Genomic DNA, 261,632 nt, shown 5'->3' with positions numbered 1-261,632 from the left:
CTGATTGAGCTTACGGGTTGATAGTTCTCAGGTTAGTGTTTTGTAACTGTTTCGAAGACAAGATTTACTATGGGGTTCGCCCTGTTGCCTGTTACCCGCGTGGATGATCTGTGTCGAATTACTGGGGGTCTGATCGAGTTAGACAGGAATGGTGTAACCAACCAGCTAACGTTGAATTCACACCTTAAGGTCAGCACCTAACGTGGATAACCCTTTCGTCGTACCAAGTTACTGTGGATGCTTTGAAGATCGTAAAACAATCGACGTTATTACAGAAATATATTAGTAAGAGTTAATACAAGTAAGAGATTGCGAACACCACCGTGTGTGCCAGTTCATGGAGTGCGATCAATTGATGCACGTTGGTTGTCCTTGTACTTGACGAGAGTCCGTGAACTGATCAACATTTGGTGACCCGATCGCTGAAAGATTTGTATAAAGTGCAGTGACATTTCACTGGTCCCACAGTTCTTAGGTAACCTGTGTTGGGCTACGGAGAGTTTAAGACATATGTTTAATGGATTTGCGATAAAATTTGCTAGTTCCTTCGGTGATTTAGAATGCGATTCATCGGATCCCACGGATTTACATATACCAAGCAGATTTCCCAGACCAAAACACCGAGTTCTTTAGTGCTCAGTTTCCAGAGTGTGTGTCGACCCAAAGGTTGTGCATACATCGCTGAGGTAGTTTTATAATAAATGAGCTTCATCACAATTGTCGTCCACGAATGATGAAGTGTCAATGTCTCCCCATTAATCTGGAATAGTATATCTACCCTTATCTTGTAGAATTATGGTCCAACTCGTTATTAGTTCCATTATAATAAACCTCATCCTGAAATTGTAGATATGTCATGATGTAACTGCCTAATCTATAAGATCTTACGCGGAAGTCACATCATTCTCTACACTAACTCATCGTATCGTAACAATTATTAATATGTCTTGAGTTTCTAAAGAACATATTTAAGATAAAGATAGGATAATATATTTAATGTGAGGCAAGTTATACATAATGATCATGCTTGCAAAGCTGAACCATGCTATCTCATGGAATTCAACAAATTCTTCCCGCCTTCTGAATTTCTGACCTTCTCTTTGTGTTAATTGTTGAATATACATCTTCCCAGTTATCTCATGTTCAGCTTTGAGGACTGTATGGTCAAGACCAATACTAATATCATCTCTTTTGTTCATGTTCAGGGAAGGCTTGAATTGTGTAAGTTTGATTGGAACAGATGTTAGTTGGCAACCTAATCCAGACACTTGAGTAGAGTGTATCAAAGAAACATGACTTCAGTTTGCTTAAAAATTTTCAAGATTAATTGTTCTAATATTTCTATTTCATCCTTCATCAATCGGTACAAAAGTCAGAAGTATTCTGTGACGGTTTGTTGAGAGCGAAAATTAATGAAACAAAAGAACGCACAAAATATGTAATATCAAGCCTTTGGTGGGTCTTCATCTAGCCTAAATGTGAGTTCTGTTTTGAGAAAACGTAAAGAGCAGCCCACGTCGGAATATCTGTAGTGACTCACATTTATCACGAGAACACGACTGGTTTAATAAAAACAAACCCTATTATAACCAACTGTACCAGTGTTTGTTTTAACGTGCTTTTGTTTGACTGTGCTAATGACAGCTATTTTGTGCTTCCATTCTTATACTCACACTTTGATTGTAGCTTCGCGCGAATTCGGTTACGTTCTGTAACCAAGCTTGTATCCTAGCACGATCTCGGTATCCTTTCGATACCACGAAATCGCCAGCAAATATATATCCCGATTTGGTCCATTAATTGCCTTCTGGTATTTGGCTTCTTGGAGATTTTATGGGTTTCTTTGGTTACGTTCGACCTTCGCCTTCTGATCTACTTGGCACGTGTTTCTTGGTAGCGGTGTTCATAGTTAACCTCAACTCGACACCACGCTACATATCTATCAGTGGTTAGAACAAGGAAACACCGAGCTGATGACACTAAAAGCACAGTAAATAAACTTAGTAACGAAAGTATTCGACAGAAGTAGCACTGACACAAGCGTAAGGTAAATCTGGTGATCAAAACTAGATGTAATTGGCGCAATTTTTTGAATTTATTACACGAGTGAAGCGGTTCGCGTCCAGCTAGAAAGTATTCCGTGTAATGAGGTGAAACAGAGTTCAGAGTGAGTAAGGTGGGGCTGAAAAATGAACGAAAGGAAAAGTGGGTCGACGTACAACAAGCACACACAATCTGTTTACATTTATTGATGAAATCAATGGACAACAATCAACAATGATATAAGCCTCAAATTAAGACAGCCTTGAAAACAAAGCTAGAAGCAGATAGTTTAACCTACTATAAAGAGTACTGTTAAAAACAGGTAGGAAGTGTATTTTTTTCGTTCCTCAAGATATTCAAGCTTTCAGGTGTATGTATGGTGGCTATGATACAAATAAATCAAAATCATGTACACAGATTAGCAGAATGGAAGCATTAGGAATCCATTGATACTAAAAGCAGTAGCTCGTAGTGCAAAAGCTTTCATTCCGGCAGCATCTATTTACACCATTTTAAAAACACTGAAATATTCTATTGCTCACTAACGACTTTTGAGCTGTTCTGAAATATGGTCACGATGCTTCACCGAAAATTCTTCAGCAACCAGTATTCGTTGAAACTAACGAGATTAACACCAACGTTTAACGTCTATAAAGCTGTCTGTTTTCGAAAGTTAATCAAATACAAGACTGCAGAAATCAATGACGTTTTTCGAGCCATCCATCAGTAAAACACTTTTTCCTACTCGGAAGTTCTGATTAAACCTCTTAACATTAGGATTTGGATGAAGGTAAATTAATAGGCATATTCGAGCTCCTCGAAAAGATATTGGATATGATAAATGGAGCTCTCCCTTCTTGGGAACCTATAAGACATGAAGTCCCCAAGGCACAATCCTCGGCTCTCTTCTCTGTTTACTTTATGTAAATGAAATACCAACTGTACCAGAATCATCCCTTCTACTCTACACCGATGACACAAAGATTTGGAAATCCAAACACAGTATGTCAGATAGAATAGTATTACAGGATGATCTTAGCTCATTGGTGGCATGGATAGACAGATGGTCACTAGAAGTGAATCCTAACAAGAGTATGGTGATGCATTTAAGTAACTGTGATGAATCGTATGTGGGTTCGTGCTACCCAAAGTAAGAAACTATAAAGATTTCCGAGTCATACTAAGCAGCGATCTCAAAACCACCAGCCATTGTAAGGCTGCTGCTGCAAAAGGCTACAGGGTATTATGGTCTATTCGTAAGTCTTTCCAGTATTTAGATGATGAAATGTTTAGATTAATATACCCGATTTATGTGCGACCACATTTAGAATATGGGATTCAAGCAGCGAGTCCTTGTTTCAAGTATGAAGCAGATATGCTTGAAAGAGTCCAACAACGAGGTACTAGGATGGTCAAAGGTCTATCTGGCCTATCTTATGAAGACAGACTGGTACAAGTTAACTTATTTCCGTTATCATGCCGTAGGATACGGGATGATCTAATATTGGCTTATCGTATACTGGACGATTACCTTGATATTACCATGTCTTATCTTTTACTTCCGTCTGGGACTGATCATTTGAGAGGATATTCGAATAAAGTTCAAAAGCCGAGATCAAATCATTTACGTCTGGAGTTTCGTTTCTCGCACCGAGTAGTGAATTACTAGATTCCCTATCACAACACGTAATATCAACACCTTCCGTTGATATATTCAAAACGAGATTGAACCTCCACAATATTACAAACTGCAAGGAATAATATAAGTCGATAGATCTCTTATCCTTATTACTGAAGGCTAAAGATGTTACTGTGACCTTGCAGACGTAGTAACTGATTAAACGCATGTTTAAATATGGATTTTGTTCCAGATGACATATTGAAAGAGTTTCCTCAAGAAAACGAAAGTCAGCTTTGGGAATAATTAAGTATAGTTCGATTGAGTTTTTAGGGCACCTCATAGATCCCAAAACAAGGGTGAAGTTTGGGAACAGCATTTCAGCTGAAAAAATTCCACGGTCTAAAAAAGTGACATGGACTAAAACTGAGGGAACTTATGAAATCACATTGAAATCCGAGACTTCATTCAGGCAAGCTCTACACTCATATGATATTTTCTCAGGAGCATTATTGCTTCTAAGCAAAAGTCTCACACAAAGTATGTTTGCCACAGCTTTGTAACTCAATGCTGTCAGCGATAGGAGTTATGTTGTATATTTGTCTAAAAAACTCGCCGATATCGTTCAGAATTCGCATATAGGAGAACTTTCACCTGTTGAAAGTGCAGAACAACTTCAGAAGTTTAAAGAAGCTAGTCACACGGCATTAAAGAGTATTCAAAACATTTTCCGAGAGGCAATACCTCAGGTCTGTTTATCAAGATAAATCTCCATTTAAGTAGATACGCCCTGAAGAAAGTCATCGCAGGGCATTGCTTCTTAGCCTGTCAGATAAGTACGAAAATATTTTCAATAACTTAATTGATGCTTGTGAGAAGTAAGCGGTATATAATTTCTTAGTAGCTTTAGTCTATATTCAGCTGTGATATCTGGGAGAAAAGATCTTTGCATGATAAACGTAGAGGGTCTGCGTAACAAAAAGAAATTGGAGGACTGTTTGAAGTACTGTTTGTGATTAAAACAATATTTCTTCCAAAGGTGTCTCACTGACGCGAGTTTAAGCAATGACAAACTTCAATCATCTATCAAAAATCTGAATTCAGAGGTAAAGTTATGTTTATCTGTTGTATTTGTGTAACCTTCATAGATAATGCAAGCTATTTCATCTACAAAGGCAAATGAAGAAGAAGTGTTCAATGTTCATAACTTATATAAACTTCAGCTTCAAAGAACTGAGAGTGATCAAAGAGTACTTGCAGAAGAAAGTTGTCATTGCTTTAATATGGCTCTTAACTTAATAAAGTTGGTAAGTAAGTTGCTTTTTCAACCTTCGTATGACTATAACACTGGAAAACTAATCCAGGAACATAGTTCAATATTACTGAATGATGTAATAAAATTGTAAGAAGTTCAAGATTCAGAGGAACCCAAAATATCAGTCGGTAGTATTCCACACCAACGTATGTAGTGGATCACCAACCAAACTTAGCAAGTGTCTTAACCTCTAGAGACAATTGGAACCCACAGTTTCATGGACTAGTTTCCCATATTTATGCGGCAACTTATGTCTTATAGCTCTACTCAGTGACCCCTTCATCCAAAATACGATATACTGTACTGGATATTTTGGTCACAGAAGTGATTTCAACCAAAAGTTTGCTAGTTGCTAGGTAGTTTTAACGTATAAATAACTAAAATTTAGTTTAAAGTCGACAATAAGTATGTTAAAGCTCAAAACTAAGTTTACAAATGTATGAAGTAGTCCGATTTCAGAATAAGATTTATGTAGTAAGGACAGAAGGCCTACGACCTATGTTATTCCTTTTCTAGTATGCTTCTGCGAGTGTCCAGTCTCATCTTGAATGAGTCGATTGAAGGTGCGGACACCACCGCTTCGGGTAACAGGTTTCCAGTATTGATGATACGGTGTGAAAATCTGTATGCCACTGGTATTTTGTTCGTTCTTGGCTTTTCTACTCTCCTGCTATGTCTTCTGAGATGTCCCGATCTAGTGGGAAGAAAAAGAGGATATGCTAGGTCCAAAATCATTTCTCAGTATTCTGTACATCAAAATTTGATCTCCCCTTAGTATGCGACAGGACAGTAAAGAGGTTCAGCTTTTCAAGCCACTCTTTGTATGGCAAACCCCGGAGTTCTGGAATTGCACGGGTAGCTGCCCTCTGTACTTTTTTAAGGATATCCGAGTCACCTTTTAAACAGGAGTTTGCAGCCTGAACGCAGTTCTTACGCTTAGTTCTCACCAAAGTTATGTATGCGGTAGTGAACATGGTAGTATCTAACTTAGTGAATGTCCGTTTCAAAGCCCAGAGGGTTTGCAACCCTCCGGCAATGGGTCGTGGTCTTAATATCATGACTGACAGTCACCCCAAGATCCTTATGAGACTAGATCACTGGTAGTGGCACTTCCCCTATGCTGTACCTATTAACCTTTGTATCCTCAAAGTGCATGTGGACACTTTATGCTGCGTTGATGGGCATCAGCCACTCAACCTAAACAAAATTACACTCGAAAAAACAATAAGTCATTTCAATGGCAAAGTGTTTGGATTATTTGAATACTGCCGTAGTGTACTAAATAATATAAGCAATTGTAAGGTTAAGAACTAGAATTGTTAAGTTCAAAATAATTACCAGATTCGTCCAACATAGTTCTCTTCAAAGAATAAGTGTACTGTAACCATCGGTATCTGAACATCCTCGAAGTACGGAGTATTATGAAAAGTATTTTTTCACAATACCTTTACCTGATGTTTGTCTTCAAAGTTACTTGATTTAAAAACAAGTGGATATATCTCTTGATTTATAATGAGGGGATTATAAATGAGTTGAAAGTTTTTATGCTTATATTTCTGGTTTCCAGTGACAATAGTATTCTATCAAGGTAGGAACAACTTGCATCCCATGAAGTGAGCAGCATGTTCAGATAATTTACTGACTGCAGTTATTTCCTTAAATTCACTTGGATTGTAACAAATTTTAGTAAACGCACTTTAAATACAAAATAAACAAAACCATGGATGTTCAGTGAATAATACTTTTTGTGAATACAACATATTAGCAAAAAAAGGGATATTAAATGCTCACCAAGACAACTATTTAGTTAATCAGAATTGTAAGTACCGGAAACTGAAATTTATGAATGAAAGTTTGCATAATTTAAAATCCAGTTTGTTAATGTTCAAGAACTTATATGTAATATATGCGGTTTAGTCCACAGTATAGCTAATTTACATAAATTAATGAAGTCCACTGTGTTTCTTGAATGTCAATAATGATAAAAGTACTCAACTACCAAAGTATATAGATTTTAAGCAAAAGAATCAAATTATGTGTAAGTTATTGAGAGTTTTGAACCAAAAAGCGTATTATTTAATTAGGTTCTGTATATATCTACCACCTAAATCAATAAAAAACTAGTCACCCCCCCGGATTCGTAATTGCTTCTTAAATTGAAGCAAACACGTATGTGATAAATGATATAAAAATATAAATTTCAGATCATTGCACACTCATACCAACAACTTAAGACCTAAACCTGTTGGTTCAATTCATTTGGTTGACTTTTGTCGAGCTGTGTTTATTTTTGTACTTTTCTAATATACCTTTGTCTGGCTTTAGGTCTCTCTGTTAATTTCATCCCATTCTTTCACTAAATTATAAATTTTTGAGACATTCTGAGAAATTGATACTCTGGACAGTTTTGAAATATTTTATTACAGTGTATATTAGGCCCGTATAATTCAATTCTGAATTTATTCGAGTAAAATACTGTTATATTTTAATGAAGATTAAATTATATCTAACTTCAAGGAACTATTATTGAACATTTATCATATATATATATATATATATATATATATATATATATATATATATATATATATATATATATGTATATATATATTCTTATTGTATAACTACTCAGTAACTAGATTGCATATATCTATATTCCTTTCATTATAAGCTTTCTTTGGCCTATTGGTTACTATTGTACGATTTATTATTCCTAAGTTATACCCAATCTATTAGTTGAAGTATCTTCTATCCTATGGTGTTGAAGGATGACACAGGTGTTCAGTGTTTGACAACGCTTCCACCAGTAACACCTAATATGATTTGTACCCACCGAGAGAAATCAAAAGACAGAGTCGAGGAGATCAGAAGAGTGTATTTGGCGATAACCAAAATATCGGAATTCTCTGATTTAATCTGGCTAGCGATTGCGGTTGATGTTGAGCACGGCGTTACCACACGTGATCTGGTGCGGATGCCTGACCGAGCGCCTTCAGCTAGATGAGTCCACTAAAACATATGGTCAGCATCCAATGTCGAAAACTTACAGGGCTATTTATTTTGGGGATTTATTTACCGCTACAGATCACTCCCCCCCTAGTGGATTAGTGATGACCCTAAGACGTGGCCAGCCAGAAGTTTAAACCCAGCGAGTTTGTCGTTGGTAAACACCCTTCTGATAGCTTGCTAGGATTAGCAGCGTCTGGTCGTCTTTCTTTACTATATGGGACCGAGGTACAACATAGTAAAAAAAGAAAATGTACAATGAAAATTTCAGCCCCTCATAAACGTCATCGTCCTTTTCCAGCCGTCCTGGAAAAGAAAAAAGAAAATGTAAGTGCATGTCGAAATACACTCGTATGTGCGTAAAAACACAATGTCGGCGAAAAAAATTGGAATATAAACTAATTTACACGTAATATCGTTAAACAAAATTTATAATGTTCTTTTTGGAATAAAAATAAAAATACATAAGCATATTAAAATTGTTTTTTAAAAAAAATATATTATATATCGTAAAAAGAAAGATCGAGATAATATTAAATGTCTAGTAGTGCCTTACGTGCAATAGTCGTTTAAATGTTCTGGAAATCTAACTCTTCTTCCAGAACGCGTCGTTTTAAGTTTATTTTTAGATACATTCGGAGTAACATCGCGTGTGTTGGTTGTCGATTGAGGAATTATGAGTGGAGCCGTGTCGTGCGATTGTACCGAAGGAAAATCGACGTAGATAGGATTTCCTTCTAAATACGCTGCTTTGAGGCGATCGATGCTGATGCTATCGTTGATTCCGTTCTTATCGATTATATAGTACTTCGGTTCGCGTTGAAGAACTTTGAAAGGTCCTTCGTATTCTGATTCGAAAGGTCGTCGATGCCAACCGTGCTGCAGGTCTATGTTATTAAGGAGTTGGTCTAACCTTTGTCGATCGGTTAGGTCTCCTCGTTTAAGAATCGAACGTTTTAAGGTTTCGTAAGGTTCAGAAACATCACTAGTAAACATACTAGGTGTTATGTACCTGTTGAATTCGCGCGGTAGTGCCTTGACTACTGCGAGGAATTGTGCACGTGTGTCGATCACGCCGTGCTCGGAGAAGTCGGCTTCCGCGTAGCAGAACCAGGCTTCGATGTTGTTGGGCCAGAAAGGCATGAGTTGAAACGAAGGCGGGGAAAAAGTCTTAAGCTTGAGTACTTTGGTTGTCTGTTCAGTCATGATGAAATATGAAGTACGATAATGAACGAGGGGAAAATATATATTTATCCAAGAAAAAACACGAAAAAAAATCACAATGTTTAAAAAATAAAAAAATAAGTCAATTGTATATAAAAATCCCAAAAAGGAACAGACTCACAGTTGTAATTAGGTGTATCAGATCACGTCGGGCTCACCAATGAGTGATGACACAGGTATTCAGTGTTTGACAACGCTTCCACCAGTAACACCTAATATGATTTGTACCCACCGAGAGAAATCAAAAGACAGAGTCGAGGAGATCAGAAGAGTGTATTTGGCGATAACCAAAATATCGGAATTCTCTGATTTAATCTGGCTAGCGATTGCGGTTGATGTTGAGCACGGCGTTACCACACGTGATCTGGTGCGGATGCCTGACCGAGCGCCTTCAGCTAGATGAGTCCACTAAAACATATGGTCAGCATCCAATGTCGAAAACTTACAGGGCTATTTATTTTGGGGATTTGTTTACCGCTACAGTGTGATGTGGTCTGTTTGGCTGGTATATAAACCAAGTATGTTTGAAATAAATAATCCATTTTGTGGAAGCTGATATTTGTGTTCTGGATTGAACGGGCTGAATTAGGTTAGAAGCTACCATTTTAGGGGACTATTAAGGACTCAGAGTTGACCCAAGGCTGCTCGTACTGGTTAGTTCATCACTGGCTTAGCACAACGACAAGATCATATAATCCGGTGGTCTAGTCGGCGATTCGGTCACGTGATATTTGACGGGGCATAGGACATAACAATAATATTGATAAACTTGAATAATATCGGAACTGAAACTCGTCGTTCTTTACTTGACAATCTATCGGATGAAAGTTAAAAAACTAAGTACTGTACATTATGCAGAATAACTGATGATACCCGATCTACTGATCGCAAAATCAATACAATATAAGTTGAAAACCAACCTACAGTGTCCTAAATTTCTACTGATATGGTGAACAGGTACTAAGTTCATTTGAATATGAATAATTTTTGAGATTGATTTTGTCGGTGACTTGTAAATCCATCTTAAGAAGGAGTGATTAAGGAACAATCTATTAGTTATATTAGTTTATTATAAACGCTTAGTTTTACGATACTGTAAAGGTGTTTTCACACAGTAAGTTATTGATAAAGTAGTGTTCAATACAACTCATTCCAGTTTATAAAAATCTGGCTGCAAATAAATCACACAGAATGTAGTGTATTCATGTATTGTTTTGCTTTAATTGTGAGGTCAGATAAACCCCTATCTATTGTCTTTATGTTTTTACTTTCATTATCGGATTCTCGGATTACTAGTACGGAATCTGAAGCCTGTTGATTAGTTTGTGGATGAAACATTAATCATAACAGTATTCTTATTCAGAATAAATCCAGCTTTTCTCGTCATATTACAGTAAAACCAAAGCAGATATTGAGGTAATACATCCAATCATGATGTATTCCATACCATTAAAAAAAAAATTTATTTATATTTCAGACCATTGAGATATCAGGCATTTATTTTGATGACACGTTTACTAAACAGCTCAAAAATATTTCCAATATCTTCTATAGAAATTAATATTCAGAAGTAACTAACATCAGGACTTAACATCATCTAGTGAAGCATATGAAAGCAGAAATGACTGGAAAGTTGTTTTTAACTTCAAGACATGCAAGTCTCACGGCAAGCATATTACCATTCATACATTGGGTTCAAATTTAATCATAGATATTTTGAAATCCAGATAAACAGCTCTTTGACGCTTTTTAAATTTTAGTACCTCTTCAACCGATGTTAGTTTTTAATAAAAAGTATCTTAAAATGGCATAGAACGGGCACTCACAAAAGTGTCTGATAAAGAACGACTTCTAGTAAAAGTGAAGCCACGAGTGTAAATTTCATGTACAGAATCTATATTTACAAACAAATGTTAAACTAAGAAAATTTATTTTCCTGCATGTCTTGCCACGTGATAGTAACTGAAGCTGTAAATATGAATTTATTTAATTCTAACTCAGTAGTCTAAAGGTATTTACAATTGATTGATCACTGGGTGGTGATCAATGTCATGTATGTCCGGTCCTTCTTAGTTTAGATCGAATCCTACCGATTAAGCTGCAATGTGGCCACTAGTCTAGGTGACTCAACATTACGTTCACTATGTTGAAATAAGATGGTGGCTTTTGATGGAGTTTTGTTCTCTGGGCTGGACGGTTGGGCCGTGGAGCTTTCATCGTTCTTTTGAACGACATCATCAGCACAAACCTTAGGTTTTAATTTACTTGGCGACTCGGAAGTCCTAGGCTTGGTTTCTAACAGGGTTTTCGATGCCTACTGTTACAGAGCCCCGTGCTAATACGAACTACACATGTATCATCCCATGGTTTTTAATAATTTTACTGCTGATACTCAAACTTCACAACTGAGGAACAGTAATACCTTCATTTAATTAATTCTTAACTATCATCCAAATTACTGGGACAACATTTTTGTAAACCTTACATTTACGTTATTGTTTTTACAAATGTCGTCTGACAGAGAAACTTCTCAGGTTATATTTGTTCGATGTATCTTTTAGTGTGTTTTTTTCTAAACAAACATCGATCTTAAATACTTTCAGTTTTGTGATAGAAACATGGTGACTATTATAGATCATCTCCAAATGTCCAAAGATAAGTGGTTAACTATGTATGATCGATCATTTCTGTTGATGAGAAAATTAATAACACAATTATTTGAAACATTGGCAGCGTGTTCAGAAGGGATTATGCGCTTTTCTGAATGTCTGGAATACTTATTTATGTCATCTAAGTATCATTTGGATGACTTGTTGAAAAAAACTGAAAAATTAGAAATTTATCTACATCCAACGTTTGAGGATAACGTAAAGTAAGTGTACTGACTGTATAACAACGTTTAATGAGTCTATTATGTAGTATACTACTAATAACAATAATGTTATTTGTGAGTTCATTTTAAAAAGCTGTTTTTCAAAACAACTGTAGCTCCATCCTCTTATCTGATAAATATGTAATTAAACTAATGAATTGATTATCGGTTTATTTCCAATGTTATTACTGGTCTGAAAGTGACTTTTTGGAGATTATTTTCATTTAAATTCGTGGGCATTCTGCGTCGCCACTGAAAATCAGGGGTTACAGAACAGTTGTCTCGACCTTGTATGTGACTTTGCAGCAGTACACACCCACAACCCCTACATGATATTAATCTGTGGTGAATTCTACCTACAAATTAGGATAATCTGCACAAAATCACCTCACTTAAACTGTAATCCTGAGCTTGCTAGGGACTTACTACAGTATAGGTCTATGAAGTTCTAGAACTGAGGACTACCGGAGTTTAAGCACAAATGAGAGTTAAGACTTAGCAACAGCACTCAGTTGTCGGTATATCATGGATTAACTGAAGTTAGAAATATATACCACTGAATTGGCATTCAGTGGTCTAGTGGCTAAGATTTATCCACAATATATGGAGATACTGCGTTGGATTTCTGAGAGTTTCTTGGGTATGCACTGAGTTTAATAATACGGTGGAAAAGCTATTCGGTTCTCACAGATTTTTGTGGATGTTTAAATACAATTAAACCCTTTATTTTATTTGCGATGAAAGTTAGTCTGGTTACTTTTAAAAACTATTCATTTACATATTTGTGTTCTGTCCCACACATTGGGACTGTAGAATATATATGTGGATAGTTAAGAGAAGACGAAGCAGTTACTACAATTCCAATTAATTTGATAAAGGAGTTATTACTAAAATGCACTATGAATATGGATTTCAGGTTTTAAAGACAAATCGATGAAATTGCAATGGGTTCAGCATTAGGTCCCATACTAGTTGATATTTTTATAGCTAAATTTAAGTGGTCCAATTAAACAGTTTATTCTAAAGTTCGCACCCTACTGTTGATATATGGATGGCACGTTCATCCTCCGCAAATACAGTACATTACAACTAAAAGTTATTAGGCGATTTACTCTCAACCACTAAATGTAGAGTTAAAGAAGTGTGAGTAGAATAGCTCTTTTGGACGTTCTATTGACGAAAACAGCTGATGGGTCAATAAAAAATAACTTAAACAGTGAAAGCACCTGGACAGTACAGTACATACCTTTCTTTAACTTTGCTTCTCCACAGTACAAAAGAAACCCGACAAAACCTATTAGTTATCTAATACGCACCATGTTTCACTGATACAAGTGAACAAGAACTAGACGTCTTACGTAATACTCTTAGGGAAAATGGTCACCCTGGGAAGTCTATAAACAAATGTCTGACCACAAAATCAAGACTACATGAAGTACAAACAGTGAATAAGAAATACCTGTTCATGCGCCTGCAATTCAGAAGTAATGCAGCCGGTGAGATATTACTTCAGAGATTAGGTAGAACAATCCAACGAACACTGAATGCCGGAAAACTAAGAATACCGTTTTTCTCTCTCCCAATGATGACGCCGAGGCTAAAAGGTGAATTATCTAGAATGTCCACTTCGTTTTCTATTTCTCAGTTTGACTGCTCTTGTGGAGCATGTTTTATTAATCGAAGATACAGATATTTACAATTTCGTCGTTGAGATCACCTTCCAGCTCGGCTAAGCAAAAGTATATCCAAGATAGTAAATACGTTGTAGCGAATCTCTGTCATCACAAGCCTACGTGACCTGTTCTAACATTTAGAGATAAATTATTCTGATTTTTTATTTGTCCGATCACCCATATATTTGCCCTTGCATGAACCTGAGTATGCTTTATACATATATACATTCTAGTACGTGCGTGTCTGTCTCCTTTATGTTTATAAAGATTGAGTCACACATGACTCACTGAGTTGGCACTTTCGCCTTCTCTGTTTCGTATCTCTCATCATCTATCTGGAATAAAGAATGTCTGAAATAAATCCTTCCAACTTAATTTATATTTGGCTTTTGACTCCCATTCCCCAAATGGGATTACGAAATCAAACGGAGAATTTGTGTTCGAGGCTGATTTATTGTTCGTTCATAATAGAATCACATCGTGAGCCCATAACCTCAGTGCCCTAGCCCATTCAGTGCAAACTGATCGTAGCACCAGAATAAATCAGTCATTCTCAATAATTTTCCGTCAAAGTCGGCCCGACTCAAAGTCCTCCAAACGGCAGAAACAACAGCTATTCACATAAAAAACCGGATCTATATGTGCAAAAGATATATGTTTAACCCCTTCTATTACCTTGGTTAACCAAAAAATCAATAGTCATCTTAGTTGTAGAATGACCTAATTTGATTAATCATACGTACAATCTTTGTTAGTCAAATAATACTACCTTTGTTATTTTTATTCATATATCTTAGTATTATTATTACTATTGGTTTAACTTCACTACTACTCTTTCGAACACACGATTAATTTAGTTAGCACTCACCCCACTTGATTATTTTATATTAAATTATCTACTATTGAATTCATATAACTTCATAAACAAAACATTTGATTGGATTTGTATTTCTACATCCTGTCTTGACCATTTCAACAATTTTATTCTATTTTACAAACTATTTTACATTCACATACTATAAATTTAAACTATATATTTGCCTTAAACTTAGTTACTTTTTGGATTGATAATCTGGATAAATATTATTGTAAAACCGGTAAAGAATTTATTGACAAGAGTATTTTTCATTTGTTTATCAGTATTTTAATGTGTTCGGGATTTTTAGTGTTAAAATCTAGACCCATTGGGTCAAGAGTTTCAGATTCACTGCAAAATGTAAATGTTCCGCATCAGATAGAGTTTTGAGTAATGGACAGATGATGCTGAAAAGTAGTAGACTGTATAAGAAACAACTGTCCTTTGCTTTAAAGATTTTAAAATCCTACCCTAGGTCCTAAATATTTGATTGGGTAGGCAAAACCAAGTAGATAATTTATTGCTACAAGACCAGATAGATCATATGCTGTTGGAAAAACATATAGCAGGTACGACTCAGCATCTTGGGTGGGCTTACAGTGAGTGAGTGGATTTTTTCTCTAGCTATGTTCACTGCCTTCATATATTGTTTGGATCGGCTCAGTAATATGTAAATATACGCATGACGTACGTACATGTTCGTTTAATATTGGCAATATAGATTTATTCGCGCGTTTAGTTTTTTTACATTGCATATCTGGCTGGCTAAGCGTTAGGAAGTATGTAGTGCAAGGGAATCGGATAGAATACCATAACAGGATTATGTATGTCTTATACTGTGTACAAATTCATCAAATTGTAAATCCTGAGAAAAATAGCTGAATAGTATTGAAACTACAGAAATGACTGGAATTTAGATAAAACGTTTTGTTTCAAATATGAGATGATTAAAAATAATAGGCAAAGAAGTAAGCCTGTGTTTTAGGATTGTACTTGACCTTTTCAGGTGTGATCACAAGTATAAATTCTGTTAATTCATGGAAAACCATTTATTTTACTTACATGGATTTTAAAACAAACTTATAATTGACCTCAGAAATTCTTGTGTTAATCCGGTTAGTCTATCTAAATAAAATAAAATAAAATGAGTAATTTTGTTTATTTAAAATAACATTCAAGTCCTTAGAGGTGATAATCCACATTCAATGTTTTCCGTCAAAAGTAAGTTTATGCTTCAGCGTTTATTGATTTAAACAAGACCAGACAATATAGTATTCATAATGTTAAAAGATGATTCATTATTTGTTTAATAACTACGTACTGAATAACTACATTTAACAAGCATTTGCTTAATCGAAACTGCAAGTTCGTTTTTACCATGTATTACGGAAACCTATTGAATGTGGTTTCATGGTTTCTTCTTTGCTATTTCAAGATAGCTCAAACTTTCAAAATCTTTCAGAAAAATGAATTTATTTATTCTACTAAAAACTTAAATTTGTATTTAACTAAATAGTTCAATATCATCTTTTTCTTTGGTAAGAAATAGAAGTCCAGAATATACAACGCGTGCTACCATTCTACTGACTGATATTCTAGAAACAGCACAAAAAGTTAGTTACTTTCTTATGACCTATTTGCTAATCATTTTCAAAGTTTAAACAATTTTGAGTGAGTTCTTCAGATAAACGAATTTTAGATACAAGTATATAAATATTGTTGCCACGTCGGTTGATTCTCCTTGATGACGACCATGAAACATAGCTCCTTAATCTATTCCCTACATATACGTTGATTGGATCTCTTTATTGAAAACTGGAAAAAATAATTCGGACACGAATGTACGTGAGAGGTACAAATTTCATGCATACATATTAATAGACAGACCATAATTGATGGATGAAGAGCGAAAAGGCACTGCCAACCACCTTATTAAAATAGGTTTGTGTCTCAGCTTATGTAGTTCACATTGACATAAAAGTGTACATAAATGAAAGGTAAAGACTAAGTGTATGTGAATAATATAACAATGTTACGGTTATATATGCAAAAGTCAGATAAGTTAACGCATTTGTCAACGCTTTGTGTCAATCTGTTAGACCAGCTCACGATGCGATCGTAAATGTGATCAAGTGTTCGTTATTTTTTAAGTCTAGATGATGGGGTCGTTATGTTTAGCATATATACAATACATAAAGAGTACCAAAAAAATCGCAAAAAGAGAATTTGTCAGACGTCGAGAAGTATACAGTGTTAAGATGTTGGTGTAATAACAAAATTGAAAGCTTAAAATCAATGTGACCCTAATTAATATCATTTGTATATAAGACATGGTATGCGAGAATGATCTGAGTAAAATAAAAATTTCATAGTGTACAAGCATCATCCTTGTATGAAAAACCAATACACATATGGTGTATACATGTGAGTATAGAAAAAGAAATGTTAGTTTCAATAATTTGAAATGATGTGAAATAGTAAAGGCGATTAGGCGCCTATAATATAACAGCTAAATGAATCTTAAAGGTCAACATCGAAAAACTTGAATATACCGAAAAAAGCATGGTCGAGGGTAAGAGTATAGAGAGTACAAGTTAAGCAACAGAAGTATCTCTTCATTTGATTCCTTAGCAAAGCTCCACACTATAGTATACGTTTGATAGTTATACAAAAGAATCAATATCAAATAAACGACGATGGATCAACTTTAAATAATATAATAACCAGTTAGTAAGGACACTTGATGAAGAACTAGTCGAAATGATGTATTTTTCGCTCAACTTGAATTTTTAATATCTTAATGAGAATATTACATAAATGCAGAATAATTGAGACTGTATTTGACAAATGATTAAAGAGTCTTCCATACAAAAGGTACAAAACCTTTGGATGCAAGATAGGAATATTCAATTCGTTAAACGATAACTGTATTAGTGAATTATGCTCATAATTGTGCTATAATTGGTATAGTTAGGAAATGGAGAGTCGGTATATACTTTAATCGGCAAAATAAATCGTAGTAACAGTAAATAACGGTTTGTATGAGTGCGTTCGGTCTATAACATGCACTTGATTTGTTGGCTGCACTGAACTCATTTATTGACTAAATAATTTATAATAGATTTGAGACAGATATAGATTGCATCTAGTTTTTCGAATTATATTCTTTTGTCAGTGCTCTCTAATTTATAAAAAAAGAGCTCATCACTTTATAACCTGTATTCTGGCTCCAGTTAATGAAAATAAAGTACACCTTAAATTTGGGTTCGTATACAATACTTCGAATAACCCTAATTTTACCACAATGATATTTAAAAGCCCAATAGAAAATGTAGCTGGAAGATTATTTTTCATGCATTCATTTAATGACAGTGAACCATCCAAGCGTATGAAAATAGTTTGTGCTAAATTACTTATTCTATCTTAGAGTTGCTTCGATGTATGTATGTTATTTATTCGTTACAGAGCTCTGTCTAAAATGAACTCATCTAGTTAACATAGATTCTAATTTTATCAAGCAAAACTATACTCATACTAACATAAAATTTTCATAACAAGATGACACCATATATTCTGTAGAAAAAAATATTCAGTTTACGAAGTATCTCCTCATATCAGTTTTGACACCACTTCAAAATGTATAGAGCGGAATAGCTGGGTACATTGACAGATTAAGTAGCAATTTACAAAGATTTAATGTGGTACATACAAAAAACTCAATAAGCTTACCATGAATATATATATGTATCGAAACCATTGCTAAGTAAAAGTCGAACCTCCGAGTGAAATAATATTAAGTATTCAGGTGTGGGATGCATAAATAACCTTCTCAATGTGTTTTTTTTAAACGAACACGTACTAATTATTTCAGTCAACTACTATCACTACTAAACTTAATGCCGATAGCCAAAAAGTGGATTATTGACAGAAGTATAATTAGGTTGAAAAAAAACTTGAACATTTGTCACACATCGATATGGAATATGTAGAGTAGCTAAATGAGATGAAATTCCTAGGTGAGAGTATCAGATGATATCGTTGGGAATCGATAACAGTACAACATACTTACTTACTTACTTACGCCTGTTACTCCTCGTGAAGGAGCATAGGCCGCTCACCAGCATTCTCCATCCAACCCTGTCCTGGGCAATCCTTTCTAAGTACAACATAATGATATCAATAAATATTAATATTCCTATGATACATTTCAAATTGAAAATGTGATAATTATTCTCATATAATTTATTTCAATGAATTTTAGTTGTTAAACAACATAGATAAATTGTGGACAATGAAAAAATGTGAATTAATTAATCAAATTGGTTTGAATACATGCCAATATGATAGAACTGATATAAATGAAATAAAAGATAATGATGAAACTATTAAACATAATGATGAAAATTTTAAACAAAATCAAACAATAAATAATAAAATATTTAAACATGGAACTTTTATTTCAACTTTAAGATTAAATTGTAGTTCACAAAATATTGCACAACCAAAATTTTATAAACAACTTTTTAAAATATTAAAATCTGAATTAAATTTATCTGATTTAAAATTACTACTTAAATCAGCAACAGATGAATTTCATGAATTATTTGTATTTATAAAAGAAAATTTAAATGATCAACAATCATCAGGATTATTTAATTGGTTGAATTTAACAAATAATATCAATGATTTAGAAGATGTACTTTGTGTAAGTCTTATAAATTTGTCAAATATTCTTCTTTAAAGGAAAACAATTCATTATGATATTTTACGTTAATTAATTAATTATTATTATTATTGTGAATGGCTTTATTCAATATTATATTTTGGTACAATATAGAATTCTCAGCACAGGTTATTTCAACAAGTTATTTACGCAACAAAAAAAACACAGTAACGAATACAACAAAAGCGAAATGCTTTTTTTAAAAAAGAAAAAAAAACCGAAAAACTGTACATACTTTTTAAAATTAAAGACATGTTAAGAATGCAGGTTATTGACTAGGTTAACTCGAACAAGCTGTTCGTCACAGATTATATTTGCTAGGTAAGGTATTATGTAACTTTTATACTTTCCCTTGCGTGCATGGATTTTAATGTAATTACGTCTCGTTCTACCAGAAGATATACAAGGAGAAAGATAAGAGTGAAGGGGATGGTTAGTATCTGATAAAATAACACCTGCCAGGAGTTTGCATGACTTTAAATGTCTATCCACAACCATATTAATTATGATCTCGAAAGATTCACCACACATCTTGCTAACTCCCTTCAGCACTCTCCTCAATACAGCAAAGTCTTTTCTCAAAAGCCCGGGAAAGAATAATGGAGAACAGTATAGAATAATAGGTAATATGCAAGAATTGACAAACTGTAAGAGTAAATGACGAGTAATCCCAAAAGCATGCAATTTCTTTATGTAGTAAGTTAGACGGAAAACCTTCTTCGATAACAATAAAACGTGGGAAGACCAAGAGAGATCAGAGGAAAAGGTAACACCAAGATAATTGACCTTCGTCACTGTGTTTATCAAAGAGTCTTCAATGATACAAGCATTATGGGATCTCAAAATTTTGTTTAGATTCCGTTCATGTCTCATGCTAAAGTTAACAGCTTGACATTTAGACGGATCAAGTATGAGGCCACTACCAACAGACCAACAATCAATACGAAATTACTACTTTTAAGTACTTGATAGTCATTGAACATTCAATTATTATTTGGTTCTGTTGCAGAAGTCATGTAAAGTATGCGCTTAATACAGCTTGTAACCTTCCTTGATGAGTGTGGATTCATTCATGTAAATGGTATGTAAATAATTATTAGTAAAATATGCTGGCATGAAATAGATCTTGAATTTTTCTGGATAACATAATAGGTATTTTGGGTACATTCAACTTGTAATCAAAACCAAATGAAATTAACTAGTTTCTTGCAGAATTATACATGCAAAAACCTTTCGATTTAGATTTTAATAATTTGTTTGAATGCTCCATAAAGAATAGTTCAATGTGGGAATACTTTTCGTCACAAATTAATATTCGATTAGGAGCTATAGAAAAATATACGAAGCACTAAAGTTGTTTTATGATATTTTTAAAATTTTCTCTCAGTGCTTCTCCATGATCTCATACCAGGATGAAATAACTATCCTTTGCTATCTGGCTTTTGTTCATGATCTATGTGAATTTGATTCATTTATGTCAGCATATGGTATTCTTCAACGGATTTTTCAATTTTGACTACTTTTACAAGTTTCTATGACAGGAATTGACAACGAACTTTTCATCTTATTTAGAACCCGTCATGACTACGATAAAAGTCTATCCATTTGACAAGTTACAAGTAAAATAAAACACATATTTCAGATCCTACTGTTAGTCACTGTTTAAAATGCTATTTGATCGTAAGTTCATAAACAAATTCAAAGTAAGAAATTCTCCAGTATACATAAAATTGACCTACATTATAACTATACACATGTTAAACTCCAGGGTATTGAGCCTAGATGGTCGCATTTAGGTTAATTTAAATTAGTCATTAGCAGCTAGATTGAATGCACTTTAAGTATATGTGTAGGTATTTCCTGGAGTTCTGGTGAGAAACAGTGACCGGTGGAGTTCAGCCGGGTTTGTTGTGAGATAGTAACTCACTGGTGACAATGGTGGGTGTGTCGCCCAATTTCGTGAGTTAGTTGAAGTCAAACATTAACACCATTGGATGCCGGCTCAGTGGTTCAATGGTTATGTCCTGGATTCGAATCTCGAGATGCGCGATCGTGGATGCGCACTTCTGAGGAGTCCAACAATACGATGAAACGGCCGTCCAGTGATTCCAGGTTTTCTATGGTGGTCTAGCTTCAATTGACTCATGATCTCAACTACTAAAATTAATAAAATATTCACAAAATTCCTTCTGATATGTATATTTAACTGATTCAGAAGAAATTCATTTCAAGTAGTGTTTTGAATCCATTAAAATGTAATATATGGTAAATCAGAACATGAAGTTGATATCGTTCTTCGCTTAACAAATACTCTTATTTAATTTAGTCTACATCGTGTGTTATGAATATATTTCTGCTACGTTTCACAAGTTCCTAATTAAAATTTTGTCTGTTTTCCTGATCTGAAGAGATTATCAAGTATACTGACAATTCAAGAACGTAATTTAATCAAACTAATCGATTTAAATGACTTAGGCATATCAACTTTTGTTCATATGATTGAAAAACTTAAAGATAATTTAAACAATGGACAAGAGGAAGAAGGACCACTTTTCGACTTAAACGAATTACGAGAGAGATTCAAAAAATGGAAAGATTTGATGAAACTAGATGACTGCGATCCTTTTCAATTGAATTCTGTTGTGTATAAATTATCTCTAGATGGAGAAGAAGACAGCGATAAAAATGATAAGTAAGTATAATCATTGTTATCTTTGACTTCACTTTAACAATATAGTTAATGAGTCAAACGTTCACACTATCCCATTTAATAACTACATGTAAGAAAGTTGGAATCTACAAGATAGTTACCAGTTAGTAATATTTTCAAAATTCGTAGAATGAAGAGACATCTTAAACTTAGGAGTTCATGTGCTTGATCCATCCACAGAACTTGACTCAATAAGAACGTTCAATCAAAACTTTAAGTCCAGGGAGTTTGGTTAACTACAATTAGTCCCCTTTCGTATTTTATGTGGTAAGGGGATTATTATATAGTTTCGTGCTATGTCTTTCAAATAATGGTGTCTAGTAATAACCAGTGGTCAGAGACTTTGAGCGACATGACTCAAAACCGTTCGCAATATGCCACGTGTATTCACACTTTGTCTTCCCTCAAATTCTAATTTTCTAAATTACCTTATAAATTATTTTCTTATCCCACTCGTTCATATTTTCTTCATGAATCACATCTCCCATCCGAAATCTTTTCAGCCACCATTAATACTGTTACTACCGCTACTACTTTGGGATCTAACTTGATAATTTCATATAACTTTCCTACTGCGGCTGTGGTGTGTGCTACTTATGCCGAAATAAGTAGTATATAAAGTTAGTCAGGGATAGAATGTCTGGCAGCAGAAGTTTGAGAAGATCGGGGAGGGAAGAATGGGAACAGAAAGAAATTGGTATGGAAATGCAGGAACAATGAAGTCTGAGACAATTAATGAACCTTTTGCAAATGAAGTATTGGAGTATGGCTTTTCTATTTTACCAAGTAACTCAGTAATTTGATACTGCATATAGTCGATTGTCCACACCTGTGTTCTCCCTCACTACAGGGAGAGAAAACTTGAATTAACGTAAACGTGTGATAGATTCTATGTTACGTATAATTGAAGGATTATATCCTTCATCTCTCATCTATGAATTTTGTCAATATGGTTTGCATCAGTAATGTCTCTCTCTTAACCACTATTTTACGTGACATTTTAATAGTAAAAAATGTTTTTAGATGGACTGGTCAGTTATGAACCGGTAGACAGTAACAACGTTTGTCAGTTGACTCCCATACGGCAAAAATAAAAGATGTATTTGTTCAGCCGTTATATGTAATCCATTAGAACTTCTGATGAAGTTCAAACTACCAACATTCTCTCTTTGGTGTACATGCACACACACATAGTGATAAGGTTTAAACTACTAAAGTGTTTAAAAGAAGAAAATATCTTTAAAATAATTGATTTCGAGTCATCTTAATGAAAATCTCTGTTTGAAATGCTGTCATGTATTAAGCTAGTCAACTAGAAGCTGTTTTATCCTCTGTTATGATCATTTGTCTTGTTTTGTTCTTTATGGCAATCACTGACGATCTGTTGATTCATCCGAAAAGTGAGATACTGATTTTGTTCATTATCATTACTCTTAAATAGCTAAGTACATTTAATCAAAAGTTTTATTATTTTATTTTTGTGTTATTATTTGCTCTATGTACTTTGAAACGTTTCGTTAAAATACATTGAATAATGTAAGTAAAGTATGTCAGATAAATCGAAGTAGTGAACAGGAAGTATCTAGTCTAGATTTATACCGAATAGCTCACGTCGTAAAGGTGTGTTTGTGATCTTGATGATAATATCTACTCATACTATATTACGAAATTTCAGACACTCCTTGATGACTAATACCAGTCAAAGCCTAATGGTAGGTTCAACCCTTCTTTACATTTGACTGAAACTGTTTAACATGAAAAAGTAGACCGCAGTGTCTAATTACGCCCCTTGGTAGGTACATTACAACTTGATCAATATCATTCAGTTAACGCCAAGAAGTTGACATATAGAAAATTAATAATAGAAATAATATATATTTATAAAGTCCCAATGAGTATAGAATTAGATTTCTGACGTTTCGTGACTTAGCGTAAGCCATTTATTTGAAAGGGTGAAAAAATAAATTAAACTAACACAAGTCCTTCAAAATCTAACCAAATCAATAAATGTGAAAAGATTAGAGAAAGAATAAATGGAAAGAAAACAGTGATTACGAAAATTGATTCTGATGACTTAAAAGAAGCTTATGATATCTCAGGCAGAACTCTGAATAAGCACGAAATCACTCTCCTAGAAAAAAGGATTAAATTTGAATTAACACAGAAAACCCCTTAACATACTAGAAATCTCCCTATTTCTGTCGATATATGTCTCGATTATATTGATGTTTTACTAGAGAATGGTATCTAACGGATCCCCATTGAGGATCAGCTTAATAATGAAACCACCCCAAATCTGCCTGAATTCAGCCTTATTTGTGTTCAAAGGGACTTTACATAAACAAACTAATGGAGTAGACAAGGGATCACATGTGTCATTAATTGTTGCTTATTTGTTAATGTCTCATACAGAATTCCATTATAGATCACTGTCCGCGGTCTGTGTCGATGATTTGGGGTTTACTCTAGTTGAACGTGAATGGTGTGACTCTCCAGCTTATGTCAAAATCACACATCGCAGTTAATACCTAACGTGGATTACCCCTCCGTCGTATCCGGAAACTATGGTTATTTTTACGACTGTATAACCAAAGTATAACGTTATGACAGAAATGTATGAATAAGAGTAGGTACCAGAACAGTGCGACCTCTGCTGCATGGGGAAGTCCATAGCGTGCAATTGGTTGATGCACGTTGGTTATCCTTGTCACTGAAGAAGATCGGTAAACTGTTCGATATTCAGTGACCCGACTGCCGGACGATTTGTCTAGGGCACAGTGACATTTCACTGACCCTACAGCATATTTCTATCAGTAATGTCAGACTATGCATTTAGCTCAGATATGTATATGGCGCTTTCATCATCGTGAAAAAGACTTTCCTCAGGAACTTTTCTAAACTATTGGATACTCTTTCAGTCCACATACAATTCACCTTCGAAAATGGACTCGATGAACTGCTATTTTTAGACTGTTTAGTCGAAAGAAATTCAGATGGAAGTCCAGATCTAACCATCCACCTCAAGCTAACATACTGAAATCGGTGCATTGATTTCAACTTGGGACATCTACGGACTGCAAAAATCACTTTGGCTTATAGCACCTCTCCTACAATTAAGTTCGTTAACGATTAATTTTGTCGAGACCTTTTACAAACTTATTTGATGGACAGTGTTATTCGAACAGTAACAATTTGTCTATTTCTTTGTGCTATTATTATTACTATCATGTTTGTATAAACGTGTATGCTTAATTATATGTGACAGCCTACGCACATATCTCTCCCTAGCTTAAATGTTAGTTACGCGAATATCGCTTGATGAATCGTTCACTTTCCTATATATTGATGTGCCTGAATCTTATTAATTGCTTCGTTTCGATTCGATTTGACTCTGAATCCGCATCTGTACTCGCTTGCTCGCGCTCATTAGCCTTTTTGCTCAAATTCGCTTGGTATGCTTGTAACTTTGTTACCTGCGCTATCCAATAATAAACTGTAGTCGGCGCTTAGTGTTGTCTTCTGAATTCATAGACCATTGGAATTTATTTAATCATGGTTATTAAGGGAATTGGTAAACGAAGTCTGAGGAATTATCTCGAAGCTAAGCAGCTTCAGGCTTCAAACTTATTTAGACAAACGTCAAATAACCATATAAATATTCCTAACCTGATATTCACACTACGAATACCACTTTTTTCATACTTACCTACACACAATTACACATAGAGGAGAGATTATAATTTATGGGCAAATCAATGAGATTAAAGATAGTTAGTCTTGGGTTTTTGCCTGAAACCCATTTATCCAAATGTCTAGATAACATTTTGGAATTATGGCTAGTGTCTGTTCGTGCTGAAAACCCTAACCTTAATTCTCAACCCTATCTCTTAACTCTAAATCCTAATCCTAATTCCTCACACTAATTTACAACCCTCGTTAAACCCTCGTCAAACCCCGAAAGGTCACTTTAGCGTCGTTCAGTCGGCCTATATAAAAGTCTCACCCACACAGCTAGATCTCTTAATATAGAAAAAACCTTTATCGAAATGACAATATTAACACAATCAGATCTACTTTAATTTTGACTGCACTAAAAATATTCTGCTTGTGCACTTTATAATACTTAAGCTTGTGTTGATTTAGTTTGTTATTTATTTCTGTTTTCTGAAAAAAACACCTTACTCTAAGTTACAAAAATCTTATTTTTCTACTCACTGGGACTACAAATTTTCTCTTTCTTTTGATTAATAACAATGTTCAGTATATTGAAAAACACCGAGTTAAACCTTGGTAACAAACAGACAAAAAACTGATTAATAGTCAGTAACTGATTAGTATTAATTAATAATTATTTTTAATGATCTTTTAAATGTTAACTCTTAGACTATTGACAAAGAAGAAATATGATTGAGTTTAATAAATGAATGACCAGTGGAGCTAATCCGTATCGGGTAGAAACAGGTGTCTACCTCAGTACAATAGATGGTCGCGCAATTTCGTGGATTGGTTGAGGTTAGACATTAGCACCAGTGGATGCTGACGCAGTGGTTCAGTAGGTTAGGCGTTCGCGGGCGAGACTGAAGGCCCTGGGTTCGAATCCCGCGGGCGGAGTCGTGGATTCGCACTTCTAAGGAGTCCCACAATACGACGAAACGGCCGTCCAGTGCTTCCAGGTTTTGAATGGTGGTCTAACATCAATCGGTTCATGATCTCAATCAAAAATAAATGAATTTAGTTGATTTATTATCATTAATTTGTTTTTAATTCAAATTATATGTAATCTCTTTATTTACAATGAACTGTTATATTTTAATTTTAGATTTAATCAAACAAAAATAACTATTCAATTAAATGATCAATCTACATTAAAGTTAATTATAAATATGCAACAAATTTTAAATCAAAGATTATATGAATTAAATTCAAATTTAGTCAATAATGTTAATAAAATTGATATGAAACGATCAATAGTATGTCAATTAACTACCGAATGGGTATCTAGTTTAGTTATATGGGTTTGTTTAAGAAATTGTGATTCTGCACAACAGGCATTATTTGAAAAAATTTATAATTATAAATTGAATAATTCAAATAATCTAGAAACTAATTCATCAAAACAAATATGTTTACATCAAATGGATAGAATTGAAGCAATTGAACATAATACAATGGGAATGAATAATGAAGATACTGTTATAAATACTGGTTTTAATGAGAATGATGATATTATATCCAATGAGAATAAATATTATAATGAAACTGGTATTGATAATGATGATGATGCTGAATGGATTACTTCATGTTTCAAAGAATCTTATCAAGATTTGCAAAATCATTTAAATGATTTCAAAACAAAATCTAAATTAGAAGATGTTATTCGTCAATTAATCATTGAACTTGATGATATTTCTACGAATTTGAATATGTACGTTTTCATGTTTTATTAGAAATGAATTGGTTAAGTACATTTCTGACAAGCATGCACAGATTAATAAAAAACAGTAGCTAGTATATATTCATAGACAAGAAAAAAAAGAGGACTGTTTCTTCGAATCTTTTTCAACTGATTTCAGCATAAAAGTTAAAATATAGTGTCAGTGAGTAATGGGAGCATCTTATTTGATGCCATGTAACAACAATAGCTAAATAAGTACCAATTACATTTAGAAATAGCACTTACTTCAAACAATTAAAAGACTGAACTGTTTACTATGTAGTTATTTAAGTTCTTTGTTGAAATCTGAAGGATATTTGGAAATAGCAAACAGTACTGACCATTCACATTGAAGAGATCTGTTCCTTGAACAGTAGTTTAATTTATACCAGGTTGATTTACTTCAGCCCTTGCGAATTCAATCTTATTATACCTTATAATCGTACCATAAATCAGTAATGGTATCAGAGATTATATACTGTAATCTAAGGGATTTCGATTTTCACGAAAAGATTATGGTGAAATTCATTAAAAGATTATGATTAATTAATGTTAAGTATTTTTATCTTGGATTTTCCAAATATGGTAATTTATCTATTATCACAGAACTAGTTCGATGCAATTATTTTTTCTATGTTATTGTTCAGCTGATACTAAACTTTCACAAACGTTCTATAGAACATATACAAAGCTATTGGGTCAACAGTCGTAACAACAGAAATTTACTTAAACTAAGGTTAAGCAGGACTCCTACAAAACAAAGAAAGAGGGTATTTCAATGAACGTCATCCAATGCTATGCACCTACCAACGACTACAATGAAGAAGCCAAAGATCAATTCTACGATAGGCTGCAGTCAATCGTCGAGAATCGCCCAACAAAGGACCTGACAATTCTGATGGGAGATTTAAATACCAAGGTTGAAATGCACAACGCCGGATATGAAGACATCATGGGACGACATGGACTGACTGGGAGAAAAGAACGAAAATGGTGAGAGATTTGCAAACCTATGTGCCTTCAATAATCTGGTCATAGGTGGCACTATATTCCCACACAAACGCATTCACAAAATCACATGGACTTCACCGGATCACACTACGCAAAACCAAACCGACTATATCTGCATCAACAAAAAGTTCAGGAGGATGATGGAGAACGTGAGAACCAAGAGAAGAGCTGATATAACATCAGATCATCACTTGCTGGTCGTCAAGACGAGGTTGAAACTCAAGAAGCACCAGACAACAAGACGGAAAACAGCACAAAAGTTTAATATGGCTTTTCTTCTGGATACTGACAAACTCAAAAAATTCAAAATAGACCTCAGCAATAGGTTCCGGGCCTTTCGTGATCTACCAATGGAGAGTAACTGGAAAGGGGTAACAAAGACAATCACTTCAACATGTCATGAGGTCCTGGGCCACAAAAATCGCCATCACAAGGAATGGATCACTGTTGATACACTGGATAGAAAGGAGGAACAAGTAGGCAACGATCAATACCAGCCGAACAAGAGTAGAAAAAGCCAAGGCACAAGCTGAATACACAGAGGTGAACAAGCAAGTGAGGAGGAGCATCAGAACTGACAAACGTAAATACGTGGAAGATTTAGCAATGACGGCGGAAAAGGTTGCAAGAGAAGGAAACATAAAACAACTGTATGACACAACAAAGAAACTCGTTGGAAATCACCGTAAACCAGAACGACCAGTGAAAAGCAAGAAGGGCAAGGTAATCACCAACATTGAAGAACAACGAAACAGGTGGGTAGAAAACTCCAGACAACTCTTGAATCGACCAGCTCCACTGAACCCACCCAATATCGAAGTAGCACCCACGGACCTCCCAATCAATGTTGGCCCACCAACATTTGAAGAAATCAGCATGGTCATCAGACAAATCAAGAGTGGCAAAGCAGCAGGACCAGACACTATTGCAGCAGATGCACTGAAAGCAGATGTAGCGGCAACTGCAAGGATACTCCACATTCTCTTCAATAAGATTTGGGATGAGGAACAAGTACCAACAGACTGGAAAGAAGGACTACTGGTCAAAACACCAAAGAAAGGCGATCTCAGCAACTGTGATAACTACAGGGGCATCACTCTTCTCTCAATACCAGGAAAAGTTTTCAACAGGGTATTGTTAAACAGAACGAAGGACTCCGTAGACGCCCAACTTCGAGACCAACAGGCAGGATTCCGTAAGGATAGATCGTGTACAGACCAAATCGCAACCCTACGGATCATTGTGGAACAATCAATTGAATGGAATTCATCACTCTACATCAATTTCATTGACTACAAGAAAGAGTTTGATAGCGTGGACAGGACAATACTATGGAAGCTTCTTCGACACTATGGCGTACCTGAGAAGATAGTCAATATCATACGGAATTCCTATGATGGACTAAACTGCAAAGTCGTGCATGGAGGACAATTGACAAACTCGTTCGAGGTAAAGACCAGTGTCAGGCAAGGTTGCTTACTCTCACCCTTTCTCTTTCTCCTGGTGATCGACTGGATCATGAAAACATCAACATCTGAGGGTAAGCATGGGATACAGCGGACAGCTAGAATGCAGTTGAACGATCTGGACTTCTCAGATGATCTGGCTCTTCGATTGCACACGCAACAACAAATGCAGGAGAAGACGACCAGTGTAGCACCAGCCTCAACAGCAGTAGGTCTCAACATACACAACGGGAAAAGCAAGATGCTCCGATACAACACAGCATGCAACAATCGAATCGCACTTGACAGAGAAGCTTTGGAAGATGTAAAAACCTTTACATACCTGAGAAGCATCATTGATGAACAGGGTGGATCTGATGCAGATGTGAAGGCGTGGGTCGGCAAAGCAAGAGCTGTATATTTACAACTGAAGAGCATCTGGAACTCAAAGCAACTGTCAATCAACACCAATGTCGAGATTTTCAATAGAAATGTCAAAACAGTTCTACTGTATGGGGCGGAAACCTGGAGAACTACGAAAGCCATCATCCAGAAGATACAGGTGTTTATTAACAGTTGTCTACACAAAATACTTCGAATCCGTTGGCCAGACACTATTAGCAACAACCTACTATGGGAGAGAACAAACCAGATCCCAGTGGAGGGAGAAATCAGGAAGAAGCGGATAGGAAGTGGATAGGACACAAATTGAGGAAAGCACCAAACTGCATCATAAGGCAAGCCCTCACATGAAATCCTGAAGGCCAAAGGAGAAGAGGAAGACCAAAGAATACATTACGTCGAGAAACTGAGATAGACATGAGGAAAATGAACAAAAATTGGATAGAACTGGAAAGGAAGGCCCAGGACAGAGTGGGTTGGAGAATGCTGGTTGGCGGCCTATGCTCCATTAAGAGTAACAGGCGTAAGTAAGTAATTAAGATAGAATGGATATATTTTAAGTTATAAATTAAAGGGACTTTACTTAACCTGAGATATGGATTGAAATAGCTTTCTGTTGTTTGACTTATATGCGGAAAGGAAAAGATGATAGCCCATTCACTCCTTCATTCGAATGACAAATATGTGTGCATTTTCCTATCAAGTCTTTCGCGGGATACAACTTCACTCGCACACCACACTAACGCTACTTGAAATACAATTCATTGACCGACGCAAAATCTATTTGGCGAAAATCCCTTTCAAAACTACAATCAACGCCAACTCTCAACATATACAAGACTGACTTCAAAGATTTTAAATGTTACACACAAGGCACCCATGATTTACTACATATGTCAATAAGATTCATTCGAACGAGCATGGCAAATCTTGTTATTGAACACTTTGTCGGATAGAAACACAACAATCTTTTTAACATTTTGTAATTTTTTCGAATGTTCGATGACTATTTTAATTGTATTCCAATCATTTATCCCAATATTCAATTTGTAATAATCAAAATTTACTATTTCAATTTCAGAAATACTTGTCTAACTAAATATTTCAAGAATCAAATAGATTTCGAAATATGGGAACAACAAAGAAACGAACTAAATGTAATTCATATTTATTAGAATAATTTTCTTTTAAAACTTGGAATAAATTTTTATTTTTCACAGTTGGCCAAACAGGAATTCATTCAAGCTTGGAATAATTTACTCAATGAAATATATCAAAACCATTCTGATGAACACTTAGAAAATGCAAAGACAGACTTTTCGAAAGTAACACATTTTCACAGGATTTGTTTTTACGCTACTATATTTCTTTCTAAATTAGGGCCACAATAAGGAGGATCATGAAGTTTCAAAATCCAATGTCAATAACAATCTGAACTATTTACACGAATCCAGTAAGGATGGATTCTTCTGTACTGATTCAATTGATTATATCAACAGACAAATGGAGTAAGTATTCACTTATGTATATTTTGATCTCAGTAATTTTTATCAAAATTGATCAATGTTAATCACTAGTAATAGTTACTGCAGAGGATTTTTATTTTAATCGCCATTGATGATACTTTGTTACTGTGTCTTCTCTCACTTAACTGATATCCCAAGCAACTAGTCATAAAGAAGAAAGACAGGTCAAGTGGGTCATAAGTGTTTTATTTTCTTTCTCTAACACTTATATGGTCATATACGTGAAAAATATGACTACAATGTACATACTACAAGCCCGTTAAACTTCTTGGAGCATAAACCACCGATCAGGGATCTCCAAGCTACTCAGTCCTGAGCTTTCGTTTACAGTTGATGCCAAGTGCCATACATGATCTTGATGTTCGCGTCCAGTTCCCGGCACCTTGTTTCCTTTAGTCTCCATTGCTTCCTTCTGACTTGAGTATTCTAAGTTGAACCTTGCTTATGGTTTAGCTTAATGGTTTCTGCTGAGTGTACCCTATCCACCTCCACTGTCTCTTCCTAATTTCCTTTTCAGGCGTCAGCTGGCTTACCCGCTACCACAGTGATATGCAGATATGATCGATCTGATCTTCTGTAAGGTGGTCGAGTGAAACTGATGTAGCTTTGTGTATGCATTTGTGGGTGAGAATGGTACTACTTATAATGGTTTTGTTGAAGGCATGTAAATTAGCAAATCTCTCTTCATTTTTGTTCCTTTCTCCAAGTCCATGTCGTCCCAAGATATCCTCATACCTGGTTCTAGCCATTCCGACCCAGGTGTTTAGTTCTCCCACCCAGATGACCAGGCCCTTTCCTGGGCACTGAGCTATGGTTGATTCCAGTCTCTCATAAAACTGATCTTTGTCATCTTCATTACCATCAATGGAGTTTGCGCAGCAGTGGACGAAATTCATCACAATCCCTTATTCATTTATTATTCTCTATACAACATCAGTGCAATTCCTTGTGTGTGCGAGGCATTTTCATCTTTATGACCAGAGTACAACGGCATCTCTCCTGAAGCTAGTCTATTCTGTTCGAATAATGTCAGAGGATTTATCTCCTCGATTCCGCCCCTGTTTAAATGTCCCTCCTAGTCTTCCGTATTGTCCAGACACTCAGCAAACCTATATTAACTGTTTCTCCAGTTGTCAGAAGAGACATCAAGCTATTGGCTACCGAAGGTTTTGGGGTTCCACCAAGAGGCGTCATAACTCTTCTCTGCGAAGACCCTTCAACCCCTGTTACAGATTTGTATGGATTATTTGGTTTACTCTAGTAAGTAGTTATTTAGCGAAGTTCTTTATTTTCGAGGCACGGATGCTAACCCTACCTTAAAACATCCCACTTTACCGGGGCTTATGACAGGCAGTAGCCCTACAGAACTCCAGGCTGGGTTACATTGATAATTACTTGGCTATTATTTTGAACAAGATAATTTATTATGGATAATGAGTGAAATTAAAGCTTAAAATTAGGAGTGTATAAAACACTACAAAAATAACACTGATATATATTACTTAATAATACACAAAAAACAGATATACATACTGTATAACTTTTTCTTTTCTGACTTTCTTCCAACAAGAGGTCAATAAGAAAATTATTTTAGTATCAGAATATTAGATGGCATTCACCGTCTTCCTTTAAATTATGAGCATATTATCATTTTGTGCATTTCATGTTCAGGTTTACACTGTATTTTATATTATTTCCTATCTCACTATACCGATATAAAATGTGACAACTTGGACTAATACACAATCATCTCAGTATCTACGTCGACTACAACTGAATGACACTGCATTCATGTTTCCGTATCATATTCGCTCAACAAAATGAAATTAACAAGATGAATAACATAAGAGCCAAAATAATAATAGGGTCAATAGACTGAACAAAACCGACCATTAAGAATAATTTTTTTGAAGAAATAATGAAAATGTATAGATGATAGAACTCGGAAACACAAGATCTAGGTGGAAATAATGAGTAGACGTTCCTGCAACATTGTGATCGATTCTAAATCACATCATCACATGTTTCTACTAATCGCGGTTATTATGGAAGCTTCAACTAATTAGTTTTAGCTACCCATAAGACTTAGCCCAGCAGATAATGACTTCTCATACTGATGCCAAATTTTGTTTTGGCCATCCGTGGTTTCCTCCTAATCTGGTTCTACCTCAGAAAACATTGAACGTCGAGGCAAGTGGTGACTATGCATAAGTAAAAAATGTCTCGACCACCTTTGTCGATAAGTTTGTAAATCGTTATGAAGATTCATAATCCCATCAACCGGTTTACTATCTTTACTTCATACCCTACCTCTAATCTCTCGATTGTTCACTAATCTATTCAATAATATCCCAGTGATGCTTCAAGGAGATCTAGGATCAGGTACTAGTGGACTATGAAGATTCTACGTCTTCAAAGGCCACATTTGGTAGATATAGAGTAAAATAAAGGGGACTACTTAACAATATACTTAGCCCTTCGTTCCTTGACATGTTGCTAAGGCCACAAGTTACAAAAGTTGGCAAGATCAAAACGAGCCTTCTGAATCAGTCAGGAGTTTTCATCAACGACTAACTAACTAAGGCCAAGAAAACTTCCATGTAAAGTGGAATAGTTGATGGATCCAGTTAATTCGTCGTTACAATTAATCTAGATGTTGGGACAGACTACTCCTGAAGCAACCTTTAGAGATATAAACGCTTACCTAACATCATAAATTTATATTCAAAGTGTCAAAAAGACTGTGCATTAGATTAGGATCTTCACCAAGCTCAGCTAGGCCGTTTGATTTACCAGCGTGTAGTAGATTCTACTCTGATAAATGTTTCTTCCTTGTTGGTAATATTTAAGTATAAATTGAAAGAACTTCATGTCTGGATTGATATCTTTTAATAAACATAAATGCACTCCTTTTAAGTGTTTATTTAAAGTAGGAACATAATTCAAACAAAAGTTGTACCATATTTCGAATTGTTTGGATCTGTCAGTTATTTCGTACTACAATATTTTCATATTGTTATCAATAGCTGTCGTAATTGTGGCAAAAAGTTTACTTTGTTGATCCTCAAAGTTCGTTTTCAGAATTTCTCATTACGAATTTTTTTATTTTAGAGCAGCATCAGAACGTCAGAAGGTTTCTTTCATAAAACGTAAAAATCTTGAAGATGCGATACAACAAAAACAAGAACTAAAGAATAAACTCGAGAAAGAAATAGAAGATATCGATCAAAAGTTGGTTGAACTTCGTAAAACATTAGGTGATGCATTTGAAAGTATGCAATTAGAAGTTCAACACGGAAAATCTTAAAAAACTACAATACAAAATATTTCTTATATATATATTTAATTAGTAGATTAATTTGTTGTTTTCATGTTTTGTAATTGTTACGTTCGATAAATACACTCATTAAAAAAAACAAAGTGGCAAACCTATTCTAGTGTAAAGTTGAACATTTTATGTTTGACTAATTAGTAATTGACACATTTTTGGTTGGAACGTAAATCGACTCAATTTCATTCATCCGTGAGAAAGTAACTTTGCTTTTTTTTAAACTCATGTAATCCGTGTAGCTTGCAGCCTTATAGTATTTATAAAAAACGTCGAAGCCTGTTTAGTACGGCTTGTATGATGAGAACGGCAACCGTTAAGTGACTGTGAAAAGAAAAATGAAAGGATGAATAAATTGAGTAGAAATATTTTGAGCTATTGTAGTGAACGATGCTCACAGGGATGTTGGTAAGTGGTGTGCGGCGGGACGTGGTGTTGAAGTTGCGACAAATGTCGAACAAAGTGATGTTTCAGTGCATCAAAAGCACGGCGTTGACAGAACACTTGGAGTCCAGACGAGAAGATAGTTCGGATTTCAGAACACATCTGAAGATACAAATGAATGACTAAAGGCTGTGTATATGTATTATGTCAACACAGTAATTTCTCTCAACAATATATGCATTCCTCCTGACTATTCTCGTGTTTTACTCTATTAGTCGACGAAATGAGAGTTTTCGCACAGTTTAGATTTAGATAGATGCTGCATGTGGATTGTCTACGTAAGTGTTGAACTAAAAGACGTAAATCAATCAACTATTTTTCCGTTGTAATATCAGATTAATAACAAACGTGCATTGAAGATTGTCTTCTCTCCTCACTTGTTGGATAGATGTTATCTTGTGTTGTTACTGCGATCATGTGTAACAGTAAAGTACCCAAAACAAAGTAAACCATAAATATTTGTTGTTCGGTGTAATTTATTCACTATTACCGTACTTATTCTTTTGGTCATACATAACACAGGTAAAACTGGATTCGACAGTACATATGTTGATTAAGTATTTCAAAATGTAAGTGGATAGTTTCCCAACCCACGTTTTAACTGACAAGTAAATAAGTACTGTAAGTATTCGCATAAAACATTTGCAAATAGGAATAGTCAACACAGAGATCACAAAGTATACGAATAACATAATAAAATAGGTCAAATCAGTTTTGAAATAATCATTAAAAAGTGAAAAATTTGATTTTATAGGTTACAATACAGTTAGTTGACAGTATTTTACAGTTTTACATCAATTAAGAGAATTCTGAAGGTCAAACGACGATTATGACCAACAATTAAACGAATGGTATTGCTTTGCTTGATGAAAATGAATATACCAAACTAATTACTGGGGAGAACATATGAAATTAAATTACAAACATCCATCAAATTAATTACTTATCTATACATCATCAAGCAAAAAGTTACCAAGTTGTGAAGTAGATATTCTAATGACAAGTAAGGAATTCAGATGTGTCCTGGTTCATAGCTTTATTAACTCGAACTAACTTTTTGTGTAATATTCCAGATCTACAAAAGCCTATAATTTTCCACTTGATATACAGATGTATATTTGGTCGGACCAATGTTTGGGATTTTGCTTGATATGTATTCTATTGAATTATTAGCCTACTCCGTTTATGGTATATTCCATTAACTCGTGTGCAATATATTTGATTCCTTCTCCCTAACCCTGATGATTTTTGGGACTTCCAAGTTATTTTTAAACATAAAAAATCATGGTCCGATCAAATCTCATCAATAGTTAAGGTCATAGAGTAAATGTCTGAGACATCATGAAGAGAGCGGATTCTAGGATAGATTGGCCAAATTTGCATAAGAATTCCTTATGATATGCAAAGAAAACTATGTAATGTCTTTTCAACAAGTTTGTTATAACTAGGTTTTAGAGTCAACACCAAGAAACTTATCTATATTAGAAGACAACTTAGTAAGCTTGTGGAAACACTTTGTTTGTACAAAAGTTTGATCTGAAAGAAAAGGATCAATCAAACTCGTGTTGATGCAGTTCGTTTATTTATTTGTTGTATGAAGAAGCGACCAACACCAAGTCGTGAAACGTCAAGAATCTAATTTTCTATCCATTGAAGTATTACAAATAATAATTATTTTTGTCAATACGAAAGAATCATTTGAAAAATAATGCTTTCAAATCAGAAAAATAACCTCAGTAGACAAAAACTCACTTGGACTTAGAATAATTCCGCAATCATACAAAATGGATTTCCAACTCAATATCGACCGACTTCAACAAAGTTGTCTTTAAGAATCTACCTTTAACTATACAGCCTGCCGTCAAGACTTAAGCCCGTACTAACTACTTGTCAAGCACATGATATTGGGATTGAAACAGTGTTTTTGGTTTGCTTTAAAGAGATTATAATTTACTGAATTTTAGTTACTTTGATCGAACACTGGAAAGGTATGATAGAACTCGAACAATCACATTCTAACTATTAAGATAGTACTTTATGCATTAGCAAAGTACATCTATCAAGATTCCACTTGTTTGTTTGTTAACAAACTTGACTAACAATCTTTGGAATCCAGTGCTAATTATCGTCCTCTATATGTCGCACTATTTTGGTTTGATAATAGGACCCATTGGTCCTGCAGTTCACTGATAATCACATGCTCGTCAAGTCGAATTCGCCACATTACTAAAATACCGGTAAACACCTTTACATATATATAGTCCGGCTCCAGACCAGTCTCAGAGCACCACAACTCATATAACAACTTTATAAACGGGATTAAAAGTGCAGGACCTCATGGAGACTATCACACATTGTACTGTAGGAAGAGTAAGTCAGCTTTGTTGGAAACACTACAAAAGGAAAGTTAAAATAACGAGTGGTAAAATGCACAATATGTAAACTAATCAACCCCTTCGAATCAGTGATTTCTTTGATAGTTTATATGCAATCGCAGAAACTGCTTCTCATGCCCACCTATTAGTGAAATCGATATGGTTCAGACCGCGATTGTTGGCTTCGCAGTTTAAACCAGATTTTTTACTTGATTCCAATCTAGACAAGGTGTTATATGTTGTCAGTCAGGCTACATAGTACATGAACAAGACACCTTACTCAACGTAAGTTCACAAATTCATGTACATTGTGTCCTATTTAAAACTAACATAAGCACAAAATACTTCAATCTATATTTGCAATATGTGAGTAGACTAGCATCCGACTTCCGTTCGAAAGCTTACACAAACGACCAGTCCAGTGCTTCGACAATGTTTCCACAGGATTGCTTGGATCTGCTAAAGCGAACAAGTGAGAAACGTCGAAGTTTGGAAAATGTGTCGAGTGGGTTGATAGGCTCCATCGATTGATATGTCTTAGACCTAATAAATTAACACCTACCTCGACTTCCAGTAAAAATCAATGTCCGGTAAACCGTGACACGGTACCAGTCAACTAAATTTAACTTAAGCCTCGCAAGTATGTGGAGATATTCTGGTTGAAGTATGCGAGATTATCATCGAGTTAGGAGACTCAAACAATGGTGTTCGCGATCGGTTAACACTCTAGCTACCTATTTGTATTACGTCACTCTACGTGTCTCTTAACGTACATGATGTGATCAGCCTTACTTTACGACTATGAACACAAACATCTGACGGTCTAATCTGCTTGCATCAACGATCGCAAGACAACTTGTACCAATAATTTAGTCGGTTTAATGAGTGGCTGCACTGTAGATCAGTGGAAAATTGTTTCTCGTATGTGATGCAAACCAAACAGTATAAACCTTAGTGCGAAGAGCTAAGAAGTCGTTACTGGGACCGTACATGCTAGATAGTCAGTTGGCTACCCCAGTTAGGCGACGCAGGACATCAAATGAAATCCAGTCAAAATCTTCCCATAATTTAGAAGTCCAACTTACTCCCGAACGGCAGATGGGTGGCATTATCTCAGTCCCTATACGACTGACTGCTTATCCCCAGTTAGCGTGTTAATAGGTCTATAAAATACTGTTGGGAAGTTAGGAGATACGAGGAAATGAAGCGAAACTGCCAAGCGATAAGACAACTACACGCTGTATTCAAGGCATCTGACAAACACCCACAACAAGAGCTTAAGTTTCAGTGCATGAGACCCGAATAAACAATTTTATTGTAAAGAAAACTGAACTCAAAAAAAACAAGCATGTATTATATCTTTTGTCAAACAAACAAAAATGGAGGTAAAAACACATCGGAGTAATATACAGGGGACACAACAAAGTCAAACCTTTACAGTTCATCTCTTTCCATATCAGGCTGGGCTGGAGGAGGAGCTCCTGACTGCTGGTATAATGAGGAGATTATAGGCTGGACAATGTCATCGAATGCTTTCTTTCTCTGCTTCAATTCTTCAGCCTCAGCTTGGGGATTGCCGTCTAAATATGAAATAGCTTCTTCAATAGCCTTCTCGATCTTCTTCTTGTCATCAACACTAAGTTTTTCCCCAAGTTGACCTTTGTCTGCAATCTGAGATTTGAGAGTATAAGCAGAACTTTCGAACTCATTTCTGGCATCAACACGCTCTTTTAACTTCTTATCTGAAGCTGCAAACTGTTCTGCATCATTAATCATTTTTTCGATTTCTTCTGCATCTAAGCGATGTTGGTCTTTATTGATTTCTATTTTGTTTTTACTACCGGTCCCTTTATCTTCAGCGGAAACTCTCAGTATGCCGTTAACGTCAATCTCGAACGTCACCTCAATTTGTGGAACACCACGCAGTGCCGGAGGAATACCTGTCAGGTCAAACTTGCCAAGAAAATGATTGAACTTTGTCATAGCCCGTTCACCCTCAAAAACTTGTATCGTGACAGTCGGCTGGTTGTCAGCAGCTGTAGAAAATATCTGCGACTTCTTGGTTGGGATAACTGTATTTCTTGGAATAAGTTTCGTCATGACACCACCGACCGTTTCAATACCCAAAGTCAATGGGCATACATCTAAAAGCACAACACCACCAGTGTTTTCCACACCACCAATAACGCCACCCTGAACAGCTGCACCGTACGCGACTGCTTCATCCGGATTAACTCCTGTGTTAAGTTCTTTTTCAAAGAAGTTTCGTAGAAGTTCACGAACCTTAGGAATATGAGTAGACCCGCCAACTAGAATAACTTCATCAATATCTTCCTTTTTCATGCCCGCATCTTCAAGGACTTTTTTGACTGGTTCCAAAGTTTTTAAGAACAAGTCCATGTTAATTTTCTCAAATGCTGCTCGTGTAAGCGTTTCGGAAAAATCCTCACCATCAATAAGGGACTCAATTGCTAATGTAAAAGATGGGAATGTACTTAGAGTTCTTTTGGCTTTTTCAACTTCCCGTCTCAGTTTCTGTACTGCACGTTTATTGGTCTTAATATCTTTACCCTTCTTTTTCAGAAATAGCTTTGCGAAATGATCAACAACACGTTGGTCGAAGTCCTCTCCACCAAGATGTGTGTCACCATTTGTAGCAACTACTTCGAACACACCGTTCTCAATTGTAAGTAGTGAAACGTCGAAAGTACCACCTCCAAGATCAAATATCAGAATATTCTTCTCACCATCTTTCTTATCTAGACCGTAAGCAATCGCAGCAGCAGTTGGTTCATTAATGATCCGGAGTATATTCAAACCAGCAATTGTGCCAGCATCTTTGGTTGCCTGGCGCTGTGCATCGTTAAAATAGGCTGGGACAGTGACTACTGCATGGGTAACCTTTTTGCCAAGATAGGATTCAGCAAACTCTTTCATCTTCCCTAACACCATAGCAGAGATCTCCTCTGGGGCAAACGTCTTGACTTCTGATCCAACGTGAACTTCGATATATGGTTTGTTCTTTTTATTAACAACGGAAAAAGGGTAATGAGTTATGTCATTTTGTACAGTTGATTCATCGAACTTCCTTCCAATAAGTCTCTTGACGTCGAAAATTGTGTTTTCTGGATTTGATGTCAGCTGGTTTTTAGCAGCATCCCCAATTAATCGCTCGCCTTCCGGAGTGAATGCTACGTATGAGGGAGTAATCCTGTTACCCTGATCATTCGCAATAATCTCAACTCGGCCTCCTTGAAATACACCAACACTAAAAAATAATAAAAGTAAGGAACCATGGACTTACCAAGAATATGTAGTGCCTAAATCGATTCCAATAACAGTTCCGTAATCTTCTTTCTTCTCTTCGCACGACACCAAACACAAAATGTACGACAATAGTAGCACACACGAGAACATGTTCCCACGTAAACTTTCAACGGTCTTCATAAACTCACAACACGTTCGCTTAAATTACTATGGTAGTTTATGTGGATAAATGTGATTGGCTGGCTTAGTATACGTCACTCCAACAGCGCAATCAAACAAATTGAAACCATGTACAGTCCATGATAGTTGTAAAATGAGTTGATATGAGAACCTTTCCTATAAAATTATTATTTATGTGGGCTAAGTGCAATTTTCATATTTTTAACTGCTTATTTAATACGCAACATAGTAAATTAGCTCACATGTCCTAGTTTCGTTAAGTCTACCACACTGTAGATCGTGTAATACTTGAGAAATACCTGAGCACTCATTTTTTTTATTTGTTTTCAGCATGAAAAATGATGCAGGCCAATTTATTAGCGTTATCGCTTAACCTCAAAAGTGATTGCATACCCAATGTTATTTGGAGTTATTGTGTTCAACCATTAGTATTTGGTATCTAAATGGTTCAAATGGTTCAAATCTACCTAGTAGATCCGAATTGTATGAACAAGTGTTCAACCACATGTACTTTGAAAGTTTCCCCCTTTATATTCAGTTACTCCTAGAGGTATTTGAAGATGCCACAGGTATTCGGAGTTTGACAACGCTTGATATTATCTACCTAGATTTCTCAAAAGCTTTTGATATGGTTAACCATACATGTCTTATCAGTAAGCTCAAACCATTGGGTACCAAACCACCTCTAATCGATTGGCTCACTTCATACCCGACATTTAAAGGTCGGGGTTAATCTCACTTCATCTCGGGCTTTGGAATGTCCTAGTGGCGTCCCCCAGGGCTCAATACTAGGACCTCTTCTCTTCTTGATCCACATAAATGATCTTCCTCAACAGGAATCGTCAGACTTATTACTTTCTGCCGATGATGTGAAATTTTGGAGAGATATCCAACCAAGACGATATACAGACACCTCAGGAGGATCTGATTCGAATTCAAAGTTGGGCAGAAGATAACGGACATACCTTTAACATTTCAAAGTGTAAAGTAGTCCATCTACGACATGTCTCTGACTACAGTTGCAGCTTAGGAAACTCCTCTCTAGTAGTATCCCAAGTCGGAAAAGATTTAGGAGTCCTGGTGCCCCATGATTTGAAGTCTTACGCTAGTTGTGACGAAAATGCCTTTCGAGCAAACCTTGCACTGGTAACATTGAAGCGCATTTTCGGAAGAACTTTCCATATAATCTTCAATAGATTTATCCGTCCCCATATAGAGTACGGAAACATAGTATTTTCTCCCCCACTCCGAAAGGATAAAGACACTCTGGAGCATATACAACAGTGAGCCACGAAGTCAGTCCGGGGATTTAAGTTTAAACCTCATGAAGAGCGTCTCCAATCACTTAACCTTCATCCATTAGAGTATAGGCATCTCAAAGGTGACTTAATGGCTTAAAGTATCCTTAACACCTCTGGAAATCCTCTTAAACACCTACTTAAGCTTAGTTCCAACACCAACCTAAAGGGTAACACCCAGAAATTGGAGATACAACATAGCAGAACGGACTGTGGACACAACTTCTACTCCTTAAGAGTTGTCAAATGCTGGAATTCGCTGCCAGCCGAGCTAGTTCAAGTGACTTCCCAGGAGTCCCTTAGAAGGCAACTTGATCTATTCTTAAGGATTAAGGATAGTATCATACTATGATTTGCCGATATCTTTTTCCTCTTTTATTGTTAACATACCTAGGTTCCTGCCTGGAGGTATTAGTGATCCCCTGCTACTAGACACGGAAGCCTGTTAAGCGAAAGCTTCTTCTATTCCGTCCACAACCATTCGACCCATTTGAACCAGTAACACCAACTATGAATCGTACTCAAAAGGCAGAAGCGAAGAGGTTCGAAGATATATTTGATAAGCTATCGATATATGGTGGATCGTCTGATCTAATCTGGCTAGTGATTGCAGTAGATGTTGAGCATGGCGTTCCCAATTGTGATCTGGTGAGGATGCATGCCCGAGCGCCTTCAGCTAGGTGAGTCCATTAAAACTAATATGGTCAGCATCCAATGTCGAAGACTCACAGAGCTATTGATTTTGGGGATTTATTTACCGCTACAGCTTCACTCTTCTGACCCCTAGTGATACGTGATACTAAGAAACGCAAGCTAATACGATGCACACAAACATACACATCAAATAAAACTGTGCACTGTACAGAAGCATGTTGGTCAGCATGCAATTATTATGTACGGAGCGCTAATTTATCCTAAATAAATCGTTTTTATTCGTCACAGTCCAAAGAATAAATAATGAGGAAAAACCACATATTTTTCTCGAATAATTCATCCTTTTTTAACCGTTGTAATAAAAGCTTCTTCAGCTAACTTGGAAACCGGTTTCACTCATGTGAGCAAGTAGATTTATGGTCTAGTTCGGTATTAGTACATTTGCCTTTGTTTCCATAGTAGTAGATCTAACCCAAATAGTGCAGTTTTCTCATTATGTGACCACTCAGTCTATGGAATTTTACGCGGGAGTCACATCATCGTCCGTATTGACTGATCCCACCATGACAATCGGTATTATGATGTTTAGCACATCAAAAGAATACTCTTCGGCTGGGCATGAAATAATATATTTGATGTAGGAAAACATAAGTTACACAGAATTATCACCCCTACAAGGCTAAGCCATACCATACCGGTCAATAGCCCTCGCGTTCACCATCCCTGATCTTGTATTTGTGTTAAATGTTGAATCTAGATTTTCTCTATGATCTTATGCTCAGCTTCAAAGGTCGTGTGGTTAGGAACTGATACCATTACACTACAATACCAAAGATTTTACAGTATACGCTGTTGGTCATTGTAGTCTGCAAATGTTTACGTGTGACTTCGGATGCGTTTGCACACCGTAAAGCGTAAGAGCGATCCTTTCTATTTCAGTCATCAGCTCATTTATGTTCCTGCGCCCAGAAAATTCCTCCAATTTCTCATGAACTGTCTATAAGTAAAGGCAAGGAGCCCGAACACATCCAGAGTGACGCTATAATGTCGTTACCTCCAGTGTCGCAATCATTAACATTACCAGTAGCATGACGGAACACTTTAGAATACCGTCTTTAATCTACAGTAACCCACATAAATCATGACAGATATACAGATGAAATTGAATATGACGAGGTGTAAAATCCATCCCATTAACTGTATGTAGAGTAGCAACTGGAAATACTTGGTGCATTCAATTGATTACGACCACTTGCGAGGTTGCTATCTCTTTAAAGTCTGAAGAATATCCACACACCGTATCCGTTTAAATTAAGACACATTTATCTCCACTACTACTTCCAATAAAACCTTTCCTAAAAACCAATAAAACTAACCGGTTCGATTGTTTGAAGTATTTAATTAAATTTTATTTTTTGTTAACAGCAGAAACAACTGTTTTGTTCCCTGGTATATCTATTAATGGGTTAAATTATAAAGCATTTTGTGCCACCCATATATATATATGGACGGTTGTTAATATGGAAGTTGGAGATTATGTGGAAAGGCGGCATTCGACTCTGTTGATCGTAAGGTTCTATGGCAGTGTTTGTCACTGAAAGGAGTACCAAAGAAGTACATTAACCTTGTAAAGGCTCTCTACTCGAACACAACTGGTCGAGTGAGGGCTTATGGCGAACTGTCATCAGAATCGATTACCTCAAGTGGTGTTCATCAGGGCTGTCTACTCTCTCAATTTTTGTTTAACTTTATCGTAGACGTGCTTTTAGAGATGACACTTTCCTCATTTAAATTTCAAAGGGTTGAACTTCCACCGGGAGATTCACTTGTTGACCTAGAATATGCCGATGACATAGTTCTATTTGGTGAAGATGCTGACAAAATGCAGTCTTCTGACCACTCTAAGCAACAATGCAAGCATGTTCGGGATGCGATCCCCCCCTCGAAATGCAAAATGTTACTTCAGGACTAAGTGGCATCGACACCCGAACTAATGATAGGGAGTGAAGTAGTTGAGCGTGTCGACCGCTTCACTTATCTGGGAAGTCTCATCAGCCCTTGTGGTCTGGTGTGTGGCGAAATCTCAGCACGGATACAGAAGGCTCGACTAGCTTTTGCCAACTTGCGTCATTTATGGCGTAGGCGAGATATCCGTCTACCAACCAAAGGACGAGTTTACTGTGCAGCAGTTTGCTCCGTCCTACTTTATGGCAGTGAAACATGGTCGGTACGAGTAGAGGATATTCGTAGGTTACTAGTATTCGATCACATGTGTTTTCAAAGCATTGCTCGTATATCCTGGGACCACTGAGTAAGTAATGCAGTTGTTAGGAAACGGGTACTAGGTAAGGGTAGCAAGTCAATTGATGAAGTAGTGAAACTTCATCAGTTGAGATGGCTGAGACATTTGTTACGTATGCCCAACGACCGACTACTCCGACGTGCTATGTTTTATGGTGTAGGAGTAGGTTAGAAGAAATCTAGGGGCGGCCAAACCAAAACATGGCACAAATCCATGAAGTCACTGACAAGTGGACTGAGCCATGTTGGTAGGTGTAGACTACCTGGCTGGGATCCGCGAGATGATAGCAACCGATGGTTAGAGACCCTGAATGACATGGCTCAAAATCGTTTGCAATGGCGCAGGTGCATCCACTCTTTGTGTTCTTCCAAATTCTAGTCTTCTAATTCCTCGTTGTCTCTTTTTTCTCTTCCCACATCTATTTCACTGTATTATACTCCTTGAATAACATCTTCAAACCCTAATCTTTCCGATTACTGCTTATACTCTTACCACCTCTACCACTACGGGATTTGAATGGACAACTACATCTCTGTTGTAATGTGGTGTGGCAACTCGAACTGATGTACGTACGAAGTTCTACATTGTTACTGACTGACTGACTGATTATGCGGAAATCTCGAGGTTCTTCAGCTGTTTAAATAGTGGGTATGATTGCCTTCATTCTCAACTTTTCCTCTAGTATCAATATTGAAACCCATAAGATATGCAGGCATATGTCTTTATGACGAGTGGATTCCTGTACTGGTGATTTTGTATGGCGTATCTCTTTGTCAGATTGCACCGATGACGAACGGAGTCAGTATCTGTTTTCAGACCTGCGATTTGGGCAGAGATAATGATCCACGTCGAAATGATTTTAAGGCGAACTGTAGGATCTCCGTAATTGACAAGAAGCATAATATTAGGGTTCCATTGGTACACATACTTCACTCTGCTGCAAAACACATGCCACAGAAACCCATGTGACAGGTGAGACGGTGGTCTTTGGTTTCATTGATGAGGCATTATTACACATTAAACCAGAATCATGACAAAGCTCTCGTTATGCAGAATTATCTACGTTTACGCAGAAACTAAAGAAATCCAACTTGCAATTAGTCATACGGCAGTAAGACTCCGGAGCGAATTGTTCAAGGATGTTTCAGACTGATACTAAATGAAAAGGTACTAAAACACCTCAAAAATTCAAATCAACAAGAAACGACACTGGTCTATTTCAAAGGTCCACCTTGTTAATATATACCTTTGTTCAATTGGTGAAACTTAGTATAGCCTGCGTAAATCAGTGCGTATAGATGTGGGCTTGAGTTACGTGAATTGTCTGGATAGCATGACTGATCTTTGATAAATAACTCATCAAATCGTTTGCAGGACATTCAACTTAAAGGTGTCTAGAGTATCCGGTGTTTGACAGTTATACTACTCATTACTGCTATAACTTGTGCCTGGTGATATAACGCTGATATAGCTCGAAAGATATAATGTATAGCGTGACAAATAGACAGGCATTAGATTAAATAATAAGTGACGGACACATACAGATGTATAAGAGGCACATATGAGTAAAGACACGATGTCATGAACATAAGAGGCATATAAGCTGAACATCACAATTCAGTATGAAAAGATTAGAGCTATTTTGAAGGTAAGGATGGCTCAGTAGTCACATACTGTCTGAGTTATCAAATTATTCAATAATGAAGAATATTTGAGCGAACATTTGTTTTCAATAACTTCACCATAAGGCTCTACAGTCATAAGTCCATAATTATGGCATTTTACAAAGGCCGAAATAAGGCATGTACTGACGAATTTGGCAGTGTTATATGTTAAAAATGGTGAACGTTTGCATATTTATGTGTCAAAATTGTGTTATTTGCAAATTAGAAAAGTCATTTAATAAAGGTCAGAATAATTTGGAGTAAACTGTTTGGTCACAACCAGTAGAATAGTAATATTGCAAAATTAAAAGTGCAAAAAGTCGTTTGAATAAACTGCACAGTGAGAGAATTTCATCTTGTCAGTTGAGGCGCTATATTTCCTACTTTATTATATTGAATGCTGAAAGACTTTGTTTGTCTAAACAGGTAATCTCACGCTCCATTGTGACTGCGCAACGATCTAAATAAAGACCTACTCACTATTAGTCTGGTTTCTGCAATCAATAGCACGAGGGTTACGTACCGGCACGAAACATGTTCGCAAACACGCAAGGATAATGCCTCCTGAGTATGGCCTATGTAACTAGCTCCACAGGAGCAGTTGGATTGGTAAACACACATGAGGGAGCCCATCTTCGGTAACTCATCCTTGATTTGTTGTGTGAGTACTGGTTTATTTGAGAAAGTGATATGCAGCTTGGTGACGTGAAACATCCTTTCGACAGATCTTCTGAGTCGACATGTGAAAATATCGCCCACCATGTCCCCTTTTAAAGTCCAGTCTTAGATATAGTGTCCCTTTATTGAGTTACAATTTCTTCTTTTAATACTATCTACTAGGGATTTTTTAACGAAATTATCTGGACATTCATTATTTCATAATGTATTTTTTAGTGTATCTATTTCGCTATCGACATCGTCCTCAGAACATAATAGTTTGATTCTGCGGCTGAGACATTTAACAAAACTTATTTTATATTGAGGTGTGAAGCTTTGGAAACGGGTACACTGACCTGTCCATGTATTCCTTCCAAAAATATTTCGTTTTGTGGAACCGTCTATCCTCCTAGAAAGTAGGACATCAACGAAAGCTATACTGTTGTCTTTCTTCTCCTCGCTGGTAAATTTAATAGCTGGGTGGACGTTATTGAAAATGTCCAGCATCTCTTGTTTGTCGGTATTTTCGTCACATGCGATTACTGTCATCTGTGTATCGACAGTAATAACCCAGCCTACTTAGGATGTCTTTTAACGGTCCATTTTCTAGTTTGGTCAGAAAAGTATTAGCAAGGATTGGGCCTAGAGGTGATCCCATTGCTACTCCATCTACTTGTCTGTAAAATTCATTTTCAAACGTAAAGTAGATATTCATAGTACGTTTTAACAGAAGTTCCTTCATTTTACTTCCTGGGATCGGTATCTCTATTTTCTTTTCTAGCAATCGTTCACACATGTAATCGATAGTTTCAGTCAGGGGGATGTTAGAGAACAAAGATGCTATGTCTAGAGATAACATGATTTCGCCATTTATATTCACATTTTTTACTGTATCCGCAAATTCTAATACGTCTTTAACACTGTGCATAACCAGTTCTTGGTGCAATGGTTCTAATAACTTTACTAATCATTTTGATGTTGAATGGTATGGCGTTTGACATATCCGGAATAAGCGTAAAGAACCTCAGGTTTATAAATCTTAGGTAGGCCATATGTGTTCCGGAAGGCCTGAACCTATTGTAGGTTTGCTCAGAGATGTATTGATGTTGTTTTAAAAAATTCAATGATGCAGTTAGCTGACGTTCGGTCTTTTCATTGATGTCTTTACATGACCCAAGCTTTTGAAATTTAGTTTGATCACTCAGTATCGTATTCATCTTATATATGTAATCTGTCTTGTTTAGAATTACGGTGCCCGATCCTTTATCAGGTTTAGTAATAAGAATATGTTCATCCGATTTTAGTTTCCGGATAGCCTCGCGATGTTTATCAGTCAGTATACTGTTTGTATTTGCCTGCTTCGTTTAAATTGGTTACGGTGATCAATCAGTGTGGTCTTGGATCGTTCATGTTCGGCCTTTGTCGTAGGCAATAAGTTTAGTTTCTGGGTAAGTAAATTCGCAAACTAAAAATCAGTCTTCAGATGATCCACATGTCTACGACTATCATAAAACTCAGGACCTAGTGATAAAACTTTTAGTTGTGTCCTATCGAGATCAACAGAGGGAAAGTTAGAAACATACCGGTTACAATAGTCTGAAAAATCTGGTTTAAATAACTGGTTGTCTAGTCCTTTGATTAGATAGATTCTCTTTTTATTTTTCCTCGTTCTTTGCACTTCTGGGACATAAGTCATACATTAATCCTTTAAATTTTGAGGAAGATCTTCAACGGCATATAATCCTGTGTAACATTCCTTTCTAACTCAACAATATACATTTAAAGAGATTCGATTTGACTAAGTATATATCTTGTCAGAGACTTAATATTGAGTTTAACTTTACATTGACGTAAGGATTTGCAAGTTTTACGGATATCGGTGTGTAACAGTGCAATTACGGATAAGATCCAGATTGGTTTTCGCTTCTGTGAGTTTCGCACTATGTAGTGGCATTGGACCATAACCACACAATCCTCAAAGCTGAACATGAGACAACTCGGAAAATAGATATTCAATAGTTAACGCGGAGAAATACCTAACGATGGAGCAGGCGGGAAGAATGAATTGAATGAATTGGAGTTGACCAAACGTCATGGCTCGGCCATGCAGGCGTGGTCCCTGCTGAATGTTACCTTATATCTTCTATTCACATTAAATATATTGTTCTACCTCTAGCCTAACCTTGTTCTACATCATGCATTGGTAATTGATACGATACAGTGAGTTGGCGTAGTCGATGGTGTGATTTCCACGTAAGAACTTATAGATTAGGCAGTTATATCATGACAAATCCACAAATTTAGGATTAGGTCTATTATTAGAGCAGCACTAATATTATAGTAGACCATAATTCTACAACTGTACTTCAGGTAATCATTGAGTCCCTTTAGTGAAAATTATATTATACCAAATTATATTCAAAAGCCAGGAGAAATAATCCAGGGGTTTTATAGTACATACTACTAGACATCAAACGCAACGAATGTTAATATTAAATGTAACATAGAAATTCCTAGACTGGTTCGAAACATACTTTAGTAGCTACAAATGGATTATCACATCAAGACTGGAATAGACTGTGAACATATGAATTCATTGTATCAGAATTACGAATACAGAGCATAATTATATCAACAGCTTTAATAACCTTACACAAACACATTGGAAATAAAGTGATTTTTTTAAAGATAACGGGCTAAACAGATAAGTAGTCTGTTTACTGTTTGGCTAAATATTATTTGAATTTTTGCTGTTCATAAGGCTTTCGCTTTTCGGTACACGTTGATAAACTTTATTTATTGTTACAGTAAGTGATAATGTTCTGACAGTTTTTTAAATCAACTTGTAGATCATCAACATAGATTATGTGTGCCAAATGATTGAGGGCCTACTCAAGTTGGACGGAAATGGTGTGATCAACCAGTTAACGTTGAAGTCACACCTCACGGTTGGTACCTAACGTAGATAATCCCTTCATTATATCCAGGTATTATGGCTCCCTTGATGACCGTACAAGACAAACGACTTTGTTACAGTAATATATTAGTAGGAATAGGTACAAGGAATAGAGTGCAACCATCACCACAGAGATCAGTCCATGGTGTGCAATTAACTTATGAGTGTTGGTTGTCCTTGACCTTGATGAGATCAGTAAACTGCTCGATATTCAGGGACCCGACTGCCGAAAGATTCCTCTAAGGCCCAGTGACATTTCATTGACTCTACTTACTCATACGTACTATTTTGATAAAATGACATATTCTTTACTGAAAATCTAATTCACGTTTAGTACTACCTTCCGATACTAGGTTTCATAAATTTTCTTTTAGAAATATCAACCCTAGATTGACTCCTTTAAACTATGCACCAGCAGACTATTTCAAAAACGTGACATCCAAATATATTTGTGCTAGCGACAGAAGTTTATTTTGAGGAAGAACATATTTGGTGGTACGTATACAGTACCAGGTAACATTTTTTTAGATTAATGAGTTTCTGATGTCGCGAAAAAGCTTTTTGATTTCTTTCGTACCTCCGTGAATTCCTTGAAGTACCTCAGAATTCTTCGAACTGTATCCAAACTTATTATCTTTCCTATTCATATATCTAACCCTTTTAAGTGTTTAAAATCCTAACGGTCTGTGGTTGATAAACAATGGTTGCCTCAACTGAATTTATCTTTTCTTACACTTAATAGGCTCACCGATCAGAGGATGATATCTTAGATTTCCCAAAACATTTACGGTGGAGTAGAAAGTGAGGTAAAACCGCCAGATTGAGGAGGAAGGTTAAGCATGGGGTTAGCGACCCCGTCCCATAGAAAACTAACTCGCTAAAAAAACGCTAACCAGAAAATATTATTCAAACCACTTAAACTCTGCTCTGGGAGTTAGAAGGTCTTCATTTGGAAGAGTTATGACGCCTCATGATGAAAGCCGAGTTCCTTCGGAAGTCATGAGGCCGATGCCCCTTCTGACAACCAGAGCAACCATTTATCTAGGTACATGGAATACTCGTACAATGTGGGGGACCGGAAGAGTCTTCTAAATTACTGCAGAAATGAGGAGATACAACCTAGAGGTGCTCGGAATCAGTGAAACACATCAGACGCAAGTTGGACAACAACGACTAGCTTCAGGAGAGCTTCTGTTATACTCTGGCCATGAAGAAGAAAATGCCCCATATACACAAGGAGTTGCATTGATGCTGTCCAAAGAAGCACAAAATGAACTTATAGGATGGGAATCTCATGGACCAAGGATACTCAAAGCATCCTTCAAAACAAAGAAAGGGGGTATGTCAATGAACGTCATCCAATGCTATGCACCTACCAACGACTACAATGAAGAAGCCAAAGATCAATTCTACGATAGGCTGCAGTCAATCGTCGAGAATCGCCCAACAAAGGACCTGACCATTCTGATGGGAGATTTAAATGCCAAGGTTGAAATGCACTACCGAATAGTTATCTAGTTTAGTTATATGGGTTTGTTTAAGAAATTGTGATTCTGCACAACAGGCATTATTTGAAAAAATTTATAATTATAAATTGAATAATTCAAATAATCTAGAAACTAATTCATCAAAACAAATATGTTTACATCAAATGGATAGAATTGAAGCAATTGAACATAATACAATGGGAATGAATAATGAAGATACTGTTATAAATACTGGTTTTAATGAGAATGATGATATTATATCCAATGAGAATAAATATTATAATGAAACTGGTATTGATAATGATGATGATGCTGAATGGATTACTTCATGTTTCAAAGAATCTTATCAAGATTTGCAAAATCATTTAAATGATTTCAAAACAAAATCTAAATTAGAAGATGTTATTCGTCAATTAATCATTGAACTTGATGATATTTCTACGAATTTGAATATGTACGTTTTCATGTTTTATTAGAAATGAATTGGTTAAGTACATTTCTGACAAGCATGCACAGATTAATAAAAATCAGTAGCTAGTATATATTCATAGACAAGAAAAAAAAGAGGACTGTTTCTTCGAATCTTTTTCAACTGATTTCAGCATAAAAGTTAAAATATAGTGTCAGTGAGTAATGGGAGCATCTTATTTGATGCCATGTAACAACAATAGCTAAATAAGTACCAATTACATTTAGAAATAGCACTTACTTCAAACAATTAAAAGACTGAACTGTTTACTATGTAGTTATTTAAGTTCTTTGTTGAAATCTGAAGGATATTTGGAAATAGCAAACAGTACTGACCATTCACATTGAAGAGATCTGTTCCTTGAACAGTAGTTTAATTTATACCAGGTTGATTTACTTCAGCCCTTGCGAATTCAATCTTATTATACCTTATAATCGTACCATAAATCAGTAATGGTATCAGAGATTATATACTGTAATCTAAGGGATTTCGATTTTCACGAAAAGATTATGGTGAAATTCATTAAAAGATTATGATTAATTAATGTTAAGTATTTTTATCTTGGATTTTCCAAATATGGTAATTTATCTATTATCACAGAACTAGTTCGATGCAATTATTTTTTCTATGTTATTGTTCAGCTGATACTAAACTTTCACAAACGTTCTATAGAACATATACAAAGCTATTGGGTCAACAGTCGTAACAACAGAAATTTACTTAAACTAAGAATAAGCAGGACTCCTTCAAAACAAAGAAAGAGGGCATTTCAATGAACGTCATCCAATGCTATGCACTGTTATGACGGGTGTGACTGCAGGTTTTGATACGCAGCGTTTATATCGATCGATTCGGTGACAGTGACACGTAAACACGTACGGACGGCCTAGAGTCTCGATTGGTTTGCGCTTCCCTGTCTAGCCCAGTCAGTTGAGTCCAGAACACAAGCCACAGCCTCTGAGATATGAATCATTTTATTTCAAACATACTTTATTTATATACCAATCAAGCATACCACATCGTACCACAAAACTAGAAAACAAAATTTCGTACAATATTCAACAAGTGAACAGATATCGACCAATAGGAAATGTCCATCTAAAGTCCAAGGACACCATTGGACTTAACATCATAATTATTGGTCTATTCCTCCGCATCCACAACATGCACCTACCAACGACTACAATGAAGAAGCCAAAGATCAATTCTACGATAGGCTGCAGTCAATCGTCGAGAATCGCCCAACAAAGGACCTGACCATTCTGATGGGAGATTTAAATACCAAGGTTGAAATGCACAACGCCGGATATGAAGACATCATGGGACGACATGGACTGACTGGGAGAAAAGAACGAAAATGGTGAGAGATTTGCAAACCTATGTGCCTTCAATAATCTGGTCATAGGTGGCACTATATTCCCACACAAACGCATTCACAAAATCACATGGACTTCACCGGATCACACTACGCAAAACCAAACCGACTATATCTGCATCAACAAAAAGTTCAGGAGGATGATGGAGGACGTGAGAATCAAGAGAGAAGCTGATATAGCCTCAGATCATCACTTACTAGTCGCCAAGACGAGGTTGAAACTCAAGAAGCACCAGACAACAAGACGGAAAACAGCACAAAAGTTTAATATGGCTTTTCTTCTGGATACTGACAAACTCAAAAAATTCAAAATAGTCCTCAGCAATAGGTTCCGGGCCTTTCGTGATCTACCAATGGAGAGTAACTGGAAAGGGGTAACAGAGACAATCACTTCAACATGTCATGAGGTCCTGGGCCACAAAAATCACCATCACAAGGAATGGATCACTGTTGATACACTGGATAGAAAGGAGGAACAAGTAGGCAACGATCAATACCAGCCGAACAAGAGTAGAAAAAGCCAAGGCACAAGCTGAATACACAGAGGTGAACAAGCAAGTGAGGAGGAGCATCGGAACTGACAAACGTAAATACGTGGAAGATTTAGCAATGACGGCGGAAAAGGTTGCAAGAGAAGGAAACATAAAACAACTGTATGACACAACAAAGAAACTCGTTGGAAATCACCGTAAACCAGAACGACCAGTGAAAAGCAAGAAGGGCAAGGTAATCACCAACATTGAAGAACAACGAAACAGGTGGGTAGAAAACTCCAGACAACTCTTGAATCGACCAGCTCCACTGAACCCACCCAATATCGAAGTAGCACCCACGGACCTCCCAATCAATGTTGGCCCACCAACATTTGAAGAAATCAGCATGGTCATCAGACAAATCAAGAGTGGCAAAGCAGCAGGACCAGACACTATTGCAGCAGATGCACTGAAAGCAGATGTAGCGGCAACTGCAAGGATACTCCACATTCTCTTCAATAAGATTTGGGATGAGGAACAAGTACCAACAGACTGGAAAGAAGGACTACTGGTCAAAACACCAAAGAAAGGCGATCTCAGCAACTGTGATAACTACAGGGGCATCACTCTTCTCTCAATACCAGGAAAAGTTTTCAACAGGGTATTGTTAAACAGAACGAAGGACTCCGTAGACGCCCAACTTCGAGACCAACAGGCAGGATTCCGTAAGGATAGATCGTGTACAGACCAAATCGCAACCCTACGGATCATTGTGGAACAATCAATTGAATGGAATTCATCACTCTACATCAATTTCATTGACTACAAGAAAGAGTTTGATAGCGTGGACAGGACAATACTATGGAAGCTTCTTCGACACTATGGCGTACCTGAGAAGATAGTCAATATCATACGGAATTCCTATGATGGACTAAACTGCAAAGTCGTGCATGGAGGACAATTGACAAACTCGTTCGAGGTAAAGACCAGTGTCAGGCAAGGTTGCTTACTCTCACCCTTTCTCTTTCTCCTGGTGATCGACTGGATCATGAAAACATCAACATCTGAGGGTAAGCATGGGATACAGCGGACAGCTAGAATGCAGTTGAACGATCTGGACTTCTCAGATGATCTGGCTCTTCGATTGCACACGCAACAACAAATGCAGGAGAAGACGACCAGTGTAGCACCAGCCTCAACAGCAGTAGGTCTCAACATACACAACGGGAAAAGCAAGATGCTCCGATACAACACAGCATGCAACAATCGAATCGCACTTGACAGAGAAGCTTTGGAAGATGTAAAAACCTTTACATACCTGAGAAGCATCATTGATGAACAGGGTGGATCTGATGCAGATGTGAAGGCGTGGGTCGGCAAAGCAAGAGCTGTATATTTACAACTGAAGAGCATCTGGAACTCAAAGCAACTGTCAATCAACACCAATGTCGAGATTTTCAATAGAAATGTCAAAACAGTTCTACTGTATGGGGCGGAAACCTGGAGAACTACGAAAGCCATCATCCAGAAGATACAGGTGTTTATTAACAGTTGTCTACACAAAATACTTCGAATCCGTTGGCCAGACACTATTAGCAACAACCTACTATGGGAGAGAACAAACCAGATCCCAGTGGAGGGAGAAATCAGGAAGAAGCGGATAGGAAGTGGATAGGACACAAATTGAGGAAAGCACCAAACTGCATCATAAGGCAAGCCCTCACATGAAATCCTGAAGGCCAAAGGAGAAGAGGAAGACCAAAGAATACATTACGTCGAGAAACTGAGATAGACATGAGGAAAATGAACAAAAATTGGATAGAACTGGAAAGGAAGGCCCAGGACAGAGTGGGTTGGGGAATGCTGGTTGGCGGCCTATGCTCCATTGGGGGTATCAGACGTAAGTAAGTAAGTAAGAGAGGTATGTTTATAAATGAACATTTGGGAGGTAATAATGATAATATCAGATGGTTTCTAAAAATCCTCCTTGATAAACTGAGGCACTTTTGAGTTTTGAGCTCCTGACTAATGCATACTTTAAACGGTTAAAGATATAAGAAATAAAAACATATTGCATTTACCAGAGGGGTTAATTGATCAATGAATTCTGAAATCAAATTCATGATTACAATATACATTAAGAAACGTATGAACTATTCTAATATACTTCGTTTATAGAAACTATTCAAAGAAATGTTTTATAAAAATTTATTGAGTGATGAAGTTCATTTTTATGTGCTCAAAACTGATCACTGAAGTTGCACTTGAGACAACCATTTCCAGGTTTATTCTAGTCCAGGTTAAGGCCTTTTGTTCAGGTTTACTAAAAGCAATTTTCTAAAATATCTAGAATTATTGAATCCGTTACAATGTTTCTGACTCAATTGTATCTGTCACATTCTATTAAAAGTGCATGCTGTTATCCATCAGCTAATATTTTAAATGATTCCCTTTGAAAAGACATTACATCAGAGATGTAGAATAGAGTTCAACCCATTCGTTTACAGAAGTCTCTATCTGCACGGATAAGTTACAAAAGTAGACTTTTTCCTAAAATTCGACAGGGAAAATGCCACACTTGTAACTCAACTATTATTGTGTAAGTATAGTGATCGAAGAACTCAAGTGGGAATAACCAATTTATTGTTTTATACCTTTTACAGAATGCATTCATAAAGTATGAAAACCATACATTAAACACTTTACTTGCACATCTTCCGTCTGTTGTCTCTTACAAACTTCTTCGCCCCTTCATTCCTGTTGTTATTACAATTGCTTTCTGTTGGCATTCCTGTTCTCTTTAATCCTATCTCCATTTTATATGAATTTGCGAGGTTTCAATGAAACTAATCACCATTTAGTAAAAATCATACCGAATTTTGTTTTATACTAGTGTGAGTCAATTCTTCTCTAATGCTTTATTGTTTATCTAAATTAGCATACAAAGAGATGACACTATTTTCACATAGCCTAAACTCAGTTTTGCGAATTGTCTATTGATGTACAGTAATTATTATTCTGAATTGTTTCTATAATCTTTTCCTTGACCTATGAGGAGAAACTGTATTATCTTAAGTCAAACCTAGAAAGCTGTCAAGGAAGTTAACATCTCACCGTTTGACTTCATTGTGAGAATCATCTTAATTCTTACACCATGTGTTGATTTATTAGCCGTACACCATAAGGCTTCACTCATAACTTTCTTTTTTTCAGTTTTTCTACAGAATTACGTTCAAGTATATAAGAACCTATATATGTAAAGCTAAATTTAAACGTCCTGAAATATATATATATATATATATATATATATATATATATATACTTTGATTAAAAAAAGGTTGTAAAATCTGAAGCATATCTCATGGGATGTCATCACTTAGGCTAGTGGCTGTATTTCAACCTGATCGACAGAATCCAATCAGGGATGCAGGACTAGACAAATATGACATAGGTTACTACCAAATGATGAATTACTGTAAGGGCTAAACTACTTTATAACCCTAAAAGACAATGAAAAGTAACTATTATCCACTGCTGTAAAACTGTCTTACTTGAATTGTAATAAAAAATCTTTAATAAAAGTATTAAACCTAAATGAAATAACGACTATAACGGAAATCATTAATTTGAAGTCAATAAACTTTTAAATAGAAACAAAGATAATGGAACGTTTACATTGTACACCAGATCAATAATTCAATACGTAACTTATAGTAACAAAGAACTCAGTAACAGAAGGAAGGAAATTATATCTTATAAACAAATTTATTTTTGAACAATCCCAAGTACATGAAATAGAACAACTGTAATATTGTCGAGGTCATTTTTGTTGAAATGGCTTTCTTCAATGATTCATTTTATGTTATACATTTCTCTAATACATGTGAATAAACTTGTGTGTAGATAAATTTCAGAGATTATTCGTCGTAACTGGTCACAGCTACGTATCGATCACTTAAATGAACAGTAGACTAATAATTATTTATTGATGGATTATTATGGAAAAAATTCGCAATAAACTGCTTTCGAAAGAAAAAGTCTGAGAAATTAAGTAATATAAATAATTTCAAGGTTTATTCAAAATTTTATGGTCAACATGATACCACAACAACATTACGACCATTATCATTACTTACACAAAAACAGATTACATATTGCCTGTTTCTATCATCAGGAGTAACTAAAATGATCACATCGTTAAATCTGAAACTACAAAATCAACGATGTGCTAACTTGCAAAAGACAATTTTCCTTTTGAATCTTTCCAAAAATCATAAATCTAATGAAACATCTATTAAACAACAACTAATGAATAAACATCAACAAACGGGATGTTCAGTGAGGGAAAACAAATATCGCTTTCTTTAAAATCAAAGCCGTAAGATATTAATAAGCCATTTTCTTCCTGCTTATATGAATCATCATACCAACTGATTGGATAAATGTTGGTTATTTAGAATCAATTACATTGGTTAACTGAGCTGAATATACATACATTTGATGTTTATTTATTATTTGTTTGGCCTTAAGCTAGTACTTTTTTACTCCATAAAAAATAGCTATTTACTTTATTGTGAAAATAAATTACACAAAAATTAATCCTAATGAATATAATTGTTCTACAAAATATTTAAATTTTGCGTTAGTGTAGTCAGAAACATAAATGAGCAGTTTGATTTGGATTGTTCAGAAACAAACTTTAAAATATAGCCGTGTATCAGTTATAAAACGTGGCACTTTTGATCTGGATATGAGTAGATTACTAATAGTTGGTCATAGAAATCTTCAAAGTATTGCTTCTATAAGATAGGACAACCAAGTGAGCAATAATTAGGTTAGACGTAGATTCCTGGGTAAATATGAAAAATCGGCTGATAAGACTGGAAATAATTATCTGCTGAGTTGGGTAAGTAACGTGTTACACTGGTCTGATGCCTTGATATGAATAGGAGTATGTTAAAACAGTACTAGAGCCAGCCAAACTAAGATGTGACATCAATCTTCGAAGTCACTGGCTATTGTTCTGCGTCGTCTCGATAGGTTCATACTTCATGTTTTGAGGTAGGAGAGATAATTATGACGACCTATCCGAGATCGTTAAACATATTTCAGTACATATATTTTCCTAGATTTGGAGTATCAGCGATATTTTATACTTTAAGTTTTCCCAACTCTATCTTCTAAGCTCATTTTCTTTCACTATCATGGTTTCTATGAATACTTTGACTTTTTTGCTATTTATCTTGTTAATTTTATCTAACTGCAGTGATTACATGATGCAAATTGGGCCGGTCCACACCCTAACTGTGTCCTACCCTGAGATCAAAACTGGGTAGATGGTACTTAAAATTTACTAAATTATGATTTATTGTTTAGCCAAATAGTGATAAATAATAAGTCCGTCTAATAATTCAACATCTCTGTCCAAACAATATACTTAAACGGCTATACAATTAAAAGACAAACAGCATCCACCGCAATCATTTTGATATAAATTGCTAGACTGAAATGATTACTAAATGAACCTAAGCACCACAAGGTGATGGTAAGCTAATAGTTTACATAAATAAAAGTTCTACTGGTTGCTTGTCAAGATGAAACAATAATAAAAGTTAATTAACAGGAACAATTCAACTTGTTTTGTCACAAATCTAACCATTAAATGGAAAGTACACCAGTCTACGAAATTTTAAATTAAAGTGTACTTATGGAAAACGAAAATGGTAGCTTTCGCTGCTTACTCATCCAGTTGAATTTTATACAAAGAAAAAAGTCTAGTAAAATTCTCACTGTTTAAACCACATACTGAATTTTGTTTGAAAAGAATGAGCTTTTTTCACTAGTTTCTAAACATACCATTTATGATAGAGATAATCATACAGGATTACACATATTTCTCGTACAGTTTAGAAAGCTGGATAAAAACAAGTAATGTTTATCTGAATTGATATGTTCAACATTGAAGTGAATTTGGCATTCTGGGATATTGAATAAAGTACCATTTCAAAATAATATATTCGGGAAAATCAATTTCCGTTGTTAGCTAACAACAATAAGTACTGACTGGTAGAAAAATTACTTCTACTGATCAAAAATCAAACACTTAGAGTCATTAGAAGACAGCCCTGAAAAGACCTATGTTACAAGAACTGATATATCACAAGAATTTCAACACCAAAGTAAGAAATATTCAATTATGATAAATTGATTTTACGTTTATTTACGCCCATCAGTGTTTTATATCGAAATCAAATGACATTTATTATTGTATACATTTCCAAGGTGTTATAACTATGATAGTTTGTTATTTAGTAACGTGACAATAGCTTCATAAACAAATTAAAACCATGATAGTAGGTAGGATAGTAGACAGGTGGTCGTTTAGTTAAACACTAGTCTTGGATAAACGTAAAGGGCCTGACATACATAAAGAAAACAATGTTTGTGAAGATGAGAGAAACTTGGTCAATAAAGCATCAAGACAGGATGTAAACCTATGTTAACTTTAGTTTTATAATCGTAACAAGCATTAATTAAATTTATTTCATTATATTGGCGTATTATATGAGTAACGGATTAGTATGAAAAAAAACTGATGAGCAGATAAGTTTTTATTTTAATGTGCAATAAAATCAATATTTATAAAAGGGAAGTAGTTTAAAGTATATATTTTAGACCATAAATGTTAAGTATTGTCTATGTTTGATCAGTTACCGTTGATATTTATCTAAAGTATTCTTATGTAATCACTTTTAATAAACTTAAATACTATTATATAACTAAATAAATATCTTTTGTTTGTTACTGTAAATTATCTAGGTTCACAAAATTGATTAGTTTCCTAATTTAACTCTTTCGGTAAAATAAATACTGAATAACTAGTAAGTTTATTTTTGACGCTTTCAAATATTTACTTCAAATCTTTCTATCAGTATATACTTTACTGATAACAAAACTTTCCTCAGGTTATTTGAGTATTGTATTTCCTACTGACTTGATAGTAGTCAAGCAGTTAGTGAGGAAAGAGTACCTATAACTAATACAGTCCTTTATCTGTTCTCATTAATGAGCAATTTCTTAAAATGACATAATCTATCATTTATACTTTCAATGAAACTCAACTTTCAAGTCTCTTATTGATGTTCCATAAATACTTCAGATTTAATCCACTTGAGAAATTGAATCCCTACATTTTTTAAGAACATCAAGATAACTTAATGTATCAACAATTAATATCGGGTAAACTTTTGATGAAATAAAGATGCACAATCCACATGTTATATGAAAGTCCGAAAGTGATTTCTTTCGCAAATAAAACTTCCACAGGTTATTAGTAAACACACTTTCAGTTTATTAATTGAGAATGAATGAATTTTTAAGATATTACTGAATCTACTCAAATGTTTAACCAACTCTTGTAATTTGCTTTAAACAATATTTATGAGAAAAACTCTTTGATTTAGGGTGAAATATAAATATCGAAACGAAAACAAGCTTAATATTAACACATAGGATCTAATATTTTCGCCAACAACATCGAACCACGAATTTGGCTTAGATTTGTAGATGATACCTTTGTTTTCATAAAAAACTCATCTAAGATCTTTTTCGAAATGGATCAATACACTTTCATCTCATATCAAATTTATGAACAAGAATGAAAATGAACATGATGAGCTACCATTTTTGGATTGCTTAGTGAAAAGAAATCTAGATGGAATTCTAAATCTATCTATCTACCGAAAACCGACACACTCAAATCGTTGTACTCACTTTGTAGTGACCTACTTTTATCATGAGAACGCGATTGGTTTAATGGAAACAATTATTATCATAACCAGTTGTACCAGTGATTGTTTTACTGTACTTGTTTGCTTAGCTGTACTAAGAACATACATTTTTCCGTTGATTGTGACCTTGCACGAATTCGGTTACGCTCAGTAACCACACTTGTACTCCTTTGGCACAATCTCGGTATTCTTTCGATACCACGAGATCGCCAACAAATACATCTCGACTACAGCCATCAACTGCCTTCTGATATTTGGCTTACGGGGGATCTTATCGGTTAACCGGCACATAGTCTTCCTGTAGTGGTGATCATAGTCAACCGCAACACGACGCCACTCTACAACTTCAATTCATCACATCTATTCAGTGCAAAGATCTCGCTAGCCCTAATTTTTTTAGAAGAGCTAACAAAATTATCACGTCGGAAGAGGACAAAAAAGAACAAAAGCATGTAATTAACATCTAACAATTTAATAATCTTGCTATGAAGACTATTAGAAGTGTATTAAAACGAGACGTTTCACTGATAAATAATAATTCGAATGAGATACCATGGTTCGGTAGTGCAGTCTTACCATACTACCATGATATAACAGAAGAACTCCAAAGAATTTTAAAACAGCACAGAAATAAAGTATAGTACAAAACAACGAACACACTTCGAAATACTTTAGTTTACTTAAAAGAACTCTCCTTTATTTCAACACAGAACTGTGTTTACAAATTAGGACACATCGATTGTGATGCCTTCTATATTGGAGAGTCATCTCGCGAAATCTTTTCTCGAGACAAAGAACATATTAGGTACTCAAAGAAGACACTTGATAATCCCGTAGAACTGGATAGACTTGAAATTAAATCGGCAATAGCAGTTCACGCTATTTTCAATAACCACTAAATCGATTTCAAAAAATATCAAAATATTACAAAAAGTTTTTTCCAACTACAAAGAAATGACAGTAGCTGAAGCTTCCCATAAAATGCTTAATCCTACTGTTCTCAATAGAAAAGAAGGCCTTACTATTCATCCTAATTGGACTATCTATCCTAGCCACCTAGTCTGATATTATTCAGATTTCACACTATTATCGTACAAACAAATTAAACTCTATCCTTTCTCATCATAAAGGTCACACACTTTTCATCCTTAACAGTGCACACTTACATATAAGCAAATTTACATACATGTCGTTTATGAATCACCTTAACCGAAATGACATAACACTAACTTGTTCAGACCTGTTTTTTGATTGATCGCACATAATATTCTTGCATTGTTCCTTTGTACTACTTTGGTTATTTATTCTCTGAAGAAGTAGCTTACACTGAGTCACGAAATGTCAGGGAATCTAATTTTTCTACTCACTGGGATATTAAAAATATATTTTTTTATTTATAACAATATACTCAATGCTGAATTTATTCAGGATGATCAAGTTAAACCTTGATAATGATACCTAATTAATATTAACGTTTATTTTCAGTGTGACAATAATAAACTGCTAAGCCAATCAGTATCAAGATATATACTTTTGATTTTTTGTGTAAAATTCAAAATGTATTACCAAGTGTTACATTATGAATAGCTTTGTAAAGGATATCTTTATTTAGAGCTTGAGTAGCTTAAGTATGATAAGGAAAACTTATTATTTCGTCGTACAGTTATGTGGAAGCAAATTATAGAAAACATTTACTCGACCTGGCGCAATCTTATTTTAAAACATAAATCAATAACATTCCTTCCATCTTCCTTTTATTAAAAGTAACCTTTTGATCAAATTACATCACCATCAGTTCGTTATTTAAACGTCAACGTTTTTTATGAATTATTTAAAAGCGGTCAGGAGTTTCATTAACATTGTCACATGATGTCTTTCATGGATTAGGTCCATAAATATTGGAAAAAGTATGAGAGATCATTTGTGATTCTTTAAAATGTTTAAATATATATCTTTGTCTTTTGTAAGTACTCTAGATTTGTAACAAAATTGGTCTTCTTTAAAAAATTTAAAAACAGAGCAAACACTTTGTAAACTTTTAAGCAAAATAAAAGAAACATGTGGACCCAGTTTCATTATTATTTTCTTAAAAAGATGCTTTATTTTGACTATTTGTGTACTGATTAGTTGATAATGTGCTTGTAGTGTCAGTTGCTATGTTGAGCCCATATACTGTATTCTAACTTTCGGACATCCCATTCTATTCATTCTACTTGAGTCATACTTTGACCTTGTTATTTATTCGCTTATCAATCTAGACTGTTTTTATATGAGCGTATATGTGTGTGCCCTTCTTATCCCATTAATCACATGTCTGTAGCTTTATTTTGTCTGACTATAAATATTGAGTAACGCTTGACTAATGGGGAGTTGGCTTACCAGCCATCTCCACTGCGCATCATTTTTACTTGGCTTCGCCGTGTGCTTGCTTGCTGTACGCTTGCGAATTTTTATTAATCATTAACAATAAATTATCTCTACAACTGGTGTTCAGGCTTCTGAATAGTCTCGAGTAAATCCGTAATTCTACTAGGAGATTAAACCTACCTTAAATACTCAGTTTACGGGATATTATTTATTGAAGTCAGATATTGAGGACATTAGACTCCACATATTGGTTAGCCGCCGTTACAATATACTGGTGACCCGCCTTTAGAACACACACCATTCCTCAGCAAACTTAAGCCCGCCGACGACGAACAAATTCAGCGAAGCCAGCGCAATCTCCAATCCAACTCAATCAGCAAAGCCTGTGCAACATGACATGGACATGCTCAAGTCGTATTATCTTTTCGATACTTTGTCCTCATGTCAACTATTCTCATTGATCCATTTGTCGGATTGTTCCATTACGATTCAAATTATCATTATATGCTTATGATTACATTATTGCCAATATCATGACCGAATGTGGAATTATTAATCTTATTCGTGCTGTCATTAAATTATGACATTTTCGCAATCATGTCACCCACCGAACAAAATAAAGCTACAGACATGTGATTAATGGGATAAGAAGGGCACACACATATACGCTCATATAAAAACAGTCTAGATTGATAAGCGAATAAATAACAAGGTCAAAGTATGACTCAAGTAGAATGAATAGAATGGGCTGTCCGAAAGCTAGAATAAAATATATGGGCTTAACATAGTAACTGACACTACAAGCTTGAGAATGTCAAGGTAATTGCCAGAGTGATTTAATTTCGCCACTATAGTATATTTTCATCCCATATTTTGACTTTTTAAAGCGCAGTACTTCGTTAAAAAAGGAGCAAAATAAAGTTTTTAAATATTACTATTTCTAACGGATTGTATTTTATGTTATAAAAAACCGTTAAAAGTAGACCACACATTATCTACACAATACAGTTCAGAAAGCTGATTGAAATATTGTATAGTTAATAAAGTCACTTATGGCAGAAATCATAGCAAAAGTGTAAACGATCAAAATTTCATTTCTTTCCATACCGTTGTTCATTTTTTTCAGAAAAAGGGTTGTTTTAATCAAAAACTGTGAACATATTCTGCTTTGTCACTTGCGTCCGCATCCTCAGAAGATAACTCCGGATCAATGAGAGTAGCAACGGATAGTGGAACAACAGGAATATTTTCACCTAAGTTATTAGCACAATAAAAAGTAAATTTTAAAGAAATGAAGAAGGGAAAAAAATATAACACAAATGTGAAATGTCCTTAGACGATAATGAAAACAGTGTTCAGTAGCGACTGGAAAATAACTGAAAGTAAATTAGTACTGAACAGCTTTTTTATCAAATCTTTAGACGTTTTAGCATTGCTTTAACACAACATTGCTAAAAATGCGATTGAAAACCATATCTCACGGCGAATATGTTACATTTAGGCCTTTGGGTTAAGAATCAATGGTCAACATTAACAACTTGAGTCAATTTGTGAGGTTGTACAATGACACATCATAGCTTCTTGATTTTCTATAGCTCTCTGGTCAACGTCAGCCTGCGATGAAAACTTAGTTATTATTATTAAAATGTTACAATTTCATTTATTGTGTTTACAGCAAAATATACTCGGAACCTATCAACCTTATTTCCACGAATTAATCACTAAGTATATGGTAGTTCATAAACTCTTTTTCAGTCGTTGGATGGTGTGTCATATGACGAAAAGATGTTCTGGACAACTGACTTTTTGGAAACTTCACACATAAATTCTTCAGTGACAGAGCAGACATGCATAAGGAGTTACTCGTCATTGATCTTATTAACTGGGTTATATAAAAATATGAACTGAAAAATTGAGAATGAGGAAAGTTTGTTTTGCAGATACATCCTGACATAAAGTATCTATAACTATTAAACGCAAATACTATATCAGTACAGGGATCCAGAAATTGTTGGGATTTATTGAGATCATGAACCGAACAATGTTAGATCGCAATTGAAAACCTGAAAGCACTGTACAGTCATTTTGTCCTAGTTATCGGAAACTGTTACAAAAATTGAAAGTAATTTCCATCACATATTGGTAACACCGGAACCAGTGAAAATCAAGCATTAGAGGATAGTTGTTTAGTCAAATGTAAAAACTTCTGGGCAGTAATCATTATCGATAACTTTTAACAGAAACTTGTCGTATTGCTGAGAGTGATGAAGACAGTTAGCAAGGTGTGTGGTGATTCTCTTGAGGTCATAATTAATATGGTTGTGGATAGACATCTAAAGTTATGCAAACTCCTGGAAGATGTTATCTTACCAAATACTAACCACCCCTTTCATTCATATCTTTCTCCTTGTATATCTTCTGGCAGAACGAGACGTAAATACATTAAAGTTCATGCACACAAGCAAAGGTACAAAAGTTTTGTAATACTTTACCTAGCAAATACACTCTGTAACGAACAGGTGGTTGGAGTTAACCGAGTCAATAATTCGTGTTCTTCAACGTCTCTAATTTGAAAAGTTGTACAGATTCAGACATTTTGTCCACTTTTTTCTTTTCTCGTTTGTTGCTTTTCTGTTTTTGTAAAATAAACTTGTTAAAATCCCTCGTGCTTTATATATTGTGCCTGCATCTCAGTTGATGTTCACACTGGAATACAGGCACATCCAATTGACGAGTCGTAAGTGGGACGAAACGCGCGTCCTGGATTCAACTGCTAGCCACTATCTGTCTTTGCTTATAAAACTTATGACTTAAGGCAATATCGAAACAGTTCATATAGGATACACATATGCCAATAAGAGATTGATCAATCGCAATCTTAACAATGGGAAGATACAAGTAAATGACACTAAGTTTGTTGATTTCTTACAAAACGTTATTAAAGATGTCATAAAGATAGGTAGGAAGGTTAAATTTGAAATTTTAATTATAATGCATATTATATATACTTATTAAGTATTGGATAAAAATCACGATTATAATCCATTGAATTCAGTATCATTTCGTTTATTCAGTGATCCTCCCTTGGCATTTTAAAAAGGGAGTTTGTTTTTTCCTTTCAATTATTTTTAATTAACCCCATATTATTTCATATTTCATTTGACCTGAACGAAGTTTAATTTTAAAAAATGCTTTAGTATATTATTTAAAACCTGTAATTACTTTTATGGAGGTAGAATACGTTTCTATGAATTTGTAGCCCATCTATTATTCAGTATTCAATCTATGTGAAGTATCAGGTATATTCTGGCTTTTTTTTCGTTCATTTAATGAATGGATGCTGTGTATAAGAGCATAATTTTCACTGTGAATTTCATTTCAAGTTCTAACTTTCACTTTATTTGCTTTTTTTTATAAATTAGAATGATCTAAAGTATCCTGTTCATAGAAAATATATGTAGACAGCTTTGGATGATTAAAACGACAACTTCAATGAAAATTAAACTCTTATGTACCTCACTCATTTAATAAATGAATGTAAGAAATGTTCAACAATTTTAGATATTGAACTTGTCCTGGACACTAAAAAAGGATGGATAATCTCATATTTTATAATGTATTTCATATATTAACTAATTAAACTTTATTCTAACATTTAATGTCGAAAATTCACCAAGATCTCAACTAATTAGTAGTGCTTACTAGGTGATTTATAGTTGTTTTATTCATAAAAGATATTTTTAATCGGTTAGGTTAGGATCAGTTAGTCGAATTCAAAAGTATACAGTTTTGGTTCCAATCAGTTTACTGAATAAAATACAAAGTTGTGACCAAAGAGAAACAGTCGAGTACTTTGTATTTTAAAATTAAATAGAAAGTGATTCAATATGAGATTTGTTAAGTATATTTTATAGAATGTGAAATAATAAATTACAAACAAGTTTGTTTGATACAACATTTCAAATCACAAGTTTGATAATATTGTTATTTAACTAATAAGATCATAAACGATAGAATCGTATTTAAACTTATAACTTAGTGACTGATGTTTGTGTAAAGGAGATAACCAGCAATATATTTTATAACATTTGTATGAATGTATCAAACCGCTAGTATTAGAAACTTGTACAGAAATAGTCATATTCTTTAAAAACGAAATGATCTATGTTATGTGTTAAAAAAGTAATCCGTTAGTCTCAAACAAATGTCTCAAAACAACTATTTTTGTAAACTGTGAGGAGAAACATGTGTGTGTTGACCTGTCTAATGTCTTATGTACTATTAATTGGATGAATTCAGTGCATTGATAATATGAATCATTTAGAGTTTTAAGAATTTTCTAGTAATTAACAAATCTGGAATCTGTTACACAAAATTGCCGGTGTGCTAATGTTATATCTTGTGGCCTTGTGCCCTGTTATTATACATAACGTAATGATACCGCCAATTAGAAAACAGTGATTTATCGACCGAACCAATAACACATAAAACACGTACGAGCAGTCTAGAGTCTTTATCGGTCGTTCTTCTTGCCGTGCCTTGCCTGTTAAGTCCAGAACACCAATCTCATCCTCTGTAATTTGAATCATGTAATTCAAACATACTGGGTTTATATACAGACTAACCAGACCACATCGTACCATAAAATATAAAATAAAATTTGTACAAGATCTAGCCAAAAGTGACTGTGAATGTGGGAGACTGTAGTTAATAGACTGGGCATAACTCAAGAATGGCAAATAGTGTAATAATAGTCTATGGGTCAAAATAAAGCTTTTAATAAGCGGAACATGAATATGCATAGTTTAGCTAATTAATAATTATACAACAAAAATATATGTATCGTATCGTTCCATAAATAGTTCTCAAGAGTTACCATTAATAATTATCACCGAGACAAAACAGCTACTCAATCTTAGTTCCTGAAATGTAACAACAATGAAATGTCCTTAAACTCAAAGTCAATTAGCAATTTTGAGCAACCATAGTCCGTTATCACTGGTGATACTTTTGTCACTTCCGAAACAGATGAACTTTACTAGTCACAGATTCCTACTGAATTCGAAACTATGTAGTAATGAATATCAACTCAGTGGTTTGAAAGTTGAGTTAGCTATAAGGCCAGAAGATTTTGATTTGATTCCCTATAATGTTGTGGATGGGCACTTCTAAAGAGTCCAGTATTAAAAAAGAACAGTTATCCAACGTTTGTTAGTTTACAATGATTGTTTAATCAAACTGATTCTATAATGTTAAACCTTAGAATTAGAAATAAGATTGTTTGCAAATATACTTTAATAAATGTGTTTTAATGAAGCTTTTAATGGTTATTGACTGTTTGTAATAATAAAGTCAAAAATATTGAAAAAAGAAAATTCAATCTGAACAGAAAACCCATAATAAGTAATATGACAAAAATGGTTACTTCATTAAACGTACCATGAACTGTGATTGAATTTATTTTTTTATTATCAGTTCCTAAACCTTTGTAATGAAATTTATGAATTAAATGCTCTTTTTTCATATACCATGGTTTAGTACTAATAGTTTTGGTTGATTCGCCTAGAAACACAAGTTAATAAAAAACAATTATCAATAATTTATGATTAATGTACAACAGTTTTTGATTTTATATTATATTTTATTGTGTAATATGCTTAGAAAAAAAAGTAGAAGAAAAAATGCATTTGAACTAATACTAATTTTCAAGTGATAATTAAAAGTGAGGAAAATGAAGTACTTCAATGGATCAAATAATAATACACAATTATATGAAAGAAAGTTTTCGTTTCTGTGATCTTTATACTTCAGGAACACATTGAGTGCCTTCAACGCAATGGGTTGATCACAAGATTTTAATCGCTGAATAGGAATTTTTCAGTGATCAAATAATGATAATAATAATAATATGTCAAGTTTTTCCGAATTCTGTTGTCCGTTAAATAAATTATAATGATAATGTTAATTTTACTAACAATCGCCTTTTGTAATGAAAGTTTTCTGTAAAGAAGTAATCGCTTGAAGGTCAATTAAAGAAATTTTAAATCTAATTATTTTTGTGTAAGAATTTTAGATGAAAAGAAAATGTTTGATTTAATTTGAGTACGTAACTATACAAAATGTATCAGAAGGGGTTTTGTGGATATTATGGTAATAGTTGAAGTCATGAGTCAATTGAAGCTAGACAACCATGGGAAACCTGGAAGAAATGGATGACCGTTTTGTTCTATTATGGGACTCCTCAGTAGTGTGCATCTACGATCCTGCCTCGCGAGATTCGAACCCATGAATTATCGGTCTCGCGCACGAACACTTAACCTCTAGACAACTGAGCCGGCAATACAAAATGTGACTGTGTATTAATGTTTGACTATAAATTGTAATAGAGACAAACGTGCAAACAAATAACACTTTATGTGTTATTTAATAAATAAAAATGAACAAATTTTAAAAATCATAATCACAACTTAATATGAAATTACTCTCCCGGTCTCCCATATTGTATTCCATGTGCCTAAATAAATGGTTGCTCTGGTTGTCAGAAGGGGCATCAGCCTCGTGACTTCCGGAGGAACTCGGCTTTCATCATGAGGCGTCATAACTCTTCTAAATGAAGACCTTCTAACTCCCAGGGCAGAGTTTAAGTGATTTGAATATTTTTTTCTGGTTAGCGTATTTTAGCGAGTTGGTTTTCTACGGGATGGGATAGCTGACCCCATGGCCAAACCTCCTCCATTATCCGGGTTTGGGACTGGCAGTAGCTCCCGGAGGGACTCCAGGCGGAGTTTTAATATGAAATAGTCGAGATTAAATAAATGATTTTATAGTTTGATAAGTAATTTAATTATACACATTGATAGAAATCATTCTATTGTACTTAATACTAAAAGATTAGAAAATATCAAAAACTTATGATGTAATCTTAAAGAGACATTGCTATGGAGTCCTAAATTCAGATTAAACAATTGCCTATTATTTCCTATTTTCCTATCTTCTTATTGACAAACTCAAGTTATTGATGAAAATTATCTTAAAATTAAGAATATCTCAACAAAATTTAAATTCAGTTCCCTTAAAATGTGGACGTTATTCAACATAGGCTTACAATCTAAAACTTATTTATATTTCGTAATCATAATCATCATTGTATAAATGTTCGCTTGGTATTGTTTGGCTTATATCTTCCCATTGAGGTTTAAGACTGCAATTGATCAGTCTGTTATTGGCATATGTGCATACTGTGCGTATGCCTCGATATTGCCTTAATTCACAAGCTTTGTAAGCAATGATGGATAGTGGTTCCACTGCTAGCCACTATCCATCATTGTATAAGTGTTATATAATAAAATAGTTGTTTATATTTCTAAGCAGAATATCAAGATTGGTAATTCTTTTGTAGTCATTTATCTAAATATGATTATAATGAATAATGGTAAAAGATTGTAAAAGACTAACTCAAAGAAAATTTGGATAAAGTAATATTGCTCAATTCGTTCCTTCTTTATTTACCAAATGGCAAAATGGGAATTTTCTCTATAAAGTAATATTCATTTATAAAAAGTAAAGTAATATTTCGTTAACAAATGATTAGTCTAAGACTTTGTTTTGTATACAATCAGAAAGAGATAAAACCTAATTGATTAAAGGTCAACGTTTGTTTAACGTAATCAATGAAATTAGTTTCGGAACAGATAATAAAAAAGATATGATGGAAACATTATTATTATTATTATTATTATTATTATTATTATTACTAAACTTGAAGTTCCAAGCTGTATATTCCTAATTTTATAAATATATATTTAATAAAACTCAAAGGAAATTGAATTTTATTTCTGTCACAAGTCATAAATCGTTGAGGGCCATGTGAAATTAGCAAATTCTGAAAGGATGATTGAATGGAATACAAAAAAAACCTAATTATTGAAATGTGACCTGATAAGAACAAAATATTAATCATTATTGAGTTTGAAATGTACAGGATAAATTAAGAACTAAATTGTAAAGTTTAAAACTACAGTTGCACTAGATGTTGATTTGCAGTTTCTAGTATAGAAGACTGAACAGCTTTACTTTTTTATGAGTAGAACTTCGTAAGTTGAAACTAGACGTAGCTTTTGGAATACTTATGTTACACTATAGATCCATGAATGCACTGAGCATAATTAAGAACTCCTCGTTAATTTTCTGGTCTTTTAATGAACATAATACAATTTGCTCAATAATTTATGGACATTTTCTAGATAATGTCAAATCCTGCCACAGACTATATTCAGTGTTACGTTTTTAGTAAATACTGTTGTGAAGTCCCGATCTAAAGCAAAACAGTATTTAATAGCTTTCAGGGATTCTGTAGTTATTGTGAATTATGAGATCACAATGCAAAAAGAATTGATTTTATATCTATATAAACTCCATTAAAAGATCTACAACTATAATAAAATATCATATTTACCATTAAAATGCTCAAGAATTTCTAAACGGTGCGGTGATGATCTCAATAGTTCCAGATTACGATTGCATCAAGTCGAAATTTCGCCATTTGAAACATTGGCTACATCTCCATGTAGCTGTACTTTGAGAAGTATCAAAACTAATGATTGATCGTGTCATTATTATTATTTAAAAAGAAACCCATCAATGTGAATCATTTTTTCTCTACAAAAACACATCTACAATTTTATATTAGTCCATTCAGTTTACTTCTCATTAATAAAATGAATGAACTAAATTAATGATTCTCCATTCAGTTGAAATTGGTCAATAAACATCTATTCAGAATAACTTTTCAACAAAATTTAGTTAAATGTTATAATAACAATGTAACAAAAAGAATTGGATGATAAATAAATAAATAAATAAAATTAAATATCTATCAATGAAGCCTTTTCTCATTTGTAAAATACAAAATATGTATGGTATTATATAAAGAGCCAAAAATGACAATATAAGTGATTTATTGATACAGTACAAACGAAACTTGACTAAACCCCTTAGTTACCGTATACGCACTATATGTTCTGCTGACATAGTTGAAGATGAGCTTAATGCTTAGCATAATACTCTCGGAGAGAACGGTTACCCTAGAAAGTTTATAATTAAATATATGATCACGAAGGTGAAAATAGGTGAAATGCAAACGGTGAAGAAGAAATCCCTATTCATGCGTCTACAATTCAGAGGGGATGCGACTAACGAAATATTAACTCAGAGATTAAGCAGGACAATACAAAAATCTTTTAAAGCCGGAGAACTGCGATTAGTGTTTTTACGCGCCCAATGGTGACACCGAGGTTAAAAGGTGAATTACCAAGAATGACCACCTCATTTTGTGTTTATCAATTCGACTGCTTCTCTGGAGCGAGTTATATTGGTCGAAGTTCTAGGAATTTACATTTTCGTGCTTGTGAACACCTCCCAACGTGGCTAAACAAAGAAAGTGAACAGCTTGATATTGGCCCATTTAGTACAAACTGGTCATAGTGCCAGTATAAACCAATCTTTTTCAATTATTTATAAGGTCAATAGTTCTTTACCAAAACTTGTCAGACTTAAAGTCCTTCAAACGGCTGAAGCAGTAGCCATCCGGACGAAGAAATCGGAGTTATGCGTACAGAAGAAATATCTTCAACCACTCCTCCTCCCCTGGCTAATATCAAGGCCGATTAATCAATAGTAATCTCAGCTATTGAATGACCTAGATTGACTACGACCTTTCGTAGTCAATTTTAATTGTCTCTGTTATCTCTGTTCACAAATCTTTGTATTATTATTATTATTATTATTATTATTATTATTACTATTGGTTAAACATCATTATTAATCTCCCCTATACATGATTCATTCGCTTCGCATTCATCCCTCCTTATTACATCTTACTAATTTTTCACACAGTATAGCCTTCCACCAAACATTTGACCGAATTGTAATTGCACTATTATTTCTCTCACCCTATCTGACCCATATTTATTCTGACCATGGATCTTAAAATTCCACTTAACATATACGCATATTCAAGTTAACATTCTATCTGACCCTTGAATTTTGTTCTTCCTTACCCCTTGATTAGTACGTTAACCTCATTTGTTATTTATTGTCGAATCCATTTTTGTGATACAATCCATTCTATCCTTCTATAGACATACATTTTCCATATAACTATATATACGAATGTACAGCTTAAGTAAATGATTTCATCGAAAAGAAAATTTTCTTCGCTGAATTCTTCTTTTTCTTATTCAATGACACTATGGGTTATTTTAATTAACATTCTATCTGAGTCATATCAACATTAACAATTTTATTGTATTTTGTTTAACAATCCTAAATTCACATACCTTAAACGATGTACTTTGCCCTTAACATGTCCATTTTTTCGGATTATTAATTTGGATATATCATTGTAGAACCGGAAGAGAATTCATCAAAAGAATATTCTTTATTTAAATACTAGTTTTTAATAAAATATCTTAAATAATTATTAGATTATCTATCAGGGGTCTTGTGGAGAAATATCATTGGTTGAAATCATAAGTCAATTGGAGCTAGATCACCATGGCAAACCTGGAACCATTGAACGACCGTTTCGTTCTAGTATGGGACTCCTCGGAAGTGCGCATCCACGATCCCGCAACCCAAGAGATTCCAACACAGGACCTATCAGTATCATGCGCGAGCGCTTAACCATTAGACCACTGAACTGGCCGGCATCCAACGGTATTAATGTCTAACTTCAACCAATCCACGAAATTGCGCCACCGTACACCATTGTCTTCAGTGAGTTACCATCTCACAACAGACCTGGTTGAACTCCACTGGTGACGGCTTCTCACTAGAACTCCAGGAGTATCTCTTGAAGTCAGTCACTAGTGAGTAGATGGTTAAGCGCCTAGCGCGAGACTGATAGGTCCTGTGTTCGAATCTCGTGGGGTGCGGGATCGTGGATTCGCATTGCTGAGGAGTCCCATACTAGGACGAAATAGTCATCCAATACTTCCAGGTTTCAATATAGTGAAAATTCCCATTTTGCCATTTGGTAAATAAAGAAGGAACGAATTGAGCGAAGAAATTTCTTTTCAATTAGTTTTTCATCATGGCTCTACACTAATATATATACGTTTTACAATAATAATATAATACTCATAGAGTGGATACGTTACGTAATAATTACATAATGACATTTAAATTAACATTCAGTAATTGGAAGAGAGAGGATTATTAATATTCAAAGTAATCAAGAAGTTGCTATGTTGCGTAATATAAGAAACAAAGAAGGAATAGAATTTTACCGGATGGTCAATAGGATAGTAGTTACGTAAGAATCAAGAGATGAATGTTGAGAAGTTATAAGGCTCAAAAGCGATAGAAACAAAATTACAAAATTTTTTTTTTTTTTAAATTAAAATAAAAATGGAAGAAGCATGAAAAATAGTTCTTCTGACGGAAATGTTATACTGAAGGCCAGGGTAGAGAAAGTGGTTGTACGAATTTCTTTTGGATGCAAAGGTCAGGTTTGTGAACATGGATTGCGATGGCTTCCAGGTTTTCCATGGTGGTCTAGCTTCAATTGACTCCTGATTTCAACCAATTATTAGATTGTAGTTTATCTTCTAAGAAATAATTCATTAATTTTAATAATTAATAATTAGGAAGATAAAATGTCTATATTAGGACGAAACGGTCGTTTATTGATTCTAGGTTTTTCATGGTGGTCTAGCTTCAACTAGCTTCTGGAGATGTTATTTTTGTCAAACTCATGCGAAAATAAATTTTTCAGGATGTCGATTTCAGTAGATCAGCCTAAGTCTATTTTGAAGAGGCAGCAAAAATAATTTTAGGCATCACAATTGAAAATGATCGAAATGACAGCACAACTCAAGAAAATTTAGTACATACATCCGAATTAAAGGGCCCAACCACCAAATCACTGAACAAATCAATGCGAAAGTTTCATTTTGATCCTGATGGTGGTGTCAAATTTGAATCATGGTTCAAGAGATATGAAAACATTTTCCAAGTTCATGACTTTTCAAAGGTGAGAATTCTCCTATGGAAACTTGGAGCAGGTGAGGATGAAAGGTATTAAAATCTCATTTAGCCAAATGAACCCACGATTTTGCTTTTGGTACTGTAGTGAACGAGAACACAAATGGGGCCAATCGAACGTATTTGAATATAAAATGACAGAACGTCTTAGTAAAATTTGAGAACCATACAGTAAATTCATTTGCAAAATGTCAGTCAATTGTATCCATATTGACTGTTCCTTCTGAAACATGTCAATCAATCGTCTCAGACTTCATTGTTCCTTCGTTTCCACACTAATTATTTTCTGTTCTCGTCCTTTTTTCTTCGATGTTCTTAAACTTCTGCCGCCAGGCATTTTATTTTCAATTGATGATACATACCACTTACATCTGTCGACATCAGTAGCACGCACCAGAATACTACTGTGCAAAAACTAACAGAAAATTTTCTATTCAAACATCTTTCCTTAAATTGCGGTATAATTGTCTTAAAACTGTGAAGAGATCTGAAGATGATTTTCTTTCATACACCGTGTTTGCTAATAAGCAGTACGAAAATTTTAAGTCGTGTTCACTTCCAGACGATGAATTTAAGTGTCTTAACCTTGAATGTTGATTGCAATCATCGTCAGACTCGGATATTCGTACTAGAATTTTAAGCGGAATAGAGCCACATCCCAATCCTTTGTTGAAAGATATCACAAATGAATGTCTTTGTATTATTAATCTTAAGAATTATACTAGAATAATCGAACGCTCAAATCCTGACATGCATCTGCTTTTAATTCTAATTCATTTGATCTAATGAGAACATCTTGTCCAGATCTCACTGTTAATGTCGCAAGGCATCATTCACGAATGTTTTCTGGCCCGAATCGAACGTATGATGTCCATGACCCTAATTCAAGGCGCTCTACAAGGGCTCCCTTTAGTTACTGGAGCTGTAGGACATGACATTTCTCCCGTTTCTACCTATTCAACAACCAAAAATGAGCAAAATGTAGAGTAATTGGCCATTAAAGAGGGATTTCGCAAACTCAACAAACCTTCATCCCACTATCGAGTGATAAAAAGGATCAATTGTGTATATGTTTTGTCAAAATCAAACCCCTAATGCCTATGCAAGTATGCATCCATCGATGTTAATGATTGTATTATCACTCCGCATTTGGACACTGCGTTTTATGTTACCTTGGTTTCTCGCAATACTTAGGTAGGTAGGCATTCATCCCGCTACCGACTACATAAAGAATGCATCGGCCATCCCAATTAAAATTTTTGGAATTGTCAAGTGTACTGTCAAATTCAATTAACTAACGATAATACTCAGGTGTTATGTTACTGATGAATCTTTTAATCTATTGGATCCTGACTGGATCATAGAATTAAAAATGTTTGATTACCCATTTAATCTTATTTGAAATCCAGATTTAAAAATGTTCGATCAATCATCTGAAACTATCTGTGATCAAGTACCTCCCTATCCTCATACAGTTCACAAATGAAAGCAGAAATTTTATAGTGATTTTCAAAATGTACATAAGAGGAGGGCACGATGGAGTAAATCACCAGGGATAACCCCTAACCCAACCTCACTCAAGAGTGTCCCCCGTGATAGCTTAGTGTTCTAAAGGAAGACTCGGATGACACTTGATAGCATGTATCCACAAAGAAAACCCCGTCTGTAGCTCTTATAGGGTTACTGGCGATCCCAAGCCCATTCAAAGGGGTAGGGTTAGGTATGAGGTCGGCAACCCTATCCCGTAGGAGAAAATCTTGCCAAAAAACGCCAACTAATAAAAACAATTAAAAAAATTTAAACCCTGCTCAGAAATTTGGAGAAAGAACTATGACGCCTCATAGTGAAAGCCGAGATTCTTCGAATTTCACGAGACCAATTCCCCTTCAAACAACCAGAGCAACAATTTTTATAGGTACATGGAACGTTCGGACAATGTGGAAGATAAGAAGGACCAATCAAATAGCCTCGGAAATGAGGACATATTCTTCTTCTTCTTAATATGTTTATACTTTTTAAGGGAAAGGCAGTTCTGTTTGTATTTTTTGAATATATTCTCCTATTTTGTAAATGTAAGTGATTATTTCATCGTAAATAGCAAAATTTATGTAAAACTGACAATAAAATCTAGTTTCTTGTAAATATATTTGTATAATGTAATTAAATTACAAACATCAATATAAACTGAAGTCCATCATTTTGTAAGCCATGTTTTCACTAAAATTGTACAGTAGATTACTCTATTCTAACCAGGTAACAATTGAACAATGTGAACTTGTTAGTGTGTATTTACATTAAACATTCTTTACTTGTTAGGATCTGCAACCCAACTTACTTATTGATATCCACTCCCTAATTGGTTGGCCCTAAGACACCATGTGTAGAGTGGAAACCAAGACTGTGCAAGAAGATGATAACCAAGAGTTGTGTAATATTACTGACAACTTTTAAGTATTTATATCTTCAAGTAACGCAGATATGAATATGTAAGTGATAAGCTTGACTAAATAAATGAATCACCTATTCACAATAGGCTTCTCATAACTAAATCTCCCACCTACTACGTAATATTGTACATAATAAAACCATGTGATAAAAACGTGCTTACCAGTCATATCTGTCTTCAATCATAAAGTACAAATATTTATATATACAAAACAAAAATTGATCAAAAATGGTTTTTGTAATACAGTTAATTTACATAATGAAAAGTATAACATTAAAGCAATTTTAAACAACTAAAAACACTTTTTGGTGGAGTTTTGTTCTCTGAGCTGGATGGTTTGGTCGTGGAGCTTTCATCGTTCTTCTGAACGACATCATCAGCACAAACTTCAGATAGAAGTGAAGTGTTCGAATTTCTCCATATGTGTTTCACAGCTTGTTCTGTGCACCTCGATGTTGATTGGTTCTTGTTGACCTTAAATTTATCATTGTTTACTTCTTTGTTTTGGTTGTGTCTCCCATTGGTTTGATTTTTGTTCCTATATTTATGCATGATTTTCCTGATTGGTTGATAAATTGGATTGATTTCAATATGTTTGTTGATTGCTGATTGACCTGAGTGCCAAGCTTCTAAAAATTCTCTGGTGTTTTTGGAGTTTCCTCTGTCTAAGATTTCTACATTTTTCCAATCGAATGAATGTCCGTAGTTATCCACGTGTATTGATATAAGTGAAGAGATATCATGGCGTTTGACTGCTAATTGATGTTCATGTAGGCGTAGGTGGAGGGGGCGTCCGCTTTGTCCGATGTAGTGTTTGTCGCAGTTGGTACAATTTATTTTGTAGATGATGTTTGATTTGTTTTCTTTTGTTATTTCATCTTTTGGTTTGCATAGGATTGATTGTAATGATTTTGTTGGTTTGTGTGCCACACCTATCCCGAAGGTTTTCAGCAGTCTCGTTGCGGTTTCTGATATTCCTTGTATGTACGGTAGGGTGATCCTTTTGTTGATTTTTGTGCTTGATTTGGGTTCTGATGCTGTGTGCCGTTGGTGCTTTTTGATGAAGTTGATTGGGTAGCCGTTCTTTTGAAATATGTCCTTCAGGTATTTCTCTTCATTTTTTCGTGCTGCCAGTGTGCTGCAGTGTGTCCTCGCCCTCTTGAACAATGTGTGTACGCAGTTGATTTTGTGAGCTCTTGGGTTGTTGCTGTTGTAATTGAGGATTTGATCTGTATGGGTCGGTTTCCTATATACTTGAGTTTCCAGTTTTCCTGTATCGGTTCTAGTGATCAATATATCCAAGAATGCTAGTTGGTTGTTTGACTCCTGTTCCATTGTAAACTTGATGTCGTTGAAAACGTTGTTGATCAGTTTGTATGTGTTTTCCAGTTCATCCTTTTTGACGATGACAAAGGTGTCGTCTACGTAGCGAATCCAAACTTTTGGCTTGATCACTGGTAATATCGTGACTTCTAGTCTTTGCATCACTGCTTCTGCGATCAGTCCTGATATTGGTGATCCCATCGGTGTCCCTTTTGTTTGTTCGTAGATTTTGTTGTTGAATTGAAAATATGTTGTTAGGCATAAATCGATGAGTTAGACAGAGGAAACTCCAAAAACACCAGAGAATTTTTAGAAGCTTGGCACTCAGGTCAATCAGCAATCAACAAACATATTGAAATCAATCCAATTTATCAACCAATCAGGAAAATCATGCATAAATATAGGAACAAAAATCAAACCAATGGGAGACACAACCAAAACAAAGAAGTAAACAATGATAAATTTAAGGTCAACAAGAACCAATCAACATCGAGGTGCACAGAACAAGCTGTGAAACACATATGGAGAAATTCGAACACTTCACTTCTATCTGAAGTTTGTGCTGATGATGTCGTTCAGAAGAACGATGAAAGCTCCACGACCAAACCATCCAGCTCAGAGAACAAAACTCCACCAAAATCATCCACCTGAGCTACAAATCTTCTCCACCATCTCAAAACTAAAAACACTAGAACTGTGAATATGTAAAATGTGTTGAAACAAAAGGTCTTGAAATACATTAAGAAGAAAACTCGTCTAAATTTAAGCGAATAGTACTTAAAGTTCAATCGCTGAGATTTTCACACATATAATCTTCCTCCTTAATGTCTTGAAATACATTTTTTCCTAGACCACACTTAATGCAATAATATAATAAACAATAATCTTTTCTAAGATCCCAGCAAATTCATTAGTAATTTAATAGTTGAATTCATGAGTCAATTGAAGCTAGAGTACAATGGAAAAACTGAAAGCACTGGACGGCCATTTCATCCTAATACGAGACTCCTCAGCAGTGCTCATTCACGATCCCACCTCGCGAGATTCGAACCCAAGACCAATCGATCTCGCTCGCGATCACTTGACCTCTAGACCACTAAGCCGGTGTCCAATTGTGTTGATGTTTAACTCCAACCAATCCATGAAACCGCTCCACCGTCTACCATTGTCTTCAGTGAGTTACTATCTCACAACAGACTCATGAATTCAACTATTAAATTACTATAATATCTACAAAACCCCTATCTGATTAAAATTCATTAATGAGGTGTTATGCACTTCATATATACTAGCTTCTAAGATGGATATTATCTACAATTTTTAAAGTAATTAGGTATTCAAACTAGTCTATTCTTTATAAATAACATGATAAATAACACAGTTACTAATAATATATTAACAATCCACTTACATATTATTGCTTCAATACAAATTAACGTAAGTATTTTAGTCATATGGTTGATGTTCATGATAACTACAAATATCTATACATATATATATTAAACAATTAGCAGATTGTATTCACAAACAGTCTATTTTATTTAGAATATTTCTTTGACTAAATACATTAATTTATTATTCTTATTTAAATGTATTATGTAATAAAATGGAATCTAAAAACATAAATGTTTAAATTTTTAAAGCTTTCTCTACAAATTTACCTTCATCCACTTTAATAAAATAATTAAGTAATTATTTTACTACTGGTTAATTTGTAGGGACTGGTACCATGTCAAGCCCACATAGCTTATTCTAGCTTTCAGACAGACCAATTTATTATTCATTTTAAGCCACATTTTTACCCTATTCCTTATTCGATTATTAACACTGTCTGTTATTTATATGATCGTATGTGTGTTAATTACTCACCCTATTCATTATGTGTCTGTAACTTATTTTCGTTTGACTATAAATGTCGGTTCATATTTGGTTAAATTGAGTTGGTTCACTAACCATCTCAGCTCCTCTTCGTTTCGTTTCGCGTCTCTTTCACTTTGTTTCTCTGGTTGTATGTTCAGATCAATGAATGTATGAAATATACCTATTCACACTTCATTCTCATATTTGACTTATTCAATACCGTTATTCACTAACGCGATTTAAGTCAATAGATATATACGAGGGTTGGCGGCATGTATATTTTGACAAAACTCATCAAGCTATCTAATTGGACTCAGATATAAGGTCACCAAAGTGGTGAGCTCGACGTGCGGACGCGACGCAATTTTCGACGATACGATTAAATGGAGTCGGATACACGAGGGCTACCAAAAGCTTAACAAAGAAATTACAAATCATAATATTGGACTGCCTTATTGATGTAAATGTACGGGGTTGATTGAACAAATTGGTCATAACCTTGGGAACTTTAGGAGCATGAAGTAAAACAATTAGTTAATACTATTCTTTGTATGTAATAAACATATATCGGCATAGTATAGCAAATGAAGGTACTTACTTACCTACGCCTGTTACTCCTCGTGAAGGAGCATAGGCTGCTCACCAGCGTTCTCCATTCAACCCTGTCCTGAGCAATCCTTTCCAGCTCCTTCCAGTTGTAATTCATCCTTTTCATATCTGCTTCTATTATCCGACGTAATGTGTTCTTTGGCCTTCCTCTTTTCCGCTTCCCTTCAGGATTCCAAATAAATGAAGGTACAAAGATTGAATTAAATGTTACCAGTATCGTATACAAAAGAAAGTTCTGAAACATCAATTCCAATAATATCAGAAGACCATAGAGTAAAAATTAAATTGTTGCATAACAAAATAGACTCCTCAAACAAATACCTATTAACAGTAAATCATTCTGATCTTTGATTTTAAACTAACAATCATAACCATTCTTTTGTTATTTTTTTGTGTGAATTGGTTAAAAATGCTCAATTTGTAATTGTAATTTAATTAATTACAATGTTTAATAATACATTTAGTTGTTTTGTTTTTTAATGAATACAACACCTTCATTTATTTCAGTTACGTAATTACTTTAAAATTCTTAAGTAAATGAAGTAATAAATTGTTACAACGCTCAGTTTTACTCTGTCTAAAGTTATAACGGTTAGGCTTCCACGTTTACACATATGGGACGTTAATTTACCTTAGACGAATATCTATACTAGATTCCCTCCCAGTGTCTATTTTACAGGACGTCAACACAACTCAGATCAAGAACATTTGATTAGCCTGACCACAACGTAAATATATTTCCACACCATAAACCCGACACAAACCAACACCCATGAACAATCAATAATAAGTGAGTAATAATAATAATAATAATAAGGATAAGAGAATATATAACTCATATGACACCTGTCAAACTATCTATATGTCTGACTAAGCAGACAACCAATCATTATCATTTTCGCCCACACATCATAAATACAAAATGAACACAACCGAATCAATATGTTTCCATCTTTAATCAAAAGAAATATCTTTTCACTTTCTGAAAACTCAAGTTATTATTTCATTGTATTTCTTCATATAGAACAAATGGCTCATATCATAATATAAAGATGTTTAAGTGGATAGAATGTATGCTGAAATAGGTAAAGTAACACAATCTGATAACAACTTATAGAGTACAATCATAATGATTAAGCGAAAACATAAACTTAAGTAGAAAAGAAAACAACTTTAAAAAAAACAAGAATCAATAATCTGAAATTATGGTAGATGACATATGAAAATTGTCTGTTTTGATCACAATCATCAAGTACCGACATCAACTGAAGAATCACGAAAAAGGAAACAAGTAAGAAGTTCTGAATATGTGTTTATAAATGTTCACCTACCAACTAAACCCAGGATATTTTGGAACTTAGATTAAATATTACAATCAAGTGTGATACATCTTAAAATTCAGAGAATTTACGACAAAGTTTGAGTATTATCCAGTTTCATCAATGTCTTCTCAATATGATAAAACTCTAAAAAACCTGTTTCCTCTCTAGGATTTCGTGATAATGAATGGAAATTTTTAATTGCTGGTTAAATGATTTCAACAAATAGTAGAGATAAATCGGTACATGAATGAAATTGCAATTTGAAAATCTCTCCATTTCATAATCGTAATTTCAATGAGCTTAGTAGTACTTAATTACTTACTTACTTACTTACGCCTGTTACTCCCAATGGAGCATAGGCCGCTGACCAGCATTCCCCAACCCACTCTGTCCTGAGCCTTCTTTTCTAATTCCATCCAATTCTTGTTCATTTTCCTCATGTCTGCCTCCAGTTCCCGGCCTAATGTGTTCTTTAGTCTTCCTCTTCTCCTTTGGCCTTCAGGATTTCATGTGAGGGCTTGCCTTATGATGCAGTTTGGTGCTTTCCTCAATTTGTGTCCTATCCACTTCCTATCCGCTTCTTCCTGATTTCTCCCTCCACTGGGATCTGGTTTGTTCTCTCCCACAGTACGTTGTTGCTAATAGTGTCTGGCCAACGGATTCGAAGTATTTTGTGTAGACAACTGTTAATAAACACCTGTATCTTCTGGATGATGGCTTTCGTAGTTCTCCAGGTTTCCGCCCCATACAGTAGAACTGTTTTGACATTTCTATTGAAAATCTCGACATTGGTGTTGATTGACAGTTGCTTTGAGTTCCAGATGTTCCTCAAATGTAAATATGCTCCTCTTGCTTTGCCGACCCACGCCTTCACATCTGCATCAGATCCACCCTGTTCATCAATGATGCTTCTCAGGTATGTAAAGGTTTTTACATCTTCCAAAGCTTCTCCGTCAATTGTGATTGAATTGTTGCATGCTGTGTTGTATCGGAGCATCTTGCTTTTCCCGTTGTGTATGTTGAGACCTACTGTTGTTGAGGCTGGTGCTACACTGGTCGTCTTCTCCTACATTTGTTATTGCGTGTGCAATCGAAGGGCCCGATTATCTGTGGAGTGTAGGTCGTCCAACTGCATCCTATCTGTCCACTGTATCCCATGCTTCCCTTCAGATGTTGATGTTTTCATGATCCAGTCGATCACCAGAAGAAAGAGAGTAATTTTCCTATCTTGGTAAAAGTCTAATATGTCAGTAGCTTAAGGTTTCAGTTAACGAGTGATTAAAATAAATCTACCACTAGCTAATATAATAGTTCTTCATCTCATTGAACTATTTAGTAACACAAAGTATAGTGCCGACTTGGTGGTAATACTCACATTAAAGAGGTGATAACGTCAGGATTACTGTGATGTCTAATGGTTGCTCTTATTGTTTATGATAATCTGCATATTTTTGTATTTCTTATTAATTATTAAGAATTTCAGCTAACAAAATTAAATTCATCAGTTAATACAATTTAATTCACATTTATTTTAGTTAAATAATCTTATTCAAGAGTTCGAATATTTTAACAAAATTAACTAAAACGTTATAGTAACAAAAATTAAAAATTACTCCAGTATGCTGAAATTATGTTTTTCAGCAAGATGGAACTTGCATAGATACTAATCTAAGGTATGATACTGAAATATATTAGCAGTTATTTTAGTTTCCAACACTACAACAAACATCTATAACATACTGTGTATTCTGTGGGATAATTTTCACATAGCTCACTTTCATTTGAATTAGACAATGATGATGCTATTGAGTAAAACAGTGATAAACTGGGAATGGAAATGCGTTATTTCAGAAAGTTCATCACTATGATCTAAATAAAACTGAAAACAGGATTCAGCCAATTTACAACAATACATGAAACTGAATTTGCCGAGCATTCTATTGCAAAATATTTTGAATATATATTTGTGTTACTGCTTCATTTATTTTATGTTTCAGCTTCCTGATAGATAAAGCTTGTAATGGAGTTTTGTTCTCTGAACTCCAGCTCAGAGAACAAAACTCTATCAAAATAATTCACCTGAGCTACGAATCTCCACCATCTTAAGATAAAGCTTGTATTAGTCAGAGCCAGTTATTTATACACTTTCAGCAAAAATTACACATAGGAAAGAACGAAATAGAGTATATTATATAAAAAAAATTGTTCGTAAAAGTATGTTGCGGTAAAAGCAGTTAATATAGTTTCTAGTTATGTTTTCCCAAAGTAACTACTATGAAATTAAAGTGAAATAATCATGTTGTCATCTTTTTCAAGATTATCATGTCAAAAAATACAATAGACAGTGAAACTATAGACAGATCACTTACTAAAGGTGTATATTAGTGATTATAGTGTTTTAATAAATATACGAGTTTTTAGAAGAGTAGAAAGCGATTACATAATGAATTGATCTGATATGTCAAGTATTAAAATAAGGTTGTGTAATGATGTAGATATTAAAAACAATGGGAGGATGGATATGCTTTACGAGCCACGAATGTGATAGACGTGATAGATATGAAAAAAAATTAAAAACGTAGACATCATAATGACATTTGGATAACAGTCATAAAAAGTTGTAGAAGAGTAGGATGGAAAATTATAGGCAGAGATAGATGGTGACTAGAAATGGAGTTCAGGATTCGCGTATCATCCTATTTGAGACTTATAAACTGAACAAAACTGAATCTTGGAGTTAATATAGTGACTCAATGACGTTCACCTCAAACGCCATCGTGTTACCATGTAACTAGTGATAATCACTGGTTTGAGGAATGCTTGTAAAATGTTAATTCATTTATATTGGTTATTTGAATGTACCAAATGGTGTTTAGAGCTGTGATTGATCTTTCTTTTTTTTTGGAATATTTGCATCATGTGAGTATTGCCTCGATATTGTCATTACGTCATAAACATTATAAAATGGAAATATGCAATATCGACGTTTAAACGTTACTAATTTGTGGTGTCACGAACTTAAATCACACTGAATTGAAGCTTCAAGATGTACTTTTAAAAATATAATTTAAAGAATTAAACATGACAAAGAAATATTATTAACGACTTAATACCCTATCACACCATTATTTGTCAAGTTATCAAGAGATTTGTGTTCATTTGTTTGTTTTGGTACGCACAGCTATGATCATCTACCAACTAACATCAAAACATCTCTGTTGTTACAAATTGAACTATGCGTTTATTAGTAATGTTAACGCGACACTTTAATGTTAAAGATATAATTTGGAACAGGATATGTATTAAATAAAACCATAAAGTAGAATTTTTCTGCTTTCAGTTAAAGTACAGGTTTTGTACCCCAATTATAAATATATATTCGATTAACTGAATATACAATGTCAAGACGTTAAAAATCCCCCTAATAAAATATTAAGACAGTATAGTATTGTACAGTTATTTCCTGAAGAAAGGACACATTATTACTGTTATGAACGGGGAATTAAGAAGCCCAGACAATTACGAAAGCTATTTTCTTTGGACGTTATTGCATTTCATTCAAACCCTGTAAAACACATATTTATTTTTGTCCCTATCTTATTCTACATAACACGAGCTTTCGTTCTATGTATCATTCACTAGCATACCTTTTTTTGTTCCGAAAATATTGTAATTTAAACATAATATTTTGCACTATATTTTCTACCCTAATTCCCTGTTTCGGGTATAACTGTATTTTTCCAAATTATCGTACGTCGTGGTCAAGATATTCACTTATTTATTCATGTACATTTTTGTATTAATCCGAATTCAGAGAATCCAGAGTTCAGTGTTCCAACTGTCTTGTCTTCTTTCACTTGCGCGCTTGCCAACCAATCAGGATTTAGAATAGTTCTCTCTACCCCATCTCGAACTCACGCGTATTAGACTCAAGGTTAAGCCATTCAGCCTAACGCGTCAAGGTCATAATTTAGACTAGACAGATCAAGGTGAAGTCATAACAAGTATCACGGGGTAAAAGCGATTCAAGGTCATAACAATTACATTGTAGATACATTTTATGAAGCTCTGATGATTTTCCATGAAATATGTTCCAGATTGTTTAGCATTTCTGCTTTCTTTAGATGGAGTTCTGCATGTAGAATAAAATTATTTTTATTGAAAAACGTCCAAATTTCTAAGAGATTCATAACAATTATTCTCTGCTAACGGAGGTATACGATTGTATAGCTTGATAATGAATATATTCAAAAGACTAAACTTCTCTCAATTTCGAATTTAATAGAATGCGAATAAGTCTGTTGAAAATGTTTCCATTAGTTCAATTCAAACTTTCGGTATTCAGACATTTTGTATCAACCGTGACAGTTTTATCATTAAAACGTTTTTAAATTTCAAACAATTTTCTACCTTCATGAATTTAAAGTTTCAGAAATAATAAATATGGCAAAATGTTATGAATTCATTTCATTTCGTGATTTCGCCTCAGTTGCTAACAATCACATTTGTATTAAAATATAACATAATGTTGAATAGTAGAGATCAGTAACTGAGAAAATTGGAATAATAACGATTATCGATATTATTACCAATATTATATATACTAACCAGTACATTCATCTATGATTTTCCATCATCCAATATATATAGTATACAAGAATGTAGGAATGTGTAAGTTAATTTGAAAATAGATATCGAAGGCATACAATGGATGAGATAGGAATTGTCTGGTATTCAAAAATTGGTAAGACTGCATAATGTTTGTAAAAGTTTTGGAGAGTTCACAGGAATTTAATAACTAGGTGATTAGAAATCATAAATGAATGTACTGGTTAGTATATATAATATTGGTAATAATATCGGTAATTGTTGTCAGTCCAATTTCCTCAGTTACTGATCTCTGTTATTCAACGTTATATTATATTTTAATACAAATGTGGGTGTTAGCAACTAAGGAGGAATTAAGAAATAAAATGAATTCATATTAGTTTACCGTATTTATAGTTCTGGCCTTGTTTTAACAAACTGTTCATTCCTAATTGTGGCATTTTTGAAATGTAATCTTTTGTTGAATTTGGACTTATCAAATATATTCTCAAGAAAAAACTTGGTTTTACTTAGTTAATAGAATATTTTACTAGAATCACTGAGTCTCAATCCATCGAACCTGTTTCCGACATCGAAATTGTCGGAAAAAGTGAGTTATGCTAAAGATATGAATGTCTTTACGTGTTATTTTGTACGACTGAATTTTCTGGAGATTTATATTGAAGTAAACATATAATAAGAATGAATTGTTATTCTTTTCATTAGCGTTTGAAAGTTGACCTAACTCTAACTCGTTAATCATATTTATAATGCCGTGTTGACCATATATCTCAAATTCATTCGCTTATATGATATTTTCATAGTTGAGAATTTTGTGCAGATTCCTTTTTATTGATTCTTAACAGTTTGATTTTCGTTAAAACCCTTGAAAAGTGTCTAGATAAAATTTTCTTTTCCTGAAATGGATACTCAAACAATTTGGATGTAGTTCTGTTCTCTGAGCTAGATGATTTGGTCGTGGAGCTTTCATCGTTCTTCTGAACGACATCATCAGCACAAACTTCAGATAGAAGTGAAGTGTTCGACTTTCTCCATATGCGTTTCGCAGCTTGTTCTGTACACCTCGAGGTGTACAGAGATAGGAACTGAATAAACATGACATTGGTTACAACTCAGTGACTAGTCTTCTCCTCTTCAGCTTTAACTTCCCTTCATCGCCGTTTTTGTCTGACTCCCAGATTGTTAAGATTTTCCCTTCGTTATATTGACATAAGCTATGAAGTAACTTGGATTAAAACACAAGTTTATACTACGTTATCTATTGCCCAACATGGTCATTGAAAGGTGACTATATATCAATCGACAACTCTAATGGTAAACTTTTGGTCGTCTGGTCACCTATCGTTACCAGAACTTTCGTTTAAAATTATTGACTACATAAGACGAACTTGCCTACAGGTAGATGTTTGCATAGTGGAGGGTCTGTTAATTAACCATTTCAAGCCTGGAATTAATGTTCATTAAAAGTATAATCAATCCTTTAATTTACTATGGTCTTAACACCCTATTTTGTGAGTTGTTTTGGATACATGTTCATCTCATGTTTATAGTTGTTAAGTAGTCACAATTGATTGATCAGTGGGTGGCGATCAATGTCATGCGTGTCTAGTCCTTATTGGTGCAGATCGAATGCTATCGACCATGTTGCGATGTGACCACCAGTCTAGGTGACTCGACATTGTGGGCACTATATACTGAGATTAGGTGGTGGTTGGAGGTAGTCGACAGGAAACCCTGGACCCGGGTTTCGTGCTACTTGGAACTCGTCAGCAAGGTGTACCTGTAATCTTGAGGGAACTGGTGTTCCCTGGCGGATTCGATCTCGTGTCACGCAGCCCCACAGTCAGAGACGTTACCACTGAGCTATCTGAGCCACAACTGACCTCCTGTAGGACTGAGATGTAATCACAATTAATTGATTACTGGGTGGCGATCAATGTCATCCTTGTCTAGTCCTTATTAGTGCAGATCGAATGCTATCGACTACCTTCAACCATCATCTAATCTCAACGGTTGTTATGTGGATAATTATCTTTCATATATCTCTTTCAGGTATTGTTTTCACTTTTCTTACCTTTCGAATATAAATTAACTTTATTTATTAACTGAAAACGTTATTGAACATTTGAAGTCATTATTAATAATGTAGTAATTTCTATCTTACTATAAACCACTAATATTTAAACTAATTATAAATTCAATTGTAAAACCTTAATAAATGACATGATTAAAGTGAAAATTTCCTTCATTAAATTGATTTTATTCCTTTTTTTAATAATAATAATTACATATTTTTTTAATCAATAGTTTGAAGAATTTCCCCACTTTTAATCGTTCAATAAATCTACTTTTAAGAGAAAATTATTATTACAATTAAGTGTCATTGATTAATTTAATTGGTCTATTCATTTTGTAATTTGTTTATGAACATTTTATTAAATTGTGTAATCATACATTTAATTGTTTTTTTCACTAAAATATATCGATTTATGCCAATTTATTTATTATTATCAGGAGAGGTTTTGTGGAGAGTTTAGAAATTTCAGTAGTTGAAATTATGAGTCAATTGAAACTAGACCATCATGGAAAACCTGGAAGCATTAGAAGACCGTTTCGTCCTAGTATGGGACTCCTTAGCAATGCGCATCCACGATCCCGCACCCCACGAGATTCGAACATAGGACTTATCAGTATCGCACCAGGCGCTTAACCAACTAGACCACTGAGCTGGCCGGCATCCAACGGTGTTAGTGTCTAACTTCAACCAATCCATGAAATCGCTCCACCGTACACCATTGTCTTCAGTGAGTTGCCATCTCACAACAGACCTGGTTGACCTCCACTGGTAACGCTTTCTCACTAGAACTCCAGGAAATGCGTCTTGAAGTTAGTCACTATTGAGCAGATGGTTATTGTCACAAGGGGTTTTGCGGAGATTTCAGTCCAGTGCTTCCGGGTTTTCCATGGTGGTCTAGCTTCAATTGACTCATGATTTCAACTATTGAAATTATTTATTATTTTTAATTGTTAATAGAATTATTGATCATACTTAATGTAGATAGTCATTTTCATTTGAACTGCAAATTACGTTATTGTATAAAAAAGAATAAACTAAAAAAAGTAATCTTAGTAACTGTAATTTAAGTAGTTTCAATGTTTCTTTACCCTCCCCCATTAGGGTTGAATAATGAAGCTTAATTTAAGTACAGCGCTTTTCTACAGCAAATGATAATCATGTGAAATGAATGAATTGGAGTTGTTATCATAAACTAAGCTTCTGTAAAATATTCTCTGAATACTTTTAAGTTAGATTTTCTTGCTACTGTTATTTTTCTAAATCTCAAAGGTTGGTACTTGGTTTAATAACACATTCTCACAGAATCGAATCATAGATAATTTGAAAACAGTTAATAATACTATGAGTATAAGTACTGGGTTCGAACTGCTGACCTGGTAGTTGGAATTCAGACTTCTTGACCCTAGACACTTAAATCCATTACGAAACATCACCTTCTTAAGGTTTACCATTGATATTTCTGACGTTCAGTATAAGAGTAATGGAAATTGTTGAATATTATAGTAATGACTTTGATCATGAAATAAAACTTAATATTATTGGTGTTTCTTTGTTTTTATTTTTAAAATAATTAATAATTTCTATCATAAAAGTGCTCTTCAAAAGCATCTAATATTTGATTATAGATCATTAACATTTATTAAAAAAATTACTCTTCTGATTTCTCAACTGTCAGCTTGTGTTCCACTATTAATTGTTAAAACGTAAAATTTGCCTAAAGACAACTTATGTTTATACATAAAGAAGGTTGCTAAGCAATAATATTTTTCTACAATATATATTATCTTGAGTTAATGTCCTTAATATTGTTTAAAACTGTCTCTTGTTTAAGTTTCTTCATACTATCTGTATGTCTTACATCTAAAATTTGTTTTTAGTAAACCGATTATAATAACTAACCAATCAAATCAAGATGTGGTAGCATTACATTGACCAATCAAATGACAGAAACAGAATGATTTAAATTTCTGCGAAATACGATGAATATATAACAAGTGAATTAACATTTAATATACTTTGCATTATTCAGGAATAATTTAACTTCTTTTGAGTTCATATTATTCTTATAACTAATGTTATGAACTCTGAATTTATTAACAAATGGATATGTAACAACTTCAGATTACCTATTTTGAGTATATTTAAAATAAGCAAATGAGAAAAGCTCGTTTTTACTTTTATTTCATATATGATGGCTGGTTCACGTAGAGGATTAGTAGCTCCACAAAATATATTTCTTGAAACAGTCTTAAGACGATTTAGTACACCACGTAAGTTTTAGAATTTTACTTAACATAAACTAATATTAAACTAGGCTTAATATTTTATATGTAATATAACTCTTGTATGGCTAAGTTTATATAGAAGTACTTTTGTCTAGTCAAATCAGGCTAAGTAAAGAAAGGAGATAATTTAAAGAAGGAATACAATTTAAAACTTTTATGAACAGTTAAGTAAAATTTATTCAGATACTTCGCACTATTAAGTAGAGATATTCTCAATATTTCAGTAGTTTGAGATTATTTACCATTACATCATATGCATGATAATTTACCTATAAAGTACTGTCTTGACGATAACTTATATCGTCGTTTGAGCACAGCTCAGAAATTATTGAAAATCAGTGTGTTCTTTGTGGCTTTATATTTTATATTATGAATCAGTATTGTTGTACATTAACACTACGTTTAAAACTTTCATTTCCCATGTAAATATCTCCAAAAATACCTAATTACACCATACATTTAACGTATTGCTTCGAAAAACTGCCGTGAATGTACGTTTATGTTTTTAACAAAAGAGTAGGAAGGAACTAGATCAAATTATACATAGTTTAACATATATAGGAATCCATAAGTATTATTTTCAAATCATTAACGAAAATACAAACCTCCTTTGTGTATTCAAAAATGGTTTGTTCACACCTCAAACCTACCGTGGTAATATTATCTTATTATCCAGAGTGATGAGATTCCAAATTATTTTCACAATATTTTCTTTATTATCCTTGTCTCCTCTTACCCCCAATTTTCAGTCCAGCTGACCTTTTATTTTTATATACAAATGTTCTTAAGTATATGTGTAATCAGACTGTTCGAAATGCATTGAGCTAATATATCACATAGTTCTGATAATATTCGTCTTTTTATTACACTATCGAAATTTATCAAAGGGACTAATTGCTTCAAAATAAAATTGATTTTACATCACATTTTGTTTTCCGCTCTAAATGGTCAGGCTTCATCAGGTGCTTTTATGTTTATATATCTCATTATCTCTAATGATTGTAATTAGCAATGTTACCTCGTAGAATTAAATAGTTGAAATTTTACCAATTTTTCCATGGTTTATCAATCAACTTTAAAATAAAAACATTTTGAAAGTTACTATTTTGATCAATAAAATTGGTGTTTTTAAAATATAGACACATTTATTTCTGGATTTGAGGCCTTGACAAATCCTTCTATTACTTTATTTATAAACAAGTTTACTCTCTTTTATGTGACAAACACACAACCCAATTTATGTGACCTTAAAACGTGTAATAACATATCGTAAATGCCTAGTATAAATAATACATTTAAGATATTTCGGATATTGCTTTGGTTTTGAATATAATATGAGTTTCGTTAGATCCATCTTATAAACTCACTGGAAATAAGATAATGAACTTAATTTATATGCAAAGTAGAGCGACATGTTTAAGTGAACAGTATTGTTTCAAATTAGACCTTTTGGGTTCTCTCCAATATACAGTAATATTTGCATGTATATTAGGACATATCACGACAATCACGTCAATTTGTGAGTTAATGATTATTACGGAGTAAATAATGCTAGTAGTGATAATCAATAAGCACAAATTGATAGACGAAAAATGTAATTGTAATAATAATAATAACAATAAACAATATGATAAAATGAACATATATTTCAACATACGATTAACTATTTGTCGATTGATGCCCAGCTAAATACTGTTAGTTTATTATTATTCAAGAAACGTTTTCTAAAAACATGTCAAATGTTAATTTCCGTTAGAAAAATGCAACACTTTTAATGAACTCATTACAATTTTGGGGATTTGCGGAGACTGTAGTATTTCCAAATTTGAATTCATGAGTCAATCGAACCTAGGCTACCACTGAAAACCTGGAAACATTGGACGGCAGTTTTATCCTTGTATAGAACTCAGCAGTGCACATCCGTGATTCCGACACTAAAGGTCTTAAGTTCGAGTCCTACTTAAAGGATCGTGGGTACATATTTCCGAGGAGTCCCACACTAGGACAAAAAGGACATCCAGTGAGTTCAGACTTTCGAAGGTAGTCTACCTTAGATTAACTTGTTAATTCATTACAACAAAAAGTTGATATATTTTTACATTTTGAGATTATGAATGATACAATACAGTTAACATTATACAAAAGTTGACCTTATATTAAAAAAGAGACAAACATTGTGTAGACTTCCCCAGTAATCGAAAAAAAAAGTATTTATATAGTATAGGACCATCAGAATACATTCAACTGAATATCATAATCTTTCTATAATGATCCTTTTTGTTTTAAAAGAATAGTTATTTTTTGTAATTAATAATCTACTTAAGATTTTAGGGAAGCTGTAAACGTATATAATAAAGAAGTTTGATTTATTATAAACATTATGATTTAATTTTTTCTTTATCTAGGTGAAAAAAAACATAGGAAAGTAGGGCGTTTCACTCTTAGACGATGAAATTGATTTGTTATTTTTCTTATTATCTAAATCGTCTGTAGAACTGAATGTAATCTGTATGTATGTATAGTAACTTAATAATAATACTAACACTAGTTTCGCAGATAAATCTATTTCTAATTAGATAATATCACTTCTTTTCTTGCTTATTAAAACACTGTGTATTTAAATATGCTTTAATATACTTTTTTTTAAAAAGAGATCTCTTTGGATTCTACGGTTACAAATTTAAACTGACAATTCATTTTTAATTGAAGAAAAGAAAAATAATTAAGTGAAGAAAACCTTCTTCTTAACAATATCATTTACTTATATTAATTATCATCCAATTATTTATGAACTCATTATAATTAAGATTATTCAGCTTTACTGATTGAAATCATGAGTCAATCGAAGCTAGATCACCATGGCAAACCTGGAAGTATTGGATGACTATTTCGTCCTAGTATGGGACTCCTCAGCAATGCGAATCCACGATCCCGCACCCCACGAGATTCGAACACAGGACCTATCAGTCTCGCGCTAGGCGCTTAACCATCTACTCACTAGTGACTGACTTCAAGAGATACTCCTGGAGTTCTAGTGAGAAGCCGTCACCAGTGGAGTTCAACCAGGTCTGTTGTGAGATGGTAACTCACTGAAGACAATGGTGTACGGTGGCGCAATTTCGTAGATTGGTTGAAGTTAGACATTAATACCGTTGGATGCCGGCCAGTTCAGTGGTCTAATGGTTAAGCGCTCGCGCATGATACTGATAGGTCCTGTGTTGGAATCTCTTGGGTTGCGGGATCGTGGATGCGCACTGCTGAGGAGTCTCATGCTAGGAAGAAAGTCATCCAATGGTTCCAGATTTTCCATGATGGTCTAGCTTCAAGTGACTCATTATTTCAATCAGTAAAGCTGAATAATCTCAACCAGTGAAATTTCTAAAATCTCCACAAAACGCCTTCTGATAATATTCAGCTTTAGTTAATGATTTCATCACAAAGGAGACTTTCTGTACATAATTTTGAATGATTAAATTGAATGTAAAACTAGAAAACCTGAAGTGAATTTATTGAGAAGGATATCCCTCATGCTTAGTACTACTAAAATATTTAAGCATCGTAAATGTTTTCAGGTTCCTTTGTTTGTATTAAATAAAAAAAGAATCTAAAACATTTATTTTATGCTTATGTCATAAGCGTCTGTTGACTGAAATGAATCCCATCTGTTAGTATAGTAGTGAACGAGAATACGGGTTGGAACAACCGAATGTATTTCAATACAAAATTACAGAATCTCTAAGTAAAATCTGAGAAACATAGAGTAAATACTTCATTTGCAATAAGTTAATCAATCGCTTCAGACTTCATTGTTCTTTCGTTTCTACACCAATCATTTTGTGTTCTCGTTTTCTTTTCTTTGATCTTCTGACGCCAGATCTTTCATTTTTGATTGATTATACACACTACTTATGTCTGTCGACATCAGTAGCACATACCACAGTATTATTAAGAACGCCCACAAATATCACACTTAAAATTATTTGATTAAATTATTCTTTTTCCAACAACCATTTGATGCATGATGCCTTAAACTTATGTGTTTCATGAAGTATCTACAATTCAGTTATGATATATTTTGATTATAAAACTATTTGGTTTCAATCTGTTTAATGGGATAATTTTTTAAAAACTTGTTTATATCTACGTGGGGGTGATTTAAAAGAAGATACATCATTGATATTCATGTAGACAGCAATAATCAATATTAACTGAACTAATAAAATATCGTAATCTTGATCTATCGAAATATAGAGAAGTCTAAAGGATTTTAAATAGCTTACCTTTTAGTTCTCTTAGTAATAAATAGACATATTGAAACAAATTCAATTTCTCGATCATTTAAATAGATCATAAATGACAATAATATCTAATATCTAATTAAGGGTGATGACGATCAATCCATGAAATCGGGAGTTAGGTGAATTTTAAAAATAAGAGAATTAATAATTTTTTTAGAGAAAAAGGGAAGAGAATTATGTAAACATAAAACCGTGTCCGAGTTAAGGTTCGAAATATATATATAACGTAAGTGACTGAAAGCGAAATAGAACTATCCTCATCATGGGAAAAAATAAGCTATATATGTCTGTTTTTTACACATAAATAACTCACTCTTGTCTATACGGACGACTTGTAATATATATTCGCTTAATTCACTTGGTATTGCTTGCTTGTATCTTCCAATTGTTATTTAGGACTGCGATTGATCAGTCTCATTTTGCCATATGTGTATTCTCTGTGGACTGCCTCGATATTGCCTTAAGTCGCGAGTATTATAAGTAAAAATGCATGGGGACTAGCAGTGGAATCCAGGACGCGCAGTTGGTCTTATATGAACATCAACTCTGGGATGCAGGCACATCCGGCTGACAAGTCCTAAATAGGAGGAAACGTGCGTCCTGGACTTCACTGCTAGCCGCTACTCGTCTTTGCCTATAATGCTCGCTACTTAAAGCAATATCAAGGCAATCCGCATAGGATGCAATATTCCAACAAGAGACTGATCACTCGCAGTCCTAAACATCAATGGGAAGATTCAAATAAACATTATCAAATGAATTTAACTAAGCATGATGTTACATTTACAAATAACAGAAAAACCGAATAAGAAAACAGCGAACTTTTTCCTAAAATACCACAGTACCGCAAACAAAATTTATTTATTTGGTTCATCGTAAACTAAGAGTTATTGAAACATTGTTTGGAAATATTTCTTCAATACAAATCTTGAGTGCACAAAAGATATATGAATTATATTTCTAAGTCAGGATTAAGTTCAGTCGCAAATTCTGTTTTACAATACGAGTAAATCGAATTAAACCAAAACATGTTCTGAATGTGTTATTTTGTCAATATTACTTCATTCACTACAAATACTGACCGAGTTTGGTCAAAGTCATTTGAACAGAGTGCATTTCTGGCTTAACTATACTTAATTGAAGGTTAATTCAAATAACGTCTCACAGGGACTCTTTAATGTTTTCTGACAAGTTAGTCAGCGGGCAGGAGCTCATGATTTTATCTTACAGGGTTTGAATTAGCCCGTTATTTATATGCTTGAATGAGTTTTAATTAATATTAGCATATCTGCATAGTTTTTGGATTGCTTCGATTTATTCCACCTATTATACAAATTCCTACGTTATAGAAAGAGGATTCTTGGTAATTGTTACTAATATCATAGATTATCAGATAAATGATTTAGTAAAGCTGTGTACCGCATAATATTATTTGTTGATTATATGAAAACCCTATCTCTTAGTTATTACAAGGAGAATACTTGGTCTATAATTACATTTTACATAAAGCCAACCAGGTTGATATCCGATGTACAGTGTAACATCGAAGCTAGTTGGGAGTTTGAAATCTTCGTTTTAAACGTATGTTAAAACAGGACCGACTATTTTCCAAAAACCGACCCAAGCTGGGAAACCATCAAAGGAGCAGTGAACAGCCATCTAGTCATAATGAAGTGAACAGAACACCAGTGGGGAAAAACGAATGTATTTGACAGGAAATTACAGAACTTGTTAATAAAGTCTAAAAACCATATAGTGAATGCTCAATTTGCAAAATGACCATCAGTTGTCTCAAATTGACCCAGACTTCATTGTTCTTGCATTTTCATACAAATTGCATTCTGTTCCCATTCTTTATTGTTCGATCCTCTTGTCTCTCTGCTGCTAGACATTCTTTTTCTGACTAACGTCATATACTACTTATGTCGATATAAGTAGCACACACTACAATAGTATAAGACTCGTTAATAGTGCACATCCGTAACTCTGCACATAGGAATCGAATTCAGGACATACAGTCCCATGGACAAACACTTAACCTTTAGACCACTGAGCCGGGATCTATATGTGTACAAGTCTAACTTCAATCAACCCGCTTTATTTCTCGACCATCTATCATTCTCTTCAGTGGGTACCCTCCCCATACCCAACACATTTTAGCTTCACTGTCCACGGCTTCGTACAAGAACTCCTGAAAGTTTCTACAAATATTTGAACTCACACACTGAAATAGAATCCGTGAACGAATGTAATTGGCGACTACTTTAATTTGAAAAGAAATTCTACTTTATTTTTAGTTCAAGTTAAGACCATATAATTAGCTGGCTTATAGATTTCTACAATTTTTATTCACAGTTTATGCTATCAACATGAGACAATATTGATAATGATAATAATACTTAAACAGTAAAGTTATGATCTTTGTTTTTATTACAACGTCTAAGCACAAATTGTATGCTGGTTTGACATACACTTTTACTAATTGCATTTTCAAAATACTTAATAAGTTACAAATTGAGATGGTCGAATTTTTGTCACTTGATACACTAGCAGGAAATAACTTGCGGTCTCAGAGGAAATGATCATAGAAATAAAGCACTAATTCACGTTTTATCAGTTTGTGGAGCTTTAGACTTCTTTCACCATTTTAAAATTTACTATCCTTGCATAATATTTTTTATCAGTAATCTTTAAACCGTCACATACTAATCAGGTAATTGCATTTTGAAGTTAAATGTCAAGTTAATGAAATTAAAACGGATAGTAATATCTCAAATGATAAACTAACTGATATTTAACACCTTTAAATAGGTTCTCAAACCCAAGTACCTGATTATAAGGTATACACTATCTTCAGTTTTCAAAATTTATTCGAAGTTACCAAATTGTGAAATCAACACAGAAGTAACACAAACATAGATCAGCTCAAATCTTTGGGCTTCCGCGTTTTAGACTTGATAGAACTGAGTAGTTATGATCCTTAACTTTGCGTACTTAAGAGCAATTATGAAAGGTTTCCAACATATTGAACTGCCGAATACTGAAAACCTCAGACTTAAACACTTTATTTGTTGGCATATTAGCCTCTTTGAGAAAACAAGAGACGAATATATTAAGGTTCATTCATTTATTATCACTTAAAGTATTGGTAAACTTTCCCTATCAGAAACGAGTGACCAACCCTGATAATGCAAAAATTATTCACATGATCTATTTCTGAATAATTAGAAATCGAGTCTATGTTACAGGGAGTATTACTGCAATACTAAACAAGTGACGCTGCGAATCCTTCTCATTACCGAAATGTGTAGTAATGAATAAAGTTATTAATATTATTATTTTAAATATCAGTTTATCCCTCACCTACAGATACTAATTTCCTTTCTATATTTTTGTATTTATAATTCATAAAACACAAAATTGTAAAAAAGAAACTGGATTATTAATTGCCAATGCTAGAATAGTTGATCATCCAATAATATATGTCAATGAAAGTTTTACTAAAATGACAAATTATACAAGTCGTGAAATGATGCATCAAAATGCTATATGTCGTCAATTACATGGTAAAAGAACATCAATTAATGCAATAGAAAGATTGAAAAATGCATTAGATGAAGGTTATTTTGATCAAGTTGAAATTACTTTATATAAAAAGAATCGTGAGTTAGTTTATCATGAATATTGTTATCTACTTAATTGTTAATTTGTTATTATATTACATTAATTTGATAATTTAACAATTAAATTCTTTTTATTCGTAAATATTTAAAACATAAAGAATACCATTTACAAAATATTTTACAACAGTATACTGGATATGATAAAGTGTACACTCCTTCAGTGTTTACAATATTATATCTATGAAGATGCTAACTTAAAAAAAACAGTGTGAAATTCAACATAATTATTGTTATCAGTATGGGGTTGTGGAGGTTGATAAGTTTTCTGATTGAGATCATGAATTGACTGATATTAGACCATCGTTGAAATTGTGAAAGCACTGGACGGCCGTTTCGTCTTAGTATGGGATTCCTCAGCTAAGAGATCAGAGGTCATGGGTTCAAATCCCGCAATAGGGATCGTGGATGTGCACCACTGAAGAGTCCCATACTAGAACAAAACGACCGTTCAGTGCTTCCAGGTTTTCAATGGTGATCTAGCATCAATAGATTCATGATCTCAATCAAAAGAAATAGTCATTATTATTTCGATGAGCTTTTCTTTGAGATATTATAGTGTGTAATAAGTAAATCCCAATGGTAACTAAAACTGAAATGATAATAAATTACAAATTAATAAATTGATTCTTTAAAAAATATAATATTTTCATATTCCTGATATTCAAACATTAGTTGAATAGACAATGTTGGCAAAATAACTTGTGAAACGAATGTCTGAACATTATCTTCATTGATGAATGTATAAATGAACACTAAAATAAACATCTATTTAGCTAACATGTTTTAAATAGAAGGTAAAATCTATCCTAGATTATAGTACTAGATACTATTCAAAGTATGTTGTAGTATAAAATTGAGAATAACCAATATAGCCATTAATATTCTTAGAATGATCATTGATAAAAAGAACGGATTTATATGCATCAATGAATCTCTATTTTCATTTATTAGACTCTAATTTTTGGTAGCAATTTAAAGAAGTTGTGAAATCCAGTTTCATAGTTTTATAAAGTAATGAGAAATTCAATGTTTTCTAACTTTCCAAAAGAAATTAGATATCTTATTATTTAATTATGATGATTGATATCGCTCACAGTATGAAACATTAGTATATAAAGCTTCAAAAAATAGTTTCTGATATGGGATTGTTTTTTTTGCTCTTTGAAATAGAATGGGGTGACGATGAGAGTTTAATCATCCTTTTAAATTGTTATTTTGACCCTGATAATTTTGATCAAAATGATAATTTATGGTCTTGTTATAGCCCAAAGTAACCAATTGTTATATCTTGTGACCGCCGATTAATGTGCAGTAAATTATCGATCGGACCAAGGACGCGTAAAACAAGTGCGAGCAGTCTAGAGACTTGATTGGCCCTGCTTTCCGCCTAGCCCAGCCAGTTAAGCTCAGAACACAAGTCTCAGCCTCTGCGATATGAATTATTATATTTCAAACATACTCTATTTATATACCAATCAAACAGACCACATTGTACCATAAGATAGAAAATAACATTTGTACAATATTTGGCCAACAAGAAAATGACACGTGAAATAAATATTGACCTATAGAAAAATGATACCATTTTAAGTCCAAGGATGGCATTAGACTTAACAGGATAATTTTTGGGATATTTTTCTGAATATCCCAACGGGTATCATGGAGTTTTCTACCATTCAGTCGTAAAAAGGGTACAATTTTGTATGCTTGACTTCGGGCCACATTCTTAGTCTTAGGGTAAATGACTTCAATGTACAGTGTTGATTATTCGTTTATTAATGAATAAGTAACCTACGATAACAATATCACATACTTTGTATAGTAAGAAAATAACACTGACTGTCTGATACTATTTGACTAGTAATTGTATGGTTTTGTTTTCTGATAGCTATACAATGAGGATTCACATCTCACTATTATAAGACTTCATTCCTTTTAGACAATCCATTAATCAGTTGAGGTATCTAGATGACCATCAGTAAAATAAATAGGTTAAAATTACACACAACTCTGTCAAATGAAAAAAGAAAACTTTTGAATTAATATTAGATGCAAGTTGAAATTATAAGAACCATAATTTAAAAAATTATTTCTGTATTCATTGTTTACTTTCGCAATTTGGATTTTTTTTTCATTATATAATTAAATATAAAATAATGTCAGAAAAGGGTTTTTGTGGATATTATAGTAAGTTAGTAGTTGAATTCATGAGTCAATTATAGCTAGACCACCATGGAAAACCTGGAAGCACTGGACGGCTGTTTCATCCTAGTGTGGGACTCCTCAGCAGTGCACATCCACAACCCCTCCCACGAGATTCGAACCCAGGTTCTATCGGTCCTGTGACAAAGATTTCATTTATCATGCTACAGAACAAATGTATCAGACTGATGAATGCAGAAACCTTTGAAGTATGTCATTCAATGTAAGATATGTTTTAGTGCTTATAGCGAAACAGAAATTTACGAGAGAATGAAAAAAGACTGCTCGCCATCACAGTATTAATTATTGTCTAAATAGTTCAATAATAATATTATTACCTTGAAGATTCTTTCAATGTATTCATTAGAATAACATTCATGTTTCATCATCAATGATATTCAGTTACACGCAATTTTACATATTACTAATTTCATTAGACAAAAATAGCTATTTCTAGTGTTAATTATCGTGATATTTTACGAAACAAGGCATGTATTAATGGATTTGACAACGTTATATGTTAAAAATGGTAAACGTTTGCATCTGTTACGACACAAAATTGTGTTATTTATAAATTAAAAAGATCATTTAATAAAGACCAGAATGATTTATAGTACTGTCAAGACATAATCAGTATAATAGTAATCTAACAAAATTTGAAAAAATCGTATGGGCAAAATACATAGTAGGAGAATTTAATCTTGTTAGTCGAGTTAATAATGATAATAATATCAGAAGGGGTTTTATGGAGATTTTAGTAATTTCAATAGTTGAAATCATGAGATATCAGCTCACTGAAGACAATGGTGGATGTGTCGCTCAATTTCGTGAATTAGTTGAAGTTAGAAATTAACACCGTTGAATACCGGCTTAGTAGTCTAGTGATTAGGCTCTTGAGCGCAAGACTGATAGGTCCTGTGTTCGAATCTCGCGGGGGGGAGCGGGATCGTGGATGCGCACTTCTGAGGAGTCCCATACTAGGGCGAAACGGCCATCCAATGCTTTCAGCTTTTCCATGGTGATCTAGCTTCAAATAACTCATGATTTCAATATTAATATCGTTGTGCGATTATCTATAACTCTAATATTTCGCCATTCTTACCTTTATGGAAATAGTTCCCATGGATCATATGAATATTGATCAAACTGACAGTTTAAAAAAAAATTAAGTTCAATTTATATGGATGACATTAAATATTAAAACAAACAAAAAATTGTAATTAAAAAAGAAAACTGTTTAACCCTCATCTCTTTAAAATCTCAATACAAACATTAAAATGAATTCTTTTCAATTTCCAATTTTTATTATTATCATTATTATTCACATTAGATCATTCAATGAAATATTTTCATTTGATTATCTTTTAATAGAATAGTAAAGTGTAACATAAAATTATGGAAAGTAAATGTTTCCTATAAAAAAAAATGATTAAATAATATTTTCATATTGGCTTTTATAATTATTAATTATCAAAGATAAACCTTCTATGTGTTTACTAATCTTTAATTCGATTCAAAATTTCTTCTAATATTGATAGATTATTATTATTTTGTTTTACTCTGGAACTTTAATGTTCTCACTATTGATCATCATTGTTCCATTCTTTCATAGAACTTCATTTCAAAGTTCAATTGATTTATGGTTATATTTATTGATTAGCTGTTATTTTATTATGATTATGAAAATCGTTAAGTTTGAATGAATATATTCATAAATATATATGGTTGTGAGCCAACAGCAGTGTATGCCCCGTTTTATATCTAATCAAGGTAATATAATTTAAGTGAAACCCAAACAAATATTACTATAGATTTTTTATTGAGATCATGAATTAATGAATTGAAAATTCTGGAAGTCCTGGATGACCGACGATCTTGGCTTCGAATCCCGTGTGCGGAATTGTGGATGCGCATCGCTGAGGAGTCCCATTCTAGGATAAAACGGACGTCCAGTGTTTCCAGGTTTTCAATGGTTATCGAACATTCATTGATTCGTGATCTTAATCAAAAACTTAACATTTTTCTCCATTCTACACTAATATTAGATATCAAAATTATAATTATTGCTATTATTAATGTTGTTTTCTCTCGATGAACTTGAGCAGAAAAAATGTTTCTGAAATATTAAAGTTTTTCTATTCATTTGCTTGTTTTATTCTGAATTAAATTTTCTCATTAAAATGCTAATTTATTTATTTCGATTTAAGCATACATCGTTTATAGTCAAGTAAACTCCAAATAATAATAATAATAATAATAATAATAATAATAACAATAATAATAATAATAATAAATACCATTATGACAAAATGTTTTGGTCAAATGCTTTTTCTCTCTGCATGCAGCGAATGATCTTTTTTATTTGGCATCTCCACTGCATAATCTAGGTGTTCGAAGTAAGCATGAAAGGATTAACGCTTCAAGTAAACATAATACAATCGTAGAATATTGTAATATCTATGTGTATTAAGTACTGAATTTCCGGTTGAGTAGTGTTTACTCAATAAACATTAATTTATGACTTTCGATACATTCAACTTACCATCAAATTATTAGCAATATGGGAAAAAATCAATACTAACGTTTTGGTTAATACGTCATTTTTAAAACTCTTCTGTACAAATGTAGTCAAGTTCCCACCTTTGATCAGGTTTAAGAAGTTAATGGGTACCACTGTCTAAGAAATTATAGTCATATATTGAGTGAAACAAATACTAAACATGGAAGCAGCTGTGATTATATTAGATTATAAATTGATTAAAAATGAAAATATGAATGAGTGAATTTCAATCCATTGAATGAATAGTATGAGCTTTAAACTGTGATTTATATGGTCTTCAATGGAGTTATAGGTTTTAAATATTAAACAGTACCAAGTTAGGGTGAGAAAGCTATGCTATCCTTCTTAGGCCCAGATGTTTTTTGCATGATGTCAGCTCTCAATGAAAACTAACTTCATGATAAGTGATTGCTACAAACCCCTAAACCAAATATTATTCAATTAATAAATCTCAGTAATCTATACACATTAGTGGATTTGTAAAAACACTGAATTAAAAGAATCTCAGTTCTACACATTAGTCTTACTAGATTAATTCCTCCTTAAATTTGGAAACCATATAAATAATTTAAAAAACTTTTATCATTATGCTCAAATCGATCACTGAAATGGAGACGGAGTGAGTGTATCAAGAAATCCAAATTTTTAAAGTGTTTGGGAAGTTACATATATGTTCTGAGTCTGTTGAGGCTGGTACTATGTCAAGCCCACATAGGTTATTCTAGCCTCTGGACAGATCAGTCTATTCATTCTTGTCAAGCCACATTTTTACCCTGTCACTTATTCGTTTATCAACCTTGTCTGTTTTTATGTGAGCGTCTGTATGTGCATTTCTTATTTTACTCATCATATGTCTGTAATTTATTTTTGTGTGACTATAAATATCGATTCACGCACGGTTAAATTGAGTTGGCTCAATTCCTTCCTCCATTGAGTGTCGTTTTGCTTTACTTCGCCTTAGGATCGACGATTAAATGAAATACACGTATTCGAAATTCAATCCCATACTTCACTTATTTAGTTCCGTTGTTCACTAACGCCATTTAAAACGATTATTTTATACGTGGATTGACGACATGTATGTTTCAATAGCGAGCATTCATACGAACCAAATGGATCCAGATCTTCGGCTACTGAAAGCCACATATTTCAGAGTTAAAAGAACACGCACTACAGAAGTCGAGAATAAAAGCTCAAAAGTTTTTAACAGTGAGACTCTGTCGTCTACTTGGTAATCGATTCTATGTTGACAATTCAAAATCCTTGTAAGTAAAGAATAAAATTACTTTTAATTTCCAAAACCATCGATATGAAAGGATTAAATCATATTCGTAAATACAAAATGATGCTGAGGTTAGTCTTACCCTCCTCTGGTAGCATTAGTTTCCGAAAATTAGTTACGTAACATCTAATTTCGTGCTCTTGATTATGAATTCTTTTTATTTATTATTGGATCTTATATGAGCTTTACTCTTCTTATTTAGCTCATCAATCCATTTTTTCACTATATATATAACTTTTAACACCAGCTTTCCCAAAGATGAATGTTTGTGGGTCTTAAAGCTTATCTTATATATATATGACCGCGTGAACACATTTTATGATCTTTCTAAACCTACTGGTCTTTTTTTGCAATCTTCACTGACAAAAACTCCTCTATGCATCCATCTGTAGATCATTATCGCTCTTATATCTAGAACGTAAGCAATTCATTGACAAAAGAAATGAAACATTCATAGTCACCTAAGACTGTTGATTTTGTTTTAGTGAAAATAGTTGGTTAGGTTTGTCAATAAGTTATTAGACTATAAATCTTGAATATTTCAGTCTGTTGTATATTATAATAATTTTTTTCACATAACATACCCACTCCCAACCTTACATTTTACTAGGTAATTATTAATTAGTTCTTTGCATACTTCAGGTTCAATGATTTGGGTTATTATGTGTGTGGCTCCAGTTGAAAATGATAAACATGAAATACCTCTATATCTTATTTTATTTTATGATATATCACCACTCAGACAACCACTGGACGACGAGACACTTAGTGGAAGTAAGTTTTTTATAATTATTAATTATTTAGAGATTATTTCTATTTCTTATAAAATTAGTGAATTGAAATTCTGTGAATCAAAGATATCTCTTTGTATGGAGCGACAGATTCCGGTCAACATATTTATAGGTTATTCGTAAATTAAGATAGCTATCCTTAATAGAAGATTTAGAGTGAAATACATTAAGCCCTTTGAGTAAATAACTTAACAGTTCATGGATTTCTGTTGTTGTATAGTGAATAAGAACACGAGTGGGAACAATAGAATTGAATTGACAGGAAATTACAGAACATCTGACTAAAATTTGGGAACCATATAGTAAATAGTTAATTTGCAAAATATCAATCCATCGTCTCAAACTTGACTGTTCCTTTCGCAAATATCAGTTCATTGTCTCAGATTTCATTATCCATGCATTTTCATACCAATTGCGTTCCGTTTCCATTCCTTCCTTATCAATCTGCTACTGAAATACATCCTATGCCTGATCATCGTTATATACTACTTATGTGGATATAAGTAACCCACACCACAGTTGGGTATTAAATAGTGAAGAGAAAAAATATTCATCGTCAGAATTCAATGGAACTAGTGACTCAGGGATTGAACTTCTCAATTTTTCTCGTCTACGCAGCAAAAGGATAGAATATTAAAAACTAAGTTTGTGCTTATTCTTTTGTAAATTATCACTTCATCATTAGATGTGATATCTAAACTTCAATTAAAACTTCTTCTTTTAAGGACTGGACCTCAAAGGGCAGTTACTCTTAAAACGCAACCCCCTATCTCAACTGCCAAAGTATTTTTCCCGTATTTTAATTTTTCTAAACTCATAATGAAAGCATAGCTGAAAGCAGATGCCCGGAGATATTAAATGGATTGATTATTGGTGACATCTGCTTTTCAGTCATTGTTTGTTATGTATATATTTGTCGAAAGTGGTATTTTACACTGAAATAAGAAATATTTCTTGTGTGATCGTGACGAACAATGTCAGTCACTGTGGATCCCATTAACAAGAAGTATAATAAACCAGTGTACTTTAATCTACAATCCTGGTTGTTGATGCTGTTCGTAAAAGATTTGCAAGTGTAAATATAATCTAGAAAACACTATACATATTCACCTTCAAAAATTTTTCATTATGATAAGTAGACAGTGTTCACAAGTCAGATAATTTATAAAACATGGACTTTATTTGGCAATTACTATGATACTACTTAAAAATGACACATTCCTGATTATTAATACTATGAAAAACTTATTTTTTTTTCAAAGGATCTAAAATAGTAGTAATGTAAATGTTTAAGGTAAAACTTCTTCTCAAAAAGGTATTTCATTTACTTACTGAATTATTTTCACGTTCATATAAGTTATCCAACTAATTTAAATATAATGAAACTTCAAAATGAAAAACAATAAAAATAATCTTAACTGAAAAATTCAATCAGATTTATTAAAAAGTATCAATCTTTATTTTATTAAACTAATTTCAAATAATATTTATATCACTTAATCCTAAAAAGTCTTGTTGCTATGTAGAAATTATGTATGGTACAAATATATGGTAACATTTTATTATTATTATTATTATTATTATTATTATTATTATTATTATTATTATTATTACGTGTATTTCTCTTTAAAGCTCATCATATACAGTTTTCTAAAAAAACCCGATTATCCTTATACTTTACTTTTATTCAAAGGTTTTAGTAAATTTGCCAAGTTGGCACGTTCAGTGGCTCGTAATAAAACTGTGTTATCACAAGTTGAACTAGACGACTCATTGGTTGCTGTAAGTGAATTTTCCTAATTGTATAATAATTGTTTAATTTTAATAAGATATTCTTTTTTTTCAAAGTAAGAAACTATTAGAAATTAATTACATTCAAAACTATATCTTCTTTTATAGAGTAGATTATTGAATAATGCATTTATATGATTATTTAGTTCTTACACTTATAGTTTCCTAATAGTATTGAGTTTAAATTAGATAAATTTCAGAATTCATCTCCTATGATAGAACATACTTCAATGGATACCTAATAAACAAACGATTTCGATAATGCAATGAGAAGACGAAGTTTATCAGAATTATGTGGTAAATTTGCTCAATACATTTCGAACAATCAAACTTGAGTGCTGAACTTTTATCAATGCACGTGGGAAACTGAGGACACTCATTTGACTGGAAAAATGTGGAAGTCTTGGAAAGAGGAAATTCCAAAAACATAAGAGATTTTTTAGAAGCTCGGCATTCAGGTCAATCTCAGTGGTTGAAATCATGAGTCGATTGAAGCTAGACCACCATGGGAAATCTGGAAATACTGGACGGCCGCTTCGTCCTATTGTGGAACTCAGCAGTGCGCATGCACGACCCCGCCCCGCGGGATTCGAACCCAGGACCTAGCTTCAATTGACGCATGATCTCAACTATTGAAATTAATAAAATCCCCATAAACCCCTTCTAATACTCGGGTCAATCAGCAATCAACAAACACATCTAAATCGATCCAATCGAACCAATCAGGAAAATTATTCACAAACATAGGAACAAAAATCAAACCAATGGGAGATACAACCAAAACAAAGAACAATGACAGGTTTAAGGTCAACAAGAACCAATCAACATCGAGGTCTACAGGAGAAGCTGTGAACCACATGTGGAGAAATTCGAACGTTTCACTTGTGCCTGCAGTTTGTGCTCATGATATCGTTCAGAAGAACGATGAAAGCTCCACGATCAAACCATCCAGCTCAGAGAACAAAACCCCGTCGAAATCACCCACCTAAGCTACAAATCTTTTCCACTATCTCATCATCTAGTTTAGGTATTCAAAATTCAAAGAATTTAAACATATTGATGATTTTGTATGACATTGAAAAATAAAAAAAGGCAAAAAGGAATAATAAAATTGGTATACTAGTATAGGGGTTGTGGAGATTATTAAGTTTTTGATTGAGATCATGAACCGATTGATGTTAGACCACCTTTGGAAACCTGTAATCACTGGACGGCCGTTTCGTCCTATTGTGGCACTCCTCAGCAGTGCGCATCCACCACGCACACCGCGAGATTCGAACCCAGGGAGTTCTAGTGAGAAGCCGTGACCAGTGGAGCTAATCCATATTGGGTAGAGACAGGTACCTACCTCAGACAATGGAAGTTGGTCGCGCAATTTCGTGGACTGGTTAAGGTTAGACACTACCACCAATGGATGCCGACTCAGTGGTCCAGTTGGTTGTGCGTTCTCGCGTGAGACCGAAGGCCCTGGGTTTGAATCCCGCCACCGGGATCGTGGATACGCACTGCTGAGGAATCCCACAATAGGACGAAACGGCCGTCCAGTGATTACAGGTTTCCAAAGGTGGTCTTACATCAATCGGTTCATGATCTCAATCAAAACAATCGGTATAACCTCTCATATAAACAATTTTTGTTTCAAGTAACTGTCAAATGATTTGGTTCAGACAAAATATTTTGAGTTACAAATTTACTCTTTATCATATAAATGATAAATATTTATTTTAATAAAGTTGTCATGGTACTAATAACTCATCTGAGACGCAAGTCATCAATAAATTTTATTCACTTATGTATAGTTCATAATTATAGTAATATATTATTAATTACTAATGTATTAATGAAATTGTAATGACCGATGCATATATGTTCCTGGTCCTAAGTTGTAGCTGACTGACTGATTTCACTTCATAATGGATAGTGATAGAGTACTGACTAATTTATTAATTATCTAAGTAGGTGTTTACATAAATTTATCTTTTTGACTAAACATAATCGTCATTTAAGAGAATATAGATATATTTTGTTAATATTATAGTTCCCATGATGTGAATAATTTTAAACATGATTGAAAAATAATTATCTACACTTCTTAGGAATTTTTATGGAGGCTAATATAATTTTCAAGTGATACTTATGTCGAAGTTATTTGATTCGAGATTTCACTGATAACTAAGGTGCAGTAACAAGCTATTTCATCGAGAGTAAGGCAATCAACACTTATGACATTAGATGATCGCTGCTATATATCAAAAATTGGTCTAAGTTGGAAATTCAGATTCCTGGATTCCAAGCAGATAAGCACTCTCCTTAAAACCTAAACGTTTTGAGTATAATTACTGGTGGGATTGTGGATGAGCACTACTGTGAAGTAGCATACTAGGACGAAACGAATTTCCAGCACTCACTGAATCACAATAATACTACAACAGTCAATATGTGATGTATACCTTCAACAAATATTCTATCCACTTGTATATATGTGATACAATTCAATTAATTTATAAAGCTACTAGTGATAGATATTTCGAAATCATCATTTTTCAGAAATATATGTATAATTCAGTCTTGTGCCTAGAAATTTTGTCTAATACATAAGGATAGTATAGACGATGTTTTTACTCTTTAGGATATTTACATTATTAAGAAATTATTATCTGTCTGAATAAATCAAGTGAGCTTATCTACTAAATTATTCATTTTATGATATAAAGGTATTTATTTGTCCATTTTCCATAATGATAAAATCAGTAAAATGTGTCTAAGGTGTGTCTAAAGTCTTTGCAAACTTCATATACTAACCAATAAATTTAGTCAATCATTTATACGAAGTTATCAGAAAACAAAGTGAATAAGTGAATAATAATAATTTATGTATCATAGCAAACCTTTATTTCATATCAATTGAATAGTAGCCGACTGTGAGGAAATATAGTTTAAATTAGTACAACTCAGCATAGAATCATGTGCACTGTTTCGATTTATGGTGTATATATGATTGATAATGCTACTATCCAATAGTGTATCTGAACTTTTGATCTAAAAATTAGAATTCAAATATCTGAACAAATAATGATGTGATGATAACCACACCAAAAATTCTTATTCTATGCAACTATTTTGAAAAATTCTGAAAGCTTAAAGTGCTTTTCACATGGCATTTTAACCAAGATGAAAACAAGTAATTAGGTGTGATACTTTCAGTCTATTATCGTTATCTAGAATACAACTGTTTACAATTAACCAAATGAGTTGTGACAATGTAAATCAAGCATATATAAAAAGGGTATTTGTAATCGTTTTAATTAATCGATCGTTCGATTAGCTTGAATGCAAGTACGTCACTTACCTGAGTTTCAATAGCTTTTAATCTACTCTAATATATAATCAAACGTACGATCACAGAGAAAAATTTCCTATAAAAAGATGGAGTGATTTGGATTTATACACGCATGATTTATTTTCTTCTATCATAATTTTTAATGTTGGATTATGCCAGCAATTTTAAATCCATTTACTTACGAATGGACGTACTCAGAATTTACTGGAGTTCTAGTCAACTAGTGAATAATTATGTATCACTTCACCAAAAGTTTGATATGATCAGATTTTTTAATCCATGGAAGCTTTTCTTTTGACCTGCCTTTATATCTAGCTGAACATCTCTCATCTGGCCTGAATCATTCGGTTCGAAAGAAGAAAAACTAGTTGAACAGTAAAACATTTATTTTCTATATGCATAGTAATAATTTTCAAGTAATGTTTCCTTTTCTCTATTTATATTTTAAGGTTGCTCCCATTCAAAGTAACAGTATACCAAAATACCGTCAGGAGTCACCAAAAACACCTCCACATGTTGTATTACATTATTTAACATTTAAAACTGCCTGGGATTGGATAATATTTTTATTAACTGGTTATACATGTATTATTATTCCGTATAGTGTTGCATTCGGTCATGATACATTATCAGAAGAATCAATATACTTTGCTGTTGAACATATAGTTGATATAATATTCTTCATTGATATTGTTTTAAATTTCCATACAACTTTTGTTGGCTCATCTGGTGCGGTTATTTCAGATCCAGTATTGATACGTTTGAATTACTTAAAAGGTTGGTTTATAGTTGATTTAATCTCTTCGCTACCATTTGGAATTCTAGCAGTATTCAGTGATCAAACAGTGAGTTGAATATAATTTCAATAAATTATTAATTTGTCAAGTATAGATTATTGTTAATAAATGTTTAATTGACAAACTATTATTCGTCTTCAGTTATTGTATCAGAATACATCATGCTTTTGATGGAATTTTGTTTTCTGAGCTGCATCCAACTCCATCAAAATTATCCACTTTAGCTACAAATCTTCCCCACCATCTCAGAATAGATCTTACTTTCTGAAGACTTTTGAGACAGTATATATAATCTAAGATACAAATCATTAGAAAAAAATAGTAAATATGCGTGGGTGGATAATTTCCATGTCAATAAAATTTATACCAAACACAATTTCTTTGTTGTCAGTATTGTTTTGAATAATATTATACATTATACATGATAAAGTTTATGATGATCACATTTTAGAAACATCTGTGTAGTATGATAAGTTGCATTTCCACTTAACACATGTTAGATGAAGCAATGTGTTCCATACAAGAAACAGTACAAAGTAAACGATTAGATTTGTAAAATGAAACAGATTTCACAAGCTCATGTAAACAATAGTGAAACATGGTTACAGATAACAATTTTTATCTGTATGAAAAAGTATTTTTCTAAGTTCCAAGTCTCCGTTAAACTGAGAGTAAATTTCTTAGACAAACTTCATTTCCATTCAAAATGTTTATTTAAGTAACCTACAAAAGTATAATAACTGAATTTATCTTTTTTTTTCACAACACGTAGATATTTACATATGATTTCTAACAAACTATTTGTCCATTTATTGACGAATATTCGCAGACAGACATTTTAAGTTTCAAATTAGTCGATGAGGTTGTAGATTTTCATAGACGGAGATGGTTGGGCCACGTGTTACGTATGCCTGAACACCGATTACCACAATGTACAATGCTAACTAGTGTTGGAGAAAGAATGGAAGAAAGTTAATGGCGGCCAAACCAAAACTTGGCATCGGTGCTTGAAGTCACGAACTTCTATTCTGAGGCATGTTGGTAGATGCAAACTACTTGGTTGGGGTTCGCGTGACTATCGTAATCAATGGTTGGAGACTCTGGGTGACATGGTTCAGAATCGATCACAATGGCTTAGATGTATTCACTCATTGTCTTCTCTTAAACCGTGGGATTAAATTTGCTTTATACCTTTCTTTCTACCGACTAATTCTTTCTTCCTGTATTATATCCTTATACACAATCTTTCATTTATATATTACTACCATTGAAGTAACTACGTCTATGAATTTGGTGTTGATCTTGTTGTGCTATTGAGGTGTGGCAACTTGGACAAATTCATATACTTGACTTAACCTACGTTGCAGCTGACTTACTGACTTAAGTTTCAAATGATTTTTTAGGTCTTAATAAACTTTTCTAATTACTATTTATATACAAGAATGTTATTTTCATTGTCTAACAGTTATTTTTACAAGGAGGTTCAATAATTTTTTTCGAAAAACTGATAATCTTTATAAAACAGCTGTCAACATTTATATAATAAACTGCTTCATTATGGTGCTCTGGTAATTAAATTGAACTTATTTTAAAATATAGACTGAATGGTCACCTTTTATCCGTCAATTACACTAGTAGTCATGTAATATAATAGGATGAAATTTTGGTCCTAAGTGCTTGCAGATAATCTTCAGTAATTCCTAGAACCAGGTTTTATGCTGGTTGGCACTTACTAACATGCTATGTCTGAAATTCTTATATGACTAATACCTCCCCTGACAAAGTTGAAAATACTACTTCTAGATCATTTGGGGTATCGCCACCCTTACATATAAGTAAAAGATTACACTGATTGACAACCGTTTAGCAACCAAAGCCAAGTTTACCTTGTTCTTAGTCCTAATCACATTTTATCAATAAGGATGGTATTCAGCGACAGCAGATACACCAATTTGTATGATGTCTACACCAACAGTTTCCAGTCGATATGAACCAAAGTAGATCATCGATTTTAATTAATCATTACGTTTCAAATAACCATCTTTTAACTAAGCAGTATTCTTCTTTTAGCATAAACTGGACAGTAAGTTCTTTTTTATATTAGGAAAATTTCTAATAAATATTACTGTCTAAGAATACATCTTCTTCTACGTTTATTTATCTTCTATTTTTCTTTTCCTGTAACTCACAGACATTAGTCAATTTGTCCAGTATATTAAAACTGGCACGTTTATTACGATTATGTCGAGTATTGAGAAAATTAGACCAATATTTGGAATATGTGGCGTCAATTTTATTAATTATGCTATTCTGTTTTATACTATTAGCTCATTGGTTAGCCTGTGTCTGGTATTTAATTGGAATGCATGATTTAAAAGATAAAATTTATCATGGTTGGATAATACATTTAATGAATGAAACAACTGGTCCAAAAAACTGGTCTAATACATCATTAGAGGAATATTTACCATCACAATCTATGCTATACATGACATCATTTTATTTTACTTTATCTGTGATAACTAGTATAGGATTTGGAAATGTTGCAGCGAATACAATATCAGAAAAAGTTGTTTCTATTATTTTTATGCTAATTGGAGGTAAGTGATAAATATTATTCTAAATACTATTTAAATTAAATTGTAAGTATGGTAATTTGAAAACAAAAGCAACAATTGAATCAAATGGCAATTATGAATATTGATTGAAATCTTGAACCAGTTGATGTTAGACTATCATTGAAAACCTGCAAGCACTGGACGGCCGTTTCGTCCTAGTATGGGATTCCTCAGCAGTGCGTATCCACGATCCCGCTCGCGGGACTAACTTCATGAGGGGATTCTCGGAGTTCTAGTAAGAAGTCGTGACCAGTGGAGTTATTCCGTGTCGGGTAGAGACAGGTATCTACCTCAGACAATGGAAGATGGTCGCGCAATTTCGTGGATTGGTTGAGGTTAGACATTAACACCGCTGGATGCCAGCTCAGTGGTTAAGTAGGTTAAGGGTTCGCGCGCGGGACTGAAGGCCATGGTTCGAATCCCGCGACCAGGATCATGGATGCACACTGCTGAGGAGTCCCACAATGCTTCCAGGTTTTGAATGGTGGTCTAACATCAATCGGTTCAAGGTCTCACTTAATAAATTAATAATCTCCACAACCCTATACTGGTAATTATGAATATCACAGAATAGAATGAAGCTAAGTAAACAAATTTAAATTTTATGAATAGATACCAAAATCTAAAAAATTACAATTCCTATCATCATTTACGTTTTAAATCAGATTTACTCAGGTTTATTTCGTGCTAAATATTGTATACCTGCTTTTTCATTACACAACTGACTTTTATTGTTGATCAGTTGTCTTGTATTTTGATATCCGTTTATCGATGATTGCGTTAGTAATTCCATTTTTGTGAACGATCGTCATAAGTCACAATTTTCATACCAGTCTGCACAACTGATCTCATATCCTTGCCCAGTTACGTAAATCTTCCTCAGATAGAAAAAGTTGGGTAGTGATAAATTATACTTTTTTAAATTTCGTTGGTGGTTAACATTGATTGAATAGGAAACATAGGATAATTATTAAATCAAACAATTCAACTATAAATAGTGAGTGAATTTTCCTGTTGATTTTAATTTATCAATCTCTATTGACTTATGTACACACAAAGTGCATTGCTTTGATATTGCCCCAAGCTACAGATTTTTAGTATATATCCATACTCATCGAACATGCTATTCACTCTATGGACTCAGTAGATTAGTAAGTGAAGCACTAGTGTTTACAGCGAAAGGTACTGAGTTCTCCTCTTAGTTGATGAACCCCAAGATGGATGAAAAGATCACCTTGGATCCCACTTTGAATCACAATCAATATATACTATTTGTAATTAATTATTTTGATTTATATTGTCTACTGTTGAATGTGACAAATATGGAGCCACACTAATTGCTTTGTGAATTTCACTATCATTACTGATTAATTACAGATATTCTCATAACTAACTAAGTCATATTATGGTCACGCCTTCATGTTTGAATTATTTCTGTATAATTCATAATTTCAATGTTGTAATATGTATCCGTTTATTTAGTTAATGAATGTATATTTTAAGAGTTGTTCAATTGTAAGTGAAAAATCAGTTTAGTGAGCATATAATTAGTCTGGTCAGTAGTTTTATTGCCTATTTGTGTTTTCACAGTAGTAAAAAGTCGTAATAACCTTAGGTCTTTTACATATGGATCTAATTTGAACCACATCATTTGAATTTTTGCACACCTTCATTAAAGAACTTTATAATAATCTATGAAACTTTTGTAAAAAAATATCTGTAAACTGGCTTAAACACTCATTAGGCTATATCATAAAAAGAGGGGGAACATAGCATTTGATCACAAATAAGAATTATAATCTATCATTAATGGCCAATGGAAGTCCAGGAAACAAATATAATTTGTCAGTCACTAAAGTACCTTCACAATGAATGGTTGGTGGAACAACAATTTTAAATATTGACAAATTTCTCTAAGAATAATAGTTTTCCTTTTAAAATTCTATTAGTTATCTAATACTTAGTAAGTAAGAATCATTTTATATGAAACTGACTTCTTTTGAAAAACTAAATTGAAAAACATTCTTAAGAACAAAAAGAAATTAGATTCAGACAGTGATAATACAAAAGTATAAACTATGGGAAGAAAAAACAATATCAACTCGTCAACTAAGCAAATAATGTTGAAGAATTTAAGTAAGAATAATTAATATTGGCAAAATTTGTTAATTTAATTTTCACTGGTTGAAATCATGAGTCAATTAAAGCTAGACCACCATGGAAAACCTGGAAGCACTGGGCGGCCGTTTCTTCCTAGTATGGGACTCCTCAGCAGTGCGCATCCACGATCCCACCCCCCGCGGGATTTTAACCCATGACCTATCAGTCTCGCAGCAGGCGCTTAACCAACTAGACCACTGAGCTGGCCGGCATCCAACAGTGTAAATGCCTAACTTCAACGAATCCACGAAGTTGCGCGATCGTGGATGCGCACTGCTGAGGAGTCCCATACTAGGAAGAAACGGCCGCCCAGTGCTTCCAGGTTTTCCATGGTGGTCCAGCTTCAATCAACTCATGATTTCAACCAGTGAAATTTCTAAAATCTCCACAAAACCCATTCTGATAATATTTTAACTTTGTTGAAATACATAATTTGTAATGTACGGAAAGTTATAATAAGCTTGCATTCATATGAGCTAAAGTAGAAAAGGCAACTGTGAAAGATTTCCGACTGAATCCATTACCGAACTAGTTACCAAATCTTGTAAATAGAAATATTTCTTTCTAAAGAGTTATCTCAAACTAACTACTCATGAGTAAATGGTACATCGATAAATTCAATTATATATATACATGTACATGTACGGTTTTAGATTGTAAAATTTATCTCTAACAAATGATAATCATATAGATTTCATTTCTGCGTTCAAAAGAACACTATGTATTTACTTCCTAACAAAGACAATATTTTAATAAATTCCCTTGTATTGAGACAAAAATTTTTACCTATTTTTTTTGTAATTAGTTAAGGAGGAATCAGTGTAAGAACAACTCAAGTCACGAACGTCATTAAACTGAGAACTAGAATGAGTCGCATAGCTATTTGACACAAATCCTTAGGCATGTAGACTATAGATTTTATTTCAAACTGAACTTTGAACCTAAAAGTCTTTTATAAAATTGGCTATTGAGTAATCCGCTAAGCAAACAATTAACTTTCTATGCTTTTTCATAACATGTAAAATAGAAATCTCACTGATTAAAAATTTCAACTGAATATAGTAAAGAATGAAGAGGATGTTATATTTCATCAGATCAATTATTATAGGGTCAATGCTTTATTCAAACAAAACTAGTAATTACATAGTCCAACCTTTATAAATATCATCTAAATAAGTATTGATCAGATAATTGACTATGTTTATTTTATATTATTATTATAGAAGTTAAAATTCACTCATCTATACTATAAATATGCAACAGAGATAACTATCTAATGAGGACAATAATGAGACATAAGAATAAACATGAATTTTTAAGTTATACATATTATGGTTATTTACATTTGAGTACAAAATCAAACTCATCATAGAGCTTGTTTATGGCCTAATTATTAATAAAATAGGCGTTTCTTATCAATATAAATATAATTTAAGTATACTCTTATACAAGTAAATAATAATTAAGTTGTTGTTGTGTTCTTTTTTTAAACAAAAACAGAATTAGAATGGATACTTTTGTTTCCTAATTTAAACAATTTTAAATATCTAATAGTTATGATAAAATTTATGTAAATAATATTTTAGTTGTCAGAAGGGGTTTTGTGAAGATTTTAGTAATTTCAATAGTTGAAATCATAAGTCGATTGAAGCTAGACCATCATGGAAAACCTGGAAGTATTGGACGATCGTTTCGTCCCATTGTGGGACTCTTCATCAGCGCGCATCCACAATCACGTCTCACGGGATTCGAACCCAAGATCCATCAGTCTATTTTGTTAATATTGAAATTTTTAGGTTATTATTTTTTTATTATTGTTTATAGAAATTAAATAATCTTTTCATAAACATAGTTCCCCTTATCATTTTGAAAAGAGTAGGAATAAAGATTCTAGCAGAATAGCATGAACTCCTTTTATTTCGTAGGTTCTCGTCAGCTGATTACAACCTGTGATATTTATAATCATAATTACATAATGGATTTAAATTACTTAAATGAGAGGGTTTGGTTGGGAGTTATACTGAATACATATTAGTATAGTATAGTAAGGGTTTAAAAATATGTTGAATAGACTGAATATTGTAAATATATACCTTATGTACAAGAACATTCTACAACATTGATTGTAACAACGGTTCAAAGGGCCAGAAACAAGTGATTATATAATGAGTAAACATTGATACGAATAAAATGAGTAGAGCTCAGTTGATAAAATAAAATAATGAATTTGGAAGATAGCTGAAATAAAACTCAATGATGTAACAAATACAAGAAAGAGTTAATAGAAAAAGAAAAAAATTTTAAGATGCTGAGAAGGAATATTTGTCATCAAGGCAAGAAAAGATTAATAACGATCTCCTGAGCATATAAGTCAGGTTTTTAACGTCTGATAACAACGGCTTCAGCAAACTTCAGAAGACTGGAGTTTAGCTGCTTACTAATCACCTTGAATGATTGAAAAGTACTGACCTGTTGTCCTGTATCAATTTTTTTCATTTTAATAGTTAAACCTTATGTATAATTCATGTTATAGAGATTAGTAAAGTATTATGGACTATTTACCAACTACTCCTGATCAATTCATATTACTACAATTTGAAAAGTATCACGATTAGTATCGTAGAGATTGCCATAAATAGTATAATTCAAGGAGATTCATTATTACCAGCTATGAAATTAGATCTCATTGTTGTGTAGATTTAAAATTAGTTCTGTTCGGCTATCGAATTCCACATCAGTCTTAGATACAAATCAGAAATTTTAAAGAACTAATCACTTTCTACTAAGAACTAAATATTGAATTTAAATAAAACACGTGTAGAATGTGAACTTGGTTAGAGGATGATGATTAGAGCAAATTTTTTTGAAGGAACCTTGACTCTCTAGTGCGATGATTCATAATGTATTGATAATTATCTAAGAATGAAGAGAAAGAATTGATAGTCACTGACTCCATAAATCATAGTTTCACACTAGAACTTCTGAAAAATTCATCTCAAGGTTAGTAATTATATTATTGAGTCAAATGATTTATAAAAAAATATTCATTTTGGAAACAGTTTTCATTATGGGCCTCTATCAGTTGAACAATCATTCCAAATTAAAGGGTACTGAATAGTTGATAAATTCTAGTTTTGAGCTCATAAACAATGAATACTCAGGACCTCATACAAAATCAAATTTCACGATAATCATTTGGATATATACTTCAAAGAAACAAATTTACTGGAGACTACTGATTTTTGGGAAATATAAGTGTTGATGTCATATATTACTTGTCCAATGAATATATTTTGACAAGTTACACCGTGACAAATGAAATTCATACCCGTCTAAGCGGATAGCGTTTTAGGCCTCTGAAGTAAAAGGCAATTGGTTTAAAGTCTCCATGTCAACATCAACCTAGATTTAGTCAACTCCATTTGGCAAGTCCTAAACAACACGAAACGCGAGTCTCTGATCTCACTGGAACCCTCATCTAATTTTACATCATAATGATAATGTAGTTTAGACAGCAATATCACGAACAATTTCGTCCAAAATACAAAATATTGCGGTGATTTACAACTTCACTGTATTTTATCATAATTCAGTCATTTATCTATAATCTGTTTTACCCTTTATTACAATCTACATTCTATAATTTACATTCATTTTGTACTTACAATTAGCATACCAAAGCTTGTTCACCACACTCATTATCTCATACGAATACGATTATACAGCTAGTAAAAATGAAAACGTTGGGAAAACTCATTGTTTGAATATTATTTTTTAATTCGGAATTTGTTAATACTCAAATAAATTAATTTTTCTTGAGTATTATATCCGTTAGTCATTAGACTCTATTTATGCTACGTACATGTAATTCATAGGTTATGTAGCAAATACTAAAATCAGAAAACTAAACTTAAAGTATTAAGGATTTATAGGACATTCTCCTGAATTGATCCCTCACAAAGTGTGCAATGAAAGTCAGTACCATTTGTTGTAATTGGGATAGCTGTTTAGTAAATTTAACAAATAATAATATGGACCTAAGGCCTGTTGATACGATTAGATATTTTGTGGCTAGTTGCGTTGGAATTCATTTATAGGCTTATCTATTAGGAAATCAAATATTACAACTGGTTACTTTAAAATTAAGCATAACTTATCGTTGAATATACAGATTCACTTGTACTACCTACTGTATGATATTTACCTCATTATTTAGCCAATGATAGTAGCATCGTTTTGTTCATTTTGAAATGTTTTCTTTTTTAAATTTTATTTACCACAATATTAAATAGCACTTGTTTATGCAACAATATTTGGTAATGTGGCGACTATTTTACAACAAACACATGCAACTCGTGCAAGACTTAGACAATTAATGTCTAGTGTGAAAGATTTTTTACGAATTCATGAAGTACCTAAAGAATTAGCTGAACGAGTTATTGATTACGTAACATCAAGTTGGTCGATTACAAAAGGTGTAGATACACAAACAGTAAGTAAATTGAAGTATATGTTGCATTTTTTCTATTTTAAAAACATAATTTGATGTAAAGGATTTTGGTGGAGAATGTGTTCACTAGAAGTCCATCTCAAGTTTGTGCTGATGATGTCGTTCAGAAGAACGATTAAAGCTCCAAGACCAAACCATCCAGCTCAGAGAACAAAACTCCATCAAATATGTTCACTAGTTTCTAATATTTCAAGCTGTTGATAGGTGAAGTAAAAATTTCTTTACTTCATTTTATGGGTTATCCTAATGTTTATTCAGTCGACGAAAATCATTTGTGCCTCCTTTATATTGTAATTTTTGAAACATTAATCGTGTATTTTTGTCGAATCATGATTCTTTACAGTTACACATCAGGTTGTAATCGTTTGATATTCATAGGGCTCAGTGAGATGTATGACAATCAGTAGAGCAAACACAGTTTTTTTTACTAATTCATTTCTTTTCAATGTAATTTACTGATCCAGTCTAATCAATCAGTTCATGATATCGGATTAGGAATTTCATACAGATAAAAAAATGAGTTTCAGACTATTCTAATTGGATAAATATATCCTTAAAAATAAATTTATGAGTAAAACAAAACTTGATTAGTAATAATTACCCTATGGATGTATAAGTTTTTGAGTTTTTTTGATAACATTATTATTATTACTTATTAATGGCTTTATTCAAAATTATATTTTGGTACAATATAGAATTCTCAGCACAAGGTATTTCAACAAGATTCTTTTACAAAAAAGCAACAACATAAAAGAAGTGAAAAAGGTTTTAAAAAAATCTTAAAAACTGTACAACTTTCCAAATTAGAGACATGTTAAGAATGCAGGTTATTGACTAGGTTAACTCTAACAACCTGTTCGTCACAGAGTATATTTGCTAGGTAAGGTATTATAGAACTTTTATACTTTTGCTTGCGTGCATGGATTTTAATGTAATTACGTCTCGTTCTGCCAGAAGATATACAAGGAGAAAGATATGAGTGAAGGGGATGGTTAGTATTTGGTAAGATAACATCTTCCAAAAGTTTGCATAACCTTAGATGTTTATCCACAACCATATTAATTATGGCCTCAAAAGATTCACCACACACCTTGCTAACTGTCTTCATCACTCTCTGCAATATAGAGTTATCATAGTTCATTATATTTTCCTAACGTTTATGATATCTCAATACAGAAACTTAATATCAATAATCAGTAATGAAGAATAGTAGTTATATAATTATAGAGATGTTTCACAAATATATTTCAGAGAACTTCTATTTATACGACCTCATCTTTTTTTATTCTACAATGCAGCTCATAGTTAACCACAGTTTTACATGATTTGTTTTAATATTTAAATAATTAATTATCAGACCGTGATACATTTTTTCTAGGGATCATTTTTAATCCGAAAGTGAATAGCGCTTTTTTTCGAAGAAGAAAAAGAAGAAATATGGTTCATCTCTTTTTGTAAGCAATGATGGATAGTGGCTAGCAGTAGAACTCAGGACGCACGTTTAGTCCTATTTGGGACTCGTCAGCTGGATGTACCTGCATCTCAGAGTTGATGTTCACTCTGTTACTCGAACCCAGTACCATTCGCTTCAAACGCCAACGCGTTATCCACTTAGCTACTGAGTCCTGATAGCCACTTGCTTGTGCAATGGGGTGAATTTGAATTCACTCGGTATTATTTGGCTTGTATCTTCCCATTCAAGTTCAAGACTGCAATTGATCACTCTGTTAAACCTCAATGGGAAGATACAAGCCAAATAATACCAAGTGAATGGTTCATCTCTGCTTAGAATGTTTACATTACTGTTGACTTTTTATTCATTAGATTTATGATAATAAACTGTTTTTATCATTTGTTAATAATTTTGTGAAAGGTTTTATTGTAGACATTAAAAAAGGGATATTTTTGTGTAGTCAAATCATTCATTCTAGAATATGATAATGATTAGTTTAGAGAGTATTGTTGTTATGAAATATAGTCAGTTATAAAATATTTGAGAATAATGAGTTTGTTTTGTTTGTTGTTTACACTTAAAAGCAATAACAACTGTGAAAGGATAATTTTATTTTAAAGAACTAAAAAACTGTATCAACCGTCAAACGACATTGAAATTATGAAAATACTGATGCACATCATGAAACATTCATATAAAACTCTTTTGTTTTTCTTTTCTAACAAAAAATAATGTCCTAATTCTGTTTCATTTCTCGCGAGTTCACTATAAACCTGTCTATAGGGAACAGTGATTGTTACTGATAATGAAAATACTCATTATTATTATTATTACTATAATTATAATTATTATTATCATTATTATTATAGTATACTGATTCTGTAAAAACAACTTTGATATGCATATCTTATTTCATTTCCAGCTTACTAATTTATATCAAATATTAGGTCAATAGAAATATGATTGATCAGAATTTTTCTATAGAAGTATACACAGATAATAAGTTTGTTTCTGATTAGCTAATCAAGTACAAGGTTTAGAAGCTTATTTATTTGCATTTCCATCAAACTTGATTACGCTGTTTGTTTGTTTCTTCACTATGAAATAACATTTTAAGCACGATACATAGAGCTCTGACTGAATTTCAATAAACATTAAGTCTTATTATGAATAACTTATGAATATGAGCATATAATTATTCTTATCTAAGAAAAAATATCATTATCTTTTGATTACTTTAGGTATTGAATCACTGTCCAAAAGATATGAAAGCTGATTTATGTGTTCATCTTTATCGTGCTGTATTTAGTGAGCATCCAGCTTTTCGACTAGCCAGTGAAAGTTGTCTTAGAGCTTTAGCTGTTTCATTTACAGTTCAACATAATGCTCCTGGTGATCTAATCTTTCATCAAGGTGAAAGTATTGATCAGTTATGCTTTGTAGTATCTGGATCTTTAGAAGTAATACAAGATGATGAAATCGTAGCTATCCTGTGTAAGTTGAAAATTTTTACTGATCAATTCTATTCAATCTTCTTATTTTTGTTTTAGATTCATACTAAGTAGTATTAGCAGCATCAATTCTCGTCGAAAAACAGTGTATAGTTCAGTAACTTAGATGATAATTTATTAGGTAAATTTTTCAAAATTAAATTAAGCATCAATAGCAGTGCAGTCTAATATCTTATAGTGTACACTCAAAACTAAATGTACTTTTTACGTAAGTATGAGCATTTTTAAACAGAATACATCTGTCAGACACATTATTATTCATACCATCTTTCATGTAACTAGGTAACTTCATCGTGAGAAGTTACACTCGAATTTTTTTTAGATAAAAATACACTAAACAACAGACAAAATAATTTTTTTTATTTTAATAATATAGAGAAAATTTTCACCTATTCGTCTAGTAGAAAACCTCGTATTATAGATGTTTTATTTCATTTTAAATCATTTAAGACTAGTAGATGGACATTCAAACTAGTTAGACAGCTAAATTATGAATCAATAATATTGAAACGATATATCCAAATTAGGAGAAGAAAGATATTCGACAAAGTTTCCAAATATTTAGCATAAGCAAATGAATGAATTCGTACATAAATTCTCCAGTATTGTTTAGCCTTTATATATATATATATCAGATTACAATAACGCATATAAGTGAATAATATTGTATTTTAATGGATCTTCATTAGGTTTTACCGTAATAGATAGTAATATTTATATTCATATATGAAAAATATTAGACGAATCATGGTAGTTTATGAGTCAATCATAATCAAATATGGTTTTAGATCATGGATTAACCTTAGCTAGATAACAAATGAAAACCAGGAATCACTATACAGATGTTTTGTTCTAGTATGGGTCAGTTCGTGATATAAAGCTATTCACAAACCCTTATACTAGTATTAATCATATGCTCACTCGTAACTAAATTCCATAGGCGATTCCCGGACATCTCAGAACAAGCCGTGACCAAGCTAGTTCAACCATATCATGCATGAAGTAGTTATTCATCAACTTCATAAGAAGGTAGTAGCACAACATCGCCAATTGATTCAAGTAATAAGTGTATATCATTGGACGTCCATTGACTGTTCTAAAGATTAAGCACTCACATCAAAACCTGGAGATTCTAGATTTGATAATCAATAAGAAAGTGAACGCTCACTGCAAAGAATTTCCTCACTAGGACGAAACTACTTTCTAATTCTGAAAGATTGTTTAACTACAATCAGTCTGTGATGTGAAATCACGAAATTTGGTAACCTTGACATACTATTAAATCAACAATAAAACAGAATACTTAAGTAATCACAACAAAATATATTCAATATGTCAAACAACAAAACAACGGAAATGAATCCTGGTTCTTTTATATACAGAAAATATTTTATCTAGTCAAAAGACAATGTTAGATTTTGAATTGACGAGATTTACTTCAGTTAATTGTTTTATAACTTAACAAATATACTCGTCTATTATTCGAATCGATACTATCATGGATAGATAAATATAAAATAGGTTCAACGGGATAATTTGTACTTTACAATAACTAAAATAAGTTGAATGTATCAATCATTGTAATTCAGTACATGGATTTGAAGGGTATGCGGAGACCCTTAATTTTGTCATTATTTAGCTCAAACGATGTTGTCGGAAGGGCTCCCCACTTTAGTGGCCCGAGATCTGACTCCAAGTAGATCATATGAATGTTTGTTATCACCTATCCTCATATATAATTATCGACTTTAATCGCGTTAGTCAATAACGGATTTGTATAAGTCAAATAACAAGAATGGACTTTTGAATACATGCCCTGGTACGGCCGAGAGTGAGGAGAGTCCGCTCTCACTCTCGAAATACTCTCACACGGTCACGCGTATACAGCCTCTGCCAGGGAAGTCCTACTCATTGCCTTCTCGTGGCGGTGGTGTTGTTTACGAAATTGAGAGGACGAAAAGCGAATGTCCGGCGCTTTAACCGGATCCCAAATCAATGGTGCACATGGGCTCCAGTATCCTGCGGGAACAAATGGCGTATGAACCAATTCCTTGGTCACCGGCTACCATGGGACTGCATCTCCTCACGATGCTCCACTGCCTTGTAGGTTAGACCTTTAGGTCAAAGGCTCCGGGTGTGGCCCCCTAAGATAACCACCTGCTTCGGTCTGAGCACCCGGACAGTATCACAGCCCACACAAATAATGAACTGCCTATAATTATGGAAACTACTTTACTTGCTTCAACTAACAATCAAATGATTATTATTACTATTATTATTATCATCATTATTTACCACATTATTCACCCTCTTTTATACTTACACAGCTGCTCGTCTTTGGTGGAAATTCGACTCTATCTAAACGTTCTCGAGTCACTGCCCGGTTAAAAATTGTATGTTACCACCGAATATGAGTACTGAAGCAGTATTTCTGAAACCATGTGCACCATTCAAACTGGCTGCCTTCAACGTCCGCACACTTATGCAGGTCGGACAACAGATAGGGCTGGCTATGTCTTTAGAAAGTCTTAATATCGATGTCTGCTGTCTATCCGAGACCCGTATTCAAGACTCTGGTGAAGTACTACAAATTCGCTCTCCATCTGTCGCTTCGAAAGGCTTGTTTTACGTGCGCTTATCCGGGGACCCTGTGGCATCTTCGTCTGGTCTTGCTGGCGTTGGTGTCGCACTAAGAGTTAGAGCTGAGGCAGCACTAATCGATTGGATCCTCATTAACAGTCGGTTATGTGTTGTTAGATTAGAGAGTTCCATCGAAGTGAGAAGAAATCGACGTGAGAAACGATGTCTTTTCGTCATCTCCGCTTATGCCCAGACAGATTGCAGCCCGGATGCAATCAAGGATGAGTTTTACCACCAGTTATCTGTTCTTCTCCAGAAAGTGCGTCCGACAGATATTGTAGTACTAGCCGGAGACTTGAATGCTCAGGTCGGGCGTCTAGGCACAGAAGAGAGTCGTTTAGGTGGCCGATGGGGACTCGTTGGTCGCAGGTCAGATAACGGGGACCGTCTACTGCAACTTTGCACAGACCACAACCTGTTTCTGGCTAGCACTAACTTTCGGCACAGTCATCGTCGATCTGCCACCTGGCGTCCTCCCTCTGCATCTCAATCCTGGACTCAGATTGATCACATCGCGATCAGCTACCGCTGGCGTGGTTGTGTACAAGACTGCCGCTCCTTCTGGAGTACCTACTGGACTCTGATCATGCCCTGGTCTGCGCCAATCTTACCTTACTTTTCAGTGGACAACGAAGTGACCGCTATCAACGGATTGATATTAGCAAGCTGGTTGCAACTTCTGTTGCAAGTAAGTAACGAACCGAGCTAGCCTCTAGGCTAGCTACCACTCCACCGAAAAGTATAGATGAGCATTGGTTGCAATTGCATGACGCCATGAAAATGGCGGGTACAGTCAGTTGTGGGTTCGCGAAACGTCCCGCTTTTAAGCACTGGGTTTCTTCTGGTTCCTTACAACTCATTGAAGCCCGTCGGTCTACTCCGGGTGACCGTGAGTTTGACCATAAACGAAGGTTGTTACGTAAGGAAATTGGGCAAAGCTTGCGTAAGGACCGAGAAGCCTGGTGGTCGGAGCGTGCTAATGAGCTGGAAGCAGCAGCTGCATCTGGTAACTACCGGAAGCTCTTCCAGCTCATCCGAGCCACTGTCAGCAAGAAGTCTAGTGTGAGTGAAACAATCTGCGAGGATGATGGGATGCCAATCACTAACATCCATCGACGTCTTGGACGGTGGGCAGAATTTTTCGAAGGGCAGTTCAACTGGCCTGCTGCTCCGGCAACATTGGTCAGACTGTCCTGCCCCCATGGCCGGTGACGACTGATCCACCAAATGAGGAGGAAGTCCGCAAGGAACTCCAACTCTTGAAGCGTTACAAATCACCTGGCCCAGATGACTTACCTCCGGCTCTTTCTAAAGATGGTGGTGACTTTTTGACTAAGGAATTGACGACGTTGTTTACAAAGGTTTGGGAACTAGAGAGTGTACCAACGTCATGGAATGAGTCGATAGTTGTCCCTATCTTTAAAAGGGTTCACGTTGTTCCTGCAACAACTATCGGGGATAAGTCTACTTCCGATTGCGTCCAAGCTATTGGCTTCCATCATACTTCGTAGGTTGTTCAAAACCCGAGAAAGATTGACTCGCGAGGAGCAGGCTGGGTTTCGTTCTGGTCGAGGATGTATTGATCATATCTCCACCCTCCGCCAAATGTTAGAACACCGTCATACTTATCAAAGGCCAACAATCGTAGTGTTTCTTGACATCAGGGCTGCCTTCGATTCGTTGGACAGGACTGTTCTCTGGAATTGTCTATTGAAGAAGGGTGTGCCTGAGAAGTTTATCAACATCCTAAAAGCCCTATATACAAACACCTCAGGCAGAGTGAGGGCATACAACCACCTCTCTCCATTGTTCCATTCGAGCAGTGGGGTTAGGCAGGGTTGCTCAATCTCACCATTCCTCTTCAACTTTGCCATCGATGACATTCTGGAAACAGCTCTGATGAATGTAAGTAATGGTGGTGTGGATCTGTTGCTTGGAGAAAGACTTCTCGACCTTGAGTATGCGGACGATATTGTCTTACTGTGCGATAATGCCCAAGGCATGCAATCCACACTAAATCAGTTAGCAATCAGTGTCCGTAGATATGGTATGTGCTTTGCACCTTCGAAGTGCAAAGTACTTCTACAAGACTGGCAGGATTCCAATCCTGTACTCACTGTGGATGGTGAGCAGATAGAAGTAGTCGAGAAGTTCGTGTGTCTAGGTAGCTACATAAGTGCTGGTTGGGGTGTGAGTGATGAGATCAATGCACGTATAGTGAAAGCCAGAGCGGCTTATGCCAATCTGGGCCATCTTTGGCGCCTTCGTGATGTTAGTCTGGCTGTAAAAGGTCGGATCTACAACGCGTCGGTGAGAGCAGTTTTGCTCTATGCTTGTGAAACCTGGCCTCTCCGAGTTGAGGACGTTAGACGACTCTCTGTGTTCGATCATCGTTGTCTCCGAAGGATTGCTGACATTCAGTGGCAACACCATGTTAGTAATGCAGAGGTTCGGCATCGTGTGTTCGGGCACAGAGATGATAATTCAATTGGTGTCACCATCTTGAAACACCGACTTCGGTGGCTTGGACATGTTCTCCGAATGTCGTCCCAGAGAATTCCACGTCGTGCATTATTTGCCGACTCTGGGACTGGTTGGAAGAAGCGGAGAGGTGGTCAGTGTATGACATGGTATCGTGGTATGAAAGAAAGCTGTAAAGGACTGGCTTCTGTCGGTCCTTCACGACTCTCTGGTTGGGGTCCGAGAGATGGTGCAACACAGTGGCTAGAGACGTTGTCAGATATGGCTCAGAATAGAAGCCAGTGGCGATCCTGCTGTAACCTTCTTTTACTTTCTTTATAAAAAGTGGTTGTGTCTTCCTTAACTGAAAGATTTTTTCTGATTGTATCTTTCCGTTCCCTCATAATAATAATAATAATAATAATTATTATTATTATTATTATTATTATTATTATTATTATTATTATTACACTACCTTACAACAATCTCCTCGTTATTGTTCCGGTTTTTTTACGCTCCTTACCTTTTTTTCTCTTCGAATTCGCATTGTCTTGTGTGGCGCATATATATTTGGCGCTCTTTTGTACCAATATTTATGTGTTCAAATAAATAAATAAATAATAGTTTTTTTATGTGAAGCAAATGGAATAGAGAGAAGCGAGACGACGGGCAGTGGAGATGGCAGGTAAGCGAACTTCCATTTAACCAAGCGTTAATCAATATTTATAGTTACACAAAAGTAAGTTACAAACATATGATGAGTAATGGGAATGAGAAGTGTACACACACCTACGCGCTCATATAAAAACAGTCAAGATTGATAAGCGAATAAATAACAAGGTCAGAATGTGACTCAAGTAGAATGAATAGAATGGGCTGTCCGAAAGCTAGAATAAAATATATGGATTTAACATAATAACCGACACTACAGGTATCTTATTTTTTTCTTTTAGAAACTATTACTCCGGTTATTTTTTTATATCAAACAAAGTCACTAATATGTATTAGTACTCTTTCACGAATCATTGAAAATTTTTTTTCTTTTCATATTAGCAAAAGGTGATATATTTGGTCAACCTATATTTAAGGATACAGATGTTGGTCAAAGTGCAGCAAGTGTACGTGCTTTAACATACTGTGATTTACAATGTATTAAACGGGATAAACTTATAGATATTTTAAAATTTTATTCACAATTTGCAGTTTCATTCTCTCGGACACTTGTACTCAGTTATAACTTGCGTAATCGTGTAAGTTCATTTTTATCATTTATCTATGCATATTTTGTTGTTTGTATTAATCACATATATGATTACCATGATTTAAAATCTTCTGAATAACATGATAGTTTATTGTATAATCTTGATAACCATTCCACTTTAAATGTAATGCAAATAAATTGACAGTATATGTCATAAATTAGTTGATCGCTTAATATTACTTATTATCATATTGCTAATTCTTTTGTGTTAATCGAATTATATTTATCTAGTCACAATTTTGCTGCACAGCTAAGTAAATAGACATTGAGTCATTCTTTTTTTGGTTGGAGGTAATTGGGTGCGAGTGACAGGATTCCATATATTCAGGTTATGTGGTGGTTGGCAATTGACAGGAAGATATATTTACAATCTAGGAAGAGATGATATTTCAGTTGGGATTCAAACTTGTATCATACAATGTCACAATTAGAAAAGTCACTATTGAGTTATCCAACTAACATATATCATTAACTTCGCAACTTCTGTGTTATATGGATTAATTCAAAGTTTCTAAGGAATAATAGTTGTAAAGAGGCTAAATCAACATCATGTTTATCAATTCGTTTATTAAATTTTATTCTAATATTTCTATTTTTCAGAGGTTAGAATTGATTTTTTTAGTGAGGTTGAATTTTCGAATGATCCGAAAGAGATCTTTTTATTCCAACCGATACTAGAAATAAAAAGGTGGCATCGAATGACCCAATATATACAACTAAAAATTTACGGGAATAATTAAAATAAGCAGATTTTTAAAAAGATCATATGGTTAGGAAAAATCTGATGATTGACTGTTAAATCGAAAAAAAATGTAAAACATTACAACAAATGAATAAGAAAACAAATTATTTTATTTACTAGGCATTTTGGTTTCTATAATGAATTGATTGAGTTGAAGAATGGTTATCCATTGAGTAGTTGTACCTACTAGTTCATACAGCTTTAAAAAATATAAATACTGAATAAGAGTTACATTAAAGTGATCCTAAAATGATTGTCTAATATTTCCTATAGTGAAAAATCGTGGCTCTACACTAATATATATATGATTTAAAATAATGAAATAATACTCGTCGAGTGGATACGTTACGTAACAATTACATAATGACATTTAAATTAACATTGAGTAATTGGAAGAAATGGAAGGGGATCAAAGAGGCAATCACTTCAACATGTCATGAGGTCCTGGGTCACAAGAAGCACCATCACAAGGAATGGATCACTGTTGATACACTGGATAGAAAGGAGGAACAAGTAGGCAACGATCAATACCAGCCGAAAAAGAGTAGAAAAAGCCAAGGCACAAGCTGAATACACAGAGGTGAACAAGCAGGTGAAGAGGAGCATCAGAACCGACAAACGTAAATATGTGGAGGATTTAGCAATGACGGCGGAAAAGGCTGTAAGAGGAGGAAACATGAAACAATTGTATGACACGACAAAGAAACTCTCTGGAAATCGCCGCAAACCAGAACGACCAGTGAAAAGCAAGGAAGGCGAGATAATCACCAACATTGAAGAGCAACAAAACAGGTGGGTAGAACACTTCAAAGAACTCTTGAACCGACCAGCTCCACTGAACCCACCCAACATCGAAGCAGCACCCACGGACCTCCCAATCAATGTTGGCCCACCAACAATTGAAGAAATCAGCATGGCCATCAGACAAATCAAGAGTGGCAAAGCAGCAGGACCGGACAACATTCCAGCAGAGGCACTGAAAGCAGACGTAGCGGTAACTGCAAGGATACTCCACATTCTCTTCAATAAGATTTGGGATGAGGAACAAGTACCAACAGACTGGAAAGAAGGACTTCTGATCAAAATACCGAAGAAAGGCGATCTCAGCAAGTGTGATAACTACAGGGGCATCACTCTTCTCTCAATACCGGGAAAAGTCTTTAACAGGGTATTGTTAAACAGAACGAAGGACTCCGTAGACGCCCAACTTCGTGACCAACAGGCAGGATTCCGTAAGGATAGATCGTGTACAGACCAAATCGCAACTCTACGGATCATTGTGGAACAATCAATTGAATGGAATTCATCACTCTACATCGACTTCATTGACTACGAAAAGGCATTTGATAGCGTGGACAGAACAACACTATGGAAACTTCTTTGACACTACGGCGTGCCTCAGAAGATAGTCAATATCATACAGAACTCATATGATGGATTACACTGCAAAATCGTGCATGGAGGACAGTTGACAAAGTCGTTCAAAGTGAAGACCGGTGTTAGGCAAGGTTGCTTACTCTCACCCTTTCTCTTTCTCCTGGTGATCGACTGGATCATGAAGACGTCAACGTCTGAAGGAAAGCGCGGGATACAATGGACATCTAAGATGCAGTTGGATGATCTAGACTTCGCAGACGATCTGGCCCTTCTATCCCAAACGCAACAACAGGTGCAGGAGAAGACAAACAGTGTGACAGCAGCCTCAGCAGCAATAGGTCTCAATATACACAACGGGAAAAGCAGGATTCTCCGATACAACACAGAATGCACCAATCCAATCACAATTGACGGAGAAGATTTGGAAGATGTAAAAACCTTTACATATTTGGGCAGCATCATTGATGAACGGGGTGGATCTGATGCAGATGTGAAGGCGCGGATCGGCAAAGCAGGAGCAGCATATTTACAACTGAGGAACATCTGGAACTCAAAGCAACTGTCAACCAACACCAAGGTCAGGATTTTCAATACAAATGTCAAGACAGTTCTACTGTATGGGGCAGAAACCTGGAGAACTACGAAAGCCATCATCCAGAAGATACAGGTGTTTATTAACAATTGTCTACGCAAAATACTTCAGATCCATTGGCCGGACACTATTAGCAACAACGTACTGTAGGAGAGAACAAACCAGATCCCAGCGGAGGAAGAAATCAGGAAGAAGCGGATAGGAAGTGGATAGGACACACATTGAGGAAAGCACCCAACTGCGTCACAAGACAAGCCCTCACATGGAATCCTGAAGGTCAAAGGAAAAGAGGAAGACCAAAGAACAAATTACGCCGAGAAATGGAAATAGACATGAGAAAAATGAACAAGAATTGGATGGAACTAGAAAAGAAGGCCCAGGACAGAGTGGGTTGGAGAATGCTGGTCAGCGGCCTATGCTCCATTGGGAGTAACAGGCGTAAGTAAGTAAAGTAACTGGAAGAAAGAGGATAACTAATGATCAAAGTAATTATTAAATCAAGAAGTTGCTACGTTGCATAATATTTCCTATGTTCTTTTTTTATATTTCTAAAGTGGTAATAATAACAATAATCAAGTTCATAATTTTAATAAAACCAACAATTTTATTCTATATAATACACATACACATACAAACGTATATGAAATGAAACTTTCCTGGATTAGTTGAATTTAGACATTAACACCGTTGGATGCCGACTCATTGGTCTACTTGGTTAAGCGCCTGGCGCGAGACTGATAGGTCCTGGGTTCGAATCCCGCGAGGCGAGGTCGTGGATGCGCACTGCTGAGGAGCCCCACAATAGGATGAAACGGCCGGCCAGTGCTTCCAGGCTTTCCATGGTGGTCTAGCTTCAATTGACCCATGATCTCAACTGTTGAAACTTTATAAATAAAAGGAAATATTGAACCAACTACCTTTATTCATTACATTTTATTGTAACAAATAAAATGAAAATATTGAATATTTCTGACGAGAAAAAGATAATATGAAACAATAATTAATAAAGAATAGTATGCGCAGGGAGTCTTCTTTTAAGAAATTTAAAACAATTAATCCCTTTGATAAATTTCGATAATGATATTAGAAGACGAAGATTATCAGAACTATGTGATATATTAGCGCAATACATTTCGAACAATCTGGTCACACATATACTTGTTAAGAGCATTTATATATAAAAATGAAAGGTCAACTAGACAGGAAACGGGGTAAGAGGAGATAAGGATAATGATAAGAGTAATAATAATAATAATAATAATAACAATAATAATAATAATAATAATAATAATAATAATGTGAACACAATTTGAGACCTAATCACTCTGGATAATAAGTCAATATTAACAGGGTAGGTTTAAGGTAAGAACAAACTGTTTTTGAACACACAAAGGGGGTTTGAATTTTCGTATGGCTAAGGCTTCAATAAACCTTAGTATACGCCCTTTTACACTTTTATACAACACTACGAAAGCTGAATTTAGATCAATCTTGTGACCTGTTTCAATTATATGTTTAGCAATATAGGATGATGGATGTTTATCCTCTGCTCTTATTGGGTCACTTGATTGTATTTGTTTCTGAAGCGATTTGGGTACATGTTCACTCACCCTAATGTTGAGATCACTATTACTCCTCCCTATGTATGTGTGACCACACACACATTTAAATTGGTAAACACAGTGGGATGTGACGCAATCGTTTCCATGTACTTTAGGTTTTGAATGAAGCATGCACCTTGTTCTTTCTTTGATGATGACCTTTGCTGCGCAATACACATTGTCTTTTTCTTGATATTAATATCACCTAAATGATCAACCAGTGATATTAGTTCTTAGGATAAAAATGGCAACTCATATAAATGGATGACGTGAAGACGAACCATATAAAAAATAATCTAGATCAAAAGTGTGAATAATTTAGACATCACAGAGATAACAATTAAAAACTATCGGGAGATTTATTCATTTTAAAATTATTTCTTTTTTCTAAATGACATCAAATGAAGTATTACCATGGAGTACTAGATAGTTATTTCATTGTCATTCTGAACTCTTTTGTAGCGTACACTATCATCCCTTCCATATCCATAAAAGGGTGCTCATTAATGATATTGTATATGATTTTTTCCATATTACGGATTGACTGAAATAAGGGAATGTGAACTTTGTATTAAAGTCTAGGAGCTTAGTGATATCATACTTATCATACAACTCAAAGCTCCTAACAGTTATAACATAAAATATTTATCAATAGTTAGTCCTTAAATAAATAATATAAATGTTTCATCGAAGAACCTAACATATTATTATTTCTCTTTCTTATAGTTAATATTTCGCAAAATATCTGATGTTCGAAGAGAACAAGAATTAAATGAATTAAGACGAAGTCAGCCTCCAATATCAAGTTTAGCACCAGACCATCCGGTAAGACGATTAATATCCCGGTTTTGCAATGCAACTACATCAAATTTAAGCCGTTCTAGTTCATTCAGTTCAAATGAACCTCGAGAAAGTGGAAAAACAAGTGGAAAATCAAATGATACATCGTTGAGTGCTACAGTGAGTCAAAAATCCATATAATTCATTGTTAAAATATTTAATGTATAAAACATTTCGTATAAAACCAATTTAAAGTTGGTAACTTTGAGTACCCATACAAAAGAAGTTTGTAATAGTGAAGTCTTGTTTGGCATCAGGATATTTACCAGTTAGGTGACACTAACCATTGTGGTTACTTTTTCACACAAATATACCATTCGTTATGAAATTTTAGATAAGTTTATAGAGGCTTAGAATTATATAACCATGCATAAGTTAATCTTTCATCAGGGTTGTTAAACCTTATGTCCTTGAGATAGTGGAGAAGATTTGTAGCTCAGGTGGATGATTTTGATGAAGTTTTGTTCTCTGAGCTGGATGGATGAAAGCTTCAAGACTAAACCATCCAGCTCAAAGAACAAAACTCCATCAAAATCTTATGTCCATAATCCACGAAAAATGTAATATCACTACGGGAGAATGAGTTGAATAATACCATATCATCATTAACTGATTTTATATTCACTGAGTTGTTAATCAATAATATTGGATACAATAGTGTCAAGGTTAAAAAAAGGAAAGTAATGCTTTCTTCAGTAATCTATAAAACATTCTAATACTATTTTTCATCTTTTAAAATAAGCCCAATCGCTAACAGGTTTTCATACTTCTGTCAAATAGATTTGTATTATAATAAAATTTTTCAAGCTCAGAGACTGTAAACAGTAATTTTTGTCGAAAAATATTGATTATTGAACAAATCAAGTTTATATATATATAAAATTGCATTCTAAACGATTCAATTTATGTCATTATAAAATTGGAAATGTATGCTGAATCTTCACATTCAACTTAACAAATTGCTTCATCTAAGATGTCAAAAATGATGAGATTGATTTTATTTTATTCTATGTCTACAACTAATATAATTCAATCATGAGGATTGAATAAACAGTCTACTGTGTGATCTTCAACATTTTGAATGTAAGAAAGGATCAGATAGAAATAGATTATTTTAAAATCTTACTTTATGCCCATGATAAAAATTGTTTGTCCGTATGAGGTTGCGGAGATCCCGGGTTCGAATCCCGCGTACGAGATCGTGAATACGCACTGTTGAGGAGTCCTATCCTGGGATAAAGCGGCTGTCCAGTGCTCCCAGCTTTTCAAAAATGCTCTAAAATTGATCAATTCATGATGTTAATCAAAAAAATTTATCATTGAATTTTATAAACACTTCACAACACGTTCACAACAAATGAATCATAAATGTTTCACTAGGCTATTAGAATTACCCAAACAAAATTAGTTCATTTCACCTGGTTTATTGATTGATTAAAATATATCGAAATGAACATTTTAATTATTTTGAAAATGTATGGGTTTATACTTCCAATCTCTGAAATATATTTTATGATACATTGATTAAACAGAATGAAAATTTCAATAGTTGAAATCATGAGTCAATTGAAGCTAGATTACCATGGAAAACCTGGAAGAATTGGACGGCCGTTTCGTCCTAGTATGGGACTCCCCAACAGTGCGCATCCGCGATCCCTCCCTCCCCGCCAGGAGATTCTAACCCACGACCTATCAGTTTCGCGCTCGAGCGCTTAACCATTAGACCACTAAACTGGCTGGCATCCAACGGTGTTAATGTCTAACTTCAACCAATTCAATCGCGGGGGGCGTGATCGTGGATGCGCATTTCTGAGGAGTCTCATACTAGGACGGAACGGCCGTCCAGTGCGGTCTAGCTCTAATTGACTCATGATTTCAACTATTTAAACTCATAGAATGATTATTATTTAGTAGGAATCATTTCGTATCACTATGCAAACAATCTATAAGAATGAATTAGGTATATTCATTTTATAATAGAGGAGGAAATAAAACATAAAAATGAGCAAAATAAGAAGAGATTTATTCATTTCACAAAAAAAAACCGAAATTAAATTAAATTTAGAAAATAAATTTAAGAAATCCGTCTTTTTTTAATGCAAATTTCTAGAGGAAATATTCACTTATTATTTAATTAGTTTAAATGAAATCACAGTACTTATAATTGAATCATGTTTCGTCTTTATTGAAAGAAACCTAATATATTTATCCTAAAGGTCCCTTAGTGCTATTCTATTCCATTTTGAAATCAAATGAAGAGTCTTAAAAAATTGAGACATTTTAGAGGTTGCTCTCTAGTTTGAGACTTTTCATAAATATACATACACACACACACACAAGAGGAGGGTTCAGTTTAGATCGAGAATTGAATAAATTTAGAACTGTTGGTTATTGAATCTGAACTCACTGGCTGAATGAATACTGATCGAAGGCTTAGAAAATACGTTTCCAATCAAATAGGTTTTAGATTTAGATACCGATCTATCTGCTTTGTATTGTATTTAGAAGTCCCCTACTATCACTAGCGTCATATAAATAGTATGGCTCAAAAACGAGTGAATAAGCATTATTTAAATGGAGTAAACTGTTCAAAAACCTATCGTGATTACAACTAGGCAAGATAGTCCTGAATTTTTGTTTACGTACACTAATTAGCAGCCCTAAACTAGTATGAAATGGTTGTTCTATAATCTGTTGTTTCCAATAGCTTTTCAGCTTTGGATAAAAACGAAAATTAATCCACCGTTTCATAATAAATCATTTCTTTTATTATATTAAGATCTTTTCTTAATTAATTGACCCATAAAACAGATAAATTGCAAATGAAAATTACTACTCTACAAGTTATCTCATCATTTGTGGATGTTTGCGACTGTGTACATGTATATATGGAAAAATGTAAAAAGCTCAGTAGCTTTGTTTTTTAATCAGTTCTGTTTTAAAACAAAACTATTGTGATTTGAATAGAAAAATTAATCATAAATCTTCGATATCATCAATAGCTGACAAACAAAATTAGTTACGCATTTTCAGTTCTCATAACCCCGTGAAAATTAGAAATGCACACCCTAAATCACTCTGGTGGATATAGAGGATCCATCTAGAAAAGTTGGAAAACCCTGAATCCAAACCAATGGTCACATGGGCTCCAGGATCCTAAGGGCACAAATGGCGTATGAACCAATTGTTGGTTACCGGCTACCATGAGACTGCATGTCCTGACAAATCAAGTTGATTTGTGTGACGCATATGTATTCAGTGCCTCTCTGTACCAATATTTATGTGTTCAAATAAATAATCACTTTGAATAATTTTAACTAATCATATTAAAATATTATGAAACTTGAAAACGCAACAAATTAGCAATAATAAATATATTTTTGTTGTATCCCAATGAGTAGAAAAATTATATTTCCGACGTTTCGTGACTTAATGTAAGACTCTTCGTCAGAGTCAATAAAGTTTTGCAAAGTTATTCTCATAATATTATAACATACACGGAAAAGCAACCAAATGTACATGATAATTAAGGAATTTTCATCATCATCTTATGACATTACCTTTTCATAAAATGAAATGAGATTACTTCTTTTACTGGAAAATAATATCGCTACAAACTTATTTACATAACTCGATATTATTAATTTAGGCCGAACAAAATATTTAAAGCAGGTAAATGAGTTGGTAAAATCATGATAAAAATTAGATTCTTTAGTCAAAGTGAAATGGGAGATTAGAGTGGATGGAAGTGAATGAGTGATCTTATATTTGTCTCTTCATCTTCTAAATTTATATATGTATATAAGCAATTAAAATAATCAATTAGAAAAGGATAACACTGCAAGTCCAATGAAATCTCCATATATATATATATATATATATATATATATATATATATATATATATATATATATATATATATATATATAACTGAAAGGTAGGAAAACCTAAGAGTAATATTTTTACAGAAGAATTGATGAAGTATTGTTAAAAGCAGCACAATTTATTGTCAAAAATTTGAGTTCAGAAACTTACTGACAGCAGGAAATATCTGTAAGACAGAAATTTAAGACATTATGTACATCAGTTTTGAAAATTCATTACAATTAAGTAGTGAGTAGTTTTTCTAGTCCTTAATATTGGTCGGATGTTATCGATCAAGTTGTACTGTAGCTACTAGTTTGGGTAACTCGACATTGTGAACACTATGTTGTGATGGCCGCAGGTAGTCAACAGGAAACTAAACTAAAGGCTTCATGATGGTTGACACACTTCAGTAAGACATACCTTCAATTTTGAGGAAACCGATCTTCAGTCTTTATTAATACAGCTCAATCATCACTACATGTCTAAATAAACGCGACTTAGTCACTACTCATTGGTTAGTCAATTGTAAATATCTCAGTCCTCGAGGAAGTCCGTTGTAAACTAAATATCTTAGTGGTCATTTTTCGGATTGTGAAGCTGAATGATGTGGGTTTCAATCCAAAAGCGAATATGCCTTCCTTAAAGACAGATACACTTTATTGACGGGTGCAAACTAGCACGAAACAGGTTTAGAGTCTCCTATCAACTACCTTCAACCACCTAACATCTTGAACTTCACTGATAAATAAATTGTATCGTAACATTATCTCATTTCATTTATTGGAAGCATTGTATTTATTCGATTAGAATACGTAGTGACCAATTTACATAAAACTAAATGTGTTTTTAGAAACAACTAAATTTATGGTATATAATTGTAATAAGCAGACACGTAGCCCTTTGTAACCACATATCCTAAAGTATATATGCTCTCGTAAAAAGGGGGGTCACTTAAACATATCTATTTGCTTGTAGGTTATTTCCAACTCCATAATAAAATCTCAGATTAAACATTTGAAAAAATAACCCATTACATTAATCTCTAGTCTAATGTTTTTCGTAAGTCAATTTTTTTTAAAATGTTCATGATACCAAATATTCATAGTTGAATAACTATCCTTTTTAACTCTTTAAAATAAACAATATCACATTAATTAATTTTCAGAATCCTATACCAGAAACTACATCATCAGAATGTGTTCCAAGTTTAACAAAGCCAAAATTAAGTTGGAGTCGACTTCTTGATGTACCTAAAACAACATTATCAACACAAACCACAATAAAAATAACAACTACAACTACAATGGCAACAACAACAACAACACTAACAACCAATACTCATCAATCTATTACAATAAATAATGAAACTATAAAACAAACAAAACAACATGATGATAAAATTCAATTATCAACTAAATATTCTAATGCATTCATTATAAATAAATTAAATAATCAAGATATCATTGAGGGTGAACAAGAAAAATTTCATAAAACTATTATGCAACATATTGAATTATTAAGGAATAATTTTTTAACAAATATACGCACTTTATCAAGTCGAATAGATTTAATTGATCAAAGAATAACACGTATAACACAATTTATTAATCATCATCATCATAATAATAATCAAGAAATGAAAGGTTTGTAAAAAAAAATAATTTTTATGCATAATTAAAAGTGAAATTTTAAAATTATTATAAGTACTACTTATATACTACTACTAATAATAATAATGACAGCAGTATGTAACGATATACTACTGAGTGAAAGAAATTTAAAACAGATTACTCTGATTCAGCTCTATATATAATTTATTTTAATAAATAAATGTTTAGGGGATTTACTTATAAAGTTTGCTTATTTTCTTTATTTCAGTAGCATGTTTAATGTGTTACAAGATTCATAGGAAATCAGTTAGTAGAATTTAATTCTATCCACAAAAATATGATTTCTTTACAATGTAACCAACTATTACACTCTAATATTATACTATATACACGTGTTTAATTTTAAAAGAAATATCTATTGGCCATACCACCATAATTTAAATTACTTACTTACTTACGCCTGTTACTCCCAATGGAGCATAGGCCGCCGACCAGCGTTCTCCAACCCACTCTGTGCTGGACTTTCCTTTCCAGTTCTGTTCAACATTTGTTTATTTTTCTCATGTCTGCCTCCGTTTCTCGGCCTAATGTGTTCTTTGCTCTTCCTCTTCTCCTTTGGCCTTGAGGATTTCATGTGGGGCCTTGCCTTGTGGCGCCCCGGCCTGGAGCCCCTCAGGAGCTGCCGCCGGTCCCAAACCCCGATAAAGGAGGAGGGTTGGGCATGGGGTTAGTGACCCCATCCCATAGAAAAATAACTCGCTAAAAAACGCTAACCGGAAAAATTATTCATACCATAATGTAAATAGTAACTTCGGGATGTGTAAGGGCTGGTATTATGTCAAGCCCACATAGGTTATTCTAGCTCTGGACAGATCAATCTATTCATTCTTCTCAAGCTACATTTTTACCCTATCACTTATTTGCTTATCAACCTTGTCTCTTTTTATGTGAGCGTATGTGTGTGCATTTCTTATCTTACTCATCACATGTCTGTAACTTATTTTTGTGTGACTATAAATCGAAGTGACTTACATGCCTTCTCCACCACGCGTCATTTCGTCTCGTTTCTTCGATCGTTTTCATCTGGATCAACGATTATGTGAAATACACGTAGTCAAAATTCACTTTCATATTTGGCTTATTTAATTCCGTTATACACTAACGCGAATTAAGTAGATGATTATATGAGAGGATTTAAGATATGTAATTTCGATAACAATCATAATACGATCTAACTGGAGTCAGTTATAGGGCCACAAAAATGAAAACATGAATAACTATGAATCAAACGAAACTATATGAATACATGCTATGCCGTTTCGATGCTTATTAACTGTTTATCGTCTACTATAGTTTAATAAATAAAATTACTGTACATTAATATATTTATAAGAATGTTATTGGTGAAAAGTCAATGTAAACATGTGTCATCACTGTGTGGCTAAGATTTAAATAAATTTCTTTTTTCAACTGAATAAAATGTAAATAAATTTTGCACATAAAGGAAAGTTTGTGAACGTCAACTAAGATAGTCGTCAATGCCCAGAGCTGGGATTAAGTTAGTAACGAAATAAAATATGGATTATCAAAATTTAAATAAAATAAGAACACTTAAGTAAATCATTAAAACAAAAAAATATAATAATCACAATCACGACAGTAAGGAAAGATTGCTGGAGTTTAGATGAGTAAATACATGCCGGCTCAGTGGTCTAGTGGTTAAGCGCTCGCGCGCGAAACTAGTAGGTCCTGGGTTCGAATCTCGCAGGGGGCGAGGTCGTGGATGCGCACTGCTGAGGAGTCCCAAAATAGGACGAAACGGCCGTCCAGCGCTTCCAGGTTTTCCATGGTGGTCTAGCTTCAACTGACTCATGATCTTAACCATTGAAATTACTACAATCCCCACAAAACCCATCTGATAATAATCAAATTAATAGAATTGGCTTGAAAACGTTAAAGAATGAAGTGATCAAAGACTAGGATAAATCAAAAACTGCTTTCATCAAATAACGGAAAAAATAATTAGTTTTTTTATTGGGGCAGAAACAAACTGATAACTATTGCCTTTTATGAATTCATTATTAATATTTTTAGTGTTCACTAGCCTTATGCTTCAGTGAATATTAGGATATAATAGCCTAGATGTTTTTTTTATAATAAACTTGAGAAATCTCAAATATCAACTCGGTGTCCATATCCAAAAAAATCTACTGGAGAACAACATTTATTATTCGGATATTTAAATACTACAGTTCACAAATTAAGTACATAATTTGTGAATTTCCTCATCCGTTCACCAAAGTATCCGATTATTGAATGAATTCAGATAACTTGCTAAATCCAGATACATCGATTTACATTCTTCTCAGTCCTTAACAGAAAAATCTTTCTATATAGCGTCTTACATTGATTTTCCACTTTATTAATTTAGTTCGTCGAAGAAATGTTCTGTTAATATGAAAAGTCTAAAACATTTTGAATAATAATAATTGATAATAATATTCAAATTGAACTTAAAATTTATACAAATCGACGAAATATCAAGACCATTTTTAGATCATTATTAGTAAGGGGTTTGATTTATTCCTTTGCTATTATTTGCTGACGTATGTGACATAGATTTAAACCGTTGCAAATAATGATACAAACATTATACCCATTTGACAAACTAGAGAATGTCTAAGTTCAGTACACCAATGTATAACGCATTGAGTATTTAAAGTGGAAGGCACTACATTCGAGTACTGGTGTGACCATCAACAATGAGGTTCAGGTACATAAAGCTGACCGATTCAATATAGAAAGAAAAAGGCGTCCTATATTCCACCGCTAGTTACAATTCAACTTTTCTATGTATAAGGTTATTTTTATACAAGATCATTATTTATTTGACTTAAGACGATGGCATATATATCATTAAAGGAACAGCTATCATTTTGGATATTTTTATGAAAGTCAGAAAGAAAACTGGTTCCCTAAAACAACGTAGTAGTTTGATAAGTTAGATAGGTAATACAATATTTAATATTGGAAGCATCTTGAATACAATAGATTTGACATGTTTAACAAAGGACTGAACACGCATGATCATTTAGGTTTTAAAATATTAAAATGCTATTGTAAAATAAATAAGAGTGTCGTTTCAGAGGATTGAAAATATATAATTCATTGAGTGTTTACCCGTACTGTCTTTAGCTTCATGTTAACGTTACTCATTATCCATATTACAAAAATGATTGCACATTGGCTAAAGGAATGTAGTATGAGCATAAATTTCCAAGCAAACTGTAAGTAAGCTTCAAAATTAATCAAATTAAATGTGAACAACACTACCGCTACGCGACTAAATATATCGATCCATCAATGCAATTTTTTGTTTGAATACATAAATATTGGTACAAGAGGGCACCAAATATATATACGCCACACAAAAGAAGGAAACAATGCAATAATTAACTACATTAATTCGCACTATTCATTATCATACTATACTCTCTAGTTTCCATTATTTAAGAACGGGAACAACACTCAGAGTTAAGCATAGATATTTATTCGTTAGAAATCTTGTTGTTTACTATGATTAAAGGTAAGTACGAATAAAGAAATGAGTAATTACATAGAATATCTGAATCCTTTTTAGAATCAATCATTAACAATATAATTTATTTTTGTATTGGTTGTTTGAATTTTCCTATTGATGTTTAGAACTGCGATTGATCAATGAGAAGATTCAAAGAACTAATACAAAAATGAGTTAAACCTAAACCCATTGCATAGGCTAATAGTTATCTGGACTCAGTAAATAGGTGGATAACGAGATGGTGTTTGAAGTGAATGGTACTAGATTCGAGTCCCAGAGTGAACATCAACTCTGAGATACAGGTACATTCGGCTAACGACCCCCCAAAATAGGACAAAACTTGCGTCCTAGTTTCCATTGCTAGCCACTATTCATCTCTGCATATTAATAATATAATTTCTAAAGAGCTAAAAATAATTCATGTGAACTATATGGAAATCATAAAATCACAATTTAGAAAGTCTCATTTCAATATGACATTTAAAAAAAAGAGAAAAGAATTCTTAGTACACAAGGACAGGCCAGAATTAAACAAAAATACGATTAGATTTTCCTAAAACTTAAATTATTTTTATTAATTTTAGTGAATAAAAACCAGATTTTCTCGTGAAAAAAAAACAAACAAACAAACACAGTAACCTGAGTATTGTATGATTGTTTCAAGTTTTATTTGATTGTATGAAGGAAACAGGAAATGTTATGAGAGTTAAATATGGATTGGTATATTAGATTTTAGATTTTCAATAAATAAATAAAAAGTTTATTTAATAAAAAAAGAAAGTTTAAAACTTTAACGGAAATAATATTGTGGTTTGTTTTAATATTAATATCTATACTTTCTCTGAATAGAAAGATTAAACTAGCAACTAATTATAGTCTATAAACTTTCAAGATTTATGACAAAACTATAGGTAGTTACAATAGCTAACTATGTTTAAAATAACGATTAATGTATGTACGTTATAGGGTTGTTGCTTAGAAAACAAAAAATTGTTTTTTAAAAAAAGGAAATTTAATAAACGTACTTTTCACTGATTGAACTCATGAGTCAATTGAAGCTAGACCACAATGGAATATCTGGAAGCACTGGACGGCCGTTTCATCCTAGTATGGGACTCCTCAGCAGTGCGGATCCACGATCCCGCACCCCGTGAGATTCAAACCCAGGACCTATCAGTCTCGCGCCAGGCGTACTTTTAATATAAGTGTTTGAAAAATTTATTTTCATGATAAAAGTAACAATTAAGAATGTTTACTAGTTTACTAAAGAAAAAAATTGATGAGACTATAATTTATGGACGACTTTTGAGCGACGCTAAAGTGACCTTGAGAGTGTTCACCTAATAACTAGGACTAAATGAAGATTTATAGTTGATGGTTAACGTTAGGAATTAGATATAGGGCTTTTTTAATCATGAACTGACACCAGCTATAATACCGAAACGCTATTTAGTCAAATGGATGAGTGGACTTCGCGCCAAAATCCAAGACCTATTATCTTATACTTGATTGGTTCAGCCATAAATGATAGTCTCGTCAAAAAATTAATGAAAATAGGAAGTTCATTAGTATAATCTGTTAAATAAAGAAAAAAAAATAGGATTGATATTGTTTATTTCCAACAAGGTTAAGTGAGAAATTATCATGCTTGGTTCAAATAATGAAATATAATTAACACACGCAAAAGAATAATTAAAATTCTATTTAACGATGAAGTATTTAATTTCCATTTAGACCACATTTTCGTTTAAAGATAGCACGATACAATTACATTTCAAGCTGGGATCGATCTATCAAACATAGATGATCAAAGTGATTAGTGTACTATAGGATAGTGCAAAGAAATACTTGAAATCGTATAGTCTACCAAATACTTAACTTATCATTCCTTTAATACTTATGCCTTTAAAGGCACATATGTACAGTCAATTGGAACCGGGCAAGTAGCACTCAAAAAAGCAGTATTCGAAAATCAGTCACATGTAACCAATTACTTCATAACAGTTATCACAGATAACCTGATCTCAATAACGTGAGTTCCGAAAATCAGTTGATTTCTAACTCTTATTCGGTCAACAAATCCTATCTCTTTAGAGAAGCATTCTTTACATCCACTTTGGTTTCTAGCTACTACAAAATATTGTGTTGGTTTTTGGCATTCTGACCTTAATTTCAAACATCTTTGTGAAATTTCGTAATCAGAACATATACCAGTGAACAAAACTGTTTCCAGTAAGATATTCATCAAGCTTTACTGGACTATACAGTAAGGCTTAAAAGCCGATCTTAATAAAAACTATTTTAATTACTACTCTCCACATTCATTATTGGTTGTTTTTTTATCTTCTTTAGTATAGATTTTTCAGTATTTAATTATTTGGACACTATTATGTAATCTTAATAATTTTCAATGATAACTCTACTATTTTTCAAGTGTTTATCTAATTTCTATTTTGAAACATTGATTCAAAACTTTATTATTCTTATCACTGATAGTACAAACGCCACCGTACTACTAATCCATACATTTGGCTTATTACATGTAATTATATAATCCATTTCATTGTTATCGTTCACTCATAAACTAACTCGGTTAGTTTAATATTTTTAATACTATACATATAAATATTAATGTATATTGAAGTCTTATGAAGATTCAATTAAAAACAATATTGTTCGCTTATGTTTTCTAATTTTCGGTAGTTTAGAATCTCAGATTATAATACAAATTATAATAGACAACTACTACCACGATAAAAGAAAAAGGTTATTTTAGTTAAACCATGATTATTGCTGTTATATCCGACTAGAATTATGAATGATAACTTTTGAGAACTATTTGTGGACGAATACGATGCATATATATTTCTTGTATAATTGTTGAGTAGCTAAATTGTTCATATTCGTGTTCCGCTTATAATAAGCTTTATTTTGGCCCATAGACTATTATTACGCGATTTACCGTTCTTGAGTTATGCTCAGTCTATTAATTACAGTTTCCCACATTCACAGCCACTTTTGGCTAGATCTTGTACAGGTGTCTTTATTTCTATTTTGTGGTCCGGTGGGGTCTGTTTGGTTTGTACATAAACACAGTATGTTTGAAATACATGATTCATATAGCGGAGGCTGAAATCGGTGTTCTGGACTTAACAGGCAGGAAAAAGGGCCGATAAAGACTCTGAACTGCTCGTATGGGTTTTGCGTCATTGGTCCAGTCGATAAGTCAGTTCACTAATTGGCGGTATCATTATTTCATATATTGATAGGAGCACAAGTTATAACACTTTCATAAGTTTATAATCATTTAATCAATCTAATTTGGAATCAAACTACTAGACCATAACAGAAGCTTTTAGAATAAATAAATGATTATTAATATGACTCGCAGTGAATTTAAGATTTTCTCATTACATATTGACGTTGACTTTTGTAGAGATAAATTAGAAAGTAAATGTTGATTAGATGTACACAATTATTAATGTTAATTTGTTATTCTTAGTTAACTGATAAATTATTATCGTAATCTAAAGTTTGCAATACTTGCAATCTATTAATGCTGATACACTTGCTGATATAGTGATTTTAACTCATAACAATCCGTTTACATACATTCATTTAAATTTGCATATCATGAGACTTCCACACTGATCTGGTAACTACCTATATTAGGGGAAACTACTTTGTTACTTCACTGTTGGGATATTCAAAAAAATATCCCAAAAATTATCCTGTTAAGTCTAATGCTATCCTTGGACTTGAAATGGTATCATTTTCCTACTGGTCAATATTTATTTCACGTGTCATTTTCCTGTTGGCCAAATATTGTACAAATGTTATTTTCTATTTTATGGTACGTTGTGGTCTGTCTGGTTGATAATATAAACCGAGTATGTTTGAAATACATGATTCATATCGCAGAGGCTTAGACTTGTGTTCTGGATCTAACTGGCTGGGCTAGGCGGAAAGCAGGGCCAATCAGAACTCTAGGCTGCTGATACGGGTTTACGCGTCATTGTTTCGATCGATAATTCACTGCACATTAATCGGCAGTCACAAGTCATAACATTCGCATACTTCATAGATAGCATAATTAAAGTGTTATATTAGTAAATGTAGTCATAGCTCCAATTACTAATGGGAAAATCGAGTAAAAAATAAACACCCATAAATTAACGGAGCTAGATGGAGGAAATGATAGCAGACAATCAAAAAACCCATAAAATGTCAATCAATTCATCATAGCTTTTATTAAAGGTAACTATTTGTATTCTAAAAAATAGCCTAGAAGGTATTCGGATGAAAAGATTAATGACAAAAACTCTTAACTGGAGCAGCTATACTAAATGTATAAGCATACAAGCTTGAGTTTCTCATTGTATCAGATAAGCAAAAATTCAAGAGTTTATGATTGAATATCTCATTGATTAAAAATACCGTCACCTCGTTGACTGACATTGGTCCATCCTTCGAATTACTGTGTGGGCAAAAGACTAAATATTAGGATTCCTAATGTAAGAATATATGAAGATGGGTGTGATAATTATGTTTTTACTGAGTAATTTAGAACAAACTATAACCACACCAACTAGTAAAGAAATAATATACCTTCGAAATTTCTTGAAAACAAAGTGATAAATTCCTTGATGAATAGTTTTTATACTCTATATACAATACAGGTTACTTTTCTAAAATAACTAAAAAACCTATTTTCCCACTGAATAGTCATTTCTATTGTTAACATAGCGATCTTAAATTTATCCTCCTTCCCAATGGATAGAAAAAACTACTCGAACCGAATGAGTTTGAACTAATGCTAAACTAATATTGCTGTTTGTTTGGTGTTGTTTTTCATTCAGTGAAAATTCAAATTTAAACACATTAATGTTTAGAAACAGTGATGACGGCCACAACAACAACATCATCAGAGAAAACATAACGTTGTATTTTTTCCAATTATCACAGATTGATGAAACAAAATTATACAAAAATAAACTGGTATTATGGTTAAAAATAATGAAAAAAGAGAATTAGAAATTAGTTGCACAAATAATGATGATTAATAATGATCAATTCATAGAAGTGGAGAAATAGAAAGAATAAGGGCTTTCAAAGATAAATAAGTTTGAAGAAAAGAATATTGACATTATGAATAAAAAAATTCAGCTGTAGATTATGTGAAGTATTCGATCATTTTTTCTTTACGGAGTATTGCAATCAAAGTAAATAATAATATACAATACAGATAACAATAGAGCTCATTTATCATGTACAAGTTGATGTACTCACCAGCCTTGAGCCCGATATAATTTATGTAAGGATTAGTGACACTACATGCCTGCTCAAATCGAAGTAAGGGTGAGGTGAAGTTTGAGTCGGTGACCTATTCGGATGGAAGACAAGTGGTCTAGCTACTAAACTACCGTTTCACTCCAAAAGCTGGATGAACAGCATGAAAGAATGATGAATTTAATTCATTTCAATCAAATGATTCAATTCTGAACACCAATTGCCTTGCATAATGCATTCAGTTAACCAACTATCTTTAATGAAATGTGGTATACGAGGAAATTGACGAATCCAAGAGTTTAATGTTGAATAATTCTCGTTTAACCAAATATTAAACTCTTTTTCTTGGGAAGACGATAACTACGTGTTGGAAAAAAAGGGAGAAACATTTAGTTGAGTATTTTAAACATCTCATGAAAAACATAAGCTAAATAAAATGATGCCAATCCGAGCACACGATATATATATCAAATAATAAGTGGATAATCGGATATAATACTGTGGTGTGCTACTTATATTGACATAAGTAGTATATGATGTTAGTCATGAACAGAAGGCCTGGCAGCAGAGAGACAAGAAGATCGAACAGCAAAGAATGGAAACAGGAAGCATTTTCAGACAATTGGTGGGCATTTTGCAAATTAAGCATTTACTTTATGATTGTTAGATTTTATTAACAAGTCCTGTGATTTTGTGTTAAATACATTCGATTGACCCCACCCATGTTCTGTTCACTATAATACTATTAAACTATATCGATTTCAGTTAACACTAAGGACTGCTTCATGAAATCGATTACTAATCGTCTTGACGCTTCCAATGGCACATTGTTAGAGAATTACGATAAACCCAGTTAGTGTACATTCAAAGAATCTTATAACCGGATTTTTAGTCTTTATTGGATACTATGCAGCTTTGCATTTACACCCATGATTAACTCATTTTTACTTAATAAGGAACTTAACGTTACGTTGCATGAATCGCACTGCTAATCGCATGAGCGAATTTTCTTCAATTAGGAATATCAATCAAGTATTTTGTTAGTAATTCCATATTGTTATGTACATTCAGTCAGGATTTAATAATCAATTCCTTGACTACTTATTTACACAACTGATTTCGCCCAGTATTAATTCATAATAATAATCAACTTGGGGTTTTTTTCAAACCAATAAAGTTTTGTAATAAAACGCCTAATCATTAAAAAAAAGTCACAGAACAATAAATATTGGTAATTTACCACTACAACATGCGTTGGATTGATACAATTATTACTTAATGATCGCATACAATCATTCGTATGTGAATCGACAGATAAAAAATTATGATAGGTCATATTCAACAAAGACTGTAAATTAGATACAGACTCCAGTTTATAAATACCAATAGGTCCTATACACATTGAACCAAGTCTACGTAGATCAATAATCATTAATTGTTGATGAATTTCCAAACTAGTCAGTACAGTCTTCTTTTCATCATTTTCTAAACTGAACAATGGACGTATAAGTACTAGAATATAACCCGTCAAAGGATGTAACACTTCCATATCATTTGGAAATTCGTCTAATAAAAGTTTTAACTTTGAATAATGACCGAGTTTTGGAACCTGAAGAAAATAAGAAGAATATTGTTCGAATAATGATGAGCCAATCCAAAATGAATTTGAAATAGTGATAATAGATTGCTTAAACAAAGTGACATATAATTGTAGAAAAGAACCTCGTCATTGATAGACTATACTAGGACGACACAGAAGTTCAGTCCTTCTAGGTTTTCAATGGTGGTCTAACAAAGTTTAGTTTCTGATCTAAACTGTGAGGACATACATATTTATTGGAAGATATAAATCATTAGAAAAGTATCACAATACTTACTCTCATAACAAAACAGAACTTTAATGATAAAAACAGCTCAATTAAAAGATGGGTGTTGTACTCTAGAACTATAACTCACTTAAAAGTTCCTCGTGAATAGATTCGCTAAAATTAGAATATTTGAAAATCTACAACTGACGTTAGATTATTATCATAACTCTAATATAGCTCTATTTATCATTGTTTCATCTCTTGAGTGCATTGTTTGGAACATAAGAATTGGCTTTAAAAAATAATACGTAGTGCAGGATAACTAAATAAACGATATTCTCGGCAAATATTTCTAAAAACTAGTCAAACAAAATGGTAACAATGATTGTTTTCTAAAGCTTCGTTGATAATTAATCATCCAGTAAATATTATTTATCACAAGTTAACGAATTATCACACAATATAACCTTTGTCGCTTGAACAGTAAGTACTACTAAATACTACTGAATTTATAGAACATACATTATTCTGTGGATTTTTTTACATTTTGGCTACCTTTTAGATGCAGATAGGAAGATAACTAGATGTGACGAGGATTTTGATGGAGTTTTGTTCCCTGAGCTGGATGGTTTAGTTGTGGAGTTTTCATCGTTCTTCTGAACGACATCATCAGCATAAACTTCAGATAGAAGTGAAGTGGTCCTCCATCTGCCGAGGACTGAATGATAAATAGTTATAGATTAACTTGACATCTATATGAGTACAATATTTATTCACACTACAACGTGTATTCAGCATTGAATCATCCTATAAAGTGTGCTGGATTATGTAGAATAGTATTAAAGCAACTATTAAGTCCAATAAGTAGTTGCCTGGACATAATTATAGTTTACTTAAATGAAGTAAAGTGAAAAAAGAAGTCAATCAACTTACTGTTAACTTTGGTATATCCCTCTTCTCTTCTGTAACTGATTCAAAGCATGAAATATCATTAAAGATTAATTTCAATTCATCAGATGTAATAGGCTCACTATAACTATCACCAAATTTGTCATATTCTTGAGCCATTTTAGCAGCGACAGATGAATTCATTGCAAACATATCTTTTGGTTTCCATGCTAACAGAGATTTCTTATTGATGCAAGCAAGTAACCAGTTCAAGTGAACTACATTGTATTCAATAGATGAAGAGCGTTTTTTTGAAGTGCTGGAATAGTTTAGTAAATTTTTTGTCTGAAGTAATAAAATGTAATTAGAATTCATGAAAAACAACCTTAAGAACTTTAATAGTGAAAATATAATATGAGTAATAAGTACAGTAGTTCTTAAATGATCACAGTGCTTCCAGGCACTGGTTTTGCAGATAAAAGACCAGATTCATGGATCTTGCTCTGGGCAGTATGACGGTATCCCTAGTTATCACAAAATAATACTAATGACATCTCGGGTGTATAGACTTGGAATAATAATAATAATGTATGTTCCGAAAGTGTTTACAGATTTCATCCTATTTTCAGGCAAATTCGAGTTGATAGATTTTGTATTTGGTTAAGAGAATACATGAGCTTATTTCATTTAACTCATTCACGGAGTAATGAAGAAAGTCAACCACAAAACATAGTGTACATAAAAAGGAAAACTAGATTGGTAAACAGATATAAAAACTGAATAATCCAGTAAGAATATTTGCTTACGTAACTAGATGAAAACATAACTCTGATACAATATTCCAAATAATTTCTAGTCAGTAAACCGAAAATCTCCTTATCGATGAATTTCAATTTCAAATCAACGATTTTTAGACAAGTACTAGGGGAATAAACTATGAAAAAAGCTTTAGTAAACTAGCCGTTCATTTTTTAAAGTTGCCAATAAAAAAACTAAATATTCTGACCAAGTCAGACCTGTTTATGATTGATCGCATCTAATACTCTTGTTTTCGTTTGTACTATTTAAACTTGGATTAATTTAATTTGAATATTTATTCTCTGAAGAGGTGGCTTACACTGAGTCATGAAACATCAGAAAATCTAATTTTTCCACTCATTGATTATTTATCAGTATGGAGGTTGTGGAGATTGTTAAGTTTTTGGTTGAGATCATGAATTAATTGATGTTATTGATTGATTATTTATTTAGTTATCAATAGAGAAATTAGATATTCAATAGGTTAAATTAAAACTAAAAATGTTTGCAAATTGAAAACATATTTCACCTTTACCTTTAATGTAAGTTTATCAACAACAATACAAAAAGTACTTTCAGATGGATTTTGTACAACAACACCACCATAGTGACGGATAATAGTTTCATATTCTATTTTTTTATTCAATTCAATATCATTTGATAACCAAAGGCATATTTCATGATTTTCAAAATAGTTTAACTAAAATAAATAATGATTCATTTGTTATACATAATTCTTTATACTATTCAAGGAAGTTAGTTAACAATAGGCAATATATACTACGAAGTACATGTTGTGGGGTACTATTTTATCTAAAAGTTGGACTCGCTTAAAACATTTTTTCAAACAATAGCATACTATGAAATTTGGCGACCAGATAAACAACACCATGTTATAAATTGAAAGTTAAAAGTAGTTCATGAAAGCAATCGACATAATTTGGTTACTCAAAGCTTATTACATGGAGAAAGGTCAAAACTGGTAACACATTTAAATTGCAGTGATGGAATTTATAAGGTAAGTAAAACAAAATAGAAAGAGACACTAGTTTCTTATATCGATATTTCAAAAGCTTGATTTCAACTATAAATTATAACCAGGTGATGAATCACATACAAACAGAAATCATAGAGTAAATAATTCAGTCGAGAATTTTTAAACGACTCCTGATAACAGATTCATGTTGACATAGTTAACTAGAACACAATTCTTAACTCCTAATGTTCAACAACTAGTGACAGAATACATTTTGTCCTTGTTCTTAAGTGTTATCATACATGCTCAGAGAACACATTCACTAAAAGATTATCGATCAATGAAGTTGTGGACATATTCAACAAGAAAATATAGTCACTTTGTGTATACTGGTAAATTAAATCAACTGCTCTTTTTTTCTTTTTTTGAACCTACTTCAATAGATCCTAATTTATTCACGATGCATTTAAATAAACCGTAAAAACCTATAAACTATTATTCAGTTCCATTACGTCAATTACAATATTTTTCAACAGTGTACTTACATTCACACAATGGTTACTAAATAAATTCATGTTACCTAGTCTAAAATAACCCCGCTTTATTGTTACTCGACATTCCAGTGAACATCACTTAATGCTAAAATAGTTAAGGAAATTCGTTAAGTAATACTGACAATATTCATTTTAGAAAAAGGGTCAAGAAATTGGACGAGTTAGAGACGATGAAAAAACACCATAAAGTACACATAAAATAATAACGCTGAGAATCCAATTCAAAAAAAAGCCCAACATACATGTTCATGATAAATATCAATTTTACGTTGTTTAATAGGTGAAGATGTTGCTAAAGGTTCATCAATATTTATAAACAATTCAGTTGTCTGTTGTTCTGTGGTTTCATTTAATGTATGATACCCACTACTTTGATTTGTGTTTGAACAACTATTATTCATATTACTTATATCTGGAAAGGAGTGTTGATGTTGGACATCTGCAAGTCCAGAAAATGTTGGCACGATTGACAATCGCTTTGTGGCTAATTTACCCTAATAACCAGAAAATGAAAAAAATTCATAAATGTTAAAGATATTGTTGGGATATTCAGAAAAATATCCCAAAAATTATCTTGTTAAGTCTAATGCTATCCTTGGACTTGAAATGGTATCATTTTCCTACTGGTCAATATTTATTTCACGTGTCATTTTCCTGTTGGCCAAATATTGATAATATAAACCGAGTGTGTTTGAAATACATGATTCATATCGCAGAGGCTTAGACTTGTGTTCTGGATCTAACTGGCTGGGCTAGGCGGAAAGCAGGGCCAATCAGAACTCTAGGCTGCTGATACGGGTTTACGCGTCATTGTTTCGATCGATAATTCACTGCACGTTAATCGGCGGTCACAAGATATAACAGATATATTGATAAGATATGAAAAATGGAATTTAAATAGAAGTTCAAATATCATTGAGTATCTCCTAATCAAAGTGAAGAGATAGTCAGTGTACGACAATCAATCAATTGTAAATACATCTCAGTCCTACTGGAAGTCAGTTGCTGCCCGGATAGTACACTGACAACGCCTCTGTGAAGCTGGGTGACACAGGATCGAATCCATCAGGAAGCATCCGTCTACTCAATATTACAGATACACCTTTCTGACGAGTGCTAAATAACACGAAACCTGAGTCCAGGGATTTTTCAGCTGTCTCAAACCGTTACCTTACGGCTACTTGATCGATTGAGCCCATTATATAAATCACGGTTGGCTCATTTGATTTTATTGATTCAATATTCAATGTGTTTCGGAACACTAATATATGGCTTGTTGTTTTTAAAATAATCACAACTGTGTTTTACGAATGGGACATTTATTAAGAGGTAACATCCGATGAGATTATGTCATTCCGCTTACGTTGTGATGGGATATTGAATGACCGAGATCAAACGCATCAACGATAATGTATCTGTTGAGCCAATTTTCGATCAATTATGAAATTTCGGCAAGATATTTAGTAGTAGCATTATATGATAGGCTAATTGTTGACCTTGTATTGGTATCGATTCACGACAATTTACAATAGTTGTTTTGAGTTATCCAAGTTGTTTATTAGAAATAGAAATAAGGTTTTTGTCTGGTAGATGAAGCATTCAAACTGGGAATCTAGTTGAAAAAATACGAGTTTACTTGTTCTTATGTAACAGGTTATGCTCGTCAGATAACGTGAGCTCTTTTGAAACACATCTCTGTTCATTACCCTACCTGGAGATTAAAAGAACTGCATAAGTCAGACAATAGCTCAATTCTAGAAGATCTCGTAAATTGTGGTTACATTGTATGACCAGAATCCTTAAAAATCATCCATATAGTCAATAGAGTTGATTTAAGGAAAATGAAAATGAAACACCAACAACAGAGGCTCTGGCTATTCATCAATTCAAGTTTAATCTTTGTGCACAAAAATAATATGTTCACTTTAGTTTATTTTTCTTTACTAACTTTATATTTCAATAATGCATATTTTTCATGTAATATTGAATTGCATGTCATATTCTCAACTAAACCATGACTGATATAACAAATTAAGGATGGACTCATTGATTTATCCATATTATACTGTGTAGACTAGAGAGGAAATGCTTGAAAATAAGTGTTCACTTAAACTTTGTTTCTAAATGCTTTACAGGAATAAGAAATGAATTTCGGTTAATTTTGCAGATGGTGAGACAAGCTGAAATTAATCAACTAACTATATGAACGAAACAATTATGTGACATGGCAAGGAAACATTTATTACTTTTTTTTTAAAAAAAAAGGTAAAACCATTAACAAAATTACACATAACTCGGATTAATTACCTCTGTCTCAGTATTTAGCTTAATTAATTCACTCATTGACAGAGAATCACACCAATTTTTATCATAACGTATAGCCACCACACGAGGAAATCGAAGAGTCATTCCACAAGAATATGAATCACTCTGGATTAACTCAGCTCCATGAAGCTGTAGTCGATCAAAATAAGCAATAAAATATATTTGAATACAAAAAATAAATGTAGATTAACTTTACTTTATTTGCATTTAGGGTTATTTATAAAAATCTTCATGAGAAGCAAATTAGTAGGTTGTATTCGTCACAGATTGATCTCACTTGACATACGACTGGAAAGCAAAGAATATTTAACAATTGTTTCGTCCTCGGATGGGGCTTTCAAGGGGTCCAGACGCACGACCCCACCGGAAACCGAACTCAGGATATCCAGGTCTCACAGTGGACGCTTAACCATTAGAACTACTGGGTTAATGTCCGACATCAATCACTTTATGGACGAGCATGACGATTTTCCGATGCCGCCAGTAACAGCTGTTTCGCTTTCGGAGTATCTGAACTCCATTAGTCAAGACTTCTACCAGAAACTAAAAATATTTGAAGTCATTAGCGAGTTGCTATTGTGGTTTAGTTGAACGATTTTTTTTAGATTTGTAGGTTGTATTTATCACAGACAGTTATCCAGTAACTCATGTTTGTTAATAGAATCCCCAACCGAGATCGGTCCATAACGAATGAAACCTAGGAATTAAACCGACTCTCCACAAAACTACAACTAAATAAATTAGTTTTTTAATATATATAGTGCTAAAAAATTAACAGACTCTCTTGAAGCAAATAAAAGTAGTTCGCTCTAATACAGAAATTTTAAGGTGCCACTTTACGTACGCACTAGACAATGCAATTTTATCTAAGTTTAAACTATTTGTTTGTACTAATAACTAATAACTGCACGCAGTCCAAGTGATCTAAACTGCTGTAAGTTTTGAAGCAGGTCACAAAGAGTTAGTACTATAAACGTTTAGTTCCCAAAGGTTATAGAAAATGAAGTCCCTCATACAGGTATGTGCATTTCCGTTTTGTCGAAATTCTTCAAGTAAGATATTAAAACTAACAGACTTTAATACAAATAGAAAAACAATGAGTAATTATTAACATAGAAGATTGTAAAAAATTTCCAGTTTAAAAGTTTAGAGGAAAACAAAAAACAAACAGTCATTAAGACTGAGTGCAATGATGCTCAAAAAGTTGATATCAATCGGAACCGGAATTGTGATACACCGTGTGATTCTGCTTCAACTCTTCATATCTGAAAGATATGAATCAATGAAGAAAAAGCTTAAATCAAAATGCTCATAAACCAGCCCCTTTTAATCTAGTACATCACAGTAAATAAACAGGTCCGATTTTAGTATTCAGTACTAAGTGAAAAATACTTTATGTGACTATCAAAATTATGAATCCGAAGGAATGAAGTATGAGATGAAGTCGATGACTAACCTGTAAAACAAGCGATGATTGTGGAGTTATCCATACATCTGGGCGTTCAGAATTCACACACAACCATTCAGTAGAACTAGAGTTAGGATGTTTCTTATCGTACACCTTCCAATGTTTTCCTAACAACTTGTTGATTTCTTTCAATTGTTTAACTGTTAGCCCAGATTTAACCTTGTCAAAAAATACATTGAATAAAACTGATAATTGATGGTTAGTTTTTAGTTCTGTTGCCCAGTACTAACCACGAAAAATATTGAAAACCTTACGATGAAGCAATAAAAAGTGAGGCAATATATAACAGTGGTCAGATGAAATCAAAAAATGATTGATCAACCAGAAAAAAGATAAACACTGAAATGTCTGCTTATGATAATCATATTTTGTTGAGATGGATATATTTATAAACACAAGCTGTAAGAACATTTGTACATCAAAGTAAACTTGCCCGGCTATTTTCTCACCACTTTCAATAACTAGACAAATATTTAAATATAGATTACATCAAGTTCATACATTATTACTGAATCAGCTATCAGAAAACAACAACGAAAGAAAAATATCTTAAATCACAAAATAAGCGTCCAAGTATATGTGTAAATGAGTTGGATGGAATTGATGGTGAAACGATAACATTAGCACACCGATGAGAAAAAAATACCGCAAGAGTTGAATGATAGTTTCTTCCACAGTAAGGTGAAATGAATACATAGAATTCAATTCGAAAAAGGGATGAATTTTCAGAATAGAAAGAACGCGATAATATCAAATATAAATTTGTAGAGAAAAATACAGAATGAATGCATTTGCGTCGCTGAAACCGATTCCGAGATGTCCCACTAGAAACCTTTAGCTTATCAGCCCGACTATCAAGTAGATCCTAACCAGGGATCTTGCGCGGCTAAATATAGTTTCGAACAGTCATGGAATTCGTCAACTTATTTTAAGCCTTTGCTTGACCATCCTTACATATCTCTCGGCCTTCTATTATGCTAGCCAATATCGCGCTTCGAGGAAGGCACGTTTAAGACATATCGTAACAACATCAGCTCACGCAAACTCATAACCTCACCAACTGATTCGCCATTTCCATCCAGCAATATATTTCTAATAGCATCAATCAGGAGAACAATGGTTTGAAGACAATGATGACCAGAAATTATTAATATGAGGACATTACTTCCAAATACCATGTTTCCCATAAATTAATATAGTGTCGACTGCTCGACACGCTCTTTCATAGACAGATGGATATGTTACCATATGATGTAGCCAATTCAAATGATAGTCTGCTACCAACAACATTCAAGTAAATTCGTTAGTAGACTTGAATACAATACAACCACAAGAACTCTCAGTAATCGGTACCCCTTCTTTAATAATTATAAACAAAAAGGGATTATTATCGGATTTTCAAGATAGTTGAATAAACTACGACCACAAAAACTACACACATTTCTTTCTACACTCTTCACACAACAATTTACGTGCGGGTCAGATATAAACTAACGGCTAAATATCGTATTATGTATCAATTTTAACTGAAACGATATTGAAATAGGCAGTTGAATTTACTGATAGCTCGTCGTAAGCTTATAGTATATGTGAACAGAATCCAAACAAACACGGTATTCCTAATTAATGTGGGGATTCTAACGAACTGAATTAATTATTTATTTGCAGATTTGTTTTTCACTACTGTATTCCTATTTCATGAGGTTTGAATCAACTCATTTATTAAACCATGGACGCGTTCACATAAGAAAAAGTTATTTACATAAATAATAAAACAATCTTTTTTACAGGTATTTCTTGTTGAGTGGTATATACAACAGTATATATATGAATGTTAATAGTTCCAAGAGGGATTAATAAAATGAAATACAACTAGAAGACTTTTTAATGTGGATGGTTTTCAATCATCCTAAACATTTGAACAATTCTGTCGAATCCCAGATGAATAATAGCAATCAATTATAAGAAGTAATGCTAACAGCTTAGTAGTTTACATATAGTGAAACCCAACTGTTAACGATTTGTTTACTATACTCAAACCTGAATTATGTGATTTCTAGCGCATCCTCAAAAAAAGTAGACATGGGGACTAATATACTCTAATCGTTATATAAGGTGTTGAATAACTTAAAAATTTAAAGAGAAAGCGTACCTTGCAAAATGTATAAAACCGTGTTAGATTGAAATTATCTTCTGAAGTAGATTCATCACCCCGAACAGCACATAAAAAATGGTTAACTCTTGTTATTATCTTATTCCCACGATGATGAAAATAACCACCGACAATTATACAATCTAAGTCTTCTAATAAACCCTGTATATAATCTGGTTTAATTTTCCACCAGCCACTATCAGTTCTAATACCAGGCAGATAAGGAGATGGAGAATCAGCTATTTTCACTATAAGACCCTCTTGATGATCATTCACAAGATGATTAAAAGCTCTTGCAACTTCTGTTTGATGTGCTGAGGCAGTATACCATTTGGAAACGTATATAATACCATCTATAATAGGGATTGGTTTGAAATCTAATGATTCATCACTATCCATAAACAAGTCAGTATCCAATGATGTGGAATTCAAATTAAATGCCTCTGATAGAAGATGTTTACGCTCCAGTAAGGACTTTGAAGTTAATAACTTGAGGGAGTAAAAAAAGTTATCAAATAATACATAAGATTGAAAAAAACTGTTAAACATGTAAAACGGGTAAACAATACCTAGTACCAATAAAAATATATCGTAGTTAGCAAATAGGTAGTTATGATCGAGTTGGAAATTACCAGAACACTCAAATTATACAAGCTTATAACAATTCTCGAAGGCCAGAACACCCTAAAGTATGATCATTTGCACTAGTCGAATATACCACGTAAAAAAAGATATTTAAAAATTCCAGATTGTAGATTCATGGAATAGAACACGATTTCCTCTCATTACGTAAAGAATTACATCACCTGATTCCTTATACTGTAGTGGATAAAGTAAATCCAAATCTGTGACCAATAAATGTAAGGATCGAGTGAGCATATAGATATCCCATAAGTTAACTGAAAGTAATGGCTTTATGGTAGCAATATGTCTGTTTAACTATTTGGTGCTATAATGTTCACACACTTTTTTCTTTGTCCAATAAATTCAGAGTTGTCTGTTACTGAAATAGTCACAAACAACAAGCTAAATAGCTGTCGACAAAACTTCTAACTATTTATGAATAACAAATTAATAGATCTCCCTATATATGATATTTACTTTTATGCTTAATTCACTGAATGTTATTTATGATATCTAAAATAAGATTTGAAGCCCTGGATATTTGAAATGCTTCTATACAGATGTCCTGAATCTATACAATAGAATTAAAAGCAACACATCTAACTGCTTTTGATAGCATAATGCGGTGGTTAGGCTTTTCTGTTATTATAATAATTCAACAGAGCTGTACCATCAATCGAATTATGATAGATTATGAACTAACAGGTTGCTTAGATGTGTATCGCCTTGAGCACAACTGCAGGAAACTTAAATCACAACGATAATTTCAAACACCTTTCCCGTATGTATAAAGTTGTTTCACATATGCTCATGGATTAGAAATAAATAAAGTTGCACATGACCATGAAAAAGTTATGTACTATTAGTGCAGACTGCCCACTAATTTACTAAAAATCTTAAATCAGTCTGAAGTATTGGCATTATTACCATTAATATGATATACATATGGTAAACATACTTGTGAATTCAAATAAAGTATATCGAAAACAATGAAACACGGTTGATAATTATCGATTTCTGGATTTTGATAAGAACTTCGTTTTACATCGAATTTTGTTGATTTTGACATAATTGACTTTGACCAATTACTAAATATCATCATTTCTCCATCTAGTATGCAATCAGTTACATGCTGTGCAAATCCACAATGTAATTGAGCAGATAATCTGTCAAAATCTCGAGTACCATCTTCACCGTAGCTTGCTGTCCATTCTAAACGATTTCTTGACCAATATCGATAAGAATTACTTGATTTATGAAGCTAATTTCGGGAAGGAAAAATTTTTAAATATCTTTTACTTTTCAATTTAAATCTATCAACAAAAACACAGAAAAAGCACAACAAAAATATGTATCAATAGTCTTAATTCCTACATCTCAACATCAGTAGAAGTAGAGAAGAGGAAATTAATTAGATGTAAATTAGCAAAGAGGATATAATAAAAATTATGATAGAAATCTAAATATGAGAAAAATACAGTGAAAAATGAAAAAGATGAAATAAGAGAATCGAAAACTATGTTGCTAGAGAAAAGCAAGTCATATTTGACAAATTAGAAACTTGTCTATGCTTCTATACTTATGACAAAACACTTATCATCTATAAGTGGATTTATTTATGTTTCATCAATTCATTTCTTTTTGTTTCTAGAATGAACTTTTTCTAATCATCCTATCCATGAAGAGAAACGATGATTAAGAGATTGGGTTTCGATATTTATGGGGAACAATACATCAGAAAACAGCAGACTAAAATGTTACACTACATTAAGAAGGGTATATTATACAGTTTTTGACATTTTTTTAAAAACATAACTTAAAAATCACGAAAAAATTATTTAATCAGGATGTGCAAGATTACACTATGTGTACGTTATCAATACTTTCTGATTGTTGAAATTGAAGCAGATTAATGGGCCAAAATCCTTTAAGAAATAGTTGTACGTATCATCACATTAGAAGCTACATGAAAATATATTTATATACTTAGAACGACATATATCATAGTTTGTCACAGTAAAATACATTTTCACTGGCATTCCACAATAAGTAATATAAAGATATATATGATTACTAACTTGAACTCGTTCTCCATCGAATTTCGTTTCGAAAAGAAGTTTTAATCCTTTAGTATCACCTTGGTTCTGTTTACCGTACAAATGTAGTGCTGCGTTAACTAGCATATCACCACTGTTAGCCCGCTCGCATAACATGGGACGAAATGGAACAAAAAGAGTGACATTGATTGAGTTGCTTAGATCGTTAGCAAGTCCTGTCAACATAGATATGTTGGAAGAAGGTATATTTGCAATTCGTTCACATAGCGGGAGAAGATCCTGGAAAAAATGAAAATAAATAAATCGGTGAAAACTAATTTATCTACAAACAAAATGAATGAAGTTTGACAATTAAAATATCGAACAATACATCTATTAATATATTTTAACATCCTGACATGACAGTCACTGAAGTTAGTAGAACATCTCGGTTATGATCAGATCAAAATTAAACAATTATTATAGATTACTAATTTTATTACCTACAAGACCAACTCACTACCTTAATTTAATATTACTTTGGTTCACAGGTGTTATGGTTTCTCTTAATAAGACCCAACCACTCTTGTTGCTTAGTATTTTTGGACACTACTCCACTTGACAAGTCTCCAAATCAGAACTTTTTCTCAAATAAATGCCTACATTTATAGATAATTTGTAGCTCATCACAGAGCATTATAGTGCCTACAAAAGTAATAAGCCTTAGAACACAGGAAGAAGGATTGATAATTAGTATTAAAAACGATTATGTATACATAACCTTTGTGAAAAGACAAGTTGACAAGATGTCATAGAATATGAATCATCGAGCACTACACTTACTCATCTAAATAAATAGTTTTCGAATCACTCAACTAATAATAAAAATTCTAACGCATTTACCTAATATTGTTAGATTCATATGATGTAAACGATTCATTGTAAGCTACATTTATTCCGATGTACGGTTGATCTAAGCTACAAACCAGAAAAACAGGGTTCCTTCATATTGTGTTGTACTTGGTCAAACTTGGTTTTAGTTGGTGCGACTGCGTTTTAACAACAGAAAACAGACCATTACCCGAAATCATAAATCTATTAATTATTTAGTGGCCCTTAAATATCATTCCACGTCAGCCAACAAGCCTTATGTTGTGTAACATCTAACCATTTTTCTTTTGTCTTAGTTAAGAAAATATTTCACTGCATTAGAAAAAATGTGATTGTGGTTGGATGGTCAGTTGTTCAGTAAACGTTACAAATCAAAAGATCTAGTCTCGAGAACAATTATTGCTCAGCCACAACGTTGTGGTATCCTGTTGGTGAGTTTTGGTAATTGTATTGTGCTCATAACAGATTGAAACTGGTAGGTTACGACTTAACGTTCAGCTGTACATATTTTACGACATATATTTCTAGATAAGGGTGTGAATGAAAGATAGAAGAAAACATTAATAGCAATGATAATAGGAGACTACAAATTATCAACAAATATTCAACAACTATTTTCATGGACAGTTACGCAGAAAACTAACTTGTGTGACTTCGAAAACAGAGACCGCAGCTGGATGAAAGCATTTGAGAATACTCTTCCCGCTTAGGCCACAACCAGAATCTCGTTTGACAATAAGACGTATAATCCATTTTTGTTCTAAAGCTGTAGTTAACTGTAACAACGATCTCAATACTTGTAAACGCATCTGATATGACTCAGCAGTAGTCAGGTCGTCTAAATGAGCATTCAGATCCTTTATTTTGTAAATAAAAGTTGAGAAATTGTTAGTGCTTATTAAGTGAATCGTTTCTTGGAATGTTATTAGCAATGCAAATACAGATGTTCGGTTTTAGCAAAGTTAACAAAATAATACAAATCGCGTATTGGAAATCCCGTTCAACTAACAAAGTTAACCTAGTTCAATATGCCTTGTAATCTTTTTCACCCATTCAATTAGCTTCACTTAACTAATGATGTGCAGGGAGTCGTGTGAATAGATAGTATTTGCGTGTCAAGTCAAAACGCATTTTAACAAAGCTAAAATGAGATGCCCAAACAACAAAATTACGGACAAATCGACAATCATCGAAAAGAACGTTGAAAAAAAATGGACACCCAAAGAAACTTATCGGGAAATATGGAAAGGAGCATCCTGTACATTATGAACCAACTACTTGTAATAAGCCTATCCCTATCTATATCCTGTTGGAGATGAGATTTCAGGAAGAGCTTAGAGACTAATTAGAGCGGGACTGAAAAGCTTTATTACAGTCCGACTGATTTCACTACAATACCAAACGTCTACTAAGTTACTTTAAGACAGATAAATACCCTTTCGATGTCACTTCTCATAGCATTATTTTTTATTTAAACACATAGACATTGGTACTTGGAGGTACCAAACAGGTATGCGCCACATAAACCATTGGATTTGTGTGAGAGCTAGAATACTGCCCGGGTGCCCAAACCGAAATAGGTGGTTTTCTTAGGGGGCTACATCCGGAGCATTTGACCTAAAGGTCTAATCCACAAGGCAGTGGATCAACGTCAGGAGATGCAGTCCCATGGTAGCCGGTGACCAATAATTGGTTCATGCGCCATTTGTTCCTTCAGGCTACTGGAGCCCATGTGCATTATTGGTTTGGAATCAGGGTTTCCCAACTCTTCTAGATGGACTTTTCGTGTCCGCCAACCCTGTTAGAGCGCCGGACATTCGCTTTTCGTCCTCTCAATTTCGTGAGAAACACCCCCGCGCAAAAAGACGGTGAGTAGGACATCCCTAGTAGTGGTTGTATGAACGTGGATATGTGAGAGCATTTCGGGAGGCAGAGCTGGCTCTCCCCACTCTCGGGTGTACCAGGGCATTTGGGGGGCATACATGAATTTATACATATCTGTGGTGGCAAGTATGTCTAGAAGGACCCAGAGAAAGGCTTCTACCACGTTTCTTGAATACATTCAGAAAAGCCGATGCCTAAGAAGCAATAAAGCCTTCACATGTGCAATTCCGATGCACTTAATGAAGAGTGGACACGGAGTCAATACCAGTTACGCATCTAAAATGATTAAGAAACAAACGATATCGATTTCACGCCGCTTTGCTGAAGCAACTGCTATCAAACGCTTCCAAACTGACCTGTGTTAAGAAATAAAGTGATGAAACCATCGTTGACTATGGTAACTATGATTATGATCAAACAACGTTTTATAACCTTATTTGCCGCTTAACCCCGTTTTTGTCTGTTACATAATCTTATTGATGCTCACATATTAATTTGAGTTGAGTTCTAAAAATGTAATCTTTTTCTCACAAGTGATTATTATCCGTAATATTATCCCCTTATTCAGTACTATTATTATTGGTATTAATAACATAAATACGCACCAATTCTAACTATATATTCCGTAACCCGTTCTTTTCATGAGTTTTGGTTTCTCATAAGAAACACAAATCTAAATTTCACTGACTAAAGTATGTTAAATCTTTATTTGTAATTATGGTGTTTGTTGTAATTTTAGGCCGCTTGGATCTGATGGGTCATGAAACAGAATTGGTTTATTGTATTCCGCAAACCTTTTTGCTCTCTAACTGTTAAAACTACTTATTCTGTTGATCGACTGACGAAATATTAAAATACAACCTTGAAGAAATAAATCTAATGTCAGAACCCCTTGAACTCCAATTACCACGACGCGCAATGCTGATTAGTGTTGGTGAAGGTCGGAAGAAAGTTAGGGGTGGCCAAACCAAAACGTGACATCAGTGCTTGAAGTCACTAACTTCTAGTCTTAGCCATGTTGGAAGATGCAGACTATTTGGTTGGGATTCGTGTGACTAATGGTTGGGGACTCTGGGTGACATGGCTCAGAATCGATCACAATGGCGTCGATGTATAAACTCTCTGTCTTCCCTTAAACTATGAGATTAAAATCGCTTCATATCTTTCTTTCTACGAACTAATTCATTCTTCCTATACTATATCCTTATATGCAATCCTTATTTTATATATTACCACCATTGAATTAACTACTTCTATGAATCTGATGTTCATCTTGATGTGCTAATGAGGTATGGCAACCTGGACCGATGCATATGCGTGCCTGGTCCTGCGTTGTAGCTGACTAACTGACAGATCTCCCTCCTTCGGACCATAACACTAATACACCAATTAATATCGACGAATTGTACACCACAAATAATGTCACTTTTTCCCTCCATTTTCTTGCCTATTTTCTCTAACAAGGATTAGGTATCTAGAAACTCTACCATTTCCCCAACATGAAATATTTATCGGTTATTTTACAAGAACTAGGTACAATCAATTTTGATAGTTAAACAAGTTAAAGCGCTTACAACTGAGTCGAATTGTATACAGATTTCAACAGTTTAGGTTATCACAATTTAAAACAGAACAGAAGAAATTCAGGATATATTCAGAGACAGTAAAGTAAAAACTGACAAGTGAGTTGTTAAAAAAACACCCAAAATTTGTGAACGCGTTTAGTTAGTGTTATCTATTTTAAACCATGTCATCACAATTCATCAACCACTGATCATCAACAAATATAAGACCCAACTTAGCCTGCAACTCTATGCACAACTCAAACCAAGAAAACAGTTACCATGAATTAATGTGCAGTCTCAGCCTATTCGTAACTTTTTAATATCGTAATGCTACTCCAATGAGTATCCCGTTACGAGGCAAGACATTGCTCCACATATGTTCTCACAAACAAAAACTGCTGTTATTTTAATCTAATTTCATCAAAAAAATATTTTACAAGACCAAACAGCCATTGAAAGCACATGCTTTTAATGTCGCGCTAACTAAACTACAGAGCGTCTAAGTACGTAATATTAACTTTTAAAAAAACTACTCAAAGTTGTTAATTACAAGACATGTACAAATTACAATGAGGATTTTCGCGATATTACTTTTTTTCTTAAAACATATGTGTACATAGCATTTACATCAATAAAAATCGACAATTCAGTAAAGACTGTTCCAAAAAAGACTAAATGAGCGTTTGATAATAATAAGCTTCCTCAAGTACGGCTAATATATTTCACTAGTTTGGTGAATAACTACAGACAGACTTATTTCTTAGGAAAGCCTATCTTGCATTTTATAGGTGTATGCAACATAAATCACTAATATTAAAGTCAATATTTGGCAAATCTTGTGCAAAACAAGACGGTCTGATCAAACGTCTTAGGGTTGATTTCAAGCTAGTTAGTTGGATTCCATACATCTATGATACACGTGAATGAACGCTAAACAATCCCGAACGATGAATAACACTTTTTGACTGACTCCTAGTTCATCGAGTTACGTTTATCATTTTAGAACCTTCTGAATTACCAAATTAGTCTGAATATTCTTAATACAAACATTGGTGGCTATTATGTTTCAGATAATTCAATCAACTCTGTTGGAGAAGTGTCAAGATATAAACTGAGATGCTGAGGATGTAATACGTTTCGGCAACCAATGAACAGATTGAATAAAGGAATAAGTTGAAATCATACTTATTTACATACCTTGACAGACAAAACACTGTCCTCACGACTTCGAGCTTTGAGCACTGTATATGCTACATCGGCAAAATCAGTCTGTCGATGGATAATATTAGGATGAATATGTGAAAGTTTACGAGCAGCCAGACTGTTTGGGGCAAGCCCAATAGCTTTAATTATTAGTCTTGATAGTGTTTGTTCACGTAATCCGAAAGCTTTCCTTGATCTATCATGAGAAGGAATCAACAAACGTAAGAGTAAGTAAAGACTAGCTCGACCACCACACGGATACTGACTTATTGAGTCTAATGCAAGATACTGGGTCTCCCATAAAATTATAAATTTGGACAAAATTTTTTCTTTCGTCTTGACCCCATCACTTGATGCTAGCTTTTCTAATAGACGGCAATAAGTTGTGAATGAAACATTTTTTGCAATACGTGAACTTTCGAAAATCACATCCATGTAAGGATTTAACCAGTACCAATATAGATCAATATTTCACTGCTTTCCAAAAGTCGATGAGCCTGATATACATAAGGTAAATAAAAAACGAGATAAAATGACTGGACAGGCAAATACTACCAAATACAATAGTTATTACGACGATCAACGATCCAAAAATTCTTAACGGAAAAAAGTAAATGACTGGATACTTGAGGTTACCAAAATGAGACGTTAATCAAAAGTTCATAGATAATTACGGTAGCCACTAAATACCACAAATAAGAAACTATAAGACGACAAAATAATGGTGGAATTAAGCCAACATGATTTCTAAAAAATACTTGATTCTACTGACACCATAGGTAACTTTACGTGAACCCACCCAGTATCCCAGATATTCACGTTCAAACAACAGTGACAAATCATTTGATATATTGAACCTATCAGGTCCAGTGGTTTAGATGAATGATACAAACGCTAACAGGTTTTACTGTAGCAATGATGATGACATTTAAAATATCACTAAATCAATAAAAATTTCCAAACAGCTGGGGGGGACAAAATCACCAATCTATCTTTTGAATTGGATATAGGAATTCGGCAAATAATCATCGACTAGCCCATCTTATCAGTAAATATGTTGAAGTACTGGAAAAGATTATTTGTGCTGTGAAAGGAGATGATCCTTTAGCCAGAAGACAACGAACTTCTAGAATGAGCCGCTCTTGTTTTATAAATCGTATCCCAATAACGTGGGCTGCAGATGAAGATATAAGTACACCTGTTTACATACTGATTAAAGATATCAGCTAGAGAATATGCAGGTGCATTTTCAGTTTTGGAACCAAATAAAAGACTAAATAGTATATGAAACACTTCATTAGTCGTGCAAATCAAAAGGTGGGGATATATGGCAATCTATCTTCATGGGGTCCAGGTATGAGTCATGTTCCTCAAGATATGATTCAAGGTTTCCGTTTACTCTACTTTACAAAATAATCTAATTTGATTTTTGTTAATTATCTTAATGTGTGGATAAACATATGCAATGGTGACGGAGTAGGGCTACGACTTTTTTTGTATGCACTAGTTAAGTGTACAAATGGTTGTGATTGGGAGTGAACACTAGTAGGGTTGTAATTCTTATCGGTTATGAAGGCTTTCAACATAGCATGGTTAAAGGAAACTGTATGACCAGATTACAAAGTGCAAAGATCAAGAGTTTACGGCAATACATAACCTCAGAATCACAGCTATCTACGAAGTTACAACTGCCAAAAGTCTTGTAGTCGCATGGTTGCTTGTCAGAGATTTTAGCGCCTGAACTAGGACATGCTTCAGATTTTTCATGCAGCTCATGTAACTGTGAGTAGTTGAGTCATTTCTTTTACGCAAAAGGGTGGAAATTAAAATTATATGAATCACTTAGAAAGTAGGTAAACAGGATATGAAGACACATTACAAACAAATAACATCTCAGTCTTTCATTAACAGGTATGGAGGGATTTTAATCCCTATACCGGCATAAGGTTGACAATTACACGGCAGTGAACACCTAGGTGTTCATTGAAATCCACATCTAGCAAAAACTACATAATTAGAAGATTGCTTGGAAAAGTGGCAAAAATGTTGTACAACTAACCACAAAACTGATTAAAAACATCAACTTTAAAGGAAGCAAACCAAGTTAAAAGTTAGCAAATCAGCTTTTGATACTCGAATACGAACACACACATTTTAAATCAAGGACAAGTGACAAAACATGATATAACACCACATGAGAGACGTGGCACCTTTTCTAGTGGGAATACGGGCACGGTTAAAACGTTAGGTCCTTTCGAAATGTGCCCGCCCTTTCGTTTCAACGACCTTGAACGGCTTGATCAGAGGCGGTCATTCCGTATTTCAATTGCCGTGGGTTGGTTGGATTGCATGAGTATTAAGTTTTTTCATATATAAGTCATCTTATGCTACATAAAAAAGCACGAAATAAATACCAAAACCATTAATTTAGCGTTCTCTGTTTTGTAGTGTACACTTTGGCTCTGTTGTTGCTTTGTAATTTGATCTTTGATCCCAACAATAGTAAAGCTCAACGAAATGTCAAGTCACAGGTAAATCCTAAGTATTTGTAGTATTTCCTTAGGTTATTATTGTTGCAAGGAATAACTTTTTAATAATTAGTCATGTCTGTTTTTAGTGCTTCATGCTCAAGTGACATTTCAGTCGACCTAACCGATGTCTTTCGAAGTATGATACTGAACAAGCGTTTCGTGTTGTGGGATGATTTTGAAAGCGCCTTAAAAGAGTTCCAAAAAGTATGGAATTATAATTTTATCGCTTCTCAGACTGCTTATACTCGTTACATCCACACAGAAAGCAGATTGCTGAAGGATGTCAGGTTCAAATACCTGTTTGTAACGTTTAATTGTACGTTTGGTCGTGAACGGAAATCGGAAGGTGTGAAAGTGAGGCAAAAATCGTAAGATCCTTAACTAATATCTTATGTTTAAGGTCTAAATTCCGTAATTGTCAATCTAAATTCCGTGTAAGGCTAAAGGAGCAAGGATATGTCATCAAATCCTACAACATGCTCCACAATCATCCATGTAGTAGCTCATGGATGGTATGTGATCCATGGACAAGGAGATTATCGTCAGAAGAAAAAGAGAACTTGAAGCCCGTAATACTTCACTGTGAGTCAGCGGATGAAGTTATCGAAAGTATTAAGGAGAGAATGACGTCAACTAGAAGAAGTATCGAAGATCAAGTAATAGCCGGATAATCTTATAAATATAATGCTCCACAGCGTCTTATACCCCTGCCAAACATTTTGACACCATTCGCAAGATCTAAATTGTTATACGAACTTAAACAAATGCGTTTCGTCTACGTGGAATATGAAAGCGGCGACTGGTTGTTTATGGTTGACCGCGGACAACATTATGGAGTGGATGTAAGCAGTTGTCAATGCAATTGTAGCATGTTTATGATGTGTCGATATCCCTGCCGTCACATGCTACTTGCCTACGTTAAAAGACGAAATCTTACAGGTAAGTTATATCAATTATGAAATACTAACTGCATAGCTCATCAACTTCTTAGGTATTGTAGCAGATGTAAGTTACATAATACCCAGAACTTCCAAAATAATACATTAACTGCAGTACCACGACCGAGTGAAGTGTATATAAGTATTCAACGAAGCCAAAGAATCCATAAGCATCGCATCATTGAAAAGTATGGTGAACGTTTCGCAACGGAAGTTGAGAAGAAAGTAGACAATTATTACTTAAGAATTCTTAATACCAACTTGTAAACTTGATTTTCTGCTTTAGCAGCAATGATTATTCAATAAACGTTCATAGTTTTAATTTTCATCTTATTCCTACTTTCATGGGAATGAATAGCAATGATGTTCATGTGTAACTGTCTGTAATAATTAAGAATGATTAAGAAACCCTACATCCACGTACAGTCTTGCAGATTAGGCACCCACATATCATATTCACCTTCGTCGGAATACGTTTATCATCAAAATCGTATCGGTAGCTAAGTAGATTTTAATTTCATGTGATTAGTTCCGCTTATGAATTAAAATGAAACCAGGAGAAATGTTGATTAACAGTGGTATGCATTAATTATAACTAAATATGCATTAGGAATCAACAGTGATTTGGGAAACAGTTGACATACCTGAATATGAATAATGGAAATGACGTAGGTTATCAATAATGACTGTATATATATATATATATATATATATATATATATATATATATATATATATATATATATATATATGCAGTTTAAGGCCAAAGGTCATTTGTTTTTACAGTCAATAACACATTAAGAATGGGTGGTGTAATAGTGGACTGGAGTTCACAGACAGATAAGTGGTGTGAAAATCTTATAGCTTATACATGATCCGTGGATTTAAGAACTGAAAACTTGGGTTGCGTAATAATTGATTACAATTTGAAGAGGTCACATAATTACAGAGGATTAAGTGGGCAGATGTAAGTTACAGGGTGCTGGAATAAATCGGTAACTAAATTTTAAAAATGAAATGAATTATTACATAATCCATCTTACTACTTGTTCATTCCATGGATTAGAAGGAGTTCATATTATTCTCTATCTATATTTGTTCTAGCGTCATATCGACTATTAATAAATACGGACATGGTTTATAAAGACACTGAGTGTAGTTGCTATATTTATATTTCACTAATTCATTAGTTGAATAAAAATGTTACTAGGCAATACGGAACACAGATAACGTGGACTTGTAAACCGGTTTTTAACATGATCTTCCATAATCACAAATTCCATAAGTTGTAGACCGGCGTAAACATCATCACAAAGCTTTGACGACTTTAACGGATTCATACAATTCTGAAAAACAATAAATCAGTCGTGAGATAAAGAATTAGACTTAGTTATCAGTATCACATTCAATAAGTCCATCAATTAGCAGGTTACAGAATGTACCTATAAGTCTCTTATTTGCAGACAGCGCTAATCATTAGAGATTTCTATTTCCTTTAATAAAAATTAATAGGTAATCTTTACAACACACGTATCAGTGTTGTTTACAAATTGCTGAAGTTAGTTTCGTCACAACATACAAGCGTGGTCTGACTTATGAAGAAAATGTAATTAATTAATGTGGCATAAAGGAGATATGAATACAAGGAACTTGTGATTCTGCTTCCATTGCTCATTCACTTTTCGTCACGTTGTCTGCATGAATTACTTCGGACGAGTCAGTCTGTAATGCAGTAGGAATTCATGAATTAACTCATTAATAGTTTTTTTTTCAAGTCTGTGTCGTAACAAGCACTGGGAATTTATTCAGTGTCTAACCCTTGTAGTATTTCGTCTATACATCTGGTATTAGCAAGAGAAATTGGTAAGCACCATTTAGATATTACTCGACAATATGCATCATAACTTTGTTCACATTTTCGTCTGCGATTGTGCATTTCGTTTACAGAAAATTATTCGTCAACCCTATAACAGACACATCATAAATCAGTATTAAGTACGACATGGTTTTGTCACCATGCTCAGAAGAGACACCCATAGTTTTGCTTATGAAGATTTTGTGCCTATTTAATGTGGTGTTATACACTGTTCCTGTATACGTTCAGAAAGCCGGTAAAAAAGACTATCAACGTCAATTGTTACTCACATAATTTTTCTCTGATACGTTACACAATAATATGTCACTTCAGTACAAAACAATGCTACCTATAGTCCAAATAACCTTTTATGGCTAAATACAAACAATTTATATAATATTCATAGTTAGTTTAACGCTTACTTCTTTCTGATTACATTTTATAAACGACTACGAACATCTATGTTTGCCGTCACCATAATCAAGGAGGTGAACCGTATATAATGCTTTTCACGGCTTATTTTCATGAAAACTCAATCTGTAATCTATTTTTGACTAGAAAAATGGTGACTTGACTTGTTTGACTTTGTATTGTTAAAAATAACCATATTACGCCAACTACATAATTACACAGGTGGTGAGCACGAAATACGTCAAACTGCTTATAAATTGAAATAAAAACTATCTTCCAATCACAAAGATTACGAGAAGTCACATATGATGGAAAAAAGGCCGTTAATAGCTGATAAGTAACGACATGTAAAATCCACGACAATATGTTACATGTGCGCGAAAACCCGCGACCTAACACCGAGGACAAGTCTGCCGCAAACACGTGAGAACTCTCCCAGACTGTGATTGGACAACTCTTTGTCAACATCAAGTCATAGAACTGGTAAGATAACTGAAGGCGCTCGCTCATGCATCCGCACCAGATTACGTGTGGGAACGCTGTGCTCAACGTCTACTGCAATCGCTATCCAGACTAGATCAAACAATATCCGATATATTGGCAATCGTCAAATACAACTTCTGGTCTCCTCGATTCTGTCTTTTGATTTCTCTTGGTGCGTACGAGTTATATTAGGTGTTACTGGTAAAAGCGTTGTCAAACACTGAATACCTGTGCCATTTTCATAATCTTTATATCCCTCGTGTTGTAACTTCGAATTGATTGATAAACTCCTTTTATATCTTTTACCTTCCTGCGTTAAGGTTAACCAATTTTGGTTTTACTACTCAGTCGTATTTATATATAACTAAGTCAATTGGATATTAGATTTTCCTCGTTACGTTGTTGTGCAATAGGAAATATGATTGATAGTCTTATGAATTTAAGATGAAAGACCTCGTGTATTCATTTGGCAAAACAATGTGGACAGAATGCACCACAAAATGTTATGATTAACGATGTTGGGCAATTTGAATTCTACAATTACGATGTAGAAAAGTTTAATTTGCTTGCAAACTATTTTTGTCTGGTAACCTACATCCATCCTTGTGAATTAATAGCTACTGGCTTCTGTGCGAACAGAATCAAATGCCACCGAACGTCATTTGTAGTGTCAACTGCTAATAAAATTTGATAGCAGTTTACCGAACGTCTTCGTGATCAAGGACAATCAATGCTGACTGATCAGTCGTTCTCCGTAAGTCGATACATACCGGAGTTTCTATATTATGTACTTCTCAATTCTATTCCATCTCACCAACAATACTACTTTGGTTAGATATTATCTATTCCGTACAATTACTAAAAAAGCAATACTGACTGGCTACCAGAATTAGATGATCCAGACGAAGGATTTATTTAGAGGTGTGACTTATCGATGTTTAAAATGATGTATAATTTAATGAAATTACTGATAACAAATGCATCTGACACTATCTACATGTCTTTTATGAACACGATATTGTAGTACATCCTAACATGCTGGATGGTGAAAGAAAGGACATTGGAAGTTTAAATGAAATCCTAGATGAAAATGACGCAAAATTTACTCAGTAACTGAATGGAGATACGTCCAATATTTTTCACATACTGAGAATCAATGAATGGTCAAAGAATCTATGGACTCGTATCCTATCGTCAAAATATCAATTCATTTCAAGAATTCAGTTGACTGGTTTTTATCTAGTAGGGCTGATAGAATAAACGGTAGGAGAAGCGAGGTCTTCCTGTACACGAAAAGTACCCTAACCATACAAGCATTCAGGGACATATGAACCGGTGCAATGAATAATGAAATGTAGACAGTGAGATATTGAATTAGTTGTAGTATATTGCAGTCCAGAATATGTAGTAGACGATTTCCTCCTAAGCAAACTTAAGTCTCGTTGTAATAGGGGTAAGAGCTTTATAGAAGGCGAATTCGACGCACCGTATACAAACTGGGTCAGTTTAGAAGTAGGGTCATCGATAACGTCATTCGACTGCAAACTGTTGGAAACCTCGACTGCATTAGCTTTATTTCAACACACTAGAAATTCCACAAGATATTACTTAAAAAACTCCTCTTCTCTTTTGAATTTAGTCTTGTGGGGCCCTTTATTTCTTCATCATTTAGATCAGACGATGTTTGTTAACGGGCTCTCCACTTTAGTGGCCCGAGATCTGACTCGAAGTAGATCATAATGATGATTGTTGTTGAAATATATATATCGCCTATCCTCATATGTAATCATCGACTTAAATCGGGTTAGACAATAACGGAATTATATAAGTCAAATAACTAGAATGGACTTCTGAATACATATTTTTTGTATATGAAGCGAATGGAATAGAGAGAAGCAAAACGACGCGTGGTGGAGTCATGTGAGACAACTCCATTTAACCAAGCGTCAATCAAAATTTATAGGCACACAAAAATAAGTTACAGACATGTGATGAGTAATGGGATCAGAAGTGCACACACACATACCCTCATATAAAAACAGCGAAGATTGATAAGTGAATAGTTAACAAGGTTAAAATGTAACTCAACTCGAGTGAATAGATTGGCCTGTCCTGAAACGAGAATAAGACATATAAGCCTAACATAATAACCGACACTACAATCTTCTCACATGGTGATGACGTCGGTCTATTGACTTTTCTCCCACCATTAGGGAGAAAAGACCATGCAGTTATATTATTCAAATTCATGGCTGAGATTGCCTGTCGAACAGTCGCGCCGGCCCGTCCTAACATACGGAAAGCAGATATGTAGGCAATCGAATCGCAGCATCGGCTGAAAACTAGGAAATTGTCTCAAGGGCTTCAGTACAAGAGGCATGGACTTGTTTCAGGCAGTTGTGCAATCGGGCAACTCAACAGTGCATACCCTGGACTGTCTCAAAAAAGAAGCACGGCCATTCCTGGATAAGCCAGGATATTCGACATTTACTAAGACAGTCCGTTCTGTTCTACTTTACGGCAGCGAAACATGGCCATTAAGAGTAGAAGACACTCGTAAGCTACTAGTATTTGACCACAGATGCCTTAGAAATATTGCTGGCATTTGCTGGGATCACCGGGTAAGTAATAGTGAGGTTAGACACAGGGTATTAGGGAATGATAGTAAATCAGTTGATGAGGTTGCGAGTCTTCATCGACTGAGATGGTTGAGCCACGTGTTACGTATGCCCGAACACCGATTACCACGTCGTGCAACGCTAAGCGGTGTTGGGGATGGTTTGAAGAAGGTTAGGGGCGGCCAAACCCAAACGTAGCATCAGTGCTTGAAGACACTAACCTCTAGTCTAAGCCATGTTGGTAGATGCAGACTACTTGGTTGGGGTCCGCGTGACTTTCATAACCAATGGTTGGAGACTCTGGGTGACATGGCTCAGAATCGACCACAATGGCGTCGGTGTATACACTCCCTGTCTTCCCTTAAACTATGAGACTAAAATCACTTCATATCTTTCTTTCTACGAACCAATTTTTTCTTCTTGTACTATATCACTATATGCAATCTTTCTCTTATATATTACCACCTTTGACCTAACCACTGCTATGAATCCGGTGTTCATCTTGTTGTGCTGATGCGGTATGGCAACCTGGACCGATGCACATATGTGCCTGGTCCTACGTTGTAGCTGACTGACTGCAGTATGGCCATCGATTCCAGTTGTACGATATTATGATATGCTTTGTTCAAACTACATACCTGAATATTGTTGAGTAATGCTGGTCCAGATGGATTGGCTCCAGAGGTCTTTAGGGATTGTGGTCCAATTTTAGCGATTAGGTTGACTAATATTTTAGCTAGGATCTGGGAGTTAGACGTTATCCCATCTAACTGGTCACAATCACTTATCGTCCCAATATATAAGAAAGGGTCAAAATCATCCTGTGACAACCACGGAGGGATTAGTTTAACTAATATAATATCTAAAATACTAGCCTCGATAATTATCAGACGCCTAAGACTCGTGAACTGCAAACACGAGAGAATCAAGCTGGCTTCAGACCTGGTCGTGGCTGCATCGACAACATATTCACCATTCGTCAGGTTCTAGAACACAGGCATACTTACCGGCGTCCGACAATGGTGGTCTTTCTTGACTTGAAAGCAGCATTTGACTCGGTAGACCGCGAGATTCTGTGGCAGTGTCCGTCATTGAAAGGCATACCTCAGAAGTACATAAACCTTGTAAAGGCTCTTTACTCGAACACTACTAGTCGAGTCAGAGCTTATGGCGAACTGTCATCTGCTTTTGCAACCTCAAGTGGTGTCCGTCAAGGCTGTCCACTTTCTCCATTTTTGTTTAACTTCATCATAGACTTATTGAGGGAAATAACATTCTCGTCTACTGAATTCTCGGGTATTGACCTCCTTCCAGGAGGTCCACTTATCGACTTAGAATACGCAGATGACATAGTCCTGTTTGGTGAAGACGCTGATAAAATGCAGAGTCTTCTGGTAGCAATAAGTAACAATGCCAGAATGTTTGGGATGCACTTCTCTCCCTCTAAATGCAAGTTGTTGCTTCAGAACTGATCTGTGTCAACACCTGAACTAAGGATAGAGAGTGAAGAAGTCGAACGCGTTGACAACTTCACTTATCTTGGAAGTCTGATCAGCCCTAATGGGTTGGTGTCTGACGAAATATCATATGAAATAAGTAACTTGAATCTTATTGATTTGTTAAAAAAGGGAATAAAAAATGATTGATGACTGCATATCAGTACTATTAATAAATACTGTTAAACGATGTTATAATGACTGATAATAATAATAATAATAAGTATAAAAATATTTTTATTATTAAGCACATTGATAAATCATGATAGATCTATCATCTCCTACAGATATAATATTATTTCCTTGAGGACTATAACGAGCGCACCATACCTAAAACAAAATTAAGTAAGAATAAAATACGATACAATTCAATAACCAAAAAAGAAAATTCTACAAACTGTATAAAATCAAAAAGAAAAAGAACATGATTTTTGATAACCAATTTTATATTGTTTACTGATTTGTATCATAATATATACTGAAATCCCTAGATTAACATTTTTGTTCTTCTAACATATGAAGATGATATTGATATTTACAATATAAGACTTGAAAAAAACTACCAACGTGATGAATATGATTGGAAGCTATTTGAAGGTAGTAGATAGATAAAATTAATGAAGTGTAAGTAAAACATTTGATTTTTTCCAAGAACAAACTCATTTAACCAATCGAAATGAATGAAGTACATACAGAATAGTGAATATTTCTGAATAGATAAATTGTTGAAATAGACAAATATTTACTTGTAAATGCAGTATAATAGTAAATTAACTTAATTGAATTAAATGTTTTATTTAATGGTGAATAGGCTTTAAAATCAATGAGTGTATTCTTGACTTGTAAATTAATAGATTAAAAATCTTAATGGTTTAAAAACATTAGAATATGAAGAAGAATAGTACAAAGTATTCAACGTCAATCAGTTCTGATTAACGTACACTTTGGCAAACATGTGCATTGTGTTAAGTTGCCACACCGAATTAGTACGACAAACTACCAAACAAACCGAAATAATCTAGCAGTAATCATCTTGAGAAAAATTAAAGATTGAGAATATGGTTTGAAAAAAAAACATTGAAAAGCTATGCATGCAAAAACACTGGAACTCAGGACCGAGAGGAGGGTAAAGAGTTAATCCATCTGTGGCCATGTGTCCGATTATGAGCCATATCACTCAATGTCTCCAATAACTCAATGCGATTATTGCATGTACACTTTGTTGATGAGCGTCAACTAGTATGAAACCTAGGACCATGGTTACCTACTAACTAATTTCAATCATCTACAATCAAAACATACTGCATGCGATGTTAAGTTATTTAGGCTCGTGACCACATTAAAGCTGATCGTTACAATTTGATCAGTACTAAAAACGAAACAAACATGACGCTGGTCACCACTTAATGATCATTTAATGTGAATATACGTGGTGTATACATTTGACAATTTGATTAGTTATTATGACTCTATTGGATATAACCATATATATATATATATATATATATATATATATATATATATATATATATATATATATATTATTATATATTGTTTAATGGATTACATCAAATAGAATCCATGTTTATTTTACGTTAGTCTGAACGTATAAGTACAGCTGATTTATAAGCCTTAATCTAATTTAGTAGCAATACAATGAAAAGCCAAATAAAATGGACTTACCTGATCTTCATGTGTATTAAAACAATGTTTTTCTTCTTTTGATGCCAAATCCCAGATTCGAACAGAACAATCAGTGGATGCTGTGACAAGATGTCGATTATCTGAAGCGAAATCTACTGATACAACCCATCCTTTATGACCATTTAAACTAGGGATAACTAGTCGACCATCGCGTCTAAAATAATTAATAGATGACAGGGATTTTGTGTAAAAGATCGAGATACAATTCTTAATTTAAATTGAATACACCCTTATACAGACTACATTGTGTGCATAATTAAATAAAAAAATAACATGTATTTTGTTTGAATATACAAGAATATAAACCTTTTACGAATAATGGTTATAACAGGAATAAGTCTGGTAATGACATCACAGAGACTAAAGACATGGACAGCAATAGTTGGAATTTGGAAAACGTAACTATTCCATTCGCAATCGACAAAATCTAATTTACTGATAGACATAAAGACAATATAAACATTTTGAAGTGCCATTTCTCAGGGCGACTCGCGACGTATGCATAACATTGTGGATATTATTAACTACGAAACGTAAACATTAAATACAATGTATGAACAACTAGGTCAAGGACTAAAAAGTATAAACTACCGATTTAGACTTGAGTAACTGTGTAACACACCATTAGCTTGCACTAATTAACTATAGTGTATAAATATCCTCTATATTGTTATTTGTCAATTCTTGTCAACACAACGAGGCTAGTATACTACTATATTTCTGAAATGATATATACAAATATATCTATATGACTGAATCATAATGAGAAAACCAACAATTCTGGGGAGATAAACATGAACAATACGGAAATAGATTAATAAATAACGAACAATAGCGAGTGATAATATTTTAAAGATTTGTAAAATATAAAGAATGGATGTGTGAATCATTGTGATTGACTATAGATCATATAGAAAACTCTAATTAGGAAGCTTGGATCTTCAAATACGACTTAGATCAACATTGAATAATTTTATGGATCGATGGTATGTTTATGTTTGGTCAACTGTAGATCATTTTTCATTTTAATTCCGATGCAGTTAGAATATAATGTGACAGATAACTTAATTCTCCTAATGAAAACAAGTTAATAGTCTCACTGACTGATTCAACCCAACTACATACAGTTTATATCTAACCACAATACTGATTATTTGATCATTCTAAGAAAAATGACTGCTGATTTTAATTATTCAACCTTAACAATTATGTTTTATAACACATCGTACTCGTTTATTGGTAAGGAGCCAAAAATATAAATGGTGCCACAGACCGCCTAGATTAAAAACTCAAACAATCTATATCAAAATATCTGTGACTAGCTAGTTCCCGACCGTTGTTGCTACCTTGACGTGAAGGTCGAGCTTGCCTATCGTGATGAAGTAACCGAGCTATATTGGCTGGAACAACCGTTCCCCAAGGTCCTACCATGTCAGACAGGTTGGTTGAAGAGCGGTAAGACTAAAAGCAACAAACCCAAGGTCCGAAGGCGAAGTCGTACTGCTGACTGTACAGAGGTGTGACAGCAGTAAGGTGTTTCCTTTAGACAACCAGCATGACAGAGATGCTGCCTTCCCACAAGGAGAGGTGGGGTTAGAAAAGGTTGACCCTAAAAATGCACACCTCGCCTTATCTCACGGATATCCGTCTCCGGCAGTAAGGTCTCAACAAGTACGGAGCTAACACAAAAATTACTCATAAAAAGGTCGTGTGTGACCGACCTAAAGCAGTTGTTCCTTGGGCACTGCGGTCACGCTCTCAGGTCACTAAGACCACCTCTAATCCGATTTCCTTTTCAGGTACCTCCAGAACAACCCTTCTACGGTGTGGGCAACCGGGAAGTGATAACCGCCCTCATACTTCTGACAGCACTCAAGACCATTGTATTCATAATCAACTTCCCTCTTCAATTCCTATTATTCCTCCCACATCGACTTTCACCTCTAAACTTCCTCCTTCGGTTTACCCCTCAAGTGTCACCATAGCTGACGATTCTAGTGCTCAAAATACTGTCCCAGGTCTACTGAAACCTCGCTCCAAACTACACATTGGAGCCTTCAATGTACGCACCCTATGTCAAATCGGTTAACAGGCTTCCTTGGCTAGAACCCTAGAATCTCGTACCATTGATGTATGTTGTGTCTCTGAAACACGCATACAGGATCCCAGTGTGGTCATTCACTTGACCTCACCTCGGCAAAACGGAGAGCCAGCGAGATACTCTCTGTGTATCTGGTGACCCGACTGCCAGCTCTCGTGGACTGGCAGGAGTAGGGATAGCACTAAGCATGAAGGTTGGACAAGCACTGTTAGAATTGATCCCTGTTAACAGTCTTCTATGTGCTGTTCGGTTAAACGGCTCCGTAAGAACTCGGAAGGATAGGGACACACGTCGTTGCCTTTTTGTCGTTTCCGCCTACGCTCCCACCGACTGCAGCTCAGATGAAGTGAAAGATGAATTGTACAGAAAGCTATCTGAACTTATTCAGAAAGCTAAACGTTCAGACATAGTACTCGTAGCAGGTGATTTTAATGCCCAGATAGGTAGTTTAAATCAAACAGAAAGGCATTTACGCGAGTATTTTAGTATTCCGGCACAACGTACAGATAATGGTGATCGTCTGCTGCAACTGTGCTCAGACAATCGTTTATTTTTAGCAAACACAGATTTTAAGCATAAGGAGAGACATCGTCTAACATGGCGACCCCCTACACCAAATCAACGATGGACTCAAATAGACCATATTGCCATCAGTCATCGTTGGAGAGGGTCGGTAGAAGATTGTCGCTCATCCTGGAGTACCTTCTTGGACTCCGACCACGCCCTAATACGGGCACGCATCTGCTTGCGCCTCACTGGACGCAAAAAAGCCACAGTAAAAAGACCCATTAGAACTAAATTGAGTAGCGAGAAAACCAAAAGTAGGTTCCAGGAACAACTGAGGTCACACTTAGGTAGTTCTGAAAACGAGGCTGACCCAGATGTTGCTTGGAAAGCTATACAAACAGCTGTGGAAACAGCAGTGATATCTATCAGTGATTTAAACCACAGGGTTACAAGGAACCAATGGATTTCCTCTAGGTCTATTGCACTGATGGATTCTCGTAAACTCATCCCATCAGGCTCTGAACACGATGAAGAGCGAAAACAAATCAGATCTAGGTTAGGCAAAAGTCTAAGGAACGACCGTGAGCAGTGGTGGGCAACGAAAGCAAAAGAGATGGAAAAGGCGGCGGCTATAGGGAACTTCTAGTCTGAGCCATGTTGGTAGATGCAGACTACTTGGTTGGGGTCCGCGTGACTTTCGTAACCAATGGTTGGAGACTCTTGGTGACATGGCTCAGGATCGATCACAATGGCGTCGGCGTATACACTCTCTGTTTTCCCTTAAACTATGAGACTAAATTTACCTTATATCTTCCTATCTACGCACTAAATCTTTCTTCCTGTACTATATCCATATTGCAATCTTTCTTTTATATATTACCACCTCTGAATTAACTACTTTTATGAATCCGGTGTCCATCTTGTTGTGTTAATGAGGTATGGCAACTTGGACTGATGCATATATGTGCCTGGTCCTACGTTGTAGCTGACTGACTGATTAACTAGTTAGTGCTTCTGCAGAGATTTGAACAATTAAAACAGCCTATATTCTTCACGATTTTGCTTCTATTCACAAAAATGTCAGTGAAGATCAGTTATGGAGAGTACCCATATATTTGCGAGAATCATACTAGAAATTTGTTGACTTTTATCTAAAGCAAATAGATTATGCATTTTATTAGCGTGTGTACCCCATAGAACTTCCCTGCATCAAAACTATAGGTCCATCAAAAGGTTTGAACGCAAGAGGTAAATGAAAAATCGTGTTAATTACGTAATCGTGTCAATGAAATAAGTAAATAACAGAAGCAATAGACATCCCTGAGAGATAACACATGTAGTTCTTTTTAGGACTATTAGACATTTAGTCCTCCTTTAAAAAGCTAAACATATGGTGTCACTTTAAAGTGAAGGGAGTAGACAAGTTCAGGGGTTTGATATGCATGACTCAGTCAGTCGGACAGCGCACAAACGACTGTCAACTGGGATCCACTGTAAGGGAGCTAGTTCTGTCCTAGGACTCAATACTATACCTACGCCGGCGAGGCCACGGGAAGCAGAATCAGGGCTTCCAGATACACGAAGTGTGAATTGAGTTGGTTCTTTATTTTAACATGGTGAGGTCAAATGAATGACGCTACTCGGATCTTGTATGCGTGTTTCGGAGACGCATCACACATCGATGGCGCAAGATTCTTAAGTCCTAGCTACGGAAGCCTGTTGTCCTATTTGGCACAGTGTTCGGACGTTGAAAGCTCCTACATGTAGTTTAGAGCATGGTTTCAAGAGACCAGAAATAACGTTCCGCATACTCGAATCGTTTGCCCTAGCGGTGCGAGGTGATAAAGGGACGTGGGAAGGGTTAGTCGGGGAGATAAGAGTGGTATTAAGAGGAGTAGGAAGGATTTGAATGTGACCAACTTGGTCTCATGTGTTGTTACGGGTAGGAGGGCTGATATCACTTTCCGGCTGCCCACACCGTAGAAGAGTATTTCTCGAGGAACCTGAAAAGGAATTCGAATTAATGTCGGCTTTAAGGACCTAGGAGCGTGACCGCAGAGCCCAAGGGACAACTGCTTGAGGTCGGTTGAGCACGGCTTTTTCATGGGAGGTTTTCAATGTGTTAGCTCCGTTCTTCAAAGGGCCTTACCGCCGGAGACGGAAATCCGTGAGGTAAGGTGAGGTGTGACATTTTTAAGGTCAACTTTTTCTAACCCATTCCTTCCTTGTGAGAAGGCAGTGTTGCTGCAGATGCTGGTTGTCCGAGGGAAACACCTTACTGCTGTCACACCTCTCTACAGTTAGCAGTACGACTTTGTCCTCAGACATTGAGTTCCTGCATTTAGTCTTACCGTTCTCCAATCGACCTACCTGGCATGGTAGAACCTACAGGAACATATGTTCCAGCCAATATAGCTTGGTTGGGTCATCACGATAGGCAAGCCCAACCACCGCGTCAAGGCAGCAGCTACGGTCGGGCTAATTATTAATCAAAATGGGTGTACGAATCAATATATAAATGAGTGTATTTTTGACTAGAGTCGTCGTCGTCGTTGTGTTCTGGGGTTAATAATGGCGACCGTCTGTTGCAGCTATGCTCAGATAACCGCCTGTTTCTTGCAAATACTAACTTTAAGCATAAGCAAAAACATCTCTTAACATGGCGACCCCTAATTCGTCCCAACGTTGGACCCAAATAGATCACATCGCTATCAGCCACCGATGGAGGGGCTCGATAGAAGACTGTCGCTCATTTTGGAGCACATGCTTAGATTCAGATCATGCTCTAGTGCGAGCGCGTACTTGTCTGCGTCTTACTAGACGTAGGAAAGACGCTGCAAGGAAACATCTTAGGGTCCTACTTAATGATAGTCAAGCTCAGAGTATATTTCAGGAACAACTAGGAAAACAGTTAGGCAGCCATGTAAGTGATGTCCACCCCGAGGCAGCATGGAATGATATCCGAAAAGCTGTGGAAACAGCAGTGATATCTGCCAGTACAGTAAACCACAAGGCTAGGGTGAAACACTGGGTCTCAGCAGCATCTACTGCACTGATAGATGCTCGAAAACTCATTCCATCTGGCCCTGAACATGACGAAGAGCGGAGTCAGCTTAAGCGCAAGCTGATAAGAAGCCTACGCAACGATCGTGAACAGTGGTGGGTAGCGAAAGCAATAGAAATGGAATAGGCAGCGGCAACAGGTAATAGCAGACAATTGTTCAGACTTGTTAAGGAAACCGGTATTAGGAACACGACTGTTAGCGAAACAATCTCAGAGAAAGATGGACATATTATACATTCTCAATCCAGGAGATTGGATCGATGGGCAGAAAAGTTTGGGGATCAATTTAACTGGCCTTCAGCCACACTTCAGTTTCTCACGACATCTAGTCAACCTGAGTGGCAAGTTAATGTAGGTTCTCCGACTCTTTACGAAGTTGAAAAAGCCATAGGAAATCGGAAGCGAGGGAGAGCAGCAGGCCCTGACAGGTTTACTTCTAAGATTTTTAAGAATGGTGGTCCAGTATTAGCAGTGACATTAACAGTAGTCTTAGGTAGAATTTGGGAACTCGACATAATCCCATCTGACTGGTCTCAATCACTGATTGTGCCAGTCTATAAGAAAGGACAAAAGTCTTGTGACAGTCACAGAGGAATCAGTTTGACTAATATAGTGTCTAAAATATTAGCTTCAATAATACTTCGACGCCTAACTAAAGCTCGTGAAGAGCAGACTAGAGAAAACCAGGCTGGTTTTCGACTTGAACGTGGTTGTATAGACCAGATATTCACTCTACGTCAGGTCCTAGAACATAGACACACATTCAGACACCCCACAATGGTAGTATTTCTCGACCTTAAGGCGGCATTTGGCTCTGTTGATCGTGAGGTTTTATGGCAGTGTTTGTCACTGAAAGGAGTACCAAAGAAGTACATTAACCTTGTAAAGGCTCTCTACTCGAACACAACTGGTCGAGTGAGGGCTTATGGCGAACTGTCATCAGAATCGATTACCTCAAGTGGTGTTCATCAGGGCTGTCTACTCTCTCAATTTTTGTTTAACTTTATCGTAGACGTGCTTTTAGAGATGACACTTTCCTCATTTAAATTTCCAAGGGTTGAACTTCCACCGGGAGATTCACTTGTTGACCTAGAATATGCCGATGACATAGTTCTATTTGGTGAAGATGCTGACAAAATGCAGTCTTCTGACCACTCTAAGCAACAATGCAAGCATGTTCGGGATGCGATCCCCCTCGAAATGCAAAATGTTACTTCAGGACTAAGTGGCATCGACACCCGAACTAATGATAGGGAGTGAAGTAGTTGAGCGTGTCGACCGCTTCACTTATCTGGGAAGTCTCATCAGCCCTTGTGGTCTGGTGTGTGGCGAAATCTCGGCACGGATACAGAAGGCTCGACTAGCTTTTGCCAACTTGCGTCATTTATGGCGTAGGCGAGATATCCGTCTACCAACCAAAGGACGAGTTTACTGTGCAGCAGTTTGCTCCGTCCTACTTTATGGCAGTGAAACATGGTCGGTACGAGTAGAGGATATTCGTAGGTTACTAGTATTCGATCACATGTGTTTTCAAAGCATTGCTCGTATATCCTGGGACCACTGAGTAAGTAATGCAGTTGTTAGGAAACGGGTACTAGGTAAGGGTAGCAAGTCAATTGATGAAGTAGTGAAACTTCATCAGTTGAGATGGCTGAGACATTTGTTACGTATGCCCAACGACCGACTACTCCGACGTGCTATGTTTTATGGTGTAGGAGTAGGTTAGAAGAAATCTAGGGGCGGCCAAACCAAAACATGGCACAAATCCATGAAGTCACTGACAAGTGGACTGAGCCATGTTGGTAGGTGTAGACTACCTGGCTGGGATCCGCGAGATGATAGCAACCGATGGTTAGAGACCCTGAATGACATGGCTCAAAATCGTTTGCAATGGCGCAGGTGCATCCACTCTTTGTGTTCTTCCAAATTCTAGTCTTCTAATTCCTCGTTGTCTCTTTTTTCTCTTCCCACATCTATTTCACTGTATTATACTCCTTGAATAACATCTCCAAACCCTAATCTTTCCGATTACTGCATATACTCTTGCCACCTCTACCACTACGGGATTTGAATGGACAACTGCATCTCTGTTGTAGTGTGGTGTGGCAACTCGAACTGATGTACGTACGAAGTTCTACATTGTTACTGACTGACTGACTGACTGACCGATTTATAATTAGGATGAAATCACATATAAAAAATACTTACCGTTATAAGAAATCATATGCTGAGTATAGTTCACGTTAACTTAATACAAGAATAACGTATGCTATACAGAACAAAATGTCATACGGGAATACAGAAACAAATACTATATTGAGTAATTATCATATTGAATTAAAAAGGGAAGTAATGTTGAATAAAAATTATAATAAGTAAATCAATCTAATTTTGAATTTTCTTCTCATCATATCAGAATGGTTGAAGTAGCTTAAAAAACATAACTAAAAAAATTCTATGTTCTTAACTTTCTAGTTTATTTATTTTCATTTATTTAAACACCTATATATTGGTACAGGAGTGCGCCAAATATATATGCACTACACAAAACAATGAGAATCTAAAGAGAAGGAAGAAGAAAAAAGATAAGGAGGGTAAAAAAAGAACAATAAGGAGGAGATTGTTGTAAGGTAGTGTAATAATAATAGTGGTAATAATGAGGGAACGGAAAGGTACAATCAGAAGAAATCTTTCAGTTTAGGAAGATACAACCACTTTTTATGAAGAAAGTAAAAGAAGGTTACAGCAGGATCGCCACTGGCTTCTATTCTGAGCCATATCTGATAACGTCTCTAGCCACTGTGTAGCACCATCTCTCAGACCCCAACCAGGGAGTCGTGAAGGACCAACACAAGCCAGTTCTTTGCAGCTTTCTTTCATGCCACGACACCACGTCATGCACTGACCACCTCTCTGCTTCTTCCAACCAGTCCCAGAGTCGGCAAATAATGCACGACGTGGAATTCTCTGGGACGACATTCGGAGAACATGTCCAAGCCACCGAAGTCGGTGTTTCAAGATGGTAACACCAATTGAATTATCATCTCTGTGACCGAACACACGATGCCGAACCTCTGCATTACTGACATGGTGTTGCCACTGAATGTCAGCAATCCTTCGGAGACAGCGATGATCGAACACAGAGAGTCGTCTAACGTCCTCAACTCGGAGAGGCCAGGTTTCACAAGCATAGAGCAAAACTGCTCTCACCGACGCGTTGTAGATCCGAACTTTTACAGCCAAACTGACATCACGAAGGCGCCAAAGGTGGCCCAGATTGGCATAAGCCGCTCTGGCTTTCACTATACGTGCATTGATCTCATCACTCACATCCCCACCAGCACTTATGCAGCTACCCAGATACACGAACTTCTTGACTACTTCTATCTGCTCACCATCCACAGTGAGTACAGGATTGGAATCCTGCCAGTCTTGTAGGAGTACTTTGCACTTCGAAGGTGCAAAGCACATACCATATCTACGGACACTGATTGCTAACTGATTTAGTGTGGATTGCATGCCTTGGGCATTATCGCACAGTAAGACAATATCGTCCGCATACTCAAGGTCGAGAAGTCTTTCTCCAAGCAACAGATCCACACCACCATTACTTACATTCATCAGAGCTGTTTCCAGAATGTCATCGATGGCAAAGTTGAAGAGGAATGGTGAGATTGAGCAACCCTGCCTAACCCCACTGCTCGAATGGAACAATGGAGAGAGGTGGTTGTATGCCCTCACTCTGCCTGAGGTGTTTGTATATAGGGCTTTTAGGATGTTGATAAACTTCTCAGGCACACCCTTCTTCAATAGACAATCCCAGAGAACAGTCCTATCCAACGAATCGAAGGCAGCCCTGATGTCAAGAAACACTACGATTGTTGGCCTTTGATAAGTATGACGGTGTTCTAACATTTGGCGGAGGGTGGAGATATGATCAATACATCCTCGACCAGAACGAAACCCAGCCTGCTCCTCGCGAGTCAATCTTTCTCGGGTTTTGAACAACCTACGAAGTATGATGGAAGCCAATAGCTTGGACGCAATCGGAAGTAGACTTATCCCCGATAGTTGTTGCAGGAACAACGTGAACCCTTTTAAAGATAGGGACAACTATCGACTCATTCCATGACGTTGGTACACTCTCTAGTTCCCAAACCTTTGTAAACAACGTCGTCAATTCCTTAGTCAAAAAGTCACCACCATCTTTAGAAAGAGCCGGAGGTAAGTCATCTGGGCCAGGTGATTTGTAACGCTTCAAGAGTTGGAGTTCCTTGCGGACTTCCTCCTCATTTGGTGGATCAGTCGTCACCGGCCATGGAGGGCAGGACAGTCTGACCAATGTTGCCGGAGCAGCAGGCCAGTTGAACTGCCCTTCGAAAAATTCTGCCCACCGTCCAAGACGTCGATGGATGTTAGTGATTGGCATCCCATCATCCTCGCAGATTGTTTCACTCACACTAGACTTCTTGCTGACAGTGGCTCGGATGAGCTGGAAGAGCTTCCGGTAGTTACCAGATGCAGCTGCTGCTTCCAGCTCATTAGCACGCTCCGACCACCAGGCTTCTCGGTCCTTACGCAAGCTTTGCCCAATTTCCTTACGTAACAACCTTCGTTTATGGTCAAACTCACGGTCACCCGGAGTAGACCGACGGGCTTCAATGAGTTGTAAGGAACCAGAAGAAACCCAGTGCTTAAAAGCGGGACGTTTCGCGAACCCACAACTGACTGTACCCGCCATTTTCATGGCGTCATGCAATTGCAACCAATGCTCATCTATACTTTTCGGTGGAGTGGTAGCTAGCCTAGAGGCTAGCTCGGTTCGTTACTTACTTGCAACAGAAGTTGCAACCAGCTTGCTAATATCAATCCGTTGATAGCGGTCACTTCGTTGTCCACTGAAAAGTAAGGTAAGATTGACGCAGACCAGGGCATGATCAGAGTCCAGATAGGTACTCCAGAAGGAGCGGCAGTCTTGTACACAACCACGCCAGCGGTAGCTGATCGCGATGTGATCAATCTGAGTCCAGGATTGAGATGCAGAGGGAGGACGCCAGGTGGCACATCGACGATGACTGTGCCGAAAGTTAGTGCTAGCCAGAAACAGATTGTGGTCTGTGCACAGTTGCAGTAGACGGTCCCCGTTATCTGTCCTGCGACCAACAAGTCCCCACCGACCACCTAATCGACTCTCTTCTGTGCCTAGACGCCCGACCTGAGCACTCAAGTCTCCGGCTAGTACTACAATATCTGTCGAACGCACTTTGTGGAGAAGAACAGATAACTGGTGGTAAAACTCATCCTTGATTGCATCTGGGCTGCAATCTGTCGGAGCGTAGGCGGAGATGAAAAGACATCGTTTCTCACGTCGATTTCTTCTCACTTCGATGGAACTCTCTAATCTAACAACACATAACCGACTGTTAATGGGGATCCAATCGATTAGTGCTGCCTCAGCTCTAGCGCTTAGTGCGACCCCAACGCCAGCAAGACCAGACGAAGATGCCACAGGGTCCATGGATAAGCGCACGTAAAACAAGCCTTTCGAAGCGACAGATGGAGAGCGAATTTGTAGTACTTCACCAGAGTCTTGAATACGGGTCTCAGATAGACAACAAACATCGATATTAAGACTTTCTAAAGACATAGCCAGCCTTATCTGTTGTCCGACCTGTATAAGTGTGCGAACGTTGAAGGTAGCCAGTTTAAATGGTGCACATGGCTTCAGAAAAACTGCTTTAGTATTCGTATTTGGTGGTAGCATACAATTTTCAACCAGGCAGTGACTCAAGGACGTTTAGATAGAACCGAGTTTCAACCATAGGCGAGCTGCTGTATAAGTCGAAAAATAAGGATACATAAAGTGGGAATGAAAGAGTGAATAAATGACGTAAAAAATGATAACAACAACAATAATACTACCAATAATATAATGTGAATTGTTTGATTGTTAATCGAAGCAAGACAAGTATTTTCCATAAACATCGACATTTCATCATATTTGTGTGTTGGCTGTGATACTGCCCGGGTGCCCAGGCCGAAACAGGTGGTTATCTTAGGGGGCCACACCCCGAGCCTTTGACCTAAAGGTCTGACCCACAAGGCAGTGGAGCGTCGTGAGGAGATACGGTCCCATGGTAGCCGGTGTCCAAGGAATTGGTTCATACGCCATTTGTTCCCTCAGGATACTGGAGCCCATGTGTACCATTGGTTTGGGATCCGGCTAAAGCGCCGGACATTCGCTTTTCGTCCTCTCATTTTTGTAAACAACACCCTCGCCACGAGAAGGCAGTGAGTAGGACTTCCCTGGCAGAGGCTGTATACGCGTGGCCGTATGGGAGTATTTCGAGAGGGAGGGAGAACCCATCCCGCTCTCGGCCATACCAGGGCATTTGGGGGCTAGTTATGCCCACGAAAATTTGCTACCTCAAGATGATAGAAAGCAAATTATGAACTTCGCAGTTCACAACACGTTATCTGCTAGTTGACTTATAAAGTAAATAGTACACTGGGAAGTTCAACTAGTACTGTAAAAATCAAATGAAAATGGAAGAGATTTTACGAGGAATTTAGAGTAGACTAATACTAAGTATGCTAGTAAAAAAATTTTATGAACAACTTACACATCGAAAACTTTAATTTGTTTATCATCTGATGCAGAAGCCAATAGACGTCCATCTGGTGAAAATGAAACTGAACGTACCGGTGTGGCGTGTCCATCCAAAAATTGAACACTCCCTGTTTCTAAATCACAAATGCTGACAAGCCCATTGATTGTTCCAGCAGCTAGCTTAGATCCGTCAGAGATCTTGTTTATATAAAGAAATTTATGTAAAAGAAGTGAAATATTATTATCAATTTGTAATTGGTAAGGCTCAGTCATCTACAACGTAGGACCAGGAACATATATGCATTGGTCCAAGTTGCTATATCCCATTAGCACAACAAGATGGACACCAAAATCATGGAAGCAGTTACTTCAATGATAGTATTCTATATACAAAAATGACTGTATATAAGGATATAATAGAAGGAGAAGGGATTGGTAATGCTATATATAATGTAACACTATAAATTAAAAAAGGATAATCTATTAACAAACTATGATAAGAATGTGAAAAAGATCATGGAAATATAGTCAACAGCTTGACCGTAAACAATAAAAAAATCATAAATAGTCAGAGATCTACGAATTCACGAAATAAGTAGTTGAAAACATTTATATAGTTAAAATCTACAATAAAGCTGACCGTTCATCTCAAATGTTCTGCAGATATGACGAAAAAGACCATTTCTTTTTGTCCTAAAGCACAAATCTCAAGTGTAGTCACTGAAATAATATTTGAGGTGTGGTATACAACATAATGTAAGTCGCCGGAAGAAGTTAACTTTAACACGTTTAAATACCTGAATTTTACTCAAACCATGAAGGAAAGTGACTTAGATTTTAAAGGGGAAATAAAGCTATGAATTAGTGGTATAAATTTTCTTAGAAAATACGATGGTAGGTTTAAAATATTCACCAAGTACATTTGATTTGATGTAACCGATAGTATGGCTAAACCTGAGATAAAAAAAGTTTAGCTTAAAATCTCCTATATCATATTGCAATCAAACACAAATACATATAGGAACCCCTTAAAAAACTAAATATGATGCTCAATATGAAGGAATTTCGTAAAATAGTATTTCTTTTAATGCTTTATTGATAAATTTGATAATTTGGATATTTATACAGACGTCAAGTACTTATGCCAACTGAGAAAAAATATCACCAGCAGGTTGATGAAGCTTACACATATGAGTACAGATGACAAACGTTGTAACAACTAATAAAAGCACAACGAACACATAATGGTGATCGTCTGCTGCAACTGTGCTCAGACAATCGTTTATTTTTAGCAAACACAAATTTTAAGCATAAGGAGAGACATCGTCTAACATGGCGACCCCCTACACCAAATCAACGATGGACTCAAATAGACCATATTGCCATCAGTCATCGTTGGAGAGGGTCGGTAGAAGATTGTCGCTCATCCTGGAGTACCTTCTTGGACTCCGACCACGCCCTAATACGGGCACGCATCTGCTTGCGCCTCACTGGACGCAAAAAAGCCACAGTAAAAAGACCCATTAGAACTAAATTGAGTAGCGAGAAAACCAAAAGTAGGTTCCAGGAACAACTGAGGTCACACTTAGGTAGTTCTGAAAACGAGGCTGACCCAGATGTTGCTTGGAAAGCTATACAAACAGCTGTGGAAACAGCAGTGATATCTATCAGTGATTTAAACCACAGGGTTACAAGGAACCAATGGATTTCCTCTAGGTCTATTGCACTGATGGATTCTCGTAAACTCATCCCATCAGGCTCTGAACACGATGAAGAGCGAAAACAAATCAGATCTAGGTTAGGCAAAAGTCTAAGGAACGACCGTGAGCAGTGGTGGGCAACGAAAGCAAAAGAGATGGAAAAGGCTGCGGTTATAGGGAACACAAGACAGCTCTACAGACTAATAAAAGAAACTTGAATTAGCAAGTCAAGTGTAAGTCAAACTATTTCGGAAAAAGACGACGCCCTCATCTGCTCTCAGTCCAGATGTTTAGAACGATGGGCGGAACATTTCAGAGAACAGTTCAGCTGGCCTCCAACTACTCTACAACCACTCTCCATTCCCAGACAGTGTGAATGGTACATTGAAGTAGGTTCCCCAACTCTAGCAGAAGTTCGAAAAATTATAGCTAATCTGAAACGAGGAAGGGTAGTTGGTTCAGATGGATTGGCTCCAGAGGTCTTTAAGGATGGTGGTCCAATTTTAGCGATTAGGTTGACTAATATTTTAGCTAGGATCTGGGAGTTAGACGTTATTCCATCTGACTGGTCACAATCACTTATCGTCCCAATATATAAGAGAGGTTTAAAATCACACTCTGTGACAACCATAGTATCTAAAATACTAGCCTCAATAACTGTCGTACGCTTAACAAGGACTCGTGAACTGCAAACACGAGAGAATCAAGCTGGCTTCAGACCTGGTCGTGGCTGCATCGACAACATATTCACCATTCGTCAGGTTCTAGAACACAGGCATACTTACCGGCGTCCGACAATGGTGGTCTTTCTTGACTTGAAAGCAGCATTTGACTCGGTAGACCGCGAGATTCTGTGGCAGTGTCCGTCATTGAAAGGCATACCTCAGAAGTACATAAACCTTGTAAAGGCTCTTTACTCGAACACTACTAGTCGAGTCAGAGCTTATGGCGAACTGTCATCTGCTTTTGCAACCTCAAGTGGTGTCCGTCAAGGCTGTCCACTTTCTCCATTTTTGTTTAACTTCATCATAGACTTATTGAGGGAAATAACATTCTCGTCTACTGAATTCTCGGGTATTGACCTCCTTCCAGGAGGTCCACTTATCGACTTAGAATACGCAGATGACATAGTCCTGTTTGGTGAAGACGCTGATAAAATGCAGAGTCTTCTGGTAGCAATAAGTAACAATGCCAGAATGTTTGGGATGCACTTCTCTCCCTCTAAATGCAAGTTGTTGCTTCAGAACTGATCTGTGTCAACACCTGAACTAAGGATAGAGAGTGAAGAAGTCGAACGCGTTGACAACTTCACTTATCTTGGAAGTCTGATCAGCCCTAATGGGTTGGTGTCTGACGAAATCTCAGCACGGATTCGAAAAGCTCGCTTGGCTTCTGCCAACTTACGTCACCTATGGCGAAGGCGAGATATCCGTCTATCAATAAAAGGACGAGTATACTGCGCGGCAGTCCGTTCTGTTCTACTTTACGGCAGCGAAACATGGCCATTAAGAGTAGAAGACACTCGTAAGCTACTAGTATTTGACCACAGATGCCTTAGAAATATTGCTGGCATTTGCTGGGATCACCGGGTAAGTAATAGTGAGGTTAGACACAGGGTATTAGGGAATGATAGTAAATCAGTTGATGAGGTTGCGAGTCTTCATCGACTGAGATGGTTGAGCCACGTGTTACGTATGCCCGAACACCGATTACCACGTCGTGCAACGCTAAGCGGTGTTGGGGATGGTTTGAAGAAGGTTAGGGGCGGCCAAACCCAAACGTAGCATCAGTGCTTGAAGACACTAACCTCTAGTCTAAGCCATGTTGGTAGATGCAGACTACTTGGTTGGGGTCCGCGTGACTTTCGTAACCAATGGTTGGAGACTCTTGGTGACATGGCTCAGGATCGATCACAATGGCGTCGGTGTATACACTCTCTGTTTTCCCTTAAACTATGAGACTAAATTTACTTTATATCTTCCTATCTACGCACTAAATCTTTCTTCCTGTACTATATCCATATTGCAATCTTTCTTTTATATATTACCACCTCTGAATTAACTACTTTTATGAATCCGGTGTCCATCTTGTTGTGTTAATGAGGTATGGCAACTTGGACTGATGCATATATGTGCCTGGTCCTACGTTGTAGCTGACTGACTGACTAACTAATATAACCTCAAATGTTTCAAAATGGTAAACAATAATGGTAAGAGAAAGTCATGTTGTTTGTTCTACTATTTATAGTATTTTGCTGATAAGGTTCAACTAATTAACTTCATACAATTAACTGAACGACATTGAAAACATTTAGTTGATAGACATTTACAAATTTTGAACAATGTCGGAACAAAAATAATTAATTGCAATATGATACAATTAATTGTCTCTTGATTGCCTTAACAATCATACTTTTGGCAGCATAATGAATATGCTGTTTTCCCATTGAGAGAGACATTTAAGAGGAGTACTGGAAACAAAAATAGGATTCAGTAGATAAATATTTAAACGAATAAACTTCTTTTTGCTCAGAAAAACAATAGACTGTAAGTAATAATAGAAAATTATTCTTCGAATAATTAACCACAACACAACAGAAAAGAAAGCTTACATAAGCAAGGCTGTAGACAAATTTCCCTTCTAATTGAATAGAACCCTCTTTCTGAGCAGTTTGTACATTAATCATATTTACACAGCCTGTATGACTCCCAGTAGCTAGGAAACGCGAATCAGGAGAGAAAGCAACAGTCCAGGTATCAGCTGGATCACCGTCATATGTTTTTGTTAACTTTCCTGTTTCCAGATCCCATAATAAAATCTGTTGAAATATGTATAATAGAACATAACAAAAATTAACATCCTATACAGCACACGAAAGAGATTTGAAATGGCTAGAACTTAATCGATGTGTCTAATCAATAAACAACATTTAATGTGATTAGTGCATTACCCCAGCTTTGAAAACGCATGTAAACTATAACTGCTTAGTGATAATGCGACAAAATTTTTTTTACGGTCATGATACGCCAATAAAATAGACAAGACACAATAAGAGAAGAAAAATGAACACCAATTTGAAGGAAAACGAAAACAATAGGACTGTTGGAAATTCTAATGAAACAGAAGGTAAAGAGAAGCAAATAGGAGTGAACAAAAAGGTAGTTAAAAATAAAATGTTATATCCACATCCATTGTCACTACTACTTAAAAACGAGGAACCACTAAAATTCCCACAGAGCAAAGTAAGAACACAAAGGACTGATACAGGTGAAGATTTAATCACTCTAAAACGCGACAACCCTAGCCAAAAAATACCATTACTTACATATCGGTTTGTACACCTGCTTGATTATCAATTTAAAAGTCAAATATATAAAATGAAACGAATATTATTCTGAGCAGTTATCACGTTGAATTTAAAAAAAGATATGCTTTCGCCATTTTATCCCATCTAATCAAAATAGTCTTCATATAATGAATGAGATCACACATCGAGGGTAATAAAAATCTTAATACCCAACATACTGTCTACCTATTCCGATTTATAACAAAACACTTACAACTGATTAATCATAGAGTAGTAACTAATGTCACATATGTTAAGTTTATATTAACGTTGACCAAATGCTAGTGTTCATGTTTCATTGTGACCACTGGTTTAAGTGACTTGATATCACGTGTACTACGCTGAGATGTCAGAAGGTTGGAGGTAGTCGACGGAAAACCGTAGATCTGCTATGTGTAAACCCACACTCGTCGATCGATAGCACTCGGTAAGCATTAGGAAGGACTCAATATACGTGACACTGAGTACTATTTAGTGATCAATTAATTATAAATATCTTAGTCCCATCGGATGTTAGCTCGAATTCGCCAGAGAGCATAAGTTCCTTCAAAATTACAAGACTGTCGCTCCATTGGGAGTACCTATATAGACTCTGATCATGCCCTTGTTAGCGCTAATCCTATCTTACTTTTTAGTGGCCAACAAATTCACCGACTTAAACGAATCGATTTCAGTAAATTGGTTGCAGCTTCTGTTGCAACTAAATATCAAACTGAGCTAGGTTCAAGGCTACCTAAAATCCTACCGAAAAGTATAGATGAGCATTGTTTGCAACTGAACGACAGTCAGTCAGTCAGTAACAATGTAGAACTTCGTACGTACATCAGTTCGAGTTGCCACACCACACTACAACAGAGATGCAGTTGTCCATTCAAATCCCGTAGTGGTAGAGGTGGCAAGAGTATATGCAGTAATCGGAAAGATTAGGGTTTGGGGATGTTATTCAAGGAGTATAATACAGTGAAATAGATGTGGGAAGAGAAAAAAGAGACAACGAGGAATTAGAAGACTAGAATTTGGAAGAACACAAAGAGTGGATGCACCTGCGCCATTGCAAACGATTTTGAGCCATGTCATTCAGGGTCTCTAACCATCGGTTGCTATCATCTCGCGGATCCCAGCCAGGTAGTCTACACCTACCAACATGGCTCAGTCCACTTGTCAGTGACTTCATGGATTTGTGCCATGTTTTGGTTTGGCCGCCCCTAGATTTCTTCTAACCTACTCCTACACCATAAAACATAGCACGTCGGAGTAGTCGGTCGTTGGGCATACGTAACAAATGTCTCAGCCATCTCAACTGATGAAGTTTCACTACTTCATCAATTGACTTGCTACCCTTACCTAGTACCCGTTTCCTAACAACTGCATTACTTACTCAGTGGTCCCAGGATATACGAGCAATGCTTTGAAAACACATGTGATCGAATACTAGTAACCTACGAATATCCTCTACTCGTACCGACCATGTTTCACTGCCATAAAGTAGGACGGAGCAAACTGCTGCACAGTAAACTCGTCCTTTGGTTGGTAGACGGATATCTCGCCTACGCCATAAATGACGCAAGTTGGCAAAAGCTAGTCGAGCCTTCTGTATCCGTGCTGAGATTTCGCCACACACCAGACCACAAGGGCTGATGAGACTTCCCAGATAAGTGAAGCGGTCGACACGCTCAACTACTTCACTCCCTATCATTAGTTCGGGTGTCGATGCCACTTAGTCCTGAAGTAACATTTTGCATTTCGAGGGGGATCGCATCCCGAACATGCTTGCATTGTTGCTTAGAGTGGTCAGAAGACTGCATTTTGTCAGCATCTTCACCAAATAGAACTATGTCATCGGCATATTCTAGGTCAACAAGTGAATCTCCCGGTGGAAGTTCAACCCTTGGAAATTTAAATGAGGAAAGTGTCATCTCTAAAAGCACGTCTACGATAAAGTTAAACAAAAATTGAGAGAGTAGACAGCCCTGATGAACACCACTTGAGGTAATCGATTCTGATGACAGTTCGCCATAAGCTCTCACTCGACCAGTTGTGTTCGAGTAGAGAGCCTTTACAAGGTTAATGTACTTCTTTGGTACTCCTTTCAGTGACAAACACTGCCATAAAACCTCACGATCAACAGAGCCAAATGCCGCCTTAAGGTCGAGAAATACTACCATTGTGGGGTGTCTGAATGTGTGTCTATGTTCTAGGACCTGACGTAGAGTGAATATCTGGTCTATACAACCACGTTCAAGTCGAAAACCAGCCTGGTTTTCTCTAGTCTGCTCTTCACGAGCTTTAGTTAGGCGTCGAAGTATTATTGAAGCTAATATTTTAGACACTATATTAGTCAAACTGATTCCTCTGTGACTGTCACAAGACTTTTGTCCTTTCTTATAGACTGGCACAATCAGTGATTGAGACCAGTCAGATGGGATTATGTCGAGTTCCCAAATTCTACCTAAGACTACTGTTAATGTCACTGCTAATACTGGACCACCATTCTTAAAAATCTTAGAAGTAAACCTGTCAGGGCCTGCTGCTCTCCCTCGCTTCCGATTTCCTATGGCTTTTTCAACTTCGTAAAGAGTCGGAGAACCTACATTAACTTGCCACTCAGGTTGACTAGATGTCGTGAGAAACTGAAGTGTGGCTGAAGGCCAGTTAAATTGATCCCCAAACTTTTCTGCCCATCGATCCAATCTCCTGGATTGAGAATGTATAATATGTCCATCTTTCTCTGAGATTGTTTCGCTAACAGTCGTGTTCCTAATACCGGTTTCCTTAACAAGTCTGAACAATTGTCTGCTATTACCTGTTGCCGCTGCCTATTCCATTTCTATTGCTTTCGCTACCCACCACTGTTCACGATCGTTGCGTAGGCTTCTTATCAGCTTGCGCTTAAGCTGACTCCGCTCTTCGTCATGTTCAGGGCCAGATGGAATGAGTTTTCGAGCATCTATCAGTGCAGTAGATGCTGCTGAGACCCAGTGTTTCACCCTAGCCTTGTGGTTTACTGTACTGGCAGATATCACTGCTGTTTCCACAGCTTTTCGGATATCATTCCATGCTGCCTCGGGGTGGACATCACTTACATGGCTGCCTAACTGTTTTCCTAGTTGTTCCTGAAATATACTCTGAGCTTGACTATCATTAAGTAGGACCCTAAGATGTTTCCTTGCAGCGTCTTTCCTACGTCTAGTAAGACGCAGACAAGTACGCCCTCGCACTAGAGCATGATCTGAATCTAAGCATGTGCTCCAAAATGAGCGACAGTCTTCTATCGAGCCCCTCCATCGGTGGCTGATAGCGATGTGATCTATTTGGGTCCAACGTTGGGACGAATTAGGGGTCGCCATGTTAAGAGATGTTTTTGCTTATGCTTAAAGTTAGTATTTGCAAGAAACAGGCGGTTATCTGAGCATAGCTGCAACAGACGGTCGCCATTATTAACCCCAGAACACAACGACGACGACGACTCTAGTCAAAAATACACTCATTTATATATTGATTCGTACACCCATTTTGATTAATAATTAGCCCGACCGTAGCTGCTGCCTTGACGCGGTGGTTGGGCTTGCCTATCGTGATGACCCAACCAAGCTATATTGGCTGGAACATATGTTCCTGTAGGTTCTACCATGCCAGGTAGGTCGATTGGAGAACGGTAAGACTAAATGCAGCACAATCAGTGATTGAGACCAGTTAGATGGGATAATGTGCATTTCCCAGACTCTCGGAAGGATTGCTGACATCCAGTGGCAACACCATGTTAGTAATGCAGATGTTCTGCATCGTGTGTTCGGGCACAGAGACGATAATGACACTAGTGTCACTATCTTCTTCCATCACCGACTTCAATGACTCGGACAGTTACCAAGAATGTATGCCTATAGAATTCCACTACGTGTATTATTTGCTGACGCTGGGACTGGTTGGAAAAAGCGGAGAGGTGGTTAGTGTATGACATGGTGTCGTGGCATGAAAGAAGGCTGTACAGGACTGGCTTTTGTCGGTCCTTCATGACTCTCTTGGCTGGGTTTCGAGAGATGGTGCAACACCGTGGCTAGAGACGTTATCAGATATGGCTCAGAATATAAGTCAGTGGCGATCATGCTGTAACTTTATTTTACTTTCTTTATAAAAAAATGGACGTAATTTCTTTAACTGAAAGGATTGTTTCTGGTTGTACCTTTGCTGACTGAGCTGCTTCTCGCATTATTATTATTTCACTATCATACACTAATTTCTGTTCGTTATTGTTCCCCGTTTTCTTATGCGGAACGTACATTCTTTATCTCTTCACATTCTCATCGTTATTGTATGGCACATATGTATCCGGTGCCCCTTTGCACCAATAATTGTGTTCAAATAAATAAATAAATATCCAAAATTACAAGCATAACTTAATGATGAGTGTAAAATACTATGAAATCCAGGTCCATAGTTTCATATCGACTACCTCCAATTAACTTACATCCAAACAAAATATGCATATTTCCATTTAGTTAATAAAATTAAAATATAACACAAGGCACCAAAATAAGGAAATAATACTGTGAATAAATCAAGAGGGAAAAAAGTACAGCCAAAACGTAAGTGGATAAGAACGGTATAGAATGGACGATAAAGCTTATCAAGAAATACAACCAAGGATTTTCTAGTTAACAGAGCAAATGAACAAAAGTTATCTGATGTGTTTGGTCACCTTTACTGTTGACAGTGAAATCTATGAGACTGATGTTATGTCCGAACGAAGAATAAATGAATGGTAACTGCTAGGAATTATTTATGGACCATTACTACATATATTCTTATTGAATAATCATTACGTAACTAGATCATTATATATATATATATATATATATATATATATATATATATATATAAATTATTGGCAAAACATTAAAAATCATCGACAACTTACCTGGCTATCAAGACTGCTGGATGCTGCTAGTGTACCGGTTGAATTTATGTCAACCGAAATAACACCCAATCTATGTCCTTCAAATTGATAAAGACATTTTAACTGACTATTAATCCTAAAACAAAGAAATGGTGATAAACAGGTGAGCAATAATTGGATAAATAGAAATATGAAAAATTACAGAGTATTGTTGCTGAGTTGTTCATTATGATTTGACTACTTCGGTGTAGGAGTTTAACAAATAATCATAGTAAATTAGCTTTTATCTTAATTAATCAACTGAATATACTTTTATGTACTTTGCGTTGAGATACCTTGCAACTACCAATAGAAATTCAGGAAAGATTACGGTCGAGAGTTTACTCATATATTCAAAATTAACAAGCAACACAAATCAAAACTCCGTAAAGTAGTTTAACCTTAGATAAATTGTCTTAATTTATTACGCAGTTGGCACATAGAATATATAGTAAAAACCAATTATTGCTTTCTAATGAATCTTTTTGAAGCGTGAAATATGTCGTCCTCATTTTTTAATACTGAACATACGTATTTAACCTCTTTCTCCTACTTAGCTTTTTATAAATAAACAGACGTACTGTCCTTGATAGAATGTATGGGAATGCTGAGTTATATCATTTTGGAGAGTATGTGATCCCTTTCACGAAAATATTTACTTTAGCACTTGTTAAACTTTGAAATTACTTTCATATCACTTTGATTTCATGTGATTTTACAATGTTTACGAGAACATCTTTTATGAGGGTGACTTGTAATACGATACGGTTGGAATATAAATATTAAATCTGATTATCAAACTCAATCTGAGTGGGGCCAAGATGCCTATAATTTGGATTATTTTAGCGAATCAGCTTCGATCAAATGATGGAGAACTTTTAGGGAAGTTTATAAGAATACTTATGATAAATAAACAACAAATAAGTATCGAACCGAGCTAGCCTCTAGGCCAGCTACCACTCCACCGAAAAGTATAGATGAGCATTGGTTGCAATTGCATGACGCCATGAAAATGGCGGGTACAGTCAGTTGTGGGTTCGCGAAACGTCCCGCTTTTAAGCACTGGGTTTCTTCTGGTTCCTTACAACTCATTGAAGCCCGTCGGTCTACTCCGGGTGACCGTGAGTTTGACCATAAACGAAGGTTGTTACGTAAGGAAATTGGGCAAAGCTTGCGTAAGGACCGAGAAGCCTGGTGGTCGGAGCGTGCTAATGAGCTGGAAGCAGCAGCTGCATCTGGTAACTACCGGAAGCTCTTCCAGCTCATCCGAGCCACTGTCAGCAAGAAGTCTAGTGTGAGTGAAACAATCTGCGAGGATGATGGGATGCCAATCACTAACATCCATCGACGTCTTGGACGGTGGGCAGAATTTTTCGAAGGGCAGTTCAACTGGCCTGCTGCTCCGGCAACATTGGTCAGACTGTCCTGCCCTCCATGGCCGGTGACGACTGATCCACCAAATGAGGAGGAAGTCCGCAAGGAACTCCAACTCTTGAAGCGTTACAAATCACCTGGCCCAGATGACTTACCTCCGGCTCTTTCTAAAGATGGTGGTGACTTTTTGACTAAGGAATTGACGACGTTGTTTACAAAGGTTTGGGAACTAGAGAGTGTACCAACGTCATGGAATGAGTCGATAGTTGTCCCTATCTTTAAAAAGGGTTCACGCTGTTCCTGCAACAACTATCGGGGGATAAGTCTACTTCCGATTGCGTCCAAGCTATTGGCTTCCATCATACTTCGTAGGTTGTTCAAAACCCGAGAAAGATTGACTCGCGAGGAGCAGGCTGGGTTTCGTTCTGGTCGAGGATGTATTGATCATATCTCCACCCTCCGCCAAATGTTAGAACACCGTCATACTTATCAAAGGCCAACAATCGTAGTGTTTCTTGACATCAGGGCTGCCTTCGATTCGTTGGATAGGACTGTTCTCTGGGATTGTCTATTGAAGAAGGGTGTGCCTGAGAAGTTTATCAACATCCTAAAAGCCCTATATACAAACACCTCAGGCAGAGTGAGGGCATACAACCACCTCTCTCCATTGTTCCATTCGAGCAGTGGGGTTAGGCAGGGTTGCTCAATCTCACCATTCCTCTTCAACTTTGCCATCGATGACATTCTGGAAACAGCTCTGATGAATGTAAGTAATGGTGGTGTGGATCTGTTGCTTGGAGAAAGACTTCTCGACCTTGAGTATGCGGACGATATTGTCTTACTGTGCGATAATGCCCAAGGCATGCAATCCACACTAAATCAGTTAGCAATCAGTGTCCGTAGATATGGTATGTGCTTTGCACCTTCGAAGTGCAAAGTACTCCTACAAGACTGGCAGGATTCCAATCCTGTACTCACTGTGGATGGTGAGCAGATAGAAGTAGTCAAGAAGTTCGTGTATCTGGGTAGCTGCATAAGTGCTGGTGGGGATGTGAGTGATGAGATCAATGCACGTATAGTGAAAGCCAGAGCGGCTTATGCCAATCTGGGCCACCTTTGGCGCCTTCGTGATGTCAGTTTGGCTGTAAAAGTTCGGATCTACAACGCGTCGGTGAGAGCAGTTTTGCTCTATGCTTGTGAAACCTGGCCTCTCCGAGTTGAGGACGTTAGACGACTCTCTGTGTTCGATCATCGCTGTCTCCGAAGGATTGCTGACATTCAGTGGCAACACCATGTCAGTAATGCAGAGGTTCGGCATCGTGTGTTCGGTCACAGAGATGATAATTCAATTGGTGTTACCATCTTGAAACACCGACTTCGGTGGCTTGGACATGTTCTCCGAATGTCGTCCCAGAGAATTCCACGTCGTGCATTATTTGCCGACTCTGGGACTGGTTGGAAGAAGCAGAGAGGTGGTCAGTGCATGACGTGGTGTCGTGGCATGAAAGAAAGCTGCAAAGAACTGGCTTGTGTTGGTCCTTCACGACTCCCTGGTTGGGGTCTGAGAGATGGTGCTACACAGTGGCTAGAGACGTTATCAGATATGGCTCAGAATAGAAGCCAGTGGCGATCCTGCTGTAACCTTCTTTTACTTTCTTCATAAAAAGTGGTTCTGTCTCCCTTACCTGAAAGATTCCTTCCGATTGTACCTTTGCGTTCCCTGTTTACTAGCACATTACCTTAAACCAATCTCTTCGTTATTGTTCTCTCTTTTTTGTTGCGCTCCTTAGCTTTTTTCTTTCTTTCTTTGTATTCCTCTCGAATTTTCATTGTTTTGTGTGGCGCATATATATTGGCGCTCTCTTGTACCAATATTCATGTGTCCAAATAATAAATAAATAAATAAGAAGTTTGTACAAATATCTTAAAATTAGAGTGTGCTTTCATCAACTATGAAGTACTGAGTCATGTAAATATAGAATATAATTCGCAACATTAAACATAAAGTACATCCGAGAGTGTAGTTAGGATTTTTATAGAAACTGCGTTACTGGGATTACAAAACTACCTATGTACATAGGTTAGATGGAATGTCAAGGATCACTAAAACAGAACCATCATTTGTGACGAAGTAACTAACCTACCAAGTACAGGTTTACGTACTCGGCTTTGAGCCATAACATTTGTATGAAGCTTGATGATATCACTACCTGGTTGACCAACCCGAAGTAGGTAGAGTGGAGTTCAGACTGTCAACTTAGCCACCAAACTGCTACTCGAATTGTAAGTTTTGGATGTATATCTAAATAAGTCAATAACTGAGGGGTGGAATATACGAATAAGATTATAGTTTTTAAATCATTAAGTTTTCACTGAGAAAAATTTAACAAAGCTTTTAAGAATTATGCTATATCTAACCATACAGGAAAGCTAAAAATATTATTAGACCGTCGTAATTATCAGAAGCTATCTTCAGTCAACATCTTACAAAAAAAATACGAGCTTTATAAACAGTTTATGCATCTTAGACCTCAGCAAATAATGCACTTACCACTCCCAAGCGATGAGGCCATTATCTAAAGAACCTGTAATAATGTACTGTTTATTTCTGTTCCGATTTTCACCCCATGTGCAGCACCATATTCCTTCTTTGTGCGCTATAGTAAAGTATGCGGAATACATGTAGTAGGCAACATAAACGTGTAAAGTGTACATAAGTCTACACCAACATAAAACTATGACAGTAGTTCCTGTTCCGAATACTCAGTGACATTAGGCATGTTAGAAGTTAAGGGTCAGTAAAACTTACTGACCAAGTAATAGTAATTTTAGTGGATTGGAAGCACGTTGGCCAAGGATAGAAACTATACCTAAGGACCGAAACTGAAGATAAAGTGCACAAAGTACCTGTAAATCCACTATTAGATGACCAGACCTTAAACTAAAGAGAATTCACTCGAAGTTTCATGTGTCAATCTTCAGTTAGAGAAATACTGAGAACAGATGAACCGTTTGCAAGCATTAGGTAAGCTCCATCCCTGGTTAGAACTATTAACCACCGTTGTCCTCAATCTCAGATTCAGGTCAGAGTATATAACACTGCTAGTTTTAAAATAATTAGTGTGTCAAACATAGTGTACAATCCTTCAGATTTTATTGAGTCTTCTTGTATGTATCGATTTAAAGATAACAATTCTTTCGTTTGACTTCCTAATTTATGGGTGGCATAATTTTGTTTAATGAATATGTTGATATGAAACATTATTCTAGCTATCTTGGGTAACAATCGAAGCTCGAATTGGATGAGTGGCCCTCCCTCTAACCACAAAACTTCACTGCATGACTCTTCTATTAGTGCCTGGTTTGACTAAAAAGGGGTGAAATGGAGAAAAGTATTGATCATGCCATTTAAGTCTCACTAGCCCTGCTAGATCAGCGGCTGACGAAACCATAGGATGGATACAAGCCCCATTAACTTTTGCCGAATTGTTACTTATGGAATAGGTTAAAGGACGAATACGCTGAACAGAAATGTTCTGTAGTCCTCTACAGCTAAGAAATATGGATTGTAAAAGTACAAGACCCGCACAGGTTATCTGTGTTTGATTATGGATGTCTTTGAAGTTTTTTCGCGCATAGTGGAAGCTGCACACCTTTATCAACTGTAGACGAGAAGTGTTACCTATGCTTAATTACTGCTTGTTCTGCCAACCCATACTTTCTAAAATACGAATGGGATTGGAAGATAAATACATGGGATTATTACATGAAGTCATCAACTGCTAGTCTGAGTTATATCGGTAAATGCGAGCTTCTTAGCTGGAGTTACCTCAAAAGCCTTAATTTTGGTTGGAAGGATTGACACAAATGGGCAGAAACTAGTCCAAGTTGCATTCGCTGTTGCTTTTCCTCTAAATCCCAGCTCAACATTATTTACATTTTATGTTTAGCCATTTATGACAGTTAATACTATTTACTTCCCCCTGAGCATATCATCATGTCGACTTCCATTTTCGCTACGTTGACATGAGAATGTGAAAACTTGGATAGACACACTTCAGTGCACGTATTTTTAAGGTTTTATTACCGAAAAAGTTTTGAACGAAATAAGAAACGTAATGGATAAACTAGATATAAGAGATAAACAAGAACGAAACGAACAGAACGGTGATTTTTCTCAACAAACCTTTATATAACCGATTAGTTTAGACTACTACGACCACAAATTTTACATATTTGCAATCCATGCTCCTTAAAGCGTTTGTAACTCAGAAAAAAGAACGGGTTTTTATCCTAAAACCCATTATTTTAAATGAATGATATGCAAAAGTTTATTAGGTCCTTAAAGGAATTATTAGCTTACCTTGTTTTTGTATACACTTGGTAGAGTACTGTAAATAATAAAATATTATTAATTGTCAGGAATAACGTACGCACAATATTGTGTCGAAAGACATTTAATGTCATCAGACGAAATAAACATGAAATGAATAAAATATAAAATGCATGTGGTTTATCCAGTTAGTCAGCAGTCATATCTAAAGTAGAATCTGGGGAAAAGGTCTACACCATATCAGCATGGAGAGATAAAATAATCAAAATAAATCTGAGTAGAAGTAGTAAAATATTATTAATAGCAAGGAAGATTAAGTACACAGAGGAAAAGGTTAAAGTTTCGGCACTTAGAATCTAAGGAGAAACTAAGACTGAGTGCATCTGCACCATCGAGACCGGTTCTGAACCAGCTCACAAAACATACAATCATTGGTTACGATAATTGTGCGGACCCCAACTAGTTAATCTGCACTTGTCAACACAGTTCAATTCAATGGTGGAACTTCATGGATTAATGCAACGTATTAGTTTGGCCGCCCGTAGCTTCCTTTCGGCCTAATCCAACACCATAAAAATCCGTCAATCGATGTTTAAGCATTCAGAATATATGATCTAACCACCTCAGTCGATGAGGATTTGCTACCTCATCAGCCGACGTGTCATCGTTACCTAGCATCATATGCTTAACTTCAATATTGATGATTTAGTGGTTTTTACATAAGCTAGTAATACTTCGAAAGGACGTATGCATCGCATTACTTTGAGCAGTGTTTTTCAGTTCATTTTAATTCACTTAACAGAATTTAAGAACGGAATTAAGTATGGTCCGAGAATAAACCCGTTATCCGAAATGGTTAGCAATATGAAAGAGAAAGCAAATTATTGTAGGTAATAAAGCCCGTAAATTATGGAATTTGTGGTTGCTATATTTTTACACAAACATGGAGATCTTAAAATATATTGTTAAATCAAAGATGGATTTGACATCAGAGTTGATTTCCATATAACGTGTATATTTTTTTATTTTCATGAACCTCCGGAAACAAAGCTCCTATTGATTAAGAAAAGCAGTTGGACCTTAAGAACTATATTTTAAGCTCAGTTGTGCAAGTAGTAATTAGTTTGCAAAGAGGTAATACATGAGTATATTCCAACGAGTATTTCTGAGCAAGCGCTTTTAATGTGTTACTCCGCCTACCTCCCGTCAAATTTAGTGATGTGAGAAGTTTTAGGCTTTTTCGAACTACATTTTACTGCTGGTGAACAGTAGTCCGATTTGTCAAATCATGGGACATGATCCCAACCTTCCGATTTCAGGGAATTCGGGGAAGCTGTAATAGAAAATTCTGGGGAAATGGCATAAAAACCCAAAAATCGAGAGTGGGATATAAGTCAGGTCAAAATAAAGTCCAGGCATCCTTAGAAAATCTTGCGTTTACGATTATCCTGATTTAAAAAGTCACTCAATATCCTGATGGTGGACTATGTACGTAGCACATTAACCTGGAAACGGTATTGTCTATTGCATGAAAACAAGGACCTGATAACTTTCCGTGCTAAACAAAATCAATACACTTTTCCTAAGACATACAATCGTTAACAAGTTGGCATCACAAAGCCTAAAAAAATGATGTGGGAAAGTTTATATCTAAAAGAGATCTTTGGGGAGTAAGGATCCCAATCTCCCGATTTCGGGAAAAATCCCCAAAGTTTGGGGGAAAACCCAAGATTCACGTTGCGCAGTTTTCCGAACAACCACTGTTTAAACCTTTTCGTTATATGAGAATGTGTGGGCAGATATTCCACTAGGCACAAAAAATGCATTTACGTCGAATAAAAGGGCAACCAATCGAGCCTAAAAGTATTTATACAAATAAAAGACAATTAGGCAATGCAATTGAAATAATAGGCCAATGTTCTAAAGTGGCTACAATTCAGCTCTATCGACCACCGTGGAGGTTACTGAGCACACGAAGGTCAAACCGTCGCAAAGCGATTGATGCGTCAGTTTCAGTTTCAGTTTCAGTTTGGGAAGGACAGGAGGCTCGATGGCCTATGTTAGTCCTGGCAATGGTGGTCTCTCAGTTGATCCAACTTTCTTTTGAAAGAGTCGACGGATGGAGCCTCAACCACGTGCTGAGGTAGTGAATTCCACTCGTTGATGATTCGATGGGAAAGTTGATAGTCAGCTGACAACTAATTCGTTCTCGACTTGTGAACTTTTTTGGATTGTCCTCGTAAATTCTCTGTTTTGGAAGACAAGAAAAATGAGGGCATATCAGGTGCAAATTTACCACTAAGCAATTTGTAGACTGTAATCAAGTCGCCTCTAGTTCTGCGATATGACAACGGGAAAAGGTTCAGCTTGGCCAGTCGAGATTCATACGGAAGCTTCGCTATTCCGGGAACCAGCTTAGTCGCCGTTCTCTGAACCTTTTCCAGAGGCTCATTGTCTTTTTTAAAGCAGGGGCTAGCCGCTTGTATGCAGTACTCAAGTTTAGGACGAACGAACACTGTATACAAAGTCAAAAACGTCTTAGCGTCGACATGACTAAAAGCCCTACGTATTGACCATAACGTTCTAAAACTTTTGGCGGCTATTGCACGGCAGTGTGCAGTAGTCTTTAAGTCTTGACTAACGATAACTCCTAAGTCATTATATGTCTGGACGACAGGTAGCTCAGTGTTATTCATCATGTATGTATCTGTGCCTTGATGACTGATATGCATCACAACACACTTGGAAGTATTTGTCGGCAACTGCCATGTTTGAGACCATTCAGATAACTTCTTCAGGTCATTTTGAAGTTCTAAGCTATCACCCTCACATCGTATCGTTCTCCATATCTTGACATCGTCAGCATATAGCAAGACCGATGATGATAGGATACAAGGAAGGTCATTTACATACAAGAGGAATAGCACTGGCCCCAAAACTGTACCCTGGGGCACTCCACTAACGACAGTTTCCCAGCTAGATAACTTTGAGTTCACCCGAACTCTTTGTTGACGCCCAACTAAGAAGTCTTTTATCCACATCAATAAATTGCCTCCAATCCCGACTTTTCTTAGCTTATATAACAGCCGGTTGTGCGGAACTTTATCAAAAGCTTTACTGAAATCAATGAAGGCGACGTCTACAGGTAGCTTTTGGTCCTTAAGAGCACACCAGCTTTCACGAGCCACTAATAAGTTAGTGAGACAAGAATAACCTATTCTGAAGCCGTGCTGCTTCTCCGAGAGGATCCGGTTTTTATCGAGATACTTAAACAGCTCCTTCCGAATAATCTTTTCTAATATTTTAATAACCACACTAGTTAGGCTAACGGGGCGGTAGTTCTCAGGTTTGTGTTTCGTGCCTGTTTTGAAGACAGGACTTACTATGGCATTTTTCCAATCTTTCGGTAAGCGACCCTGCGTTACGGATAGGTTAAAGCATGTACTTAAAGGGCTTGCAACGAAGTTAGATAATTCCTTCAGTAGCCTAGGATGTAATTCATCGGGCCCCGTGGATTTACCTATGTCAAGCTTATTTAGCAGACCAAAGACATCGAGTTCTTTAATGGTCACGCTATCCAGTGTATGTATGGGGGATCTGTATACGCTGACGAGAAGGGCGCTTCTATGGTATACACGTTGCTAAAGTAGTTCGAGAACGCTTGAGCCTTACCAAAGTCGTCCTCCACTAATGATGAAGCAGTACTGTCTCCCCATAGAGCAGGAATATTTCCTTTTCTCCTTGTCCTTTGGTTTATATAGGAATACAAGCGTTTAGGACATTCTATGGATTCCTTAACAAGTTTTTCTTCGTACAATATTCTAGACTTACGGAGGGTCGAGGCACAAGTGTTCCGAGCCTTTCGATACTGAGATTTTGACTCATCAGTCCCCAGTAACCTAAATATATCCCACGTTTTCCTTTTCTTACGGAGAAGGATACGGACCTCCCTACTGAACCATGGTGGTGAGTTTTTCGGCCCCTTTGGTATAGTCCGAGGGATGTGAGGTGTGGTAACTTTTAAGTATGAATTTCGAAATGCGTCCCAGGCCGTTTCAATGGAGGACTCTGGGTCTATTGTCCAATCTATTAACGATGCTGAGTGCATGATGTCTGGTATGTTTGCTTTCCAGACGTTGGGTCTGGACTGGACTGACGCGTCCTCATGACTGGCAGTTATATGGAAGTCGAAAGTTAAAACTGCGTGGTCACTTTTACCTAAGGGTGGCATATGATGGAGGTTCGCAACATCATCCTCATAGTGAGTCAGTATAAGATCTAATAAGGATGATTCAGTGTCCGGATCGCACCTTGTCGCTTCTTTCACATGTTGCACTAGAGCACATGTGATAACCCCATCAACTAGTTCCTGCTCGAAAGAATTCTCCGACGATTTAGTTCGCAGATTTTCCCAGTCTACCATAGGTGCATTAAAGTCCCCTAGCATTAGACATCGACCACTTTGGGACCAAGTATTGAGACTGCTTAACAGGATCTCATTTGCCTCACAGCTTGGACCGCGATAGACCAAACCAATCAGCAGCTCTTGTCCCTTGCATTTTAAGCGAAGACTAACTAATTCATACGTCCCACTCTCATGGGATACACTATCGATAATGGTAAATGGGATAGCAGTCCTAATGAATAGAGCTACTCCCCCTCCTTTGCGCTTTTGTGTTCTGTCGGCCCTTACTAACGTAAAGCCCTCGAAATCAAGTTCTATACTATCTATAGCCTGTGTCAGCCAGGTTTCTGTTACTGAGATTATATCTGGCTTTGTAGAGTCAATCTGTACACCTGGTTCCGATCGCTTATTAAGTAAGCTTCGTGCATTGGTGTAACAGATCCGAAGCCTGTTTAAGTGCCTTCGTGCTTCACTCAGAGTGGCTTCGGCATCATTCTCTGTCGAAGTCTTACAACCCGAAAATTTACAATTTTTAGGTCCTTTTCTCCAGCGTCTAACCTATGTTGTAGTTCTTTCTCGGCTTCCCGTCTTTTAACACGGTCTGCCAACGGTAGGTCCTTTCGGATAAAGACTCCTGAACCCTTTAATTTGTGTCCATTTTGTAAAATTAGGTCACGTTCGTTCGAAGAGCCGAATACTACTTTAAGCAGTCTGGAATGATTTGGTTTCGAGTCCGTTAGACTCCCTAGTCTGTACACCTTTAGCAAGGTGACCCCAGTCATATTTTGAGGCATGAGTTGATTAAGCAGCTGCCTAATCAGTACAATGTCATGCTCAAAACGAGCTTTAGGTTCAGAGCTATCGCTCTCCTTAATTCTATGAAAAATAGCTGATCTGTCGCTATGATCAGCTTTCGATTTTTCAACCACTTTTACGGGGGCAGGTTTCCCTTTTATATCAGTACTTTTCTTCCTTACAACCTTTACCCATTCGTCAACGGTGCTGGTAGAAGCAATAACAGTTGCGTCAAACCTAGTGTTGGGTTTTGGGGGGTTGTCGACGACCTGAGGGGTCGTGTTATGTTTACCATTTGAAACCGATCGAGCCTTGCGATTGCGGCTCCTAGGTGTTTCCTGTTGGATCCCATCTGGGAGACGGGGAACAGAAGACCCTACTTTTCTTGAGCTTTTTTTTAAGGCAGGCCTCTTTAGAGACTGCTTTTCCTTCTTTGACGGGCGTGAGTCATCTATCACCGGACTAACCTTAGTTTCCTTCACGTTGATTTGCGTGTCGACAGATCGAGTGCTGTTTGACGCGTTCCGACTATGCTTGCTAAAACACTTCTTTGCAGCATCAACCAGTGAGATGGCCTCGGTTAACAAACTGTTTGCATCCGAGCAGCACTGTTGACAAAGCCACACACAACCCTTCTTACTGAACCGTTTGAAAGCAGCAGGCGTTAAGTTCGTGCAAACTTCGTGGTACCAGCCTTTGCACTCGTCGCACTGCATGCCGCTTTCAACAGGATAACGACAACCCGGACGTTGACAACTGCTTTTTTTACACTGTCCGGTCATTTAGGAGGGGTTCTTTTTTAAACTGTGATGATACTCAGAGCAAAAAAAAATTTATCAATGACCAAAAGTGAAGGGCTGTAGATTGCTAGGACCAAAAGTACTAACAGATACAGTTGAAAAAGAGGTACTCAAGAGTACCAACGACAAAACAGTAAAAACGATACTTTAGTCGAATACTTTAACTGAAATAAATTCAATTAAAGTGAAAAACAGTAGTCTTGATACGTAATAAACGATCAAAACAAAGAAATTTACTCAGCGAGGAAAAATACCACTGTCCTTTTTAAATGCTTGTAGGGCCAATAAAATGCTACCGAGCCCTAGCCAAATCATCTGTTAATTTGGTCGCTGAATATTGAACAGTTCATCGATCCCCTTCAGGGTCAAGAACAAACAACGCATATCAGTTAATCTCACACTATGGACTGACCCATGCGTTAGTAATCACGCTTTCCCTTGTACCTACTCTAACTAATATATTTGTATAATAACGGTCTTCAAAGCATCCGTGGTAACAAGATACAACGAATAGATAATCTACGTTAGTTGCTGACTGTGAGATGTGACCTCACCGTTAGCTTTTGGTCACACCACTCGCGCCTAACTCGGGTAGGCCCCCGATCATTCGACATAGATCATCTACGTTGGTGATCGACATGCTCTTTGCAGTACAGATAAATGCCGCTTCGAAGGTTGCTTATCCATCAGGAAGACTGATGACGTTATATGGAATGTTTTGTTCAGTCAAACAAACAGAAATTTTCAGGTCCTCTTTTCTCGGTACTTCTAACTGCATTTACTAATTTACATCTGTTTGGGTCGAGAGTTATGTTACCCTTGTCAACAACCTATGCTTTTTCTGATAACCACTCACTTTATGAGCATTTGTGGGATCACGGTCTACTTCGCTTTTAGTACATTTGTCTGCACCACTGTAATAGTATAGCCGATTCAAGAATTGTAAACGTGTCATGATGTGGCTACCCAATCCACAAGATTTTACATAGAAGTTACATCATTGTCTATTCTGACCAATTATATCGTAAAATCAACAATACAATGTCTAACACTTCTGAAGAACATATTTGGGCTGGAGATAAAATTACATATTTCATGAAACCTGGGATAAGTTACGTATAGTGACCACGCCTGCAAGGCCGAGCCATTGCATATCGACTAAATTATTTCCGTGTTCACGATTATTGACATCCATCAAGTGTTACATGTTGAATGTAAAATTTCCCAGTGATTATATGTTTACCTTCGAGAGTTATGTGGTTAGGAGCCAAATAGGCATAGCAAATAGCTATCTATCACGCGTTTCTAGAGGTAGTGTTTATCAACTCGATTTATCAGACTTAAAAAGTTGAGTAACTAATAATAACAACTTCATTTTGTTGTCCACTATTACAGCTAATCATTACTGGTAGTACTGGGCAAGAGCAGACCCTTATGTATGCACTTTGTAGGCAAGAACGACTCAAAGATGTCGAAAGATTACTCGAGTACTATAAGACAAGGTGGGAGGGTGGAGTTACTGACCAGTAAGAATTGGTGGTGAGGGCCATGACCTCAATCCACCCATGTTTTTGGAGCAGAACATTTCGTTTGTGTCAGGATGTTTATGATTGAAAGCGAGTCAATCAACCAGTGATATTGAAATTGCTCTTCTATGCTCACCATTTAGACTCATGTTTCCAATTTTGTACTGGATTGGCTATTCTACCAAGACAACATATAACATACTAATTCGGATTTTTATACCAAGCTGTGTGGTTGACACCCAATGAAAAAAATGCTGGAGAAAAATTTCAGACGGTAAAAGATATATTTATCAGTTTTCTTAACACTTTGCTCTGTTGTTGCAATTTTCGTTCTAATAAATAGCCTTTATTATTCTAATTTAGACTTCCACCTTGTTAAAGATCACAACTCATTGTCCTTTATTACTGCATTATCTCATCTAGAGGCTCTAATCACATTTCACTCTAGCAACAATGGCCATTATGAATTTAATCTAGTAATTTATCATGTATCTCTCTGTTCCACAACAAAATGGTGAGTGTTATTTTGCGTTTAGATCCAAGTGCCTTGCTGCTCCTCTGTTTCTCTTTTTTCACAATCTTGCTCTGAGTGCACAGCTATGGAACTTTTGACTTCTGGAACGCGTTTTCTCAAGGTCATAGTTCACACTATGCCCTCCACAAATCTACTTTATAACAGATATAAAATTAAAAAGTTGTATTGCATAAATACCTAGCACGACCAAAACTCTAACACAATTATGCCGATGTTGGATCTGGTGTATAACATGGACGCGACACCACTGTACTCAGTGTAATACTAAAACATAAACCTGATCAATCCAAGACATCCGCACGAATGAACTGTTATTCACTTTTATTAATTATATTTAGTTAACGACCCTACTTGGAACGCATACTGTGAGCCAACATATGTTGTAATTTAAAGATCATGCCTGTAAAAATGGCGCATACCTGCTCTTGCAGAAACATATTACTATTAATACCACCAAATATTTAATTAACTGAAGAAATCATACAGTTTATCACCTTTAATGGTATTATCTAAGCGGTACTGATTTCAAACACTTAATTCCAAACTGACAGACTTATATCTTTTGCTTAACCCAATACTCACAACTAGCTTTCGTGCTAGGTAATTTCTTACCATCAATCTTTAGGCACTTATATGAAGGAATGGTTCAACACGTGATCAAAATATCGAGTTTATGGCATGGCTCTCACTTTTATGCTCTTGTTGAATTAATTGCGGTCACTTGTCCGTACATGATTCTGGAAATTATCACTATTGCCATGTAAAAAACCTTACGTTTCATGAAACTATTCGTATACTTTCGTAGTATGGCCGAATCTCATAACACATGTGTTTTCTATTTGATTATCATCAATATGAGCACGAATTCGTTGTACTGTTCATATGTTAAACGGCTAGCCATCTACTAATGTTGTTCATTTCACTGTGGTTTGTTAGAACTGTTGTCGTACTTAAAGCTTCAAAATTGCTTTAGTCTGAAATTCGCAGTTCCTAATAAATATCCGGTCATTATTCAAAGTTATTCGGCCACACCGATCGTGATTACTCTTGCAATTTGATCACTACTTTTATTAGTATTCTGGTGCCTCGTTCGTGATGGCGATCACACATCACAGCAAGTAACGTCAAAGAACGTGGAAAGAGACATCACTCTCTGTTGCATAGTGATTTATCTGTCAACAGCTTGAAAGATAAGTCTGACAGGGAGAATTGTTGCGAATTTATTAATTCTTTAAGCAGTCATTTGTGCTTCGGAGTGATTCCGGTGCAAATAAATTCGGGAGACTCTAAAATTTCCGGCTATATTCTTTTGGATAACGGTTTTGACACAGCATTAATAAGGTTGGACTACTTGAAATTGCTCGGGTTGCAGAAAGAACAAGTATTGGCAGTGATCCAGACAGTTGGTGGCAACAGAACAGCAAAGGTTATAAATGTGCTTTTTGAGATGCATTCATTAGATCAAACTGAACACGTTAAGATCGAAGTGGTTTTCATCGTGGAAAGTATGCCCGGTCATAGGCTGGTGAAGTCAGTAATGACAATCTACGTAAGTGTCCATATCTAGTTGATGTACCGTCAGATAGCTTAAACTACCGCAAAGTTGTATTTTTAAGATGTTTCGGAAGCTCATTGGGTGTTAGATCGGCATTTGAGCAAAAGAAAACACCCAGACGTCATAAAACATAGTGGTTTGGACTTTTATCGAACGTATGTCACATCCGGAATTCAGAAAAAGTGTTGTTGATCATACTTGTAAAGTACATACATCGGAAGACCAGCCATGCACACTTCAGTACAGGAGTTTTGAATCCCTATATGAAATAGAAAGGGGAAAAACCGAAGAACACACTACGTTGGGAATCGGAAGCAGATAAAAAACGATGTACAGCTACTGGAAAGGGTTGCTCAGGGCAAGGTTAGACTGAGTGTGCTGATGGGCGGCCTATGCCCCTCCATCGGTGGTACTGGATGTAAGTGAGCAACCCTGATGAATTACTCCAGTTTGTATAAGATGTTTTTACGTAAAACATTTTGTTTAATTACGGCTCCCCATGGTCAAGTGTGATATCAAGATCCAATGATGTTGATGCTAATTTCTTGTGCCAAACACTACTTTGACTCATGTTTGTGACACTGAATTGGTTTCCCTTCCTACCGAGGAATTCCCATTGCAAGCGAAACCGAACAATTACGCTAAATTTGGGTCCACTTATGACTCTACGGAAGTTCTAACAATAAAAAGGTTATAAAAATTAATAAGAAAAAAGTCAGTTGTTATTCAAACTTCGTATTTTCCTTGCTAAGTTATAAAAATACACTTAATCTTAGAACTTCAGCTTCTTTTTCAATCATCTCCGTTCAGAAAGATTTTGTCAATTCATCGCCATACTGTGGCTTGTTTTCTTTAACCTGATGATATATAATTGCTTAGAAATTTTCCTCATAAAAGAGGATAAGTCTAAGTATTCGTACCTTAATTGCTCCTTCGCAAATGACTAAACCTCACTAGTCATAAACACTGTCTGTTCTGATTCTTGCCCTTCTATTTCTATCACTCTTCTTCAGCACACTCATGATGAAACATCGAAAGCATTTGTGAGACATACAACTTTCTTCTGCGCCTTAACTTATGCATCTAAAATTTTTCTGGGATCCATATCAAGAGGCACTATTTAATATGTTCAATTTGACGTCTTTGATTGGCTATTCTGGACTTCAATTCCAGTCATTCTCGACCACTAACTGCTCGTAGGAACGCAACCTCCACAGAGTGAGACAACTCTCCTACTGGACACTAAAGCTGTAGTGGCACCGGGCCCTATCTACACAATCATCAAAGCCGAACATGAGAAAACTGGGAAAATAGACATCCAACACGTAAAACAGAGAAAAACTCAACAATGGGGAAGGCGGGAAGAATCAATGGGAATTAATCGATTGGACGGTCTATCATAAGGGGTTGGTTTGCAGAACGGATTAGCAGTCTGTCTTCTACAACCAGGTTCGTGACTGCGAGTACAACAAATAACCAGGAAAATTAGAACATATGATTCAGAAAAAATTACTAGAAGTCATATAATCGAATAGGCTTCTTAGGGTCAGCGACGTAATCGGAGTGTTCAAGATCAACCATTTAACTGACTTGTTGTTAGTATGCATGTTACAGTAGGTTTAAATTTTCTAGTCACCCAGGAGCCCAGTTGGTTATCACCTTACATGTTTGCGAGTTCTATTAGTTGTGAGCACCTCTAATAATCGATCGGTGTAAGAAACTGTTGCAGTCAGGCAAACTAAGAGCGGGTGTGGTCTGTTGATCATGAGCGTGGTCCATCGCTCGAGATGAAGGTAGTTCGAGTGTATGCGAAGGGCAGTGCTCATGTTCACGAGACTCCCACTCACAGGTTGTTCGCCGATTGTAAGTTAATCAGACATGGGAGAAATAATAGAATGAGTTGGTACGCTAAAGTGTCATAACAAGCCACACTGGAACTCATAATTTTAGTCGGTTAGCCGCCTAAAGTATGAACAACATAAGTGCTTTCTGCTCATACTAATAACGGTCGACTAAAAATGACATATGCGTGGCCGGCTTCAGTTGTACGACGAAAGATATACGAACTGTTATGTGCACGTTATAATATTTTGTCATGTGATGCCACTGGTAATTTCCAGAATTTTGTATGCACAACTGACAGTAATTGGTTTAACAGGAGCGTAGTCGTGAGAGTCATACCGTTAAGGTTCGTAGCTAGCCGATGGTATTTATGCCAATTCCTTGTGCCGGACAACTCTTTGACTCATGTCTTTAACCTTGAATTAGATTCACTTTCTTCTAAGAAGCCCTAATACAATCGAAAGTGGACAATTTCACTACGTAGGAACCCACCAATGACTAAAAAAAAATAGTAGTATAAACGAGTTGTAATAATTTCTACAGAAAAAAAGTTGTTATCCGAACAATGTTTTCTTCGCTGGGTTTTAGAAATACACATAATCATAAACTTTCAGCTCTTTTGAATCACCTCATTTCATAAAATCTTTTGTTCATGCACCGACATACCGTGACTTGTTTGGTTTTTTAACGTGATGTTATATACTTGTTTTAAAATTGACCTAATAAAAGAGAATAAGTCTAAGTATTCATAACTTAATTGTTCCTTCACAAATAGCTAAACCTCTGTGTCTGCTCTACCTATTGCCCATCCATTTTCCTTTCTCTTTTTCAGTACCCTCATGATATATCACCGAAAACATATATGGACCATATGACATCTACCTTCCAAAATTTATCCAGAAACATTATGAAAGTGATGATGTCACAGGTATTCAGTGTTTGACAACGCTTCTACCAGTAACACCTTCTTATGTATTTCGTTCCCACCAAGAGAAATCAAAAGACAGAGTCGAGGAGATCGGAAGAGTATATTTGGCGATGACCAATATATCGGAATTCTCTGATCTAATCTGGCTAGCGATTGCGGTTGATGTTGAGCACGGCGTTACCACACGTGATCTGGTGCGGATGCCTGACCGAGCGCCTTCAGCTAGATGAGTCCACTAAAACATATGGTCAGCATCCAATGTCGAAAACTTACAGAGCTATTTATTTTGGGGATTTATTTACCGCTACAGATCACTCCCCCCCTAGTGGGGCAGTGACGACCGTAAGACGTGGCCAGCCAGAAGTTTAAACCCAACGAGTTTGTCGTTGGTAAACACTCTTCTGATAGCTTACTAAGTGTAGCAGCGTCTGGTCGTCTTTCCTTACTATATGGGACCGAGGTACAACATAGTAACAAAAGAAAGTTACAACGAAAATTTCGACTTCTCGTAAACCTCATCGTTCTTTTCCAGTCGTCCTGGAAAAGAAAAAAGAAAATGTAAGTGCATGTCGAAATACACTCGTATGTGCGTAAAAACACAATGTCGGCGGAAAAAAAATGGAAAATAAACTCATGAACACGTAATAGCATTAAAAAAATTGTTTTTTTTGTTTTGCTTTTCTAAATAGAAATAAAAATATATAAGCATATTAAAATTTTTTTAAAAAATAATATAAAATGTCGAGAAGTGCTTTACGTGCAATAGTCGTTTAAATGTTCTGGAAATCTTACTCTTCTTCCAGAACTCGTCGTTTTAGGTATATTTTCAGATACATTCGAAGTATCATCGCTAGTGTTGGTTGTCGGTTGTGGAATTATGAGTGGAGTCGTATCGTTCGATTGTACCGAAGGAAAATCGACGTGGATAGGATTTCCTTCTAAATACGCTGCTTTTAAGCGATCTATGCTGATGCTATCGTTTGTTCCGTTCTTATCGACTATATAGTACGTAGATTCACGTTGAAGAACTTTGAAGGGTCCTTCGTATGCTGATTCGAATGGTCGTCGATGCCAATCTCGACGAACGAAAACGTGTGTACTATATCGTAAGTCAGGTTGAACGAAAACATCAGTTGGTTGAGGTCGAGTGGAAGCAGGTTTAACTGAACGCATTGCGTTTGTAAGCCTGTTCGTGTAGGAGGTTAGATCCATGTTCATTGAAAAGGATGAAGGATCCACAAATTCTCCTGGAAGTCGAAGTGTCGTTCCATAAACGAGTTGAGCTGCAGTGTATCCAATGTCAGCTTTCACTGCATTGCGGATACCTAGTAAGACGAGTGGAAGAGCGTCGGTCCACTGTGAAACGTTTGCAGCTGATAGTGAAGCTTTTAGTTGTCGGTGAAAACGTTCTACCAACCCGTTTGCTTGTGGGTGGTAGGCAGTCGTTCGGAAGCGATTGATTCCTAAAAGTGTGGTCAGACGACGGAAAAGATGGGATTCAAACTGACGTCCGCGGTCTGTAGTGATGGTTGAAGGGCAGCCGAAGTTTGCTACCCATCGTTCGACGAAGGTGCGTGCCACTGTTTCAGCAGTGATGTCCTTAATAAGTACTGCTTCTGGCCATCGAGTGAAACGGTCTACGCAGGTTAAGAGGTAAGAGTATCCATTTGAATCTGGTAAAGGTCCTACCAAATCCAGATGAACATGGTCGAAACGAGCATCGGGAGTTTTAAACGAGCCTAAGGGACATTTATTGTGTCTGATAACCTTAGATTTTTGGCAGCTTACACAGGAGCGTGCCCACTCCCTCACGTCTTTATTCATTCCAGGCCAGCAAAACCGTTCTGCTATAAGCTTGATGGTTGCACGGACGCCTGGATGAGGAAGTTTGTGCAATGTATTGAAGACATGGCGTCGATAATGTTTCGGCACGATTGGGCGATCCCTACCTGTAGATGTGTCACAAAGTAAGGTTTCCTTACCTGTTCCCATCTGTTTGATGCGTAGTTTGAGGGTTGTGGACGATAACTCGTGCTGAAGATCACTGTCTTCTTTTTGAAGCTCGGCGAGTTTAAGAACGTCGATTCCTTGGAAACTGTTCAAGGAAGTTATGCGAGATAAAGCGTCTGCAACTACATTGTTTGCTCCAGAGATGTGTTGAATATCTGAAGTAAACTGGGAAATGTAGTCCAGTTGTCGAGACTCACGGGGAGAGTACTTGTCAGAAGGAGAGCTTAGCGAGAAAGTGAGCGGTTTATGATCCGTGAAAAGAGTGAATTCACGGCCTTCGATATAGTGTTGGAAATGCCGTACAGCATAATACATAGCTAGGAGTTCCCTACCGAATGTGCTGTACCTTGATTCGGTGTCTCGCAACCTTCTAGAGAAAAATGCCAAGGGTTGCCAGGAGTTGTTAACCCATTGTTGTAAGACTCCTCCGATTGCCGAGTCCGATGCGTCTACTGCGATATTAATGAGTGCTTCGGTGTCCTGATGTGCGAGCATTGTTGCTTTAGCGATCAGTTCCTTAACTGTGGAGAATGCTTTTCGTGCGGTGTCGTCCAAATTAATGGATTTCGCATTTCCACGAAGTTGGTCGGTCAGAGGTTTCATAAGTAATGCGCATTTCGGTATGAAACGTCTATAGAAACTTACGAGGCCGTTGAACGTGCGTAATTGCTTGACGGTGGTCGGTTCTGGGTAATCCAGAATGGCCGCCACTTGGTTCTAAGGGGTCGGATACCTTGAGCATAGATAGTGTGTCCCAGAAAGTCTAACGAGTCGGTTCCAATTTGGCATTTCTGAACGTTTACAGTAATGCCATGTTTTTGAAGTCGTTCGAAAACAAGATCCAGATGCTTGAGATGTGTTTCTCTGTCCGGACTTGCGATTAGACAGTCATCAACATACGCGTGTACGAAGTTGAGACCTCGAAAAACGTCGTCTATGAATCTTTGGAATGTTTGAGCAGCATTCCTTAGACCGAAAGGCATTCGCAAAAATTCATAGAGTCCGAAGGGAGTTATGATAGCTGTTTTCGGTATGTCGTCAGTAGCCATAGGGATTTGGTTATACGCTTTAACCAAGTCGATTTTCGAAAAGACAGTTGTACCTTTCAAGGTAGCTGTCAAATCGTGAATGTGAGGCAACGGGTAACGATCGGGAATGGTTTTCGCGTTCAATCGCCGATAGTCACCAGTTGGACGCCAATCGTTGCTGTCCTTTTTAGGGACCATGTGCAACGGAGATGCATATGGGCTACTTGACAGTCGTATGATTCCTAAGTCTATCATATGGTCGAATTCGTTTTTCGCTAACCTTAGCTTTTCGGGAGCTAGTCGTCGTGCTTTAGAAAATACAGGTGGTCCTGTAGTCGTGATGTGATGTGTAACGTTGCTGGTTACACACGGTAATCTCGGTTGCGTTTGTTGTATCCCAGGGTACTTATCGAGTAGTGGTTGATAGAATGGGTCTATCATATGTTTAACTGTGACTGGGGATACTCTGCAACCAGTAAAAGAAGTTACGCAAACGGACAAATTAGTGTTCCCGTCTACTAGCCTCCGTTTGCGCGTGTCGATGATCAGATTATGGTATTGTAGAAGATCCATACCAATGATTGGCATAGAGACATCTGCAACAACGAAAATCCAGCGGATGGGTTTGCGTAAACCCACGTTAAGGTAAACGTACCTTTTGCCATACGTAGCGATCGGTTTTCCGTTTGCCGCCTGTAAGTTTAGGGTCGATTCGTGTAGTCGGTCGTTAGGATTTGCTGGGAGAACGCTAACTTCTGCGCCAGTGTCGACGAGGTAGCGAACTCTCGTTGTCACATCTGTGACGAATAACAGACGGCTTTGTTCGCCGGCTACGGTTGCCGTTAACGCGTGCCGGCCTGGAAGTTTCCCGAATTGTTTTTCGAATCAGTCGGTTTCGTGTTGGGAAAATTGCAGGGTTTTCTGCAATTTCTGGAAAACTTTCCATACTGGTTATGATACCAGCACCAGTTGGAGTTATCTGTCTCTCATGGTCTAGAGACAGATCGCTTACGTGAAATGCTTCTACGTGGGGTGCGCGATCTCTTACGGTCGGTACGAAGACTAAGATAACGCGTGAGTGTGTGACATAACTCGGTTATATCATTCTGAGTCGTGTGAGGCTTTTCTTTGACTGAAAATACCTCGGTAGTAGAAGATTTCGTAATTTCTAAAATACGATCGACAGATGCAGCCAGTTCGTCTAAGGCGTTGTTCTGAAACGAGACCAGAACTGCTTGCACCTGTAGGGGAAGTTTAGACAAGAAGAGTTGTTTGAATAGACCTTCGTCGAAAGTTCTTGGGCCTATAACCTCTCTCATTCTTTGCAACATGTCCGTTGCAGAACCGTGCTGCAGGTCTATGTTATTAAGGCGTTGGTCTAACCTTTGTCGATCAGTTAGGTCTCCTCGTTTAAGAATCGAACGTTTTAAGGTTTCGTAAGGATCGGAAACATCACTAGTAAACATACTAGGTATTACGTACCTGTTGAATTCTCGCGGTAGTGCCTTGACTACTGCGAGGAATTGTGCACGTGTGTCGATCACGCCGTGCTCGGAGAAGTCGGCTTCTGCGTAGCAAAACCAGGCTTCGATGTTGCCGGGCCAGAAAGGCATCAGTTGAAACGAAGGTGGGGACAAAGTCTTAAGCTTGAGTACTTTAGGTGTCTGTTCAGTCATGATGAAGTATGAAGTGCGATAATGAACGAGGGGAAAATATATATATATCCAAGAAAAAACACGAAAAAAATCACAATGTTTAAAAAGAAATAAAAAATAAGGCAATGATATATAAAAATCCCAAAAAGGAACAGACTCACAGTTGCAATTAGGTGTACCAGATCACGTCGGTCTCACCAATGATGATGTGACAGGTATTCAGTGTTTGACAACGCTTCTACCAGTAACACCTTATGTATTTCGTTCCCACCAAGAGAAATCAAAAGACAGAGTCGAGGAGATCGGAAGAGTATATTTGGCGATGACCAATATATCGGAATTCTCTGATCTAATCTGGCTAGCGATTGCGGTTGATGTTGAGCACGGCGTTACCATACGTGATCTGGTGCGGATGCCTGACCGAGCGCCTTCAGCTAGATGAGTCCACTAAAACATATGGTCAGCATCCAATGTCGAAAACTTACAGAGCTATTTATTTTGGGGATTTATTTACCGCTACACGTTTGATCTAAGCTGGATATTAGTTGGGAAGTATATGTAGCACGTTGTGTGCAATCTTTGGCATCGAATATTGAAGGAAATGCATATATTTAACACTTTCGCAAAGCTTTGATAACTTGGTGGTATTATGTTTAACTTCAGTCATTGCTTTTCCTGGCGGGTTCGTTGTCACCTTGGGGACTACGTATCCGACTTCATGTTCTAATCACGTTAATAGACTGGTGGTTTCGTCGGATCGATGCTGGAAAACCTTGGGATGTTGGATTCTCCTTCTGGCGACCCGAATGCTTTGAAGAAAGATGTGTCTGACTTGATGGCAGATGCACGTAAATCAAGGAAAGCAGTTTTCAGACGAACAATCGATTATAATGCTTCTGCTATCAACTACCTTCAAAACAGAATTTGGGTCAGTAGGGACTTAGACCGTCCAATGCTTCAGCCGGATTACTTGTGGAGTCCTAAGGTAATGTGAGGTAGTGTTCTTCCTACTTGTCAGTTGTGTCCTCCTAGGAGCTACATGGATTCTCCCATGAATTGCGTCATGTCGAAGCCTGTTCGTACATCTACTAATAAGAATAAATGTCCTATATACTGCGTTTGTGTAAGTAAACACTTTTCTCACTTTCGTAGTGGACACCTGAAGGGAGGCGGCTGATAACAGGAGCTTTCAGTGGTGAATTTACTTTGTGGAACGGTTTGACATTCAATTTTGAGACTATTTTACAGGTGAGGCATTTTATTTGTTCGCGTTTATGACGGATTTACGGGCCCTGGTTTTGTAGTCGTTTTGACCCCGAATGAATCCTTAATCAGTTACCAAGTTTATAGATATCACCAGTTAGCTTTTCGTGAACATTGTTGAGTAATCATCATGCCCGTTAAGGCAGGGCTAGTTCGAACTCACAATACGCCACGGCACTGTGTACTATTATATTCTCAATGTGGACACTAAGTTTGGTGCTAGAATCTCCACTGTCATTAAACGTGTTTCATTGCTTCAGTTGTAGAAACTAATGCTTAATGTCACCTATTCTATTCCATTTTCCAGTGTATAAACGGCTTACAAGAATAAGTACTGCATACCTTGTCTCCAGTGCAGTGGTCCCCACAATTGCCTCCTAGTTTCATTGTTATTTGAATGTTCCGGTTGCGCTCTAATCCCAACTCACTGTTTAGATAAAATGTAAGACTAGTCGTGTCACATACTCTCCGCCTCAGGTTCATAATATGTCTAGAACTTAGGTTGTTTTTCACTCCGATCAGTCCTAATATTCCTTTCATCACATGTTTAGTCGATCTTTTGAAAACCATTCTTGTTAACCTTGTATCATGAAAGATCCCATGGTACTAACTTATCCGTCGGATTCGTGCTTATGATGAATATCCACCATGTAACCAGGAGATGGTTTATTTGCTACTACTAGTTCCTCTATTCCATTGTAGGCCGCTTCTTTTTTTATGATCGCTGTGCAATTGCCAGACATTCTATTTTTGTATATTTACTAAGAACGACAGTATAAACCAGTTTGTTCAGATGTACCTATATATATAATTCCATGAGCTTCAGTCTTCATTCATTCATGTTTTATTCTAACAAAATTTTACTACTGGTATCAGTAAGAAGTTGCAGTCGGGACTAAAATCATGTTTCTTTTATCCTTGTTTTCGCTTGTTATCTCTGACTAAAAGTGTGACGGCTTCCTCCTACGTAGGTTCTTATTTAATATACTTGGGATCTACTTGTATAAATTCCGTGGGAAGTCATTAGTACCTAAGGCCTGCCGTCCCAACCAGATTTCTACTCGGAAATATCTTTTTGTGAGACTAGTAAAACATCGGTATTTAGAATTGCACGTAGGATGTGATCTTCATGTATTTTTACGCTCCACTTCTGGCCCGAAAGACCTATTAAGCATGTTTATCATATCACATTTTATGATTAGGAGATACCACTTAAAGAATTTCAGGTTAACATTTTGAAAAGGCGAACCTCTTTTGTAGAGGGTGTTTCTGGTTGTACTTATCAGAGTACCTCTGTTTTGTTCTCGGACTGCGCTTATACTATGCAACTCGAATGGATTGACTAGGATAAATAACGGTAATTCTTCGTCACTGTCAGGAACCTTTTTTCGGAGAGATGTTGAGTAGCTTTCAATTAGATCGTAGTATCGTTTTCCTGTGTAAATGCTTACTTAGGGTGATAACCTAAATTGCATATCCACATATTTATTAAGTTACGTATTTTATGTATAACCCAAATGTATCTTCTAGAAGCTTTCATTCCCGAAGGGTCCTTGCGCGTAGTTCTGTTTGGTATTTGCACTAGGCTTGTCTTTGAAAATAAATTAAGTTACCGTTATTTCTAACAGATTTGTTTCGGGCGTTATAAAATGTTAAAGTTGACTCAAATGTTTCTCCCACAAGTGCCGTTTCATTACTTATTGATTAGGCCACCTTAGTTTCTTATTTCTTAATTTTACGGTGAGATTTATGTAGTGAGTTATTGAGTTATACTTTTTACTACAGGCCCATGAATCGCAAATCCGTTGTATGAAATGGTCTCACAACGAAGAATGGTTACTCACTGCTGATCATTCTGGATATGTAAAGTATTGGCAAGCTAATATGAACAATGTTGAAATGTATCAAGCACATAAGGAACCAATTCGTGGCGTAAGGTACGCTTTTCCTGATTTGGAATCATCTTGTTCAGTTTCAACAACTTTAACTCTACATAAAACTATGACGTTTAACAAATGTCTAGATTTGTTTTCAAAATTGTACTGTTTATTTTTAAGCACAAAATACACCAGTTGTGAAATTGTAGGCCTAATAAAGGTCTTATATATATTGCTCCTAGCTTGGGTAGTTCCAGTTTTATATTACTTCTACGGGGATATTTTGATAAAATTGGGGAGTGTTAAGACACAAGTTGGTTGAGTTATTAGGATTGTAAGAGGTCTATTCACTTTATCACTTGGCTTTTCGAGACGCAAAAGAGTTTTAGTGACATAAATACGTGTGTCTTAAAACATTTTCTTGGAGCTAAAAATGGTTCATGTTTAACAGGCAAATATATTAAAATATTCCTGAATGGTATTACTTGATAGGCTTAAGTGCTTTGTGAGTAAAATTTATCGCGATAGCAGCTGTTGTTTAGTTGATTGTCAGAAATGTTTTCTCATCTGTAATTACCAGATCCAGTAACTTAGTTAACTGATATTTACCAATATTTTCTTTGAATGTATCTCTTTAGGATCATAATAAAGGCAGTGCAGTCTAAATGTATCCACTGTGTGCAGTGATTTCCTTAGAATCTGTTAAACCGGCTGTCAAAATTATAATAGTGGGCTGTAAACGAGTTCGTTATACTCAAGTTGTAGTATAGAAGCTGGTTTACGGTTTAAGTATTCTGTCATTTAAACTAGCAAAGTTTAGCGTTGCAAGGTTGAAAACAAGAATATATGATAGTCATAGTTTGAGTTACTTGCTTTAACGGGTCAATAGCTGTGCGCTTCTGAATATGTTAGTACTCATTTTTGGTGAGGCACGCTTAGCATATAAGGGAGTTAAATGAAGTGTAGGTTCATCGTATTTTCACTTTAACTATCAGGATATATTACTACCAGCGACTTGACTACTCCTATGAATCCGGTGTTCATCTTGATGTGCTAATGCGGTATGCCAACTTGGATCGGTGCATATATGTGCCTTGTCCAACGTAGCTAACTGACTGATATAGGTAACCAGTATTTTTTTACCATCGATGAATGGAACGGTCTTGTGTTTTGTCCAGTTCATCGAAATCCATCTCCTGTACAGTATTACTCTTAATATTTCTACAGTCCGTTTTTAACGCCTTAATTTGTACCGTTTGTTTATGACTACTGCGCTATACATCAGAATAAATCATCCACCGTTTACCGTATTAATAGCTTTTTGTTTTGCAATCGATATAGGAGCAACTTCTGTTTTATATATTTGGCTCGTTTATATAACAACATCAACTCGTTTATGTTATAATACCTAATATTTGATTATACGTTTGTAGAAATGTAAATACGAGGGTTTTTGAGCCTCACTCAACTTCGAACATATTAGTCCCAATCTTTTTAGTGGTGTAAACGGAAATAAATTATCTAAACAGTATTATTTCAGAAATCATGTTGATCTACGGAATATAACTGACTCCTCGTCACTAGGCCTTCCGGTTAAAGTTTTGTTTTCTTTGGTTTTCCTAAATTTTGGTTTTTCAGAATCGACAATAATACTGTTTTGTTTCTTCATCCAAATACCAGATTAGAGTTTGTAATAGATCTAATTTTGGACGTTTTACTCTCTAACCGTCTGGACGTATTCCGAAATTTCCCTTATACCCCTACTTTCTAGATGAACGGTGTCAGTTTTGTCATGTATATTTATTTACTATACGCTGTTACCAGAGTTATCAACACCAATTCAAACAGGTAGTTATGAATGTATATCTTTAAGCCACTGGTTTTGTATGTGTTCGCCTTTAGAATATGTTGGTCTTTCCAAGTTGTTTCAGAAAGATGAATATAGTCCATGGATCGTAGGAAAGTTCTCTGAATTAATATTCAATTAATTTAAGCTTGTGGTCGTTTTTTAGATGACTAGGATTGAATGCCCGTCCGTCCACCACTTTGAGTTGATAAATTCATTGTCGTTTCAGTTTGCTCATTCTGTTCATGGAGTTAATAAAAGTGGTTTGTTAACGTTAAGTATTTATAAATAGCTCAGTTTTAATATCACCAGGGTGTACAATGATTTCATCATTTTGAAGATTTACGCCACTTAAGCTGCCATTCTTATCTTCTCTAGAGGTTTTTACTTATAAATCGGAAGTGTAGGAAATAAAATCTTAATGAAATACTGTCTTTTATCATTTGTAGTTTTTGCCCATTCGACAATAAATTCGTTACCTGCAGTGATGATTCTACCGTACGTATTTGGGATTTTCATCGTTGTGCTGAGGAGCGCGTGCTCCGAGGTGAGTACGGTTAAAATTGTCTTGCCAACATACGCCTCAAAATGAAATCAATTAACTACATTCCTAACCAGTTTTTATGTTTATCAGCCTTGGAAAATACAATTCAAATAAGGTTAATGCGATTTGAACGGATCGTTTGCAAATTTATGGTTATAATTGATAGCAATCGTTAATACATGAAATTCCGGTTTCGTATGTTTGCTTCAACTCCGTTAAGAAGTCCGGTGCTTTTTGAAAAAATCCGTGTTTCAACAACCCGAAATATAGTCAATAATGGTGAAGGTTTGCGTATTGGTTTTTGACAAAATCAGGACAAAGTTAGTGACTTGTCTATATATAATTACGTAGTTGAAGGTTGACACTAAAAATAAGTTCTCTCGGGCGGGGGTATATACGTATGTTGTGGCAGTTTCAGTCGGAATAGAGCTGTGTTTGCCATCCGCTGAGAGTGCTTCAGGTTAAATCAGGTACCGTTTGAATTTGTTTGTATGTATTTACGGGTTTGAGTTGTTGATAATCATTCTTAGACATGATATTAAGCACTGTGTTAACAAATTTTATCATGAATAGATCAATGTTGGAAGCTTAAGAAGGAGGAGTTAGTTTTGGTTTCCGTGTAATTGTTTGGATAAAATTGTACTTTTGTTTTCCTGTTCGCATACAATACTTGTTCTTAGTAAAAAAGTTTGAAATTCTGTGATTAAAGGCGAACGAATGATTTTTGGTTGATTTGGAAAAGTTTTAACATACCAACTAGTTGTGGATTGGTGACCATCAGAAGTCTTATTTACTTGGTAATTAGCAATCATTTTCTGCTTTTTGAAGATATCGAAATTCGGTATCAAGAATGCGGCTCACAATTCCTGTTTCTTTTTGTGTATTCAGTGTCAACGCTAATATCTATGTTATTGATATTATTTACGTGCGTTAAAACGTTAAGTGATACACATCTATTCTTGTAGGAATTTTGCGAAATTAATGTTCTCCAGTAACTAATATTCACAGGTAAAATTACGGCAACTGTAGTAATTAACAACAGACAGATATCCTTGTTTATTGAATGTTCTCTCAGTCAGGTTGTCATTGACTTGGTGTTTTCTAAGATAGTAGCAAAGAACACCTAGACGAAAACAGTTTCATACTTTTAACTACGTTTAGTAAACCGTTCTACATGCATTTCAGACGACCTCAAACTATAAGGAAGTGAACTTCCGTTGGGTATGCTTTCACCATGATGATCCCTTTATTATTTAGCTTGGATTATCTTGATGTTCAAAACATTTTCAGCACGACAAAGGTGAATGACACGGATAGAACAATATCCGCTAGAATTAATTCCATCAATATCTTCGTTGGATTCTCAGTTTATAAACCATAAAATTGTCTAATGTTCAGCTTCAAATGTTAACTCAGTAAAACTGAATAGTCCACCATACAAAGTCAAATTTGATGTTTTTACCATGAAATATGGTACAGAAAGGAATATGAAAGGAGATGGATGTGTGCTTCAAATAATTAAAAAAGACCATCTATGATGCTTAATTATTCTCCCATACAATCATATTTATGTACCCATTATGGTTGCTTTGATTTCTCTATGCTACAACACAGTCTATGATCTAACATATCAGTTTTAACTGTCCACTCTACTTAATTTTTGGGAAGAATATCCAGTTGGTTTTTTCAGATCAAAATGTACCAAATGATCCTCTGTTTACCAACTGCTCGTTTTTAAAGTTGACCTCTAATATTAACTTCTAAATTTTCAGCTGCATTATTTTGTCAATAAACGTTCATTTTATTTATTATATAACTTCTTTCTCAATAAGTGTTCATTTTAGTAGAGATAGTGTTACCATCTACTGCGACATAATATAGGTTCTATGTGTAGTAAAACATACGAAACATATATTTTTCTTTTAGGTCACGGTTCTGATGTTCGTAGTGTAGCATGGCATCCTGTCCTTTCTCTTATAATATCTGGTAGCAAAGATGCACAGCAACCTATCAAATTGTGGGATCCCAAAACAGGCGAATCTGTATCTACATTGTAAGTTATCTCTAAATAAACAAAGCCACTACCGAGATACTGATATGCTTATTTTTAAACAATTTCTAAGACAAAAAAGTTTGACTATTCGGCATACTAATATTTCCCTCACTTCGTTAGGTGTAATAGTTGCATTTATCCGCTAACATTTCCGAATCCCTTATTTTTAAAACCAAATGACCTGTGATCAGTGATTAGGTTTGATGACTGATATGGTATTTTATCAAGCTTAATTGTAGACCAACACGATATGATTATTAGTCATCTCATTTTACGGGGTTTGGATTTGGGTTTTAAAGATTAGTGCCTTCAAATTGAATTACTATGCACTTACTGGAATTTAGGGTTGTTTGTTATCATAGTAGTCTACATCATAATTTTCAGGTTTCCCTCAATGAATTAATGCAAAAGGTGCTATTAAGTATTTGCTGAACTGTTGATATGTACCCTGTTTGGTTTAGTTCATATGGTCTCTGGTAAAAAGGCTTATTATGATCTAATTCTGTCATTGATAAAAATCGCGTTAAGGAAGTGTTCCCAATTATGAAAGCCTTACGTAACAAAGTATACTTCTGAGTAACTAAATAAATACTCTTCGTTTAACTGTATGGTGGTCAACCAAGATATTTTGAAACTGTGTGGGCAATGATTATGCAAAATTCATTTGTTCCAGTGGAAGTATGTATTGTCACAAGTATCTGATCACAGGATCTTCGGGATTAACCTCTAGTAGGTCACATTGTAAACCTGTTCTGAACAAGTTCACTTGAACTGAGACAGATTCCTAATTCAAAGTTGCACACTGACTAGGTGTTTTATAATATTTCTGAGCAATTTGACTTTTTTTATACATCGGTAATATACGAAACAAAAATATGGGTATCACTAATTATACTTAACATGGTTCATTTATAGGTATGTACATAAAAATACATGTACAGATGTTTCTTGGAATGATAATGGCAACTGGTTCTTAACTGCATCCAGAGATCATTTGATTAAATTATTTGATCTACGCAATCTTAAATCAGAGTTACAAACTTTTCGGGGTCATAAACGTGATGTCATGCGTGTTGCATGGCATCCATTTCATGAATCCTTGTTTGTAAGTGGTAGTGCTGATGGTGCTATTTTTTACTGGCTCGCTGGGTAAGTCCTTTAATTTTTTAAAACAATTATATGAACGAAGAATATTCTTTTCAATAATTCTTCATAAGGTTCTACAATTAGTAATCCATAAAATTGGTCAGATTTAAGGCAGAGAATGTGAATTTCTCAGCGATTTTAACTTTTCCTGAAGTATTTGTTGTTTCTTTAACGTTTATTTGTCAGCGACTTTTCATACTATACTTCAGCAGTATAAACTGCAATACAAAACCACATAATCTTAAGTTTTTAAAAATCAGATATTTTGATTATCTCTGATACCATGCATGACTCCAATGCCACTTAGTAAATGTAATTATTGACTCGGAACTAAGCATTTTGTTTTCTATGTATTTGGTTTTTGTAAGAGTAGATCATCAAACGGAAACCTGAGTTGGCTTAAAGAGTCTAAACAACGGTGTTCATAGGTTTAGTTCCGATTGGAGAACTACAGTTGTTTGAGTGAAAAATGTACCAAATATATCGAGGTCTACTAGTAATGTGTTTCGGTTGGAAAACCAGTAGTTCCAGTTGTTGGTTTATCATCGGGAAGAGTTATCAGAAGCTGTTTTTCCTAAAAAATCAAGTTGAAGCACAGCTGTAAAACCTCGCCCATAAAGTTTCTGATGAGTAATACTTGATTTCTTGCGATTACATTGTGTTTTCGTCATGTTACAGCACGAACAATTGTTGCTTTGCTTCTGTAGTTAACCCCTTGACAGTCTAGCATACTATAAATGATTTATAATGTAACTTTGTAAGCATTAGACTAAGAAAATGCTGTTTATACAGAGCTGTCAGTCTAAATTACAATTCACTTATCAAAATCCAATGCTTTATATTAATAGTTATTGCATAGTATACGTACTATACTATTTCAGACGTTTTTAACTGCACCAACCAGTTATTATCTGTTAAACTTAAGTGAGAAGTAATTACATGCAGTGACTAATTTTTATATTAATAGTTTGTAAAGCTTGTTGGTTTTAAAATTTATATTATATTCGCCAAAATAGGACGGATACTGAACTTGGAGCTGTAGACAACGCTCATGAAAGCATGATTTGGAGTCTCGCTTGGCATCCGTTTGGACATATTTTAGTTTCTGGGGCAAATGATTTTGCCACGTAAGTACTTTTCAAAATTATATGATTCATCACTTAAAGTTCTTATGCGATAAAATACCATTGTAACTTGTAGTGACTTGATCAGATTAATAAGATCAGAGTCAGTTTAAAACCTGGTATATGTGTAAACCGGTTCAAATTTCCATACTACATTAGCACAACGAGATGAAATTGTTCACACAGATCCCATATTAGTATGGGTAGTGACGATATTAGTGGTAATAAAAAAGATTAGGCAACGAAGATACGATTCAAGAAAATATAAATTGATGAATTTAGATATTTGGGATCTAAGGGAAGACAAAAAATGAATGCATCTGCACCACTGCAAACGATTTTGAGGCATGTCTAAAATGTTTAGCCATTGGTTACGATAATCACGCAAATCCCAATCAGGTAGCCCGTACGTGTTAACATGGCGCAGTTCAATCATCAATGACTTCATGCACTTATCGGTGACACGTCTTGGATTGGCCGCTCCTAGCTTTGCACCAAACAACATCGCCCGTCGAGGTAGGTGGAGATTAAGACCAGGATAGAATTCTCAGTTTCAAACAGCTTGTAACAATGTCTTTATTTATAGGATCATACTCTTTTCTGATATTAAGAATAATGTTTAATTACTAACTGATATTTCCTAGTAATTAGTTAGTTACTTCCTATATATCTTTGTTCGATCAAAGTCTTTTGGATGTAGTGTACATTTGATTTAACTACGGATTAAGATTAGCTATATATAATTGGTGTACAATGCCGAACAACCTGTTAAATAAGTTCCTGTATTCTTCATAATTATATGTTATGTAACTGAACCAATCCCTCTCTCTTTCGATGACGGGTGGATAGCAGTGAAATAGTCAATGCATCACACTGCAAGAACTTCGCTGTTCGTCTTGTAATGGATATGTAAGCTTCCTAGCTAGTTATCTCAAGACAACTCAGGTGGCGGGTTAAAAAATCAATTGAAGAAAAACATAAAAGCTCATAAAATGGGAGTTTTTTATGTAGCTACAAATAATGAACATATTTAAACCGTTCATGTACTTTCTTTAACTTTTAAATTCTTTGTTACAACAACCTTCATTTCATTCGCGTCTATACTGTTTTCGTCTTTTGGTAACTTTCGTCTCTTTAAAGTATGTTCTAGTTAGTGCAAACAACCCAGCAGCGAAGTCAATCGTGTTTCACGTTTAAATTGGTTAATATTATCAATTTTTTCATACTCAGGGCTTTCAATCTTAACATTTCTTGCTTTCTAGAAAATTCTGGACGCGCAATCGGCCAGGTGATGTTCTCAAAGATACAATTAGTGCAGTTGGTCCAGATAACCTTGTTCAAGCCGTCAGTGCAACAAATTTGTTAGCTAACACATATTCATTTGGAGACCCAGAAGTAGTCGATAATTCATTTAATATTGACCTGTTTAAATTACTCACGGAGACACCTATCTCCTCCAACCGGATAGATACTCTTGATGATTTAGCATTTTCTACTAATCCAAATGACTTGAGCACAACTGAAATACCCGGACTTAATGAAGGACCGGTGACAGACTTAAACATAACTGATACTGATGATCCTGAAGAGCGTGAGAAAAACAAACTCCGGAGTTCTCGGACTATTCCGAAGGAATTTGCTGCCAATTGGGCAAGTACACGGATCACAGCAATGCCAACTGTAATGATGGCCACACCTAGTCCGTCAGCAATCGCTGCTGCAGCCGCAGCGGCGGCTGCTGCTGTCAGCAATCTAAATGCAACGCCGCAGTATTTGCCTCCAGTTAAACCACCCGCTTTGAATAAAGAAAGGCTAGCGCAAAGTGCTGCCCCAATCAACCCATCAGAACCGGAAGCTATCGTAGATCAAATACAAGACAGAGGTTTTTGTAAGCCCAACCAAACACCCTTTGTTGAGCAACCAATTAGTGAGATGAACAATGGCGTTTCCACTCATAAGTATGACCAACCACCTTTCTCAGAACCACTGCCACCGAGGGGTTTGGAACAACATGTACCGATTCCTGAGCATAATGTAGACCTCAGAAATAGTACAAGTGAGTACTTTGAATTTTTATATTATCTGACAAAATGGATTGTCATATAATATTATCGATCCCATCCTACTTCAAGTAATGTAATTATCCAAATCTTAACAATCTGAAACAATCCCCGCTTGCACTATAAAGGTAACTAGGTTTTTGATTCATTTCCATTACTAACACTAGACCATCAAAAGCGCGTTGCTTCGTGCCTCAAGGTACCAAGAAATAAAAAACACCAAGTGAGATAAAAGTAACTAGGAATTATGCATCCAGATGTTGTTTAGTTTACTTATAAGACTACCGCCATTTAGTCTCGTTTCGACTAGGGTAGCTAACTTTTTAAATCACACCAAGAACTACCTGCAGTGGTAATCTTTAGAATTACAAACACGATATTTAATAAATATATTCTCTGTCATATCCCAATGAGTAGAAAAATTGTATTTCTGAAGTTTCGTGACTTAATGTAAGCCAGTTCTTCAAAGTAAATAAACAACCGAACTAAATGAACACAGGTTTAGGTAGTACAAATAAAACAATGCAGAATATTTTTAGTACATGGTATGTGTTGGTACTTTTTGTTATCTTAGCTTTTTTAAGCATATCACCATTCAGCTTGTCCATGTATGAGATAGGACGGTTATTGCCAAATGGTAATGAGACTGAGTGTTCCCCTACCAGTAGATAACTGGGGTGTAATCTGCTTTTGTTTGTGGTTTAGTATGATTAAAAAATTTCCTATTCTCGGGATTGGTACTAGGTGATAAGTTCTATGTAATTCATGCTCTGAACTGCATTCATTCTTCATATTGTATTCAAATGTTACATAATAAAGTTTTACAGATCCTCGAGTAAGTTTATCTGTATGATATCTGCTTAGCTTAATAGATAAAAAGTAGGAAATTTGTATTATTATTTCTGTGCTTACGAATAGCATTGCGTTCAACTATTGTTTTAGATCCATCATTAGACTGGAATCAACGAAATGAAGAACTCTCTTTACAAACTGAACACAACGCACCTTTACAAACAGAACAACCAAACAATCTATACCGCGAGCCATTCAGTGGGCCTCCGCAACTGTATAACGAACAAGAGAACTTTTTGGAATCAAAGCCATTTCCCAGGCATAGAGAAGACAGAGATTACAGAGATCATGAACACAGCGAGCAATTTAACCGGCCTTTTCCTGAAAATGACCATTACTATAATGGACCTCCTGGTGGCTTCAACAGTGGATCATATGGCCATCATAATCGTAATATGATTCCTAACGATCAAATGCATCCAGGAGAAAGGGGTCGACCATTTTCTCCTAATATGGAGAAATATCCTTACGACCGAAGGGGTGATCGACCTCCACCGATGAGGCAGAACTATGATGAAGATAGTTGGGGTAGGAGATGGCCAGATAACAGAAACACTCCTGATCGGTTAGACTATCCCCAGGGTCCACCTAGACGTCCTCCGCGAGAACACAGGCCGCCACACCCAGATTTTTACCCTGATCCTCGACATCCGCTCCCTCCTAACTTTGTCCCTCCACATAAACGTCCACCTCCAATGGGACCTGGTGGTCAACCGCCTGACCATATGAGAAAATATCCCCGACAAGACCCTTCTCGAAGCAAACCACCATGGACTGGTTACAGTCGGTGGTAGTTCAGAATTAAACAATCCTTGTACAGTCTGAGCAGCTCCGATACTGCTTTTCTCCAGTTACATTTTTGCATTCTTAATAAATGCGTATTAAACTTGTGTAAACTACTTTTTTAATGTGCTAGCTGTCATTGGGACTTTTGACGTACACTCATAATCCGTACTAATATTGTGTACACAAGCTACGACAGCATATTTTTGTAATATCAATGCAAGTAAATTTTGTCTTAACACGGGGAGGAAATCAGACATATCTGGCAGGGGATTTTTGGACTGAGAATATGTGGGTCCACTGCTTTATTCATCTAGAATAGCGGAAGTTTGCTCAAAAACTAAGCAATGGGAGGTGGGCAAATTCAAACACTTGATAGGTTTTGAATCGTCTAATAAACACCAACTTTCTTGATAGCCTGTAAATTTGCCGTACGCAAAACCGGGAATAGGTGTAAATGAGTGGTGCTGGTTTTTCACACGATCTAAACGCTTTATCAGAGTAATCGTAATTCGTCCGAGTAGATTGGTAACGATAAGCATAACGGACTACTCAGTCACACTGGCTAAGTCGCTTCTCACGCACAGCTGTCGTCTGATTGATGTTGTTCTACCACATTTGTGAGATAACTTAAAACTAACTAAATACTTGCACCTTAGATCTATGTCCAGCTCCTATACTCTACAACTACTGGGTGGACGGCTCAAAGTGAGACATGTTTTTTAATAATTGACCAAAACCGTATACAGCGTAAACTAGTTAGCGCAACATAAAAAATTGGAAGTAATCAACAGGTCTATTTTCTATCATCAAGCTAAGTATATGAGCGGACCAGTCCTTCGTATCATTTCAAACTCACCGGGTACAAAACATAACCAGAATTTCGCCTCTGTAATAAGAAACCATCTCACATACATCAGTAATTCCTGTAAAGACAAGAATTATAGTTATGCTTTTGCCATATCTGGACTCTGGGTGGATGCGTAAAAATACGTATATATCAACACTTTTATAAAAGTGAAATATGTGTGATGCTTATTATGAAAATGGTTAATATAAATTCCCTTTTATGAGTAAAATGTAGATGCTGAGTTTAACAGCAAAAGATAGGCTTTGACGTATTATGAATGGTAACAACTTGACTTATAAGTGTACGACCAATCAGCTATATAAAAGTTCGACTGAAGAAGCAAACATCCAACTTATTTATTCTAACAAACCGTGACATATCATAAAGCAAAAGAAGGATCGAAGAAACGAAAGGTTAACAATACTACTTCTTAGGAGATAAGTTTATCTCGTCTATTATGTATTTCGTGTGAGTTCCACGTGCAACTAGTTCTCCTGACTGTTCGTTCACGAATTTGATTTCACAGAAGGCCATACGCTTCCCTTTCTTTAGTACATATGAATCTGACCTAATCCATGAGTCCAGTTTTCCCGGGTTTATAAATCTTCGGTGATTTTAGTTAGAATATATACGCACACAATGACTTACGATGCTTCAAGATTAACGCTGACGTGCTTCATACACCCTAATCTCATCAGATCGACAGAAGTTATAAAGTCGATAGCCCCAAGGATGTATCCACCATGTAAAGTGTTTAGTGAATTGGCTTCAGAAGTCGTAACTTTGAACCTACACGTCAGGCAATTATCTTTTACTGAAACAGCTTGGATTCCTCTGAAAACCTGGTTAAATGTCCCATGGCTTGTCAATTGTGATATGATCTGGTTAACGACATTCAAAGACATCTGAAATCGGAGTCGCATATGAAATAAGAGTATACAAACGTTTAAAAAATCACATCACAATATTATTATACGTTATTTCTATCTCGTGTTAAAAGTGCAGTTCCTGTCTAATAGTTTAGGTACCCAACATAAAACAACTTGACCAAGAAACTATACTTCACGTGTCATCGCAGCATACGTGACAGTCCTCCTAAGCAACTTTACCGGCAAATATTTTGTTAACGTTTGTTTACGAGTTTTTACATCAAATCTAACAATTCTAGTTTCTTTATCATTAGGATTTGACTCCATATCTTAAGTTCACCCTATCTGAGCAACATAACGAAAAGTCCGTCAGTTATTTTCTTTCATACGGCTTTATGTACCACTGAAGTAGTTTTCAGTCATTCACATTCTTAATCTGTAGTATCGGAATGTGAGTGTTAATGACTCTTGACTTATTTCTCATCTTTTCCGGTTTTACTATGGACATTTGGAAAGAATTTCGCTTAGCCTTGGAGTTTAAATTCCAGACAATAATTGTCGTCTTTTAATGTGATGGTTCAAATGACTTAGGTTTATGTGCTTGGTTTTAATCTATCAGAAACAAATCCGCACTTTGTTTTCAAAGCAATGATATCAAAATAATTGACAAAATTATTGCAAACAACAGCAGGAAACCAGGCATTAAGCTTGCATTTAGATTTGAAAATTTCTAAGATTACTAAAACACGAGACAGTGGGTTTTCACATGTGGAACATTCTAACTTATATATATATATATATATATATATATATATATATATATATATAACAAATCCCCCGGTTACCGGGAGGTTGAAGAAGCCACCTCTTATGGTCTTACCGACCTTGAATCAGCCTACGAAGGTACAAAAAGGAGGCCGTGGTAAAGTTCAACACAATTTATTTTGTCTGGCCTAACTGTCTTATTTAATGATTCGGGCTACGCCAGAATTACTTATACCCGGTCTGAGAACTTAAATGCCATCAGTGATGAATCATTTGAATAAATATATACACTACATAGAAGTAACTGGACAAATTTTAGGTTCAGAGTTGTGTATTCAGGGCCTACAGCCTGTCAGTCCTTTTCTAGTAAGCTTCTGAGTGTCTAGACTCCTTTTGAATGGATCAACTGAAGGGGTGGACACCACTTCTTTTAGTTATATGCTCCAAGAGTTGATGACTCGGTATGAAAACCTATATGGTAGAGGTATTTTTTCGTTATTAAATTTTGTACTCGCCTTCACTGATATCTGTGTTGGCCTGATCCGCTAGGAAGAAAAAAGAGGATATATGTGGACCAAAATAACTACACAGTATTCTATAAATCAAAATCAGATTACCTCTTAATCTACTCAAGGACAGAGTAAATAGATCTGGCTTCTCAAACCGCTCTTTGTATGATAAACCCCGGGGTTCTGGGATTTTACAGCTAGCTCCACTCTGTACTTTTTCCAGGATGTACAAGTAATTTTTTAAGCAGGGGCTAGCACCTTGGTTGTAATTTTCAAGTTTCAGTTACACCAAGGTTATGAATACTATACTTTCTTACATCCTTACGCCTGTTTTTCCTCGTGGAGGAACATAGGCCTCTTACCAACGCTCTCCATCCAACCCTGTCTTAAGCAATCCTTTCCGATTGCTATTCATTCTTTTCATGTCTGCTTTCGATTCCCGACTCAGTGTGTTCTTCGGCAATGCTCTTTTCCGATTCCCTTCAAGATTCAAATTTACGGCTTGCTTAGTGATGCAGTTTGATGATTCTTGTGTGCCCTTTCCACTTCCAACACTCTTTTTCATTTACTGTTCAGCTGGAAGGTGGTTCGTCCTCTCCTACAGTAGGTTGTGGTTGATAGTGTCCGGCCCACAAATATTGAGTATCCTACGTAGACGATTGTTTGTAAGCACTAGTACATTCTTGATGATGGTTTTAGTAGTTCTCCACGTTTCAGCTCCGTAGAGTAGGACTGGTTTAACATTCGTATTGAATATTCTGTCTTCGCTCTTGGCCGAGAGTTGTATGAGTTCCATATGTTCTTCAACTGTAAGAATGCGGCCATTTGTGATTACTGTAATGAACATATTAGTGTATAACTTGATGAATGCCCGTGTAGCGGTAAATAAATCTCCAAAATAAATAGCTCTGTAAATTTTCGACATTGGATGCTGACCACATTATTTTTAATGGACTCACCTAGCTGAAGGCGCTCGGTCAGGCATCCGCACCAGATCACGAGTGGGAACGTCGCGCTCAACAACCTCTGCGATAGCGAGCCAGATTAGATCAAACGATCCCCGATATATTTATAGCCTACCAAATATATCTTCGAGCCTCCTCGCTTCTGTCTTTTGATTTCACCTGGTGGGTATGCTTCATATTATAAGGTGTTACTCATTAAAGCGTTGTCAAACTCCGAATACCTGTGGCATATTCACCCGTCTTAAAGCCCATAGGATTCTAAAGCCCTTATCTGAGACCTCGTGGCAGTGGGCCATGGTCTTAAGATCATAATTCACTGTCACCCCAAGATCATAAAGAAACCGGACTACGAGCTCCGACTCTTCCTCCATACTGTACCTATTTACCTTTGTATCACAAATATGTATGAGCCATTTTTAGACCGACTAACCAGAACGTCTAAGTTCGCCTGAAATGTGAATACAGCTGAGTCTCCTGTTAATTATCGCCAGATATTTACATCATCAAGTTATGGTAGCATCGGGAACAGTTTTCGGCAGAGGTCGCAGAGTTGATCACCAATGTCTGCCTTCCATATCTAAGGACTGTCTGACTGTCTGACAGACTATATCAGTAATGAACTTGGTTAAGATGATTCCATGATCACTTTGTCCTATGGGTGGGAGTAAGGATATTTGGCTGAGATCATTGCCTTATGTTATGGCTCGATCAAAGAGGGAGAATAACCTGTGTAGGTCATATCTGGTAGGATTTCTTGTGTGTAGGGATAAGGCCAGGGCGGTTGTAGTTTCTAACAACTTGCAGTAAAACGATGTTTTAAATCACCATACTTCTATGTTCCTTAAATTTATCGATGGCGCATCCAGGTTACCTATAATAAAGTTTTTACACCTGTTTAGCCAGGATTTAATTCTACATAGGAAGAAGTCATTCACCACACATTCTGGACTGCTGTGTACAACAAATAATTCAATGTCTTGCCGTTTAAATTTCAGCCTACAATGTTTGTAGAGTTAGTCATTAGTTTTAGCCCATAATATATCTTATTCTAGTTTCCGGACATTCCATTCTATTCGTTCTACTTGAGTCATGTTTTGACCTTGTTAATTATTCGCTTATTAGCCTTGACTGTTTTCACATGAGCGTATATGTGTGTACACTTCATGTCCCATGACTCATCACATGTCTGTAGTTTATTTTATCTGCCTATAAATATTGAGTAATGCCCGGCTTGAATTGGAGTTGGCTTCCCAGCCATCTTCCATACAATCTAAACAGGAGTCAGATCAACGGGCACATAATTGGTAAGCCCGCCGACGACGAACGCAACGCAGCAAGCTACGTCGATGAAGGAACTTCTGCACTCTATACGTTCGACGAACAAATTCAGCGAAGCCAGCGCAATATCCAATCCGATGCAATCAGCAAAGCCTGTGCAACATGACATGGACATGCTCAAGTCGTATTATCTTATCGAAACTTTGTACTCACGTCAACCATTCTCATTGATCCATTCGTCGGTTTGCTCCATTACGATTCAAATTATCATTATATGCTTATTATTACATTATTGCCAATATCATGACCGAATGTGGAATTATTAATCTTATTCGTGCTGTCATTAAATCATGACATTTTCGCAATCATATTACTCACCGAACAAATTATCATTTTATGAAAATTCCACTCCACTTTGTGAGAACTCATTGGGATATTTTTACTATTCAAAAACGTGAAATTTTCCTGCTTTAAGTGAGTTCGTTCCAATTTTTCATGTCATTTTGATCTAATATTGCATTCATTCACTTAGTCGAGGTCAGCAATTTATGTTATCACAACATACATTTTTCATTTCGAAGTCGCCTCCTATTATGTCTATGGATGCATCTAACTAGCTGATTAGTAACCATTAAGTTCATTTTATCTATTCTTCCACGTGCATAACTACATGCTGCATCACTTATCACTCAAAAACGCTATTCGAGTACTGCAACTACTATTCTATTTCCATCGCACTGCATATCAGAACATAGAGTTTAGAGCTAGCCTCTCAAAGATACACTCTTGTTCGTCACATCCAAGTCAGTCTCATACGTCGCCATCGCTAATCATATGCATTGGTATTTTTGTCATGCCTTGGTACGGTTTCGTAACAAACGAGGTCGAGCGCATCTCCCTCAAACCACACAAACCACTCTAGGCTTCATGACCAAAAAGGAATACGACTCTATGTACCTCGTCTACTCAGTCACTATTCTGTTCCTCTGGTCAGTCTACTAATACATATTTAATGATAACTCAATGCATCTGTCATGACGCAGACGACAACGTTCACTGACTTCAAATTTTATGATTATTATCCATTGCAGTACAGCAACGAATATCACCCTTCGATGCAGATATCATTTCACGACTTGCCTATTATCATCCTACGAACGGGAACTACGCATTTAAATTCGAATTCACTCATCACTAGTCGACCCGATCGAAGCTGCTACCTTGACGCGGTGGTCGGGCTTGCCTATCGTGATGACCCAACCGAGCTATATTGGCTGGAACATATGTTCCTGCAGGTTCTACCATGCCAGGCAGGTCGATTGGTGAACGGTAAGACTAAAAGCAGCAACTCAAGGTCTGAGGGCGAAGTCGTACTGCTGACTGTAGAGGGGTGTGACAGCAGTAAGGTGTTTCCCTCGGACAACCAGCATCTGCAGCGGTGCCGCCTTCCCACAAGGAGGGGTGGGGTGAGAAAAGGTCGACCCTAAAAATGTCACACCTCACCTTACCTCACGGATTTCCGTCTCCGGCGGTAAGGCCCTTTGAGGAACGGAGCTAACACGTCAAAAACCTTCCACGAAAAGGCCGTGTGCGACCGGCCTCAAGCAGTTGTCCCTTAGGCTCTGCGGTCACGCTCCTAGGTCCCTAAAGCCGACATTAATCCGAATTCCTTTTCAGGTTCCTCGAGAAATACCCTTCCACGGTGTGGGCAGCCGGGAAGTGATATCAGCCCTCATACCCGTGACAGCACAAGAGACCAAGTTGGTCACATTCGAATCTTTCCTACACCTCCTAATACCTCTCTTATCTCCCCGACTAACCCTCCCCACGTCTCTTTATCACCTCGCACCGCTAGGGCAAACGATTCGAGTACGTGGAACGCCATTCCTGGTCTCCTGAAACCACGCTCTAAACTACACGTAGGAGCTTTTAACGTACGAACACTTTGCCAAATAGGACAGCAGGCTTCCTTAGCTAAAACTTTAGAATCTCGCGCCATCGATGTGTGCTGCGTCTCCGAAACGCGCATACAAGATCCGAGTAGCGTCATTCATTTGACCTCACCATACCAAAATAAAGAACCGACTCGATTTACGCTTCGTGTATCTGGAAGCCCTGATTCTGCTTCCCGTGGCCTCGCCGGCGTAGGTATAGCATTGAGTCCTAGGGCAGAACTAGCTCTCTTAGACTGGATCCCAGTAGACAGTCGTTTGTGTGCTGTCCGACTGAACGGAACAGTAAGAATCCGGAAAGATAGGAACACTCGTCGTTGCCTCTTCGTCGTCTCTGCCTATTCTCCCACTGACTGCAGCTCAGATGATGTAAAAGATGAGTTTTACAGAAAGCTTTCGGACCTTCTCCGAAAAGCTAAGCGCTCGGATGTAGTAATAGTGGCCGGTGACTTTAATGCTCAAGTAGGTAAACTAAGCGATAGGGAAAGACACCTAGGTGGATCTTATGGTGTCGTGGCTCAGAGAACAGATAATGGCGACCGTCTGTTGCAGCTATGCTCAGATAACCGCCTGTTCCTTGCAAATACTAACTTTAAACATAAGGAAAAACATCTTTTAACATGGAGACCCCCTAATTCGTCCCAATGTTGGACCCAAATAGATCACATCGCTATCAGCCACCGATGGAGGGGCTCGATAGAAGACTGTCGCTCATTCTGGAGCACATGCTTAGATTCAGATCATGCTCTAGTGCGAGCGCGTATTTGCTTGCGTCTTACTGGACGTAGGAAAGACGCTGCAAGGAAACCTCTTAGGGTCCTACTTAATGATAGTCAAGCTCAGAGTATATTCCAGGAACAACTAGGAAAACAGTTAGACAGTCATGTATGTGATGCCCACCCCGAGGCAGCATGGAATGATATCCGAAAAGCTGTGGAAACAGCAGTGATATCTGCTAGTAAGGTAAACCAGAAGGTTAGGGAGCAACACTGGATCTCAGCAGCATCTATCTCACTGATAGATGCTCGGAAACTCATTCCACCTGGCTCTGAACATAATGAAGAGCGGAGTCAGCTTAAGCGCAAGCTGACAAGAAGCCTACGCAATGATCGCGAACAGTGGTGGGTGGCGAAAGCAAGAGAGATGGAAAAGACAGTGGCAATAGGTAATAGCAGACAATTGTTCAGACTTGTTAAGGAAACCGGAATTAGGAACACGACTGTTAGCGAAACAATCTCAGAGAAAGATGGACATATTATACATTCTCAATCCAGGAGATTGGATCGATGGGCAGAAAAGTTTGGGGATCAATTTAACTGGCCTTCAGCCACACTTCAGTTTCTCACGACATCTAGTCAACCTGAGTGGCAAGTTAATGTAGGTTCTCCGACTCTTTACGAAGTTGAAAAAGCCATAGGAAATCGGAAGCGAGGGAGAGCAGCAGGCCCTGACAGGTTTACTTCTAAGATTTTTAAGAATGGTGGTCCAGTATTAGCAGTGACATTAACAGTAGTCTTAGGTAGAATTTGGGAACTCGACATAATCCCATCTGACTGGTCTCAATCACTGATTGTGCCAGTCTATAAGAAAGGACAAAAGTCTTGTGACAGTCACAGAGGAATCAGTTTGACTAATATAGTGTCTAAAATATTAGCTTCAATAATACTTCGACGCCTAACTAAAGCTCGTGAAGAGCAGACTAGAGAAAACCAGGCTGGTTTTCGACTTGAACGTGGTTGTATAGACCAGATATTCACTCTACGTCAGGTCCTAGAACATAGACACACATTCAGACACCCCACAATGGTAGTATTTCTCGACCTTAAGGCGGCATTTGGCTCTGTTGATCGTGAGGTTTTATGGCAGTGTTTGTCACTGAAAGGAGTACCAAAGAAGTACATTAACCTTGTAAAGGCTCTCTACTCGAACACAACTGGTCGAGTGAGAGCTTATGGCGAACTGTCATCAGAATCGATTACCTCAAGTGGTGTTCATCAGGGCTGTCTACTCTCTCAATTTTTGTTTAACTTTATCGTAGACGTGCTTTTAGAGATGACACTTTCCTCATTTAAATTTCCAAGGGTTGAACTTCCACCGGGAGATTCACTTGTTGACCTAGAATATGCCGATGACATAGTTCTATTTGGTGAAGATGCTGACAAAATGCAGTCTTCTGACCACTCTAAGCAACAATGCAAGCATGTTCGGGATGCGATCCCCCTCGAAATGCAAAATGTTACTTCAGGACTAAGTGGCATCGACACCCGAACTAATGATAGGGAGTGAAGTAGTTGAGCGTGTCGACCGCTTCACTTATCTGGGAAGTCTCATCAGCCCTTGTGGTCTGGTGTGTGGCGAAATCTCAGCACGGATACAGAAGGCTCGACTAGCTTTTGCCAACTTGCGTCATTTATGGCGTAGGCGAGATATCCGTCTACCAACCAAAGGACGAGTTTACTGTGCAGCAGTTTGCTCCGTCCTACTTTATGGCAGTGAAACATGGTCGGTACGAGTAGAGGATATTCGTAGGTTACTAGTATTCGATCACATGTGTTTTCAAAGCATTGCTCGTATATCCTGGGACCACTGAGTAAGTAATGCAGTTGTTAGGAAACGGGTACTAGGTAAGGGTAGCAAGTCAATTGATGAAGTAGTGAAACTTCATCAGTTGAGATGGCTGAGACATTTGTTACGTATGCCCAACGACCGACTACTCCGACGTGCTATGTTTTATGGTGTAGGAGTAGGTTAGAAGAAATCTAGGGGCGGCCAAACCAAAACATGGCACAAATCCATGAAGTCACTGACAAGTGGACTGAGCCATGTTGGTAGGTGTAGACTACCTGGCTGGGATCCGCGAGATGATAGCAACCGATGGTTAGAGACCCTGAATGACATGGCTCAAAATCGTTTGCAATGGCGCAGGTGCATCCACTCTTTGTGTTCTCCCAAATTCTAATCTTCTGAATTCTTCATGTCCCTTTTTTTCCTCTTTCCAAATTTATTTCACTGGATTATACTCTTCAAATAACATCTCCAAACCCTAATCTTCCCGATTACTGCTTATACTCTTATTACCTCTACCACTATGGGATTTGAATCGACAACTGTATCTCTGTGCTAATGTGGTGTGGCAACTCGAACTGATGTACGTACGTACGAAGTTCTACGTTGTTACTGACTGACTGACATCACTAGTCGATGCTATTTATTCTGCTGCGGCTCAACAGAACATATATTTAACGTATTTCACTATTTCGTCAGCATCACAGACCAATTTCTGTCACATTCTTCTGTACTCATTTTGACGATTTATTTCCCTGTCATACCCACAAACAATTTATTACTATTTTCACAATAATTTTAATCACTCATACAAATGTGTTATTTTATCGTTCAGACAGTCATAGCATTAGTACATGTTAATTTTTTGTACGCTCATTAATTTGCTCATATTGGCATGCTAACGTTTCCATTTTTGTCCGCGTCTTTTCTATATTCATGTATTCTTTTGCATAGGTATGACATTTTCATATAATACACTCACCCCTCATGTGACACTGTACTTTATCGAGTGTTGTACATTTTTTTGGCTACTTATTATTAACGTTAGCTTCATATCACTTCAGTGTTATTTTCGAAAACAGACATTTTTTAAATGTGCTATTTTCTACGAGGGGGCTATGTAGTGTTAGTCATTAGTTTTAGCCCATAATATATCTTATTCTAGTTTCCGGACATTCCATTCTATTCGTTCTACTTGAGTCATGTTTTGACCTTGTTAATTATTCGCTTATTAGCCTTGACTGTTTTCACATGAGCGTATATGTGTGTACACTTCATGTCCCATGACTCATCACATGTCTGTAGTTTATTTTATCTGCCTATAAATATTGAGTAATGCCCGGCTTGAATTGGAGTTGGCTTCCCAGCCATCTTCCATACAATCTAAACAGGAGTCAGATCAACGGGCACATAATGTTCGAATTCAAATGCTCTTGATTCATGAACCAGTTTCTCGATGACTCTATGGTTAAGTTAGTTTTCGTGTACGGTTTGTTCTGTTAGCGACACAATGCAAAAAACCAAGCAACTGAAGTTCGCCATTATGGTGGCCTTATATCTGACTCCAGGTCGATCGTATGAATGATTATTATGAAATACATATGCTGAATATCCTGGTATGCAGTCAACGACTTAACTCTCTCCATTGAATAACGGTATTAAAATAAGTCTAATTCGAGATTGGACTTCGAATACGTGTATTTTACTCAGTCAATAGTCCAAGTAGACGATCAGATGAACAAAGCGAAATGAGATGGTACGCGGTGAAGAAGGCATGTGAATTAACTCCATTTAATCAACTGTTAATCAGTATTTATAGTCAAATAAAAATAAGTTGCAAACATGTGATGAGTAATACGGGAAATGTGCACACATAAGCTTACGTAATACCAGTCAGGGTTGATAAGCGAATGACTGATAAGGTCAAAATGTGACTGAAGAAGGGTGAATAAATTGGCTTGTCTGGAAGCCAGAATAAGCTATGTAGGCTTAACATTGTAGCCTACACTACATCACATATTCCTGACGTTAACCATGTTTCTAATATGGCAATGACACAACTGTTTTCTGTCTCTAATAAGTATTCAAGTTCTGTCACTTTATCCAATAAGCTGTGAACATTTGTATAGCATACCTTTAATTCTATATACACTGTTTCGTTGACCGCATAGAATGGTTTGGGATCGTTTTACTCAAAACATTTATGATTTGAGAATTTCTAACCATAAGGATTTTTTTACCCTTCTAGCAGTGCTTGTTTAATTCTACCTCCGCTGATCGTCTCTTAATATGATCCACTAGGCTGAGGTCTACACGGACATATTTTCCAGATCCAGTCAGCTTAAGTGAATCTTCCAGAATGATTGGTTTCTTTCTTCGACAAAGGCAAAAGTAACTTTTAGGAGATGGCTTTCCTGTGCACTTTCTCCATCCACTTTCTGTTCTATTTCATGAAGCTTATGAGTGCTAACACATCATACAGTTTCTGAAGGTTTTTTGTATTAAAAACTCAACGTGACTTAGCTCGTTTTTGAACCCGGTCTTTGGTCTGTATTCGGAAGACTCCTAATTTGTGAAAAATGGCTGATCCCTCTGAGATTTATTTATTATTTATTTATTTGGACAAATAAATATCGGTACAGGAGTGCGCCGAATATGTATGCGCCACAGAAAACAGTGAGAATCTAAGAAAAAAAGTGGTGAACGTTAAAAAGAAACAATATTAATAATACTTAAAAAAACAATAACGAAGAGTTTGGTGTAAAGTAGTGTAATAATAATAATAGCAATAGTAGCGGAACAGAAGGGTACAATCAGAAGAAATCTTTCAGTTAAGGAAGAAACAACCATTTTTTATGAAGAAAGTAAAAGAAGGTTACAGCAGGGTCGCCACTGACTTATATTCTAAACCATATCTGACAACGTCTCTAGCCACTGTGTCGCACCATCTCTAGGACCCCAGCCAGAAAGTCATGAAGGACCGACACAAGCCAGTCCTTTGCAGCTTTCTTTCATACCACGACACCATGTCATACACTGACCAACTCTCCGCTTTTTCCAACCAGTCCCAGCGTTAGCAAATAATGCACGATGTGGAACTCCATAGGCATATATTCTTAGTACCTATCCAAGCCACCGAAGTCAGCATTCCAAGATAGTGACACTAATTGAATTGTCGTCTCTGTGCCCGAACACACGATGCCAAACCTCTGCATTACTGATATGGTGTTGCCACTGGATGTCAGCAGTCCTTCGGAGCCAACGATGATCAAACACAGAGAATCGTCTAACATCCTCAACTCGGAGAGGCCAGGTTTCACAAGTATAGAGCAAAACTGCTCTCACCGACGCGTTGTAGATCTGAACTTTTACAGCCAAACTGACATCGCGAAGGCGCCAAAGGTGGCTCAGATTGGCACAAGCCTCTCTGGCTTTCACTAGACTTGCATTGATCTCATCACTCACGCCACCACTAGCACTTATGCAGCTACCTAGACACACGAACTTCTTGACTACTTCTATCTGCTCACCACCCAGGGTGAGTACAGGGTTAGAATCCTGCCAGTCTTGTAGAAGTACTTTGCACTTCGAAGGTGCAAAGCACATACCGTACCTACGGACATTGATTGCCAACTGATTAAGTGCGGATTGCATGGCTTGGGCACACCCTTCTTCAATAGACAATCCCAGTGAACAGTCCTGTCCAACGAATCGAAGGCGGCCCTAATGTCAAGAAATACTACAATTGTTGGCCTTTGATAAGTATGACGGTGTTCTAACATTATGCGGAGGGTGGAGATATGATCAATACATCCTCGACCAGAACGAAACCCAGCCTGCTCCTCGCGAGTCAATCTTTCTCGGGTTTTGAACAACCTACGAAGTATGACGGAAGCCAATAGCTTGGACGCAATCGGAAGTAGACTTATCCCCGATAGTTGTTACAGGAACGACGTGAACCCTTTTTAAAGATAGGGACAACTATCGACTCATTCCATGACGTTGGTACACTCTCTAGTTCCCAAACCTTTGTAAACAACGTCGTCAATTCCTTAGTCAAAAAGTCACCACCATCTTTAGAAAGAGGTAAGTCATCTGGGCCAGATGATTTGTAACGCTTCAAGAGTTGGAGTTTCTTGCGGACTTCCTCCTCATTTGGTGGATCAGTCGTCACCGGCCATGGAGGGCAGGACAGTCTGACCGGTGTTGCCGGAGCAGCAGGCCAGTTGAACTGCCCTTCGAAAAATTCTGCCCATCGTCCAAGACGTCGATGGATGTTAGTGATTGGCATCCCGTCATCCTCGCAGATTGTTTTGTCCACCATAGACGAGCTGCTGTATAAGTCGAAAAAATAAGTACAAACAGAGTGGGAATAAAGGAGAGTGAATAATGACGTAGTAAATAATAACAATAATAATAGCAATAATAATAATTTAATCATTTGAATGTTTGTCGAAGCAAGAGAATTAGTTTCCATGATCATAGACAGTTCAGTTCATTAATTGTGTGTGAGCTGCGATGCTGCCCGGGTGCTCAAACCGAGGTAGGTCGTTATCTTAGGGGGCCACACCCCGAGCCTCTGACCGAATGGTCTAACCCACAAGGCGATGGCGTATCGTCCCATGGTAGCCGGTGACCAAGGAATTGGTTCATACGCCATTTGTTCCCTCAGGATACTGGAGCCCATGTGCACCATTTCTTTGGAATCCGGTTAAAGCGCCGGATATTCGCTGTTCGTCCTCTCATTTTTGTAAACAACACCCTCGCCACGAGAAGGCAGTGAGTAGGACTTCCCTGGCAGTGGCTGTATACGCGTGGCCGTATGGGAGTATTTCGAGAGGGAGGGAGAACCCGCCCCACTCTCGCTTTTTACGTTATTTCGTCTCTTGGCTATATATTCTACACCGTACTCGCTTTGCTTCTTGATAGTCCACTTTGCGTTGATATTAGGATCAGCAGCTTAAAGAATCAACTCACATATTTTATAGCTTTCTATAATTTGCTTCATTTGGCGTGTTACGTCCAAGTTTTGCTCGTTTCAGTTATTGAAGTACGGACTATCGATCTACTTGCAAATTACGAACCCAGATTAACAACAGAACCAAGCTCCAATTGAGATACCAAATTTATTCGTAATTCACAAATAATCGACCAAATGTCCTTCTAACAACAATAATTATAACAATTACAAAACAAACCTTCAATTTTGTAGGTTCCCGGAGCAAAACTCCCAAATACCAAACTAAAGACAAAGAGAGCACTTAAATACCAGATCAAAGACAAACCAAAATGTCCGAAATAATGATATAAACAAACAAGTTCAAAAGTTAAGTAAAACAATTACATCCAAAAACACAGTAAATTATTGATGTACAATAAAAGGTTTTAATCCACCAAATATCTTCAGTTCTCCCGTAACAGGCGTGATTTTACTTTTTCTTTTTAACCATGCCTGCAACTGTGTATTTGTCATCGACTACCTTATGGGGTTCCAACTCCAAGGTTTCATTCAAATCATACTGATGATAACGCTAGCTGCTTCTCTGAAATGTGTCCTCGCTTTTGCAGTACATGTACTAAAACTGGAACCATAGAAGGAATTCAATATCAAAACTTCATAAATATAGCTTAAGTTACACAAAATTTATCTCGAAACAAGTTAAGGTACAGTTTATAACCTACAAATAGTCAACCATTGCAAGTACTATGTTAAAATATCCAGTGTAGCATGGTCATGAGGGGTAATCAGCACGAATATCATGAAACTTATAGGTGAGAAGTTAAATTCTTATTAAATATAACTCCTTAACACTCTTCTTTGGCCTACTGAATGAAGGGAATGTTTTATACGGCACACTTTGTTTAAATGAACAGTTGTTCAGTGAGTGTGTTATTACTCCGTAAAATGTTTAACTGCCGGCAGGTTTTGACCTACTTGGAAGGCTTTTTTTTGAATTTGAATAACGTTTAGAATAGCTCACTGCCTCCTTACATTGAAACAGCCATCAATCCATAGCACTACTAAGTTTTAAGTTTATTTACTTTTATTCTGGGAAATACATGAGACCATCCTTAAGAAAGAAACTCAGAGTATTCAACTTGTTAGAAAATAATATTATGAAAATCATCTGTTTTCACAGATTTTTGACGTATTTTTATAAACTTCTGACTGATGTTTTGGATTTTAACTCTACAACTCTAAAGGTTGAACATTTGTCATCACTGGAAAGACGTTTTGGTAGTTCGTAGTTTAAAAGTGGAGTCCAATCTTAAAATTTTAATTTTATAGTTATTTAGTTAGATGTGTCAAAATTTTTATGCTAACATACTTTGAGCAAACTGGCGTTGAAAACTCGGAAATAACAACTGAGTCGAATGCTTTTACTAAGTTTCGAGAATATTTTCATGTTTGCAACGACAAAATGTTCGATATCTCAGGTGTCTGTTCTAGTGTGATGGAGGCTCTTTACTAAAACATCTACCCATTTTCATGTGATCCGCATTAGTAGCCCGAATAGTCTATTTATGAATTAAACTATGGTGCCAGTAAGACAAGCTGGGGGTATAGTTGTTAACTAAATGTCTGTCCCTGGCCTTTAACACTGGGCCAATCATTATGTTCTTCCGAACTCCCCGTAAATTTGATCACATCGAAAGTGTGACGAAGAGTGTTCTAGGATCTTTCTTGAAGTTTTGTGCACCGAATTTCCCCCATGTAAACACTGCTGTGATTTATTCTTGTTGATTTATTCAGATGCATATTTCATTGATATTTTGATTCCTTTATTTTATTATACTTTTTGTCTTACTTACTCATACACTGAGTTTCCATGCTAGTTTCCAACTACATTTGCGTTGTTTTGGTTAATATTTTGTTATAACTACTACCATATTGGTTCACTCTCACTTTCGATTATGTTGCTTGAATCGGCTGAAAAAGTTTTTTGATCGTGGATTTGTAGTGGCACTGGGCCCTGTCTACGCAATCGTCAAAGCCGAACATGAGACAACTGGGAAAATAGACATCCAACATTTAACACAGAGAAAAACCCAACAATAAGGAAGGCGGAAAGAATGAATGGAATTTATTCGATTGGTCGGATGATTTGGCTCGGCCTTGAAGGCATGGTCACCCTTGAGTGCTGTCGCATATCTTTTATTCAGGTAAAATATGTTATTCTATCTCTAGCTTAAGTTGAATCTCCATCATATATATCGGTGATTATTACGATGCGATGAGTTGGTGTAGACGAGAATGTGACTTCGACGTAAGATCTTATATATTGGGCAGATATACCATGAGAAATCTACAATTTTAGAATTGGGCCTATTATTAGAACAGTACTAATATCGAAGTAGATCATAATTTTACAGATTTTTCGAAAGAAAAAAACTTCATTTGTTATAACTATGCGTGTTTCTAATTCTGGGAGTGATCTCCAACAAAGCCCTGGCCATTGAAACTCCACATGTGATACTTTTCCTAAAGTATTTAGATTTAAACTAGGTGTGAGACTCTTATGTCCCCAATTTTCAACTCATCCCATCCTACCTAGCCAATATTGCAGGCTGGTTCTGTCAACCAGAGGCTGATTTCCACGAGGAAGTCGTGATAGACTCACTTGCGCAACTCCTTGCAGTGACGAAGGCACCAACTTCTCGCAAATACTAATGATCGTCTAGAGAGTCTCCGACTCACTGGTAGCAGATGGGAAACAGATCGCCACATACAGCAAAAGGCACCTTTACCTTCGCATGGGTCTGTAGTGGTATTAGATTCTAACCACACAATTCTTGAGGCCAAACAAATATTTACTGAGAGATTTCATATTCAGCAATCAATACAAAAGGAAGGTCAACAATGGTGAACGCGGGAACATTCATTCAATCGGATGGCATGGTTCAGCCTCGCAGACGTGGTCATTCTGTATAACTTGTCTTTATTCTCATTAAATATATCGTTCTATCTTCAGCCCAAATGAGTTCTTTAAAAATAATAGACAGTATATTGCTGACACGATGAGTCAGTGCAGATAATAATGGGACTTCTACGTAAGATCTTGTAGATTAGGTAGTCACATTATGACCAATCTACGCCTTTATGATTAGGTCTAGAATTATCACAGTACTAATAGCAAACCAGACCACAATTCCACAGGCTCACTCGGCCCCATTATCAATGGGCTGGCGAGTTTCTATTGACAGTTGAAACTGAATTGCGCGTTTCACATGAAAACATTGACAGATCAACGTCATGCAGATGTAAAAATTATCGACTCGGTCAACGAATCATAGGTATTGTAGGGCCAGTGAAATGTCACTGAGCCCTAGCCAAATCATCCGGCAGTTGGATCACTGAATGTCGAACAGATCATCGCTCCCTGCCAAGGTCATGTACAAGCAACGCGCATTAGTTAATCATACGCCATGGACTGGCCCATGCGGCAGTGGTCTTACTTTCGCCTGTATCTACCTCAACTAATATATTTCTGTAATAACGTCCTTTGTGTTGTACGGTCTTCAAAGCATCTATAGTACATTGTTACGTCAATGGGTTAGTCCACGTAAGGTGCTGGCCACGAGGTGTGACTTCGACGTTAGTTGGTTCGTCACACCATTCACGTCTAACTCGAGTAGGCCTCCAATCATTTCGACATAGATCATCCACGTTGGTGATTTACACTGGTGAGCAAGACTTCGAATAACGCAACCTATCACTATAATCTTTATTATTGTATTCTATACTTATTCTTTTTCATTTTTATCATCGCCTATGTTAATCTGTTACTGTGAACTTTCGTTGCTTCATGTCAATGTTGATTAGCATTTAAACCTAGATAATTCGTTCAATCGACAGAACTAACCAATCAACTACGATTATAATCGGCTATCGTGGTTCTTTAACAAGCATTAGGAGCATGTAAATGCTCCTGTGTAATATGTCTGTTAAAATATCAACCACTCGTGAGTATAGCCACAAGGCAACACGAACGCATATCTCTTTGTACCTTATCCACTGGTATAAATAAGACAAGATTAACTATCGACTATAAATTCATCTTTCTGCTTAACCACTATCCACTAGAATGTTCTGCTTTTTTTTACCACTGCCTGCCTAATTTCCAATTGCTGAGTTCCATGGCCAAACAGAGGATACGAATGCTAGAAATTCACGGTGAGTTTGAACTATAAATTTCCTGCGATCTTAGATCTCGTTTAGACTGTTCGTCAGTCTACAACGCTGTGTTAATCGAAAAATTTAATCAACAGTACCTCGTACATAATCCAGATTCAAACTATTGCCTACTTCATTACTTAAAGACAAGAGTAACCCAGACGAGTTTCATAATTTCATTAGATTATTTCGTACTATATTTATGATGCGTGATAACATTTCGTAGTTTCTTTCACGTAAACTAGTCATATATTCTGTCACTGCCGTCAAGTTTTAGTCGAAATCATGTACATTTATGACTCGTTAGTCGACATACTGTGGTAAAACATATTGCATGTACACGAGCACGCTTAGTCCATGTCCCAAGTACACATGTTGTCGTACTTAATATGTCACTTAATGCTAGGTAATAAGCTCTTTGTATCATCCTTTTACGAAATGGCCACGTTACCTGGATACTCTAAACCTTAGTTACATTGGTGGTTACCATTTTAATTAATGTTTATTATACTCCTTGTATTTGCTAA

At 35.7% G+C, this 261,632-nt stretch overlaps 8 protein-coding genes across 16 annotated transcripts; 4 read left to right on the top strand and 4 right to left on the bottom strand.

Moving 5' to 3' along the window:
* Positions 1 to 3,830: 3,830 nt before the first annotated feature.
* Positions 3,831 to 36,383, top strand: LRRC9_1 (Leucine-rich repeat-containing protein 9). Of its 3 annotated transcripts, XM_051209512.1 has the most exons (14): positions 3,831 to 4,201; positions 4,239 to 4,664; positions 4,701 to 4,767; positions 4,810 to 4,968; positions 11,810 to 12,078; positions 16,151 to 16,220; positions 18,869 to 19,312; positions 21,739 to 22,022; positions 26,860 to 27,465; positions 31,414 to 31,489; positions 31,553 to 31,657; positions 31,713 to 31,840; positions 34,970 to 35,389; positions 35,429 to 36,383. In XM_051209512.1, the coding sequence occupies exons 2-13, from the start codon at positions 4,612 to 4,614 to the stop codon at positions 35,163 to 35,165; spliced, it is 2,457 nt and encodes an 818-aa protein (XP_051074968.1). In that variant the 5' UTR covers positions 3,831 to 4,201; positions 4,239 to 4,611; the 3' UTR covers positions 35,166 to 35,389; positions 35,429 to 36,383. The 3 variants fall into 3 exon arrangements, with proteins under 3 accessions (XP_051074968.1, XP_051074969.1, XP_051074967.1); XM_051209511.1 differs by lacking the exons at positions 3,831 to 4,201; positions 4,239 to 4,664; positions 4,701 to 4,767; ... (2 more) ...; positions 16,151 to 16,220; positions 18,869 to 19,312 and adding an exon at positions 19,458 to 19,651; XM_051209513.1 differs by lacking the exons at positions 16,151 to 16,220; positions 18,869 to 19,312; positions 21,739 to 22,022; ... (4 more) ...; positions 34,970 to 35,389; positions 35,429 to 36,383 and adding an exon at positions 14,019 to 14,887 and having other exon boundaries at positions 3,831 to 3,950; positions 3,995 to 4,539; positions 4,572 to 4,767.
* On the bottom strand, positions 7,598 to 9,260 carry MS3_00001976 (uncharacterized protein). The gene has a single exon (XM_051209514.1). It carries the CDS (start codon positions 9,186 to 9,188, stop codon positions 8,535 to 8,537), a length of 654 nt encoding a protein of 217 aa, XP_051074970.1. The 5' UTR covers positions 9,189 to 9,260; the 3' UTR covers positions 7,598 to 8,534.
* A 2,958-nt stretch (positions 36,384 to 39,341) lies between the features above and the next one.
* On the bottom strand, positions 39,342 to 41,452 carry HSPA5_1 (Endoplasmic reticulum chaperone BiP; the record flags this gene model as incomplete). Of its 2 annotated transcripts, XM_012946492.3 has the most annotated exons (2): positions 39,342 to 41,273; positions 41,310 to 41,452. In XM_012946492.3, 2 exons carry the CDS (start codon positions 41,450 to 41,452, stop codon positions 39,440 to 39,442), a joined length of 1,977 nt encoding a protein of 658 aa, XP_012801946.2. In that variant the 3' UTR covers positions 39,342 to 39,439. The 2 variants fall into 2 exon arrangements, with proteins under 2 accessions (XP_012801946.2, XP_051074966.1); XM_051209510.1 differs by having other exon boundaries at positions 39,342 to 41,447.
* Positions 41,453 to 93,238: 51,786 nt separating this feature from the next.
* MS3_00001972 (uncharacterized protein) lies at positions 93,239 to 149,727 on the top strand. Its single transcript, XM_035733710.2, has 12 exons — positions 93,239 to 93,504; positions 101,249 to 101,479; positions 108,187 to 108,318; positions 110,029 to 110,117; positions 113,916 to 114,311; positions 116,455 to 116,863; positions 123,334 to 123,533; positions 126,246 to 126,498; positions 132,669 to 132,865; positions 137,915 to 138,148; positions 143,061 to 143,538; positions 148,820 to 149,727. The coding sequence occupies exons 1-12, from the start codon at positions 93,423 to 93,425 to the stop codon at positions 148,834 to 148,836; spliced, it is 2,718 nt and encodes a 905-aa protein (XP_035587832.2). The 5' UTR covers positions 93,239 to 93,422; the 3' UTR covers positions 148,837 to 149,727.
* Positions 149,728 to 151,773: 2,046 nt separating this feature from the next.
* Positions 151,774 to 173,815, bottom strand: LIG4_1 (DNA ligase (ATP)). 2 transcript variants are annotated; one of them, XM_051209507.1, is made up of 13 exons: positions 173,698 to 173,815; positions 171,541 to 172,043; positions 167,539 to 167,751; positions 166,046 to 166,303; positions 164,926 to 165,228; positions 163,344 to 163,832; positions 161,180 to 161,350; positions 159,706 to 159,852; positions 157,641 to 157,892; positions 156,404 to 156,568; positions 155,116 to 155,415; positions 153,615 to 153,983; positions 151,774 to 152,734 (listed from the first exon to the last, which is right to left on the bottom strand). In XM_051209507.1, exons 2-13 carry the CDS (start codon positions 171,979 to 171,981, stop codon positions 152,555 to 152,557), a joined length of 3,288 nt encoding a protein of 1,095 aa, XP_051074964.1. In that variant the 5' UTR covers positions 171,982 to 172,043; positions 173,698 to 173,815; the 3' UTR covers positions 151,774 to 152,554. The 2 variants fall into 2 exon arrangements, with proteins under 2 accessions (XP_051074964.1, XP_051074965.1); XM_051209506.1 differs by having other exon boundaries at positions 161,180 to 161,440; positions 173,757 to 173,810.
* A 50-nt stretch (positions 173,816 to 173,865) lies between these two features.
* MS3_00001970 (uncharacterized protein) lies at positions 173,866 to 175,399 on the top strand. Of its 2 annotated transcripts, XM_051209504.1 has the most exons (6): positions 173,866 to 174,077; positions 174,164 to 174,281; positions 174,312 to 174,445; positions 174,478 to 174,733; positions 174,773 to 175,016; positions 175,053 to 175,399. In XM_051209504.1, exons 1-6 carry the CDS (start codon positions 174,064 to 174,066, stop codon positions 175,280 to 175,282), a joined length of 996 nt encoding a protein of 331 aa, XP_051074962.1. In that variant the 5' UTR covers positions 173,866 to 174,063; the 3' UTR covers positions 175,283 to 175,399. The 2 variants fall into 2 exon arrangements, with proteins under 2 accessions (XP_051074962.1, XP_051074963.1); XM_051209505.1 differs by having other exon boundaries at positions 174,164 to 174,733; positions 175,053 to 175,339.
* A 396-nt stretch (positions 175,400 to 175,795) lies between these two features.
* Positions 175,796 to 213,712, bottom strand: MS3_00001969 (uncharacterized protein). Of its 2 annotated transcripts, XM_051209503.1 has the most exons (8): positions 211,651 to 211,781; positions 211,581 to 211,608; positions 209,769 to 209,874; positions 205,826 to 205,940; positions 200,176 to 200,382; positions 195,878 to 196,062; positions 183,562 to 183,736; positions 175,796 to 182,208 (listed from the first exon to the last, which is right to left on the bottom strand). In XM_051209503.1, the coding sequence occupies exons 1-8, from the start codon at positions 211,672 to 211,674 to the stop codon at positions 182,122 to 182,124; spliced, it is 927 nt and encodes a 308-aa protein (XP_051074961.1). In that variant the 5' UTR covers positions 211,675 to 211,781; the 3' UTR covers positions 175,796 to 182,121. The 2 variants fall into 2 exon arrangements, with proteins under 2 accessions (XP_051074961.1, XP_051074960.1); XM_051209502.1 differs by having other exon boundaries at positions 205,826 to 213,712.
* Positions 213,713 to 229,194: 15,482 nt separating this feature from the next.
* WDR33_1 (WD repeat-containing protein 33) lies at positions 229,195 to 242,290 on the top strand (the record flags this gene model as incomplete). 3 transcript variants are annotated; one of them, XM_035733707.2, is made up of 10 exons in its annotated part: positions 229,195 to 229,614; positions 229,648 to 229,752; positions 229,782 to 229,877; positions 231,678 to 231,829; positions 234,065 to 234,162; positions 236,086 to 236,212; positions 237,128 to 237,361; positions 238,375 to 238,485; positions 239,745 to 240,538; positions 241,461 to 242,188. In XM_035733707.2, exons 1-10 carry the CDS (start codon positions 229,390 to 229,392, stop codon positions 242,186 to 242,188), a joined length of 2,670 nt encoding a protein of 889 aa, XP_035587829.1. In that variant the 5' UTR covers positions 229,195 to 229,389. The 3 variants fall into 3 exon arrangements, with proteins under 3 accessions (XP_035587829.1, XP_051074958.1, XP_051074959.1); XM_051209500.1 differs by having other exon boundaries at positions 229,648 to 229,877; positions 241,485 to 242,290; XM_051209501.1 differs by having other exon boundaries at positions 229,195 to 229,752; positions 241,485 to 242,290.
* Between the last annotated feature and the right edge of the window lie 19,342 nt (positions 242,291 to 261,632).

This window comes from Schistosoma haematobium, chromosome 1 (assembly GCF_000699445.3).
Source record: "Schistosoma haematobium chromosome 1, whole genome shotgun sequence".
Taxonomy (NCBI): domain Eukaryota; kingdom Metazoa; phylum Platyhelminthes; class Trematoda; order Strigeidida; family Schistosomatidae; genus Schistosoma; species Schistosoma haematobium.
Note: the sequence above shows the minus strand (reverse complement) of the source record. Positions and strands in the feature narration are given on the sequence as shown.

Excerpts from the sequence above, each read along its gene's own strand:
- LRRC9_1 (XM_051209512.1), top strand. The coding sequence starts at position 4,612 with ATGATAAACGTAGAGGGTCTGCGTAACAAAAAGAAATTGGAGGACTGT. Across the intron at positions 4,969-11,809 it reads CTCTTAACTTAATAAAGTTG|TTTTGTGATAGAAACATGGT; the intron begins GTAAGTAAGTTG and ends AAATACTTTCAG. Across the intron at positions 19,313-21,738 it reads ATTTAGAAGATGTACTTTGT|AGATTATCAAGTATACTGAC; the intron begins GTAAGTCTTATA and ends CCTGATCTGAAG.
- MS3_00001976 (XM_051209514.1), bottom strand. The coding sequence starts at position 9,188 with ATGACTGAACAGACAACCAAAGTACTCAAGCTTAAGACTTTTTCCCCG.
- MS3_00001972 (XM_035733710.2), top strand. The coding sequence starts at position 93,423 with ATGATGGCTGGTTCACGTAGAGGATTAGTAGCTCCACAAAATATATTT. Across the intron at positions 110,118-113,915 it reads TAGACGACTCATTGGTTGCT|GTTGCTCCCATTCAAAGTAA; the intron begins GTAAGTGAATTT and ends TTATATTTTAAG. Across the intron at positions 138,149-143,060 it reads ATACATCGTTGAGTGCTACA|AATCCTATACCAGAAACTAC; the intron begins GTGAGTCAAAAA and ends ATTAATTTTCAG.
- LIG4_1 (XM_051209507.1), bottom strand. The coding sequence starts at position 171,981 with ATGGATGTGATTTTCGAAAGTTCACGTATTGCAAAAAATGTTTCATTC. Across the intron at positions 161,351-163,343 it reads GGTTTTATACATTTTGCAAG|GTTAAATCTGGGCTAACAGT; the intron begins GTACGCTTTCTC and ends TTTTTTGACAAG. Across the intron at positions 155,416-156,403 it reads TTGATAAACTTACATTAAAG|ACAAAAAATTTACTAAACTA; the intron begins GTAAAGGTGAAA and ends TTATTACTTCAG.
- MS3_00001970 (XM_051209504.1), top strand. Across the intron at positions 174,446-174,477 it reads GTGAAAGTGAGGCAAAAATC|GTCTAAATTCCGTAATTGTC; the intron begins GTAAGATCCTTA and ends CTTATGTTTAAG. Across the intron at positions 175,017-175,052 it reads TAAAAGACGAAATCTTACAG|CTCATCAACTTCTTAGGTAT; the intron begins GTAAGTTATATC and ends CTAACTGCATAG.
- MS3_00001969 (XM_051209503.1), bottom strand. The coding sequence starts at position 211,674 with ATGTCTTTCGACACAATATTGTGC. Across the intron at positions 211,609-211,650 it reads CTTTCGACACAATATTGTGC|TACTCTACCAAGTGTATACA; the intron begins GTACGTTATTCC and ends TATTATTTACAG. Across the intron at positions 196,063-200,175 it reads TTGTCTACAGCCTTGCTTAT|ATCTCTGACGGATCTAAGCT; the intron begins GTAAGCTTTCTT and ends TATATAAACAAG.